Source organism: Sinohyriopsis cumingii, unplaced genomic scaffold, assembly GCF_028554795.1.
Source record: "Sinohyriopsis cumingii isolate HCF-2022 unplaced genomic scaffold, ASM2855479v2 utg000349l, whole genome shotgun sequence".
Classification (NCBI taxonomy): Eukaryota; Metazoa; Mollusca; class Bivalvia; order Unionida; family Unionidae; genus Sinohyriopsis; species Sinohyriopsis cumingii.
In genome coordinates, this window is record NW_028315889.1 from 2341281 (window position 1) to 2588828 (window position 247548).

Here is a 247548-nt window from a genome sequence, read left to right on the forward strand (position 1 = left end):
TATGCCAGGATGCTCTGTGCCAAATTTGGTTGGAATTTTTGAGGAGTTGAAAGAAATAGCTGTTGATGGACAACAAGAGATCCAAGGCTGATGAATAGCAAGAAGTCCTGTCAATCACATACAAGATCACTTCATTAATAATCAGCAATCTAGCTCATTATTAAAACACCCTAAATTCCTGATGATAGAAGTACAACCAAAGTAAGATATAGAAAATATATGGCTTGCATAGTGGTAACAAGCTCATCCAATCAAATGCAAGATTACATATTTACTATTCTTTGATCTCGCTCATTATCAGATTCATCTAAGATTTTGATGATAAAATTTATTAGCTAATGTATTCAACTGAGAAATGGACAAACCATATTACAGCTTCTTTATCAGTTTTTTAAAACCATCAGTGTTCCATAGCTAGACAATATGCTTAAGTAATGGTATAAAAACTGATAAATATGAAAAATTGTCAGCTAAAAAGGTTACAAGCTGAAAATGAGTGAAGAAAATTCAGAACTAACAACATCTGTTTAGACCAAAACTTGCTTGTAAAAACTCTTCTATAGTCTTCTATAGCAGAAGCTAACACTGTCAGTGCAGATGGTATATAATAAAACAAGGGAATTGTAGCTATAGACATTTTATTATTCATCAACACAACAATGAATATGTACATGGTAAATGAATCAGGAAAAAACACGAGACCCAAGTCGGTATAAGATCACTAACCAGTTAAATATATGGCTAAGAGAACATGAGGTATGAAGAGTTGGCCAAGAAATCAGGGTCCGTAGTATGCCTTCTGTAAAAAAATAAAATCTTCCAATGCTGTTGATTGCATATGTCATGAAAACATGCTTTAGTGATTCTCTAATTGTAAATCTATATCAATATTAAATATATCAACATCTGTCCAATACTGAAAGTTTCTTTACTTTCTGTCAAAGTTGGTCACATTCAGTTTTAATTAACAGATTTTATGTAATGGTGGTCTTACTTTATGTTAGATTGGCATCATTTTTATCAGTCTGAATGGCCCATAAAGCTAGGGCACTTTCAATCAAATTGGTGCAATTTCTGTTAAGGAGATTTTGGGAAACGTCCTATTTTTTGGTAATAGTGGTCATATTTGAGAGTAGATAACCTTCATTTATACCTGCATAAAAGATATTAATATGTTCTGTGACATTTTGTCACCTTTAGTTAAGCCATTTTCTTCAGAAGTCATTTCTAGTATTTTCTGCATTTAGTTTTCATTAACCGCATCTGATGCTTTCTGTAACATTTGGTAGATTTTTGTTGCATATATTTTTAGAAGAATTTGTTTAAAGGCTGCCAATCTGATAGTGGATCAGCACTATTTATATAGATTTAAAAGCTCTTCATGCTGGGATGCTTCCTGTAGTGTTCAGTTGAAAGTTGTTAAGTGGATTTTGAAAAGAGGCTGAAAATAGCAATTGTTGACAGGCCTCAATGAATGCTGGGCCATAATGTAAGACCATTTGTCCTTATAAGCCAGCAAGATAACAATGAGAAAAATGCATGCAAATGAAACTAAATGGGAAGCAGCAGCTCCCAAGATTTCCTGGTTTTTGTTGTTGTTGGTTTAATATTACGTTTCAGTTACATGTTAGGCTACACATGGTGACCAGTTATACAGATGGTGGAAGAACCCTGAAAAATCCCCAGAAGAAAATGGCAAGCTTTTGCACAAACCCACATCTGCTGAGCCCAAGACTGAAAACCATGCCGACAGAGGCGAGATGGCAGTGAATGGTAAAGGCAAGTGCTTTAGACCACTTGGCCCTCCAGGTTCCCCAATGCCTTTGTGGCAGAAATAAGTATCTTTTAAGTGGTAACTGCAGGTAGTAGTAGTAAACCCTATAACAGCTTGATGAGTGCAAATGCCTTCATCTAATGAAGGTTTGGTAGCAATATGTCAATGGGTATTGTAATATGAGCCCAGACATAACTTGTTGCACACAAAAAACAACTAAAGGAGGTCAATCACCCAAAGGTAGTTTGGTGGCAATAGGTGATAAAGGTAATGAAATTAGAGCCCAAATACTTTCTAAGCAATGCTCAGCAAGGTATTTACTTGTCATCAGGAGCCAACAATACATAGACTGCTACAAAAGAAAATTATCAATCATTCAGCCTAAACATTTGGCCAGAATGACCTATTTTTGGTATAGATGAATTGCACCGTCTTTGGGATGCATCCAATTACAATTTTCTTATCTAGATCAAATGGGGATCGAAGATATTGTGTGTAATGAACTGATAGTTAAAAATACAAAAGTTACTCAAGTGTGAAAAATAGGCTAGTGTTTTAGTTTTGGTATGGCTGAGTTATCATCTTGGAGATGCCTCCAGATTCCAATTTTCAACAGTATTATTTTTAGGAATTTACAAAAGGGTACCAGCCCTCTCCCCCCCCCCCCCCCCCCAACATTTTAAAAGTATGCCAAACCTGGAAATAAGTGGGCTAAATAGTTGCATGATTTTGGGTCAAACAAGTCTGAAAAAGCCCATCTCTGTGATATATACTATGTCACCAGCTTACTTACAAATATAACATTATATTACATATCTTTTCAACGTTAACTAGTTTGGTACTTTATGCAACCTATCATGAATGCATTGTTCTTGTTATGCTAGACATGCACATTACACATTCCTTTATTGTTTTGTTTTCATATTTAGGAATGACCATTTCTTAGTTCACTTTGCTTCAAACACATGATTATATTTCAAACAATCTCGGCTGCTAAAGAACTGCTACCTTCATCCCAAGTCTTAAATCCAGATGCCTGATTTGGCAAAGAATAATCATCATCCTCTAAAGTTCTATGAGCAATAATCTGGATGCAACTAGTTGTTGTTGTTGTGGGGTTTAACGCCATTTTTCAGCACACGATAGGCTATGTATGGCGGCCAGTATTAATAGTGGAGGAAGAACCCGGGAAAACCCCAGAAAGAACCACCGACCCTCAAAAAGCTACTGGCAAGCTTTCTCACATATCCACATTGGCCGAATCCGAGACTCGAACCTATGCAGACGGAGGTGAGATGGCAGTGATCCGTAATGGAGAGTGCTTTAGACCACTCGGCCCCTCGGGGCCCCTGGATGCAACTAGTGGTTTAATCTATATTAGCATTATGTAAAACATGGAAGTCTTGCATTCCCACATCCTAGAAGTAACACTGTTGCAATAATTGTCAGTAAAAAATAGTGTCAAGGATGAGAGTACATGTATAAAATGGTGAGTTGAAAACAAAAATCACTCATAAATGAAAATTCAGTCACAATCACCCAAACATGAAAATTTTGTCACACAGACCTTGTTTTGGTACGAGCAAGTTACTTTCTTCTGAGAAGAAATCTCACTAATTTAACGTGTGCAAGTGAATTAGGGTCCAAGATATTAATGCTGTAACAAAAGCTGAAACGACAACAGTCACTCGAGCATGAGAAGCATGTCACATTGACGCAAATTTGGTATGGCTGAGTTCCTTTCACCAAGTTGTAAACAGAAACCAGTTTTCATGAGTGTACTTAGGTGAAACATAGTCCAAGATATTGCAAATGAAAGAACAGCTGAAAATATAAAAGTTACACAAACGTACAAATTAGGTCACAGTGACCTGCTTTGTTACACAAGTAATTTTCATCCATATACCTATTCTTATTAGTCCAGGTTAAATGGAGAAGAAAATACTGAGGATGTATTCAACAAACGGTTGATAATCAAAGGTTACTCGAGCTTGAAAATTAGGTCCAAGTGATCTGATTTTGGTATGTAAAGTTAGTATCTTGCAATTTTCACGAGTGTAGGTGATTGTTGTTGTTGTAGTAGTAGGGTTTAATGCCATTTTTCAGCACATGATAGTCTATACATGGTGGCCAGTATTAATGGTGGAGGAAGAACCTGGGAAATCTCCAGAAAGAACTACCGACCCTCGAGAAGCTACTGGCAAGCTTTCTCACATACCCACATTGGCCGAATCCAAGACTCGAACCTATGCAGGTGAAATAATCCAACAAATCAACAGGTATGTCTAAGTTACTCTTTCAGAAATGCATCCATGTAACAAATTTCATAAGTGGTCTGGGACAAAGAGGGGTTATCAAAATACTGAGAAGGAAGCATGTATGTGTGTGATTTTGATTTTTAACGCAGCTGTAAAACTTTTTCAGTCATATCGTTATGATGTCTACAGTGTGGCAGGGGAGGGATGTAAAACAATTAACAAAGAACGAACGACAGATACACAAAATGTTATAACCCCTCCAACTTCATTGGTAAGATAATAAATCTTTTAAGTTAGAGTGCCTAGTTTTAATGTGTGACACTGTGGTCCGAAAGTGAATTTCCAAGATGAATTTGGTGACAACATTTGAAAAGTTATTTGAATTAGAGCCCTGAAATTATTTTGAGATTTAACCAAAAAAATTATGTTGATCAAATTACAGCAACCCAGTTTTGTGGCATGACATGTTCATTCCCATAGTTATCCTCGGTGTCAGTTTAGTGGCAATTAATATGAAGGCATATAACTGGAGTCTAAACTTGATTTCTGAGTAATTTTAGTAAATCCAAGTATGACAATAACTATTTGTTGTTCAACACCCATCAAAACAATCACCCACAGTGCATGTTTGATGTCAATAGCACTACAGTGGGACCCATCAACCAAGAAATAAGGGTCTTTTCAAGGTGGAGAGTTTTCATTACATGAGAAGTCTGGTCTTTCATTCAAAACTGTAGTGTTTCAAATCAGACTTTCCTGTACATGTTTTCGAACTATAAAAAAAATCCTGGAATGTAGATAACAGCAAATCATATTCTTCTTTTCTGGTGTGTACTCCACAAATACGTCCCAAAAATAGAATGATCAGGTCATTCATATAACATTAATAAGTTTTACAGTCTAAGCAGGGAGGATGGCCAGACTGGCCAAGTGTCCATTACACTTCTTGAAGCAAGAATAACAATGACAGACTTTTTCTGAATACCTTTTTAGAGAATCTCTTACATTCATTTGATATTGTTAGTGAATTTACTTGACTGGAAGTTATAACAAAAGTACCAGGAAAAGCATATAATACGATCCCATTGTCTTCTATGTAAATGCTATTAGCATGGTTGACTCTAGAGATTATTGACCAATGGGTTTAAGGATCTTCAATATTTGGTCAAGGAATGGGGTCTTGATCTGAACTTACTGTGAAGAAATTATTTTTCTATTAGACTTACAATGACCATGACCTATAACCTTTAGACTTCAGAATCTATAATTTTCTTTATTATCCTAAGTGCAAGCTATCTACCATGTCGGGTGAAGCAACAAATGTTATTATGAAAAGCTGCATTTCTAAAGTCCCAATAACCTTGAGGTTTGACCAGTTGACCCCAAACACATTTAACAGCTGGCGTACATTAAATGCAAGCCCTCCACAGACTTGGGTCAAGGTACATGACCTAGAATTAAAGTTATCCAGGCCTGTGGTGTGGGACTAATATTACTGTGTGGAAAATATTTTTCTTCATTCAGTCAGTTACCTTGACCTTTCACCTTTTCATCCCAATCTGATGGGATTCTTTCTTACCCCAACTGCACACCAACCACAAAACTTTGAAGAAGGTACATGGTCAAGAAGGTACATGGTCAAGAACTGAGTTGTTTGTGTAGAAAGCATTTCCATTATGAGACAATGGCCATGGCTTTTTGAACAACAAAATTGATAGGCTTCTTTCTTAGCCAAAATGCATGCCATTCATGTTTCCAATCTGTAGATGGGGGTGAACTTCACTTATTGTGCTGAAACAAAATAAGTAACAGACAGAATGATGGATGGATTTCATAACATAGTCTTCTCTGCCTTTTGGCAGGTGTATATAACCAAGTAAAAGATATATAGGCCCCACCAGTGTCTGACAATGGACCCATACACTAAATTCAACAAAGAAGAGAAAGACGGACAGACAGGGCAACACTAAATGTCTAAAAATTGTCATGGTCTGGTTTATATGAAAGTGAATATTGTACCTGGTGCCTGAATTACAAATATACATATGATCTCTGCCAGTAAATATATACAAAATAAAATACAAACTTTGAAGTGGTGTGTCCACTAAATTCGTAGAAAGTAAATCTGAACAAAAGGGATGGTGAGCAATTTGCTTGCATAATTTATCCCCTACATTTCATCCCTACCTGATACAGACGAGTCTAGTCAAAAGTTTTACACTAATCTTTGACAAAAGTGCAAGTACAATGCCTTGTATATACATATCTCTTCAGCCACTAAACTCTGCAAGTATAGTCACAAATCACTCTATCCAACTACACATACAAGAAAGGGTAATAACTCCTACAAAATTCATGGGCGCACAGATTCATCAATATGCACATCTTTTGATGATATCCATAATACACGTATCTACCAAGTTTCATGGCAATGAAAAAAACTCTGCCATTGCAGAGCCAGTTGAGCTAATGAGATTGTGTGGCACACACTGAATTAAGACAAAAATATCAATAACTCCAACAAAGACTGCAAGCAAAATGATTAGTCAAAATGAATCATCTGGTTACAACCATAATAGCTATGAAGTTCCATCACATACAACTAGACTAACTGGATTTTGTCATACACTGCATTAAGCTACAAATCAAACAAGGCAATACATTTAAAAAGGGCAATACATTTAACAAGTTTGCAGGAACAGCTATCTGTCAAATATACACTTCTTCAAGTGATGACCATAACATTTACCAAATTTTTTTTACAACAATTGTCAAAAACTGAGGAACTACACTACTACACTAAAGCTATAAGACAAAAGGGCAATAATTCAAACAAAACTTGTGGGATGCAAAGTGTCATACACTGCATTAACCAACAATACAAAAAGGACAATAAATTTAATTAAATGATCTCTCAATATGACCATCTTTAAGTGATGACCCTAACATTTATCAAGTTTTATTTAATACATCAAAATCTACAGGATTAGTTGTGCTAATGAGATTTTGTCACACACTGTTACAAGACAAAAAGGTGATAACTTACAAAAATTAAGGAACAAAGTGATTTGTTAATATGTATGTCCTCAGGTCATGACCATAATATTTACCAAGTTTCATGACAATCAATACAAACTTGAGGGACTAGTTGTGCTAATTTACGGAGAATGGAGAATGGATGGGGAGACATGAGGATTACTGTATATCCCTATCTCTAACAGGCTGGGTATAACAAGAGGCCCAAGTGGGCCTGAGGTGGCTCAAATGGCAGACATGTAATTAAATAAAACTAAATACAATGATGCTGTTAAGAAATCTGGGTTAGTAGTATACTTTTTGACATTTCTTGGTTTTCTTTGTCCTTATTGGATGGTGTACTGGAATCATTTGTGCAAACTTGAAAGGTCTTATACAGGATGCTTTGCATTAAATTCAGTTAACTTATGTTGACTATTTTTGAGCAGAATTCATTAAAAAGTGTCTCTGTTTTTTGTGTGACAATGACTGTAATGAATCACCTTCATCTGTGTAAAATGTAATGGCCACCATTTCTGTTACATCCGGTCAAACTTTTGCAAAGAGCTGTTTGAGAAGTCTTTTTTTTATATTATTGTTTTAGCTCAGCTACTAAGGCCAAGCATAATTATATAATGAGCGAGTTCCACACATCAGGTGATCTAGCATCTAACTGAACAGCTGAGCTATTTACCACTTTGGAAATCACTTTCAATACTGATCTGGATCTGACATGAAATACAGACTTGTTATCAACAAAATCTTACATGAAATACGGACTTGTATCAACAAAATCTGACATGAAATACAGCCTTGTATCAACAAAATCTGACATGAAATACAGACTTGTATCAACAAAATCTTGGACAAGTTTGATAACAACTGCAATTCATTTATATGATACTGCTTCTGATTCGCAGAAACAGAGATTCTGGAAGCAATTTATTTTCTTCTAATTTTGATTAGACTTGGAAAATACATGTAGGCTTATATCAACAGGTTCCTTAATAGTTTGATAAAGAATAAGAACCATGCAATTTCTGATCCAATGTTTATATTATCAAAATCTCAGAGGAGTTTCGTAATGAGCAAGAGGCAATATTTGTGGTCCAGTTTGGATCAAACTTGCAATATAACCATATATCGTCAAGATCAATGGAGAGATTAATAATGATTGAGATATATGCATTCTGAGTTATCCTGTATCTGATTAGCAGGGTTTGTTACTATTGTAGATTCTATATTTCATCTAATTCAATTTTGATCAAAGATAGAATATAGGCCTTAAACAATATGATGGACGGTGAGATAAATGCATATTAACAAGGTTGTCACGCGCATGATTGGCTGAGCTTGCCATCACCCCAGAGGCAATATTTCTATTCTAATTTTAAAAAAACATGGAACAGAAGTTCATATTGTCAAGGTACCCAACCAGTTTAATAATCAGTGAGAACCTTGCATATTAATGAAGTGATCATGCATCTGATTTGATGAGTCTCCTGTTTCTGGAGAGTTTGAGAAACAATTCTGGTCAAACTTCATTTTAGACAAGTTATATTATAAGACGTGCATATTAATGAGATGGGCTTGCTTTACAAATAAGTTGCTTATCATCCTAGTGTTACATATATTCCACCATGGGTTATACCAACAATTCATTAGGAAATGTTTGCACTTTTCAGGACAAAAATTTAATTTTTGAGCACTATAATGAACTGCATCTAAACTTGGGAAGAATTACGATTATAGTGTATAGAACTGACAAGATTTTGTGTTCAAGAGTTTTTCTGTTATCTAAAATATCTGATCTTACCTACAGTAAAAGAAGTTAAGGTGGCTTGGAGCATGGATGGGTATGAGTGCAGTCGTTTTAACTATATCAGCTTGAAAGTTAGCAGTCTTATTTGCCTGAGTTTATGTCTCACTGAGTTTTTCATGTTTAAGTAAAACTATTCTAAATTCATTACTGACATTCTTATTGTGCTTTTACTCTGACCAAGAGACTTCAGTTCACTTTCAACCCATTGATCCAGGATCAATTACATTTTAACACATCATATAGCAAGACTCCCTTAACTAAATGAGCATTGTAAAATATGCTTCCCACTGCAGAATAACTGATCATCGTTTATCAGCCCAAGCATTTCGGTCAACCATGCATCCATTCATTTAAACATCATGATGTGGCAACACTTTTACTGAGGACTAACAACTATTTACACTACTTTTTGGAGCCAACCTCTGATCCAAGCACTTTTCAAGATACCCAAGCACATTTTAAGACCATGGAAACCAGGTAAATAATACGTGAAGTCTGGGTAAATGATCTTGCCTCTGACTGGCTGAGCTTGTTACTTGTACAAAAATAATATTTTAAAAAGTAAATAAAAATAAAAAATATACCAAGCTTAACACTGCTTTCTTTCAAAATGTAGTCATAAATATGATTAAAAACAATGATATTAACACCTCATATTGATAAATATACTTGCCAGTTATAATTTCTATCTGCAGCTGCATCAAGTTTAAAGTGATTTAAAATGCTGTAATCAGTTGCAAAAAAAATGATTAAATTTAGATTGCTCTTCAGACCAATGTAGCCTGATGTAAAAAAAAATATAATTCCTTTTTATATGGAAACCAGCACATATTTACCACTTCTACATCCATTTTACTATGAAATAAATGAACATCTATATGTAACAAGTGCACTGAGTAATGTCAAGTCATTGTTTAATCAATAAAATATCTTGTTTTGAGTTCAAAACATCAGTCACATATGACCATTGGTGACTGAGTGGTGTCACATTATGTGAAGCATGCTTTTAGCAATTCCAGAATATGGAGTAACATAAAAAGTGGCAAACTTACATACATATAAGTAATCAATTTAAAATCCAATAATGTCTGGCTTGGCTCACAAAAAGTACTACCAGTAGTCCAAATAGAATAGACACTATTCACTCCCATGATATGCATTTCCTACTGTTAAGTATTTTGTGGATTTTTTTTATTTAAGCAAAGTCTATAATATATCTCAGCTGCATAATTTTCAAGGGCTTAATGTCCTGGCTTCCTAGCTACATCAGTCTTTTCTCACATGCAAATATGGCTCTGGACACCATTTGTTGTTTCTGGTGGGTCCACCTGGTCAATGTCAATAGTAGATCCTACCTCCTGTTGATTGGGATCTAAATTTCTCTTTGGCAACTAAGAAGAACTGGACAATGTCAGCAAAAGTATTATATTCAACAGTGGGACCGTTTTCATCAATTTTTATCTAGTGCTGAACATTGTCAAATGAGTTAAAATGTCTCCATAATACAGCTCCAGCTTCTTCAACATCCTCCATGAATCCCTTAAAATCACAATCCTACTAGCAAAATAAGCTTTCCTTTTCCGACACATCTTGACTGCGTGATTAAATGTGCTTATTCATTTATGAACACTGATAAGACTAACTCACTTTTAAATCTGACACTTATTTGTTTGAATAAACCTTATTTGTAATGTAGCAAACATTATGCAAATGAACATCTATCACTTTTGGGCTGTGCTGCAACAGATTTCTGAAAGTGGCGGCAAGTTCAAAAGACATGCTGCTAATACTTTCTGTGATCTGTTTTCAGGTGTCAATAAACAATGGTTGACAATTGGCTGGTCTTCTGTATAATCATTAAGCTGTGGTTACAGAGATCAAGTCACTGATCTGCTGGGGTGGCTTTACTGCTAAAGGCAAATTAGTCATGTAACTTTAGCCCATTACAATAGTTGATATGGACTGTGACAATTACAGCCTAGTAGATACATAAGCATGTGTGTTCAATTAGTGATACAATATCTAACTTGCCTAAATACAACAGTGGCTGATTAGAGTTAAACTGTGACTTTAAAAACTGGTAATGTACAAACCAAGTTGTTTTTTATGTAACGATTTCAGCTTATTGATGGCCAAAATTATTATATAACTTTTTTTATTATAATTTTAATAATTTTGATTGTGGGGTTCATAGCACTACTGCATTATATCCGGAATCAAATTATACTGAAGCAAGTTATAATGTAAGAGAGAGAGAGCTATACCAATAACAACTTGTTGGTTTCTGTATGAGGGGTAGAATTTGAACCATAAGAGTGATAAGTAAGAATATTTGTGCTTTTCAAGTTTCCATGCAATTATATTATAGTTGTCTAAGTCCAAAGCCTTCTTAAAATCAAGGTAATTATATAGTTCCAACCCATTCTCATTTGTCCATAGCTAGCAACAATTCATCAACAAGTTTTGTTAGTGCAGACTGACAGGAGTGGGTCTGTCATGATCCAGACTGACAGGAGCAGGTCTGTCATGATCCAGATGGACAGGAGCGGGTCTGTCATGATCCAGACTGAGATGGATGAACTAACTCATACTTTTAAAGTAAAACATAGATATTTTGGGAGACAAGTCTTTCAAGCAGTTTACGTTTGTAGGCAGAAGAGTTACTGGTCTTTAGTTATCTAGAGTTGATTTCTGAGCCCATTTTATAACTGGCATAATCTTAGCCTTTGACTGAAATGGGAAGATTTCCTTAGAAATGCTCTGATTACTTACGTAGGTTAGAGATGGAACAATATCAGCACATTTATTTAAAATGATTGGACTTATCAGATCCACTGCACTTGATTTCTTAGAATTTAACTTTTACATTTTACTTACAACATCTTTACATTATATAAATGGAATAAAAAGTAGTATGTTTACAGGAATTTGTGACATAAAATCTTGTAACTTTTTTTCCCATTAGTATATGATATGTTAGGCATTACATTAGTTACATTAATGAAGTGCTCTTTAAACAATATGATGCATATCATCAATTACGTTCCAATCAATTATTAGTTATCTGGAATCTTGCCGTTTCTGTTTCAAGAAAATCATTCAGAAAATTCTAACTTAAAGTACAATCCATTTACAAAGTTCGGTAGAGTTATGTGGAATAAAACTAAAGTTAACAGGAAGAAACCAAAATTGACAAATGTACAGATAATTAAAAAAGTATTGTTCTGCTCCATGATGATCACCTGTCAATATAGCTTTTAACTTGTGTAATTCAAACAAAGTAATATCAATAAGACTCGTTACCTTAGAAATACTGTACTATTAAGTATTGGGTACTAGAAATTAATGTCCTGAACAAAATATTGGATTTATTATCAATGGTGAACAAAGTGGATATTCAAAATAAAGAAAAACAATATAATAATGAAACAATGTGTATTTATATATGTTCTGAAACACAATCACTCTTCAGTATGTTACAGCCACATTACCTCATCAGTTTGGGTTTGTTATTATCATTATTAAGTGTTCAGGACAAATTGCTCCATTCACTCATCCCTGCAACATATACTCATCCCTGTCATCACTTTACTCAACAGATTACACTTGACCACATCACCACTTACAATAAAACCATGAAAATATTATGTTCTGAGTGAAGACACAAGGTCTAATATATGGTCCATTACATAAACATAAAACAAGGTTTACAACTCCAGAAACTTATTTTTACACCTAATCCAGGATTTATTTGACATTTTTAGAAATGTAGGCATCATATTAATGAGAAGTTGTTTTGTTTCTGAATGAGGTTTTCCACATGTTTGAAATGAAATGCCATACAGTTGTAAAATTCTGTGAATTTTCCACGGGTCAAAGTGTTATATTCTGCTAAGAATAAAGATATTTTCAGGACTGCACAGCACTGTCATGCCAAATCAAAGATGCCAGCAGTTATTTATGTAAGTATTTCATTATTTTTCTCACACAAAATGTCACTAAGTTACATCTAAGAGAATTCCAACTGCAGTCTTCCCTAATGTTTCTACTCACTAATCAGTTTCAGTCAAATCTCCATTGCTAAAGAATGACTCAAAGCACGTATCAAACTCACGAGTCCTGAGTGGTCAATGTTCCACCTAAATTAAGTTCAAACAGCTATTGTCTCAACAGTATGTGCTTTCTAAGTGGATAACAAAGGTATGCATACTTGGTGGAAAGCAGCAGACAGACTTAAATGCTTCAATAAGTTAGCTTCATCTTTCTTGAGAAAAGTAATTACATACTTATAACAATATTTGCTAGTGTCTTCACTTAGCTGTGACGAAGTGTGTATAAAGCAGTAGTCTGCTGATCTGGGACAAAAGTAACACTGACGAGACAAAATATCACAACAATTTTGACATTCTCTTGCTCTGAACACATCACAGGTCTAACTCATCGTGATATGTGACAGATTGTTGGAAAGGAAAGTTTCTCCACACTAAAATAATGCACAGATTACCTAATTGTGTGACTGTAATTGCAAACATCATGAAGAAATTGGGTACTTGGTCTAAAATGTCATTTTTCAATTATACAAACCTTGTGCCTTCTTATATGTTTATACATGCGGCCATGCACATGAAAGATTTTAAACCCCATTTTCACTCGTAATAATATATTCATAATTTGGACCCATTTCAGTCCCAAGTTTGCATTAGGTATCTGTGTCAACAGGTCAAATGCAGAATTGGCTTCCTTTGCAACATGTCCTCAAATGATAACAACTTGGGTAAAATGGACAAAAGTGATTGATACGACATATACCAGATGTTAAGCAATGTTGAACGTCTGTGCTTGTTAAGTTATCAAATACACTTAGATTTGTTCTCATGGTGCAATCTCCATCAACTTGGTTCAGGGATGAGTAAGTGATACAGATACTCAGCCCAGGCAATTTTACCCATTCAGCACAAGCAAGTGGTTTTCCCAGTAATTAATTTTTTTTTATTTGATTAAAAACAAGAGATTAAAATGAAACCGAGATCACTGAATTGGCTGACATCTACCTAAAAGACAAATGCAAGAGCAGTTTGTCAAGAAATCTAATAGTACGATACTTTCTGTACAAATTTCTTTACAATGCTGTTGACTGAAGTTAGAAAAATTAGAGATTTTCCTGCTTTTGGTATTTTCATTTAAAGCACATAAGCATAATTTGTTTAATAATGAAAGGCCTTTATGTCAAGATGGTTTCTGTCAAATTTGGTAAAGTTCTACTAATTGCCACAATTTGTACAAACATGAAAACCATTAATGCCAGGATCTTGTCCAATTTTGTCAAATCTGAATGGCAAATTGCCACAATTTGTACACACCTGAAAAATGCCAGGATAGTGTCCAATTCTGTCAAGATGGTTTCTGTCAAATTTGGTAAAGTTCTACTAAGCAAATTCTACAGAGTTTCAAATTTTTCTTTTAGCAATGGCAGCCATATTTGAATGGCAAATTGTCACAATTTGTACACAAATGAAAACCATTAATGCCAGGATCTTGTCCAATTTTGTCAAATTTGAATGGCAAATTGCCACAATTTGTACACACATGAAAACCATTAATGCCAGGATAATGTCCAATTTTGTCAAATCTGAATGGTAAACTGCCACAATTTATACACATGAAAACTGTTAATGCCAGGATAATGTCCAATTTTGTCAAATTTGAATGGCAAACTGCCACAATTTGTACACACATGAAAACTGTTCATGCCAGGATAATGTCCAATTTTGTCAAATTCTGCTGCGGTTTTAGTAACAACAACCATATTTAATGGAAGAAAGTTATCATTTGTGTAAAATTAAAAGCCCTTGGATGCTTCCTGTCAAATTTATTAACTTCTGTCAAGAGATATTTTTTTAAGAAATTCATTCATTTCAACACTTTTCTAGTTTAAGTAATAGGGGCATATCTGAAGCTCTTCATGGCAAATTTTTTTCTAAAATTTGGTAAAATTATGTTGAGATATTTTTGTTTTAGAAACCATTTAAATATTTTTCTATTTATAGTAACAGCAATCAAATCTAATAATGAATAAGCATCATTTGAATATATCTGAAAGGCCCTTATGCCAGGATGTTGTATGTCAAGTTTGGTTGAACTGTTTGAGTGACTGTTGAAAATAACAGGCACATGACAAATGATGAATGCAGGGCTATACCATAAACTCACCAGGCCATATGGTCAGTAGAGTTAAAACGAATACACACAAAAATCACTTAATCAATAAGCAAAAGTTCCTTTAAGGAACTGACTCCATTCAAGCTGAAAAGAATTTCCAGTAGTCAAGGTAAGACCATTTCATCTTTTTACCAGTAGAGTATTGAAACCACCAATGATTTTCTTGAGAAACTCCAGCATACCAAATTTGGCAACAAAAACATTGTTACATGACCGAGTTAACCTGTTCACCAGATACATGTAATTACATGATTCAGGGTACTGTTCATCAGATATTACCATAAATTTGATTTGATAAAAAATCCATTTATACTTGATGGTGTTACCATGCTCACAAGCTAGTGGAGCTTAAAAAACTCAAGTCAAGCCCTTTGACTTCAAAATCAGTGAGTGCTATCATCTAGTTCAATGGAATGCAACTGAATGCAAAGTCTGGTCAAAATTCACTTACGTGTGTAAAAGTTATTATGTTTGTAAGCTCCATGAAATACAAAAATGCAAGCAATGACCTTAGACTTGATCCCAAGGTCAATTAGATCTGGTTTTCAAAACATTTTACAAAAAAAATATGGATAAGCTGGTGGTCAGATCTGTGCCATTTTTTCTTTCAGAAGCAATTAAATATTACAAAAGGTATTTTTCAGAAAACTCTGTCAATGCCTTCATTTATGCAAGAAGAATAGTTGACAGCTTTTAAGGTGGCAATGCCTAGTGGATATCGGAAGGTGATTATGGTGCCTAGTGGATGTCAGATGGTGATTATGGTGCCTAGTGGATGTCAAATGGTGATTATGATGCCTAGTGGATGTCAGATGGTGATTTTGCTGCCTAATGCATGTTACATGAACGTCATTTTCATTGAGAACCAGCAACATAATGCTATAATATTGTTTTGGAGAAAAATCCATCAATAAGACCAGTTGTTTAGGAGAAGCCATATATTTAGAGAGACCATCAAGAAGGTCGTATTGGATGTTAGATCAGAATTATTTTAATATACTTATAGCAATATTAGTTTTTCTATTTAAATGTTGTCATGGCTATCCATTTAGGAAAAGTAGTAGTTCTGGGATGTCACAATAGCATCAATTTATTTAGGACCAAAGAAAACTAGAGCAAAGTGTTTTAGTGAAATCAAGAGGGGCTGTAATAAGACTGTCGATATGCACCATTTTCATTTTTTTGACCTACATCATAAAGTCAAATTCCACTCATCAGAAGCTACATGGGACAACATTTAGAACCAAGTAGACATTATAAGAAGCGTTTCAGTGAAAACCCCATATCAAAAACACCATTATTCATGATTAGTGATAACAAGGTTTTTAAGATGGCCACAATGATGGACATATTGGAAGTCAGATCAACAACAGTTTAATTTAGAACCATCCAGAAGTCCATCATAAAAAGTCCTTTAGCGGAACCTCATGTTGATGCAATCATCCATTAATAAGTAGTAATAACAAGATTTTCGATATGGACACTGTGGCAGACATACTGAGTATGTGATCAGTACCATTCTCATTTAGGACCAACTACACAATAAAGTCATTCAAAAAATTCCCTTTATTAATGACCACACATTCAGCACGAGCAGCAATACAAATTTTCAAAATGTCCAAACTGACAGCCATTTTAATCAGCACTGTTTTCATTTTGACCAACTGGATATTGTAAGAAATCTTCTGTAAAAAAACCCATATTGATATGATTGACTATTCTGAAGGAATATAAATTCTAAGATTTTCATACTGGACATCAGATCAATTCCATCTGCACTGAGGATCAATTAGACATTTTAAGCCTTCAGGAGACTCTCCCCATGTCCATATGTCTTTACATTCAGGACTAGAATATGATCCTCAAGGGGGCTGACACTGCAGCAATGCTAGTTGTATAAGTCATTGTTTTGAAAACTGTCAATATGACCATCATTTAGAAGTGGAGATAAGATGACCTATATGTTAGTCAGACTGGATTTCTGAGTAGTACCATTTTTATTTAGGACCAGCAAGACTTTGGGATCAATATTTGTGTAAACCTTCAAATACTTTAGGAATAATAGACAATGAACAACGAGCCATCAAATAAGATCTTCTCGTCTATGACAAGAACAGCTAAAAAGCAAAGGAAAAGTACAATTCTGTCTTTTGAAGACAAGTGTCCTTTACACAAAGTTATATTATATTTAAAGTGTGTACATTCACACAATTTGTATAGTCCTCAAAAAGATGTCCTCTTCTACTGATAAAAATGAATGACTGAATTATCTAGGCAACATTTTGCCTCCAAGCTGCCAAATGTCATTACTTCAGACTTCAATTTATATGAACATCTAGCTGACCTTTAAAAATGAACTTGTGGTCAGAGCTAACAATGACATCTGTTCTATACAAATTTTAATTTTACATAATTTTAAACATATACTAGACATCCAATATAGGATATGACTAAATTAAATAATTCTACTTTAAAACTAACTAAAATGTGATGGGAATATGTAATTATATGGCAGTAAAATTACTGCAAATAAATCCATCCACTACATGACCATCTTTATTTTCACTGTCTGTATTCCTGCTCTCGGGTTGCGAACTGACTTTTTATTTCCCATCTACCTTGGATCTGTGGTAAAACAAAAGACAATATCAGTATCCACAAGAAAATCATGACTAGATTTTTTGTTGCTTATTATCTGGTGAAAATGTTTGTTAATTTTACTGATAAACAGTGAATTCTGGAATGTATTGAAATTCTGAGTTAATTGGTCTATCTTCATACATCTCAGATCCTTATGAAAGTACAGACAAAGACCCAACAAATGACAAAATTTGGTCCCTCTCTAAATGACCACACTTTCTACAATGAAACAATTACATTCAATAATAAGAGTACTTGTTATAAGAGTGTTCCCTTGTAATACCACTTTTCATGGCAGCTATGAAAGTGCACTTTATATGAAATCACATTATAGTGGGTTAAAATCAGCCAAGATTTCAGTGCAATAAATTAATCTAAAAACTGCATTTATACATTACAGCTGTCCCCCATAACCATGTGCACATTGAGGTCCATAAACCTGCAACTGCCAAATTACATACCGTACTTAAGTGAAATATATTACAAAAGCTTGTGGATGAATATTTGTACATGTTCTTTGTGAGGGGTGGGGGTCATAAGTACACAAAACACAATTAAAAAAAAACATTATTTAAGCTTATTTTTATCATTGGTAATCAAATAGTAGTAACTCTGCATATCTAAGGATACCTGAAACAACAAAATCAGCATAAAATTTGATTTTGCAGATCTTGTAAAATTCACTATTCTGGGCAAAATATCAAAGGGGAAATGGAAGGAAGGGTAGGCACCTTTGCCTAGCAAGGTGAAGTTAACTGTTGTTTTTCTTGAACACTGAAGCAAAATTAAGAAAAGCAAATTTTTAAGTAAATTATGTTTCATCATGAATACCTATCCAATCACATTAACATTAGCTTATAAGCCTGTTATCATCTGAATCCAGCCCTACTAAAAAAAGTCACAAATTCACCTTTCTATCCCATATAGACAAAGAGCAACAACTCTTACCCATTAACTCCCCATGCCACCCCCAGGTGTTGTCAGCTTTTAATTTGAATGATACACCAGCAAGAATACCCACATGACAGGTTGGTTGGGAGGGATTTTTTAAGTAATGTGATCAGGTAAGTATTCTTGGAGAAACATAATTTATTTGAAAATTTGCATTCTCCATCAAATACATTCCTCGATCACACTGATGTTAGGAGTATAGGTAATATGACTAGGAAATGCTGAGCATCTGACCTATACCTCAGGTATCCTTGTAGGGAATAATGGCTGCATTTCCTAGGTGAACAATAACCCCTTCTCCTAATCTGACAAGAACACAGTGACATTTTCTTAGAGATAAATTTTCCCAGGCAAATCCTGCATGATTGTTTAAGAAGATTCAGCTTGGACAGAATCTTCCTCGGCAGATCTATCACTAGATCAACTAGATTGGTCACCAAGGATCTGTCCCATCTGAAAGAAGCTATCTGAATCTTGCCGTTCTGACCCCACATCTTTTGGATTATTTTTAGTACCAGAACTGTGGGAGCATAGGCAAAGGCACACAACCCCTCCTAACTAACTGACAGTGCATAAAAGGTCCACACTTCTGGGTCCAGAACTGGAGAGACAAATGTGGGAAACTTGTGATTCCATCTTGTCACAAAAATATCAATCATCGACGTACCCAAAGTGTGCAGATCTGAAGAAAGACTCACTGATGAAGAGACCATTCTGTATGATTGATCGGAATCTTTCCTGTCAACCAGGACAATGAGTCAGCCAGGACACTTGAGTCTGCCAGGAATATGCCTGATTTATATGTTAATACAGAGTTGATTGCATCAATGTAGAAACTGACATATCAGACCACACAAGTAGGGTGGTTCATGCCCCAGTTCAAAGAAGTGGGTCACTGCTGTAGAGTTGTCCAACATAATTAGGACTGTTTTTCCTGAGAGTTGATCATTCCAGAACTGAAAGGTGTTCTTCGTTCTGAGAAGGCATGTGTAGAGAGGATGATCCCCTGGTTACCATGTGCTGCTGTTACGAAGTCTGGCAATAGGTGGGTACCCCAACTGAAAGTACTGGCATCAGTACATAGTGATTTCTGCTTGGGGATGCTCAAGGGGAATCCTCATAATGAGCAAACCAAAGTTGTGCCACTGATGTAGGAATGATTGTACCTTGTGTGTCATCATGACTTTACAATTTAGACAGTAAAGTCATCAATAAGGTGTGCATAAAAGAACATTATCAAGTCTGCTGCCACATTAAATAGTCAGAGAAATGGCAAGAACTCTCTCATTGAAATCCAAGTACAGACTTGAGGAGTTCCATAATCAATCCACTATACAAACATGAGGGAGCCATATATATTGAGGTTGGTGAGAAACTCCATACGAACATGTACAATACACTGGGGTGGATGAAAATCAGACTTCTCCCAGTTCATGAGAAGACCTCGCATATTCAAAAGCGACAGGTCATTTCTGCCCCTGTGGAGAATGGAACTTACCATACATTACTGGAGGATTCCATCCTAATATACCACTGTCACTGTAGATGATGTCAACCAGAACAGAGTGATTTCACATCCCTGATTTTCATAAACGACCAAGGATTGATGTTTAGACCAAAGGTTAGGACTTGAAACTGATAAACTGTCGCAGTAAGGTGAATAGGAACATGAAAACAAGCATCTGTCAAATCAAGACTAACGGCATACATCTCCCTTCTGAGAGAGAGACAAATTGATCTCACCATCTTGAAATTTGCTGGCAAAATGTACTGGTGGAGGCAATTCAGGTCAATGATCAGCCTTGCACATGCCATTTGCCTTCTGAATAAGAAAAAGACTAGAATAAGATTGTTGTTGTTGTAGGGTTTAATGCCATTTTTCAGCACACGATAGGCTATACATGGCAGCCAGTATTATTGGTGGAGGAAGAACCTGGGAAAACACCGGAAAGAATCACTGACCCTCGAGAAGCTACTGGCAAGCTTTCTCACACACCCACATTGGCCGAATCCGAGACTCGAACCTACGCAGACAGAGGTGAGATGGCAGTGATCCGTAATGGAGAGCTCTTTAGACCACTCAGCCACTCGGGGCCCCCCTAGAATAAGATACCGGAGATTGTGATTTTTACTGATGAGAGACTATCTCCTGCTGTAGAAAATCCATGAAAAGGAAAAATGAGGTGGTTAAAATTCAAAGCACCTCTGATATCATCTGAATCAACCATTTGTTCTGAGGAAATAGGGTGATCCAGTAAGAATGGAATTTCCTGAGTTGGGCACCCACCAGTAGGCTATGTGCAGTAGGGTTAGCAGGTTACCATCTAGCATTAGGAGGCTTGGAGGCAGTGAAACTTGTTTTCTTGCTTCCCCTGTAAGATTGCCTCTTAAACTAAGCAGGTTGATGCCTCATGACATTGAGCTGGGATCTGAACTGAATCTATGGGTGAAAACATCCCTTGTCCCAAGCCACCATTCCACTGTAGTAGTGGCTGATTGGTTGTGAAAGTCTGAGTGGGTTGGAGATGCTTGCCTCTGAACATCTTCAGTTTTTCCCCAAAAAGTAAAGGTAAGCCAAACGAAGTCATCCATAATAACAGGGTATGATAGGGCTCAAGCAATATGGTGAGCATGCATGTGTCACATCATATGAGGTTGATATTCACTGAGGCAGTCAGTGTACTGGCCACAGAATGGCAAGCTGCCCTGTTAATAATCCACACAATTTGGTCCATAGCCTCCCAGGCCTAGGGTCACTTGATCTGTGACCCTTACATATGGTTAGGAAGATAATTATTGAAACCTCCTTGCCTACAAAATTTTACTGCTGAATCCAGAGAAGTTGACAGGCTGTGTTTGTTGTTTTAATTGTTTCTGGTGGTAATGTGGGTTGCTGCCACTGGACCTACCAGATTCAAGGTTTGCCTCTGTGAAGCTAAACATCTGAAGAAGGTTGACTCCGCATGCCAGTCTACAGATTCTACTATAACTTGGATCGAAATTTACATTCGAATGTGCGACACACAAAGATTGCTATTCTGATGAATAATAATCTTCATGAGGTGGTGAGACCAAGTATTAGTATATAACCCATTTCAGCCATTTTTCCCAGTTTTCACCTTATGAAAGAGGTGTTTGTTTGTGCCACGATTTAATAGCCTTTGGCAGTAATTAGGGCCAACTGTTTCTCCACAAAAGACAAGAGAAGGTTAGCCAGCTGAAGGGTTAAGGCACCTAGAAGGGTAATGTGATTGATATAGCACCAGTCCCTGAAAACATGCCACTTTCCCTCATAAGCCATCAGAAAAGGGGGGGGGGGGGGGGCTTCTTGCTGTTGAGATTCTCTCCATAAATGAAGGTTTAAATTGATCGTCTTGCATGGCTGTCTGGACAAGAGCCAAGTGTGAATAAAAAGACAATCCTGGAAGGGATGGAACACCTGTGATTGTGGTAGATTGAGAAGATTTAGGTTCGCTGGAATCTTCCTTGCTAGATCATGTAGAAAAGTAACCCAGGACTTGTGCCATCTGAGAGGGGAAATCAAAATCATCTTGCAATTCTGACTCTCTAATTTCTGGATTATTTTGATACCAAAATGCCAACAGCCTGTCCGAACTGATTAACTGACAATCCATGGCCATAGCTTCTGGATCTGGAACTGGAGGTGGGCAACTTGTTATTCCACCTTGTTGCAAAAAGATCAATTACCAGATAACCCCAGAGTGCACAGATACAAATAAAGACCGAAAGATTAAGTCATTCACATGGAATGGTCTTTCCATCAGAAAGACCATTCCATGTGAATGACTTAATCTTTCCTGGATACAGTATTCACCAAGACACTGATTCTGCTGGGAATATTTCTGATTTGTGCACTGATATGGAGTTGTCACAAAGAGAGTTGTCAGAGATAAGGAGGACTCTTTTAGAGTTGATCCTACCAGAAGTGAAAGGCATTGATGACACTTTTCATTTTTAAAAGGCTGATGTGGAGAGGTTACTCCCCTGACTCTCACATGCTGCTGATGGTAGTGAAGTCTGACAACAGGTGGGCACTCCAACCACACATACTGGCATCAGTACATACCATTATTATCATTTGGGGTTTCTCCAGTGGGATCCCAACGGTCAGCCAACCTGGGTTGCACCACTGATCCAGGAATGATCATAGTTTAGGCATCATTATGACTGTATGATCAAGGGTACTTGAAAAAGGCACCAATATGCTTGTAACGTCATTTGCAAGGGGCAGATAAAAAGACAGCTAAGAGGGATCAAGTGTGCCGCTGCAATGATTAAACCAAGGAGTTGCAGGAACTCTCTCACTGAAATCCAAGTCATGTTGGATTTGATGATCCTGATTAAGTGAACATGATGAAGTCATACCTGATTCAGGTTAGTGGTAAACTCCATACCCAGTTCACTAGAAAGCCTAGATGATCCTAAGTGAGAAAAAATCAGTTGTGCCTTAGAGCAGAATAGAACTTGGTCTTTGTTTCTGGAGGATGTTATCCAGGTATCTTGATGTCTATGTAGATAAAGTTTATCTGAACAGGGTGATGACAAATCCATGACCTTGGTAAAAAACCCAAGGGCTGATGTTGAGGCCAAAGGGTAGTAGTTTGAACTAATAAACTGTGTCACAGTAAGCAAAATGGAGAGATTCCAGTGGCACAGGGTGGATAGGAACATTAACATATGCATTGGTCAGATCAAGACTGACGGCATACTTATCCTGTCATACGGAAAGATGGACTGATTTTGCCGTATCCATCCTGAATTTAGGTGAAATGTATTGGTTGAGGGTACTCAGCTTGGTTTGACTTTTGTCTCCTGGCACTGGGCTGGGATTATATGCACATTTGACTGAAAAGATCCATCGTCCATAGTCCACTTATCGTCTCTCCACAGTGGCATGGGGCTGATTGTTCCGAAATGCCTGTTTGGGTTGAATGGCGAGTTGGTGGGACAGTTCCTAAGCTGCCTGCCTATAAACTTCAATTTTTACTTCAAGGAGTAATGGTGACCCAAATGGGGTCATCTCTAATGCCAGGGTATGATCAGACTTGAGTGATGTGGACCGCAGACATGCATCATCAGGTTGAAGCAGTCAACACATTGACCTTTAACTCTAACACTGAAAACGTAGCGACTACATTCTGGAGTAGCAGCATGGAATAAATTTTTGTCCACCTTATCAAGCAGTGGGAGTGAACTCTGCTAGATTCTTTTTTGGGAGGGATCGTCAGTACTGAAGTGAAGGCGTCTGAGTGACAACATGGACGTGGTATAGATGAACAACTCAACGGACAGAATTAGCTTTCTGCTGATGACCATTTTGCATGTCCTACAACCTCTCAGCAAGTAAATTAAATGGAAATGACAAAATACAGCAGTGGCTAATCAGAAACGAATGCAGACTGTAATAACAAATTTTGGTGAAGCCCAATCTGAATGAATTCGGTTATGTGAATCTTTAAGCTAATGAAAATAGGAAATAATGCCAATCTTTTAACATTCTGTTTTGGGAGTCCAAGGTGTGATTGCACTGTATTGTGAATGTTGTAATAATGAGTGGTGTTATAATATAGTGAAGGACAACTTTAATTGCGTCCATGACCATACTTGTGTTATATCACGGAGGTACTGCATTCTACTAAGATGCCTTGTAGTGAGGTACAGCTTTATGTGAAGTGGGGGTTGTGGAGGAAGGGCATTGTCATTCCATGTGAAAAGCCTGTTTATGTGCAGGTAATTTAGAGTTCTGAACATAAATGTCATAAAACTGACCAAAAAATATTCTGCTACTTTTTATGTAATGTCATGCTTCATTAATACAAAATTTAGGCTTCCTGCTTTATTAACTCATTAACCCCTGGTGCCACATTTACATGGCAGGAGGTAGTAGCCTGCTGCTGAGCTCTGTAGTGACAAGGTCATGTATGATACACACAAAATTCGCCCGTGGACAGAATCCGTGTTTGTGTCTGGATTTTAAACTTTTTGGCCTCAGATCTAAGGCAGACTGGTCTGAACTGCACACAGACAGGTGAACCTTTGCAAAAAGTAGGACAAGGTGGGCATTTAGAATAAAGAGTGGTCTTCATATGAAAATGATGGGTCCAATAAGCAAAAAAAAAAACCCAAAAAACCACTCCAACTTTTGCCCTTCTGCTCATGTGTGAGCAAAATAACCAATGAAAAATGATGATTCTAACACAACTAGACATTAGGCTAATGGAAATCATCTTGAAAGTCGATGTATTAGGATGTATTCAGAAATAGCCCCCAAAATGTTTCTTACTCGCATTTCAGGCAAAAACGACAAAAACCTCTAGGGGTTAATAAGTTAATGATTTAGCATAAAATTTAAAGTCCCAATTCAAGCTCTAATTATGTTTTTAGGAAAATGTACTTAAAGTAATTAAACAAGGTTTAGACTGTAATTGATAACACTACTAGACCTGAATTGTTGGCGAGGTCCCAGCTATGTACAGGCCCAAGTTCTATTATTACTTCCAAGCAATTTCATGCAAATCTAATGTTGACAATGTTCATATTTTTTGTTGTTAGTTGTGCCATGGGGTGACAATTACAAATCTTTATCCACCCCACCTCAAATATAGTTGGATAACATAATTTTATCCATATTCATCACTAAATCTGATTAAGTTCTGTGTTTACATCAGTGTCTCTGACATTCACATTTCATTAGCACATTTCAAGTTCATTTTAATTTGCTTTTTCGACCCAACGATTTCTGCCATTTAGCATCCAATTTTTGACAAATGTTCAATGATTCTATGAGATCTTTTCAAGGAAAGGAGATGTCTAAAACCTGGATCAAAATTCAATTCTGAAACAACTGACTTCTTTACACTGTAATATCGTCTGAATACTCAAGCTTTTATGGACTTTACTTTGAAAAATATCAAGAAAATCTACATTATTTGGCATCTTTTTAAAGTTTATTTGTTGCTTTTTTCCTGTGATGCAATTGCATATATGCATAATGTTTGGAAGGAAAATACCTTCTCAGAGAGCCCTGCCTGGACTGGGGTTGGTGGGTAAGATTCCCTAACAGATGTTTACCACAGAGGCAGTATGCCTACAAAGCTTTGTGAAGAAATTCCACCCAGAGGTTTGGGAAATGTGGTATGACACAGACAAATGAAAAGACAAGACAGATGGAGAGCATCAGAGTATCAACAAGACTTATTTAAAAATCACTGCGATAGCAAAATGGTTATGATTACCAAGAATGATAACTCCAGGTCTGATTTTGTACCCCTCACCATCTTCATCTGAAAAGGACAAGCTCCTTCTAATTTGGGTTTCCTTCACAGTTCCTGGATCCTGAAAAAGTTCATATTCACATAAAATGCAAGTTATTATATTTAACTTCAAATCTAATGTGCTTTAAATTGTCACATACAATTAACTTAACAAATAACACAAGTCTCCTATTTCAAAATGGTGGGCTTACAGCCATCATGAAGATGAAAAGAGAGGAGCCATACATGTGATTCTATAAGTAGTAAACCAAAAATACTGTTTTAGAGACAGTCTACAGCACATATCATTTTAAATTTGAAATCTACTGGATTTGAAAATTAGAAGATTTTTAAACAGTAAAAAATGACAAAAAAGAAACAGTATTTTTACATGTTTTATTAATGCATTAGAGATACCAGCAAGAACCAGTCTACTGGGGACCGGAAATGTTCCACCAATACCATGACTGGTGTGATGATCCATGGCAGAGCAATAGAATTTGAATTGTTAAACAACAGCTTTTTTTACATGTGTACACAACAAGCTTTTAACTGATCACCATACTGTTGCAATTCTGGGAGTCTAAGGTCAAATGTGGATTTTCTTTTAGGTGTTAAAAGTAATGAAGGAAAAGGTGGTTATAATGTCTCATGAGCCTTTGATGAAAATCAGCCTATCTTTGGCAGAGCAATAGAATTTAAGAGATGTAAGATATAGAGAGACTGACCATAAAAGATGATTTTGGCAAAGTCACTGAAGTCATTTGATTATTTTTAGTTATGTTTAATTGTTGCTGTATTGTTTTAGAGGTTTTAAGAAAAATATTTAAGGACAGCTGTTACATATTTTGTTCAATTCATGGCAAAAAGCAGAAATATGTTCTCTCTCCCAATGCTACCAAACCACTGGTTGTAAATATTTCAAGTTCAACAATGCTTGGGTATGCAACTCATGACTACATCTGAAATGCAAATCATGAACTTACTCTGTGAGGTGAACATAACTTAGAGGCCTAAGGGAAAGCAGTCTGCAACCTTACAAACCCAGCAAAAGAAAAGCTGAAGAACTTCCTTGCAGGCTGAGAATAGTTGTCCTGTCATTATAACATTCTAATGCTGATACAGAGAGGACATTATCCATTCTTTGCAAAATATAAATTGATTCAGGGAGAAATAAGAGCCAGAGAACTATTGAGAGCCTGAAATGTGTGAAACTTAATAATTACAGTGAATGTCATCAGTGGTATCAGACAGTAATCTTGTGAAGGAAACTAAAAATGCTACTGGACATTATTTTCTTTAAATAAAATCTTACCAGTGAACTATAAAGATAAGCACCAGTTTTTCATTTTTTGAAAATATATACACTGACTCATATTAATTATTACTGTAACACTGTCATCAGAAACTGAATCTGATTTATGTTCAAAACTTGCTGTTTTATTATACTATAAAGAGAATACATATTATGGAAAAAAAATGCACTTACATTTTTTTGATGCCATTGAAGAATGTAATATTCAGGTTGGTAAAAGAAATCAACCAGTTCTGAAGCCAATCTACTGATAAAAATGTGTAAATCTACTGGTTTGAATGCCTGGTTATATCACATGTATTTGGAGCCATCACAATGTTTAAACTAGGATATCTATGAAAACTTTGTGACAGAATTAATCTGTATCTTTGGTTTGAATTAAGAGGCCTAAGTGATAACATCTGCCTAAAAGACAAATGCAATAGTAGCTGGTCAAGAAATGTCGGTAACATGCTTCCAACAGAAATTTCTTCCAACAATTCAACAATTATTTTACTTCCTGGATTTGGAACCAATTTACATTTTCCTAAATTCAATGCGGTATATTTTGAACATCGCATTTCAAACATCGACACTACAGAACCAAGTCTTAATTTTCAAGATGCTAATCATGCCTTTTTGAATGTGTCATGCAGCTTAGTGATCAAGACTAATTCAAATTGTATTTGGTTAAATGGCTCTGAGTTTGTCTTCACACAAAAATCAAGTACTGTCATTATAAACATGCATGGAACATCAGGAACCAACAGCACAGCATCTGCTGATTAAATGTGCTGTCATCACACAACAGCATTAGTAAATTTTTTATAAATTTGGATTAATGTTCAATATTTAAGTTGTTTCTTGTAAATTCAATCCATTAAAAAAATTTCATGCATTTTTTGGCCTCCCATACAATTAAAATAAGAAAGCAAACAGTTTACCTAGCTCTTTTATGTACTAAAAACAATTGTTTCAAAGTGTCTCAATTTTCATTCTTCAATCATATTTCATAGCACATAAGCATACTTTTTTGTTGAAAGTGTCAAATTTTGTTTGAAGAGCTTTGAGTTGTTAAATTATTTTTCTAATGGCTGCCATATCTGATAGTGGATCAGTATCACTCGGATTACTTTTTAAAGCCTTTAATACCATAGTGCTTTTAGTCAAATTTAGTTAAATTCTTAAGATTAGATTAAGAGATAAATTTGCTTCAGTGTTTATCAGTTGTAACACTGGCTATAATTTTTTGTGGATAGATATCATTCAAACAGACATGAAATCTTGTTTTAATTTTCAAATTTGGTTTGATTATCTTCAGTGGTTTTTCAAAAGAACTGATTGTCATCATTACTACAAACTTTGTGGGGGCCCCGAGTGGCCGAGTGGTCTAAAGCGCTCTTCGTTACGGATCACTGCCATCTCACCTCTGTCTGCGTTGGTTCGAGTCTCGGATTCGGCTAATGTGGACATGTGAGAAAGCTTGCCAGTAGCTTCTCGTGGGTCGGTGGTTCTTTCCGGGGTTTTCCTGGGTTCTTCCTCCACCATTAATACTGGCCGCCATGTATAGCCTATCGCGTGCTGAAAAATGGCGTTAAACCCTACAACAACAACAACAAACTTTGTGTCAACCAAATTTAGTCCAATTCTGCTCAGCAGTTTTTTAATGGTTTTGTGTTGTCAGTTTAATGCCATTTTTCAGCACATAACCACACTGACTGAGCCAAGACTCAAACCCATGCAGACAAATGTAAGATGTCAGTGACCTGTAAAGGCAAATGCCTTAGGCTACTTGGCCACCTGCGGCTCCATGAGTACTTTTTGAAGAAAAAAATAACAAAAAAAAAACTCACTAATGACAGCTGTATTTGATGGCTAATGGAAATCACAGCATTTATTTTAATAATTGAATTAAACCTGCCAATACTTGCGTCTGATTTATTTTTTTATTTTTGTTTGTTTACAATAGAATATCTCTGATTAAAATTACCATCATTAAAGTTTTCATATTTTGAAAAGCACCTAAATATTCTCACGATTCACTGCCTGAACATTTATTTGTCATCTCTCACAATACATGTGAAAGTATTGTAATGGGCAGGTCTTTGAACATTGCATGGCACCATACAACTTAAAGAGAGTATTCAGCACCGGCTATAGCAGCTCAGATTACAAATAAGTTCCATGGAATGTAATAGACACACACTACGGTATTACACAATTATACTGCTAACACTTTCAATTGAGGCAACAAAACTTAATCTGTCCACTATGAGTGAAGACGACCACTATATCTGGTCCATGATGGAAACTACATGTACAGATTAATTTCCACTGTGGGAATGTGGATTTTCCGTAATTCGTAATGCAAATACTGTATGTAAACACTCTGCTATCATAATGTGTGCATTGGAAGTCTGATCAGTTGGAGTCCAAAAAAATTTCTAAATCCAGTTTTATATAAATTTACTGTTTCTGAAGTATTTAATATTTTCAGTCCATAATAGATTAATATATACAAAAACAGAGCAGTCTAGCATAGCATGAAAGACCATCTGCAAGTTTATATCCTTTCAATAAAGACAGAAATTTGTTCTTTTATCCTGTACAGAGGCAAGTAATAGTTTGGTTCACAAGTAATAAGTACATGTACCCTGCCATGCAACAATTGTCCAGTTTGTTTTTGGCAGCCCACAGAGAATTTTCCAATTCATGCTTTATTGTTTTGGATCTCTAATGTGTCATCTGTAATGAGATCTGTAGATGAAATAGAGTCTCCAAATGAAAGAGGTAAGTCATTAATAAATAATACAGATAATAACTGACTTAGAATTGAGCTTTAATGGACTCCATACCTAACCGTATCTGGTTCAGACAGAACTTGCATCTTTCTTCATGTAAATATGTCATATTATCTTGTTTATATATGAAGTCAACCACTGGGTTGTGCAGTCATCACACTTTTTTCAAGTGTTAGTTTACTCAAAATGATTTCATCATCAATCATATCAAGAGCTTTCTTGAAATTTATATTTTTAATCAATTGCCTGAAGCCATATATCAATTACAAAGATCAAGTCACACATGAAGAATTCTGTATAAAGCCTGACTGCTGTGGTGTAAGTGTGAGTGTTTGATTTAATACGACATGGATCAGTCATGGACATGTTTATCAATCAATTTTGACAAGCTTGGTAATATTTAAAAATCAGTTGGTATCAACATTGTCCCGAGAACCCAATTTGTAAATAAACATTACTTTTGCAGTTTTCCATAAAATGGGGACTGGTGAGATTGCAATACTTAAAACTGATTTTGAAATGTTGTGCTTTCTTGAATAGATATGAAAATGTTTTCATAGGTCATGGATGAATCTGATCAAGTCCTGTTGCTTTCTTAATATCAAGTTTAGTAATCCATTTTGTAAACGAAGTTCTTTGATACTGGTACAGCAGAGTAAAGTATCTAACATGGGATTTTTCTGGTGTATAAATTTTAAATAATGAAAGTTGTTGCCACCGATGTTAATTCAATTTTATGGTTATGTTAATGAATAAGATTATTGAAAACATTTGCAATATTGTCATTTACCCAAAGTGAGTTAATTTTTTGGACTGATTTTTGTATTTTTCCTTAGTGAGTTCATTAAAAAAAGTTTCCAAACAGAAATTGAATGACTTTTTGTTTGGAAGCATTGGCTGGTAACAAGTCTTCCAGCTTGTTTAACCATCCTGGATATTTTATTTCTCTATACTTAGCCTTGAATTAATCTTATATTTTCATGGCATTTAAGATTTTAGTTGGTTGCGAATTAGATTAGACTTCATACTGTACCTGATGAATTTTTTGCGATGCATGTTTCGAGACTATGTCGATAGGTCAGTCAGTCAAAAAGCTTCATCTACATCATTGAACATTTGGATTATAGTCCAAACTGTCTGATATGTTAGCATAAAGAAAGTCAATTAAAATGTTTGCAGGTTTATTTACAAGCTGGACAAGGTCTAACAAATCAATGAATTTCACTAAGTTGTCTTTATCTGCAAATGAAGTAAATCCTTATTTACATCACCTAGTATATGTTTTCTTCTCCTGTGCAAGAACAATTTCTACTTGTTTCTCAACATTATTATTTCAAATTATTCTTGAGAAAGATGACCTATAAATGAAACCAATAAGGAATGATTTCTTAATATTGACAAATTTTCACCTGAAATACTCTCAATGTATTTTGACTACAAGTCAGTCTGCCTTTCTTCATTTACATTTTCTCTAATGAGATTTACCCTGCCGTCTCCCCACCCATATATAATGGTTTACTGAAGCCTTGAGGACAGACTTTTAGTACATTATTCTCTCTGGAAGACAACATGAATTCAATCCAATCCATTCTTCCCATTACACCATGAAAATTCAAGTACAATGTCTTAAACCTCGCTTATTCGGTTTCATATCAATTACATGTCATCATGCAATGAGACACTCAAGGTCACAGTTCCCATGCTACATTTATTTTCAATGCATTCAGTTTCATTTTATATATACATATATATATATATATATATATATATATATATATATATATATATATATATATATATATATATAAAACATACACTGTATCATTGAGATACCACAAGACGTTTTTTTTTTAAAAACTCAGTACATGGAAACGAGGCTTGCATATATATATATAAAACATACACTCTATCATTGAGATACCACAAGACGTTTTTTTTTTAAAAACTCAGTACATGGAAACGAGGCTTGCATATTAATGTGCCACTGGCTGATCACAATATATTAACACTTTAACAGCCATGTTATTTTTAGCATGTGTGCATGTGTGTGTGTGAGCGAGTGTCTGCAAAGTTACATAAAGAACATAACTATACCTGAACCTTTGCATTTACAGTAATGTTCACTGAATTAGTAGAGTTAATGGTCGTACCTGGTACATTTGGAGTATGAGTTTTTGTTATAAATGCAGCATTGGTATTCTCTTCTACCAACTTCGTAGTGTGTATAATACACTTATCTAGAATTTCTGTTTGTGCCCAGACTTTGACAACTAAGGTACCGAATTTGTTTTCCATGATGGCAAACCTATGTCACATGACCAGTCACGATACAGTAGCGATACTTTTCTTCATTATAGTGCATGAAAATGGGGAGTTGTTTTGATGAAATTTGTCTCTATGGTATAGTCTCAGACTGATAACGTCTTGGTTCTCATGGAAAAGAGTAGATATGTTGGTGGTCAGATCTGCACCAATTTTCACTGAGAACCAATTAAACAAGTGTTTAAGTGAAAACCCCATGTTGATATGGCCATTCAGGAACAGTTATATCATTCTGAAGATGGCCAATATGTGTTGTATATACTGGTTGTCAGATTGGTACCATTTTCGTTCAGAACAAACTGGACATAATAATAAGTCTTTTGGTGAAAACCCCACATTAATATGACTTTTTGTTCAGGCGGAGTTGTGATAACATGATTTTCAAGATGGCTATTGTGACAGCCATATTGGATGTCAGATCATTATGATTTTGATTTAGGACCAGCTAGACATCCATGCATGAAGAAAGAGTAGTGCCAACAAAATTTTCAAGCTGGCCTCTGTGATGGCCATAATGTACAACAAATTGGTACCATTCTGATTTAGGACCAACAAAATATCATATGAAATCTTATAGAGAAATAACCCAAGCGGATCTCATCCTTCATCAGAGAGAAGTAGCAACAAAAAGATTTTCAATATCCCTGACATGGTGGCCATACTAGATATCAAATAAGAACCACTTTCATTTAGTGTCATCAAGACATCATAAGAGGTTAAATCCCAAGTTGATAAGAAGATTCAGGAGTAGCAATAACATGCTGTTCAAGATGACCCCTGGTGGCCATATTGGATGTACGAGCAACACCATTTTGCTTTGTAAAACTTCTGTTCTATATACAGATCAAATACTGTGAAATGCTTGCTACATGGCCAAATGTAACAATTAGATCTAGTTCTACTAACATCACTACTATCAGTATGGAACCGTTATTGGCATCAGTGACCAATGCTGATATTGTGACTAGCACTTAAAAGGGATAAAAGTTATTTTATTCCTGATTTATGCCATTAAAAACGTGAATTCACAATTTTTTGCATGCGGTGTGAACCCATGAATTGCTATCGAGAGTCATGAAATTCATGCCAAAATTGTGAGGGTTGGCAGGTCTGACTATATTAAGAACGGCACTGAATTTCATTGCTCATAAGAAAACTGGATCTGTTGATGATATAAGCCTGGTTATTAAGTTTAATAAAAAATCTAATTATAAACAGTCACCAAAGTACTGACAAGCCCAGCCAAAACAGTGAAACAAGATGGCTTGATCTTCTCACAACTGCAGCCATGTGAAATCTTGATGATTTAAGTCTATTTGCTAAGCTTATTCAAAACTGGATCAGAAGTAGTCCCTGGAGTGGAAACAAGCCCAGCCAATCAGATACAAAACCACCTCATTAATATGTGTGACTCTCACTCCTGTGAGATATTATATTCCTAGACTGATCAAAGATTGCAAGGTTCTCAATACATTTCAAAACTGAAGAGTCAGATGGCCCTGGCTCCAGAGTCAAAATTAAAATTTCAAGAGTCAAAAATGAAATCTCGAGAGTCAATTCTTTTGAACAGCCATGAGCTTATAGCTGTGATTGCTCGTTATTTGTGGAAACAAAAGCTGTTTAAGATTTCTGGTCTCATGCTGAATAATGAGAAATATTTGTACAGAATTTATAAAAAAACATACAATTTAATTTTGTTAAAGTGCTTCTCTTTCTAACTGTGTATATTTTGTACATGAAACAGTTAGAGGATTATTTTATACTTTATTAAATTTTCAACTTCTCAACATATTCTATTATGATCTGCTCAAATCATTTTATATGCAAGCATATACCCAAACAACTGTGAAGGTTATATATTATTCAAGGATGTATAGCACAGAACTGTCAGTTCACTTTTCCACTAGTTCTTAAATTTTCTAACAAATTTCGGAGATCAAATCTCCTCCTTCTCCTCAGAGCTGACAATATTGTTTCTCTGGAGTCTGAGGGTTAGAAAATTCATCACTGGCAGGTAATTTCTGAGACTGAGAAAAGAAAATATACTTCTTTGAGCAATTGTCATTTTATGTGTTATGTCCGTTCAATTTTGTCTGAATGATCCATTAATTAAAATGCTCAAGGTTTTAAGTTTTGCTGATTGAAGAAAATTAATCACCAATAAAACAATCCCAAACTGAAAACTGGCTTTGCAAAAAGCCATAAAGTCCCACATTTTGACTGATTATAGCTTAATGCCCAATCAAACAAATGCCAATATTTTATCAGAAATGAAATGAGTGAAGTCATAAATGATTCCGAAGTTTTAAACATTCCACCAAATGAAGCAAATTAGTTGCCAATAAATTTATTCAAGCTGGTCCACATCTTGACAACTGGCTTCGTGAGCTGCCATATGCTCCAGTTCTGACCAGTTGATTATAATTTGATGTCCAAACATAACAATTCTGATATTCAATCAAAAGGCAGTCTATTCATGTCATAACTGTGTCCTCTTCCTATATCATAAACTTCAAACGTAATCTCAAAACAATTCAACTGAATTCAGTTGCACCTAAGCATTAGTTCTGTCCAGTTCATATATATCTTCCATTGGAGTAATATTATTGGTTGTCAAGGTATAGACTGTTATCGAGCAGATATCAATCAGTGCCTCCAACAGTAGATTTGTTATGGACAGTACATTCTTAGTAAGAAACAAAGCAGGGGGCACATCAAGGGTAATCGAGATTGATACAAGTTCAAACACTGACAGTTTCCATGAGTCATGTAGAAAATAAAGGATGCACAAGTTGGAATTTCCACGTGTCAAAAATGGGCCATATTTAAATTCAACATGGCAACACCCAAGGGTATGTGTCTACTGAAAACCCAAGATTGATTAGAAATATGGCTTCCAGGGTGATAAAAAGTTTACCCGATTAGATGCAAGATCACCTCACTAATATGCATGATTACTATTATTGAACTCAACCAATATCTAGATGATGTAAGCCTATATTCTAAGTTTGATCAGAATCAGATCAGAAATATGAACTCCCGAGTCATAATAGGCCCAGCCTCATTATCAGTGTCTCCCCTAGATGTGCAAGACTGCAAGTCAAAAAACAACTGGTGTCAAACATGACTGCCAGACTGAGTAACAAACAAACCTTGGTGTAAAAAATGACTGCCAGACTGAGTAAAAAACAAACCTTGGTGTCAAAAATGACTGCCAGACTGAGTAAAAAACAAACTTTGTGTCAAAACTGCGAGTCAAATTAAAAACTTGTGGATCTCTAATGCACAAATGTGAGTAAAGGGAAACACTGAATGGATGAATCCTGGATGTTATTAATATGTGACATCTTGAAGACAGAAGCATAATTTCAAAGTCTGATCAAAATCAGATCAGAAATATGACATCCATAGTGGTAAAAAGCTCAATTAGATGCAAAATCACTTCATTAATATATACATTGATTGTGATCATATCTGAACTTGTAAAAGATACAGACCATATAACAAAGTATTACAAATTTGATACAAATGGTAAGCAAATGTTGATGGATGGGCAATGAATATAGGGTCATAACATGAGCTAACTTCCAGGTTTGAATCCTACCACTGGATGAGCTAATGTCAGCTACCTTTGTGCATCCTTGGGCAAGGCATTTTACTCCAAATGCCTGGCAATAAATAGTCTAATTGAGTTGCTGTGTCATAAAACACCAAACAAAAGCCAATTAAACCATAGCATTGTAATTTAATATGCTGACAACTTCAGTAAGACCAAAGGCAAAGATCAAGAACATTGATAAGTGTTGACAGAAGCTTCTTTGAAAACTTTCCATAATAACAGTGGGACACTCACTGCTACTTGTAACTTAATATGAAATGTTTGATTTCCAATTTTTTTTAAGTTAAACTGAAAAAATTGGAGGATTTTTCCACATACAGTACCAAAAAAAAAGTTCTCTTGAACCACAACTTCTGGTAATCAGTTACCACTGATAAATTTTGGTAGTTGCTAGTGTGAATATTTCCACCATCTGCAATCTGACTTGTATAAATGTGAACAATGCTGGAAGATTGATACCTATGTTCCACCTTGTTTACATCATAACACAGTGTCAGCACAGTATCAATTACTATACTTTTCTCATAGCACAATGTCCTCACAGTATCAATTACTCTGCTTATGTCACAATACAATGTCCACACAGTATCAATTACTATGCTATGTCATAACAGTGTCCTCACAGTATCAATTATTCTGATATTATCATATCACAATGTTCTCACAGTATCAACTATTCTGCTCATGTCATAACACAATATCACAGTATCAATTACTCTGCTTATGTCATAACAATGTCCTCACAGCATCAATTACTCTGCTTTTATCATATCACAATGTCCTCTCAGTATCAATTACAATGCGTATGTCATAACAATGTCCTCACAGTATCAATTACTCTGCTTATGTCATAACAATGTCTAATGTTTGTACCCTAGTTGTTTGTTTTACTTTCACTTTGTAATAGTTTCTCTAATGCACCACTGTTGACTCTGATATTGCTGTGTTAGGACTACCAGCTTGATTATTGCTTAAAACATTGATCATGTCACCATCTTCATTACCCCTGACTTAGTCATTGACATAGTAGCCAAGACAGTGGGTGATAATAACAGACCAGTGTATAGTGAGTGGTTCCATAACTAGACCAAAATCCTTGCATACAGGTAAATATCTTGATTGGTATACAATACCTTTACACGATGTGCCTAATCTATGTTACAAAATAATAAACTGTCAAATTTAATAACAAATAATGATGTAACTGTTCAAAGCTACGACGATAATAAAATTTAATTTTGTCATCCTGTATACTCCTAAATTAGAGATGCTCCCTTTTTATTTAAAGGAGAAAACTTCAAACTTACCAAGAATAATCACCATTCTGTAATCCATTAAGGCATTGAGTATTCAACAATGACAATTTTAACATCATCCCATTTTCATGTAACCTTTCTTAGCATTCACTTAGAACAACTGCATGACAATATTGATGCCTTTCGAAACCTTACACAATAGTAATTTGTATATTCAATATAAATTACTTCCACTAATGTACAATCTGGATTGCAGCACTCTCAGTTGATCACAGTGTTACAATGTCAGTGTTTTATTTACAAATGGCTTCATGTAAAGAAAACAGAGTCAAAATTCAAACCTATGAGACTTATTCAAACCAATCATCAGTTTTCAGTAGTTTTTAAAATATAATTATATTGTTTAAATACACAACAAAAATATTAATTATATAATCTGACTAAAGCCAATAAGGCAATTCCCTTGCCAGAAGCATCTGAACATTCTATATTTGTTAAAAATCCCTCAAAATTATGCTGTGACAGCCAGTTCTGTCCCAAGCATTAGTCAATTCCGTGTGATATACTCCTTGCTTGAAGGTTTCCAGCAGTTGTTCTTGCCTTGGGGTGATGCTGCTTTCCACGCATGCATCAGCAATTTAAAAATAAGGTCATTAATAGATGTATACATAGGTGTGCTGTTCTGACAGGGATTATTACTAAAAAGTCAGTGTTCTGAAGGATTTGATGCCATAGGTCAGAAGAAGAGGGAGTTTAGTTTCCATCTGCATACCAAGGTCAGTTGAAATAAATTTATTAATTACAAGTGGGTGTCCGATAAGTCAGAACTGATGGGGAGGTTAAAACAACGTAAAACTTCAGTATGTAATACTGCCAGACAACGTTGGTCTCCACTGTCAAAAGAAAGAAAAAAAACCAACACATACTTGTTGGTCTCTTGTAACCCTATGCATTATGATAACATTAGTGTAAGAAACGGATGTGCACATGTTTTCCCTGTTTGGGAGAGTTGTAATCTAACCATTAAAATAGTTAGACCAAACCTTAATTTTGTGTTTATCAGCGAAACATAATACTGAGGTCCATCAATTTATGTACTGCCAAAATGTTTTAGACAGAACGTTTGTTTTTTGTTAATCAGCAAAACTTAACATTGGGGTGCGTCAATTTACGTACTGACGATGATTTTTGTGCATCAAATCGGAAAAGTCTGTGTATGTGTCGCATGACACATAGGTAGATAAAACAATTCAATGTATATAACAATTAGAAGTTACTAAAGTCACAAGCATACATGTAGTATTGAACATGACAGAACAGCTGGGCAGCAAATTCAAAGACTTGCCAGTCCTGCTTCAACCACCTGCCGAGTTGGAAAATGTGTTGATCAAGTGTTCCTTTTAGCTGTTCTGATATTTTCAACAGAGTTCAGTGGCTGAAATATCCCCAGATGTGAATGTTGCCATTCTAAGAGTACATCAAAAGAACATGATGCAATAGCTGGGTGGCAAGATCAAAGACTTTGACTAGCTGCTGAGTGGGAAAATGTGCTGATTTACAATGACCAAACTATGAGGCAAAAAGACTCAGAGATGTACATGTGGTCATTATAAGAGTACATCAAATGAACAACTATACAGGGTCCATACTGAACTCTAAATGATAAATTCAAAGACTTTTCCCAAATTTTCAAACACCACAAACAGAGATTTCCAAGACCTATTTTTGCTAACATTTAATATACAGGTTACATGAGAAAACAACAAATGCAAAATACTACAATATTGTTTACTGATGAAACTATAATTAATTTCCTAAAATTGCTTTATAATGATCTGGAAGATAGGTTAACATTCATTGTTATTTCAGAAATATGTAACTTATGCATCAGATTTAATACAAAATAAATTGTTCTCTTAACAGACACCAGCACTGCTTTAAATGCATTATTATAGTTGCTGTTTTTTCTCTCCAATCACTTTGGAAAGAGAAACCACTGCTGTCATCTTTTCCTCTGCTCTTCTCCTAAGAGCATTTGACTATGTTACAAGCACAATGAGTCCTTTTAACTCTGCTTCTTCTATCTTCTGAGCAGAGGAAGCATGTATGCCGGAAATGTCAGCTTCAAGATGCAGATTTTTGGCTTAAACTCTTCCACTTCATCCATGGCTAACTCCCTTTTCTTTCCTTTTCTGATTTTCTCCTCATGCTCCTCCTCTGCTGTCTTCTTATCCAGATAGGCATTGTACTTATGTCTTGCAGAGCAGGCATATGTCATCATTTCATTGCTAATGATGATTTCTAAAGGTCCACCTGCTTTTCTCATTGTGTCAATGATTAGCCTTTGAGCTTTGAGGCTTTCTCTGCTGAGATTCTCAACAGATACATGTTCGCTGACAGAAAATCCTCTCTCTACTGTTAACAAAAGCAAATTTTTCTGGAGAACATTCCAAAGTTCAACATATTCGTTTCTTTTGGAAAGGATGGAATAAAACACTTCATCAAGGCTGTCATCTGTTCTATTGAAGCATTTCAAGGGATGATTGTCGACTGGATAACTCCATCCACTAATTTTCCATACTGAGTCAATATTAAATCACATCAGGACTCTACTTCTCTTCCTGCCTCACAAATATGTCATAATAGTGTGTAGTTACTGTGTACTAATTTGCATCTTACCTTTGGCATGACTTGTAAGGGCTCCTTCTCCCACTGAAGCCAAGTTGATAGTCTTTTTACACAATGTACAAAAGGCCTTTTGTTTACATGTTTAATCGATTTTCAGCCATTCCTTGTAGTTCTCTTGTTCAAGCCAGATATCATTGAAAGAGCAAAGACCTTGTATTTTTAAACACGAGGTGAAACAAAACTGAAGACGTAAATCGACTGAACAAATTCTGAATCCTCGAGCATGTGTTACTTTTGCGCACTTTCTACATAGAGTGAGCGCTTGTTCAATGTAACCAAAATTCAATTGGTTGAACAGTCCTGTTAAAAAAAATTGTGAATTAGTGTAATGAACATTCTGATTGGCCATAGCTGATGAACTCGTCCAATCAAATTGAACAATTCATCAAAAGAAAGAAGCCAATTAAACCAACTACATCCAAATTTAACGACCTTAGGCAATTTTATTTGTGATTATAATAATAATAATAATAATAATAATGAGGACTTTGTATAGCACATAATCTTTAGAGGCTCTAAGCGCTTTACAACTTTAGATAATACCTAAAAACACATTTAATGATATGATTACGAAAAACAAACACCATGAAATTAGAAAACAAAAAACATGCTGAAAATAGTTATGGTGCTGACTTCCTTTGATGAAGGATATAGCTTGCTTGCTTTGATGAAGAGTGCATGTGTTATTGAAGTCACCGCCAAGGCCAACTTTGGATGGCCAAACAAATGCTCATTTGTTATTGCGGTAGCAACGAAACTGAATGGGTTATCAAAAGAAAGAAACCAGAAAAACTTGACTATAGTCTGACTATACATCCCTGTATGTTTGTACCCCACTACCAATTTCAGTAACGAAAATGTTTAATGTGATAAAAAGTGCACAGAACTAAGTCAAATGAATCACTGATTTATAATTTATAACCTGACTGTGACCAGAATGGCACTAATACTGGCATCCCCTGCACCATTCATGCTTAACAGACTTTCCATACGAACATGGCGTCATATTGCGTACCATATGGGCTACTTTATTTTCATCAGACAACATAATGACATAGCTCATCCTATTCGGTAACTGCCGAATAATTCCATAAATTACCATAATGTTGAGAGTTTGGAATTATATCCCTTTGCACACATGAACATAGAAATTAAACCGCTTGTTAAAACCATGTGAAAGGCAAATATTTTTGTTTTCATTCTTTTCCTTTGCTTGATTCGACATTGTAAATATCAGAACCAGACAATATATATATGTACATTTGTAGTTGTGCGCACACCCCTTTGCTGAAAATGGACTTGTCCAGGAACTGGAAATGGATCTCAAACATGCCCATCTGTTATACTGAAAACTTCCGCTAGGCATGAAACACACAGATTATGACGGTGTTAGGGCCATAATACTCAGTCTGGTTAGAAATTATAAATCAATGAATGAATTGACTAAGTTCCGTGCACTTTTTATCACATTAAAGGTTTCCATTATTGAAATCGGTAGGAGGGTACAAACGGGTTGGTATAGTCAGACTATACATCTGATTCTAACAACCTTGGACAATTTTATTTGTGATTATGGAAAGAAATTAAATTTTTTGGGTTTATTTCAATTTTTGAAGACTTTTAAAGACCTCAGGGTAATCTGCTCGATTTTCCCAAACTTTCAAGGCCTTGAAAATGCTACCTACTTTTCCCCAAGCTCTCAAAGGCCTTCAAAGACCGTACAAACCCTGCTATTGCTTTCATTATTGCATTCAAAAAAATGCCCACTCCTTCTGAAAAATGTAATGCCAGAAGGAGCATTTATTAGGGACTATATGGTAAATATGGCCATCTGTTACCTGATAGTCGTAATCTTTATCCTGAATTGTATCCAGTCTTCTTTTGTAAGCTTCCAACAGTTTCTTTCTCTGAAAAGACATTTTTATTTATTCATATTACAAGTAATAACTATCTAGTGGTGTGAGCCAATAGGCCAATATGAGATCAAGATACAGGGGTTTCAATTCAGTGATGGTAGCTAGCAATTTATCTGGGATTGTCATCTATATTCCACAATTACGAAAAATGTTTATTTTAAAATTTTATAATACATTTCTGTTGTATATGATCCTTTCAATTAAGTTTAGCATCTTTTTCCATCAATGAAAGCACTTGCCTGACACACGATTCAATAAAAAAACTATAAATGTTCAGTCTCTTTTCTTTCATATCCAACTGATCATGATCAGCAGTGGTGATCATCAGCTAATAATTAAGCAAGGCATACACTTGACATTCTAAAATAAAACATGATTCCCTCAAAGGGGATGACACTACTGGGTAAAAAGAATTTCAAGGTATTCATGTTAAAAACCATTTCTTTTAACTGTTTATTGTTGAAACTGTATTCTATATTCTTCAGTGAAAACACGATCGTCAATTTACCTACTGTGCTGAAATATTGCATATGAGATGAGCATAATTTCCACTTACGTCCATCATTAAAAGTCTTACGCTTAAAACAGAACATTTACTTTGACCATTCATTCTGGGGAAGCAATGACAGCAAGATTTTCAAGAAGCCATCATAGTAGCTATAATGATTGTCACTATTTTCCTTTAGGACCAACTAGCTATCATAAGAAGTAAACTGGTGAAAACCCAAAGTTTATATAATTGTGGCAGCCATACTGGATGTTAGATCAGTACCATTTTCATTTAGGACCAACTAGATATCATAAGAAGTAAACTGGTGAAAACCCAAAGTTTATATAATTGTGGCAGCCATACTGGATGTCAGATCAGTACCATTTTCATTTAGGACCAACTAGATATCATAAGAAGTAAACTGGTGAAAACCCAAAATTTATATAATTGTGGCAGCCATACTGGATGTCAGATCAGTACCATTTTCATTTAGGACCAACTAGATATCATAAGAAGTAAACTGGTGAAAACCCAAAGTTTATATAGCTGTGGCAGCCATACTGGATGTCAGATCAGTACCATTTTCATTTAGGACCAACTAGATATCATAAGAAGTAAACTGGTGAAAATCCAAAGTTTATATAGCTGTGGCAGCCATACTGGATGTCAGATCAGTACCATTTTCATTTAGGACCAACTAGACCATGGGATGAATGTGTGCAAAGTTTCATTTCAATCCTTCAAGTAGTTTAGGAGGAGTAGCAATAATCTTGTGCTGATGGACAGATGGGCAATGGATGATAAACCACCTCAAAAGTTCTGGTCTAATCAATGTGCCATCTAAGAATTATCATAGATTTCTATAAACAATTATTATACAAAGGGGATGGCACGAAACAAAAACATAATGAGATTTGCTTATACTTAATGATACACTATATGAACCATACTACTGATGATTGACATGTCAACATTTTTGCTAACAGTCTGTCCTCAATATTACATATAAATACCACATGATGAACATAAATACCACATCATTACAACACATGGTAAGTGGCATTTGTTTGAGAACCAAGTCTGAAAGGTGAACCAGATTCAGAGGTATACCTGTGCGCAAAGGCCACTTTGCATTTTTGTCAGATCAGAATGTAATCGTGTACAGAATGTATGGACTAAAGTATCTGTTGAATACAATAGTTACTGTAGCAGCTACATGACTTTATGACTTTTAAAGACCTGATCACAACATCCAAACATGAATACCAATACTGTCATAATGATGATGTCTATGTCATGCAATCTGCCAAAAGCATGTTAAATTTTGGTGATCTAGTAACAGAGAAGAAACAGTTACCTGACTGGCATCCTGAGGAGAAAGGGTTGAGGATACATCAGTGTCTCCTGAGAAATAACTTTTGTCCGTTATATCTGTACCTTGTGACAGCTTGGGCCAGGGATCAGAAGGTGATCTATGTGCATATGGGGACTCTGGGACAAGTTGAGAGGAATCCCCATCCTCTTTCTCCCTCTTAATGAATGGTTCATCCTGCTTGGTTCCAACGGAATCTGAAAAGATAACGGGTATGTACGGTACTATCTGATGGCTCAAAATTAATGGAAAATAATAAAACTTTGCCAGGCTCATCAATTCTAAGAACTTTATTTGGCATGGCTTGCACAGATAGTTCTGCACTTGTGATCTCAACACAACTCAAGCTGCCTTACTACTATGTTATTCTGGTCTCCATAATGTTCTCCCAAGTACCACTTCATCTCCAGACCCTAATGTTTGAATTTTGATCTGCAACCCGCTATACTCTATATACATCATAGTGGAAAGGGGTCTACATGTAATGTGACAGGGCAACAGGGTCTATTCTAGAACTGAAAATTTAAGTGGAAATCCCCCATTATTTTAAAACAAAAATGACAAATTTTCAAATTATTGGAGGGATTTCACAAAGATATAAAAGGACAGATGACAAATCTAATGCAAAATTTTAATAACTGCAGAAGATTTTTCTCCATAATTTTAAGAAATTACAATGAATCATGCAATCAGGTGTCCAAGAATACACCCCGGATGTCCTAGAATACACCCTGGATGCAGATACAGAGTTGTATTTATTTTCAAATTTGTTGTCCGAAAGTGAATCCTATGCCATCGTACCTTGAAATCATGGTAAAGAAAAGAAAGAAAACCTTCACTGGTGCAATTTTTGTATGCAGAATTCCACTAAATGTCCTATATACAGGTAAGATCAATGTATGTTCATGGTGGCCCTGGCATGAAATAAGTGGGAAATCAGTCTCTGCCATGTAATTCTTACCAATGCTGCATCTTAATAAGGGGACTGTGTGGGCCCAATGGCTCACCTCTATACAATGGTCTAAAAAAGTAAATGCAGTATTAAGGCAGGTAATTTGAAATGACAACACCTATGTCAAGACGATCTGCAGATATGTGGTTGAAATTTTGTGGCATCTGGCACGTCATTACCTGTGTTCTACTCTTATTAACCCAGTTCAACTGGATGTACTTAAAATCCTTCACAAAAAGGTCAGAGATGCTCATGTGTGAACTCATCCAATTTGGTCAATTACTGTCAGGAAGTTTTGGAGAGAAGGTTATTAAAAGAAGTAAATTGTTTTTAATGTAATAACAACAACAGTTGTACATGATGGAGATAAGTATCAGTTAAGTTTTCCACCTGGTTGCTATGGATGCCACACAATTTCTAAGGGATGCCACCCCATATATAATATTAGCACATCATATCCAAAGAAACATCTCTAGAAAATTTCATTGAAACTGACAAAGTCATTCTGAAAAATTAAAACAAAATAGAATTTCTACCTCGTTGCTGTAGAAACCATACAGCTTCTAGGGGTTCCACCCATAACAAATTCTGGCAAAGCATAACCTAAAAACTGTTCCCACTAAGACTGATCAAGCTTAACTTCACTACTCTGGAGAAAACAAAAATAATCTATTCCCCCCTCTGGCTACTATGAAGCCATATTCTTTCTAAAAGAACTAATCCAAATATACATGAACATCTGGTAGAATATGTCCTTTGATAAATTCTAAGTTTCATCAAAACTGGTTCAGGCATTCTGGAGATGAGTTTAAAAACAGGTTTTCCAAATAGCTGTAACAGAAAACACGCTGTTTCTGGGAAGTCACAATGAAAACAAATTTTAGAACTGTCAAATTGTTAATGCAAACTTCAATTTAAAAAAATGTTTCAGCCACACTTGAGAAGTTGAAAATAGGTTTTCCACATGGTTCTTATGAAAGCCACATCACTGATGCTGGAATTACCACACATTCAAATCTGATTTAGCATAACCAAAGACACATTTCAACCAAGTTTTACGAAAATTAGCCAGACCTTCTGAGATGTTTACACAAGTCCCTCAAAAGAACACCCTATCATACCAAAAATATTTCCATAAGTAGAAGCATAACCATTTTTATTTAGAGCCAACTTGATATCATTGAAGTTTTCTGCTGAAAACCCCCATGCCAGCATGACTTTCCAGACACAAGAAGTAGCAATATCAAGAATTTCAAGATGGCTGCCATGGCATCTATATAGGAAATTTGATGGCACCATTTTCATTTATATGAAGTTTTCCAGTGAAAACCCCATGTTGATAGAACCATCCACTCAGGAGAAGTGGCAATAATAAAACTGACAATCAGACCTGGCAAAAGACAACATAAATCTGTGTGTAAAGTTTCATGGCAATTCTCATTAATTTAGGATAAGTAGCAACAGCGAACTTGTGCTAATGTACTGATCAATGCTGCATATTGTTATGCATATTTAATTTATGTTGTGTCCTTAAATTTTTCCATGGTTGTAAGTTGTAAAGAGAATGTTTATGTAACAAGATTTCAAGGTCAAGCATTGTTTACAGTTAGACTAGGTTTTTCTGGTGGAAATCTTCACATTCTGTTATGTTATAGGTCAAGTGAAAATGCATATAAATAGAGATTTGATAAACAAATAATTCATTCCTACTATATAACAGTCTGGAGAAATCCATGATCAGTAATTTGAGAGGAATTATTTATTTAAAAGAATTACTAAAGTGCTCATTCACTTATGGACTTCTATACATTACTGTGGGATTATTGTGAACTTATTCAAAGATTCTGGTCTGCATCACTGTGATACATCAGGACTTTCAAGACTATTGGAATTCATTCGGAACCTTTTTTTATGTTTGGACTTGTGATAGGACGCTTAGGATTATATGGGATTTACTTAATGCAATAAAAGTATCTTGAATTTTCACTTTGTATTAATTATTGAGAAATAAAATGCTTGCTGATTTTAATTAAATTGTTGGTTTCAATTCCTTTCTGTTACAATTTCAAAGGGGCTCTACTGCATACATTTTCAAAAAAAATAAGTTTGCTTTCACTTTTTGTTTCATTCAAAATGTCAAAAAATCTTAAATTTATGTTTAATCGAACAAGGATGGAAAATTGCATTTAAAGCTGGCCAAGCTTCAACATACGTCGAGGTTTCCTTGTTACAAATAGAGCTTGACTATGCTAATAAGTGAAGCTTTATAGGAGTTTTATCTAAAATAAGTGAGACAGATGGAGCCACAGTCATACCAAGTTTCCTTTACAAGATGGCCCAGTTTAGTATTCATCCACCTAAGAAAGTCCAAATAATGGTGTACATATAAAATGAAATAAGTGCCTTGTCATGCATAATAGCACAGATGCACACATATATCTATATGTATACATTGTATATATATGTACACATACACACACATATATATATACACACACACACACACACAAACATACATAAATACACACACACTCATCTATTCACTCATTAATTTGTTTTGCAGGTACGCATCAAGAAAGATGCCCCGCCCCCTCTAATTAGTTGCCATGGTTGGGAGTAGAAATGGTGAGAACAGCTTGTCTGAATCAAGTAATGGGTTTTATAAACCTAAATGTGGAAACTGCAAAATCACATAAATAAACCAATTACAGGGGTGGATCCAGCATTTTTTATATTGGATGTACTTTTGATAATGTGAATATGTTGTTTATTTTGTTGAAAATGACCACTTTTTCAGGCTCTACCAATGCAAAAATTCATGTTTGATTAGTCTCTCAACAAAAATTCATGTTTGGTTAGACTCTCAACAAAAATTGATGTTTGGTTAGACTCTATCAACAAAAACTGATGTTTGGTTAGACTCTATCAACAACAATCATGTTTGGTTAGACTCTATCAACAAAAATTCATGTTTGGTTAGACTCTCAAAAAAACACTGATGTTTGGTTAGGCTTGACAAAAATTGATGTTTGGTTAGACTATCAAAAAAAATTAATGTTTGGTTAGACTCTAGAAACAAAAATTGATGTTTGGTTTGACTATCAAAAAAATTGACGTTTGGTTAGACTATCAACAAAAATTCATGTTTGGTTAGACTATCAACAGAAGTTCATGTTTGACTTGTTGATGAATGATATGATGCTTCTATGTTAGCGATTTATTAAGGATATGACAAATCTTTGCTCTGACTTGTTAAGGATAGAAATGACACATCTTTGTTAGTGACTTGTAAAGAATAGATGGCACATCACTGTTGATGACTTGTTAAGATTAAAATATGACACAGATATGACACATCTTTGTTAGTAACTTGTAAAGGATAGATGGCATATCATTACTGATGACTTGTTAAGTCATTAACCCCTGGAGGTTTTTGTCATTTTTGCCTGAAATGTGAGTAGGAAACACATTTTGGGGGCTATTTCTGAATACATCCCAATATATCTTATATAACTTCCAAGAGGTTTCCCTGTTAACCTAATGCCTAGTTGCATTAGAAACATCGTTTTTCATAGGCTATTTCACTCACGCATGAGCGTAAGGGTAAAAGTTCTCGGGGGGGGGGGGGGGGGGGGGGAATTAATGGGCCAATCATTTTCGTATTGAGACCACTCTTTATTCCAAAATGCCCATCTTATCCTACTTTTTGCAAAGGTTCGCCTGTCTGTTTGCAGTTAAGAATGGTCTGTCTTAGATCTGAGGCCAAAAAGTCTCAAATCCGGACACAAAATCACATTCCGACCATGAGCGAATTTTGGGTGGAAAAAAATTGGGTCCAAAAAATTAGGTTTTTCCCTCTGTATTTTGTAGTGCAACTAGAATGTCCAGATTATTTGGTATCATTGTAGAGCTACGTCTGACTACCTTTATATAATACCACCCACTTTAGTGTATCATACAGAGCTCGGCAGTAGGCTACTACCTCCTGACACGTAAACGTGTCTCCAGGGGTTAATGAGTTAAGAATAAGATATGACGCAGATCTGTTGGAAACTTGTTAAGGATAGATATGACACATCTTTGTTAGTGACCTGTAAAGGACAGATGGCACATCACTGTTGATGGCTTGTTAAGGATGGATATGAGATATTTATTGGTGAACGTTAAGAATGGATATGACAAATCTTTGTTGGTGACTTGTTATGGATAGATATAACACATCTTTGTGGCATTTAATGTAGCTAGTATTGTTTTGGGAGGTGGGGTATGTGAAGTAAAGAATAAAAGTCCCAACAAAAATCATGATTTAACAATAAAAAACCCTTAGCTCAAGGTCTGACATTTGCTTACGACTTTGCCATGATTTTTCAATCTTTCTTGGCCTTTTGGGATGGGTTAGTGGGGTTTACACACACTGTAACCATCCCCCCAAACACACAGAAACAAAATCACAGTATACCAACCTTTTTTTAATGCTTTCATTCCTTTACTCAATCTCTTCATTAACAGACAGATCTATAAACTGGTGATGACACCAGGGATTTTAAACTTTTAAATATTAATGAAAGCCATGACATCTAATTTTTAAAAATGAAAGAAATCCCTGATATATACCTTCCCATCATAGTCACCTTATTAAATGTCTCTGACAACATCGGAGTTGTACAAGTCTACAAATGCACACTCATGCTGACAAACAATTGGCCTGAATTAAGAAAAGAAAATAAAAACAAGCAACAACAACTAACTTTTATTCTCATTTACCATGACTTGTTTGGTGACCTGATTAAATAAAACTGCTCCATCTGACTTTACTGGAAATGTCAGCTGATCAGTTGTTATGTAATTGAGGCAGTTACATCAGGTTGTCATGAAATGAGGCAGTTACATCAGGTTGTCATGTAAATGAGGCAGTTACTAGGGCATAACCGACTTTTGATCCGGAAATCGGATTCCACCGGATAGTATGAACTTCCGATTAATCGGAGTCGGACAAGGCAGGAACGACCGATTCGGATAATAAAAATAATAAAGTTGAATTTCTATAGCACCGTGTCTAACACTGCGTGTCATTCGATAGTGCGTTAATAAAGTTAAATAAGAAGTCAGAAAAGTCCAATATGGTCAACACAACGGGGTGAAACGATAATACTTGTGTTAGACCGAAAGATTTAAATTTATTAAAATATATAATACAGTCCTACCCGTTTATGTCAACATCCTCAATAATGAAGGCATAATACTGAATACATTGACACATGCTAATGAGGTATTAAAAGAAAATGATTCCGCAAGAGGCCAACTTTATAGGACCAAACAAAAGCCTATTTTATTTTTATTTGACCGCGACATTAAAGCATGGCGGCAAGATCAACTAATTGTTGAATAAAGTACAGGATGGAACTGGCCGCTTGCCGACATAAATGATTAAGGCGGGAAAATAAAAGCCTGGCGGCAAGATCAACTAATTGTTGAACAAAGAATGGGTCGGAACTGGCAAAAAAATAAAAAATTTCATGGATTCTTTGTGGCTTTGAACTTCGTTGCATTTTGCTATAGTCCTGCCATATCCTTCCCCTTGTGACATCTGTGTGATATGCAAAACGTGTGTAACACGGTTTAAAAAGTTGATTTGAAAAACCTTTTAATTTAGCATTTCCGATTAATTGAATCGTATCCGGAATCGGAAAAATTTCATGCCCAAAATCCGGAATCGGAAATCATTAGAAAAATGCTAATCGGTTATGCCCTAGCAGTTACATCAGGTTGTCATGTAATTGAGGCAGTTACATCAGGCTGTTATGTAACTGAGGCATATACATCAGGTTGTTATGTAACTGAGGCAGTTACATCAGGTTGTCATGTAACTGAGGCAGTTAAATCAGGTTGTCAATGCAATTGAGGCAGTTTCATCAGGTTGTCATGTAAATGAGGCAGTTACATCAAGTTGTTATGTAATTGAGGCAGTTACATCAGGCTGTTATGTAACTGAGGTAGTTACATCAGGTCATGTAATTGAGGCAGTGACATCAGGTTGTTATGCAGTTGGGCAGATACATCAGGTTGTCATGTAATTGAGGCAGTTACATCAGGTTGTCATGTAATTGAGGCAGTTATATCAGACTGTCATGTAAATAAAGCAGTTACATCAGGTTATGTAATTGAGGCAGTTATATCAGGCTGTTACGTAATTGAGGCAGTTACATCAAATTGTCATGTAAATGAGGCAGTTACATCAGGGTGTTATGCAATTGAGGCAGTTACATCAGGTTGTTGTCAATTAATAATTATTGTTTAAAAACAACAGAGTGGAATAAAATAAGTTGAATGAAAATCTATAGTTTACTGAAAGAAAAAATGATTATTTTAATAAATAGTTGGAAAGGAAACTGGTTAATCATGGAAGGCTAATTCAATCATTGAAGCAAAAGTAAATCCCGAACCAACAATGACACATTTTCTGGTACATATAATAATTAGGTACATCAATTAGTTTTTTCCTTTTTTTGGTCACTTGTTATTTGAATGCTCTTATATTAATTTCACAAATATATGACTGCCACATTAATTATCAGGCTTGAAGCATTAGTATTTCAGGATCCCTGGGAATTACTATAGCTGCTCAATCTTTTCTTCAAAATGGAAATAGATGAAAATCAACAAATACAGTCATGTTGCAAGAAATGTAGCTGCACTGTCGATAAATCAATTTTCTTCTGCCTGCACAGGACCAATAATCCTAATGGAATACTGTATAGCACACATATTTAGTGGTAGATAGGTTTAAGTAATTTCATGTTCTCTGAATGAGATTGCAAAACAGTAACTGCCATAATTTATCACCATGACTAAATAGCTAGGTACGCTATTGCTACAATATAACTAGCCAAACTGAAATTCTGTATTTAAACAAAATTGCCAAGATTATGACTCTAAAAAATACCAGAGATGCAGTGATAGATCAAACAATGTACCTGTGTTGGTGTTCATGCCTTGAGGCAAGTCCTTGACATCCTCCTCCACCAAGGGAAAGGGACTTGCAGCACCATCACTCTCGGGTTCAGAGTCCATGGGGTACAATCCTTTGTCTTTTGTTTTCTGATCAGTAGTGACACAGTGGTCCTCACTTTTGTCTTTTGTGAACCCATTAGAAGATGGACCACTTTCTCCATTAAATGCTTCAGGATTAAAGTAGGAACTATCTTGATGAGGAATTTTCAAATGAAACTGATGGGGAGCATTCTCCACATCCAACTTTTCAAGCTTAACTCTAGATGAGCAAATACTGATGTCAACTTCACTTGATAAATGTACATCATTTCCATGGTTATCATGCTTCCCTTTGGGCAAACACAAGTCTTTTAAACCAGATTCTTCTTTCTTGGTCAACACCTTACTGATTTTCACAAGTGATTTATCATCCTCTTTTTCTGAGCCAGAGGCCCCTGCTTTACACTGTATATTTAACTTCCATGGCATAACTGCTTCAGACCTAGACTTCATATCATCTGATTTACAATCATGTTCTTCCTCTGTTAAAGAGTGTACATGTTTCTCCTTTTCTTCTGTAAGTCTTATTTTCTTTCCTTCAGCCTGCTTTTTCCTCTGATCTGCCTTTTCCTCCTTGATGTTCAAAGAACTAACTGATGCACAGTCAATTTCACTGTCCAGTCTTTGTATTGCCACAATGACATGTCTGCGTAGAATGCCTTTCCCAGCATAGGTCTCTTTGATAAGCCTGCTATCTGGTGAGGATAAATAGGCACATGTAGCACAACTGACTGGAAAATTATCTGGTTTCGATTTCCAAACATTTTCACGAATGTTCTTGCGTTTAACTCCTGCAGAATCAAGGCTTTTGTTGTTAGTTTTTTCAGCAACTGTCCCAAGGACTTCATTATCAAGTTCCTGATCTTTTCTAAACTTCTTGCTGGGGCTAGATGGTGTCTCAAATGGAGTGTTCCTTTCCTTGAATTTAATATTGCCACCACTAATGTCACTATCCATTTCAAACCAACTAGCATGTACTTCCACTTTTATACTTTCTTCATGCTTATCATTAACAAAAGATGATTTATTTTTACTTTTTTTGTCTGTAGACTGTCTGCTAATGTTGCCTGTTTTGATGGGCGAGTCCAACCGCTCCAGGGGAACAACAAGCCTCCGGGAACTGTCACAATAAGACTTGAACTCCATTTGCTTCTGGCTTGAAACATTCTTCTCATTATTTTTCAGTCCAAAAGTAGCTGTCTGGGTGAAATTTAAATCATAACCCTTCCAAGATGTACTGGCAAGATTAATATGTCCATCATCTATTCTAGTTAAGCGAACAACCGGCACCAGGTTTTTCCTTTTCTTGTGATCAGAACATTTTAATTTCCTAATCAACGCTTCAACTTCTGGATCTACTTCATCCGCATCCTTTGGCAGTAAATCTTTGCTATCATCATTACATGTCTCACCTTGATGTTCATCCTGATGATCGGAAAATTCTTTGACAGCCATCGTCTTCTGTAAGCCTTTATAACGATATGAATCAGATGAGCATGACGTTAGCCTCTTGTCAACCCCTGCCTTCTTAACAGTGTCAAACTTTTTCTTTCGCAAATCAGTATCTGACTTAATCTTTCCTGAAGACTGTTGTTTTGAGACATGATTAAACCAATGCCCTGAAGGACCAGCAATGGGAGATATGTAAGCTAGTGGTCCTCCTAATGCATCTGTCAATCCCCTACTTTCAAAATTCATCACCAGTGTGGAGTCTCCAACTGTTTTATTGTCCTCTTTTGAAATATTCAACTCACTATCAAACTTCTCACTGTTATCTGCTGTTACTTTTTCTAACAATGAATCCAACAAGTCCTTTGAAACTAAACTATCTTCTTCTTCACTCTCAAAACAACTTGTTTCACAATGTATTCCAGATTGTTTGGAAGGACTTGGGTTTTTCTTTTTAACTTCACTTTTGCCCTGATTTGGACTAAGACTTCTCTTCCTCACCTTTCTTTCAGATGGTTCCTCAAGTGAATTTATGTTCATGGGCATATCACCTTTCTCTTGTTTTTCTCCTGAGTTTATTCTTTGCAGCTTTATGATAGGTACCTTCCCATCCACTGAGACTGGATCTGATCTTTGCATGTCTCTCTTCCTCTTTCCAGATGCAACTGAATGTTTAGGCATTCTTTTTTCAGCTTGACTTTGAATTCCATGTACAGACTGTGTATTGTCATAGGAGCCACTACAACCAGGAGTAACCTCAGTTCTCAGTTTAGCCATCTTGTTCTCATATATTGTTTGTGAACTACTCGACAAATGCCCAGCATGATTCATTTTAAGTAGTTTTATGGTTGGTATCTTTCCATCAATTGGTACAATATCTAATGTATTTTTAGCAATCTTTCTCTTCGTTGCTGGAATGGCATGTTTTGATGAGCTGGGGTGATGGCTTGTAAAATCTCTAGATAGTTGAACATCACTTTCATCTTGCATGTTCCTATTCACTGTATTAACGTTACCCACGTTAGTTTCTTCTAAATTAAAGTCTGCATGTGGCTGTGGACATGATGTGCTGCTGGAAACAATACTTTCAATAGAAACAGACTCTGACAAAACCCCAGTCAGTGAAAATCCAACTTTGGCTTTAACAGATACTTCATCCTTTGTACTTAGTTGATTTGATTTGCAATCATCAGTCTGTAAAGCTGGTGCTTCATTCTTGTTTTCCAACTGCCACTCCTCTGCTGTTTTTTCCTCTTTCTTTGATTTGTTAACTTGGACCATTTCCTCTTCCAAGAATGGTTTCTCATTTCTGCTCTTTTCAAAAAAAATACTTTGATTAACTTGTTCTTCAAAAGACCTCTTCTCTTCTTTATCATCTTTTCCACTTCTCTTCCTAGACAGACTTGACACTGGTTCAGTCAGCTTTACAGCCCATGACCTTTTTGATTTATCAGATAGTTTCTTGTCTTCTCGAGTTGTTTTACTGGATGGATTCAACATAAAATCAGCAAGCTTGATGATTGGTTGTTTAATCTCTCTAAATTGTTGCTTTGAATCTACATTCTTCTCTGTCTCATGATCCCTTCCTACAGCATCAGTCACTGAATGTCCTTGATTTTTCTCCACCATCTCATTGTCAGTCAACTGTGAAGACCCAGGTTGAGAGTCTGAAGAATCTGTGTGTGTTGGCTGCTCTTTAGAATCGGTCACCTCCTTTATGGACAGACACCTATCAGAGCTAAGCATCTTCTCCTCAAACTCTATTTTTTCTGCTGAAAGGCCTGAACAGGAACTATTTTGAGCATCCATGGCAGATGCCTCTAATGCTGATCCAGAGCTCTCAAGAGACCCGTACTTTGTATCCACAACTCTGTGAGACTTTTCTAACTTTCCAGAACAGCTCTTTGGTTCCTTACCTTGTTTGTCTTGTTCTTCTTGAATTTTCCACTTGCTGCCATTGTTTACTTCTCCCTTATCATTAATTATAATCTTTTCATCAAAACTTTTTTCATCAGTTGATTTGGCGATGCCAAGAAAAGAGGTTTTGGAAATACATTTCTCTGAAACTTCTATATTACCACTGGAACTTGGTGACATTTCATCAATATCTGCACAGCTTTTGTCAGTGGCTACACTTATCTGAACTTTATCTTGTTCCTGTGCCATGACTGGGACAGACTCTTTTGTGCCTGAAATGTTTTCTTTTGCATGTGCCCCTGACATGCTAGACTTGTCAGATGGTATGGACGCTGACTCAGGACAATCACTGTCTTCTGAGGAAAAGATTATCTGACTTTTCCCACTAGAGACAGCATTAGACAGATTCTCTTCTGAGCTAAAACTTTCTACATTCAAACTGTCGCTCTTGTGATCTGTTACAGCATTCTCTGAAATACACAAGTCATTTGCCTTATTAGGTTCATTGTTAATTAATATATCTGATAACTCCAAAGTTTCACATGCCTCATTCTCGAAGGAGAAACCAAGCGGTGAGTTGGAAATCGATGATATGCCTGAAGACATCGAGACTGTGACATCTATTGGCTTGGTCACATGTTCTATATCATTACTATCCATACTGCCCTGCAAAGACTATCCAACAGTAAAGCTGCAGTCAAATGATAATGGCTAAGTGAAGGTGACCTTCCCTGGACACTAACAACAATTCTGTACATCCACCAGGTACTGGGGCACTGCCATCATTTATCGTATGTATCATAAGACAATATCACAGCTTACAACTGATCCTGAAATGGAAAAGAATTCACTGAGTAACTCCTGGCACTACTTTAAAACCTGTTCAGAGAAGAATGATAGGCAAATAAAAGAAGTCTCTGTGTGTGATCTGGATTTTTAACGTAGTTTTTATAAAAAAATCAGTCATATAACTACGATGTCTGCAGTGTGACAGTTTATAGTGATGTCTAGCACTGGGGCATCATGCCATAGACATTTAGCATCATGTCCCACCCAGTCACATTAACCTGACCCCAGGCCAACCAGTCCTAGCACTAGCCTCTTAATGCTGAGTGCCAAGCAAGGCAGCTACTAGTATCATTTTTATAAGTGTCTGGTATGATTTGGTTCAAACCTGTGACCTCCCACATCCAAGGTGGATGCTCTAACCACTAGGCCACTGGAGCGGTCTTGATTAGAAGAAGAGAGATAGCAAGCTAGCATATAGAAAATGAATATAATTAGTGAAACACAGACTACATATGAAAAGCATTTTTCATTCAAGGCAATGCAACAGTAAATACATTCCTTCTATGTTTTCTTCATTTTTTCCATTCAGTGAAATCCAACACATTAATTCTGTCATAGAATTGTATAAATCCCTTTATTTATTAAATACATGTACTCAGATTTCATGTTCCATGTACAACAAATACCCAAGGGTAATTTATGTATATTGTACAATATTCTGAAACAGTGAGTTCGGTACATCCTATGCCGCATGTGCAAAGTGCTTTCAATGGGAAAAACCGACATTCATCAAGCGCACAGATGATGTAGGGCTACACTGTGTGTGTATAAATGCCTCACCATAGGATGAAATCTTACATTACGGAATGTCTTGTCCATAAGCAGTCTACTGAAGATTTGCAAATCTTCATCTGTGAAGGTATGTGAGTTACTTATTAATTTCTTATGTATATTATAGGTTATACCTATTGTACTACCACATTTTTGTATATTTTCTATGTAACTCCAGCTTGCAAATATTTTCTATTCTTGTATGTGACTTAACAAGAGATTTATATTAGCAATAAAGTTGCATTTTATTAAGAAACGTTTAGTACCATAGGATTCTTATCAGGCACTGGTAGGTTCACTTCTGAACCTGTTTATTGCTTTGTAATGTTGTGCCAATAATGTAATTTGTATGGCTTACCATATATAATGTCATTATGTGCTATAGTATATTGCCTGTGCCATTCTTAGTACACGGTGTTAAATTTATTTTCAGGTGATCAGAGCTGACCGTGGTGACCAGAGCCGACTGTGGCAGATGTGGAGCTGATCCATAGTGATCAGAGCTGACCATGGTGGCCAGGGTTGATGGGGTACCAGCTGTAGAGCTGACCATGACGGCTATGGTACTGGCCATAACAGCTGTGGAGCTGAGGATGGAGCTGGCAACGAAGCTGGTTGAACGACGGCTGTGCAGCTGATTGAACAGTGTGTTGCTGGTTGAGTATTAGGCTGATTGCTTGACTGACCAAGAAACTGTATGGTGGTTGGTGACTACGTGTAATGCTGACTGCTTGATTGACCAGTGTGACTGGTAGCCAAGTATGCTAGTGACAGAGCGTTTTGTGTAACTCAATACATGTAATCTTTTAGCTGTGGGCTAATTTTGGGGTTTGTTATATCCAGTGTTTTGGGACTGTAAAAATATTTTGCACAATATCTGTCCCATCATTTTATCATTTTACTATTTGAGTAAAGTACCTCATTTTTCACTATTTGAGTGAATACATAAATGTGTGTGTGTGTGTGTGTGAGATTAGGATTTTTAATGTAGCTTTAACAATTTTTCAGTCATATTGATACAATGTCTGCAGTGTGGCAGTTTATAGTAATGTATAGCACTGGGGCAACATGCTGCAGGCATGTAGCATGACGTACCACCAAGTCAAATTATCCTGACACCAGGCCGACCAGTCCTAACACTAACCTCTTAACGCTGAGCATCTAGCGAGGCAGCTGTTAGTACCATTTTTGTAAGTCTTTGGTATGATCTGGCCGGGGTGCCAACCCATGACCTCCCACTTCTGAGGCGGACGCTCTAACCACTAGGCCATCGGAGCGGTCTCTACTATATGAGTAAAGTACACCATTGTACTATTTGAGTAAATCACATCATTCTCTTCATCGTGTGAAATTACTGTGAATCATTAACCTTTGTCCTTGTACTATGTAAGGTCATTTACTTGTATTCACATTTATGTTATATTATTAGGTTCATGCGGATTGTGTCAATTAGTCCAATATTTGGATCTTCTACACAAATGTATTATTCATTCTTTTTCCATTCAAGTCATTCATCAATAAACACTGTATTTGTATCACCATCAAAAGTATAATGTTAACCCGTTTATCTTGTTACAAATTCTATTTTCAGATGCACCAGGACTATATTGCTTATTTTAGGCACTAACTTAATGCAGTACAACATCATGATGGATGACTATTTTTTTGCATTCACATTTATGTGCTACTAACTTGTTAACAGTTGTTGGTGTAAACAGCTGTTAAATGTTTGCTAAAGATGCACCAACAACAAAACAGACCTCTTTTTGTTTATTCTATAAGGTATGAAAAACATATCTAGGTTAGAAAGAATCTTGAGCATTGGCTGTAAAAGCAATGAAATTTTTATATAACATTTAGCATTCTGACTTGTATGTTGCTTCAATAAATCCACTGTCCCTAAATATTTTTGATCATCACAATTCCAACAATCAGTTTTCATGTACATTTTATGCTTCTCTGACTTACACATGTTGTCATCCCCTTTGAAAAGAAAAAGTCATCAGGAGGCTTGACAGTCACTTTAACTGTTTAAAATCATTATATTTTTATATCTGAAACTGAAAGCTTGGGTTAATTGTGCAATTACCATCATATTTACATTAGCCTGTTGGAACTTTAACAATTAAGCTAGACTGTACCACTGTTCCATTTATTATGCCATTGATTCTGTGCATGTAAGTATTACATAATTAAAATTTAAACTACTTTTTAATAGTAGTAATACAGTTACATGCTACTATTGCACTGGTGAATTAACCAAGTAGAGTTAGACTCATGGCCTCAACAACTGGATAAAAATGCACTTAGCGTTACTATAGGAGTGTTCCATACTGTATGCTGTTATGTGGTTTAGCCACACATGTTGTCATTACTGGACCCAAAAAGTAAATGCCTTCACTTGCTGTACAAAAGATTGAAAGCAAATGAAAGAATGAGAAAGACAAAAGGCAGCTCTCAAAACATCATCCAATGAGTGATAAAAACAAGACAATGATGCATTAATAACCTTCAACCACTGGCTTTCATTCTCATGAAAGTAAGATCTCATCAACATTATCACACAGTCAGTGCGAAACCTAGGTGTTACTCTCGACAGTACTCTCTCACTGCACCAACTTGTCATGAACATATGCAAGGCTGCATATCTTGATATAAGACGCATCAGCTTCATTCGCAAATATCTTTCAGTTGATGCCATTAAACACTTGTGTTCATTAGTCCTTTCAAGACTGGACTATTGTAACTCAATTCTGTCTGGTTCATCTCAATATCTACTCCAGAAACTACAAAAAGTTAAAAACACAGCTGCTTGGATCATCTTTGAGTACCATGATCAGAGCATACCTCCCCCCTGATCTATACCCTACAGTGACTATCCATTCGATCCAGAATCAAACACAATGTTTTTTTCTCTGTGCTATGTTTCACTGATAAACTCCAGTCCAACAAACCTATCCAACCTCACCCATGTGTACACACCAGCAAGATACTTATGCTCCTCTTCTGACAAATGTATTCTCATTATTCCAACTATGAAAATGAAGTCATATATATGGACAACGTTCTTTTACATACCAGGGCCCAGCAACATGGAACGAATTGCCCACTGAACTCAGGCACAAAGACATGGTGATCTCATTCAAGAGTGCTCTTAAAACTCACCTATTTCGACTGCAAGAACAAACATAAAGACCTAATAATGTTTCCTACCTTAAATATTTTCAGCATGTTTTATGTTTTCTAATTTCATGGTGTTTGTTTTTTGTAATCATATCATTATACGTTGTTTTTTATGTTTCAGGTATTGTCTAATGTTGTAAAGCGCTTAGCTTGTAAAGATTAGGCGCTATACAAGGTCCTCATTATTATTATTATTATATGGTGATGGACTTTTAAGCTCTGATGACAGTTTGGATGATACGCCTGGAAATGGTTGTTAATGACATCATTCCAACCATATCCATCTCTTTTTTTGAGGAAGCTAAATAAAACCTAAAGGCATTAACAAGGCAATGCTGTCTATGTTGATAAGCCCCATCTCAGATACAACGGAAAATGGAAATCTCGTCTGAAAAAGGAGCCATCCAAAATCCTGGCTGGTATAGAAGAGAAACCAAATCAAAGTTTCCACTGAACCATGGACATCCCTTTGACAAAGCATAAATTTCACTCCTCCTCACTGATAAGGAAAGCAGGAAAGCTGTTTCAAAAGTAAGGTTCTTGAAGGAAACTTAATTCAGTGGTTCAATGGGGATGGGGGGTAAGATGACACCCAAAGAACTATCAAAAGGTTTCATTAATGAGAAACAAATTGGTCTCTAAAGCCCAAAATATCCAATGAGCATCAATTAGATAGACAAGAATCTGACCCGACATCAGAAATCCTAGAAAACTTGATAGTTCTTGAATGGGCTGCCCTATAGCCATTACTGGTTGATACATAGTATTCCCTCCCCGTGACATGAAAGAGAAAAAAATTGGCAACTGTTAAACAGGGACAAACCGGATCAACACATTTCCTACTTCACCAATAACAAAAGATTTTCCATTTAGTAAAATACACTTTGGAGTTAGATTGCTTCTGGGCCAGGCAATGCAGTTGGCAACTGGCTCGAAAATCACTCTTGGCAGATAAATCATTTGATATGAGACAAGTATAATGTGGTGGTCCTAAAATAATTTGCAAGGAATTGCCAAAGCAGATTTTGAACCATGTAAGTTAGTCACCTTGCATCAATCTTTTTTACTGATAGAAATGAGTATATGGGCGTGCTATAGCTGCCTCAGATGAACTCTCAATTTAAGAATGAAATGGCAAATGATTAATAATTATTTACCATTGTTGAACATTAAAGTAACTTGCATAGGGTATCATTTTGTATCTGTTCTTCACCTCTTGTATCGATATGGAAAAATTAATGATATATCGATTAATCATTTCACCTGTAAAGACTTCAAGTGAGCCACTTCAGCCCCAGTAAAGGCTGTGGGGGAGAAGTAATGCTGATTGGAAGTACCCAAAATGGAAATACCTCCTGACCCAGACAAAAACCAGATGTATAACGTGGGCCAGGAAGATAGGGAAGTGAAGGCATACATGTAGTGTGTGTGTGTGTGTGTGTGTGTGATTTGGATTTTTAACGTAGCTTTAAAAAAAGTTCAGTCATATCACTACAGTGTTTGCAGTGTCACACTTTATAGTGTTATCTAGCACTGGGGCATCATGCCGCATACATGTAGCATGATGTCTCACCCAGTCACCCTGACACCAGGCCGACCAATCCTAACACTAAACTCTTAATGCTGAGTGCCAAGAAAGAGGCAGCTGTTAGTACCATTTTTGTAAGTCTCTGGTATGTCTTGGCCGGGGATTGAAACCACGATCTCCCGCATCTGAGTCGAATGCTCTAACCACTAGGCCAAGTGAAGGTATAGTATGAATCATGAAGATTGTTAGCACTCTATGGTCTTAAACTAAGTAACATAAAATGCAAAACTGTCAAATTTAGTAAAACTCAACAAATAATGTATTTCCCAAAAATACAAGGTGAAAATTTAAAAGGAAATTGCAGCATTGTGAATGAAAATCCAAATAATACTAATATTTTATCAAAGTCCAAAAGTTGTTGTTGTTGTAGGGTTTAATGCCATTTTTCAGCACACAATAGGCTATACATGGCTGCCAGTATTAATGGTGGAGGAAGAACCTGGGAACACCCCAGAATAAACCACCATCCCATGAGAAGCTACTGGTAAGCTTTCTCACATACCCACAAAGGCTGAATCCGAGACTCGAACCCATGCAGACAGAGGTGAGATGGCAGTGATCTGTAACGGATAGCGCTTTAGACCACTTGGCCACTCGAAAAGTAAAAAGTGTTCCAAAGGAATTCCAGTGCTGAATGTGCTAATGTGCCAATAGTCTTGGAGGAGCTAAAGTGCCAACAATCTTAATGTATCAGTGATATAATCTAGAATGTCCCTGAAAGAATTCACAATAATCCCAAAATAGTGATGTACTTCAAAAGTTAATGAGTACTTTATAATTCAAATGAATAAATTTAAATAAAAGATTCCTCTCATATAATGACATTAAACATGAACACAACTGAAATTAAAGAGAGGAATAAATACTTTTGATGAAAACAATCTTTAAAAAACTAGCTACAATGTAATAAGATGACCAGGATGAGGGTCAAAAGTTCATTTCCATAACATGCAAAGTTGTGAAAAAGGCCAGATTATCAATAATTTTAATAAAGAACAATGCAGCCATCAGGAAGACCAGAGTTTTTCCATTGGAAAAAACAATGTCCTGAATTCAAATCTAAGTAAACAAGTTGTTTGCAATTGATCATTATCTTAAAGTATAATCTACACTCATGGACAAAAAAGTTAGCTATGTAATATTGTCATGTATATCTATATTATCATTTATAATTATAGTTTGTAAGGGTTAGTTAAAAATATTTAAAATACTAAATCTGTTATCAATGTAAGTTTGCACTTTATAGATGAGTTATGCATCAATTGCATAGATTTATTCATAAAGTTCCATGGCTGATCTGTTGTTGTTGTTGTTGGGTGTGACGCCATTTTTCAGCACACGATAGGCTATACAAGGCGGCCAGTATTAATGCTGGAGGAAGAACCCGAGAAAACCCCCGAAAGAACCACTGACCAACGAGAAGCTACTGGCAAGCTTTCTGACATACCCACATTAGCCGAATCCAAGATTGGAACCCAAGCAGACAGAGGTGAGATGGCAGTGATCCGTAACGGAGAGCGCTTTAGACCACTTGGCCACTTGGGGTCCCCAAGGCTGATCTGCACTACTGATCCAAATTAACATCATGTGACCTAACTTCATTACACAAGTTATGAAAGACCAAGCTGACCTAATTTATGATTGATCAGTGTAAAACAGCTGATTTTGTTTATTCAATCAGATTATTCTAGAATTTCCGTATGACAATCTCTGTAATGTGTACTAGTTTTCTAAATAAGAGAATTGTCATGTAGAATTAGTCATTCTCTGTAGTATAACCTGTCTTGGAACTTATTCAGTTATATAGAGAGAACTTCATTTACATAAATTATTCATTGGAATTACACTGCCCAATTGGAACAATAGCTGTCAAGGAAATACTGTGAATTTACTCAAAGACACCTGGATATTTTTAGTTTGTACAGATAATGTCAATTTATTTAAAGGCACTTTGGGATTATATCATAGTAATTATTCTGTACTGTTGATACATCTTTACAATACTGACCATCATTTGGAACTCATCTGGATTACTTAATACTTTTGGAAATTATAGAACATTTCAGACTTTAGGATTTCATACATCATACTGTAAATTATTTTTAATTCTTTCACAATGTATTTGAGGGAAATAAATTATATTTTAATTTTTACCAAACTTGACGATTTCACTCTTTTTTGTAATTATTTTAAGACACTAGAGTCATAACAATGTTATTTATAAATTACACCAGCAATCTACAATCATGGACAAAAAAATGGCCTAGTGGTTGAAGCATCCACAAGACTTATAAAAATGGAACTAGCAGCTGCCTCACTAGGCACTCAGCATTAAGAGGTAAGTGCTAGGAGTGGTCAGTCTGGTGTCAGGATAATGTGACTGGGTGAGACATAATGCTACATGTCTGCGACATAATGCCCCAGTGCTATACATCAATATAAACTGCCACACTGCCGACATTGTAGCAATATGACTCAAACTGTATTAAAGCTACATTAAAAATCCAAATCACACAATATGGATATATACATAATAAGAACCAAGGAAAAACCCCAGTTGTTGGGCCTTATGGCATCCATGACCCAAGGTGGTAGATTTAATTTTGAAATGTTAGAAGACATTTGTGTGAGGTGGAAAACTTTTCTCCTTTTTAAAACACCCAAAAAATTGTGGAAACAGAATCCCAGACTTTGGTCTTTTCTACCATCCCCATGAGACCTTCTGAAGAAAGGCTTATTCCTCTTCCCTTGGATCAACTAATTTGGACTGATGAAAAGAAATGGCAGTTCATGAAAGAAGAGTTCATTTCTAGAAACAACAAAACTTATTGTGGAAAGGACCCATACATCACATGTCGTGCCCAACAAAGCCTCTGAAGGTCTCTCCAAATGGAGATAATCCTAGCATCCTCAGGTCCTTAAGGTGTTGGACACAGCTTTAGGGGAAGTTTCAAATGCTTTTCTTAAGTATAACTTTAAATTCTTTTTTCCCAGATCACATGGCACTAAAAAATGTTTACCAAATCATTTTGTATCTGAGAAGATAAATCATCTTCCATCTGACTTATTATGAATAGATTAATTACAAAAGTAAGCAACTACCATATCTTAGGCCAATATCTTTCACCTCACACCCCAACATAAATGTCAAAACATCTAATGTGGGATAAGAAAGGTCAGAGGAAACTTGGACTAAGTCTATGACATGCAAAAGCTGGATCTTATAAACTGAATGAAACTGTTAGAGGTTGAAACTGTTAGGTTTATACAGATAGAGAAGATAAATGCTGACTGGTTACAACTAAAACTGTACTAGTCATTAGACTTACAATTATGAAAGCTATACTAGTCTGATAGCAAATTTACTAATCCCAAGCTAGCAGACTACCACTATTTTAAGCAAAATATGTAAAGATTTTGATCATTTGAGTCTCCAGTTTATAATTTATAACCAAACTGTCACCAGGAGTCCCTAATACTGTCAACTTATTAGCTTTTCAAACCAGATGCCCTCAGTGTAAACAAGCGGACAGAGTGATCATGTCCTTTTCTGGTTTCTAGAATAGACCATTAAAGAAATGTATTACACTGGTCAACAGTGAAATCATTACTGACTTGAAAAGGCCCTAATCTGTAGTATTTTGGTGTGCCGAACACGAATATAACCGTGAAAAATTTGTATTGGCTCTCGTTTTGAAGATATTCATATACCTCATTTTCTATGTTTCACTGTGTAAATTTCTCCAGTAGGACTGCAGCAACATCCGGAATAATGATGTAACATTGCATAATACCATCATGCTCACATCATCCACAGTTGATTGCATCATTTTCTGATGCAATGCAATACTAATGCCATGCGGCTGCTGAAGTAAGTTGACGTCAGCAGTGTACTATACATGTGTAGGCCTATTATACTAATGCCAGGCGGCTGCTGAAGCTGACATAAGCAGTGTACTATATAAAGCCCAATCAGATAGGTTCAGCATTTAAAATATTTTAGACGTTGTGCGAGACAGTTCAAGCTACTGTTACATAAAACTTATTATTTTATCCATTTACGTACAATAAAGAACAGTAATGCCTCGAAAGTGTGTTAATACCGCGGACAATTTTTGCTATATTTGTGGGGAAGTGACATTTGCCAACCAGAAGAAAAGTATCAATTCTCAAGTGAAGAAGGCATATCATCTTTACTTCGGATGCAAGGTTGGTGACCAAGACAAGCCTTGGGCTCCGCATATATGCTGTGCTACATGTACAACACAGCTTTCACAGTGGTTGAATTGCAAAAGGTCATCAATGCCGTTTGCAGTCCCAATGGTGTGGAGAGAGCCAAGCAACCACCTAAATGACTGTTACTTCTGCTTGGTTCCTCCTCTTTCCGGCGGAATAACGAAGCGAAAGAAGTCGAGAATAGTCTACCCAAACATTCCGTCTGCATTGAGACCAGTTCCACATGGTGAGGGACTTCCTATTCCAGAACCTCCAGCAGAATATTCTCTTGATTCATCTGACGAAGACAAAGGTGAGTCGACCTGTTCTTCTCCTGGTCCATCAGCATGCAGTGATCCAGATTTTCACTGTGGTGCATCATCAACCCCACACAGAATAACACAGGAAGAACTAAATGACCTGATTCGTGATTTGGACTTATCAAAGAACAAGGCAGAATTGCTAGGATCAAGACTCCAACAATGGAATCTTCTAGAAGAAGATGTCACAATTACTGCATATCGAAAGCGCCACCAGCAATTGGAGCCTTTCTTCAGAAAGGAAAGTAATCTGATATTCTGTTCCGATATTGAGGGCCTCATGAATGCTTTAAAAATCACTCATGACCCACAAGAATGGAGACTATTTGTGGACTCTTCGAAACTGAGTCTCAAGGCTGTGCTTTTGCACAATGGAAACATTCTTCCATCTATTCCAGTAGCATATGCTGTCCACATGAAAGAGACATACGATAACTTAAGGCAGCTACTGAATTCCATTGAGTATAACAAGTACAGCTGGCACCTCTGTGGTGATTTGAAGGTAGTTGCCCTTTTAATGGGACTGCAGCAAGGATATACAAAATACATGTGTTTCTTATGCGAGTGGGATAGCCGAGCAAGGGAAATGCACTACATGAGGAAGGAATGGACTCACAGGCAGAATGTAGCCATTGGAGAGAAGAATATCCAACACCCAGCTCTGGTTGAGGCTCAGAAAATCTTGCTACCACCCCTTCACATCAAACTAGGTTTGATGAAGAACTTCGTGAAAGCCATTGACCGGACTTTGCCAGCATTCCGATACCTGCATGAAAAATTCCCTCGACTCAGCGAAGCAAAGATTAAAGAGGGAGGTTTTGTGGGTCCTCAGATTCGAGAGCTTTTCAAAGATGACCGGTTCAACAACTTGCTGGAAGGTGACGCGAAACAAGCATGGAATGCTTTTCGCCTAGTTTCTACAAACTTCCTCGGAAATGTTAGGGCAGAAAACTATAAGGAACTAGTAGAAGACATGTTGATGAAGTATAAGAAACTTGGCTGCAATATGTCTCTAAAGATTCACTTCCTTCATTCCCATTTGGATTTCTTTCCTAGCAACTGTGGTATTGTTAGTGATGAACACGGCGAACGTTTTCATCAAGATATCGCAACAATGGAACAAAGATACCAGGGAAAATGGTCCACTACAATGCTGGCTGACTACTGCTGGACACTCCTCAGAGATGCTCCCGAACAGCTGTACAAGAGACAGGCGAAGAAATCTAAGATGTAGTCAATGACTTGATTTTTTATAGGTAGGCTATTACAGTTGACCTTTTACTATTGGAATGCATTTCGTTATGTAAACATTAATTTCTTGCAGATTACAAAAAAACTAGAGCCAATTTTGCAATTTGACTGTCATATTCGTGTTCAGCACATAAAAATTGATAAGAATTGACTAATTTTATTTCAGTAACATGACTTTTGTAAAAATTTGTTGTCCAGTGTTATCTGTATCCAATATTTGCAGTGTCATGTTTTAATATTTCTAAAAATAGTTTAACAAATATAAAGGAAGAACTATTGTAAACATGTATTCAAAGAGACGTAACCCCAAATGTATGGAATTATTTAGATTATTAAAGATGGCAAACTACATCACATCTGTTGGTTTGAGAGCATAGTCACCCATGGAAATATGGCTACTGTGTTACTAAACAAACTCACATTTGATTTGAAACACCAAATAGCTGGCTTTGTTTGGTATCTCCTGGAAAGAAGCAGGTTATTAATTATAAATTGATGAATGAAATGTCTAAGTTCTGTGCATTTTTTATATTCTCTATGCTTTGTGTTTTAAAAAGCAGTAGAGGGGGTACAAACAAATGGGAATGTGCAAGAATTATATTGTTGCATTGACAAGATTGTGTGCCAGATAAAAGAATGTGATCCACTGGGATATAAAAATGAGTTTATTTTATGAAGTGCAATAGCTGTTGTGGGTAAATCTGGCTTCACTGGTATAATGTACACATCACAATCTTGACAGGTCTGGTCAGATCACAGCTCTGAAATAATCTCCACAAGTGTGTTCAAGTTTCATTAGACGAAAAGACTCATCAATAATGCCTGTAGAATATTATTTACATTTATTATACAGGTCTTTCTGCAAAATAAGGTCCTAAATTTGCTGACTGCCCAAAGGATAATAAGTTTTAGTCTTAGTCTAAAAAGTATCTCTTACCCAAACGACGTCATCAGCCACCATATTTATGGTCAGCTGGCAGATTTAACGTTGACTTTATATTGTGTCTAGAAGCTGAAATGAATTCATTAAATCTCAAGATACTTTTACGAAAATTACATACATAAACAGAATGCAAATCAAGCTTTCTGTCAGTATCTATATTTGTGATCTATAAGGTGACTTTGCTACAGTGTGCCTTGTTAAAAATATTAAATTTTGGTGATTGCATATAGCAGAAACTGCTATGTTGCCTGTCGTTCAGGTAAAATGGGCATAATATTGTCAGCTACTGACCTTATTGGGAAGCATCTATACCTGGATGTAGTCCTACAATGTAAGACATAGCACATGTTGTTTTTGTTTTAGTGCTGTCTTACTATCCAAATAACAGGCTTGTACAGCATGACATCAGAACGAGTAGTCAACGTTTCAGGAATATCTCACATGTTTGGCAGCATATATTGACACTCTTCCACTAATTTATGTGTAATTAATATACTTACTGTGCTGTCTTTATCCTGGCGGAATGAAAATGTGAAACTAGCAAATGAATACATTTTCATGTTCCATTGACATACATTTTGAATTTGTTGCAATGCAATGGTAGTCGAGGTATGCCCAAGTATGTTTAAGTAAGTTCATGTGGCAGATATGTTTCTTGAATGAAACGAAACATTGCCTTTCAGTTCCAATCGGCATAATAAATTTGTTATTCGTTTGGTTAAAGAATTATATTTCAACTTATCCCGGTTTCGGCATTCCCAGCTTTCATCACTTTCAAGTCAACTGAAATGTAGGCCTGCAAAACTTGAAAACAGGTCCATTTCTTTTGTGAGAATTTTAATTCGTTAGATAAAAGACATCAGGGTAAGTAAAGTCTGACAAAAACTTTTACTTTGTAGGAAGGCGTCGTTATTGGTTGCGAGTTGTGTGTGATATTTTTGAAATTCTGACTTTCGTTATACTGTTAGTCTGCATCAAAACACGCTACACAGCGCCGTTATTTAGGCAGTAAGACCCATCACTCCCCAGAACAAAAATGTCCGGAGATGTGTCTTACGTTGTAGGACTACTACCAGTATACCCGGATGTAAAATCGGTCCTATTGCAGCTAGACATAAATTTACATTCCGTTTCTGTGATTCAAAGTCCGTTTAAATGGCAAAATGAACCCGTAAATAATAACATACAATACAGCAAAAACAGTATGTCAGTTACTACACTTATAAAATATAGAGCAAAGTGAAATTAGAGCCAGCCAACTCACAGTGCAAGGTATGGGAAAAACAAAACTAGAAAAGTGACCAGCATTTGAACATTGCAACATGCAAGCAAATAATTTTCTGTACATAATTAGTCCAGGTTGCTTTCGACAAGATATGCGAATATTTACCACAAACCAGCTGACGAGGGCCAACGGTTTAGTTCTGTTGAAAAATGGTGGACACGAGCTAGCTTGCGTAGGTCCATATATTTAATTTACTTCCGGTTCCCTGAAACGACGGTGAAGGGAACTGGTAGTCCGGTTCCCTGTTTCATATGTGAGACCAAAACTTAAACCACGTTTAGAGTCGCGCAAGACAGGTAGCATACGAAGGTAGCTTACGAAATTGGGAAGCAGACTATAGTTTCACAAGCCCGTATTCCAGACAAAAACAGCTTTTCAAATTTTTAATCAAATGTTTTTAATACTGGATTTAGTTATTTTGGTACGGAAAGATTCAAAATACGTAAAAATCTATATACATCAACCAGAGACGCTCTGCACTTGCATTAGCCTGGTTCCAGGGACGTCACATAGTCGTTAAGGGGGCACTCACCAGTCATTATATACTTTTGAGAGAGTGCCGTATATAAGTTGTTTGCATATGAAACATGCACAGTGGACAGAATGATGCCATATCCCTATCCTATTTTAATGTAATGTGGCTGACATTTCTTTGGATATTTTACTTCTGGAAATTGTACAAGATCTAAGCACACTGATAACTAAAATGACTGCTCCCTTAAGATAAAAAATCAGCCTGAATTGGTCTAAAGTAGACTATCTTTAGCACCTATAAAATAGGGAAAATTAATTTTGCCCAACAAGATAATACCACATTTGAAAGTGTAATGGATGAATTACTACATATATCAAATGTAAAAAAAAAAACGAAAAAGAAAGCTATCGGCTCTTTACAATTTACCTCTGAAATCCAGGAAGTGAAAATGACCAAGCGGAGCTAGTATTTTTTGAAAAATTGCACATCTGGAGTAAGGCTAAGCTGTATACTCTATAACCCATATTACACCTATCAATCATACACCAAAATAAAGGGAATTTTTTAAGTAACCAGTATAACCAATGAGAAAACCCGGGGAAATTCTTTCTCTTTAAAATTCTAACCTCTGCAAAATACGAAACTGTAGAGCGCCACCTAAGTCTCAAGGATACACGATACTTATTGTACAGTCTGGTTCCCTGCCTCGCATAATACCCTGCGTTGCACTTCGCTATACGAAGACTGCGTATAACCGGTGTAGTGTTAAATTTTGACCCTCGTTGAATTCTGACCCGCCGGGTCATTTTTCAACGACCGTGATCAAAATTTCACGTTAAAATCTGACCCTTTTCTAAATGTCCTGTTGAATAACGACCCAGATGCAGTATCACATTTTGACCCTCGTTGAATTCTGACCCGGTCGGTAATTTTTCAACGTGATCAAAATTTCACGTTAAAAACTGACCCTTTTTTAATGTCCTGTTAAATAACGACCCGTTCAGGTGAAATTATGACCTTAGGGTAAAATGTTCTGTTATCAAAACTCAACGTTGATTTTTGAACCACTTCTAAAGTGAAATCAACTTATTACTCACTGAGCTGTGTCTTTCTTAATTTTTTTTTTCTTTTAAGGAAACAATTGTGTGCAATAGAATGTTCTTAATCTGTCACTATCGTAATTCTCTCCGTTATACTTTTTTTTGAAATGTCCCAAAATGCGGAACATTTTCAAAATAGCTGAACTTTGCTTTGGACAAATTAGACAAACTGATAAATGAATGACTATGTTTCACTTCGGTAAAGTCGCAAGGTTCAACATGGCAGGTAAACAACTGAACAGTATATTAGCGATGATCAGGAGCGTGGCTGCCTACACAGAATTTTGACGATTTTTTTCAACGGTTTAAGTTTCACTCAAGAAACCGATATGATATCTATATTTATATAATACAATACATACGGAAAAGAGGATTCATCAGAAGCAAAAACACGAACAAGATAGTAACAAACTTGATTTTATTGAGTCTGTTCATAAGAATTTGATGTTTTCTTTTTATTTTTACAGTATTAAAAAAGTACCGAGGTTCAGAAAGTCTCAGCAAGATGCATGAAATGCTATCTCAGAGCCTCTAGATTGTAACAATGTTGCCCCGTACCCACACACACCCCACTCCTCTAGCAGTTCGAGGCTTCGCCGTTCAACATGCCTAATCATCAATCTTTTACTAGATACGTCCCTGAGGATAATTATAACAGTAAAGAAGAACCCGTGAATAATGAATAAACCTTCTACGGTCGGTTTAAAGATGCATACTAATGAACGACTTTGTCTATTTGTTACTGTAGGTAAATCGGGTAAAATTAGGATTTTATTAAATGAAAATGCTGGTTATATATATATATATATATATATATATATATATATATATATATATATATATATATATATATATATATATATATATATATATATATATATATATATATATAGTATGTGTATAAGCGTTCGAATCCCAGTGAGGGCACTCTTTATTAATTTATTTCAAATTGAATTTTGAAGTATTGATATGCAATTTGTTCTAACGTTTTCTAGCTTATAATGTATTTTTGAAATTATTTTTGGGAAATGCATATTATTTTATTTTCATAAACATTCTGCATTTTAAATTACAAAATAATATTCAAGCGATACGACAAAAAAGGCGTGGCGATGGAACTCTTGTTAGACCTAATATGCCGTGCATTTAAGACAATTTGATACGATCTTAAAATTGCACACCGGTACTCTTAAAATCGATAATGCTAACTGTTTTGTCATGATATTACATCAAATAAAAATCTCAGATATGCATCGGCATGTATTATGCATTATATTTTTTTTTTAAAAATCATATCGATTGGGAATAGAACCAATGACCCTTTCTTGATAGACAAGATTTTTAAAAGCTTACAATGGCATGCATTGTAATGCGAATCATTTCAACTGTTATCAATATACATGGATATAACTTATCTCCCTATAAATACACCAATGTTTATAACGGTTATCATGTAACTATCGGCCGACAATACAGAGAAGCAGAGATCAATTGACAATGTTTACGTTTAGACCAAATGTAAACAATATATATATATTTAAATTTTAAAAATACCTTCCTTAATTTTTTTACAAGAAAAACGTAAAACCCGCGGCCGTAAAATATCGCTAATTTAGCATATTTACCTGTATTAAAAGATTTCCAAAAATGACATCCTTCACTTGGAATTAAATTATATTGTGCTTGGGTAGCGAACATTCCATTAATCTTTTAAATTCTGGCGAATACAATTGAATAGTTGGGAGCAATCAAGTTTCCAAAAAACAAGCAAAATCTCTTAAGTTTTTGCTACATTTAAACTAGTATTATGTGTTATTTGTTCAAAATCCATCAACATGTAAGGGTGATATGGAGCGGAAACCAAATATATAGTCTATTGGACCTTTGATCACAAAATATCACATTTAGCATGAACCGACAAAACTGGAATCGGCTCTCTGAGCATAATCTCAACCACTGCCACAGACTCTTCCACCAGTAGCACAATTACCTGTGGTTCGCCCAAGTGAAAGCTGGGAAGAAGAAATAAGGAGGCCACAACATCCTAGACTGCGACATAGAAGAAGAGAGAGGGAAGTTTATATTATCCCAGAGACAGAAGATTGGGGTGCTGAGGCTAATCATCAAGCCTCTGCACTCCCATCTACTACAATCAACTGGGACAATTACTGGAGCAGAAGATGTGTTTGTGGAGCAAGACCTGGAAGGTGCCATCACTAACAGGTGTAAATGGAGTTCCAAAAAACAGCCCTTTTCAAGGCTAACCAAAAACTCTAGAAAAGAAACACTATTCAATTTGCCAATGTGAGAATGTGGAGTAGTGTTTATATAAACACTCCCTCCTTTCCTGGTGTAATTGTGTGTGTGTGTGTGTGTGTGTGTGTGTGTTTATGTGTTTGTAAGCGCTCACGTACGTTTGTGTGGATGATAGATTATTGGGTTTTGTAAGCGCTGAAGTACGTTTGTGTAGATAGTAGAGAGTATAGTTTTTTAAACCTTCACGTGTATGGACAGTATATTATGGTTATGTTTCTGCTTTTCCGTGTGTGGATAGTAGATTGTGGTTATGTTTTTAGCTTCTCCCGTGTGTGGATGGTAGATTTTGGGGTTTGATTTGGCATCTCTGCGTGTGTGGGTAGTAAATATTGGGTTTGTTTCTGCTTCTTGGCGTGTGTTGATGGTAGATTGTATGGTTTGATTTGGCATCTCTGCGTGTGTGGATAGTAAATGGTGGGTTTGTTTCTGCTTCTTGACGTGTGTGAATGGTAAATTTTGGGTTTGATTTGCCTTCTTCTCGTGTTTGGATAGTAGATTGTGGTTATGTTTTGGATTTCGGCGTGTGTGGATAGTAGATTGTGGTTATGTTTTGGCTTCTCAGCGTGTGTGGATAGTATATTATGGTTATGTTTCTGCTTCTCCGTGTGTAGATAGTAGATTATTGGGGTTTGTAAGCGCTCACATAGGTTTGTGTGGATAGTAGAGTATGTGGTTGTTTAACTTTTATTTTGTGTTAATAGTATAATTGGGTTTTGTTTTTGCTTCCCGGTGTGTGTGAATAGTATAGTTAGGGTTTAATTTGGCTTCTCCCCGTGTGTGGATAGCATGGTTTGGGTTTGATTTGACTTCTCCGCGTGTGTGGATAGTAGATTTTGTGTTTAATTTGGCATCTCTGTGTATGTGGATAGTAAATGGTGTGTTTGTTTCTGCTTCTTGACCTGTGTGAATGGTAAATTTTGGGTTTGATTTGGCTTCTCAGCGTGTGTGGACAGTATATTATGGTTATGTTTCTGCTTCTTAGCGTGTGTGGATAGTAGATTGTGATTATGTTGTTAGCTTCTCCCGTGTGTGGATGGTAAATTTTGGGGTTTGATTTGGCATCTCTGCGTGTGTGGATAGTAAATGGTAGGTTTGTTTCTGCTTCTTGGCGTGTGTGGATGGTATATTTAGGGGTTTGATTTGGCATCTCTGCGTGTGTGGATAGTATATAATGTGGTTAGTTTTTTTGTCTCATTTCCTTTGTGTGAATAGTAGATAATTTGAGAAGACAAAAGTAGGGGATGTTTTCCTTCATGTCCGTGCTTTAGATATAAATGTAAAAAGGGCCCGTCATTCGCGCCATTCTACGGAATAAGCGAAAAGAAGATGGTACAGTATCTGACTTGTTTAACCAGTTGAAGGAGAGTTGGTATTGGATGATAGATCCGGAGTATGTAGTGGAAAGACTTGAAAGAGAATGGAAGTTCCCAGGCAGCTTGGACTTTGCAAACAATCTGAAAATAGCCAGGGAGAACATTGAAGGGATGATAGAAGAAGAGGTAAAGAAGTGGAGAGGTTTCATCTCGCCTGAATATGTAAGAGTCTGAACATTGAAGCAGTCTCTTGAAATTGTTATCAAAGTCAGGTGGTTTTTTTTGATGATATCTTCAATTTGACAGAGTGGGCTTTTGTCAAAAGGGGACGGGACCAAGTCCATAAAGCAGAAGAAATTATGAAAAGGGTCTTGGAAGAAGAAGTCAAGAACGTTAAAGACACATGGGCAAAAGATAGGAAGGAACAAGAGAACACAAAGAAAAAAGAAGCATTTGAGAGAATGAACAAAAACTGGATGAATGTCCAGGAGAAATGTAGAGCGATAGGTCATCCAGACTGGATTCCTGAGTTGGAACACAAAAAGAAAGGAATATTGGGAAAAATTAGGAGATGGATAAAGAAATGGAGAAAGTAGAAGAAGAAAAAGCAGAAGAACCAAATGACTTTCATGCCTAACCCTCCAAAAAAAATTATTTTTTAAATGTGGTATCAGTGTTTATAATCCACGATATATTCCCATGTTTATTTCCCCTTGATGTTAGGCAGGCCCATGATATATTCCTATGTTAATTTTCCCTTGACGCTATACAGGCCCAGGTTGTACTTCAAAGTACTTGTCGCTATATCGTCCCACGGGACCTTGTAATGGTAATTCCCATTGTCGCTATAACTCTTGTCGCCATATCGTCACAGGGTGGTTTGTAATGCTAATTCCCATTGTCGCTATAAATCTTGTCGCCATATCGTCCAAGGGTGGTTTGTAATACTAATTCCCATTATCACCCTATCGTCCCACTATACTACTCTGATGTCTTTCTTTAAATGTTGGTCTACATCTGAAAGTGCTCTACAGGCGTAGGCAATAATCTTTCCATTATTAGTTAATAATGTGCCTTGACCGACAGGAATTGCATGTACAAGTAATTGCGTTTCCTTATTAGGATCGAATTACGCTATTATTGCGTTATTTTATTAAATTCTGTTTGAGTTTTTCAAACGCTTTATCGTTTTTCACTCCATACCCATGGTTGATTTTGTTTGGTTAAGGCTCGAAGAGGGTCATTGATTGTTTGATGGAACGCAGCAGGCGAAGTACAAACAAAATTACATTATATCCATTTCAAATATGGAAGATAACTATATTCATAATTTCATTACTACATGTACTGCATTGCATTGCTTTTGTTGATTTTATACATACTAAGCATTTCCTTATTGATGATTCATAAACCCATGTATGCATAACTTAAAACAATATCCGTTAAAAAATGACCCGGAAATCTGATCAAAATTCAACGCTGCGATCAGTTTTCAACGACTGTGAAAATCAAAATTCAACGTTAAGAGCTGACCCTGGGTCAACTTTCAACGTTAAAAGCAGACCCGGAGGGTCAGAATTCAACGAGGGTCAAAATTTAACACTACACCGGCCATAAAACACAATTAATTTTACTATATGTTCTCTATATTTGTTTCTCAGTACTGACCTTTCTACTGTGTGACAATCAATACAAATCATATGTTAATCTAAAATACCTTCAAAGATGACTTCATGGTGAAGTTCTTTTCAAAGGATGACCTGTCTTTTTTGGGATGCTGGACTGTCAACAGAGCAGCTTGTAAACAGAACACAGATTTCACTGCCGGATCATCACCAAGGTCTTATTACTCACTTTGCACTGTCGCCGAAATACACAGGGACAACCACACCCTGAGCTCATATTCTCAAGAATAAACAATTGCCGTTAAATCCCTACAAAAAATGCATAAATAAAACTCATCTATCACCACCAAAATGAGAGAGGAAAAAATGTTCCAAAAATAGACAAGAACTACATTCGTAATTGTGACCCGATTGCAGCCACCCGAAGTAACTCATTGAATAAAATGAAGCAGGGAACTGGACTACTTATTGTCTGAATTAGTGGGGACCAGTATGGAAATGTGTGTGTGTGTGTGTGTGTGTGTGATTTGGATTTTTAACGTAGTTTTAAAAAATTCAGTCATATCTCTACGATGTCTATAGTGTGACAGTTTATAGTGATGTCTAGCACTGGGGCATCGTGCCGCAGACATATAGCATGATGTTCCACCCAGTCACATTATCCTAACACCAGTCCTAACACTAACCTCTTAATGCTGAGCGCCAAGCGAGGCAGCTGTTAGTACCATTTTTGTAAGTCTTCGGTATGACTCGACCGGGGATCGAACCCACGACCTCCCGCATCTAAGGCGGACGCTCTAACCATTAGGCCACTGGGGCAGCAGCAGGGAGGGTGAACAGACCACTTTTTAAACAAGTCCATTCGCGAAAATAACGCTCCCTACGAAAAAATATAAGCGTATTAACGTAATTTCCAAGCCTCTAACTGACCGAGAGTTTCTCTAATTGGGTTAGCTCATTTTGTTACTCTATCTTTGTCTTTTGTTTTCGACAAGAATGTGTGTTTTGTTTACCCATCGGATACTCATTGGTGGTCGCACCCTCCTGCTGCTGTCTTTTTATCCAAAGATTTTGTAAAGACCTATACGATATCGCGATCGAGGATCATGTAAATTTATTGTTAAAAATCCCTGTGGAGCAGATTGTGTGTTTGAAAAGAAATTTATTAACTTAATCATGTCTATATCCCCATTACACCAAGTCTGATGAATGTTTCGCAGAGTATGTGTATCAACTCCATATAACACAATTAAAATATTGCAGTTATCTCTGATCACTTTAGATAGTTGTGTATATCACTGAGTAACATAAATCACGTCTGTGTTTTTGTGCCTGCCTCGAGAAGAATTCTAGCTGGATTTGATTGTTTGTCCAGCATTACGTCGTCACATACTGCGAGATTATTAATAAATCCATCAAGGTCATCTACAGATGGGGCTTCGTCAATATCGGTGATCAAATCAATAATATCATTACCATCCTCGTCCAGCAATTTGGCATTCTCAGTAAACCTTTAAGCACCTCGTAGCATCTCTGATCATCTTCGGATGGAGCTGCTAAATAGAACTTATCCCATTTGAGCCATCTCATTATCAGATTAAGCAATAATTGTGTCTGGCCAGACGTAGATGGACCTATGATAATTGCTCTGATAGAATTTCGTACCGCTGGATGCTGTTTTACTGGCTCCTGTTTTCGTGTAGCTGAAAAATTAATGATAACAGTGTTAGACAAATATAATAAACAATATGAATCTATATTGTGTTCGATTCAGAGCACCCACCCCAACAAGTGGATGAACAGCAATAATACAGAAAAATAAAAAGCGTGCACTTACGGGTAAATGTGTAAAGTGTAGTACAAAAATATAAATTTATTTCTAATAATAAAATAGGTGGTGATATCGCTGCTTCTTTAAGAAAATTACCAGGAACTCCATCGGATAAATACCCAGGAGAAAGATATCTTCCAGGATATAATTATTGTGGTCCTGGAACCCGACTTGATATCCGACTTGACGAGCGTGATCAACCAGGACCGGGAGATATCCAATAAATGCTATTGATCAAGCATGTCACGTTCATGATGTCGCATATAAAAATAAGGAAAACAGCAACGACATATTGCAGATGTGAAGTTGATTCATTCGTTAAATTCCATTTACATAAAATCGTTCAGAGAATCATTAGCTAACTGGTTGGTAAGATCTGCCATGAAAGCTAAAATAGTATATGGGGCTGGTAATTAATCAACCGATTATTAAAATAATGGAATTGATTTATTATAGTCCAAGAGGATATTCGAAAGGTAGAGCAGCGATTAGTAAACTCGTTGATGCAGCAAATGTCACACGTTCTGTTAATGAAAATAGGTTATCACGACAGACAATATGGAAAATTAACTACCAACACCTAAATAAATTCAATATGCACATTTTGATGTCAACGCTCCCAATGAACTTCATCAAGCAGATGTTTTGTTTTCACCACACGATACTATTAAAATTGGTAGACGTGAATCACATACATACAAATTCGCGTTGACTGTCGTTGACGTTGCAAGTAGAAATAAAGAAGCAGAACCACTATCAGCTAATACAGCAGCTAATGTTGCATCTGCGTTTGAACGAATTTTTTAACGATGATCCGGACGACAAGGTGGTCTACGATGGCCACATTTGCTACAGGTTGATCCTGGCAAGGAATGTCTTGGTGCAGTATCATCTCTGATGGAAAAACATGACGTCTAAATCAGACGAGGACATAACGCAAATCATCGCGATCAGGCAATTGTTGAACGATTTAATCGAACACTTGCTGAGCGGTTATATGGATATCAGTATGCGAAGGAAATAATTCAAAAAGACAAGAGATCTCGCGAATAGGTTGCAAGACTACCAAGTGTGATAGCTGCATTAAATAATGAAAGTACTCGTACGATTTCTATGAAACCCATTAATGCAATTACAAAAAAACGCACATGCCAATACAACGATATGAATTTTCAAAACAACCAGTACTAGGCAATGTGACTGTAAGATATTTATATTAACCTGGTGAACTTGAAGGTGGTAAAAAAAAAAGAGCGACTGATCCTATTTGGAGTGTTTCGACACATGAAATTTACCGCGTGGTAAGATCCACGGGTAGACCTGCAATTTACAGATTAGATTCAACTGCTCCTCAACGTGGATTTATACGCGAATAATTACAAGTAATTCCTGAAGACACACAATTACCACCGCATTCACTTTTATGAACTAGCGCCAGGGTGCCAGCACCCTTACGTCGATTACATTCGATACAGGTCAGCATCAGATTTTCGCGTGTGTGACCAAGACTACTATTAATTCTATCTACGGTAAACCGCTAAACAGTCTTGGATTAATATTTGAATACTGCCACAACATTACTGTGTTACAACTTGAACAATGATTATTCTGTTGTTGTTTTAATGTCATAATAGATTCAGCATCGAGATCAAAGTCGCGTTTATTATTTTTTGTCTCACTGCTTATAACCAATTTTTTCTTTACTAAATCATCGCAATTGCCAGCAATGGTTTCCTGAGCTTGATTATTATTTTCTGTGAAATGATAACCCTCTCTAGCTGAGATATTCTTCTAACTCGAGACACTGCGAGATAAACTAAATTTGACCACTCAATATGATCATCAAGAATCCTAATTTTAGTATCAGAAATAGTTAATCCTTGTGACGAATGAGTAGCATATCATAGCGTCCATGTTTTTTTCCATTTTCAATGCATCCTCAACAACATTAATAGGAACTAAAACAATATCATTTAACACAAGATTTTGTTTCCTTGACCACAAGGAGTCTGGTATATCAACGTCGATATTTTGCCGTCGAGCATCTGCTAGGCGATAACACAATGGTACATGTAGATCTGAAAACTTTTCTTTGTGTAACAGAAATAATTTTTGTTGAAGTGTATCACAAACTATCTTTCTACTTGCAACTACCAAATCATCTGGTCTCCACAATTGCAGAAAATCATTCATAGATGTTTCTAAAATTATCTCAGGCATTATTTCACATTGAATTTTATTTGGTTTTGTCTGGTTAATTTCTTAAACTCTCTTGATTCAGATCAAGGGCTCTGTGATCATCATTTATTTCCTCACTATAATATACAAACTTTTTTAGCCATTCGTGTGGAGACAGTCCAACAAAAGGTGGTGGTTGACCATGATCACCACACATTATCGCAGCAGTGTTCCTCAACAATAGCCAATCAAGAAATAATTTAACTTCTCGTTCGTTCATTTCTCTGGCGAGTCTATGTGTCGGTGTTAAAACAATCATATCAACAAAAATCTTCCAACTCTGACGAAATAATTTGATCACACGTGTTGTTTTACCAGAACTATCTGCTCCGTTTAGATAAACAGTCTTACTTCTGGTTACAAGATCATATTCAGATGGTGCAGATGATAATTTTGATATTTTATTATTTTTTTAATAAATATTTTTGAGTTTCATCGTCGGCAGATTCAGAATAACTAAGTATCTTTTCTTGTTTTGTTCTCCATTCTTCCCATGATGCATCAGTGCCTATATGTAGTTGTTCTAGCAATCCTGTATTTCTTTTATTAATATAAAATGAATCTGTGGCGACTCTAATGACAAATTCAGAAAATCTGTTCACCATCGATAATAGATTTATCGAAAAGTACGCTAAAATCGAAGATCTTAAATGAGTAAACTGTAGTGACTCACCATTAATATAACCCACAATTGTACACAATGTAGTTCCATCTGATAAATTAGCATTAGTTCGATTTATAGACGTGTTTCTATTCGTTGTATCAGCAGTTATAAAATCTAGTTCAGCATCATCTATAATCAATATTGTGCAATGTCGTTTATGATCATATGATCCTCCTTGGGCAAATTGACCGGTTATTTTTCTGCCAAGATCTTTTGCGATTTTATTCTCAGAATCAGTTATATCAGGATTTTCATCATCAGAATATTCCTTTTGTTGTGGTAACCAAACTTGCTTCTGCGAACTATATGATATAATTGCTTCACTTACTGTTAACATAATAGTATTTTTACATCAAGCATATGCCGTAATAACACTGTTGGTGCCCACGTTTTTTTCTGAAAAATGTCTGCCAAACCTGACATAACAAATAGAATGAAAATTTTCAGCAAACTTAAATGACTCGATACAAGCGAATCTAGTCAGGTCACAATCTGGCAATAGTCTCTTTATCGATACTCTAGTCATCTCATGGGATGGATGTCCAAATCTGTTAAAATATTTCGAACACTCTCCAATTCCAAAAAATCGTCCGTTATAACATGCATCCGTATCATCCGAGATAATATCTTTATACCTGTATTTAGTATTCCACAATCCACCGAGTCCGTATTCGACACAACTCGATATTTTATCATCGAAAAAATCAAACCTCGTAGGCTTCCATGAATTGTTCTCTCTAGCAAAATGAGCAGCGATTGATGTAATCTTAAAACAATTAATGACCAACTTTTCATGCATGACATCGTCATGGGTGCATTTCAACGCAAGATTTTTCATTTCTTCGTGGATAGATTCTGTATGATAAATATCTCCATTAGTTCGTACAAACTGATTAAAGTTTCCATCATCGGAACTCTGAAATAACAATACTGATACAGGATCATTCTCACTTATTTCGTTAATAAAATCAAATATATCACCGTTATAAAATTTATCAGTTCGATTTCGTGAAAATATTGTTATAGCATCAGTCCACGCATGCGCATTATGATCAAAAATTTCAATCGAAGCTCCTTTCGATTTATATTTCGGTTCATACAAAATCTCTCGAGTTAATGTTCTTACTATTATGGGGAATTTTAATTTCTTTCCTAATTCAGCAACATGATTTATTGTAGCTCCTTTATCCTTGACTGATTCTGCCCACGTATCTATTTTACCGCGTCTTAGATCTGTTAGTTTATTTTCACGTATCACGTTTGTGAAGTGTTCTGTAATTCGCTCAACTACAGAATTTAGCCTTGTCAAAGTCAAGGACGAAAATTTCATTGGTTTGATATCATTGGCGCTAGGTTTGTCATTCAGCGGATATATTGCGTAAATAACTGCGGTCACAAGATACGATCGTTCATAATACGGCCTGTCAATACCAGTCAACATTCCTGGTTCGGAATTTTTATTTAACGTTACAATATTTCCAGTGTGGTCACAGACAGGGTCACGTTTATCACGGATAATCCAAGTATCGTCTTCCTCGGTATCTACCGCTACAATACATTTTACTCAAAAAGAAAACTATCTTTGATTGTCGAGAAAAATAATAATCGTCTCTGCTCGTTAGTCATTCACTGTAAGCAGCAGGGGGGGCGAATCCGACATTTTGTCCAAACGTCATTTGGCTTAATTAATACTTTCTGCACTCAGCGGATCCGGTGTCGTCAGCGCCTGGTAAAAAAAAAACGACGTCGTCGTCGAGGGGATCGTCCAATCGTCATTTGGTTTAATTAATGCCGATCCCAGCGTCGTCAGCGTCCGGTAAGCACATCGACGACGACGTCGATGTCATCGCCCCCTCTGCTGCTTACAATTTAACCGAATATTTGGTCAAGTCCGATACGATATCGTGTCCGAGGGTCATGTAAATTTATCGTTACAAATCCATGTGGGGTCGACTGAGCATGACTAAAAAAGTTTCGAAAAACATTAAAGTCCATGTCACCGCCGCACCATGTCTGCCAAATATTTCGTAGCGTGTGTGTATCAACGCCGTTGAATACAGCAAGAATATTACAGTTGTCTCTGATTACTTTTGGAATCTGAGTGTATCGTTGAGTGACATATATCACGTCAGTGTTTTTATGCCTGCCTCTGGAAAATATCCTAGCTGGGTTTTTTTGATTGTCTAACATAACATCATCGTACACGACTAGATTGTTAACGTCGCCATCAATATCATCGATACCTGGTGCATCATTGATATCTGTAATAAACTCAATAATATTTTTTTTAGCGATCGCTGATGCATTCTCGTTGAAATCTTTTAACACCTCGTAGCATCGTTGATCATCTACGCTAGGAGCAACCAAATACAACTTATCCCACTTCATCCATCTCATTATTAAATTGAGTAACAATTGCGTCTTGCCGGATCCAGATGGTCCGATGATAATCATCCGGATCGAGTTTGGTAACGCTGCAACATGCTTAACTGGTTCTTTTGTTTTAGTCGCTGCAAAGTCAATTATATTCATGTCTCTATACATAAATTATGGATCTATATTGTGTGAAGTGTAGAGTGCGTACTGGCACAAATGATATGACAACCGTTACAACAAGAAATAACAGATCGGCGCTTACTGGTAAGTGTGCACAATGCGGTACAAAGAAATTTAGATTTATTTCTATTAAACCCGGAGATGTTTTAAAAAAAAGCGAGGAGGTGATATTGCAGCCAAGTTATCAAAACTCCCCGGAACCCCGTGGGCAAAGTATCCAGGAGAAAAGCACCTTCCAGGATATAACTACTGTGGCCCCGGAACACGATTAGATATCAGACTCGATGATCAAAATCAGCCCAAACCCGGTGAGTATCCAATAAACGCTATCGATAAGGCGTGTCATGCTCATGATGTTGCTTACTACAAAAGTAGCGATCTGCAACAGCGTCATATCGCGGACGTAAAATTAATTCACGCGTTAAATGCTATTCCTGATAAATCCGTCAAAGAAAAATTGGCCTCATGGTTGGTAAAATCGGCTATGAAAGGTAAATTAATGATTGGAAGCGGAGCTTCTCGCGCTGGTAATTGAAAACGCTAGCGTTTATAATAACAACATGGAATCCATCTATTATTCTCCGAGAGGATACTGGAAGGGGAAGGCCGCAATTGGTAAGCTTGCAAGCGCTGCAAAGGTAACAAAGGCCGTTGCGGCTAATTGGTTATCCAAACAGGCTATATGGCAAATCTATCTACCACCGCCTAAACAAATCAACTTTTCGCGCTTTGATGTCAGCGTACCTAATGAAGTTCATCAGGCTGATATACTATTTCTGCCGCATGACAACGGTTACAAATACGCGCTAACCGTAGTTGATGTTGCGAGTCGATACAAACAAGCGGAGCCGTTAAAAACAAAGTCAGCAACTGAAGTAGCCGCTGCGTTTGAGCGGATTTATCGAAGAGGTCCTCTGCGCTGGCCAAATCTATTACAAGTTGATCCTGGTAGTGAATTTCGCGGCGCTGTTTTATCAACGCTGAAACATCATAGCGTCGCGATACGACGAGGTCATACTGCGCTACATCGTGATCAGGCAATTGTTGAACGATTCAATCGGACTCTTGCTGAACGGTTATTTGGATATCAATACGCGAAGGAATTCATCCAAGAAAAACGATCTCGTGAATGGGTCAAAAGGTTACCAGGCGTAATTGCAGCGTTAAATAACGAGATTACCCGAGCAATTAACATGAAGCCCAGCGACGCGATTAAATACGAGTATATACCCGGAAGATCAAAAATAGATAGCGTTTCCAAGCCGATTCTCGGCGATGTCACCGTGAGATATCTGTATGAACCAGGAGAGCTTGAAGGCGGTAAAAAAAGAGCTACTGATCCTATTTGGAGTGTTACCACACATAGCATATCAACGATAACACGATCAACTGGTAGACCACCGATCAATAGACTGGATTCAACTGCTCCTCGGCGCGGATTTACACGCGAGCAACTACAAGTGATACCTGACGATACTCAATTACCCCCGCGTGGTCTTAACTAGCGCCGTTGCGTCTATTGCACTCAAGACAGGTCAACCTCACATTGTTTTTGACATGACCGAGACTGTTATCGATCCTGTCCACGGTAAATTGGCGAGCGTCTTTATCCGAATAACGCCAACTCATTATACAATTGCAACTCGCGCAGTGATTATTCTGTTGTTGTCGTAACGCAATTATTAATTCGGCATCAATATCAAAACGCCGCTGTTTTTTTTTATCCTGTTGGCGGTAACCCGAGAGTTTTCTATCGATGACGCTTGCATCGATGATGTCGTTGTCGTCACTGACCTTGTCAGCGACTCCGTCACTGACTCCGTCGGTGACTCCGTCAACAACAATTCTTCGAAGCTGATTGATCCTCCGTACTCGGGACACCGCAAGATAGACTAGATTTGACCATTCGATGCGATTATCAACCATCCAAACAATTGTGTCCGTGATAGTTAGTCCCTGCGAGGAATGTATTGTCGTTGCGTATCCTAGCGTCCACGGGGATTTATCAGCACGTAGCGCGTCCTCGACGACGCTGATATCAACGAGCACAATATCATTCAGCACGAGAATTTGTTTTTCTGTCCGGCCTGGAATTTCAACTTCAATGTTCTGCCGCCGTGTATCCGCGGGTCTATAACATAACGGCACTGGACGCGTTGGAAACTTTTCCTTATGCAACGTAAACAACTTCCGCTGAAGTGTGTCTCTGACTATCTTTCTGCTCGCTACAATCAAATCGTTTGGTCTCCATGTTTCCCAGAATTCATTTAACGGCGTTTCCGGAATCACCTCGCGGATTATTTCACACTGAATTCTATCCGGCTGTAATCTGATTAATTTTTTAACCTCGCGCAGTTGTTCATCAAGTGCCCGGTAATCAGTATCGGTTTCTTCATAATAGTCCACAAAACCATTTAACCAATCATGTGGGCCCTCGCCGACAAATGGTGGTGGTTGGCCATGGTCGCCACACATGATTACCGCTGTATTCGCGAGCAGCAACCAATCAAGAAACATTTGTAAAGTATCTAACGAAACAGTACATATCTCATCCCAGATGATAACCTCAGGAATAAATTTTTCCCCCATTCGATCAGGAGTCCACTCACCGCCGCTGTATCGAAAAAAGCTGTGATAAGTAACGGCGTCAACATTTCGTTGTTTTATCTCTCGCGCTAGTCTATGGGTCGGTGTAAGCACGATTATACTTGCCCGCGTTCGAAATAATTCAATTGCCCGAGTCGTCTTTCCTGACCCGCCACAGCCGCTTAAATAAACCGTCTTGTGTCTACAAATTGGATCAGAACACGGTGGTGCATTAGACCATTCTGACAATTTATCACCGCGTAAGTAGTTGTTCTCAACGGTGACATCTGCTGACGGGGAATAATCGCGTCGTATTTCATTTTTAATTCTCCATGTACCCCAACTCTCGTCCGGACTAGTAAACTCGGCTACGTTTTCCTTATACGCTACGTCAACATAAAACGAATCAACGGCTACTCTAACCGCGGTGTCAGGAAATCTATTTATCATCGAGAATAAATTGATAGCGGCGTAACCCAGCATAGATGCCCTCAAATGCGGGTATGCCGGTCTGTCTCCGTCGCTGTAGGTAACAACTGTACCCAACTTTGTTCCATTGGACAAGAAAGCTGTTTCGCAGTTCACGTATCTATTTTTTGCCACTGCGTCCTTGATTACGAAATCATATTCTGCGTCATCTATAATCAGCCGTGAGCAATATCGTTTGTAGTCGCAGTTTTTTCCACCTTGTGTGAACTTACCGATTATTCTTCTACCGAGATCTTTTGCCTCGTGGTTTCGTTGGTTAAATATTCTCCTGGACCATTCGACGATATATTCCTCGTCGGCATCAATGTTTTTTCTGGACTCGTCAATTATGCTATCTAGACGCTCCGGTTCTGGTAACCAGACTTCAGTCTGCGCCCGGTATGATATAATCGCGTCACTGACAATCAACGATACAAGCATGCTACAATCAATCATATACCGTAGCAGCGCTATTGGCAGCCACTTTTTTTCAGTCATGTGTCTACCGATCCAAATATAGCAACAGCGATGAAGTCCTGCCGCGAACTCAAATGATACTATGCGAGCGAATCCGGTTAAATCAAAATCGGGCAGTGGTCCATTAATAGCAACACGAGTCATTTCATGTCTGGGGTGTCCAAATCGTTTGAAATACTCAGCGGCGGATCCATACCCGAGAAAACTCGCTGGATAACAGGCAACCATATCAACGGAAATCATAGCGTCGCGGTTGTATTCAGTGTTCCATAGTCCACCGTGATAGTATTCCAAACAACTGGATTGTACATCCGGTAGAAATTCCCTGCGCGTTGGACTCCACGCATTTTTCCTCGCTGCAACATGAGCTACAACCGATGGAATCGTAAAACAATTTGTTAGCAGTTGTTCATCATGCTCCTCAAATTCTATGGCGGTTTTTTTCATCCTGCTGTGAAATGCTTCAGTGCGATATAATTCACCGTTTGGTCTTACAAACTGATCAAAGGTATCAGCGCTGCGAAGTAACCACATTGACACAGGGTCGTTTTTACACAAATAAGCGATAGCATCAAATAGTTTCCTCTCCGCGAGAAAACCATCCTGTATAAATTCCCCGGGAATATACTTTACTGTTCTATCCCGTGGAAACACTGTGATCGCGGGCGTCCATGCGTGTTCGTTATGATCAATAATTTTGATTGGGGCCCCATTTGATTTATACTTCGATTCGTATAATACTTCACCGGTTATCGTTGTAACGGTTATTGGAAATCTCCACGACGTTTCTAATCTCGCTATGTCGCTGATGGTCGCTCCGCGCTCTTTTACGGTTAGTTCCCACTGGTTGATTTTGCTACGTCGTAAATCAGTCAATTTGTTTCCTCGACACGCATTTGTAAAATGCTCTATTACTCGTTCTGCTACACAATTTATCCCCGTTGACTGTTTCATTGGTTTCAGTTTTCGGATATCAGGTTTCTTATTTAACGGGTATATTCCATAAACAACTGCTGTTTCAGGATACGCTCGTTCATAGTATGGTCTGTCAATTCCGGTTAACAACCCCGGCTTGGAGTCGCGGCTAACAGTGACTGTTTTCTTGTCGCTGAGAACTGGTTCAAATTTATCACGTATGATCCAATTACCTAATTCCACCCGGACAATAAATTTTACTCTGAAGAAATACTCGCTGGAGCCAAGTTGTGATATTATCGTTGCTGCGCGGTTGTCGTTCATGGTAGCATCAACAACACCATCAATTCGAAATGTTGACCAACTATGAGATGCACCATCACGCTTGAATTCATTGATACAATCGCGTATTTTATTCAACAGGGTTCTATCGTTTATTGCCGTTTTTGGTGTGTCCCTGAGGACTCTATCGAGATTGAACTTAATATTTTTCCAGGGCTTAATTGCTGCTAATCTCTCGAACTCATCCATATAATTAAAACAAGTATTTAAATGAAAGAATATAGTATAATGAATCACTGCAAATGGTTGATGATTGGGTCGACAACCCCGTGCAATAAATCATGTAGAGGTGAATTCTGCGGGTACCATTTACAAAGCGTTCGTAATGGTTCTCTTGGCCCCCTCCCGTGCTTGGTTTGTCACGTTGGTGTAAGAGGAAAATCGCAGTTGTGTATCAATTGTGGCGGAAAGCGATACAGAGAGTTAAAACGTTATTATGACAAGCGAATTAAAAACGCCGTCATTGACCCCACCGCTGACTTCGTCATTAAAACCCCCCAAGACTACGTTGAAAGATTCATAATTAAACCAAATAATAAATTAGACAAGTAGTATTATTATACAAATGGACCGAGAATTTCAGCCGCATCCCCTGCTCGTCAATTACGAGGCATCTCGCGACGGCACTGTTAGAAATTGTAGACTGAAGAAGCCGGTTGGTACCGTAAATAATCACGGGTATTTGATATTTGGCGCCGGGGGGAAAATTTATCTTGTTCACAGGGTGGTATTTGAAGCATTTAACGGACTGATCAACGACGGTCTCGTTATTGATCATATTAATAATAATAAGACTGATAATTCTCTTACAAACCTGCAAGCCATCTCTCAGAGTGAAAACAATAAAAAAGGCCAAACTGGCAAGTTTTCAAAGCAAGCAAGGGGTGTCAAATCGTTTGATACGTCAACGCACGAGGAAAAAATATTTCAGTCGATGAATGAGGCAGGAAAATTTTTCGATATTTGTAGAGCCTCAGTTCGAGATGTTGCAGAGAATATAACTAAAACAGCGATCTCAAAAAAGACGGGGCACAGAATTCGATTTTCATATATAAATAAGGCCACCGGCGCCCATGGCGCTGACGAAGTCGCCATGACAGTGTGAAACGTTATTGTCTGTTCCGGAAGAAAACGAATTATTAAACACCTTCGGAATTGATACACGGGGTTTCATTTTTTTATTATTTAAAAACAAGATGTTCTATAAGAATAATGAATATCGAAGACATCAATAATATATTAGCCGAGATTTCAAAATTAAAAAATCAAGGAATTGAATTATCTGATGGTCTCGACAGTGAAAAAATATTATCCGATTATGAAATTATTAACGAGCAATCAAAACGGGGGCGTTTTACCCTGGCCCGCGAGTACTTTTTTATAAAACGATTACAACATACGATCAATGAAAACTTGTACCACAATGACGCAGATGCATTCATTGGACTATTTACTGCCGTTGAAATAATACGAAAAAAACTCGGACGTGTTTATGAACGACGCCGGGAGATTTCTAGCAAGATCAAAAACATTAGAAGGATTATAGACGAAAACTCCGGCGAGAAATTAGAAATTGCTTCGCAATTGCAATAATGGTAGGCGAATCACTTACTACTCGGCTAGCCAGAGAGCGGCTAGCGGCGCTTAAAAAGTTCATACCGTTACGAGGCAGGGTCCGAGAACAACTTCAAACGCGGCAGCAACTACAAACCGATTTTACTGTTGGAAGCGAACAACTCTTTGCCCCGGTAACTAAAGCGACCAAAGATGTTACGGCGGCAACTGCACCCGTTCTCGATGCGCTTGAAAAGATAGCGGCTCAGACCGAACAAACAAAAAGGTCTTTAGAAACACTTCCTGCGAAAATAGCGGCTGCCACAACACGGAGGTCACCACCACTCGCTATAATGGACCCACAAGAACCTTATGTTACAATGGCCGACGAAGAAGAACTAGGTGCTACCGCAAGAGAACCAGAAGAAGAAATACCGGAAGAAATACCGGAAGAAATACCGGAAGAAAAAGAGAAAAGGGGGAATATACCCCGTAATGTACTTAAGAAGAGCACAATAGATCAAATTAGAGGCTTCAGCAGCGGGGGGGGGGGGGGAAGAATTAATTGATTTTACTGTCTCCAATTTTGCTAAGAGCATACGAGATAAGGAGCATATCAATAGCGGTTACGAGAAAAACTATAAAGACGTTAAAGGATTGGACAAGAATAGTGTATTTAGCGAGTAAACACGAGAATGCATTACCACATCGTGGTAGTCCCGATTACGACGCATTCCACAAAGAAGTTGAAAAAAGGGTAAAACTAAAAAAAGGAAAAGGATACTCTGTTGGTAAAGAATCCTACGGCGTTACCTGTCCTAACAGTGTTCTCAGTGATATATCACGGCTAGAGGTACTAATCGGAGGAAAACGAGCCGGAAATAACTCTCCGGAAATAATCAATGAGGCCGCTGATATTTGCAAGCGGTTATTTACGGGCGGTATCATGGACGTTAGTGCGTATCGAACGCTCATAGACGAACTCGTGGATGATTAAAAAAATTATCGTTTTGTTAATTTTGACCGTTTTTGACCGTTTTTGGTCGTTTTTTGACCGTTTTTGACCGTTTTTTGCCATTTTTTGACTGTTTTTGGTCGTTTTTGGTTGGTTTTTGACAATTTTTCGAGGGCAAAAACCCCAGGAAATCATTTAGAGAAAATCGATGTTTTTGCTGAAAAATCGAAAAAAAAACGACTATAGGCAACAAAAAATGACCAAAAATCAAGAAAAAACCGGAAAAAAACCGGATTTTTATCGAGGGTAAAAACCCAAGGAAATTTTGATAAAATTTATTCCGGTTTTCCACAGGAGGAAATGTCAGTATTAATTTTTTATAGGAATTATGACATTTCCTCCATACTGATGATCGATTTTGTTTTACAAAACTAACCCGCCACACATGTCAACCGTTTGCAAAATTATATAATATTGTAAATCCGCGTCAATTTTGACCGTTTTTGGCCATTTTTTGACCGTTTTTGACCGTTTTTTGACAATTTTTCGAGGGCAAAAACCCCAGGAAATCATTTAGAGAAAATCGATGTTTTTGCTGAAAAATCGAAAAAAAACGACTATAGGCAACAAAAAACGACCAAAAATCAAGAAAAAACCGGAAAAAAACCGGATTTTTATCGAGGGTAAAAACCCAAGGAAATTTTGATAAAATTTATTCCGGTTTTCCACACGGCGGTGGGGGAGGGGGGTGGTGATCACAATCACTAATTGGAAAACCGGTGTTTTTATAATAAAGATGATCATACACTACAACCACGATAAACCAGTACTCGTCTACGTGGTAAACTCGCGATTGCCTGTTTACCGCGCGTACTATGGAGATGGTCTCGGTAGCACCATTGCGGGGTTATTCACAAGAATGGCTCCAAAAGTAGCGCCGTTAGCCAAACAATTAGGAATGAAGGCTATTGATGTTATTCGTGATAAGGGTATTAGTGCTATTGGAGACGTTGCCGGAAAGGCGCTTTCTGCAGCAAAGGACAAACTAATGTCGTTGGTGAGGAGAAAAAAACAGAAACCACCGGTGATGCCATCAACGACGGTGATGCCTGCAAATGTCAGTAAAGTAATAAATAACGCCGTGGAAGAAAAACTAGAGTCGTTGGCGGCTCAGTCGTCCACCAACGCGCCCATAAACGCAATAGCGGGGGAGTGGTCTTAAACAGAGTTCAAAGAATTTACGACGAAAAAATCGCAATTGAAAACACCGACATGATAAATAATAAAATGTTTACGCGAACCGCTGACCCCGCGTTTGATATGGATGCCCCAGTGCGCAGGGATGATTCTGTTCGTGATTATCAATATTATTCCTATTATGCAGCGCAACCTAACCTACGATCGCGAATTGAACTTCAAGTCCAAGATACCAGTAAATACTTTCTGCCGTGTGAAGACTTTATCGAAATTGAGGGAGAACTCGTGACAAATGCCGCCGATAATGCACCATACGCAGATGACGATCGTGTTCGAGTTGGCTTCGTTAACAACGGTATCATGGCGTTATTTGAGAGTGCCAGATATCTTATTGCCGGGCGAGAAATTGAATCAATAGAACGCGAGGTTGATGTTGCAACAACGATAATTGGGTTAGCGAGATACTCGGATGATTATACAAGATCGGCGGGCCCATCTATGATGTTTGCGAAGGACTCCACCGATAACGCTGACCATTTTCAGTACATCAACGTGCTGGTGGAAAGAGATACCGCAACTGACCCACAGGCTGAAGCAAATAACCCAGACCGCAGAGCAAGACCAGGCGCTAATTTCAATATTATAAAAAGTCTTAACGATAATTACAATATGGGATTCGCAGCACGAATGTTGATGCTAAAAAGACCACGCCGACAGTTTTCATGCGCGATTCCACTCCATCACATATTTGGATTCTGCAGAAATGTCAGGAAGGTTATCTATGGGGCTAAGCATACAATCGCGCTGACGCGAAGGGGCGATGATAACAATGCAATATGGCGTGCTGCTGGCGTCGCTGCCGGTAAAGTCATTTTAACTAAAATGGCATTGTGGATGCCGGTGCTGACTCCATCAGTTACCACGGAAGCACGATTGTTATCATTTATGGAACAGGGAGGGAAATCGTTGTTGAGTTGGCTAGCGGTAACAACTGATGCTAAAGAGGATAACGTCGCCGATACGTTTACATGGCACTTGGCATCAAAACAGGGTGTTTCAGCCCCGCGTCATATATTCATAGCGCTACAGAATAGGGAACGATTGGGTAATCAAGAACGCAGCCATATGATATTTGATCAATTAGGAGTCAGGGATGTTTCGCTGAGAATAAACGGACAACAGGAACCATCCGAGGATATACAGCTTAATTACGGCGACAACCATGTCGCACGTGTGTACCATCGATTGCTTTCATATATGGGTCGTGATCAAAACGTCGACACCGGTTTGCAAATATCGCAACTTGATTTTAAAAAGCTGTATCCGATTTATTATTTTTCGTTGGAACATCAAGATTTAACGAGACAATCCGTCGTTGATATACACTTCCGAGCTCGTATAGCCCCGGCTGGTGTTAATTATAGAGCGGTTGCTGTCATTCTCAGCGATAAATCAATGCTGCTAGAAGGTGTTGGCGGACGAATGAGAATCGTTGATGCGCCAGTGGAAAACATGTAATTGAAAGCACAAACACGTTTACAATAAAATGTCGTATAGTGTCGTCAGTGTAGAGTTGACTGATGGTCAAGTCAAGAAATTACGATCAAAGTCGGCTAAACAATGCGGAACCACAATAACGCTGAAGCCGTCACAGATGGCGGGTGGTAATCATAAGATATCGTTGACGGCGCGTCAAATAAAACATTTCAATAATGCGATGAAGAATAAAAAGGGCGTTCAAATAGATTTCTCGGCCGCAGCGATTAAAAACATGGAAAAGACCGGTGGGATATTTCCGCTGTTAGCCGCAATTCCGGCATTGATTGCCGCGGCCGCACCAGCAGTGCCTAAGGCGGCGGTGTTAGGAGCCGTTGGTACCGCGGCGGGGATGGCACTGAAGAAGGCAACCGGGAAAGGCTATAAAAAAAAACGACCCGTAGCCGGAAAGGGTCTAAGACTACCGGGAACCCCGTATTCATGGTACTCGGGAAAGGGTCTAAGACTACCGGGAACCGTTTATTGACTCAGGAGTCAATGACTCCCATGTCTAATTTTGATTTAATAGACGCCGCAAACGCGCTAGCGATAAAAAACTTCAGAGGTGTTTTTATGAGGGATCAATTACCGGCGGTACCAAGGAATACTGAAACCGGCATAATTAACCTCGATGGGTCCTCCGGAGCGGGAACTCATTGGGTTGCGTACGCGATTGATCCGCGTGCGATCGTCTATTTTGATTCATACGGGTTAGCTCCGCCGAAAGAGTTCATGCGGTATATCCGGGCGTGTTCAGCCCGGGCGTGTTCAGCCCGGGTTTTTTATTCCACGCTGCCAACACAGCAGTTAAGCGACCCGCCGATATGCGGCCGTGAGGTATTGAACGTACTCGCGGCGATTTCATCATCGCGAAAACCACCCCATGTGGTTGTAAACGAATACACTAGTGGGGTCGTAGAGGCCCGGCGGGTTAATTAGAAACGCCGTTTTTTTTTACAATAACGATGATTGATATCTGGGGACGACCGGTTTCGGCGCTGAAAAAGTCCACGGAAACGCCCGCCACCGATGACATAAAAAAACTAATTGAGGATAAAATCGCTGATACGCTGAATTTAACAAGTGTTGACCCAGGTGAAATAGTTGTATTTCAAGAACGCCAGGGTAAATTGAAATCCAGTAATGTGTCGCTGGATGACGTTTTAACACGACAGCGTGATGCCGCCGAGAACGCTATCGCGCTGTATACCAGCGACGGACGACTCAAACCGGGTGAACATCTATCGACGATAACATTAATCCGAGACGGTTTTACAAGGTTGGATAAATCGGTGACCGAACTTGACGCGCAGGTGAAAAAATCTATCACCGATATACAACTCACTACCGCTAGTTTTTTTGGGACCCCGACGGTAACCGAACCGAATCTTGCGGGGATAAAAACTACTATTTCGGAGTTTACAACGCTGTCGGGCCAATTTTACACGTTACGAAAAAATGTTAACAGGATCGATGACAACTTTGATAAATTCTTTGGTAAAAAAAATACCAAGCTGGATGAGATTACAACAACTATAAATGATATCACTGCGTATGGACAGGAAATAAAAACAGTCAAAGATGATGTTGCAGCGAACAAAGGGAATATAGACGCGCATACAGGGGAAATAAGAACGATCAAAACTGATGTTGCAACGAGCAAAAGAAATATAGACGTGTATGGACAGGAAATAAAAACAATCAAAACTGATGTTGCAGCGAACAAAAGAAATATAGACGTGTATGGACAGGAAATAAAAACAATCAAAACTGATGTTGCAGCGAACAAAAGAAATATAGACGTGTATGGACAGGAAATAGATACACTCATTACTGATGTTGCAGCGAACAAAAGAAATATAGACGCGCATACAGGGGAAATAGGAACGATCAAAACTGATATTGTAGCGAACAAAAAAAGTATAGACGTGCATGAACAGAGAATAGGAACGATCAAAACTGATATTGTGGCGAACAAGAATAATATAGACGCGCATGGATGGAGAATAGAAACAGTCAAAACTGATGTTGCAGCGAACAAAAGAAATATAGACGCGCATACAGGGGAAATAGAAACAATCAAAACTGATGTTGCAGCGAACAAAAGAAATATAGACGCGCATACAGGGGAAATAGGAACGATCATTACTAAGGTTGCAGCGAACAAAAAAGATGTGGACGCTCATACACAGGAAATAGATACACTCATTACTAAGGTTGCAGCGAACAAAAAAGATGTGGACGCGCATACACAGGAAATAGATACACTCATTACTAAGGTTGCAGCGAACAAAAAAATGTAGACGCGCATATACAGGAAATAGATATACTCATTACTAGGGTTGCAGCGAACAAGATTAATACAGACGCGAATTTGCGGAGAATAGAAATAATCAGAACTGATGTTGAAGCGATTAAAGACGGACTACCGAGAGTAGCAGAGCAATTCAGAAAATAAAAATCCCTCATGAGAACATCATCAACACAGTATACACAATTCGGCATGGATCATTCGATTGGACTCCTACACAGAATACAGTAAATATTACCGCAGCTGTTAAGGGCATTTATCGATTGACACTGGTTTCAATGATGCAGTTTAATATATTATCGTCGAGTTCATCCGGGTTTAACAATACAATATCAACAATTATAGACAAGGACGCAACTGAACAGTTTACAATTTATGCCGTTGATGGAAATCTAGCCGGGGCAAACATTACATGGTATGTGGAATTTGTAGCGAATCTAATTAATTAAAAACACTAGCTCTTTTAAAATAAAAATGACCACCAGGGTAATTGAATCAGAGGTATCACCGACGTCACATCAATATCGATTCGATACCGCAAAAGAATTCTCCGCGAATTTGAAAACGCTTTCCGAACAATACCGTGCAAAAATAAAAAAATACCGCAGAAAAATAACCACCATCGACGCGGTCGTGTACTCGGTGTCGGGTATAGTAGCCGGTACCGGTGTTATTTTATCCACGGTGACCACGATAGCCCCGATCGCTGTTCCAATTGCTATCTCCGCGATGACAACAATTGCTGGAGTCGCCAACGCAATCACTAAAAAGATATCATCGTGTTTTCAGAAAAAACTCAACGAGTATACAGTAAAACATCAAATAGTATCCGACGCGTACTCGAAATTATCCGGGTTGATCTCGTTATCGATTGATAATTTGTTCATATCCGATGTTGAATTCTCCACGATGGTCCAGTTGTATAGCTCCGCGATGTCAAAAATCGAGGATTTTCAACTGGAAGCCGGAACCACCTGGTTGTTGAAATTAGACACTAAAAACAACGAATAATAATAATGTCGCTGAACCCCGAAGGGTTTCAATTACTTCAGCGGATCGCGGAGAACACCACTCCGGTACAAACAAATATGATATCGATAACGTCAACGAAGCCAGAATTCAGTGTGAACTTCCCGTCGCCGGTTCCAGTGAAGGAAATAGCGCTGGCAAAATTGCGAATATATCACAGTTGGCCTAATATCCGAGCGGACGCATTTAACGGACAACAACCTAATAACTCGCTGGTTTTTGCATGGACAAATAAGCCCGATGGGACCCCAGACTGGAATGAGGTTACAATACCAACTGGGTCATACCAAATAGAACAAATCAATAAGGAATTTCAACGCAGGATAAAATCGATCACAGGAAAAGAATCAAAAATCGCTATTACGGTTCATGAACCGACGTTATCGTCGACGATTGAAATAAGCACACCGGGGTATATGGTTGATATTTATAACAGTTCAATAAGAACCATACTAGGATGGCCTAAGAATCCACCCGCGGACGCCCCCCCATCAACTATCCTCAGACACGATAACGGAGATGGTGGTAGGCATATTGCTCCATACAACGTAAATATTGCATCGGTGATAGCGATCAATCTGGTGTGTGATGTTATCGAAGGGAGTTACCAGGTGGATACCAAGCAATCAAATCAAGCTCAACAGGGGTATATCCTTTATTCGTTTTCACCAACAGCCCCTCCGGGATTTTTGATCATTGAGAGTCCGATTAATCCGGTCTATATGCGATGCCATAATCGGCTTTTAACGAGAATTAATTTCAGACTTACCGATCAGTCAAATAACCTAATTGATCTGCAAGAGGAGGAGTTAGTGATCACTCTGTTTGTAAGATCATAGCAGCGGGGGGGGGCGATGACATCGACGCGGTCGTCGCTGTGTTTACCGGACGCTGACGACGCTAGGATCGGCGCGCAGAAGGTATTAATTAAACCAAATGACGTCCGGACAATTGTCGATTTGACCCCTCGACGATGACAACGACGACGACGTCGTTTTTTTTTACCGGGCGCTGACGACACCGGATCCGCTGAGTGCAGAAAGTATTAATTAAGCCAATGACGTTTGGACAAAATGTCGGATTCGCCCCCCCTGCTGCTCTGTAGCATCGATAACACATTCAAGGGCACCTCCGGTATTACGCATAATCCTGGATGTTGACCACACATGAGATGCACCATCATCGTGAAATTCTTTCCTGGCGTAATGAATACTTTTAATCAGAGTTTTCAACAGATCAACCAGAGCTCTCCTCGGCAAGTCAGAGGTTCTACCGTCAAGATCAAATCTAGCTTTAGAAGGTTCTGTTGTAGATAATCTCTCAAACTCTTCCATATTATAATTAAGGCAAATATATATAGAAATTGAATTATAATTCTATATATAACGATTCAAGCAAAGAATAATTGCAGTTGGCTAATGATAGGTTCTACAACTCATTGTAACAAATCCTTCGTAAACGAATTATGTGGACTTCACTCACAAAGTGTCCGAAGAGGGAGTTGTGGCCCAAAACCGTCTTTGAAGTGTGGTGTTGGGGATAGTGGAAAAACGCAGTTGTGTGTGCAATGTGGTAGTAAAAATACAGAGAGCTGAAAAGATATTATGATTAAAAATATAATACCACCAATGATAAGGTTATAAGAAACGCTGAAGACTCGTCCGATTTTCAAAATAATGATTTAAACAAATAATAATAACTATTATATAAAATTAGCAAAATGAGTGAAAAACATCCCATCATCAAGAATTTTGAAGCATCTCGTGATGATATCATCAGGAATTGTCGACTAAAAAAAACAGTTGGTTCTGTCATTAATACTGGGTATCTCAATTTCCGTGCTGGGGAAAAATATATCTTTGCCACAGATTTATCTACGAGTGTTTTAAAACAAAAATAGAAAAGGGTCTTGTGGTCGATCATATTGATTCAGATCCGAAAAATAGTTCCTTGCCTTATTTACGAGTTATAACACAAAGCCAAAATTGTAAATTTGGATGAACTGGTGATAATGGTAAGAGCGCAAGATCAGTTTAATCTACAAATGTAGAGAGAGGCACAGAATTAATATTTCAATCGACATATGCAGCCGCAAAATATTTCGATATATCCTCGGCTTCAGTAACACGTGTCGCAGATAATATTATCAGATCCCCGTTTTCAAGGAAATATAAATAAAATATAATATTTTAGTATTGCATATAGCAAAGAAATTATTAAGGGAGATAACTCTTTCAAGGATACATATAGCGGTTAAAGAGTTACATCGCCTGTATTTTGCAATAGTATTCGCTTATTAGAAAATTATTATCTTTTGGCTAATTTTTTTCCCCAAAGTGTTGCAAATAATATAACTAAATCGGTATTTTCAAAGAAATACAAACAAAGTGATCTTAATTCAGAGTATAACTCTATTGCAAGACATAAATTCAACGTTAATGACTATACTGTGAGACAGAAATTCAACGTCAATGAAAGTCATTGGACTAAGTCAAGGAGTATAACTATGTCGTAAAGGTAGAGCCTGTAATCTTATAAATAATTTATATTTACTGATGAATAATATTTTGTGGGGTTTTTTTTAAAAGAAATATTATCTTTACCTTTCTGAATCTGTCAGGTTTCCTGCTTCGTCCAGATGTTGTCAGCGACAATAGTCAAGAAAAAAGAAAACTACAACCAGCAAACAAGCTACGCCCATTGCGTAAGCTACTATTAGATTTCTAAGCATTAGTTAGCTTATATAGCATAGGACCTGATTAACCCATGAATGACATATTAAATGTCGCACCTATATGCAAACTATCTCACTAAAATCTCAGTACTAAACTATAATGCCACGAATCCTTAGAAACACTAACTGATAATGATTAATTACACCACAGCCTGAAAAGCCACCACGCAACTATCCGATTACAGACATAACTAATTCCCAGGAATTATTTACAAAATCTATCATGCCACTACTGAAAATTAGATAGTTAACCCAAAACTCTTAAGATATGATCTAGATAGTGCCAGTCCATACAGAAAAACATACAGTTACAACACAACACAAACAAACAGAACCACAATGGACTTTAATGACTATGGCAAGTCACTTTAAAATAATAACGATAACAAAATGGGGATGGGAGCGGAACCTTTCACCTTGAACTTTTGCAAAGAGAAAGCCAGTACGACCCCTAGTTTCAATGCATGTAAGGTTCAAGGCAAGAAAACAATCACAAGCACTAGTGTTTGCAAGCACTGACATGAGAATGGAAACCGACCTACGTACCTAGTGGGAACGGTATACACCTCAAAACCAGCATGCAGGGACAACTCGAAAAATATGGCGAAACGAAACACAAAGCCTGAATGAGGAGAAAAAAGTTACAAAAAATCACACATGAAATCCAAAATTGGGAGGACGGGGGATACATAATTCACAAACGATGACATTTAGAAACGAAAAACAGGGTGACACCTCCAACTCTTTACCAGTATTTGCTGGAATGGAGTCATGGGGTGCCAACATAACTTCCCAGCATGTCACCAGGTGGTTGGGGCTCTTTTTGCACTCTCACTGGGTTGATTTTGGGTGAGGTTGTGCACAAATGTTGAAAGTATATATGCGTGATAAAATAGTTATGATAGAACGGTTATCTTTCCATTCTGAGGCTTGTATCGTTGGTGGAATTTCGGTATGAATACTATACAAATAAAAATTAATTCCAAAATACCAATTATAATGTATATATATTGTACCGTCCAGAGAATTAAGTTATAAAATAAAATTGTATTTAGTTCCGTCCATAGAATTAAGTTATAGAAATAAGATTGTATGTTGTGTAGTCCATATAATTAAGTTAATTAAGTTAATGTTGTGCAGTCGATAGAATTAAGTTATAGAAATATGTTGTGTAGTCCATAGAATTAAGCAAATGTTGTGCAGTCCATAGAATTAAGTTAAATATTAATTAAGTTAATCTTGTGATCTCCTTAGATCTAACGTTTACTCTATATATTTCGTGCCCTTTGAACCTGTTGGAATGTCGTCTTGCAAACTGGGTTCACGTGGAGTTTGTGCCGTCCTTAGATCTAAGATTGTAAATATTTCGTGCCCTTTGACCCTGCTAGAATATTGTTTGGCAATCTAGGCTTTAACATGGGAGATGTGCTGTGTGAATATTTTTTATTTTAAATATATATTTATTATATAATATACTACGAAAATATTAATGCTATTATTTCTGCAATTAAAAATTAAAACATGACGATATAAAAATATGTGATGAATTAAATTCAGAAAAAAATAATCTGTGATTTTGAATCACTACAACAACAAAGTTTGAAAAGAGATATACACCACCATCAGAATATACATTCATTAAACTCATTCAACAAGCTATGTTCCAATCCTTTGCTACTGTCAAGGATAAAGAAGCTGAAAAATTTGTATCTCTCTCATGCGCGAGTGAATAAATGAGATCAAAATTATCTCACGAATACCAAACAAAAAGACTATCAACACTTGTATAAGACAATTAAGAAACATTATGCAGATCGTGAAAACGAAAACAGTGACAACGCTATTAATGATTATGAAAGTGAAAGTGATGTTAGTGACTATAGTAACAACGTCAGTAAGAGGGATTATGAAAGTAGTGACAATGAAAGTTATGAAGTTATGGCAACTGGGGTCCATGTCGCTTGTAATTGTGAAAATCAATAATTATCCTTGACTTTGTCAAGGGATTTAGATTTTTTTAATTCTGATTATAATATTTATTCAGATTATAATATTTATCCTTGACTTTCTCAGAGGATCCAGCTCTATAAGTATTAATTTTAATACTATATATCCATCACATTATAAGATAGGTCCTATAATTTTTTACTTACGAACTATATATCCCATCAAATTATAAAATCAGTGAAGATTAAGATTTTTATTTTTATTCTGAGAATAATATTTATCGTGTAATTTTTCTGGTTTCAGTAGTATTTTCATTATTTTAAGTATTATTCACCCTATCAAATTATAAAGACTAAGTGATTTTAACTATTGCGAGTACCATGTCTGAATGATTTTAACAATTACGAGTATCATTTACCTGAAATCAGGACGAGAATCAGTAAAAATATAAATTATGTTACAATATATTTATTTGTTCCTCGACAAAATCAAAGATTATTATTATTTAATTTTTGTTGTTGTTTTTGATGAGATTTTTGTCATTATGAGTATTATTTACCCCGTCAATTTGATGAAAGTGTTTGATAATCTGAGCAATTATGGGTATTATACCCATCAATTTGATGATATTGTTTGATAATCTAAAAAATCATGGGTATCATATACCTCTTTAAATTAAAAATTCTGAACGAGAATCAATAATAAATAAATTCTGTTAATATATCTTTAATTTTCTCCCGATTGAATATCAATCACGAACGTGAAGATCTATGATCTTAAGTCGTTAAGATTTCACATACGGATTCAAATTCAAATTTTCAATTCCGTAAATCAAGCAAGTGACCGGATTGGTCAGTAAGTTTGAAATGCATCATTGATAATAACGAATTATGACATCGCAGATAATAGCATTAACAGATTCTTGTACAATGAAATATCCTGGATGTACTTGAGGCGTAAATGTATATAAAATATATCCTTGTTGAGCCTGGCTGGATTCTTCAAGGTCAACTTAATAACTACCGTCAATTGCATCACATACACGATTGACTGTGATTGTTGAAGTTATACTTACTATTCCTGGTGAAATATTACGACCTCCACCGTATGGATCATTGTTATGTTTGAGAGTATTTAATGGCGAGGTTATTTTTCTCCATGACTCGACGATTTTAGGAAAATATTTATTGATAAGATCGTTGACTGATTTCTTCAACTAATCAGTGGAAAATCCTGGTACTATGAATGTGAGTCATTGTTCTTCTCTGATTGCATATGCTTTCAGGAATAATTGCTTAATTGTTGAGACATGAGCTGTATGATCACCTCTTTAAATTACATTTTCGATGACAATTTTATTGGCAAACTCAAGATCGGATATAGACTGATTTAAATGTTGTATTGTTGAGATGATCTGCTGTTTTATGTCATCGCTGCAGTATTGTGTGACGCTTAAAAATAAATTTTGCTGATGATTGAGCATGTGTTTATATTCTAACTTGATATCGCCGGAATATACATCAATTTCTTGTTTGACGAAATTCTCCTTCCCCGCATAGTGAGTAAAACCAAATCTAATCATAGGAAGACTGGTACCATCAGATGCAATGAAATTAGGTTCCGTAGTCCATTATTCTTCTTTTCGATACTCTGGAAGTTTTATACATATTTTCTTACCCGTGAGAAAATCATCTTGGTTTGGTTCTAACGGTCCTTGATATTTTGGCGGGATTTTTGGCCACCCTGACACGCTTCTAATTGGCGATATATATATACAAGGTAATCAAACGAATTTATTTCTATCGCGGCTGATAATGTTGGTTCGTAAACATTGATAGCTATTTTTGATTCTTTTCCTCAGAAAGATTAATTCTGCGCTGAAATTCATCGTTGATTTGTTCAATTTGCTAATTGCCCGTGGGAATACTAACAACTTGCCAATCTGGAGTTCCATCTGATTTATTTTTATTTGCAAATACAAGCGAATTTTTGCTCTCTATCCACCGAATGATTTTGATCTGATATTTGGCCGGCTGTAATATACACGTAATTGTGCTGGCTTTATTTCTTTCGCTGGAATTACAGTTGTAAAATTAACACTTCATTCAGGATTCGTCGAACTTGCTGATATCATCGTGGTTTTCAACGAAGTTGTATTAACGAAAATCTGTTGTAGTAATTTGTTTGGCGTTGATATTATTATTATTATTTTCTAAATCCTGATTATTCGGTTCTTATGTAGTGCCTTCACGGTAGATTTTAATCATCTCTGCAAACTCGGCGTCTGAAATTATTCCATTGCAAAGGCCTGGAGATATTAACAAAGACAATTTTGAATACGCTGTTGTTGTTGTATGTAGTTTTATTATATATTCATGCAATTTCGTATTTGTATTTGTTGATATTTTTTTGCTATGATATTCATAATACCAGCAATTGTTGTTGCAGAATGAAACACAAATTGTTATAACTGCTGGTGATGTCATTGTCATGTTGATATCAATGCGCCGGTTCCAGCGATAACAGCAGACGCCGAATAAACAATTATATAAATTGCAATTATGGGTCTATTTTATTTTTTTAACTTTTATTGTATATTTATCAATGATATTTTCTAGCTTTGTTTGCCATTCACATGCCTGATTATATATATATTATTGTGCTGCACATCACGTTGAATTTTGATCGGAAGGCTCATTATTTAATTAGGTGGGAATTTAGCTACCAATTCAAGACACCAATTGTAAATCAAGCCCAGTTTTTTTCTTCCGGTTCCGCTACAAATGTTTCCTCGTCGTTTTGCTCCAACATCAATAGCATAAATCCAGGAGATCCACCTGAAAGAGTCAGTGGATACAGCCGTGAAATTGTGGTAGATATTGTAAATGTTGTAACGCCAAGTACTGAGAGCCTCTATGTACCGGTTACCTCAGCGCGATGTTTGATAGATTTATTAAGTGGTGACCATAATGCTTGTCCAGATGCTATCTTATTGACGCTATTGTCGATAGTTTGTTTTATTTCAGCAAGTTTAATATCGATAGCTGGTGGACTTCCAAAAAATTCATTACTGGATCTATTTATGTTCCAACGAAAACTCATAAACTATTGTACATGATTAGAATAATCAGTTCCAAATGAAGTCATTTCATTATTAACTGAAACTAAGGAGTTCATCATTGGAAGGATGTATTTCTTCGTTACAGCGTCACTGTACGATTCTGGTTCTCCAAGGTCAGTAATTTTATTATTAGACATATTGAGAGAACCAGTCATTGTATCACCGGATTTTTGTACTCGATCACAAATAGTATCTGATATCTTTGACATAATAACACCGGGTTTAATTTTTCCATTACTATCAAACACAGCTATGCTATTTTCAGTTACTCCATTAATTTTAGCGATAATATCTTTCAATGAAAGATTGGATGTTTTTAATTTTCCCTGCTTATCTTGAAATACAACCTATTCGTTTGGATCTACATTTGCAAGATTTAATAATTCAGAGATTTCATCAATAATCTGTTTACTTATATTTTCATGAGTTATTTTGTTTAGAGAATCTCTTACGTAAATATCTACCATTGTAGTATAAGATCAGTTTAAAAGGACGCGTCTACTTGTATAATCGTGCACGAATTTATGAGGTGGTAATGTTGTTGATGACACAGCGTTAAGTACAGCAATTACTTCACGGCCACATATTGGCGGATCTGTTATTGTCTGTGTTGATAATGTTGAATACTAGACTCGAGTTTTATTGTATTTACGTAATTTATAAATTCTTTTGGTTGTGCCAACCCATACTTATCAAAATAAATAATACACGTGGGTCAATCGCGTAAGCAACCCAACGAGTACCAGGACCGGAACTTTTATCAAGAATAATACCGGTTTCAATATTGTTTGGTTGTTTTGGTAATTGGTCACGCATAAAACACCTCTAAAAATCTTGACATTTAATTTTGTAACGGAATCGAGTAAATCAAAACTGGACATAGGAAGACACCGATTTGCGTTTAACGAAGTGTCCTGGGAAGTCTTCAAACCTTTCCGTACCAATGATGGGTTCCTGGTAAGCTTTGACCTCTTCCCTGTTTTGTTTTTATATTCCTTTACCTGTTGCTTTCTTTAATGCTATTCCGGTAGCAGTTCCAACGGCACCAAGTGCAGCTGCTTTTGCAACGGCAGGTACGGCTGTGGCTATTAACGCTGATATATCTGCAAGAAGTGGAAATATACCATCTATTTTAGCAGTATTTTTTATGACATCCGCAGAAAGATTGAGTTTGACGCAAGTCTTTGATTGTTTGGCTTCATTAAAGTGCCTAAGTTGTTTTAACCATTTGTAATTTGTTTTTTAGTGATATTTTTATTCCACAATTCTTTTTTGATGCTGATTGTAGTTTTTTAGTTTGATCTGGAGTCCAACTGACACTAACACGATGATATGACGTTATAATCTCATAAGTGATCTAATTACATGTTTTCTACTGGGGCATCAATGACTCTCATTCGCCCACCAAAACTTTCAAGTAACATCGCTTTATCTGAAAGTATGACAGCAGCTGCTCAATAATCAGTAACACCAGCTTGTAGTGCACTTATTCGAGCTCGTAAATGTACGTCAAGTCTAGACAAGTCTAAATGTTCCAGCGAAAATTAGTACATCGGATACAACGTCGAGAAATCCCGCTGGTATATTTGCAAACCCGAGTCAACATTCTGATCACGCCCCATAAATATCATCAAGGAGGATGCAAAGTTCACTGATCGCATTTGCATTCTTAAGGCGAAAGACGCTGAAGACGTCTCTGTTGTGTTCGGCTGTAGGCGCCATTTCTTGAAAAAGTCCGTCATTTTCTAAAGATCCTTGTTCAGTACCTCCCCTCGAGAGCAATGTCAAATGCGTACATAAAATTGCGCGACTGTGTTTTAGGCAAGTCATTGATATAAACATTGAACAGACTTGACGAAAGAACATACTCCTTGTCGGAGTCTATTAGTCTGACATATCCACGAACTGCAGATCTCTCTCTCTCTCTCTCTCTCTCTCTCTGAAGCGCCTTCCCGAAAAAAAAAAACAGTTCGATAGTCTCAACTATCCAGCGAGGCAATACTCTGGAAATTTTCAACAACAGCCCTGCATGTCATACCATGTCATATGCCGCTGTTAGATCAAGGAAAACAACTCCAGCTTTAAGGTTCCTCTGAAAACCGTTTTCAACAAACGTAATCAGGGTAAGAACTTGATCGCAAGTGCTTAGACCATGCATGCAGCCTGCTTGCTCAAAAGTTATGATGTTCTCTAAGTCCGGACCAATTCTTTGGAGAATCAGGCGCTCCAGTACTTTAAACCAGACTGAAAGCAAGGAGCTTAGCCGATACCTCTCCCCATCATGGGAATCGTTGCCAGGCTTTGGGATCGCAATTATCTTTGCCTGGCGCCACAGTGTCAGCATGCACTTTTCTATAACAACCGTTGTGTATAAAGCAGCGAACCATACCTTTGCCTTCGGGCCAAGATGCTTCAGGAACTCGGGCAAGATAGTGTCATATCCTGCTGCTTTGCCTGATTTGATGTTGCAGAGCACCTTTTTAAGTTCTGCTGATGTAAACACGTCTGAAGTATTTTGATCTAGTTCATCTGACTTCCGATGGCAGTAGTGTCGCCACTCATCTCTTACTTGACGTCAGTGTTGTTTGTCCAGGGGTACTTTTGCCACTTGTAGTAAGTGGCTAGCAACAGCATTTGGTTTGACAACAGGGTGGACTTTAACTGATGGCTGCTCCGCGTTGCCAAGTCGGCAAACAGTAGAAATTGGTGACGTTAAAATAGAGTACACATATATGTGGAGGGCCTTAATAAGCTGCTAATGGATAAAAATAGCAAAGAGAATCTTTCGAGAGATAATCCTCTTTGTAAATTAAAAAAGAGAATGTTTTATTGATGGAATTTCAGTATTTTTACAGACTTGACCTTGTAAGTCTCATTACTGAAATTAGCACCCTATTCTTTTTTGGGGGCGAAATTGAAAACACATTTTTCAAACAGATGTAAATAGAAAAATGCAGCAGGACATGGTTTTTTCCATAAAGAATTTTGCATCAAGGTTGCTTCTACTCTAAGAAATATTGGATTGATCATTCTGTCGTGGTCAGCTTGACACGTAACTATCAAGATTGACGTATGAGCTAGATTCGGAGTAAATTAATGACTGCAAGGGATAGGATATGCTCTGTTTTGAGCATTAATTTAACTTTAATTTGAGTCCATTCAATAACAATGTGACAGATATGCCAGTGTAAGGTCAATAGCTGAAAATTAACAGGGTTCAGACAAACCAGAGCAAATTTTGCGAACGCTTGGGACATTCGAAACAGGTGTTATAGAATTATATTTTCCAGAATAGTTATTAATAAAGGAGTACCAGAGATTGTAATTCTTGCTTCGATAATAGTGTTAACATTGTTTGGCGGTTAGAGAAAATAATCCTGATTAGCTAAGCTAAACGAGGAGGTGTGTGTTCCCAGACGACATTCAGTGCTTTAAGAAATTTCCCTCGTGAAATTAGTAAGTCTAAATTTCTGAGGCAAGCCCGAATTTAACTAACAATAAGTATTTCTCTTTAGGTTGTCCAAGGGACGTGTCTGGGAAAGACGAGGACACATTAAGAGAGAGTGAAAGAGAAATACAGCTGAATAGTAAGAATGAGTCTCAATAAAGCACAAGGTTAGTCTCAATTGTATGCAATATGTTGACTATGTATGTTGTAATTATTTGTTGAATTTATTCATTTTAACTACATGCCACAATTTTATCGTGACTTCGGAATGGTATATGACTCATGGATTATATGAATTTGAGCGAATTTTTTCGTTCAAATATAATAGAAATCATGCATCTTAGGAATTTCATGCATTTCGTCTGATTCACATTGTGATAAATAAACTACCTGAAATGATTTATATCATGTAGCTTGAGAATTGGTTTTACTATGTCAATGTCAATGAATTTGCTAATTAGCAAAGAAACTTAGTTATGACAAGGAGTGAAAGCCATTAATTCATTTGTGTAATTAAGTTGTGAATTCTTTTCAACCGAGAATCGATGATGTCAACATTAGGAACGTGTGTTGACTGGCATAGTTTAGCTAGTAATTTACAGCTGACAGCGGGGTGTGATGGTTTATCTAAGATGCCTAATGTCATGGTTCCAGTTAGGAATGGGAGTAACAGCTGGAAAATACATTTATTTATAGTAATATGGTTGTGAGTGTGTATTAGTCTGCGAACTGACAATAGCTTAATTCTGTTGAATTACGATAGACGATATCTGACGTAAAAGAGAGTAGTAATATTGTTTCCAAGAGGAGAAAAAAAACATGACAGTATTTAGGTTGGATATTATATTTTATTTATAAGAAATATCTCCATACTGGTACTGCACAGTTAAAACGGGCGCAGTCTAAAACCAACACGGTTGATGGCCCGAATATGCTAGAGGGGAAGAGAGATAGAACGAAAAAAAGTACGGCAGTACCGACCTTTCATCAACGGCGAAGACTGGAAGCAACCAGGTGCTAATGATATGCTGGCAATCAATCACTCGATTATATGATGAAATTTGTTATCGATATAACAGAATGGTTAATCGAATTTCCCATAAATTTTGTAACTTTATTTCTAAGAGAAAGTGAATGATTAAACTGTCATGTTCAATATCATTTTGTTTATGTAATTGATTAAATTGTTATATTTTGCACGCGACGGCTCGTGTTGTTCTATTCTGTATCACTTTTCAGATCTCTGTTATTCCATTCATTAATTTCATGTATTATTTTATTGTTTACTCAATCCGGACAATAACACCGTGGTTAGTCATCTCCTGGATAACGATAACTAAACACCATAAGGAGTGGGGATCACACATCATCCCCCACCTCTGACACCCTCAATATCTCCAACCCTATTTCACCCACACCTACAAAAACTGGTACGTTGATGTTTCTCACGAATATTAACACAGCTGTATGAAAACTAAGTCAATGTGATCCAATTTTACGTCTCTGTAAATCTTCTGTTTTATCTTTCCCTTTGACTACAGTAAATATATTTTATCCTTTTGCCGCTGCACTCAGGAAAAAATTTAAATTTCAAAGAAAGTAACTTAGTCATTTAGGAACTAGCTGTGAGCTAATTTTCAATCTTGAGTAACTTTTGAATTTTCGACAATGTATTGATTACACCTTCATGGCCTTCAGCCCTATTTCACCTACACCGTTGAAAACTGCATCTCATAGAGGGTAACTCCACATTATAAATACATGTAATAGTTCAGTGAGATAATAATATTCAACCATAACCGACATTTTAATTTTTAGCTATCCGTTCGTTGCATCCTTAACATTATGGTCCTTATTTCACCTACACTTATGTAAATTACAATGCAGAGGAATATCAAGGTTAGTAATCCTACCATATCAAAATTGCGTCAATGTGACCTCATTTTCATGCTTGAGCGATTTTTGTATTTTTAGTTATCCTTTTGTTACACTCTAGATATTTGAACCCTTTCTATATTCACTGATGTGGCTGCATCGCAAGAACGGTGTTAACCTTATCAAATGTAGGCCCCTTTGATCTAGTTTGTAGGCTTGAACGACTTGTCTTTACCTCTTTGTCAGTATGTATATTATAGACTACTCCAGTGTGTTGTGTGTGATTTGGATTTTTAATGTAGCTTTAACAATTTTCCAGTCATATCGATACGATGTCTGCAATGTGGCAGTTTATAGTGATGTCTAGCACTGGGGCATCATGCCGCAGACATGTAGCATGATGTCCCACCCAGTCACATTATCCTGACACCAGGCCGACCAGTCCTAACACTAACCTCTTAATGCTGAGCGTCAAGCGAAGCAGTTGTTAGTACCATTTTTGTAAGTCTTTGGTATGACTCGGCCGGGGATCGAACCCACGACCTCCCGCATCCGAGGCGGACGTTCTAACCACTAGGCCACCGGAGCGGTTTAGACTACTCCAGATTTACTTCTGTTAGCGAGGAGCTTCGTGCTTACAAGTAAACACTGTATTTACGTTACCTTCTTTCTTTCTCTTCCAATCATGTTAAGCCCCATTCTGGGCTAGACCTTTTAAAAAAATGGACGGTGATGTGTTCCTGCAACGTAATGAAGTATAATGTAAATTTTAATCAAATTTCAGGATGCTTAATGATACAAGTTTAAATTCTCTCAAATTAACTGAATCGCTTAAGAACAATATCACGTTATAAACGAGTTGTCGCTATATCAATGAATGGCTTCAGTAGCATTTGTTTCGTTTAACATCAGCCCGTTGAGTATCTTGAGCCTGAGGTAAAGTTGTTGTTGTTGTTGTTGTGTTGTAGGGATTAACGCCATTTTTCAGCACCGATAGGCTATACATGGCGGCTAGTATTAATGGTGGAGGAAGAACCCGGGAAATCCCCGGAAAGAACCACCGACCCTCGAGAAGCTACTGGCAAGCTTTCTCACATACCCACATTGGCCGAGACTCGAACCCACGCACACAGAGATGAGATGGCAGTGATCCGTAACGGAGAGCGCGTTAGACCACTCGGCCACTCGGGGCCCCCTGAGGTAAAGTAAAGACATTGTCCAACTAGTAGTCTCCGAGTCATAATTTTTATGTTCAATGGTCAACTGACGATTCCTTTCAACAGCATGAGCAGCCACCAGTCGAAGGTAAGGATGCCTTGTACAAAGATCATGTGTCTATGGATAGGCTAATCTTTCCTTTTTTAATGAAAATATAAACATATGCACATTTAACTGCTATACCCTAGATCATTGATATGATTTTTTCTCATGACAGTATTTTAGAAAAATACCTTGCATGTATATGTTTGTTATGCTTTCTTGACATCTGTAAGTTTTTGATGATATTTACCGCACGGATGCAAACTATGCTTATTTCGCATTTGGATATCTGGTATCACTACCAAGTTTCACTTACTGCCGTTGAATCCGGTTTTGGTCTGTTCAGTTTTCAATATACATTATACCACAACAACCACCGCCGTTGAAATTCCTATTCCTAGCACTTTCCTTAAAATTGAATAGACTGGTCAGAAAACTATCGTCTCATTAAATGCACTGCACTTCCATTAATTTAAAAAAAAAAAATATCATACGTCCTTGTTTGAAAGACATTTTACTGCACTGTGTCGGTATTTGTGTTCCTTTACAAAGATACTATCTAATTTAAAACCATCACTCCTTAAGTTGTTATTGATTAACTTTTTACTCTCTAAAAGAGGTGCAGACTTCACTCAAAGTATGGCTTGGTGCTTGCTTCGTAAAACCTTTTTCCTTCTATTTTAGCAGTTTTGTAGTTTGTAACTAAATGTTAAGTGGTATAGTTCAGGTATTCGATTTTGTCGAGAAGCAGTCACTAGAATAGAATTAGTTACGATTTCTGTGACTAATCTTGGTGACAATATTTACGTGAACCAATTCCCCTTGTTCCAACATCATGCTTTTATAAGACTTTCTCCTGATTTTGCAAGGTATCACGTAGACAAAATAATTATTAATTCACCATTAACAGAAACAAATGATCCCTTATGATAATTTGTATCCGATTCCTAACAATAATATTGACGATATCATCTTCACTATTTGAAGAAACAAGAACCTGTATTATAATTACTACAAATACTATTGCATACCACAAATATCGATAAATACTCATCTTGACCAGCTGGAGACCTTCACACGAAGCAAGCTTTCCAACTGGATGTTACATTCCCAGCGGCTGACTTCCCTATTATGTATTATCCATGCACATGACGTTAAGCGTATTATTGCAGACTCCGTCACCACCGAAGAAGTACGGATACTGTTTCTCAGAGCCTCGCGGGTGACGAATAATGTAACCCCTCAACAGGGATGCCTTTGTCTCCCTGCAATACCATGCATACATTCTATAAGTCTTGACGTCTGCTCGTGCAGGCGAGACAAGATCAGCACCAAGCACTACTAAGCAATATATTTATGGCAATACATATGTGGGTGCTAGTGTGGGTGGGGGGTGGGGGTCCGCGTGTACGTGTGCACGTTATTCTTTGCCGGAGCTTATTTCTGATATATTTCCAAGTTACTTAAGATGACCTTCCTTTTTACACGGACCCGAGTGTGTTCTGCTTTGGGATCAGTTATTATAGTATATCATTAGAATAGTTGTGCTTCCGTATCGAGTAGCATAGCGAATGGATGGAATAGATTAAGTCGGCCTCGAGTCATTGCTTTCTCATAATAGGTTGTGTATCGTAACCAACACGAGTATTACAAGTATTTGGTTATATTTTTAGCACAAATCAAAATGTGAAAGGACCTAGATAGATAATAAATAAATCCTCGTGCGGTACAATTCATTGTATATACACTTCGAGCTGAAAGAGTTAATGTTAAACTGACATGTAATTAGTTCTCGATAAGCCAGCCTAGCAATAGACGACGCTTTTATATCATCAGACGTTTTGATTACAGGAAGCGTCAAATACACGGTATTTGTTCACCTCTCGAAAAGACAATTCATCGACACTTTTTCCCGGCAACATCAAAACGTCTTGATAGAAGAATACAAACTGAACACATTTCAAATAGGTACAAAAAAGTGTCCATATGGAGTAAAAGAATCTGTTGGTTTATCTTCGGCTGACAGGATTCTCGATCGGGGTTCTCGTGGAACGCTGTGTGTTACCTTAAGAGGTTCGTGTACATTAAATATCATACGATATTAAGCGAAACAGGAATAACCGGTAATTTCTTTATCATGATCTGATTATATCAAGTTGACACTAGGCGGCCTCTCTTTCAAAACCATTTAGAATGTATTTGTCAGCTTATATGAATGATCAATACTAGGCTATGGGAGTTCATGAACATACGCACGTGATTTGGGACATGTAACTTTTCGCAAAACGATCTACATGGATGTGTTTAAAGATTAAGTTTGACATTTGACATAATTATTTTAAATTATTGGGAGTCGAAATTACGGATGTATGTGTTTACATAGTCATCATGAGTTTAGGAGATCACGTTTCTGCGAAGAAGATGAAAGTTATTTATGACGAATACACACGTAGGTTTTACACGGAATCCATGGTGGAGTCTCTTGAAAGACAACGTAACATGTTCACTCGCCTGGCAGAGGTCAAAAACAAGTCAGAAGAGGCCAGATTGAACTTTTCAAAAAGGCAAGTCAATGCTGCCAGGAATATTTTTGAGATGAGGAACGAGAAGGAGGTTCACCAGCATAAGGAAAATCTGAAGGACCATGCGGCCCACATGCTTGTCCTGGAGAGCCTGGCAAAAAAGCGGGGGGAACGAAGAAGACCTGCAGATGACATGCTCGGCCGGTACGGTCCTGGCACCACTAGACCTGTACTTGATGATCTGATAGTACAACAGTTGAGGGAGATGTCTCCGGTTATGATTCGGAGGCGAAAGGCGGAAAAGATTTTGAGTAAGCGACGTAAAATGGAAGTTTATAGCTCAACGCTTAAAACTAGCGCCCTTTTCAGGAAGGCCAGGGAGCGGAGGAGTCGGTCAGTCAGTCCTCTACGTACACCAGCCCCTAGGAAATCCTCATCCAAGTTGATTCTACCCCCAATCACCGTCAACATGACAAAAGATGGAAAACAAGGGAAAATTATAGAAATTTCAACAAAGAAACCAAACCATGAGGATCCAGCTACTGAGAATACGAAGCCGACTGTTTTTATCACGCAAATGCCAAGGAAAAACTCGTGACATGTATGGGACTTAGATTAATTTTAGCGATCACTTTAGCTTTCGTCTGTGTGTCCATATGACCAAAACGTGGATTGCGGTCCATTTTTGTTAGGTTAATCTCAATGTGAAAGTTTGACTTTACCTTTTACCTAATACAAAATGCTCGACAAGAAGGGAGTCTTACGTTTATTAAAGATTTTAAAGTGTATCTTTACTAGACATCGCTATCTTTTGTGTTATATTATCATATGTGTTAACTTTTGTACTGTTTCGGTTATGAGGTAAAGAACGTGGGATTTTGCATTGTACAATACAAAGTGTATCTTGAATGATTCGTGCCTGTCTGGATTTGAAGTACAGTAATAGATCATCGAAAACGCTGCTACGAGTAGAGTGTCTCAGTTGTTTTGGTAAAATTGTCCTGATTCGTGTGGCTCAAATTTTATTAATCTAACGAAAATGACATAGTTGCCGTAGAGAAACAACTGTAATATATTTCAGTGACTTTGGTTCACAATCCCTATCTTGCAGTTCCACTGGTTTCTACACAAGAAGTTACATGTTTAATGTTCTGTACTGATGCTTAATTAGCAATTAAAAGGTCTCAAGTTAAGATGGCCTTCATTCTGAAAGAATGCATTTCTTTTATGTGCTATTGTAAGCGTTGTTGCTTTATCAGATAATGACTCAAGGTCTTCGGTAGCTATATTTATACCGAACATTCACATGTACTCTTTCACATGAATAATCCATATTAGTATCATTTTGGAGAGAGAAAGAGAGAGAGAGAGATCTTTCCCGATAGTGAATATTTTATTTTGTGTAATGTTTCTTACCGTATTCAGTAGTTTTATTAATATTTGTAAGAGTAAATATATCAAAATATTTCACTTGAGGATCAAAAGCTAAAGAAAATATTAATAATTTTCGATTAAATCGAACCTGTTTTCTCCACATGAACCTGTTCTCGTTTTCTTACCGAAACGAAATAGCAAAGGCTCGTGCCCATAAATTGTAAGCAGTTAAGACCATTCAGCAAAATGATTTAAAGAGAATATATTTATATATTATTTTTTTAAAAAACAACAGATTTTGCATTTTGCTTTTCGCATAACGAAACGGAAATAAATTTACACTTCGAACAATTTCAACATATAACTTTGGCAGAGTTCATGAAACAAAAGCATATAGTAAGTACAAATAATAGTGCAAAGCATTATTCTGTCATTTCAAATTTGGTCTGCAATAAATCACTGAGTCTGCATCTGCTTTATTTGTTATTTGATGTAAATGACTTGTGTACAACATATAGTAAACATATTGTATATTGATTTCATCATTGTCTTCCGCAAATTTTGTTAAAGTTATTGAGATTTCTGACTTTCAACAAAAGATAACTAGTCTCAGTTGTTCTCGACAGAGACAATATTGAATCATTTCCGTAATGGATGTTCGGTAGGACGCGGGAGAGACGGAGGTACATAATTATTCCGCTTTTACAACAAAGTAGTTTGATAATAGAAGTTTTAGATTCTTGTTACGGATTTAGGTCAAAGCCTTCTTCTCCCCGCCCCATGACTTTGTACTCATATCACTCAAGTAAGCTCACGGGTGAAGGTCGCCAACAGGCGCTCATGCCCCAGGAAAGCCACGAGGTGAGGTGGGGGTGGAAGACTTCAACCTTGATCACTACCAACAGAGCCACTATTATTATACTAAATATAATAAACTCCGTCAACATGATAAGTAAAGATACACATACAATGAACATTCACAAAAACATCTATATTTCTGTCCAAACCCACTCTCCAGTATCCACTGACCACGCTATCGTCTACTGACCACGCCCACGATTGTTTATTATTCTACTATACCAGTCGGGGCCCCGAGTGGCCGAGTGGTCTAAAGCGCTATCCGTTACGGATCACTGCCATCTCACCTATGTCTGCGTGTGTTCGAATCTAGGATTCGGCCAATGTGGGTATGTGAGAAAGCTTGCCAGTGGCTTCTAGTCGGTCGGTGGTTCTTCCCGGGGTTTTCCTGGGTTCTTCCTCCACCATTAATACTGGTCGCCATGCATAGCCTATCGTGTGCTGAAAAATGGCGTTAAACCCCACAACAACAACTACACCAGTCTCTTCGAGTACATAAGCGTTGGCATTGGTGAAGATTTACACGAAAACATCCGTTAATATGCATGATTTGCATCAACGCTCGCGTGGTAAACAAAAGCGGCAACTCTCGCTGAAATTTATTATACACATGACTATAGCCCTTGGTTATCAGTGCAACATTACAAGACATTATTAGCAGACATATCAATAATTGCATGCTGACTTATTGTAGGATCTCTTTAATCATCTACTATAGTGGGTCTGGCTATTGCATAGAGATGTTCTCTATTTTCCGCGTGCTATTTAATTTTGAAAGGGAAAATATTTATTTCTTGACTTAACCAAGATACGTAATAAGCGATAGAGTACTGAGTTCTTTCATTTAGTTTCAGTTTTCTATGTGCGCTAGGCAGCTATACATGAAGTATACGAAATATATATATATATATATATATATATATATATATATATATATATATATATATATATATATATATATATATATATATATATATATATATATATATATATATATATATATATATATATATATATATATATATATCTCAGGATATTGCAAGTTAGACTCTCACTAACGGAAGATAATATTTTTCTTAATAATCGAGACGTCGAAACTGTGGTTAGTTGTACATGAAAATGAAAGTTAATCCAATGATGTTATGTCGATGTCAATTACATGTACGATGGCACACTTAATTTTTTAGACGTCTGAAAGGACATGTGAGCCTTCTAGTGTGTATATGGCACGTTATTTAATGGAGAATGTTCTCAGATTAATGTGTGTAGTACTGTGAAAAGATTAATGAGCGTTTCTTATCTCCACTGTTCTATGTCAAGATCTAACAGCGGCCTCTTAAGCGTCATGTTCTGGTCACCTATGCTTATTTTGAAGGCCAGCCGTGAGGTATCGGGGAAAACTGCGTTATTGACTGTTAAGTTTGGAAAACGGACAGTCGGGATTTGTATGGGCCGTTTGTTCCAGGATTATGGGGTACAACATCGTACTTCGCGCCCCACGGACGCCATGGTTGTGACGGAGTGACTTAAATAGACCTAGTTTGTTGCTGCATTGAGATATCGGGATACCAGCAGAGTTCATTCAAGTAGGAGGAGATAGTCACAGTCCTAACAACAATCTGCAACAAGATATGACAGGCAGGAGAATGGCCCATCGAATGTCACCGTGCTGTCCAAGAAAGGAAACCTACAGCTATGCCAATACTACAGAACGATCAGTCTGATTAGCCACCGAAGCAAAGTCATGCTGAAGATTATTCTCAGTTGATTAAAGCCTCAAGCAGAGAAAATTATTGCTGAAGAGCGTGCTGGCTTCTGAGCAGGAAGGAGCACTACAGAATGTATCTTCAATCTCAGACTCCATTGTGATAAATACCTTCAGCATCAGCAAAATCTATAGCATGTCTTTATAGATTTCAAGAAGGCCTTTGATAGGGTATGGAATAATGCCTAATGATAAAGTACATCAGCTCAAACCTGGTGCGGGTAGTTGAGCACCTCTATGACAAAGCCATCAGTGCTGTCCTCATCAATTGTAGCAGGCGATTGGTTCCGAACAACAGTTGGAGTCAGACAGGGATGTATTCTGTCACATACACTCTTCAACATTTTCCTGTATTTGTCATGTAAGATATCTTGAAAGACCACAAAGGCACTGTAAGCTTAGGAGGAAGAACAATCACTAACCTTCGCTTAGAAGATGATATTGATTGTTTAGCAGGAGATGAAAAAGAACTGGCGGACATGGTTGAGCGCCTCAACTGAACCTCCACAGCATATGGTATAGAGATTAGCACCGAAAAACCAAACTGATGGCAAACAATACCAGTGTCATCAGTGCAGAAATAAAGGTCAGTGGATAGAAGCTGGAAACAGTCTCAAGCTTCAAGTACTTGGAATCAATTATCACAGACGAGGGCTCCAAACTAGAACTACTTTGCAGGATTGTCCGGACAACAGCATCAATAACAAGGTTGAGATCAATATGGAAAGACACCAACATTGCTCTAGGTTCCAAAATAAAGCTGATGCGCTCGATTGTCAAATCCATTTTCCCCTATGCTTGTGAAACATGGACGCTCACATCAAATCTACAATGAAGGATTCAAACCTTCGAAATGAGATGCTACAGCAAGATTTTGGGCATTTCATACACTGACCACGTAACCAACAACGAGGTCCACAGCAGTATCCAACGAGCCGTCGGACTCTATGAAGACCTCTTGACCACTGTGAAAAAACGCAAACTGAAGTGCTACAGTCATGTCTTAAGAGCATCTTGACTGGCAAAAACAATCTTGCAAGGCACAGCGCAGGGGTGCAGAAGAAGAGGCAGACAGAAAAAGCGGTGGGAAGACAACATTAAAGAGTGGACAGGCATGGGGCTTGGAGATTCCCAAAAGGCAGTAAATAGCAAGGAAAGATGGTGAGAATTGGATGTAAAGTCCACTCTGGTACCCCAACGACCTCTTGGGTTAAGGGATTGATGATGATGATGATGACTTTGGAGCCTGCAGAGAGGGGACGACCGTTTAAGATGAAACCCCATTTATCGATTCGCCTTTCAATTCTTATGAGCAGACTAAGGGATCGGGAGGTCGCCTTGAAAACCTTTATGGCGAAAGCCTATCAACAGCAAATGACGAAATTCGTGTTAAAAAGCCCGACGTCTTCCTTGTGGTAAATTGCATAAAACAAGTCTTGTTTATGCGGAGTTTGACGTAAACAATAGGTTATTGACTGTACAGAGGTCTAGTATCACTCTCGAATACGTAAAAGATCCCATACCAACTAGTCACCCTCCAACGCAAGTTGGGTGTGGGTATATATGAACAGCCCAGCGTAAAGACATAAAGGTTAGCCATAGAACCGAAAAAACATGAGGCAAGTGTGACAAGCCAACAGCAGCCAATTTCCCTGATCACGGTGACCATGAACAGAGCTTTCCATGAGGATACAACCCTCAGCAGTCATCTGTGAACATTCTGTCGTGAACATATCATTATCATAGCCTCCATCCTCAGTGGGATAGGGTTCATCAAAAGCACGATTGTACTTGCAGTAGCAAACGGAGGCGGTGCTGTAGACTCAAGCGTCTCTGGCGGGAAAGAGTGGATTAATAGCATCTTAACAGGCTGGTAGGGATGCTGAAAACGCTCTCAGAAAAGGTGGCAGCGGCGTTCTCCACCATCATTTGGAACGATTTTCTCGTTGTTTTTTTTTCTTATAAAACCGCCGGCGAAGCGATCGGCTAGCTTGTAAGAAACCTCGTGTAACTCATCATCACGATAGCGGTCACATTATTTGCAGTATTTCACTCTCATATCAGCTCACATGCAAATGCTGGTCTGTGCACGAGCTGAGAAATTAGATGGCTCCAAGTCCTACAGCAATACCACCAATAGCCAACGTAGTTTTGTGGGTGTCGTGGTCTTCGACTTCTTATCACACTTGTGCCTTTTGTCTGGTACTCGGTTGTGCTGTCACGTCTAGCGGAGGCAGGCCAAAGCACACATCTCCTCCTGTTTCGCCGCCTGAAGTTGTGCGGCGGTGTTGTGTTTGTTCCTGTGGTGCAGGCACTTGTTTAGGCGTGGGAACCTTTATCGCAATAGTATCAAGATTGGTGTCTCTATTTTAAGCCATATTTATAAATGTTCTCTGTAAAACAAATAAATGAGTAACCAATAATGTGCATGATATATTTCACTTTGTTGATTATGCCCCAAAATGTAAACAATCGAGACATTAAGTCATCGATTTTTAATAAATTCTTTCAAAAACTACGGCAGAACAATTACGCTTTTATATATGGTATGTCAAAGTCAGCAATTGCAGATATACAGGGGGATATTCCATCCAATATTAGTAAAGAGATAATTCTAAACCTCAGTAAACTAGGTTCTTTTTCATACCTTTTATTCGGTGTTTACATGTTACGATATCAACATTTCCACTTTTTATGGTAATATTAGCTGTCTTCTAATGTTGCAGTTGTTGTTTTGGGGTTGGGGTTGGGAGGGGTATGGTCATTTTTCAGCGCATGATAGGCAATATTTTGCGGTAAGAATTACTGGTGGAGGAATAATCCAGGAATATCCGGTAAGAACCACCAACGCACGGGAATCTGCTGATATGCTTTCTTACATACCCACATTGGCCGAGCCCGAGACTCAATCAAACCCACGCCGAGAAAGGTGAAATGGTAGTTATTAGACCACTCTGCCACCCATGGCTTTGCTGTCTTTTAATAAATCAAAAAAAAAAAAGAAGTCAAACAGTTCTTACTGTAAATAATGAACGTGATAGTTGGCGTTCAAACAACATTGATGACTGTCTATTTGTACGGGTGATAAGGGAAGGAGCGTACTGTCGAAAGTAAACCATGCTCCTATCACGATTTTCCTACAGATAACAGCTCTGATTTGCCGTTTGATTTCATTGGACGAAAATTTAATTTTCGTAGTTTCCTGACAAAGGAGTGAAAATACGACTAAATTCGCGCCTTATCAGAGAGCAATGTGAATTTGGCGGTCTCTGAATTTAGGCTCATCATTAACGATTACGAGAAGTATGCGACCATGAAAAACCACGCCTGTCATGATTTTTATGAGGAAGCAACAATGATGCGATAGCCTGCGGGAGGGTGAAATATCGTGTGGACCTCTTTGGCGCCGTAATAAACCTCACCGGTGGAGATGGATAATACGTTGTATGGTGTCACATGGAACAGGTGAAACGACAGACAGCGACGACAGAACTGTCGGAACAATAGCTTTCTGACTCGAGGATTATCCCCAACACGTTCCCACCATATAATCCATTGTACATACCTTTAACCAACCATTCCGCAACAGCATAAAAGAAAAAAAAATGCCCGTGTAGTAGTCATTTACTTTGGTGCCTGTTTTTGTTCAGTGCCTTAAACAGGGTAAAACAGCTGTCTCACGTGCCATTGCCCTCTTTCGGTATGGCACCAATCTCAGCAGTAGGTTTTGCGCCATCAGTGTGATCATTATCATTATCCATTTTAGTGGTTGTCCCGGACCACAATTAACGCTTCGGCTGTCAGTGCATCGATAATAAAGCAACCCCTGTAAAGTTCGCTTTGCCGATGTCAGATAAGGGGAGATTTTTAAATTTTTGGTCTGCTTTGATCTCCTGTGATTCTTTCTTGGTACCATCCTCCCCGATCTCATAGTATTTTCATAAAGATTTTTCACCGGATCATAATCTCCCAGGTCATCCACCTACACCTGCTATGACCGTTCACTTACCAGCGAGCTATCAACAAACCGGTTCGACATCTTTTCACTGTATGAAAAGTAGAGCAGTGAGAAGACGGTCCATCGATAGCAACTTAGCAGCCTCATCACTCCATAGTCTGATTGGGGTCTCTTTTGGTATATTATTTGTATCAACGCTTTCGATCTCGCATAGCAAGGCCGATCAGGTAGTTGGGATTGGTTTCTAGATTCCCCTTCCCCGTATAAAAACGTACACAAACACACACACACGCAGTCACTTGTCACTTGACATTCGACCATCGTTTTATTCTTGCGCGCGTCTATTGTCTATTATGCACACTTTGAGTAAGTAGACACATAGACTTTGAAGGCAGGATCAGGGCCCTGTTTCACAAAACAACGTACGCCCAATATTTTCTTACGTTTTTATGTACGATATTCGTACGTGATTACGGGTGTTTCACTAACGAGAATTGCGTACGCTTTTCCCAATAACTTTCCCTTACGAATTTACGTAACTTTACGGACAGTAGCAGGCAGCGGGGAGGTGTGTTCTGATCGTGGTACTCTAAGTATGATCCGAGCAGCTGTGTTTTGAACTTTTTGAAGTTTCTGGAGTAGATATTGAGATGAACCAGACATAACTGAGTTACAATAGACCAGTTTTGGAAGTACTAATGAACACACAAGTGTTTTAGTGGCATCAACTGAAAGATATTTGCGAATTGAGCTGATGCGTCTCAGCTCAAGATATGCAGCCTTGCATATTTTCATGGCATGTTGGTGCAATGTGAGAGTACTGTCGAGAGTAACACCTAGGTTTCGTACTGATTGTGTGAACTTAATGCTGCCGTTGCTGATATTTATTGTTTGAGGTAAAGGATGTGAATGAGAAAGTCTTTGTGTTGTGATCAGAATGGTCTCAGTTTTATCATCATTCATCTGCAGTTTGTTACAAGTCATCCATGATTTCACATCAGAAGTGCACCTCTCTACACCTTGGATGGTAGCATCAACTTCAGTTGAGTGGCTAAATTTGTATATTTGGGTGTCATCAACGTACATTTGGTGAGACACTGGATGATGATCTATGACACTTGAGAGCGACTGAGTGTACAGAATGAAGAGAACAGGTCCAAGAACAGACCCCTGTGGAACACCACAACATAGATCAACTGGGCTGGAGTGTATTCCATTAGCAGATACAATATGTGTCCTGTTGACCAAGTAGGACTTGAACCACATTAAGGCTGTATCATGAATGCCAAATACATGCTGGAGACGGTGAAGTAATATATCATGGTCTATTGTGTCAAATGCTGCAGACAAATCAAGGAGGGTGAGGACTGTAATCTTTCCGCTATCCAAAGCAGAGAGAATGTCATTAACTACTTTTAGAAGAGTAGTTTCAGTACTGTGGCAAGGGCGATATGCAGACTGTACATTGCTATAAAGACTGTTTGAATTTAGATGAGATACAAGCTGGGATAGAACAACCTTTTCTAAGATTTTTTATATGAATGGGAGATTAGAAACTGGGCAGTAGTTCTTTAAATCGTTATGGTCTAATGTTGGTTTCTTCAGCAGAGGCTTTACAATGGCAGTTTTGAAAAATGATGGGAATTCCCCAGATGAGAGAGAGGTATTAATAACATCAGTTAGTGAAGGCAATACTGGATCTAAGCACTCAAGCAGCAGTGATGTTGGAATTGAATCAAGTTCACATGACTTTGGTGCACTCTTCATCACGATTGTACGTACGAAATCCATAGAGACAGGTTCAAATGCTGCTAATGGTTGCCACTCAAATTCTGTATCCCAACTGTATGGTGACGACTAGTCAGTTGAAATTGTGGTGTCAAGCTTATCTCTAATGGTTTGTACTTTGTCACGGAAGAAATCTGCAAACATGTCCGGAAGGTCGACTGGAGAGAAGGTAGTTGGAAGTGGTGTTGTATTGTTCCTTGACATTAGCTTGTTAGTAATCTCGAAGAGCTCTTTGCAGCTGCAACTTTCCATGATCTTAGTAGTGTAGTGGGCTGATTTCGCTGCATGGATTATATTTGTGACATTCTTCTTAGCGACTTCATAGATTTGCTTATGAATAGTGAGTCTGGTGAAAAGCCAGAGCCTCTCAGCTTTACGGCGGTCTCTTTTAGCAGTGCGAAGCTGGTCCCTAACACTGCTATACCATGGAGAACACTTTTGAATTGATATTCTGCACTTGGTAGCCGGGGCATGTTTGTCAAGTAATGAACGCAGACATTTATCGAGTTGTTCTGCGGTAGGAGGTTGTTAGGTTAGCTTGGATGTCGTGTATTAGTTTGGTTCTATTTATCATACGGAGGTTTCTCTTAGTAGCAGATAAAGGTGGAGGGTTGGGGACTGATACGTCAAGATGGCATATAATGCAGAGGTGATCTGATGCAAGGTCATGGGATACCAGGGAGGTCCGTAGAATGTTATCATCAGGTCTATGAAGAATCCAGTCTAAAATGTGACCATGTTTATGGGTGGGTTGGTTAACTGACTGTTTGAGGTGGAAATCATTAATGGAATCTATGAGTTTTGATGTATTTGAGTTTCCGGGACAGTCAAAGTGAAAGCTGAAATCTCCAAGAATAATCAGGTTGCCACCTATCGAATTTCCATAGTCCAGGAGATTCGGAAACTGCTCCAAAAGGAGAGAGTCAGCCAGTTTGTTTTTTTCTACTAGAAGGAGGGCGGTATAGGCAGAAAAAATGGACTGACCTTTGCTCCAGTGTGAGTGTGGTTTGGACTAGTTCAAACGATATGTGGTCGAAAATGAATGTTGTGGTGTAGTTAAGACGTTTTATCATGGAGTTCTTTGTGATGACAGCAATTCCACCTCCGCGAGAATTACGGGGGAACGACTTGATGGAGTAACCAGTGGGTATTAGATTCGCACACTTGGGCTCATCGCCTGATGTTTTTAGCCATGTTTCTGTCAAGAAAAATATGTCAACATTCTGGTCTTTGATAAAATTAACTATTTCTGTGCGCTTTTCCGGTGGTCCTACTGACTGGGCATTGAATAATGCAATGCGCAGAGGTATATCTTGGATAGTTGACACAAAGGTTGACGAATTAATTGGGATTTGAATTACGTTATCTAAATTAACGGTCGAAAATTTTTTAAATGGTTGTGCCGAAATAAGAGAGATAACTGGATTTCTTCTTCCTGTTATACGCCGGCCAGCTTTGAAACAACGTTTCTTTTAAGATGTAAGTGCAATATTTTTTTGTTAAGTATGTTTGTGGAGAGCGAGAGTCACAGTGAGAGGGTTATTTTGAGATGCGCCTTGACATTCCAATATACTGTGTAGCGGGTCTTTCTCTATTTTAAATCATATTTATAAATGTTCCCTGTAAAACAAGTAAATGCGTAAACAATAATATGTATATAATACATTTGACTTTGTTGATTATCTCCAAAAATATAAACAATCGAGACCTTAAGTCTACAATTTTAATTAAATTCCTTCAAAAACTACGGCAGAAAAAGGTCAGGAATTACAGATATGCAGAGAGGTATTCCATTGAACATGATACAGAATATATTGCTATTAGATAAGAGATAAATCAAAATGCTGAAAATCTAAACCTCAGGAGACTAAGTTCTTTTTCATAACTTCTATTTGGTACGTATACATTTTTTCTGCGTGTTTACATTTGGCGATATCAACATTTCCGGTTTTTATGATAATAACATCTTTTCTTGGTCATCGTCATTTTCCAGCGCATGATAGGCAATATTTGGCCGTCAGAATAACTGGTGGAGGAAGAATTCGGGAATACCTGGTAAGAATCACCGACCCACGGGAAGATACTGACAGCTTTCTCACATACCCACATTGGCCGAGCCCGAGACTCGAATCCACACGAACAAAGGTGAGATGACAGTGATTAGACCACTCGGCCATCCAGGGCCCTGCTGTCTTTTAATAAATCACCAAAAATATCAAACAGTTCTTACCGTAAACGATGATCATTATCATCAAGAGCATCTTCATTATCACCAAAAATCAGATAGTCGTATCCTCAATAAACTGGTATTAATGAATGTTTTAATAACGCCTAATATTATGAATTCTTTCATGCAGACTCTGGTCCTTTGATATTTAAAAAATCATTTCAACTAAACCAAGAAACTAATATTTATAAGTTGGACATCTTTATTATTGAAGAATATTTAAAATGGAATTATCCACAACATTTGTACAGAATTTAATTTCAACTGAATATTACACAAAATTTCATTTCAACAGAACTATTCTATATAGAGACTAGTATAATATTCCCAGTGGTTGATTATGATTCCATAGTGAACTTTATAAACTATTCTCACTTTTTATGATTCTAATTCCACTGAAATGGAATATTTGTACAATTATTCCAAAGAGCTACAAATATTGTGAAACATTTTTGCATCAATGTAAACCTAAACAAATTATTATTAAAGCAAATGATAAGCTGTCTCAGTATACATAAGATAAATTTTGACCATAGGGTGCACAGTGCATGATTTCGACTGAAATAATACAATCAAGATGGCTTCTCACTCGAGTACACAGAATTCAGACATCTGGAAACAGTAGCTCATGACTCTTTATTTCATATAGCCTTACTAAAGCAGCTGATCTTAATATGCATTTCTTCTTCATGTGCGCTGGTTTGCAAAGGTAACGTCACCCCAAAAAAATGAAAAAGAAAAGAAAACCACAAAAAATAAGAATAAGAGAATCTATGTTGTGATTTGTACTAAGACAAGGTAATCCAAATCAAGGGGTTACATTATTTGTCTCCCCATGAGGCTGTGTAGAGTGGGGAGACAAATAATGTAACCACACAACTGGGATTTCCTTGTCTTGGTACAAACACTGACAAATTATTTTTCTTACAGTTTTTTTTATTATTATCCCAATTAAAATAACCCTGCACGTTTGCAAGTTATTTAACTGATTCAAAACACAGTATTAATCATCATGTAATATTATTATTATTATTAGTATTATTATTGCTTCTCACTCACTCTATATAAAGGTCATCACGTTTTGTACTCTTTTAGGAAAATCTCAATAATTATCTAAGTAGAATATATCTACATATGACATTCTTAGAAAAGGGGAAACAAATCAAGAAAAATACTTAATAGTTAGGTGTTGGAAATATTCCTCAACCAAGAAGCGTCTTAAGCCACGCGCGATTGTTGTTCAAAATACGATACTGTTCATTTATACGAATATGTTTACTAGGGCAACGGGGCAACATGTCGACCATAAGTAAACACGTTCTACGCATGAAAAAATAGAAACATAAAACGATTTGATATTATTATTGTATTATCACATTTAATCGATGGGTGTCATATGAAAATAACAATAATTAATATCTTTTATACGGATAGCTTTTAACTTACTTCAGTTCTAATTTGGAAAAAGTTCTACGGTAGGCAACGGTATGATACATTACAATACTGGGTACATACTACCGTACAGTTCTAAATAAGTGTGTAGTGACGGAGGAAATTGCTAATTTATGATATTCTTGGAAATTAATATTGTCTTTCCTGGAATGGCAAGTGATGCTATTACTGATGAATGATACGTTACATGGAAATCATCTTGTGGAATAGCGTGTGGACTGACAAGTGAACTACTCTGGTAAGTGCAGGAATTTCCATTTGGTTACAATTTTGGATTCGACTGGCGCTATTTGGGGGTGTTTGACCACAGGGGCTCGCATCGTTGCTTACAACGTAACTGTCAGTCATACATATAGTATAAAATAATATAGTATTATTTTATACTGTATGTATGACTGAAAGTTCAATTGTAAGCAACGATACGAGCCCCTGTGTGTTGGACAAAGTTTGAAGAACGCAGGTCTGATGTAAGACATTTGTGTTGATGCCGTCTTTGCGGTAGCTTTTGAGAGAGTTTTGATTTTTCATTGTTTTAGTCAGCGATGTGTATAGTCTGTGTGCCTGGGACAGTGTTTTCTGTTTGTTCCACATAGCACCGCGAATAGTATCCTCTCTGTAGTTCAGTAAATATTTTCAGGTCACTAAATGTAGCTAACAGTATCTAATTAATTTCACACGAAGTATTTAAAATTAACTAGGTACTTTTAGCTATATTTGATAGCGCTGACCTGAACATTTGGGCCTACAGATAGCATAAAATTCACCATGCTGTTTGGAAAAAACTAAAGTTTCTAGCATAATATCAAACAGCTTGACTTCGTGTGTGTGTGTGTGTGTGTGTGTGTGTGTGTGTGTTTCTTTCAATATGTTTAAAAAATGCGAAAAAGCGAGATATTTTGTTTCCTTTGTCGACTTCAAGTTTTCTTGTTTAATAGTTCCGACATGGTTTACATTCAAAAAGTATTAGTCCAAACAATGTGTAAAAGTAAATAAGTAAAAAAATTAAATTGGTCAATCACACACAAATAGAATTATGAATAAAATTCCGATTCCAATCAGTTTTAAAAGTAATTTAAAAAATATTTAAAAAAAGACGGCTGTAATGCCCTGAAAATCTAATAAGTTCATCTACGTAAGCATAGCAAAAATTCGTTTGTATACGTTGAATTGTTTTTGCCCATTGTTGTTAAAAATCTTCTTCAGACATACTGATGTAGAGAAGATAATTGAAGTTAGTTTGAATTGTTTGTGTGCCTGCTTCTTCAGACTTTATTGATATTTAGTTATTTTGATAACTTTCATCGTTATATAGAGCATACTTTTTTCAGACAAATATTGTTTCTATAGTTTAAGCCATGTAATAGACTTTTCAGAACTTCTTGACCTTGATGGATACAATAGACAGAAAGATTAAACTGTTAATGGTTTATAGGGATATCAGATCTAATAATTGGAGACATACACGTAATAGTTCATATAATTGTATTTCTTTGCATTAACGTATCATTAAATATTAATAAATCAATATATAAAGTTAAAAATATTTTTTCGTATATGGTAATTAACTTAACCTAATAATATGCTGAGAAAATTTATTAAGCGTGTACGTGTGTTTGTGTGCGAGAGAGAGAGAGAGAGAGAGAGAGAGAGAGAGAGAGAGAAATTTTGAGACGGTCTCCCGTTCTAACGCAATGGATCTACATCATGTCCCGGAATGAATGGTGATTTTTTCTTCTTCTTCAGACTTTGGTCTTATAGCGCAAATAATTTAAGCTTGAGTAAATTAAAAAGTAACTAAAACCGCATTCTTAGTATTGTAATGAACATCAAGTACGTTCGGAAAGTTGTAGCTGACGCAAATGATTGTTGCATAAACATCACTTATACCATCTCATCTATAACGGTGGGCTCTGCTGGTTTGTCGCTGAAAACGGCAACATGAGTTCCTTCGAGCACATGTAAGAATTTAAAGGAAATACAAGTCGATAAATAACGTGGAGTGATTAGATAGCCATTCTGATATCGACAGTTAAAGTATGACTTAGCTGTTACCTTCGACAAGTTAAATTATACTTGTTCATAGACTTTTATTACAGCTCGACAATCTCTTTCACAACCACATACACACACACTATTTTCCCATTAGACAGACAAGGCAGCTGCCTGCCTAGAACGGAAGAAATTCAAGCAGCGCCATATTTTAAAGTATGAAAATCTGGATTTGTTGAAAAAATGTTGGCTTATAAAAAATAAAAAAAAAACACTAGTTACAATTTTTATATTAGTAACGGTCTTTAAAGGGTCTGGTTTTAAGGATTTATTTTGGATGGGGTGGTGGTGCTGCAAGTCGGGGCTGCAAAATCATAAATCCATCACACATACACTGTCATGCACCCTACCTTCTTTAATATATATATATATATATATATATATATATATATATATATATATATATATATATATATATATATATATATATATATATATATTTCATTGAATATGGTCAACTCGTCAAGGATTTTTTTTGCCCGATTTTTTTTTTGTTGTTTTGGGTGTGTGTGTGTGTCACTGTATTGCTGTTGTTGTTCTTGTCGTCGTCATCCTTTGTGATTATCTAGCGTATGCCCTTTTGTATTTTACCAATGGGTACGTTTAGACTGTAAACCCGTAAAATGTAGGACTAACAAGCGAGTTGTTTACGCAAAAGGTTTTCTCAGACGTACGAAATGTTCCTTGGGATATCTTTGTGAAATACATTTACGAAATATCATATATTTTCTTACGCTTAAAACGTACGAAAATTTTGTGCAGAAACTTACATTGCGTCGTGAAATGGGACCCAGATCAAGTGTGTGTGTCGGGGGCAAAATTTCAAAAGGGCCCTGACTTTCTTAGAAAGGGCACCAAAGCAAAAGTCTAACAAAATTATCAGAAATAAGAATAAAAGAGTGGATGTCTACTTGCTGTTCTGGTCTACGTGTTCATTTTAAATTATTAAGCTAAATGTCTTCCAATCCTGGTTTCAAATTGTTGTGTATATTCACGACTCCCGCCATGTGTTATGTGTGTGTGACGTAATCAAACTTTGTTGTCTAGCGGAGTACAAACTGTAGCAGTTTACATTAGAGACGAAGTCAATGAACTTCCTTACAGATCATTATGGAGTGTGGAGCATGCACTTGTAAATTATGAAGTTCTGAAGAAGCTGACCCGAGCAAACGCATGAGCTGCGTAACTTGTACATGAAACAGGTAGTATGTTGAGAGTATTGTTTAATAGAATCGTCGGTTCCGAATGAAGACGTGCTATAACTTGAAAGAGTTGCCAGTGTTCGGTTTGGAGGTTTCGATCATATAGTTGTTTTCCTAGATATAAGCTATGTATGGTTCATCTTTTAAATTTCTTTTTTTGGGTGAATTTCTAAAAAATTGTTATGAATGACGGCAATTACAGCCACAATTCACAGGCAAAGAACATGACACGTTAATTTCTCTGTCACCATATTGAAGAAAAAAATCTTAAAGCTTTAACTTGATTAAATAAATACTTTAGGCAGATATATTAAATGTAATAAATTTGTGAAACCTTTTTAAATTTGTGAAACCTTTTTTATGTCAGTGGGAGAATTGCCTCTCCCTGCCTTGCCCCCACCTCCCTTGATATCTTTTTCTACTTGGTTTATTTAAACTTAAACTTGTGTGAAATTCCCGGTATGCTTGTTATCTTAAAAGTAACATAGAACATTCATGCCATAAGAATAGTGATTTTCAAGTTCCCAGAATAATTGCTCTTTAGGTCTGTGTCCAATAATTTTAAGACTAGTTTTGTGAATCATAACTTTTCATGCAGAGCTAAGAACAATAGTATAGCCAGAAGCCCCTTTAAATCTGGATTGGTCCCCTCTCATATTATAACTGGGCTGCTTTTGGGCCTAACCCCAAAAATGTCATCTAAAAGAAACTAAGCACATCAACAAAATTCTACATTTTTAGTTAAAACATTCTAGAAAGACACTTATAATTATTAATAATCAGTTCCCTGCTAGGCCCCATCTGTACAATAGTTCTCTGCACATTATAAAGATCATCTGCTTAATTGCAACAAAAGCTATAAACTTTATAAAGTGAAGCAGGTGACTCATAAATGGGGAACAATAATATTTCTGTTATTTGTATTTCATTAGTCACCTGTAATTAACACTCATTGTCATTTATGAATAATGAGCTGTACCCATGCAGTTGTTTAACAGTTAATCTAAATTAGGGGATTAGCAACTATACATGGCAGCCATTATATTTGGTGGAGAAAGACACAACCAACCCATGGGAAGCTACTGGCAAGCTTTCTCACATCTATATTGGTCGAGCTGGGACTCAAACGGACAGAGGCAAGATGGATGTCATCTGTAAAGGTAAGAACCCAAAACCACTCAGCCACCCAGGGCTCCCGAGTTTGGCATTGACCAAAAACTGCTACTGATGAATGTTGACAATCTTTTTTATTCTCATACATGGTCATTATCAGAAGACATTTTATATTTATATGTAACAGGGCTAACTTTTGATTGTTAGTGGAGGTGGGGTATGCCTGTGACCACTTGGCGATGGGGGTGGATTGGCTTATGATTGCATGGAGGTTGGGTTGGTTTTGAATAAGGAGCTATACAATGAGTATAATGTATTAAAATGCACTTGGATTTAGCTATCCAAGTTGCTTGATTTCTGTCTTGAAATTATCACAAGTGAGGAACCAATATTATACTTCTGCCTGATAAGGTTTTGATTTATGACCCTAATCTAACAATGATAGAGCTTGTAAAGACATTGTTAGCTGCCAAGAGAGTGACATGCTATAATATAGAGTACCAGTAAGTGTCAGGGTTTGAAAATTATTGTTCTTGGATTTATATAGGTGTTAGATCAGGCAAGATGATTGCAAATGAAATCTCAAACAATGCAAAGAGATATGTGCGATTTGATAGATGTGTTCTAAATAAGTCATAAATTTCTAAGCTTGACACAGAGAATGATAAGCTATAGGCAATGTTTTACTTAGCAAAGCAGTTTGTATTGAAAAAAATCTCTTTTCCTTAGTGAAGTGTGTTTGTTACAAGGAGAAGATTATGGTTATTAAACTATGCATGATTTTGTTGTACCCAGAGGAAACGTTTATCTTACCAAGACTGAACTTTATCTAACCAAGATGGGAAATAAAATTGCCTGCTATACAATGATTCTTACTACAGAGTGCCTCATTTTAACATAATCTCGGATATTACATGGATATTATTGTGGATTTCATCATACTAGTTGAATTCTGTTCTCCATGTAATGGACTTTAGCATAAGGCAGACTTGCCTATATCACGGTACACTTAAGGATCTCCTTTACATTGTTAAAGTGAGGTATTACAGTAAATTACAAAAGCTTGATGCATCATTGTAGTCTGACATGAGTACTTTCCTTTATGTTATACTGATGTTCCAGCCGTCACAGGTTTACATTCTTAAAATGCTAGGCATATTGCATGGTCAGTTATAATGTTTAATTTAATACATGCTGTGTTAAATATTACACAGTCAGGGTATCAGATTGTTTATGATTTGCTGCATTATAGTGTAAATATTTATTTTTTGTTGCACAGTTCTGCCAGTAGTGCTCAGTGGTCCCCAGTTTACAGGGCTTATCCATGTTGATGAAAAGGTGACAATATCATTGAAATCCTTGCATTGATGGTGGTGGGGGGGGGTAATTGGTTTAAATGTGCTACCGAGGAAGATGATTATTGGTTGGCTTTCTATCATACAATGGCCTTTCTCACACTAGAGGTAGACTCTACTTAGTTTGATTTTTTGTGGATCATTTTATCTATTAATTATTTTAATTTGTGTTTCAGATAATGGATAATGGTATTGTGTTTCCGGATGCTGACAGTGATGCTGCAGAGGTGTCAGGGCATAAGGACAAGGATCTCAGGATCTCACTTGGGAGGCGGCGACTCCTCAGACCACAAACTGCCCAGCCCAGGGTTTCAGGGGCAGCAGACACAGAGAGCAGTACCAGCAAGCCACAGCGCCCCCTCTCATCTTTCCTAAAAAACAGAATAGAATTTTCCAGTCGCAGAGTTTCACGACAGACACTGCGCAAGTCCCACTTCGCTGCTCCACGAAAAAGGCACACAATTTTTGTATTTGCAGAACACTTTGTATTTACCTCTCATGCATTTTTTAAAAATTTCTCCTCACAATTGTTTACCTTTAGTGCTGCCAGTGTATATCTCAATTCTTGAATTTGGATACCTTTATAATAACAATAATACACTTTTCATCAACATACTGGTATGTATATTCTCGCACCTGAAAGAATCAGGTGTACAGTACCACCCATTTTTCTTGTGTCATTTGTGGAATCATGTTAAGAATTTCACTTAAAAATCAAGACATTCTGTAGAATTTATGCAGAATTGATAAATAAAATATTAATGTAAACACTGCGTGGAGTGAAAATTGCTCCTTTTTTACAATGGGCTAATCTTATTGATCATCTTTGTTCCATAAGTTTTTCTTAAATTCATTTCTTGCTCAAACTTATGCATTAAACCTTGAATCTAAAAAACATTTTCCACAGTAGTTAGTTTTTACACCTGATGGATTGTTGTAGTATATTGTGGGAAAACAGTACAGTGATGACTTAAGTACCATCCTGAGATAACAGAAAATTCCAGTGAGGATTGTACTTAATGCTACATTGACAGATTTATTTTTAAAAGATCTGAAATGGATGGCAAGAATCAAATATCAGCAGGTCTACTTAAAATCTGATCACTTTGGGAAGCACCAACAAATTTGATAAAAACTCTGTTGTGTAGCAAATCCAATATACATAAACTGAAATTTGGTAAATTGATGCAGAGCAAAATTATCTAAAATAACTTTCTTTTACTCTGCTGCAGTTCTGTGGAATAAACTAAGAAACATAACTGAAAATGTATCCAGTATTAGTGCTTTTAAGTATCGTTTAAAACACCATTTTTAATTGTACGAGTGACTGTACTTGGTATTATGTTTCACTTTTATTAGATTTCTTATCTCTCCTTCAATCATTTTAATGTTTCAGATTCCATGTCATATGTGTTCAATACTTTTTCCTATATCAACTTCATATGTTGCTTTTAAGGGGTGGGGTATTATGATTATTATTATCTTACATTATTACCTTCATTAAATAAAGCTGCCACTTACATTATTGCTGCTATAGTTATTATTAATATATTCAACACAATACCCACAATACCTTAATAAGTGTTGACACTTGGAAAAACATCTGTTTTGGAGTTCAGATTTCTTCATCTTGGCATCCTTCATAAGTGATTTGTGATTTGGATTTTAACGTAGCTTTAAAAAAAAATTCAGTCATATCGCTATGATGTCTGCAATGTGGCAGTTTTTAGTGATGTCTAGCACTGGGGCATCATGCCGCAGACATGTAGCATGATGTCCCGCCCAGTTACATTATCCTGACAACAGGCCGACCAGTCCTAACACTAACCTCTTAATGCTGAGTGCCAAGTAAGGCAGCTGATAGTACCATTTTTGTAAGTCTTTGGTATGACTCGGCTGGGGATCGAACCCATGACCTCCCGCATCCGAGGCAGACGCTCTAACCACTTGGCCACCGGAGCAGTTAATCGTTCATAAGAAGTAGCTTCTAAATCTGCATAGAACATGATTTTCTTTTAACTTAGAGCAATACATGTCTGATGTTCCATTGCCACTTACTATACCTGTAAGACATGAATCATTCTCAGAAATGAATCTTGGATATGTGGCACTCTACAGTTTTGTATTTTGCATAGGGTTAGAATTGTTAAGAAAAAGACTTTCCCCGTGTTTCTTCACTGGTTATACTGGCTATTTAAAAAAGACCTTGTTTATCTTAGGTATTGTTCCAAGAACCTTTAATTCCCATTATTTTGGTATATAATTGATGTTTGTAATATGGGTTATAGAATATATTGCTTGGCCTTACATAAGATGTGCACCTTTCACAAAAAACTGCTAGCTTCACTTGGACATTTTCACTTCCTGGACTTCAGAGGTAAATTGTAAAAAAAAAGAGCTGATAACTTTTTTTTACATGTTATATATTTGGTAATTCATCCATTGCACTTTCAGAAGCTGGTATTGTCTAGTTGTGCAAAATTAATTTTCCCAATTTTAGTATGTGCTAAAGATAGTGTATTTTAGACTAATTCAGGGTGATTTTTTTTGCACAAGTGAGCAGTCATTTTAGTTAGCAGTATGCTTAGATCAAGTACAATTTCCATAAGTACAATATCCAAAGTTGTTTGCATTTGAAACATGCACAGCGGAGAGAATGTTGACATATCTCTATGCCACTTCCAATAATTTAGTATGTAATTTGAGATACAGTTACGTGTCGGAGTGAAAAAGACCCTGCTAACAAGTTATTGATAATATTAAAGTTTTTGTAGAGGTTAAGTCAATATTCATTTTAAACCACTTAAACATTTTCATGCACTGTTGCAGGTCTCCAAGTACCCCCTCCTCAGATAACTCAGTCCAAACAGCAGTAGCCCTTGACAACCAGCAGTCCCAGTCTAATGCTGAGGAGGAGACATCACCTCCAATATCACAGAGGAAAGCAATCAATCTCAACATTCACAGTCTTGTCATCAGTAAGTAGATTTCCATACAAATCAATTTTCCCCATTAGATGCATCAGAACTTGTTAAGGGAAAAACTCACTGATCATTGAACTTACTGATATGACTCTTCAGAACATTGAACTGTCTAAAAATAGAATGGCTGAAAGTTTTTAAAAAAATGCAATTAAGCTCATATTATCCCATTGTTAATAAAGTTGCTAGGGAATACAGCATTTTGCACATTTGTTTGTTGGTGGTAGTATGTATATTTAATTTAGATTGTTTGTTTGTTAGTTTTAATTTTGATTGTTATTTCATTACATGTTATTGTAATTTAACATTGCATGCTGGACTTAACCTTGTCCAAACTTGAGTTCATTTCTGCTTGACCTGATTGACTTTTTTTTAATTTCATTGATGTAAACAACTAATAATAGCTTCATTATTCTCTATGTATATGAGCTTATTATCAGGAATATTATTCAGGTAAACAAGAAGGAGTAAATATGTTGATTTGGGTAAGGGTTTTGGAGATTCCTAAGTGAATTTTGTAGGTTATTGTTTTGTAAATAAATAAGGCTCATTAGATCATCATAGAAGGTTATTTTCCATTAGGTAATGGTTGTTTGTAGAAAATGTTGATTGTGACCTGAGGTCAAGCAGAGAACTATATTATCTTGTGACTGCAAGGATTTTACTAGTTGCTTTAACATCTAGCACTTTAAGTTGTATTATGTTATGACCTGTTTGGGTTGAATTTTATTTTCTTCAAATTATTGAATTAAAGTGATTATTTTCTCTGGAAATACAAAAGTGCCCTGACAAAATTCTTAGATAAAGACTTTATTTAAATTTATACTGAATTCAAACCTGGAATAATATTTCTGTGATTCAACAAGAGACTGTTGGAACATCAGCACTTCACAGGCTATATCAGACATGTTGTCACCTTTAATTTTGGATCTCTTCGGGACTTGAACTGAGTTTATTCAGGACTTTTTATTACTAGGACATGTGTCTTTAATTCTTGGATTATTTTGGGATTTAATTCACAGTACTGTAAGTTCTTTTTTCTCATTTTTCACTTTGTATTCTAGGGAAATAAATAATTTGTTAAATTTTACAAAGCTTGTTATCTTCACTCTTTTCGTTACTTATTTTAAGAGCATAGTTGTAACAAGGTTTTTTTTTTTGTTTATTGTTCAATCAGTACTTTGTGTCCTATTTAACCCACACTAATTAAAATTGACAGGTTGGTGCATTTCAAGGAAAGCAAATAAGCCATCCTAAAACTAGATCACAGTGACCTAATTTCTGCTTGTAATACATTGCTCAATCACAATAATACTAGGAATATAAACTCCACTACTTCTTGAATCCAGTAATTCCTGAAAGACAAACATATTGTCACTTTTGTGTCTATATACAGTATGTGCATCACGGATTATGGAACGACCATGTGCCCAGATGGGGTCTGAATCATTTCACACTGGTTCAGTCACAGACCAGTTATAGTGGTTGTCATGGGTTGTTCATGCCATGACTTGTAGTGGAAAGATTTTTAATTTTTATTGTCCTTATTAGAAAGTTGCAGCAATATAATCACATATAACCTACCTGTTGGCTTAACTACAGCCTGCTGTAGAGAATGCTCTTTTTAAGTTGTACACAATGCTGTTTAATACTCAAAGACTTTCCCACTGAAACACATTCACAAATGTGTATTGCAAGAGATGAAAGATAAATTTCCAGGCTAAGAAGCCTGATGCTATTTAGGTGCTTCACAAAATATACAGAGTTTAATGATAAGTTATTTTTATGAGAGAGAGATTCTGATTTTGAACAACCAAAATGATAATGAAATCATGCATAAGTATTGGCAGGTTTCATTCCATTATTATCATTGAAAAAGGCAAGACATGCAGTGTTTTTTTAATACATTCACCCATTCACTTTTCTTTGTTTAACATGTTCTCACACGGTGAAATATACACAGCACTTTACAAAATACAATCTCTACTAGTCCAGTCTCTGTTTAGTATTTGTGACCCATATATATATATATATATATATATATATATATATATATATATATATATATATATATATATCCATGTGACACATTTTCTTAAGAACTTGACTTTACTTTTATGGTAGTCCTATTACTTTTACACATACTGTACAAGCACTATTTGTTGCATTCTGTAACCAGAGGTTAGAAAACACCATTAGGAATGCTAGTTTGGTCTTCTGACAAGTTTAGTATTACCAAATGGATGGACGCAAAAGATGCAGAAGCATAATCACTTAAAAAATGTTTCAAGGAGATAAGCTTGGCGTGTTATTTTCAGCTGATACAGATACAGGTTCATTTGCTGCAGTAGTCTTTAAGTCCACATGACAAATGGTGCAGAATAATTCCTGAATGTAAGGCTAATATTATCAGTTTAGTTTTTGAATTGTTACAGTTTGACCCAGTAATCCATTTTATGAGTTGACATGAATACAGATAAAACATTCTGTAAGCAAACAACACAGACCAAATGCATATTTATACAGGGTTTAGCAATTAGGCTAAATTACTGAAATTATGTCCAAAATCATCCAAACAGCACTGAGTTTATGGGAACCAAAAAGGAAGCTCAAAAAAATATGAACAAACACATAAGTTTAATCAAAAGTAACAGTAATTGAAGATTAACTGCATTGAAGATACGCATGTAGACTTCATAGAAAATAATGTTAAGCCAGTTAGTACATGGGGGAGGGGGCAGGGGGAATGGTCTTTTTTCTCCATATTTCAGTAGCAGTCAGTCACATCTGTACATCTATCATCATCTTTTGCAATTCAACCAGAATGCCTACTGTTATGCAAACTTTGCTGTGATAGATAAGATTTACTGCATCATAAATGATCTCTAGTTTTGTATATCAGTTTAGTTTTAGCTTTATATAAGTCACACTTTTCTTATCATACTTGTTCCTCCATGTTTAACTCGCACCGTATTATGCATAAGCTGAATACATGATGCATATCAATGATGCCTTGTATATCACCTGAAGTTACTAAGTATGTGTTTGCCAAGGATATAAAATGCATTTCAAATTGCATTGATTGATATTAATATGTGTTTTGATATTTATAATAGCTTTAAACAGATATGTTTGGTTTAACTTTCTAATCTACTCCGAACTAGAGGTTCAAGAGGTTTTGACTTAAAGAGGTTGTAAATCCCAATAATTTCCTGTTTATTTCAAACGATTCATATTAATTCTAAGATCATCGCAAATATCGTCACTGTGCTCAGTAATACTGGCTCATTCCACTTTCAATCTTTTAAATTTCTGAAGCCCCGAGTGGCCAAGTGGTCTAAAGCGCTCTCCATTACAGATCACTGCCGTCTCACCTCTGTCTGCGTTGGTTCGAGTCTAGGATTCTACCAATGTGGGTATGTGAGAAAGCTTGCCAGTAGCTTCTTGTAGGTCGGTGGTTCTTCCCAGGGTTTTCCCGGGTTCTTCCTCCACCATTAGTACTGGCCGCCATACATAGCCTATCCTGTGCTGAAAAATGGTGTTGAACCCCAAAATAACAACAACAACAGCAACAAATTTCTGAAGCTTTAAATTGTTGTATGTTAATTATGACCAGATTAGACTACAGATAATAAGAAAACAAGAAAAGCACACTAATAGTAGGTTAATAACCCAATTAATTGTATACATTATATTTAATTACAGTGTAATCATGATTTATGCAAGGGTTACATTTTTTAAGCAAGTGCATAATTTGAGATTCACGTAAACTGAGATAATATTCTCCATATAAAATAAAGTATGTTAAAGTTAGGGGATGCTTCTGCAAAGTAGATTAAAATAAAAAAATAAAAAAATTTCATTAAAAAACATAGGGAAATGAACATAAAACATAGGAAACATAAAATAAAAACAGGAAATTATGAATTTTACTCAATAGAACATATGTACATGTAATTAAAAAACAAAAGCTGCATTGAACAGTAGTGTTCATCGAGCCATGTTGCCAACCGCCTTTCCATTCTGTCCATTATGTTGTGGCAGGTATAGCAACGTTTCTGGTTCGAAATGGAAGGTTCCAGCTTTCACGCTTGCTTTTTATTTTTTCAGCACTGTCATGAATATTTATTATTCTACATGTACTTTCACTAAAGTTCAAAGCATGCTTTATCATGGTGGTACTCTGACCAGCTTCATACCTTTTCACTACTTCAAGTTTAAGCTCTAAAGAAAAACCTTCCTGGGTCTCTTCGGACTATCACTTGCTCGTGTTTTAGATGCCATCACTAATAACATTCCAAAATTATAACAAACAATTTGTACATGTACATACATATGCAGTACTGAGGCCAAAAATAAACAGAATGGTGGGGGTGTAAGAGCTGGGCATTGAGGGTAATGTTTGCCTGCAATGGTGGCACAATCTATATGTATGAGAGAGTTATCTCAATAGTAGCAATCTTTTTCACATTTTTCCCCATCGCGTGTTATTTTGAATTCGCGTAAATCGCAATCACACTGTACAAATGAATTGCTAAGCAGAAGTTTATTTATTTATTTATTCTGATTAAAGATTTGTATCATAATTTTATTTTTAAATTTTGTCAGATAATTTTCAAAATTTAAAAAATGCATGCTCTAGAATAATCAATGCCTGTTTCCTAGTTAGTGATAAAAGCTACAGGTGATGATCACAAGTTAATATGCACACTCTCTCTCATTTTTACATATAATCAACATTTTATTACAAAGAAAGATGGAAAGATGCCAAATGTAGTAGATTTTTCATTAAACATTCAATAGCTGTGTGCTGCTATACATGTACTAATATGCAATGCATTGAAAGATTAATGGGAAAATAAAAATGTTATGTTTTGTTTTATATACCGCTAGAATCCAGTTTTATGCAGAATATATCACAATTTAACCTGATTGTTTCTCAGTCCATATTACAAGCCCAAAATTCATTTTTTCTTTTACAGACAAAAAACCATTTTCATTCGGAGGTGAATGTCTTTTGAAATATCAGTGCTAAAACATGACATTGAAACTTGACACATAGCAGCTGGCATTGTTGTGTTTATTTACAGATATCTTCATTGTTTTGTAGTGTTTGGTTTTGTGACAACAACTAAAGGTTTCATTCAACATTAAGTGTATATTATAAAACATCAAAGTGCTACATTGACCAGTAGCTGTGAGGAATTGTCCTACTTTAAGTCATTTAGGACTTCTAATCTAGTTACTTACTGTGCTACTGAGGAGAAGGGGTAAGCTGGTAGGGAGAGGCAGAGGGGATAGCTGGGAGGGAGAGGCAGAGGGGATAGTATTTAGGTTGAAACAAATACATTTGTTCAGATTTTCAGAAAAAAACATGAAACAAGGCCATTACACATTTTTCTAAATTTATTTTAAATAGTCAATCTCAAATTGAGAAAATAAAAATTAATTACATTTAGTTATCCATATAATGCCTGGAACCATTTTATGTGATAATATGAGAACATAACATTAATTTGTTTCTCAGTCCGAATTTAGTTTTTACAACTAATTTTTATCTTTTCAGTTTTAAGGTGTGTGGTTTTTGACAACATTTTCATTCAAGAGTTAGAGTGTATTAAAAACATCAAAGTATGGCACTGAACAGTAACTGGTAGTAACTGACCATTGTCACAGGAGAGAAAGCTGCTGTAACAGGCATAGCAGCTGGCTTTAAATTAGGAATGTCACTCTTTGACCAGTGTCTGAAATCACTCTCTTCATGACATGAATGGCCACTGTTAGAATGCAACAGTAAATACAGTGTACACAATTCTGTACATTTAAAAACTTGTCATCCTCTCTGATATACAATGTTTTTTTTCTTCAAAGTTTGATGATGAAGCTACATAAAAACCTTTTTGTAGCATAGCTTGTGACTGTTTTTTTATTTTAATATATAATGCCATGATATTCCTGTTGAATTGGAAAGAATTATGACAAGTCATAGTGTTCCAGCATTATTGATCATACTTGTATGGTATAAATATTATGGTGTTCATTTGTAATCTCTGAGTTTTATTTGTATTACTGCTTTCGATAATTTTTTTGAAGTGGGTCTTGGAAATAAAAGGGAAACTAACAAATAAATAAACAGTACATGAAGCACTTTTATGAAATATTTATTCAGAAAGAGCATTTGATGTTATTGCTTGATGCCGAACAGGATGTAAATTTCCACATATGTATATGCTGACAGGTACAGCTACAAGTAATCAATCAACAGGGATGTACATTGCAGTATGGGAATTTTTCTGATGTACACTTTGTCATCGACAGGGGTGGGAAGATAACCAGGAAATTTTAAAAAAAAATTCTACATTGCACAAGTTCATCTACATGTATCTCTAGCTAGGCCACTGATAAATGCCTTCAGAAATGTTACCGTTGTATGGTTTGGCATGAAATTGATACCTGACAGGTTTGTGGGTTGGGATTTCTTCCAGTTATTTGTTTAGTGTGTTGATGTTAGTAGCAAATACAGTACAATAAGATCGGCAAACGGTGCCATAAAGCCCAATACAGTAGCTGTAAAATCTGTGACAGACTTCCACTAGATTGAGTGGATTTTCACTAGACTTGCCACATGGTACACTGTATGCAGATAAGGAAGCATTTCCAGGTGACGACAACCCTGTCCCCTTACCAGTGATAGTGGGAAAATCCTTTTTCTAATGATCCATGCCAATCCCACTGTGAAAAGGGTGGAATTTTGTTTTAAGACTGCAGTGGAAGAAATATATTGAATCTTATTAACTCCATCCGAATACCTACCTCCTCTGTCAACAAGCCACAACCACAGAGTCAGGGCTTCAGTAGATGTTGGGTCTTTCAGACACAGTCTGTAACCCTGGGAATTAATAAGCCTTTTCAGAGAGCCTGTTACCAGTTACCACACAAACTAGTATACAGCATTGACATTCCAAGTGTTGGTAAGAACATTGTGGCAGTACACATGCCAAACATACTTTTCTATAAAAATCAAATGCAAAGTATTTAAGGTAACATTAAAACTAGCCTGGATTATGATGGCATGGTCATCGATGCTAGACTTGCATTCTTTGGTGATTTTTCACTAGGCAGCCTCTATATTCACCTCTGCAGATGGCATTGTTTATGCAGTGATGCCCTTTTTTGGTCATCTAGATCTCAATGGCAGGACAAGCAGTGGCTGACAGCAGGAATTTCACTGGAGAAGCCTAAACCAGATACCACAATTTGTATTAAGGGGGGCCCAGAGTGGCTGAGTTGTATAAAGTGCTCACCATTATGGATCACTGCCATCTCACCTCTGTCTGCATGGGTTTGAGTCTCGGATTCGGCCAATGCGGGTATGTGAGAAAGCCTGCCAGTAGCTTCTTGTGGGTTGGTGGTTCTTTCAGGGGTTTTCCTGGGTTCTACCACCACAATTTATACTGGCTGCCATATATTGCCTATCGTGTGCTGTAAAATGCCATTAAACCCTATAGCAACAACTGCAGCAACAACAATTTGTATGGATGCCAGTTTGTTTGACTAGGGGGTTGTCACCTGTTGCCTTACTTAATGGTACATGTAAGTGGCAATTGGAGCCGTAGATTAATGTTGTACAATTTTGATTTCAAGAGTCATTCAGAAAATTAGGGACCAGATGGAGTAACTCTTGGGTGAATGATCTGCTTGAAAGAGCAATAGATGTTCCCAGGAAGATCCTGTTGAAATTCAATCTGCTCAAGCAACACTGCTCACATGTGTTTCAACACTATCTGGACAGGATTCTATTTCATGTCTGGCTATTGTGAATTGGGCCTTACATAGAAAGGAGTTTCAGCCTACATTTGTGCCTAGAATCTCAATTGCAACAAGGCATTCCAGTTTGAAAGGATATGAAGAAAAGTGGCAGGTGTCTGGTGCAGAAATAGATACATTGTCTACTGGAATGCCTTGATCTCTCATTAGTTAACTTTCTCCTGTACTATTAGGTGCTGTTACTCTCTGATTTCTAACACATTCAGTCATTATAGTTGAGTGAATACAGGTCATGACAATGATCTGTCACAATTGCTGGCCAACTTTAACCTGAATAGGTCTAAATAATTCACCGTGTTTTCATCATGTAATCTTTCATGGGTTTAGACTTTGATTCAACTCGAAGAAGTCTGAACCCTTAGCCTATTTGAAACTGTTGTCTTACAATACATGCTTTCTGATAGCACTAGCTCAAGTATGCATGGTAAGTGATTTGCATATCCTTTCAGTAGACCTGAACTATCCAGTTCCATTGTGTTATTGATGCATCTGGGCTTCACAGCTAAGAACTGATTATGATCTATGGGAAATTAAAAGGTCGCTATCCAAGCTCTCTTCTCTATTGATATACTGAGAGTGGCAGCTAAGCAAGACCCGGTCGATGTTCTTAAAGATTATTTGAAACACAGAGAGAAGAGCCATGGGTTCGGAACATGTCTTTTGCTGCCTTTTAAGCCAGGAAAAGAGGATATAACTCCTTAAGCCCAGGCCACATGACAGAAGTAAATATTGTGAATTATCACAGAAACTCATGAAATTAGAGCAATCTTGGTTAGTCTCACATTTAAGTACATTGTTTCAGTCCAAGATATAATAGAAGCTAGCATGCACAGTCAACCTTCTTGAGTTATCTCCAAGATCTAACATGACAGAGACATGAATTGAATCTGGTAGTCCAGTGGCTGCAGCAAAGATGGCCACCAGACCCTTTTTAAATTAGCTCAGACTCCTCACTGGTTTGTGCATGATGCTTTCACTGGATTTACTCAAGTTTTTGGCTAAATAAGGGAAAGTGATTTTTTATCCTTATCAGAGTGTTGTGATCACAGGTCACATGACTGTCATATTTGGAGGTGGTTTATCCTTATAGAGAATTCAGACATTCTTCCATTAACAGGTCACTGGTAGACATTGGATGCTTGTCCATTTTCTCCTCTGTCCAGTTCTAATGTTAATGTGATCAGATAATACATTCAAAGGAGAAAGCAAATTTTTCAGTAAATTGTGTTTCTTGAAGAATATGTTTCCCATCATATCACTAGTAAATTTCTCCCACACATACCTGCAAATGTAATCATCTGCATTGATATATTGTTGACCTTAAATTAGTACCACTTAGTGGAGGAGGATGGGGATGTAATGGGTAAGAGTTTCTTCAATTTATTCATACGGTACATGTATATGGACATGAAAGACAAAAAATGTGTCTTTCAGGAATTGTTGGATTTGAGAGGTAGTGGAACTTATATTCCTAACATTAATGTATTCAGATAAGTATTCTCAAAGAAGCATAATTTTCTGAAACATTTGCTTTCACATTTAGTAATGTGTTTTTTTTAGCTATTCATTAATTACACCCTTAATGTTGTATCTTTAACCCTATTTTACCTACAAATAAAAATAGTTGCATCTCTGAGAGAAATTCAGCCATACCAAAGCTAGGTCACTATGATATAATTTTCATATCTTTATAAAGTACATTATCTTCATATGTATGTATATTCAGTCACTTGTTATCAGTAAGGTGCTGTTCTTTGTAGACTTTGAAAAAAGGTACAAAATTTATAAATGGGCTCAATTAAATTATGCTTTAGTGTTCTTTTAAGGATGAGATTTTTTAAAATGATTTCAGTGTAAAGCTATATTTTATTTTTTAAAAATAATAATTATTTATTTTATTTTTTGTAGTGGTAATATATTCTTTATTAATAAGTTCTTTTATAAGTGTATCTGTGTGTGTAACTAAAATTGCAATAAATTTATATGTTTTGGGGTAAGTGTGATGATATTACTTCCTGGCTTGTGATAATGGGACTTCCAGATTTCCCACCATGGAAGATCAGCACTTCCAAAAATAAAAAATAGAACTCCTGCATATACTTGTAATATTATATGTCAAAATATTACATATTTTGTTGTACTTTGTATAAGGTTATAACATGATGATTCACTCATTTAATATAAAGAATATAGAATGGTTACAGCAACATCTTATTCATGTAATAATTTGATAAATATTAATAGCAGATCATACAAAGATACATATGTAGCTTTTTATGGCCTTCCAAACATTTTTGTAGAAAAAGATGACAAAGATGTTCCCCAGAAACCACCCCCAGAGTCCAGGAAGTTAATCAAACACTCGTCCTTTGAGACTTGGATTGAGGGTTCCCCGCACGATTCTGATGAATATGACACAGATTTGGATATTGAGGATTTCAAGAAAAGTAAGATATTTCTTTTATTTTTTGTAAGGGTCAATGAGGATGTTACAAGAAAATACTTATACAGGTAAAGGAGGATGTTACAAGAAAATACTTATATGGGGAAAGGATAATGTTACAAGAAAATACTTATACGGGTAAAGGAGGATGTTACAAGAAAATACTTATACAGGTAAACGAGGATGTTACACAGCAAAATAGTGAAAATTGTATTCAATTACAGAGTTTAATTTATTGTTAGCTATCACAATGCAGGATTTTGACTTGCTCAAGTTTAGCTTATGTACACTGGTTATTTTATTATTATACATACAGAAGTCTGCCTATTTTTTGTGAGATTTAAAAGGATTATGCCACATACATCTCAGTATAGATCAGTTAGTACAAATAATATGCATGCACACACACATTTCATATCCTTTCCATCCATGAATCTATTTTGCTGTTAGAGAAGCTCTTGACCCAATGTAAAATACTGAGTAGGATGACATTTCTTGAATACAATTGGACATCCTGAACCCATTTTCCTTTTTTTGTCTTTCCTTTCTATGACAGAGGCTTGAATAAATTTTTTGTACCTACCTTACCTTTCCATATTTAACTCTAGTTGTTTTTCTCATCAATTCTGTTTTCATTCTTCCTCCACTTTGCCCTTTTAGAATGAAAAAATCTATGTATTTGTATCTTCCCTCACATTTTTGTCTCTAGTAAAATTGCATCTGGGGTAAAAATTTGTTACACTTTTATCCAATGAGGAAATGAAATGGTTCATTAGGTTGAGTAATGTTATAAAGAAGTCAAATTTTTCAGTGTGAGACCTTTGAGATAGTTGACTAGTATGTAAATGTATTGTGTGACACACACACACACAACACTCACTATAAGACCCTTCATTATAACACAGTTCCTGGTATAAGGTGAGTATGGTCATGGAACCCGTTTTATTATTCATTAATACAGTTATATGCATTATGTACTTCTTTATAAAGCGTAATATTTTATGGCTACCATTGACAGCATTGTAATGAGAGAGCATTGTTTCAATGCCTTATTCAGAACTAGAGGAACAGGAATTAATAAAGAAGGAAAAGGCCAGGAGGAAGAAAATAGGAAAGTATTATGATGTGTGATCTAACATTTATGACTCATTAACATCTCTCTGGTGTGACTTTAATCCAAGACTAGTCAATATTACAGATTAATGCATGATGTTTGTTATTTAGCACTACAGATGTAAATAGCTTCGGTTTGATGTAGCTCTGCATTCCTAGCTCTATTTGAATAGTATCTAATATACACAACACAAATTAAATTTAAAAGCCTTTAGTTTTCATACAATTAGACATAAATGTTGCTTTTTGATTTGCAGAGACTTGTTTTTCAAGTATAGGATGTTGATCATTGCATGTGTAGTTTCTTGTGTTTGGTTGCATTCTTTCCAGTGTAATGGCTATTGTTTGTACCAATCTTGCATGCCATTTACAACCTGTCAATTATGTGCAAATATATACATGTATGATGAAAAACCTGTATCACACAAACTTCTTAGTCAACAACAAATCTGTAACAATATAATTCATGTCCTCTTACCAGTTAAATATTTAAGAAAATTGTTTAAAAGGTGGTAAGACTAGTTTCGGAGATTGTTGAAGCAGTTTTTTTTTTATAGTTTATATATTACTTTAGTTAACAAGGGGAGGTAATCCATTATTGGCATTGAAAACCTTCCATTTTCCTTAAGTTAGTTTATTTAATTTATTTATTCAGGTTCAGTTAAAATACCACTGTACAGTTAAAACTGTCTAAGGTTCTGTATTTTACTAGACCATGCCATTTCAGGACAGGTCACAAAGTGGAACAGTCGTGTAATTCTTGGATCTTTGTCATAAAATGGCTCTTTACGATTGATTTAGACTTGATGCTGTGTCAGAATAACATATTTTATGAAACAATCTGAGAGCACTCATACAGGCATAGAAAAGAGATCTTGTATTTGTGTTAAACTCATCCTAAGTCTGAGAGGGCTCACACAATTAGAGAAAACAGATTTATTATACTCATCCTAAGTTTAAGTGGAAAGAGTCAAAGTGAGGTCAGTTGTTTTTGCCAGCATTTCCATGAGACCCTCCCTGTCTCGTATGAAACACATTCTTGCACCCCCTTATGACAGGTTCCAATAGGGGGATGGTTCCAATCTTCATTGCCAAAGTGGAAAGATTTACCATGACAAGTGGTTTCCAGGCAATTTGGTATCATGTTCAGCACACCTCTTAAGCTTTTGCCCAGAGTTCCTTCAGACACAAACACAGCACTTATCACTTGGTCATCAGCCATTCTGTCAACTCTTTTATGTTCTTGGGTTCATAATGGAATGCAACATAGAGTTCTAAATGCCATCCATTGGGGAGACTACACAATCAGTGTGGATTTACAAGAGGCGTGACATTATGTTCCCACTCACGGCTTAAAGAAGACCCGCAATTTGCCTGCAAAAAAGAACTGTTTACAACACAGCAGGCTAGTTTTATTTTGGAGCAAGACATGATTTCATGTGTTACCCTCCTCATTCTCAATCTCATTGTTAACAAAGACATATCCAGTATGTTTCCCCCAGGAAAAAGAATTGAATTAATGTTTAATAACTTGCCTATATGGAGCAATCCATCTGCTAGAGAATTCCTTCATGTGCTTTGTTTTGCTCAAACAGCAGATGGCTTAGTACCAAGCCACTTTCTTGGGCTCTGATTAGAATGATTCTATAGTCTAAATATAGTGACTGAACCTTTGGCCATTGGACCAGCTTTCAGTCTGCACAATATAAGGTTGCATCTCAAAAGCAGGGAAACCACTCTGGACTTGCATCAGGGATACCTCTGCAAGTGCAACCTCTGACAGTTACGACCGGTAGAGATGCAAACACTGAGAACTGGGGAAGCAAGTGTTGTACCAGTTTGGGATGCCATAGGACTATGGCCTCTCTTGGGATCATTATTTATATATCAACATTATCAAAATGAAAACTGTTTTGAAAGCTTTTCATTGATGGCTGAAGAACCTACATGGGAATATAATTATCATTTTATCCATCAACTCCATTGTGGTGACTTATCTCAAACAGCAAAGCGGAACCAGGTCCCAAGGCCTTTGTATTCTTATTTAAGATTTTCTAAAGTGGTGTCCTCCATGACAAATCCTTGCCCAGGTTGCACATATCATAGGCTGGCTAATATATTGGAAGACTCATTATCCTGCAAGAATAAATGAATACAAACAGAATTTTCTCATCAACCATTTTTTACTCAATAGATGCTTGATGGGATTAGCAAATGATAGACCTATTTGGTTACAAGGTAGAATGCCAAAATTCCAACTTTTGTCTCACTAGTCCCAGATCCAAAAGGCCTGGATAATTCATGCTCTTCCTGTACATTGAAACATCCAAATATATACAGTTCTTCAAAATCTCAGGTTCCAAAGGTGATACAGGAAGCTAAAGAATCAGAGTGTCTACTCATTCTGATTACTCAACTTAAATGGGAAACCTTGGATTAACCACATCAGTTTTACAACGGAATCACCATGAATCAAGATATTTACTCATCTGCTTTAAGCAACCATGTCCCAACCCAGAGTTACTGAACCTGTTCATCAGGATCTTGTTAAAACATGCCCTTTGGAACAAACAGTTCTTACAATTAATGGTGGAGAATCTCTCAAGTAAGATGGCCATCCACCTGAAAGGCATTCAAAGACAGTGGAATATATTCTCAATGGAGTGCACAAAAACACTTTATGCCACTAGGCATTGATACCTCAATAGCTAACTTCCTATGGATTTTAGATGAGAAACTACAATTAATACCTACTGTTCCATGATCACTGTCACACTGTTATCATGGAAGAGAGGATATGGAAAAAACCAAAGACCTATTCTATTTGTTCATTTTGGATTTCAACTGACCAATGACCCAAGTGGAATTTATGGGTATTAATCAGGCTGAACTGCTCTCACCAATCATATAAGTCCTGTCTCCTGACAAATGGCAGGCAGAATCAGCAAATATTCATACTGTTGGTGTATCCATCTACATGCAGTTTGGACAAGATTGGATCAGTATCACTCATTAACCCTTCCCTGCGTTCATTGCCAACAACAGGCTATCATTCATGGGTGATCAGATATTGTTAGTAATTCCTGTCTACTAAGAAAATTTCATCTTAATGTCATCTACAGATGCCAGTTTGAACTTTGAAGTGGTGCTTAAGGAAGATGAGCTGTTGCATCAAGGGAGATCACATCACATCTTGCCTTTAAAGGAGGGGAAGGATGATATCAACACTGACACTTCATCCTGTATAGGTGGGCTATCTGTTCGACATAACAGAAATAACCCCTTACCAATGATTTTGCTTTGTATGTCAGCTCACGGAGTTTGGACATTCACCGCAGACTTTGCATATGAGTGAAACTGAGTTCTCTTATTATTCATGCCATGGGATGGAGATCAAAGTATGCTTCTCCATTTGTTACAGAGTTCCTTCATCCTAAAGGGGTCAAATTGATGTGGTGGAACCTTACCTTTCCTGTTTGTTTGACAGCTTCATAAAGATGTGGCTTAATGACTTCTGCTGGGTTTGCAGGAGGGCCATATTTTGCCCTTTCAAAGCTGCTCATATTCCCAGTTGGGTTATCAAGTAGCTGTCTCACATACCATAGGGGACCAGAAATGGTCTCAGCTGGATAAGGGGATGTATCTCCCTTCACCTCTTACCTATTATTAGGTATTATGATTCGGTAATGTATTTGAAGAAGATACCATTTTTTCTAATGAAATGTTTCTTTGATAATTTTTACCCAATCATAATGCACATACACCCTACCAGCCTCTCTGTAGTTACATCCATATAGAGAGCATGCCTTTGGCTCCAGTAGTAACTGATGATTTCACAGAAATTGGTGCCAGTCCCAGTAGCAAGGGGAGATAAGTCTAACTGCTACTTAGATGGGCAGATAACTTAACTTTTTAGATAAAAAGTTTTAACCAGGGAGAGCTGGTTTTGTGAAGTAGCAGTAGCTCTCCTTAGATATGCTTGGGTAAATATTATTGAGGAAACCTATTGTACTAGAAAAAAAATTGGTTTCTAAATAGTAATGTTATAGAGGCAAACAAAAATGCAGTTCAAACTCAATGTTAGAATTCAGTAAATTTTCAAAACTACTGAGCTATGCAGAAGGCTCATGTGAATGTATACATTGGCTGCTTGAACACATCTCAACCTGCTTCTCTTGCATTTTGTGTATGCCTGCATGGACTGATGTCCAGTTCGTTCTCTTTTGCCTGATCAACTATGAACTTTGCGCAGAGTCAGTGCACTTATAGGGATAGGATGAAGAGACCCGCTTGCACCTCTTAACTGGCCCCCTCCTTTCCCATAAATGGTTTAAGACAATTCCTGATGTAAGGAAGATGCTGGCTCCCTTAATAAGGGAAGGGTCCATGACTCTGGTATGGAAATAGTTTGTGAGGCAGTAGATTAGTGGGGAGAGCAACAGACAGAGAGAGATGTAACTTTGTACAATTAAGAAAATGTCAAATCTGGTAGCCAAGTTACTTTTTTGCAGACTGAGATGGTTTCAACAAAGTTTATATTGTCAAAATGCAGATTCCAAAACTGCATTTACTTACAAAACTCCAGAAAAAGAAATGAATGCATACACATAAAAATTCAATTTATATATTATTATATTATTATGCCAATGGAAACAATTTAAATCAACCAGCATGGGGGGGGTGCAGAAATTTTGTCAAAATCAAGTTGTCCACAGACAAGTTAATTAAAAATTTACTTGTCTGTATAAAACATCCACTTGTCCACAGCTCATAACTTAAAAGAATAGTGGAAGACATGAATGTTAAAAATGTTTACTTTAATTAAGCTTTACAATTTAAATGGGGGCCCCGAGTGGTCTATTGCGCTCACCATTCTGGATCACTGCCATTTCACCGCTGTCTACGTGGGTTCAAGTCTCAGGCTCTGCTAACGTTGGTACTTGAGAAAGCTTGCCAGTAGCTTCTCATGGGTCGATGGTTCTTCCCGGGGTTTTCCAGTGTTCTTCCTCCACCAGTTATACTGGCTGCCATGTATAGCCTATCTTGTGCTGAAAAATGGCATTAAACCCAACAACAACAACCATTTAAATGCATGCATTATGGATCCGTAACATGCAACATATACAGGATATTTCAGCATGTGTTATTTTTAGACTTTTATGGTCAGAGTCTACAATTCTAACAAGAATGCATTCTTGGTCTATAACTGCCAGTTGGTACTAGCATCTGAAAGGACGGGTATGAATTTAGCTCCAGATATTTTAACCTTGACATTTTTCAGTAGGACTAATGATTTGCTGTTGAAATCTATACATGCAGTTTTGTTGATGTGATCAGTTCCAAGTTCAACTCCATTTTTGATTTGAATCTCACAAACAAATTCATCCTCTGAAAAAGATTTTGTCTGTTTTGCTTTGGCATATGCTGTGTTAAACAGCTTTTTATAATGCTTGGTTTTGCTCATGTTGTATTTAATGACCACTGTCTAATCACCAACAGCTTCTTTTTTGATTATAAAATTTTAACTGACATATTGTGCTTTGCACATTTTTGGTGAGTTAACAGCATGTCTTTCCTTGTGATAACCTGTCTTGCAAACAATCCACTGCAGTTGAGGGGTATCTCTTATATATTATACAAGATGTTGAGGGTTATCTCTTATATATTATACAAGATGTTGAGGGTTATCTCTTATATATTATACAAGATGTTGAGGGTTATCTCTTATATATTATACAAGATGTTGAGGGTTATCTCCTATATATTATACAAGATGTTGAGGGTTATCTCTTATATATTATACAAGATGTTGAGGGGTATCTCTTATATATTATACAAGATGTTGAGGGGCGTCTCTTACATACATATATTATACAAGGTGTTAAAGTTGATGTAAATTTGGTTTTTAATGAAATTTTAATCATAGGTAAATGGTTATAATCTACCTCAAACAGATGGACATGTATATACATAACACTCTGATTAGGTAATAAAACTGACATTAACTGTTTTTGTCACTGAAAAAAAACCCACTGGCGCAGTCAATAAGCAGTGTTATCTTAAACGCTGAAATTAGTGACAACATGGTAGAATGAAGCTGCTAGCAAGCTAATGAACAGCAAGATACGAGGTGATAAATGAGAAAAGCTAAACAAAATGTAATTCTCTGTCTTCTCTTTCTGGATGTAAATACAGCACATTTATGCTAAAGCTAATTTAATAAATTGTATGAGAGTAAACAAATGTCTCAGTAAGATGTGTATTCTTGTTATGTACAATATTATGTGAACTAGCACCAGTTGAATGATGTTTGTCTGGACAAGACTAACTCAAGCAAGGAAAGTAAAGCTCATTGGTTGATTATGCCAACATTTCAGTACTGGGTATTTAAAAGTACCTGTGTGGGGGAAGTATGCACTAGAAAAACACAGTAATGTATTCTTGTGTGGGGGAAGGATACTCTAGAAAAACACAGTAATGTATTCTTTTATTGTTCTATGTTTTATTTGATTGCTTCAGGTATTGTGAAGGAGAGATCTACTGACCCCACAGGCAGAATTTTCTATGATGAACAGTGCAAAAAGCAAGGTAAAACTTGGGTTGTTTTGATTTCTTTCAAGAATAACCAGCATTATGTGTACAGTTCACTTGATGCAATTTTTATTTCTCCATGTATTACAGTGGGACAATAAATGACTTCCATGCTGTCTTACATTGAAGCTCTGTGTGCTAGGTAAATACCTACAAATGACTGCTGCAACTTGGCAGACGCATATTGTGCAATTCCACCACAGAGGGGGCCGGTAGACATTATTGATTGACATTTGAATAGCCACTTCATGAAGGCTACTCATGGAAAGACTGCAACATTAGACTGATTTACAGTCAGATACCAATTGAAGAATTTCTATGTCAATTATATATTTAGAAAAACATTCATTTTAAACGAGTTGTATATTCATTACATTTGGGATTAGAAACAGTTCATCAGCTTCTATGCAATGCTTCTGTTTACAGTTATTGCTGATGTAAAAAAATTCATGTGCATTTCCAATCCAGTGTTTTATCATGATCAGTGGGAAGAAAATGACTTTACACCTCAGTACATAATGAGATTAGCAAGCTCATTGACACAACCATGTTCTCATCAGTTCTTACTTGTCCCTTTCGAAAGAATATCCTGATTTGGGAAAGTTATTTGAGCTTCTAGCTGCTGTTGAAGTTTGATAGTCTTTACAAGGATTTTGCAGGGATGAAAACAGTTACATTATTGTTGAAGTTTAATAGTCTTGGCAAGGATTTTGCAGGGATGAATCAGTTACATTATTGTTGAAGTGTTATAGTCTTGGCAAGGATTTTGCAGGGATGGATCAGTTACATTATTGTTGAAGTGTTATAGTCTTAGCAAGGATTTTGCAAGGATGAAAACAGTTACATTATTGTTGAAGTGTTATAGTCTCAGCAAGGATTTTGCAGGGATGAAAACGTGTTACATTATTGTTGAAGTGTTATAGTCTTGGCAAGGATTTTGCAGGGATGAAAACAGTTACATTATTGTTGAAGTGTTATAGCCTTGGCAAGGATTTTGCAGGGATGAATCAGTTACATTATTGTTGAAGTGTTATAGTCTTGGCAAGGATTTTGCAGGGATGAAAACAGTTACACTGTTGTTGAAGTGTTATAGTCTTGGCAAGGATTTTGCAGGGATGAAAACAGTTATATTATTGTTGAAGTGTTATAGTCTTGGCAAGGATTTTGCAGGGATGTATCAGTTACACAGTTACATTATTGTTAAGAGACATTTTGAGCACTAATCTGGAACAGGAAAATTCCAGAAAAATTGGGAAATACAGTCAAATCTGTATACAGCAGCCACCCATGGGAAAAGGCAAAAATGGCCTTTGTAGACAGGTGACATCTGAAGGCAGGTATGGCTCTCAGACTTAGTTCAAGACAAATGTAAGTACTATGAACCAAATAGCATTGGCATTATTATTTGTAGTGTTATCATTGTTATTATTTCACATGTATTATTATTAGCAGCAGCAGTAGTATGCTACTCAGATACATGTATTTAGTTTAGCTATTTAGCAGCAATCAAGAAAGCTACAATTGTGTACATGCACTCATTTATCTGTTTCTCTCTCTTACACATGCAAACACTTCTATCTCATTATCATTAGAAATGGCTCCTAAATAAAATTGCTATTTGAGAGTTTACCCGTAATTGTAAAACCTATGACTGTTTTGCTAGGCATGAAAACGTTCACACTTTAAACATTTGACTGATTAAGCTGTTGCTCAAAAACTCACCAAGATCAAAAGAGTCAGCTTTTATTTACAGCCTTTGATTAGTGAATGCAAAGAAACTTCCTTTTGCTATTGTTAGTAACATCTAAAACGTTATTCTGAATTTCCTCTGACCCTTCTCACCCCATTTTAGATATTTTGACATTTATGTTGGGGTGTAGGGTCAGAGTCAATTGTCTATCAAACAATCAGAATTCACAACCACAGAGCTAGATTCATCAGACAGAAAACATGTCAATGCGGTAGTCACGTGATACAACAGAGCTCTGTTGACATATGCTCCATTCTTGATGAATCTGACTTTCTCCAAATTGCTGCAGCAGTGACACATTTTGGTCATTGTTCTCAGAATAAATGTATTGAGAATTATGTGTCCTTTCATTCTTTTACAAACAATATTGTGACTTTCATTTAATATTTTTGAGTTTTTGTATAACAACATTGGAATGGGCTTTGTTGTTGATATCACATGACTGCATGGACATGTAGGTAGTGAGATTTGTGTACTCATGTGACTAGCAATGCAAATGTTGAATACCAGGTCAAAATTCATCAACACTGTAGTTTCCTCTCATCTTTAAGTAGATTAAAAACATAATGATTATAATACTCGCAGTTTCTCAGAAATTATATCATTTTCCTATTGATTTCATGCTGATATGACTTGATGTAACTTCGTTTATATTTGCTAGGCATGCTGGTAAGGGGTTACCATATGCCAACAGTGCATGGTGGCTGTGAATTCCATTTGCTTGATTCGGCAGTTGACTCTGACCCTACACTCTAACATAAATGTCCATATGGGAAGGGTTAGAGGATTACTACACCATATCACTAGCACAGTATAGCTCCTGTATGCTTAAAAACTGCCTTGCTTTTGAAGCTGATATATTGACTCTTGAGTTTCACTGGATTATGAAGTACAATCAAATATGAAATGTTTAAACATCAATTCAGGTAATATACCTTTTTGTATTCCATGCCTTGATCATCAAACAAAAAAAATTTAATTGGCATACTTGGAGCAGTTACTTATGATATGATCCATTGACCACAGAAGGCAGGGTGAAACCACTGGTTGGTCAAGAAATACATGGCTGCTGACCATGGGACATTTACATAGGAAATTTGCAGGGAGAAAATAAGAATGGCCACTGTGAGCAGATGACCAGTGAAATCAGGTGACCATTTAGTCAGATTTGACTATATGTTATTAAATACATTATTCTGTAGTAATTGCGGTTCCCAGTGATGGAAAATCCTGGAAATATTCTCGAAACAAAATTATATCATCGAATATAATGAAAAAGTCAGAGAAAACAATTTTGTAATGGAAAGTAATGGCAAAGGTATGAAAAATGCCCAAAACTATAAAATCTCTTTCCTTGCTTTTCAGTATGATTGGACGGCTGTAAGGGGAGGCCAAGGCCATAGTGGCAAAAAACTACTTGACTGGTTATCTTTCTTATCATGTTGATCAATATTATCATTTTTTTTCTGTGTGCAGATTTAACTTTCAAGCCTTTTTCATTATAATTATTAAGTAATTGTAGAAAATCAGATTTTTGTCATCTAGAAGTAAAGGAAAAGTTTTGAAAATGATCAGATTTATTGAGGAACCTAGGCTTGACTGGGCATTATCTTTGAAAAATGAAATAAAATAAAATTAATTGGGCCAGTGAAAATAGAAACAAAGCATATTGGAATTGATAGAGGACTTAGCGTACTAGTGGAGCTGGTTTGTTGTGACATTTTTGTTATTGTGTAAACACTGTGTATCAGTTTTATTTCTCATAAATTGAAATTTCCAATCAGTGTAAATAGTCTTTTAGAAAATCATAAAATGATAAACAGAAATTAAGATTTTGAACCATCCCCTGCCTCAGTCACCTATGTGCTGTTTAGATGATAATAAAGACTCCTTTGCCCAATTAGGTCACTTAGGTTCTATTAGGCATCTTCAAAATGGAGAAGTAAGGGAAGGAAACTGTTTTGCCTTCCCTTAAATGGCTCAGCTGATATTTCAGCATCCAAAATTCCTAGACAGATTTCACTATCAAGAGAGCTTATCAGTCACTTACTGAGAGGGAAATTTTACATTTTTGTGAATTAAAGCCCATGAAGTAAGGGATATACCTACTGTTTGGGCCCGACTCAGTCATTCACCTTTGGAGGACACTATCAAGTCTGCACATTGGTGATCGCATACTACCATTTCCTTCTACCTTCAGCCCTTATCGAATCAGAGCTAAAGTAATTTTTTGCTTTGTCCAGTAATTGTGGCACAAACCTAACTTACTGTTATTTTGCAGCACTGAGCACTTCTCCTTAAGTTGAGTAATTTTGATCCCATTGAGGTCGTGAAACTCCCTCTTAACTGACAAACTCATGTATACCATAGGGACAGGTAACATACTACTGATGGTAAAATTAATGGTTGGAGATGGGGTTGGTAAACTGATTTTAATGATGAAATACTTAGCTGTCACTATTAGAGGCCATCCTACCATCCCAATCTGCTGTCATTTATTAGTCAAGATCCTAGAAAACATTACTTGCTATTGCACACAGGCCTGTGACATTGAGTCAGACTAGGTTGATGTACATTTGTATGTTCAAAACCTTTTAGAACAGGAGAATGGTACATCATCTCACAGACATGGGCTTTTCCATTGTGGAAAGGGTAAGCTATACAGTGGTGGCAGGTAAGTATCACATCATTAAATTTAATCTTACAGCCCAGAAAACTAGATGTGGTTCCCAAAAATTCACATCATGTGATTGATTATTGACCGTTTCAGTAATGTCATATTATTAGCCTATTTGCTATTTAGCTTAACATTTGGGTACATGTCAAGTGAACTGGCAGAATGTACAGTACTGAATAATATCATGTAAACATCAACTTAAAAAAACAAAGGATGGTGTAGCATGACTCCTTGAAAATCTTTAGATGATACAGCTTTTCCATGACTTGACTAATAAATTTGGTAATATTAAACTTGTCAGCAAATATATATTTTTGAGCTGTTAGTAATTTTGTACATGTATTTCCAAAAATTAGTGGAAGATTATTAATTTTTTTTCAAGCTGTTTGAGAGCTGGACATTTTTTTTTCAGAAGAATCACAAGTACCCTCAGAAAATTAAATAGTTGGTCCTTATATTAGATATCAGTGTGTATTTCATTTTGTAGGAACATTCTAAGCAAAAGATTGTAAAGTGACTGGCGGAATTAGAAGAAAGATCACAGTGCATTCATTATTTGAAGAGTCCATGCAATCAGGTCACAAGTTGCTTCAGCATTATCTTCATTGTCATATAGACCAGCTAATACTTACATGTGCATTTTTGGGGTATTTTTTTAATGTTTAAAAGCAGTTGAATGTGTTTGAATATTCGAGGGCATTTTATTACATCTTGAAAAGAGCCTTTCACACTGGATACTGTGTGTTTACTGACCAGTAAGTTACATGCAATGTAGTGGATGTTCAGTACTACATCATTATCTGTGAGTTTCCAGTGGGGGCAATAAACCTATTCTCCACAATAAAATCCTTGATGCAGACATCCACAACAAGCACTGTATCTTGTTCGGGATGAACAACAGCATGGATGGATTAATTGCTGATATGGAAACATTTTCCAAAATTCACAATCATGCCTGTATTGTATGTTCACAGCATAATTGGACAAATTTGACAGCCCTTTTAAACAGTTTTTTGGGGGGATCTCCATAATCTGAATTCATCTTCATTATTTGCTGTATATTTTAACTTCATTTTTGGGGTGATTTCTGTTTTCAAGAGTTCAAATATAAACTTTAATTACAACAGCAAATTGATTGATCTGTGTGCCAGTAATTGGACACTCCCATAGCTCAGACTATCAATGTAAATATTTAAAGTTGATGAGCCATATTTTTAAAACTGCTCCATGGATTTGAAAAAAAATCAGTATACATTTCAATTCACATGTATTCATTCAAGGCACATATAAAAATTAGTTTATTTGCCTTTAAGCACGTACAAATGTTGCTATTCTGCCATCACATATGACCAGTGTTACTAAAAATAGAAGAACCTTAGCAGCTTTTTTAAAATCACTGAAAAGTTTGACTAAATTTGACAAAAAGCATCCTGTCAAGAAGGCCTTTTATGTTTTGTACAAATGATGCTGATGTCATCAGATTTAGCTGAGTTAAGATAAAAAAAAAATTAAAAAATGAAGGCCTTTCAGGTTTGCACAAATAATTCTGATCTACTATTCAGTATGGCCATTGTTACTAAAATAGATGAACCTTTAAGCATCTTTTTATATAGCAGTCAACAGAAGTTGACCAAATTTGACAGATAGAATCCTGGCAATGAGGTCTTTCAACTTTGTACAACTGGTGCTGATCTGCCATCCAACATGGTTGCCATTACTAAAACAATATACAAATCTTTAATGTCAGAAAGCATCATACTGGTACTAACCAAGATTTTTTAGCCAACATTCCTTGCATCTGACTTTTAGATTTCAGAGGTGAGTAATTTCAGACCCATATAGGCCTCTTATTTTCACTGGAATTCCTATACTAATCTTTCCCATGTTTTTGTTTTCATTTCTAGGTGTCATCCCAGTGTCCTACTTTCAGCGCCACCTTGGGGACAGAAATTTGCGCATGAGACATCACTACTTGGGAGGATTTGGAACAAAACCAATAGCAGTAGCTTTGAAGGTAATTCTTCTATATTGATATAGAGGAGACAAAAATTCAGACCCAGGCTTGAGGACCAATTTAAAGTATTCTTAAGACATTTTTATTTGGATGAGGATTTAAATTAATTGCCTCCAGCATTTATATTGTACAGTCCAACCTGCCATTAGTGGTCACTTTAGGGGAAAGGCAAAACTGGCCATTGCACACATATGGCTGCTTTACATGGGTTCATTCTTTTAAAATTGATTTTTGAAAAACACAATGCACCAAATATTGTCATTATTATTATTATTATTACAATATCAGTGTTATTTTATGTGCAGTGTACAACAAAATCACAGTTGCAGGTACATGTATTTATTATCCTCTCCTGTAAGGAAAATACATCTATATTCTCATACCATAAATATTTCTATGATGAATTTTTTTAATGTATGATCAGTTTTTTTGTCTACGTTTTCAAATACAGTCAAACTTGTCCTAATTGTCATCAGTGATTCACCCTGTCTTACACAGTCATTGAAGCATATCTGCAGTGACCCACTCCAAGTACACAAACCAAATACTTGTTTTATCTGATGAGCATGGCATTGTCAGATAAAGGAAAATCATGTGAATTGATGTTGAAGCATTTTATATTTCAACTGTACTTGTTGTACAGCAGTCACACTGTCAGAAAAACTCAGAGGTGTCTGCATATGTCTTGTCTTCTCTATAAAAGCTTAAAAACAGCTAGATTTTGAGCTGTTAACACGGGGAATTGGTACAAGAAAAAAAAAGGGATAGCCTGAAGAAAGACAACACTGTAAGATGTAAGAAAGGAAAGAGAAGAGAAAGAGAAAGAAGTCTGGAACAGAAGAGAATAAGAAACGGGAGTATTTTAAGAGTATAAGTATATAATAGGTGTAGATATAAATCTTATAAAATAATGATATGTACAAAAATTGTAACCAAGAAGTAGTTCAAAACTGAAGATGCATCAACTGATTTTCATAAATATCAAAACATTTCAAACAATGTACAGAAAATGACTACTATACAACCAAATTAATAAATGTGTGCCGTTCAGTTTAAAAACATTCCAGTGTATTGTTCCTTTTGGCTAATTCCATCTCACAAGTGTAGTATTGTTTTAAAAGAATTTTAAACAACGGTATGGATGAAGGCTTTTTTTCATGGTGCATATTATGTATGTATCTTTAAGATATCAGCAGTATAAAATTAATTACATTGATTGCTTCTAGCATACCAGCATTTATTCCTGTAAGAGAAAAGGTATGTTGGAAATTAGTGTTGTTTTTAATCCACTGACTTAAATCATTCCAAAACTGCTTTACAGTTGCACTGTCCCCAAAAAGGTGAATTAATGTTTCAGGCAAATCCATATAAAAAGAATTATTATTATTTGCTATTCCCATTGTTTCTAAAAATAACTGTTTCAAGAACTGTAGAACATGACAGTAGTTAGATATAGGTATGCTAAGTTATCTAAATCATTATTAATTAAAATGTTGTATTTAGATAATTCATCTGCCAGTCAGTATTGTTAAAGTAAACAATTACCTGCATTTTACATAGGTATTAGCTTGAAGCTTAAAATGCTTGAAGTGTTTCTAAGTGAACTTCATTATGTGTTTTGCTAAGTTTAAATATATTGTCTTCTTGATGACAGTGAAATATCCCAAATTTAAATCATATTCTGGACAAATATGATTTCATTTTTTTATGTTTGCTAGTGTAGTCATGATTATTTCGATACTTCTCACTATATGTGAAGCAAGAAATATTACCTTGAGGTAATGACTGCTCTTAAATTTGACTCCTTGTATGTATATGCTAATTTTTACCATGATCCTTTTCATCTATTTGTTTTATCAGTTAGTGTTCAGTTTGAGAGGTTTGTTTTATTTCTGCTTCATATATGCTCCCTGATCACATTAATGTCAGGAAAATATGGTCGCTGCCTCCCAAATTCAGCCATCCAAAAAAAATGAAAATTATGTTTTCTGTCTAGAGCATATAGATAAGGGGCAGTAACTCTTGTTCATTGCCTCCCATGCAACTGCTAGGTGTTTTAAGGATCTGTTCTGGTGCAGTACTTCTAACATCATACTGTAGATCTCCTAAAAATCCTTAGTTATCTCTGTAGTTTTCAGCCAGCCATCACTGAATTTGGGTTAATAGCGTATAGTAAGCAATTTTTGGGAGACCAATTTTTTTGTAAATTTGTCACATTTGTGGACTTCATTTTCTCTGACACTATACTCTAGCATGGTATTGCAGATACAGTTTGTTGTTCAAATTTTTGCATTAAAAGTTTATTAAAAATAGCAAAGGCTCAAATCTTGCACTGAGCAATCAGACGTTGTGAATATCCAACCCAAGATGGAATCAGTTGTGTGTTTAGGAAGTTGTTGGGTCCTTCTTCCCGCAAAGATTGATGTATGGCACCATTGTTACAATTGCATCAGCAGAATTGAAGGAGCAAGGCACTGCAGTTTTGCCATCCTTGCAGTTTTCTTTGCAATTGTTTGAGCTACATATGCATTGGCTGATACAGGAGGCAATAGGACAGTTTTTAATTTCAGGACAGTTTATGCCTATACATCCATCTCACCCCTCAGTAGATAATTTTGACTGCATGGAGGAGTGTCCCCCCCCCATTTTAAAGCAGTCTGTTAAATGAGCACAAGTTCTCCTCACATGTCCAAGTATGGTGTTTGGACCTGTAAGTCAGGGTGTATGTTTTTTTTTTTTTTGACTTGATTCATTAAATCATACTGTAATACCATATGATGCCATCCAGTCATCTGGTCATCCATACCTCATGCCTAGTGACTGTAGATAAGTCTGTCAGCAACATGTACTATAATTTCCTTCTTTTGTACATGAAACAATTCCAAGAAAGCAGAAGGGTGTCTTGAATGTGAATCATTCTCTTTTGATACACACATACATAGCAAACTAGTTTAAATTGAAACAAAATGACACCAAATATTAAGAGAAACAAGCTTTATTGGTGTGAATCATAAATATTATATTACTGAAAAATGTTAGAGGAGAGGGATTTTGTTAAACATAAAACATTTTGCATCCAGAAAAGGACAAATCAATAGCACTTTATAAATTTTGTAAGTGATTATCAAACAACATTCATCATTTGTAGACTTCATGACCATTCACGAAAGTAGACTAGGTAAAGTGAGTTTTATGCATAAATAATTTATAAATTTGTTTTTTATCTGTACTCTCATACTAACCACCACTCCAAATGGATTTAGCTGATTTGTGACAAAAAAATTTAACTGCAGATTCCGGTGATTAGCAAAAATAAATGTCAGTTTTTCATACTTAATTCTGTAATTATGGCTTGTAATATATAGATAAATTTTTTATGCAGAGATTACGCTTTTATGTCACTTATATTAGTTATAATTTAGCTTATACCTGTCTTGGAGGTTGACATGTATGGACGCACAACAAAGCAGTTTAGGTTTGCATTTCATACAATTTCCATTTGATCGGGTACCTGGATAACCGATTGTTATGATCAGCAGGTAATTGGTAGAGGTTTCCTAAAATTTCTACATCTCCATACCAGAGTCATCCATACTGCCATCTACACAGTCAGTACCTGTACCAACCATTATACCAGTGAACCAGCTGTCTGTACTGGTTCAACAAGTTCTTCCCATAAATCCAGCTAGTCATATATTGAAGGTGTACCCATAGCGGGTGGTACTATGACACATAAAGGGACAACAGAAATACCTCTTTCTTGCTGCCAGGCAAGTAGTACATTTACAGGGAAGTATGGCTGAACCAGAGTAACCCACACAGTGAGTGTGCGGATAAGGCTGAAGATCTAACATACTCAGAACGCCATTACCAGCAATGTTTTCATCTTGTTAATACAGGACACCGATGTTTTCATCTTGTTAATACAGGACACACTCAGATGCCTCTCATACTGAGATTCTAGCCTTAGACAGGATGACTGTTAGTTTTCTATAAATTTGATAAAATGTTTTTCAAGCTACATCAAAATTGGTTTATGTTTATAAGACTGCAGCTATGTCATCAATATTGAACTTAACATCATTTTTGATTTTTCGGGCTTGCCAATAAACCAGATAACAATCATTCCTGGCAGTCAGTGGTCACGAACAGAGAGAGCAGCACATCACTCCATGGCAAACATTTTGACTACCTCGGCTAACTTGGACTTGGTGTGATGAGACATAAGTCTATGTTCGACATCACTTAAGTTGCATGATGTCCTGACATTGTGGACAACACATTGTGGGTTGCCATTGCTGTTTGGAGGCAGAATCATGGAAGTGAGGAGACAAGCAGCTCAGGAACTGCCCCTCCAACTTGCAATTCAGCTTCAACAATCATATAAGCCCAATCAATCTCAACCTCCACGAGATGATTAGAGGCAGAAATAAGGAATCATTTACTGTCCAATCACAAAAGCAGTCTTAATCCCAATCAAATGTCAGGAGGCAGCAGTCCTGGTTTAGGAGGCAGCCTTATAGAGGAGGCAAGAAACAGGGTTTCTAATTCATGAGAAAGCTTGCAGTTTATGCAAATTAAAGACATCTGGTCATTGTAATAATTTATATTTTTCTCACTTTATCTTTACTTACATTTTATTTAGATTTTCATTTTTTGATTTGCTATTTATATTGACTTCATATTATTGACCATGTATCTGTCATTTCTTTTGCTGTCTATATAATTGTGCCGTCAGATAGATGACTTTGTAGATGGACTTATTCCAGATGAACACGATTACAGAGGTTCTGGACCTAACAGATAACTACCTGGAGAGTGAGGGAGTGGGATATATAGCAGAAGTATTGAAGGACAACACCTTTATAACAACATTAGTAAGCTTGGATAATTCTAACATCTAATCAGTTGGAAAAGATATTTTTATGCCACACCCTAGAATAATAGGCAAGATATGGGCATCACTTTTCTGTTAGGAGCAGGACATCATTAATTTTGTCCAAGTTAAGATTTTGTGCATTGTCAGCTTTTTAAAAATCATATACAGGGAGTTGTCATTGTAGCACAGTTTACAGCAGGCAAGAAAAATAGAATCATTTATTATATACTTGAGTCTGATATATATATATATATATATATATATATATATATATATATATATATATATATATATATATATATAAAGTTATTGGTGAAATAATTTGCATATATTTTATTCCTATATTTTCATATGTGAAGCTTGATTGTTTGATTGTGTGTACCTACAGAAGTTAAATCTGCAGAAACAAAAATAGGAACTTTGTGAACTAGAAAAAATAACTGGAAATTGGATTGTATTTTACACATGGAAACAAATTTTTGCTGAAAAATTTGACTCATTGTCATTCACATCTCTGTGAAGTTATATACCCTTACTTTCATGACAGTATTGATAAAACCACTGTGATGCATTGCTGAATTGGACTTGCTTTGTGGTCTGATTTGCTCAAATAGTTTATAAAATATCAAAATGTAACATGCTGCAGCAGATTAGCTCATTCCAATCCTACCACTCTCTTAAGTCACTGATATTTAAATCATATACTTGTGAAAGTGAGTTTATGGCAAGGGCATTGATATTTATATCATATACTTATGAAAGTGAGTTTATGGCAAGGGCATTGATATTTATATCATATACTTATGAAAGTGAGTTTATGGCAAGGGCATTGATATTTATATCGTACTTATGAAAGTGAGTTTATGGCAAGGGCATTGGGTGTGGCTGTTGTGCTGAAGAATGACTTGAATCTTCTAAAGAGCAATTCTGGACCAAGTTTGCTATATAATATGAAGGACCTTTTGTTTTCCTGCATAAATACTGGATATATTTCATCTTGTGGTACCAAAAATGATACGTTTTAACTCATTGTTTTGCCACTGGCTAAAATATTACATTTTTCATACCACACAATGAAATATACCCAGTACTAATCTAGAAAAAGAAAATATCCTCAGTTTGTATGCTAAATGTATGATAGGAAAACTTCACTGTACTGTAAGAATTTTATGTCAGACACAAAGCTTTGCCGAGTGTCTGATGCAGAATTTTATGACTCCTAGCATGGCATCTTCCAACTCGTGGTTTTTTTATACTTTACTTTCAGTGCAGTTTGTCTATCAGCATTATTCATTTTACCTCATATATCTAAGTGGATGAAATATAGGGAATTTTACACTGTTTAAGAATGTGAAGGAAAAAAACAACAATACATCAAGAATGTTAAAAGTTGTGAGAATCGGAGAGCAAATAAAACAGATCATTACCAGAAAGTTAAATGAAGCAAGTTGTTTTGGTTCAGTATTTTTACTACATAATAAATTCTAATATGTAAAAGTGTCAGAGCATTGTTGGGTTTATTTCTGTATATTTCCAGGAATGCAGTAAAATTTCATATTATGCACACATCCTACGTCATTATATGGGAAAGCTTTAAATTCATCTAGGTTGAAAAGCGTTATTGTCTTCATCATCGTCATTATTTGAGTCCAAAATATCAATTAACTAGTCAAGATCACAATCCCCATTGCCTAAAATATCAATTTCCCCCACATAATTTTCTATATATTTATCGAAATCGGCATCCACATCATTACCATCACTTTGCTCTTCAGAACAGTCCACTATTTTAATTTCTGAACTTTAAAATTCATTTTTGAAATCAGATATTCTGGTAAGCAGTTATTATCTCTCTTCATTTCTTCAAATTCAAGATCATGTTCTGCACTGCCTAAAATGTAAATGTTACCCACAAAAGTATCTATATTTTCATCAAAATCAGCATTCGCATTATAGCCATCACTTGCTGCTTCAGTACTGTCTGCCCTGTTGATGTCTGCACATTAAAACTCCTGTTTTGAAGTCAAATTTTCAAATGGCTAGTTGTCATCAACTTGGTTCATTTTGAACAAGTAAAGATAATGATCACCTGCTGCGTAAAATATTATTTTCCCCACAAAATTGTACATCACTTCCATCACTTGCCTCATTAGTACCGATTGTCATTTTGATCCCTGTACATGAAAACTCAATTTTGAAAGTAAATTTTTACCAGTTTTTGGTCTTTATTTTAAAACTTATGATATCACTGCATTTGTATACATCCTTCCTTCTGTAATATGGTGGGTTTGGTTATTGTTATCTAGAGGATGATTTACTATGGTGTTATTGCCAGGATCAAGTAAATAATAATTTAAAATATGAAATTAATGGTTGGTGTAACGAACCTACGCAGAGATATAGAATAGAACAACATGAGCCCCCATATGCTGAATATAACAATTTAATCAGTTATGTGGACAAAATGAAATTGAATATGACTTTTGAATGATACACTTTCTCGTCGATATGCAGTTACCAAATTTATAAAAGATGCATAACAAAAAAACAAATTCCATCATGAAATTGAGTAATTGAACTCAGTTGCCAAGCATGCCTGCATAACCTGGTTGCTTGCAAGTCCTTCCAAATTTAACATTGGTGACCAGTTAGAGTCGTTTTGCTCTTTCTTTCTCCAGTCTTTTCTGGGTCATCAACTGTAATTTGTCTGCTCTTGTTGCCCATTGTATGCGTGTATATATGGAGCTATTTCCCTTGTGCTATTGAGAATCACATGCTTCTACATAGCAGAATCTCTCTGTACCTTTTAAGTTCCATGTCCATCTAATTAAAAGTCCATCACACCCCAAACCAGGGATGTTAAACCCAGTGCAGTCTAGCAATTTAATATGGTACATAGCCCATTAGTCACTTTAATTGTTAATGTCACAATGACTGCAGCAAAATGTGCTGAGAGAACATCTACAAAGTTCACACTGTTACACCATCATTTCCTTCTTTTCAGTAATGTACATGTGAAATAATGACATCTTGCATAGTTAAATATACACTTCTGCAAAGTGGTAGATGGAATGTAGCATGCCTATGAATGGAATTGTATCCTTTCTCCAAAGGTAAAGTACAACTGGAATCGTATTCCATTGAAATGGATTAACCAATATGCATGTTTTTCACAACTTCCATTGCAACAAATTTCTTGAACAATTGGTTAAAGTTCATAAGATACACAATGCTATTATCAAAAACTTGCAGGAAGGTTTTTCATGGCAGGCATGTTCAACCAGGGTAATTAAGTTTTTAGTGTGCTGCCAAAGAACATATGGATTTCCAGAACAGTACATTTTTGAGAATATTGTTGACTTTATTTTCCAAATTTCCGTTGAACAGATATGCTCCTCAATAGCATGTTTCTTCCCCCTTCCGCCTCAGGAACCATGTTGTTTCCATAGTATTGATTTGTACAAATACAGATTGGACCTCATTAGAATTTTGTGGCATATTGTGGTCAAACTGGGTATATTTGGCTAGAATATGTATGCCATCTTCTTAAGCAGTTGCTGGGTTTTACAGCAGACAGGTTTAAAATCTTATTGGGGTCCCCAGTGACCGAGTGGTCTAAAGTGCTTTCCGTTACGGATCACTGCCATCTCACCTCTGTCTGCGTGGGTTCGAGTCTCCGATTGAAAAATGGCGTTATACCCTGCAACAACAATAAAATCTTATTCATATTGTAATCTTCCCAAGAACCTTGAATTGTGATTTAGGATAACCTGATTTGAACAGTTTGCATACTGGATAATATGACACTTAAGTCCAACTTTAAATGCTCAAATTGATTGTTAGCGTATGGAAAGACAAACAATTTTGCTCTGAAAGGGACTTGTATTCCAGTTTTAGAAATGTTTCAGAATGTCTGCTTGTTCTATATTTACTAATGATGTCACTCCACCAAATAAACCAATCTGTTGCTATTTGGCTTTGAGTTTTATAAGTATTGAATATTGTACATTTTGTTAGCTTTGACCAAATATAATATTTTGGATACATGAGGAGGTTTTTAGCTCTACTAGTCATAGACCTGAAGAGTTTATAGGATGGCCTGTTGTCCATTGTCAGTTCATCAGTTTGCACCAGTTTCTTATCATGACTCATAGACTAACGAGAGGATTTCCTTGAAACTTTAGACGCTCATCCACCCCATGGTCTAGTTGGTCCTAAATGAAAATGGTGTTGCTTGGACATCCAATATGACCATCATAGTGGCCATCTTGACAATGTATTACTACTCTGGAATGGATGGTCATAATAGCTTGCTGTTTTCACTGAAAGGCTTCTTATAAAGTCTTGTTGGTCCTAATAGAAAATTGTGCCAATCTGACAGCTGGTATGGCTGTAGTGGCTGCCATCTTCAGATTGTCATATCACCATGAAGTTTTTCACCAGAAAACTTTTTATGATGTCATATTGGTCTTAAGTGAAAATGGTGCCAGTCCAACCTCAAATATGATTGCCATTTTGAAAATCTTGTTTTTTCCACTCCCTGGTGATGGTTATATCATCATGGAGTTTTCACCAGCAGACTTCTTATAAGTTTTGTTAATTGTAAATGAAAAATGGTGTTGATTGACATCCAGTATGGTCACAAAGGCAGCCATCTTCAGAATCTTGTTATCGCTATTCTTCCAGAATTGATGGTCATATTCACACTGGGTTTCACCAAAAGACTTCTAATGATGTCTGTATGGTCTTAAATGAAACTGGTGCTTATCTTATAACCAGTATGGCTGCCACAGTGGCTAATTTGAATATTTGTTACTGCTCACAAATATCAGAGATGGTTTGAACATTCTGCAGCTAAATGAAGAAAAGGTCTTGTCTTGAATTCCTGGAAATTCTTTTCAGACATTAAAATGTCTTGTTTATTTTACAGCCATGTGGATGGGGAGACAGTGTAATAAACTTAATGCAACATTAGCTATATGTAATTTATTTTACAGCCATGTGGATGGTGTGACAGTGTAATAAACTTAATGCAACATTAGCTATATGTAATTTATTTTACAGCCATGTGGATGGTGTGACAGTGTAATAAACTTAATGCAACATTAGCTATATGCACAGAAAAAACATTTATTTTGTAGAATATATCCAACAACTTCATTGGTTTTGAAGGGTTTGAAGCCATTACAGAGATGTTGGAAGTAAATACCACCCTAAAGACGCTCTCCGTGGCTGGTAAGTCAAACATAATTGCTCCAGTTATGTCTGCCAGTATTATCCCTTGAGCTCTGAGAAGTAATTATTGTAACATATGCTTGATTAGTTAGATGAAGTGTGATCTTGACAAAATGACAATAAAGATTTTAATCAAATTGAGTAGAGATTTATTATTGATGTTTCATATTTTATCCATTTGCCTGATTTCAAATGGATTGGAAAAATACTGATGTAAGATATAGTTACGTCAAACTACAACATGCAGACAGGTCTCAGATCATTTCATTCTTTTATTACATTTTAACCATGTTTTTTAAAAATAATTTTATTTGCCTCATGAAGTTTGCTTTTCAAACAGCTTTGAATAAATACCTATGTAGAATATAGATACATCAAACTTTGAATACACTGATTTCTGAGAATATATTTCATATAATACTAAATGAAGTACTTATTACCTCATTTAAAACTGACCCAACCTATTTGTTAACTTCTCTTATCACACTGAATAATGAAACAGGAGATCAAGAAATAAAGAAATTGTCACCACTTATAATCATGCAGAAAGGCCTTTAATCATATCTCATCGAAATAGCAATTCTTCTGTCAATTAATAACCTACTCTCATTCATTGATCCACCCATGTTTGTCTTCTTTATTGGTGAGAAAGTAGTGATTGATGTATAAATTCTCTTATTGGCATTCCAGTATCTACTGCTGCATGTTTATTAACAACTGGACAAATGTCCTTTCAGTAAATATCCTTAAATATTATCATTAATTAGTGCTCTTTATTAAATCAATCACTCTAACAAAGCACCATGACTGTGTGTTTTAAAATTGGTTTGGAAGCCTTTTGTTGTTTTCTTATCCAATAAAAATTATATCTCAGTACATGCTAAAGTGAAGACCACAGACCATTGGTCAATTAATCATATTGTTTCATTATAGTCATGCAAACATAAAATATAAAAAGCTTGTCATTTTCTATCTTAAATTTGAAAGCCACTAACTCTGCTCACTTGATTTGTATATATACTATCTTTTAAGTGCTTGTACTGTTTTGACTTGGATATAATTAAAATTTTATTGCTAATCTATTCTACAATAAACCACTCTATTGTTATCTTTATTGGTAAATATAAATAACAGGTGATGGGTGTGATTGCATGTTCATACAACTTCTGTTGTTACAGGGCAATAGCCTTGATAGCACACTGACAGATTTTCCTTTTCCTAAAGATAACCTCATTTCCTTATTGGTATCCTTGATGATTTGACCTCTTCTGTCAAATCTTGTCCTCTGTCTGGTTTCAGCTGGAATAACCTGGCCAAAGGTTTAAGAAATTAGCAAGTAATTAACACTGCAAAGCCATGTGGTTGTTGTGACATTGTATATCATAATTAAAACAAGAATGAGTCAGTGATTTAGAGGTGTTAATTGGTAATGGAATATAGTAGTCTACTGTGGAAGCTCACAATCATCTTGTAACTGAAAATAAAGATGACAATCGACCTGTAACCTCTCTTTTTCTCCAAACAAATGTTACAAATAAAAACCACCATGAATAAATATGGTCTTACACACTGACACAACATTGTTTCATCTCTCTCTCTCTCTCTCACACACACACACACACACACACACACAGATGCACAAACACACACATACACACCAGATACATTAACTAAAAATAAGTCTTTGAGTGCTTTTATTTTTTAATTGCAATTTGATGACTTTGCTGTTACAATAAGAATACAAGTTGTAATTAACTTCTTGACTGTGGGTTCATATTGTTGCATACAATTTACCGATAACTAAAGGGACCTCAAGTGGCCGAGTGGTCTAAAGTGCTCACCATTACAAATCACTGCCATCTCACATCTGTCTGCGTGGGTTCGAGTCTCGGGCTCAGCCAATGTGGGTACGTGAGAAAGCTTGCCAGTAGCTTCTGGTGGGTCGGTGGTTCTTTCCAGGGTTGTCCCAGGTTCTTCCTCCACCATTAATACTGGTGACCATGCATAGCCTATCTTGTGCTGAAAAATGGTGTTAAAACCTCCAACAACAACAGCAACAACGAATAACTAATATCACGAAATAATAGATGTTCAGCCCATCTTAATCATTTTGCCAGCGTAACACATCATAACAGCTACAAAGAATATGCTCTAAATGCAGATGAGCTGGCGCACTGAGACATTAGCATTTCAGCCATCACTCTCTCTCACTCTCATTTACTAATAACACCAAAAGGTTTTTATGAGTACTTTTATTGTAATTGGATTCTTGATTTGAGAGTAGAATGAGACAAAATAATTTATTTTTATTTTATTCATTAGTACCGTTGTTGAGTTAATTTTCATACATGGTCACTACCATAAAGTGATCATTATTTATTTTACATATAATTTTTGTACTCTGAAATTTATAATTATTATTTTGTGTATTAAAAAGTACATGAAACACAGTAATATATTTAACTAACTGATCCCTCCTAAGATTCCATGATCCCTTTTAGAAGGCCACATTTTTTTAATATGCAGAATGGGTGACCTCACAAGAGAGGGACTAAAGCTATACATGCATTGTTTAAAATAACATCAATGTGCCATGTTTAGTGATGGTAGAATGAAAAGGCTCTGTTGCTTTTTAGACAGGTTTGTAAGGTATCACATTGCAGCTAGATTTCTAAATGGGTAGTACACAAGTTGCATTTGGTAGGTGAAAATTCTCTTTCCAAATCTTGCTCTCTCTTATTTCCAGGCAACCAGCTAACAGATAAGTGTGGCAAGTGTCTGGTAGAGTGTCTGAAAAGCAACAGTTCTTTGACTGCTCTTGACCTCAGTAACAATGCTTTTGGAGAAGTGGGTGGGATTCATATTGGCAATGCACTGGTATGATATAATGCCATCATTGTAATCTGGTCAAAGATTGATACATCTGAAGTGTAATGTGTATGGGTAATACATAAGTATTAATATTACCTCCAAATATCAGCATTTTGTTTTGTGTAGTGCGTGTATTGTCTATTAACGTAAAGTTTTGAGCATTTTTAATGGCTTTGTATCCATCATCCATCCATTGATTCAAATATGTTGTCACTGCTCTTCCTAAACTTGTGGGATGAACGCCATGAAACCTGGCATACAGTTTTATCCTGAATCTAGTTGATCCTCAGTGAATATAGTCTCCCTTGAACATCCAAAATGGCCACCATGGTAGCGAATTTGAAAATTTTATCTCTGTTCCTGTAATAATAATAATAATGAGGACATTGTATAACGCCTAATCTTTAGAAGCTCTAAGTGTTTTACAACATTAGACAACACCTATAAGATAAAAAACATATAATGGTATGATTACAAACACAAACACCATGAAATTAGAAAACATAGAAAAAAAACATGCTGAGAATATTTAAGGTAGGAAACATTATTAGGTCTTTAAATTTGTTCTTGCAGTCGAAATAAGTGAGTTTTGAGAGCACTCATGAATGTGATCACTGTGTCTTGGTGTCTAAGTTCAGTGGGCAATTCATTCCACATTTGTAAGGTATCAGGTACAGATGATCATATCAACATGAGGTTTTGATTACAAACTTTTTAAGACATGTAGAGAGTCCTGAATGAAAAGGGTGCCAATCTTTCATCCAACATGGCTGAAATCTTGAAATCATTTTATCACTCCTTCTCTGGAATGGATAGTTTTACATAATGGATTTGAAATGAAAGCCTTCGTAGGACATGTAGATCATTTTAAATAGAGCTTATCTAACACCCAGATGTGGTTACCATGGCAGTCATCTTGAAAATCTAATATCACTACTCCTCCAGCACAGATGGATAGATTCACATGGTGTTGTTACTAAAAGACTTTTATGAAGATGGTCAGAAATATAAATTATGCCAATCTGATATCTGTTATGACTGCCATAGTGGCCATCTTTATACTCTTGCTTTATCTACTTCTCCTAAATGGATTGAGATATCAAAATAGGTTTTTACTTAAAGAATTCTTAAAACACATAGTTGGTCTTTGATGAAAATGGTGCAAATATGCATGAAATTCCTGCTGTGACTACTCTTTCTATACATATGATCATATTAATATGGGGGTTTCACCAAACACTTCTTGAAATATGTACTTGGTCCTGTATTGAAATGATTTTGATCTAACCTCTAAAATGGCTGCCTCTGTGCCCATTTTGGAAATACCGAATGAAAATGATGCTGATATAATCTCTAGCATAGTAACCATAGTGACCATCTGAAAAAGAAATCTTGTTTCCTTTTGATGGAACTGACATGAGGTTGTCATTAAAATACATCTTACAATATATAATTGGTCCTGCTTGAAAATAGTGATTATCTGACCACCAAGATGACCACATTAATGTGAACAGTTTGAAAATAGGACCTACTTGGCGTTGGGGTAAAGTCATAGGTCACAGCTTGCATTTCTGTGTCTGCCATAAGGCAGAGCATATTATATTATGATGTCTGCCCATCCATCTGGTATCGATTATGTTTCCACACAAATTACCCAAGTTCTCCACCATCTACAGATACCAAATTTTATGGATGGTATGCACTTGAGTTAAAGAAGAAGCATATGGATTTGGGGTCAAAGTGTCAGATGTCAGGATCACTTTGCCTGAAAGAACAATAATGGTTTCCACATAATAACATTAGTTCTACATCACAGACCTGGAACACATCTTGTGGATGTCTCGCATTTTGGGTAAGGAAGATGTCCAATCTATTTTATGGTCAAAAGGTCAAATATTAATGTCACTGTAATTGAAAGAATTAAAATGGTTTCCATGTGAAACTATTAGCTTTGTCACTTGGACATGGACCAAATTAGGTCAAGGTCACTTTAGCTGAAAGGAAGAAAATGATTTTGTACTTAATGTCAGTTCGCAACCATTTACCTTCACCAAAGTTTGTGGATGACTTGCACAGTGGGTAAGAAAGAAGGGTCAAAGGTCATGGTCATTGTGAAAGAAGAAAAATGGTTTGTGCATAATAATTCTTGTTCAAGACAACATATATATATAGTAGCACATTATAGCACCTCAGTACAATAGTTGCTATATTATGCCAACTGATGATAAAGTTTGACAAATGTTAAAAATGAACAATGCATATAAATTTAGGAAGTATAGCTCAAAACCACATGTTTTAATCAAAGGTCCAGATCATTGAGATCTGATGGTCAGTAGCCTTCCAAGTCAACCTTGCCTTAATACGGAGTTCCTTATGAAGAGAACTATGAAAATTAGCGGAAGTGTCTAATGTGCCATTCACAGTACTGTTGCTGTACCTGATTGATCCTTTCAGTATACTGACTTGTAGATATAGAAATGAATTTTTTCCAGGCTTTGTATTTTATTCTTTTCTAATAAACTCATTAATAGTCAGCACTCTGACATTGATTTCAAGGTAAAAGGTCGTAACTTGTATTTTTTTCTGAGACGGATTATGAGCATGACACAAAGATGTATGAATGGATTTTTATCAAACCCAGTTTGTGGATGAATCTGAAGAATACCTTGCTTGATGCCAGTTCAGTAATGTTTATAAAAAAAACATTGATTATGAATTAAGCCATATTTATCATATGGGTATTTCTTTATATAACAGACGAGTTCAGTGATTCCAGATTCAAGGTCAAAGGCCATGACAAAGACTTTTTCATTGCACTTGTGAATATGTTGATGTAGACATATGAAAGTATATTTTTTGTCACACATTTTGCATCTTGGAGTTTGGCAAAGAGTATCTGAGATAATTTCAGAACACAGCAATTAAAAAAGATTGTAGTAGAGAAGAAATAGAGTGCTAATTAATTCCTAAACATTTTGAAGACAGATAGTCATACTCTTACAAAACATCTCACAGTGACTTGCTTTTGCTGCAGTGTTTTGTTGTGGACATGGTAGAGCAGGCAAGACATATGATCCCACAGCATTGTTTTATTTCTGGTCATTAGCATGGACATCAGGCATTTAAAATTGAGTTAGCTTTATAAACTTTAAAGTAAAATATAATTGGTCATTTTTATGAATAGTGTCATGCATATTTAATTGATGTTAATGAAATTTATACTTGGAGTTGCACTATGCATCCTCCTTCAGGTCATAATTAAACTGTCAGCAATGTGGCAGATATTTTCAGGTTTTTTTTCTTCTCACTTTCATATAGAAATACATTTGTTCAGAAAGCTGATGAGGGATATTAGTCATATAAATTGGTGAGATTGGAGATCAGATTGGAGAGATTTAGGGGAAGATTTTTGTATTGCAAAGGGCTGTAAAGTCAGAAACAAAGCATATTCTTCTTCAGATGTGTTACCCAATCATAAAACCTTAGGAGAACTACTACTACCTTGCAAATCCAGTCCTCCCAGATACTACTTTTAGCTGAAGGGAGCTAAATGTTGTTTGCCGACCTATGTGACTGTCAGGCAGAGTGATCTCCCCTTAGGTATTAGACTTGGCAGCAAAGCCTAAGAACCAGTCAATTAATACTTCCGCCCGTGCCAAGAAGCACACTCTCATCACGAGAGACCTCACAAAAGCCAGAAGCTACATGGAATATATACCACTACAAGTTTGAGGAGTTTTTCATTTCAAAGGAAAGAATACTCCATCAATATTTCCAACTTTTTTCTCTATCACGACAAATTTCTGCCTTTACAAGTTGCTTACACTTTGTCGTCATCACACATTTAGGTACTTGCACAGGGAACTTAAGTGATTTCACTTTCAGTTTGGGCTATAATTATTTTATATGTGCAAGCCTCTAGTGCTTAAAATACTCCTGTATATGTGTAATTCAATAACAAATGAGTACATATCAGTGAGTTTCTATTCCAAGGCATTTATAGCGGCCAGGCACCAACTCTAATGTATTTACTTGTACAGGTGGTCTCTGGCCTCTTTCCTTACAAGCATTGCCTCATAATGGACGTTTGTGTACGTCTCTATAATGGTGCCTCAGTTCTCTTTTGCACGTTTTGTGTGTGTAATTTAGACACTCTTGTATTCTTCCACTCTGGTTGGACAAGTACTGGTCAGCACTCTATACATGGTTTCAGTCGCATCCTGCGCATGCATGTTTCTATAGATGACACTTGGTTTATGTTTATCTGCATAAACTTTAAATCATATTTATGGAGCACTTAGTTGTTCACACATGTAGCATATGTAACTTCACAAGTTAGGTTCGGGCTACATTATTTATATGTGTGCATATCTTTATGCTCTTAAGAAACTACTTATATATGTAAATATCTGTCTTTTCTGGTATATATGGGTGAGTTTCATTTACCATGGTCTCTTTAGCCTTGGAACACCAAGCTTCAATGATTCTAGCTGTACATGCTGTCCTTGACCTTCCCTACAGGTAGCATTGTAACTGAGATCATCTGCTGTCACTTTTTTCCAGGAAACCATCATTTGGTATAGCTCTACACCCAGACGTTATTCAAACATCACATGTGCAGGCTCACAGGTTTATAAACAAGTAGTATTGTCATTATATTTTAACGGCATGCTTCCTTGTTTTATTGGACTGTTATCAATTTTAGGGTCACCATTTTAATGATTTTGCTCTGCATGGACATTGCATTCTAAAGACAGGTGCAGGGCTACAGTTTTTTTTATGTTTTGTTCTACTTTGTCTTACAATTAAAGTCCAACAAGGAAGTCACTACAACGATAACGCTCACTAACTGCAGAGTGTCATTCAAAGACAGTCCATACATATGGAGTGTGGCTGTGTCACCCCCAAAGCAGCGATATCGCTGTCAACTGCTGGGGTTACTGAATGAAAGGCTGGGGGTGGGGCAAAGGTAGAACTGCAGACGAATTGATGATGAATGTAGATCAGAATGTCTACAACTCTCCCAGACAGCAGAAGAAACTGAAGTCTGGCTCTTCCATCATAAGATCAACAGATGCTGGAGCTCTGGTCCAGGTTGTTGATGGAGTGAGAGGAGGACAAAACTCTTGGGGGCGGGAAAACGTCCTCAGTAGAGATAGTGTAGAAGAGATGACAGTAATGGAGAACAAACAACATCATCTTGGTTGTATGAGGCGAGGATAAGGTTCCCTGTAATGCTGGACACTTAGCTGGCAAAGAGTGACAAGGTCTGTCACTCACTAAACTTGGAGAACTCCCTGAATTAGAATCCATGACTTCAAGACTATCGCTGGGTAAAGAGTCTCTTCTTGTGTCAAAGTGTACAGAAACAGCAAAGCGAAATCTGTTGATCTGTGAGGAACTATTTGTGGCATTTTGCCGAATGTGTGTCTTATGGTGAAATGATGGTTAGACTGGTCCCTGTATATGTCTGTAAGAGTCAGGTTTGACATACTGGAAGCCAAGCTGTTACTGATTGAGCCCATAAAAATGATGTTTGGCAATTCCTGATCCCTAGTATGTGGCCTAGGCTGGTCACAATAGAAATAGGCGATCTGTGTGAGGAGGATATCATTAGGATCATCAGATGGGATGGGTTGTGGTATATTTGATCCATGTAACCTGTCTGTATGTCTGTTGAATGAGAGGGAACTTGGCTCTTTATTAGCTCTGTCCCTTGATGTTCTGCAAGAGGAATCAAGTTGAACCACGGGGAGGCAAGGTAGATGGAATTTCAAAAGTACTGATCCCTGTGGTGGTGACATGGGTGCTGGAGCTGTTTCAGATCTTGTCAATGTCCAGCACTTCATGGCTGAAGGTTAAGTTGAATTATCTCCCTTGACCCCATAAAGTTTCACACTGAGGAAAAGTCAGCATGCAGACTGGTGACATCTTCAGCCAGAGCTGTGAGTTGTTTGTGATTTGCTGATAAGTTAGTGAGCATTATCGTTGTAGTGACTTCCTTGTTGGACTTTTGTCTCTGTGGCTACCTTCCAACAGAAGGAATGTAGCTTATCTTCTCCCACTTGGAATACCTGCTGGCATGCATGGGAGTCAGTCTCAAGAATGGCCCATGTACAGAACAGAGCCACTCAGCACACTTTGACCAATGCTGAAACCACAGCCACAAGTACAAATGGCAGAATGCAACTCAGTGCTTTCTACCTGCACTTTTCTGAAGGACCACCGTACAGCCAAGCTAAGAGAACAACCTTTAACCTTCTGTTTAATGTCCAGATGAATTAAGCCATCAAGGAGACATATTCCTATCACCTTCCACAAAAAGAGGGATCATATAGGAAATGAACAAAAGGACCCAAGAGCTACTCATGGGACATAAACCTCTGACAGTCGTCAAAGTTCCACCCAGCAGAAGTCAGTTTTCGCATACCAAAGCCGTTATAGCTCTGAGAGGGTCCTATCATTTATTCCACACTTTTTAGTTTTTGCATATCAAAGCAGATATAGCTCTGAGAGGGTCCTGTCATTCGTTCCACACTTTTCTTGGTCCCAACGACAAATGACACTTTACATATGGTCATCAGCATAAGCGCCTTCAAGCCATTCATCTATGCCCCTTTGTTCCCACTGGAAACATGACATTGCATTTTGAATGCCATCAGTGAGGGAGACTTTGCCAGCAGTGTGGACTTAGATGGCACATTTCTTCCTGTCTTTTATCAAGGCTTCCAGGACTTTGTTGCAGTTCACCTACTACATTGTATGTCAATTCAGGGCACTCCCATTAGGGCTCAACATCAGCTCCTGGGTCTTCACTCATCTGTCAAATCGAGTAATGGTGCATGTCCGGACCATTTCTATGGGGCAACACCAAGTTACCTGGATGACATCCTGCAGCAACATCAGTGAGTTAGATCTAACAAGACATGATAAGCCTTGTTTCCAATCTGGACTTCTCATCAAGTCGGCAGATATCCTGCCTGGTACCATCTCAATAATTTGTTCACCTCGGTATGGATTTTAATCCACAGGCAACATATTTTGTCTCCTTCAGGATTTGGCATTGAAATACGACCCATGGTAGCACCTTACTTTCAAGGAAATTCTATCCACACCAGAATTCCTTTGCCTACTAGGTTTGCTCAAAGCGGCAGTGGATCTCATGGTCCAAGGTCACCTTCTTATGCACCCATTGCAACTGTTTCCTCTGCATGAATGAAGCCCTAAAGTTTCCCCACTGGACCATCCTCTCACCATCTGCACCCAATTGAGACACCATCTGCAGGATTGGGAGCTACCTAACTTGGCTCATGGCGAGTATACATCTACAAGTCCAACACTTGAGATTACAGTTTATACCAATGCAAGGACGCAGACTGAGGAGCCCACCTACTACCCTCCTTTCGGGAAGCCAGTACATGCTTTCCCCAGGAACAACATCTTCATATCAGTAATTCTGGTGCGGACAGCCATTGCGAAAGCCTTTAACCAGTGGCAAGAATATTTGCATGGCAAGGAAGCTCTCATTCTGTCTGACAACTCTTCAGTGGTGACTTATCTCAAATGACCAGGAGGAACTCAACCCCACAGTGGTGATTTATCGCCAGCAACAAGGAGGACTCTTCATCAACAAATCCACATTCATGTTCGCCATATCCCGGGACACCTCAACATACTGGCCAACTCATTATGACAGTACAATCAACTAGTACAGAAGGAATGGTCTCCCTATCCCTTGGTTCTCACTCAGATCTGTACCTGATGGGACCAACCATTGGTGAACCTGTTTGTGACAAGGTGGAATGCCAAACTCCCGACCTATTACTCTCCCATCCTGGACCCAAAGGTTGCATAGTCGATGCCCTATTGTTGGATTGGACCGACCTGAACACATACTCTTACCCTCCAACACCTCTGATTCCAAGGTAATACCAAAAGCAAAGGAATCAGCCAGTCTCCTCATCCTAATCACACCACTTCGATGGGAGAAGTCTTGGAGCAACGACCACATCAGTCTTACAATCAAAACCCTGTGGAAAATGCATGTTTTCCTTCATCTACTCAAACAACCACAATGGAGGTGTTTCATCCCTGTCTGGAGCTCCTGAACTTGCACATCTAAATTATATTAAACAGGCCTTCAGTCTTAAACAATTCTCACAACCAATCATATAGAGGTTCAATCAGAAGTGATGCCCTCCACTCTGAAAGCATATGAAGGCATATGGCACATTTTGACCCAGTGGTGTACAAATGAACATATCCTGCCTCTCCAGGCATATGTACCACAGATAGTTAATTTTCTCCTCTGGATCTTCGAAGAGTGATAGTTGGCACAAAAAAGTACAATCAAAGGTTACTGCTTCATGATAGCTGACACCTTTCATCATCATGGGAGAGAGGATATCAGAAAAAACCAGGTCTTATCCAACCTACACTCCAACTTTGTATATACACTGCCAACATGTTAACCCTGTGCCCAACATACACCCTCCCAACCTCCCTGCAGTTACATGCATAGAGAGTGTGCCTTCCACTCCAGTAGTAACTGATAGGTTCTTAGCCTTTGCCACCAAGTCTTTAACCTAAAGTGAGATCACTCTGCCTGACCACCACATAGGTCAGCAGACAACTATTTGGTTCCGTTTGGCTAAAAGTAGTATCTGGGAGGGCTGGATTTGTGAGGTAGTAGTACTTCTCCTAAGGTAATATGATTGGGTAAATATTCTCAAATATTTTACTCGGAACTCCTACTTTCAAATATTCAAATATTCAGATTTTTTTCATTCTCTTAATAAACATTGATAAACATTTCTCCAGTGAGAAATAAAAATAATAAGAAATAATATAAAAACTGCAGGCTTACTTGTCCTATTTACAGAAAGTAAATGAGAGTTTGGTAGATCTGGATGTCAGCTGGAATTCCATCAGAAATATTGGAGCTGCAGCCATCATCAATTCACTCTTGGTAAGATTAAACTTCACCTTTCTGTGTCGATTGTAGAACAAACAGATCCATCAGATATAAACAAACACCCTTTGCTGAAGGAAACCAGATAACTACAAAATTCACAAGTTTTACTGTTCAAACGGTATTGGCATTTCTTTTGGTTCAGTCTCAAATGGGCCTAAAGATATAGAACTGCTGTTCTCCCATGTCTATTCCTACTTGTATTATACTTTACAATTCAGATCAAACAAAACATCAGATTTATCAGAGCAGTCTTATTCATTTCTCTTTTTCTTTCAATGAAGATGAGTAGATACATTGTAGCTTACAAATAAAGTGTAACAAAAGGATTGCCTTTATATGTACCATTATATATACACTGTGTCTGCCGCAAACTTCATTTTCCCAAGAAAATAATCAAATACAAAAATACAGGTAAAATTATTAGTGTTCAGTAAAGGAAAAGGATTTTTTTCAGTAACACTAAAACCTGTTGTAAGCCTATATATATATATATATATATATATATATATATATATACACACACACACACACACATATATGCACAAGTAGTAATCACTCAGTGGTAGAGCATTTATTAGCTACACTGAAGAACCTAGTTTGAATACCACAAGGAAATTTTTTCTAATTTATCTAGCCTTTTTAATGTCTCATGTATTTTCTTTGCCAGATTTATGCACAAAATTGTCAAATTTTATTACTAATGATAACTCTTTTACATTCTTCAAAATTTCAGTAAATGTTTTGAAAATCAAGATACTTTTCTTTCATATTTCCTTCCATTGACTGTCTTTTGAAGAATAATAATGGGAATTCAGTCCGTGTTAACGTGTACTGAATGTAAAAGTCTGACTTGCTATATATAACAGATTTTGAAAGTGTTACTTAATTTTTAACTGTGTTATTATGTTTTACCAAGCAGAAGGAGTATTTCTTTGAAATGAGTGTGAATCATGAATAAGCTGATGAGTTAGCCATAAATACATTTTTATTGATATGGGTAATTTTGTCAGCTGTGACCTTGAAGTTTTTTGACAGTAACAGCATTGTACATGGGCATCTCTATTTATGTGAGTGTGTAATTGAGAGAGAACAAGTGTGAGATGTATAATACATGTAAATTAGGATGTAAGTAGATTGGGCAAGTATTTTCTTGTGGACCAATTCAGTCTAATCCTGTAGCTTGTCTAGCATCAAGTTCAGTGAGACATTTTAAAATAAAGTTCTTTGATACAGGTGGGATTTTAAAAAAGTGAACCTCATGAGATATTTTTGCTGATACAGAACATTTTTAGTCCATCAGAGATGAGACTTAAATCACATGTTCCTTTAATTGTATGGTTGATGAAAAAATAAATGAAAATATTTTCCAATATCAGTGTCATCACTGACAGTAGGGTGTTTTACCAGAAATGAATGTATTTTATTGTATTGATTTTTGTCTTTTCATCCAGTGAATTCATTTAAAACTTTCCAAATAGAATTTGAGTTGCTCTTTTTTCAAGTATTTTAGATAGTTTAATCACACTTGATATTTTTTTCTCCAAACAGTATAATGTGCATGATTTCCCATAGCCCAGAACTGGTCTAAAGTTTTCATGGCATATAAGATTTAAGTTGTTAGTCAGTTAGGTTGGACTTTATTCTTTACCTGATAAATTTTCAGTGGTGCATGTTTAGAGACTACATACTTAAAGAAGTCATCGCACACCCCAAAACTCTATCTGCACCATCAAAATTTCAGATTATATTTGATGGAACTTTATCTAGGTCATCACAAAATTGTTCTTTTTTATGTATTTGAACAACTGTAAATGATTGTTTTGAGTGTATTGTTCCTATGTGCCTTATATTTTGCCTTTTCTTCAAGAACGGTACGGTAGTGGTCACTCAGACCAGCATTCAGTACAACAATTCCTGGTAGGTTGTGATAATGTGGTTGATTAAAGGCTCAACGATTCAGTAAATAATGTGTTTGTGTTTATGTGCCACAAAGCACCAAACCGAATCTTTTGAATAAAGCCTTAAACCTTTTAAGACCACCAGTGCTATGTTTTCCTGAAGGTCATAGAAATTTGGATGTTTAAGCCTCAAATTGGAAATACACTTCACGTTTGTATTGGAAATGGGCATGCTTTTGACCTCTGAATTGACCTGGAGAGTCTCTTCAGTTTTCTTCCACCTGTATAAAACATCTACATCACTGTCAGCAATTAGGTATTACATATTCTGCAACTAAGTCATACAAGTTACACATGACATGTTTATTACGATTTCAAATTGAGTTGGATGGCTTTTCACACTGCCCTTTAACAACAATTTGTTTCCATTGGACCATTCATCTGTCCCAGTTTCTGGCAATTGTTGATAATGGATTTATCAGAAGGTAGGTGTTTAATGAGAGAAGCAGTATGGCCTCTTGACAGGCATTTGGAATCTGGATTTAAGGTTGTGTTTAAGGACTTGTTTTAGTTGTTATTATTATGACTTTATCTCTAGCAATCTAGTACATTATTGTTATTGTGTGGATGATAACAGAAGACAAGACATAGTATACCTGCAGTGACTACGTCATAGGGCAGGTGCACTATTTTCCAGCATGAGCATGTCTGTGGAATTGGATTTAATGATTAGTGCTTGACACAATACATTAGTCAGTAAATCCAGTTCCAAAAAGTTAGATTAGCTTTCCAACTAATTGTGCCACCATCTTTAAATAAAGTAATTATTTATACAGTTTTTCATTAGATTCATGACAGTGTGCATATGCACACACATTTCATGAGACATGCTTTATCCTTGATGTTGAAAAAAAATGAAAATGTTCATTAACTTATTTAAAATATAATCTGGGGTGGCCTCTCTTGTATTACAACAAAACAAAACTCTTTCCAAACAGTATATTTGGTGATACGTTAAATATAATACCAAAACAGTATATTTGTTGGTACGTTAAATCTAATACCAAAACAGTATGTTTGTTGGTACATTAAATCTAATACCAAAACAGTATATTTGTTGGTACATTAAATCTAATACTGAAACAGTATACTTGTTGGTACATTAAATCTAATACCAAAACAGTATGTTTGTTGGTACATTAAATCTAATACCAAAACAGCATATTTGTTGGTACATTAAATCTAATACCAAAACAGTATGTTTGTTGGTACATTAAATCTAATACCAAAACAGTATGTTTGTTGGCACATTAAATAAAATACAAAAACAATATATTTGTTGGCACATTAAATATAAAATACAAAAACAGTATATTTGTTGGTACATTAAATCTAATACTAAAATAGAGGTAATACTTGTTGCTACTACATTAATATTCTTTCTTGAGATTAGTAAAAAAATATAAAATTACCCTTGTCATGGATTGTTTATCTCAGAATGCAACTGTTGAAAACAAATTTGGTGCTTCTTCCAATCCAACAGTCTATTCTGTAATCAGCCTTGTAACTTGGCCATTTGCTCACGACAACTGCTTTCATAATTCTTCCACTCTTCTGGACCATTGTCATCCTGTTGAATTCTTTGTTTTGTGTTTTTGATGTGTTATCTCTCTGCCTTTACTCAATACTGTCATTAATGATATTGAATCAAAATTTGGTCCTAGCTGAAAAATAGTAAAAAATAAATGGCCATGGAGTTGTATAATGTCAAGAAAAAAATATGTGTTTACATCATGAATTATTGGTATTATGCTTTACCTACTTTAAGAATAAAATGAGGGCATGGTGTATAATGCTGAGTAAAGGTAGCAGGTATTGTTTATGTAAATATTTTCTAATAGATATAACATAACAATGCACTGTTACTCACCGAAAGTTCAGGAACTTACCTGTGAAATTTTCAAATACATTTTTATGTTTTATAAATTGATAGACCAATATAACCTTGGAGGTTTTGGACCTGGCATGGAATGGCTTGGGTAAAGTTGGGGCTGGGGCCTTGAAAGTGATGCTGAGGAACAACACCACACTTAAAGTACTAGACCTCACGTAAGTTTTGGCATCACAGCTGAGTTAGAACTCTTCAGTCATCTGTTATAGCTAAAGTTTGTGTGGCTTTTCTGCTGCTCCCCTGTCTTCAGTGCAGAAGATTTGGTTATTTTTATGTAACATTAGATCTGCTTTTTGGAACTCATTAACAAGTTCTCAGAGCAATTGAGAAAAGTGAGATAAAGCTGAAAAAAGTGGAGTTTTTAGACCCTCCCATCTGTTAGAAGGGAGGGTATGTAATAACCTTCATGTCCTTCTGTCATACTTGACGTCATCACTTCAAGAGAAAAGGTCTCTCATTCACTCTACTTTTCGTTGGTTTTTATTTTAATTTTTATTTGAAACCCTATTCATCAGATATTCCAAATGCTATATTTTGTAACGATTCACCAGCACAGCATTTGGGGCCCCAAGTGGTCAAAAGGACTTTCCGTTACGGATCACTGCCATCTCACCTCTGTCGGCATGGAATCGAGTCCAGGATTCAGCCAATGTGGGTATGTGAGAAAGCTTGCCAGTAGCTTCTCGTGGGTCGGTGGTTCATCTTGGGTTTTTCCCGGGTTCTTCCTCCACCATTAATACTGGCCGCCATGCATAGCCTATCGTGTGCTGAAAAATGGCATTAAACCCAACAACAACAACAACAACAACAACAAAGCACAGCATTTTGTTCTGTGTAACTGGACACTGCATAACCCATATATACCTTTAAAAGTATTCTACCAGTTGAAACAAAGATCAGTATGGTTCTCAACATGACATACTAGGAACTGAACATACAAGATGTTATCAGAAAAAAACTTGGAGTATTACAGTTTAGTGTACCTCTTGATTGGTGGCAATGTCTACCTGAACCCTGGTCTGATCAGATACATGTACTCGGCTTGCAGTAAATTCATCAAGTCAAACCAACAAGGGCTGCAGTGTAATTTGTGTGATCACTTTACTCGTCGCAAATGCACTAATTTGACAGTTTCAAAATATAACCAACTTAGCAGCTCTGATATCCCTTTCTTCTAGTCTTAATCCAATGCATTATCACTATTTATTGTTCATAATAAAGTGTCTTATACACCATTCAGCACAGCCTAATTCTTGTACAAAGCAACTGATTGGGACACTGACCAAAGACAACACAACAAAAAAACCTGATAATTACTTTCAGTAACAGATGAGACAAAATTTGCAGAAGAGCTGCAGATTCAGGCTAAGAAATGGACACTGTTGATGCCAAGCTTTACTTTGTTATCAGCCATTGAAATTGCAAGTGAACCAGGCTCCTGATGGCCAAGTGGTCTAAAGTACTCACCTTTACCAATCACTGCCACCTCACCTCTGTCCACGTGGGCTCAAGTCTCAGTCTCATCTAAGTTGATATGTAAAACAAACTTGCCCATGACTTCATTTGTGTCAGTGGTTCTTCCCTGGGTTTGCCAGGGTTCTTCTTCCACCAGTTATACTAGCCACCATATATAGCCTATCTTGCACTGAAAAATGGCATTATACCCCAAACAGCAACAACAATGACAGGTGAACTTTTTTTAAAGTGATCCTTGTAATGCAAGTAAAGGCAAGATTAAGTTTTTCAGGTAATGTGTTTTGCTCTTATGCAAAGTACTCTGTACATTTATTGCAGAATAATTGAAATATTTTATTAAAAAATGTTTTTTTGCTGATGATGAGCTTATTTTTTAAGAATAGCACTGTTTTGCTTTTGGATAAATTATGTTATAAAAGAATGCTTAAAGATGGTATTGGAATTCAAGATAATGAAACATTATTTCACTTATTCTATAAATCACCACAGTTGACATTACTGCAGCAAATTCATTCATTGGATTTTATAATTGTTTCTTTATTATATACAAAATAATTTTTCTTCTTTCAGAAATAATCGATTCAACACAGAGGCAGCTCAAATGCTTGCACAGGGGCTGAGCAAAAACTTTGGCCTGGAATCATTAATTGTGAGTAGTAACATTAAGAATTTGCAAAAAATTGATAACCTCTTGTGCCTGAGCTTGACATCTTACAAACTTGATACACATCTTACAATACAAATCTTATTTTGATTATGCTCATAAACTTACATTGACATGTTCCATGCTTATTATTTATTTATAAAGCAGCTTAATGTTTGAATCAGTTATGTTGGTTCAGTTGCAAAGCCAAACTTGCCAATTGGTACTTCATTTCTGGGGGCCCCGAGTGGCCGAGTGGTCTAAAGCGCTCTTCGTTACGGATCACTGCCATCTCACCTCTGTCTGCGGCGGTTCGAGTCTAAGATTCAGCCAATGTGGGTATGTGAGAAAGCTTGCCAGTAGCTTCTCGAGGGTCGGTGGTTCTTTCCGGGGTTTTCCCGGGTTCTTCCTCCACCATTAATACTGGCCGCCATGTATAGCCTATCGTGTGCTGAAAAATGGCGTTAAACCCCACAACAACAACAACAACTTCATTTCTGTCCATCCATTAGTCTCTCTCAATCTGCCTTAATATCATGTTTGATTAGTTTTATAAGGAGGTTGAATTCTGTCTCCTACAAAATACATTTTGAAGAGATATTATGCACTGTAGTCTCATTGTATGGCTGGCCCTTTGCAATAAAATGATGGCGTCAGGAGTAAGGTTTAATGATTTATGTGGTACAGATATGTATATTTAATTTGCATTGTTTGTTTGTTAGTTTTTTGTCCTTTTTTTAAAATTTCATTATATGCTGTTGTAATGTAACATTGTAGATTGGTCTTAACCTTGTCCAAGATCAAATTCATTTTCTTCTTGACCTGAATTATTGATTTTTTTAAAAAGTTCTGTAAATAACTAATGCATAGCTAAAGTATATCTTTACATATGGGTTTAATATTAGGATCATTATTAAAAGAAGCAAAAATTTATTTGGGTCTGGATCTAGGTTATTGGAATTCCCTTATAAATATATCTGGACTACTTGACATTTCATATTCTGTATTTTAATTTTAGTAACAGACTTTCTAATTATGACTGAAATTTTATCTAGCAAACAGAAGGATTCTTCTAGAAAATTATTTTCCATCAGGTAATAGTTTTTTTTAGAAAATGCTAATTTTGACCTGAGGTCAAGTAGAGGACGCTGTAATTGTCTTACTGGAAAAATTAATTATTTGTGCTGTAAGTTCTTAGCAGAGACAGTTATATTATTGTTGTGTCCAGAAGTTCATTTGGGCAGGAATTTATTTATTCCAGTTATTTTATTCAAGTTATTTTTCTCTAAGAATACAAAATGCTTTTCAAAAATAACATTATTGGAAATAGAGACTTGAATTTATACTGAAATTTCAAATAAGGATTAAATTCTTGAATTGTATTATTGTGATCCAACAAAAGACTGTTGATACATCACCATAACACAGACCACCACAGGCACATCAGCACTTTCAGTCTTGGATTTAATTTGAATTTCCTTTAAAGTTTATTCAGAACTTTAATTATTGGGACTTGCATCTGTAATTCTAGGATTATTGGGATTAATATTTTCAATGCCATAAGTTCCTTTATTTTTATATTTTCACTTTGTATTCTAGGGAAATAAATTATTTGTTAAATTTTATAGAGCTTGTTGCTTCTCACTCTTTTCTACTGCTTATTTTCAGACAATAGAATCACAATAGGTAATAATTGACTGCTCCAGTGGCTTAGTGGTTAGAGCATCCACCTCAGATGCAGGAGGTCGTGGGTTTGAACCTGGCCAAATCATACCAAAGATATAAATGTGGCACTAACAGCTGCCTCAAATGGCACTCAGCATTAAGAGGGTTGTATTAGGACTGGTATGCCTGGTGTCAGGATAATCTGACTGGGTGGGACATCATGCTACATGTTTGAGACATGATGCCCAGTGCTAGACATCACTATAAACTGCCACACTGCAGACATCGTAACCATATGACTGAAAAATTGTTAAGCTACATTAAAAATCCAAATCACACACACACTTCATTACATGATTATAAGGTGACCTTTTCTCAATGGGTGGCCTCATTTAAGAGCAGTCCACTGCACCATCAGTAGATTGCCATATTTAAGAGAGGCACAGTGCACCACCAAGGGTTACCTTGTTTAAGTGGAGCCTTTTCAAATGGTGGTACACTGCACCACCACAGAGTTTCAGTTATGAGGAGCTCACTTATCAGAATATAATGTACTGAGTAAACATTTTTAGCTGTAAGCTGGTAAGTAACATGATAGTACTGCTTGTCTAACCTTGCCTGATGTATTAGAACCAACATTCTCTATGTTTCAGTTGAACCTCAACCCTATGAAGGACCAGGGAGTGGAGGCCATTTTGAAGGTAGTGGAGAAACACCCTAGTCTGAGCTTCCTTTCACTGGAGGTACTGCATAATATTACTCACACATTTTTGTACCAGCCTCTGAGGATGTTATTAGTCATGGATTGTCATTGTTTCTACTTCAGATATGTTCCCTTGTCACTTTAACATTATTAAAATAAACTTGCTGCCTCCCGAATCCAGCCCTCCCCAAAATCATCTTTTCTGTCTATATTGTGTGAACAAAAGACAGTAACTCTTGCCCATTACCTCCCCTTGCCACCACCAGGTGTTGCCAGTTAAGCTTTCACTACCGGACAAGCAATATTTTACTGTAGACCTACCAAAATTCGTCTGTTCATCTTCATAGTTTTCAACTATCCATCCCAAAGTTGGAATTTTTGTGTCAGGTAAGAAACCCACTTCAGGTTGTGTGCATTATTTTTTCATTTTTACCAATTTTTATATGAATTTGTCACATTTGTGAACTTCATTTAGTCTGATGTTATGCTTGAACACTGTAAACTGATGTGTGATGTAGTTCATGCTTTCTTGATCACTGTATATCTTTGCTCAATAGTAAGGAGTTGTTTTTGCAACATGTTAAATATTAACATATTTGATTTGTAAATTTATTAATTTTTTGGTTCTTGTTAGTTTAGTTAAATAATGACGACATAATGTCCCAAATGTAGAAAGTTCAAGGCCAGTGAAGACACATGACATGTGCCTTTCCTGCACAAAATATTTGTTGCCTGGGACATGCATTATATGTGTGATCAGGTCAGAGGATACTTGGTCAGTTGCCCTGTGAAAGACCATTAAAACCAAGAAATTTGTCAAGGCTTACACTGAGCAGTTGGACATTTTAATTATAAATTCCAAGACAAATCAATTACATGCCTTATGAAGGATGGTGTTGGGGTCTCCACCACCACAACCACTGAAAAAGAGGTGCACAACACTATCTGCTACCATCATGTCAGAGGAGAAATGCAATGTAGTTTTGCTGTCCATGCAGTCTTCTATGTTGTTGTTAGAGCTACAGATGTAATACCTAGTGCAGGGCATTTTCTGTCCATATTTCTTTCCCACTCCCCATACATAATTTGAATTGAATTGAGGAATCTCCCCCATTTTTAGTCACCCCCGTGAGTACAAATCCCCATGGCTGTCTTAGCATTGCTTCAATGCCTGTTAGTCAAGGTACACAATTTTTTTACCAGACCATAAATCTTAAGGAAATGGTCCTTAAATTAAGGACTTAGCAAACAATTTTGGAGATATGATTATTGTGGTACAATCTGGCTACTTACATGTCTATGTTTGATTTGAATATAGTTTTCTTATTAGAATCAACAGAATTGGTCATGGAACGAGACAGGCTTCATAGGGGTACCTCAGACACTTTCAACTACATCTGCCTGATCAAGCTGTTCCATATAGAAAGTTAACATGGCACAAAAGAATAAAAGAGAATGTTCTGAATTCTTGGTTAATTGCTGGAAGGGCAACAATTACATATATTAGACATCATGTGTTGATTTTAGTATGTCTTGTGGCAGGAGAGATATTTGTGTCGCTGCATGAAATTGAAAAAAGTGAAATGTTATGTCAAGTTGTGAGATAGTTAGAACCCATTGAACTGCATAGGATTTGGAACTGCTTTTTGTGAAACTTTAAAAATATTGACTGCCTTACTGAGGTCTTGTTAGGATTGGCAGGTCTGCCTCTGTCCACAGTCGACACCCATACCAACCATTCTACAGTTGTCTCTACCACTATAACAAATTCTTCCCACAGATATGGCTAGCCATACGTTTATAGTGTACTCATTGGGTTGGTACTGTGATACATACAGGGTGAATGCCCACCCAGTGTAAAGATGAAAGTAAGATTTGCCATACTTAGAACTGAGGAGAGAACTAAGTTTAGTTTTAAGGCTGCGGTGAAAGAAATGTATGGGTATTGCCAGCTTCAGTATGTCCTCCACCTTTTACTGCCACTTGGGCCTATAAGGTCCAGACTTCTGTAGACCTAGATGAGGAGGAGGGTAGTGCCTCCTAGTCTTCTTCATTAGTTGTCAAAAATTTAAAGGAATTGCAGACTGTCTTTTCAGCAAGATATGTGATCCAGAAAGCCCATTACAAATGACTTTTGATGTTATGACTCTAAGTCTTAAACATAGTAACAAAAAGGAGCAAAAACCAACAAGTTTTGTAAAATTAAATAGATAATTTATTTCTCTAGAATACAGAGTGGAAAAGATAAAAGAACTTATGGTATTGCAAATGAAATCCCAAATAATCCTACAATTACTAACACATGTCCTAATGAATAAAGTTCTGAATAAACTTTAGTGGTATTCCAAATAATTTCAAATGCTGAAGGTGTTGATGTACCTGTAGTGACCTGTAAAGTGGAGATGTGCAAACAATATTTCATTGAATCACAGGCATATAACCCAAAGTTTCCTTGTTTGAATTCACTATAAATCCCATTTAATGTCTTTTTCAAAGAAATTATATAGAGCACTTTGTATTTACAGAGAATAAAGAATAATTTCATTTGCCCAATTCAATATCTGACTACAACAATAATTGATTTCTGCCCAGATGTTACCATAGGAATAAATAATATTTCCATTAAAGATTTTTTATTCCTCTACCTGACCTTGGTCACAGTTAGCTTTTTCTTTAAAAACAAACCAAAACTATTGCCTAAAGGAAATTTTCAGTCTAGTAGATTTCAAATGTTTACAAGATAAAATCTGTTACTAAAATTATAATATAGAATGTGGTAAACACAATGTCATTGGCTCAGACCAAGATAAAAATGTGTACTTCTATTGATAATCATTCATATATTAAACCCATACTCATAGAGAAAATATTAGTTATGTATTAGTTGTTCACAAAATTAAAAAAATTACTGATTTTAGTCAGGTAAACATTGAATTTATTTTGGACAAGCTCAGTTACACGATACAATTTTACATAACCCACAGCATATAATAAATGAAAAAACTAGCAAACAGTCTAATTAAATGTACATACCAGTAGTACAAAACTCAGATGCCTTTCATACTGGTGTTAGACAAGAATTTTGCATCCGTAAATTTGACAGCTCCTATTTTCTATAAAGTCGACAAAAATACTTTTTTCATGCAATGTTAGAAGTGGTGCATACTATCATAGCCATATCACTGATGTGAGTCTTGCTGTCCATAGTGATTTTTTGGCTTCCTAACAAATCAGGTAATGTTCAAGCCTGGGAGTTAGCATCCTGTATTGCGAAAGTCATCAACAGAGCAGCACATCATTCCATGGCAATAGCTTTGACTGCTTCTGCTAACTTGGATTTGGTGTGACAAGATGCATGTCTGTGTTTGATATCACTTAAGTCTCATCATACTCTGACATTGATGACAACACCTTTTGGGTCACCATTGCTGTTTGGGGTCAAAATCAGGGAAGTGAGGAGACAGGCAGCTCAGGAATTGCCCCTCCAACTTGCCATGCATGGAATGATTACTCCCTCATGCCTGGGTCTTGTCAGGGAAATCTTGCAATGGAAAGAATTTAAATATTTCATTGTGAAAAGAATCTTTTGAGCAGGAAGGTCCTCCAATTTGAAGGCTTATGAAGGAAAAGCGTGTGTATTCGGTGACTGGTGCAGTGTCAACAGTATGAACCCTATGAGTTCCTTAATCCCACAATTGACTGACATTTCTTCTCTGTATGAGGAGAAAAAGTTTGCCTTGATTACCATCATTGGCTGCCAATCCATGATATCCAACACTTTTAGGCATCATAGCAGAGAAAATATTAGTCTTGTTAAAGATCTATCAGACCTACATGCCAATTTTGACGTAAATAGACCGAAATTCCTCAGCTGTTTCCAAATAAAATCTCATGGGTTTGACATGGCTTAATTCAGATACATTCAAGCCTTTAACCTGAAGCTTCTGACATACAAAACATGTTTCCTTATTGTTGTAGCTTCAGCAAGTAAGGTGAGCAAGTTACATGCCCTTGTAGTGGATGTGAACTATCTCCAGTTCAGATCAGATGGTTCTGCAGTCCTAACGACAGGTTTTGTAGCAAAGAATTGACTGCTGTCAGAGGGCAGTCAGAATCATCACATGCTCTGTCTGTTTGATTGATATGGTATTTACTCAGTTATAAATCAACTTGAATATATGTCAACTCCCCATTTTTAGGGCTACAAAAGGCCAATTTCTCAGTGACCCTTATGGACTTATAAGCAAGTATATACAGTTTGTCAAGAGAAATGACCATGCATGAGCTTGTCCACATTCTGAAGCATTACTTCAAGTGCACAGAGAAAGTCATGGAACAAGGAAAAGATTTTTTTTTCCCCCCAGTGAATATCAGTGGAAAAGGATATTACCCTTCAACTCAAACACCATGGTTTAAATGGGTTATACACTTGGTGTACTCTGAAGTCTCAAAAGACATATATATAGATAGATAGATATTATAATAACCTGCATTTATGGAGTGAAATATACATGCATGTATGCTGTATACATTATGCATACAAGCTGTGCATTTCAATCTCCTTTTTTTTGATCATAGCATTACCAGTAAATTTGTCAACTGAGTTAACATTAATATTTTATATGATTTGTTGTTTTGTTTACAGTTCTAATTGTTACCTAGTACAGTCTACAGTAGTCTTATAAAATCACACACCCAATCTGTGTTGATACTGATGGAAATATTGTGGATCTGATGTGCAAGCTTACTGCATGTAAATCTTTCCGGAACACACCTGTATACTGTTTAGACACCGGTATTTGGTAATAGCCATATCTAGTGCAAAATTCAAAATGGCTATAGGACAGAATGTTGAGTAGCTACAATGTTATAGCCTCAATGTGTCCATGAAGTAGGGGTCCTAATATTTGTACTAGGGTTGCGCTATTCCATGTCAATTTACAAGTCGCCAAACATAGGATTTGATCTGGCTCTGTGTATCTTCCATTCTTCAGAAAATAACATAGATGTCTTCTGTGACTTTAAGATAGTTTTTGAACAGTTCCTGCAGAGCTTATTTCAAAGTCACAATGCTCTCCTCATTTAAGCTTTGCAGATAATTGTATACAGAGTCTTTTATAGGGTTGTCCTGAAGAAACTTGCCATTAAAAATACCTGGAAAGTTCCTGTCTGAAATTTCTGAAGGAGCTGTCATAAAACTGTGGCCATTATATATATATATATATATATATATATATATATATATATATATATATATATATATATATATATATATATATATATATATATATATATATGGAGTTCAGCATATTTTATGCTACTTTGCAACAACTCTCATTAAAGACCAGTGCCATTATGAAATGTTAGAGCAACAACAATTACAACGATCATGAGACAACCATCTTCTGCATCAGCAGCCAATCTTTCCAGTTTTAAATTTGAATGACCCAGGTAGCCATTTTTCAGAAACAACATAATATCATATTTATGGTGAATCAGCACAGCTGCCCAATCAAAATAATTGTTAAATCTGTTGTTGGAATAGCTTGTCAATCTGCTTTTAATGCCATGCCAAGCTCAGAATGCAATCCATTCAGCTCTAAGGCCATTTCTCTCATCACATCATGGTCCCGACACATTACAAGCTGTTTGACAAACCTGGAAGCTGCATTTTCTTCCCCTTGTGGAATCTTGAAAATTTATTATCTGTAACAGCTAAGACTACCCACTTCTTCTTTCTTCAAAATTTCCTGAATAGCAGCATCTGTGTTATCATGTGTAATTCAGTTTGTTCACTGTAACCTCCAGGAGAGTAGCAGCATCTTCAGCCGAAGCTGAAGTAAATCCTAATGAGAGCATGTTGCCATCATCAAGGATTATTTGATAAATCAGCTTTTGAGCAATCAGTATGGAGTGTAAAGTTTTCAGATTTAAGAATAAGTTCTGTTGTCTGGAATCCCTTAAAAAAATTACCTTCATCACTCATGTTTAAACAACTTTGAACACATAACAACACATTTTTCGCAACATTCTTTATGACATCTGATCAGTTAGATGCCGCCACTCCACAACCTTGAAGAGCAATTACAGTTTTTCAGATGTCATCGGTAAAGTGACCACGTTCTGTATGAGACTGAAGCTTGAATATTTTCTCAGGTTTGGCAGCAAGTTTGTTTTTGAGATTGTGCACTATCCTATTCTTTTTAACTATTTCGTTTCTGAACTTATTTTTTGGAAGCAGTATAATACATGATGCAACAAAAACTGTCCTGCCATCACTCATGTCTGAATGGAAAGATCTCAAATATTATATGAATCAGTAAATCATTGACTTGGAAAAATACGTGGAATGAAAATTCTGCTAGCAAGCTTCTTCAGCAAACCTAGCAGTGGAGAGTGGAATCCTCATTATAGTACCAATCACAGAGATGATGTGGTATTGTGCCACACAAATACAGAAGGGTGGACCTGGACCAGAGTGCATAGCAGAACTCATTATTGTCAAGTATATCAACTAACATCTAATAAGATAAAAGTATTTTTAAGTGTACTCAGCTATCAGTAAGATGCATTTTCTTTTTGATGTGCCACTAGAAAATATTTTGGACTTTCTAATATTTTGGACTATATTTTTTAGGGTTTTACCATTTTACCTGCATGTTTTATTTTATGTCCTTTTGGAGAATTGTGACACCTTTTCCATTTATTTTTATTTGGAATTGTTTATCTGCCTAGGATTTAAAAACTTTAAATTTTAAAATTGTTAGATCATAACTTTTAAGGGATGCTGTATAGTCAAGATTGTGCTGAAGTACTGATGCTGTACACGTACATACATACATACATACATACATACATACATACATAAATACATACACACACACACACACACACACATACATACATGTTGATATTTAACTGGAAAACAGTCTAAAAGATGTATAGTTTTATGAGGTGGATATCTCAGGATACTTATATTGTCTTTCTTCTCATATTAAATTTACTTTCCTTTTTTATGATGTTCCATGGATTGAATAGAAGACTTTGATGCAGAGATGTAAGCAACAAATGTACTACATTGTTCAGCTGTAGGATGATTTTAAATTTGTATGTATGCCTATAAATTTATTATGAATGCATCATTTTATGTTTGTTTTTTCAATGTTGTAACTTATAGCAGTTACAATTAAATAGGCTGTAGCTTTTTTTTTTTCTAAAATTTTGTTTCGTGTCCAACACATTGGTTTTATACCAGCTCATCGCATATTCTAACAAATTTTCATGCAGTGGACCATAAATCATCTATTATAAACCAATACTTATTTATCAGCTTTTCCCTACTTTAAGAACAAAAGCAAATCTTAATTGAAAGAGTGCTTACAATCAACATAGAAACTTTCTACACAGCTCTCTTTTTAATGCCTTGAAACCAGCTAAGAAACTTTCTACACAGCTCTCTTTTTAACTGCTTGAAACCAGCTCAGAAACAATTGACACAGCTATCTCTTTAACCACTTGCAGCCAGCTCAGAAACCTTCTGCTTTTAAAACTGTTAACATTGTAGTTATCTGCTTGTTCTACACAGTAACATTGTTTGGTATACTGTTCCATTGACTTAGCCATGTACTTTTTAATTGGAGGCAGCTACTTCAAAATATAACAAGAAGGCTGCAGAGGTAAAACATAATGAACACCACTTTCAACAAAACTGTAAAGGTGGATCCACAGTACTTATCATGTGTGTGAAATTTGTATGCTTATAGTAAAGCAATATGTGGTTTAGTTTAAGTCGTACACACACACACACATGTGTATGTGTGTGCAATAGGGAAAATGTCCAGGTAGTTAAAAGCTAAATATTCAGTTCAGATTTTAATATAGCAAACAAAGCTAGGTTCATTATGCATACATATTTCAGTGTATAATTTGAAATCACCAATTGACTGTAGCTTAAATTATTCAAGCAAACATCACTATTCTCACCTATGGTTGTGAAATCTGATTATTTTAAAATCTGGATTTAATTGAGAAGGTATCCGGATCTTAAGTGTCTATCTTCAAGAGTACACTAAAGTATATATATATATATATATATATATATATATATATATATATATATATATATATATATATATATATATATCTGGTGGGTTGAGATGTTACCTATTATCCCTGTACATAACATCAAGTATCACTAGCTTTTGGTTGATGCAACAAATTTTAAAAAATTAATGTATAGTATGTGAATTCTTGCTTACCAGTATTTTAGAAAATAAATGGATTTGTAATACAAAAGCTACACTTTAATTTTAGCTCTTCATTATATTTGTTTATGTTGCTTTTATGTTGTTGTTTTTGACTTCCAAATCTTTAGTATCTCATTGTCAAGAAATGTTCACTAACAAGTCCGAACAAACATGGAAAGCTGATATTAATGACTTAGCAAAAGTTATAGCCTTCTATTTATTTAAAAATGCCTTAAATTTAGAAAATTATTTATTATATTTGCTAAACAAATTTAATAAATCACTGGTGACGTTTTGAGCCAGTAGCCAGATTTTCAACTGAGGGACACTGGGAGGAGATATCTAGGAATGAAAAACAATGTGAGTTGCATAGAAACAAGGATATTGGTGATGAGTGTCACTATGTAAATGCATGTGATTTTTCAGTAAGGAGTGTGAGTGTAGTTTATCCATATTCTACTAAATTCACTTAGTTCCAAATAATGACACAGCAGCTGATTTCAGAATCTTGTTATTGCTCAGAAATAGATCATTTCAACAATGAGCAGTTAAAAAGAAATGGTCTTATCTTGAATTCCTGAAAATTCTTCTCAGCTGTTTGAGAATCAGTCCTTTTGAAGAATTCTTGTTCTTTCTTTAGTTTGCTTTTTAACTATTATACTTGCAATGTAAATATGATGAAGCAAAAATTTATATTGTTCAGATATAATTCTTTTATGTAACTGCTATTGTTTCCAAGTGGAAAAATACCCACATCAAAAAGAATTTTGTCAGCATCAGTAAAGTTGCAGACTCATTCAACCATGAGAACTGCTGAGCATGATATCTTACTGTGTACAAGATTTGGTTGTTTGAGTTTCATTGGTAGATTTGGTCAGACACTGCCAAATACTGTTGAACCCTTCATTAAAAAAAAAATTAGAAAAATTGCTTCCATTATTAAACTTTCCCCAATCACTGTGCCAGCCATGGCCAAGGCTGAACATTGAGCCAGTCAGTGCTTGGTGTAGGATAGACCATTGAAAAAGGGACTTGTAATGTCAGTTCAAACTTGATGCTGTCATATGAATGTGTTAGTTGGTATTCAGTGGAATGAACATTAATCTTGTTTGGGTATTTTTGTCTGAATCTGTCTCTCCCTCTCTCTCTCTCTGTCTCCATCTCTCTGTCTCTCTCTCTCTCTCTCTCACTGAATATTAAAGGAGAAGCCACTTTCAATTACAGATTTGTAAATGGTGAAGTAATATCTTAATCAGACCAATATAATTACATTTTTTAAAATATTTTGTGACTTTAAGGGTACGTACAATGCCAATTTCGTATTCTGTTAAACAGAATTATTTTCTTTGATCGATTCAGTATATATATATATATATATATATATATATATATATATATATATATATATATATATATATATATATATATATACACACATACATATACATATATATAAATTCGGTATTGACCTTTTTAGGAATCATTTTATGATTTAGATAGGGCAACAACAATAAGACTGTTCATCATGAAGCGTGATGGCATGGCTTAAGACAGATTCAAATGATATTAGGACTACAAGTTTATACATTCTTATATTGTCAATTTATACGTTTTAGTGAATGTGCCATTTCTCTAAAGAAACAAATTCAAAACAGAAGTTGTTACCAAAACGGATATGAATTTCTCTCCGATTATGCATCACCAATTTGTTAGCTTGCAGATAAATATATGTAATATAAAACGATATTATTCCACAAGAAGTTAATGTATAACTATGGTAAATAATCATGAAATTGCAATCAATAACAGATTTTTTTAAAAGACAGCATAATGTTGTTTTTCATTTTTCAAATACTGGCCACTGTATCCATGTACATGTCTGTTTCAAATGAAACTGTCACTAATCTTATATTGTGTCGGAAAATTAGGGTCAAAAATAAAACTTGAGACTTATTTAATGTCAGAAAATTAGGGTCAAAAATAAAACTATAGACTATAGATTGTGTCAGAAAATTAGTCAAAAATAAAGCTTGAGACTTATTTTGTGTCAGAAAATTAGGGTCAAAATAAAACTATTGACTTAGATTTTCAGAAAATGAGAATCAAAAATAAAGCTAGAGACTTATTTAGTGTCAGAAAATTACGGTCAAAAATAAAACTATAACCTTAGGTTGTGTCACAAAATTAAGGTAAAAAATAAAATTGTACACTATGACTGTGCATAAACAGACAATTCAGACAAAAAATTCATGTGTCCCAAAGCTTTGGCCATCAACAAACTTAGGGCAAAGACAGTATTTTGTACCTATCTTGCTTTCCTCTTGTCATCATAGCACCAGTGTTTTCATCAGTACATTTATCTGTTATACTTTCTGCTCTATAAGTGTTTGAAATTTATTTGAGATTAAGAAATTTAACTTTGTATACACATAATTTTCATTAAAAAGAAGGTCACACACCACATTGGGATCCTGAATTCTAGGTCATGGTCATGGCTAAATAAGTTTAAGTGTTCTCTCACACTTTCCTTTCTGCTTTATAACTTGAAAGCCATTTGAGATTGCACTGTATGCCACAGTGGTGCTCCTGTCTTCAGCATAAAGCCATGGTGCTTTATAAGTATCAAGCCATTTGAGATTGCACTGTATGCCACAGCCATGCTCCCGTCTTCAACATCAAATCCATAGTGCTTTATAAGTACCGGTATCAAGCCATTTGAGATTGCACTTTATGCCACAGCCATGCTCCTGTCTTCAACATCAAATCCATAGTGCTTTATAAGTACTGGTATCAAGCCATTTGAGATTGCACTGTATGCCACAGCCATGCTCCTGTCTTCAACATCAAATCCATAGTGCTTTATAAGTACTGGTATCAAGCCATTTGAGATTGCACTGTATGCTACATCCATGCTCCTGTCTTCAACATCAAAGCCATAGTGCTTTATAAGTACCGGTATCAAGCCATTTGAGATTGCACTGTATGCCACAGCCATGCTCCTGTCTTCAACATCAAAGCCATAGTGCTTTATAAGTACTGGTATCAAGCCATTTAAGATTGCACTGTAAGCCACATCCATGCTCCTGTCTTCAACATCAAATCCATAGTGCTTTATAAGTACTGGTATCAAGCCATTTGAGATTGCACTGTATGCCACAGCCATGCTCCTGTCTTCAACATCAAATCCATAGTGCTTTATAAGTACCGGTATCAAGCCATTTGAGATTGCACTGTATGCCACAGCCATGCTCCTGTCTTCAACATCAAATCCATAGTGCTTTATAAGTACCGGTATCAAGCCATTTGAGATTGCACTGTATGCCACAGCCATGCTCCTATCTTCAACATTAAATCCATAGTGCTTTATAAGTACCGGTATCAAGCCATTTGAGATTGCACTGTATGCCACATCCATGCTCCTGTCTTCAACATCAAAGCCATCGTGCTTTATAAGTACTGGTATCAAGCCATTTGAGATTGCACTGTATGCCACAGCCATGCTCCTGTCTTCAACATCAAAGCCATGGTGCTTTATAAGTACTGGTATCAAGCCATTTGAGATTGCACTGTATGCCACAGCCATGCTCCTGTCTTCAACATCAAAGCCATGGTGCTTTATAAGTACCGGTATCAAGCCATTTGAGATTGCACTGTATGCCACAGCCATGCTCCTGTCTTCAACATCAAAGCCATGGTGCTTTATAAGTACCTGTATCAAGCCATTTGAGATTGCACTGTATGCCACAGCCATGCTCCTGTCTTCAACATCAAATCCATAGTGCTTTATAAGTACCGGTATCAAGCCATTTGAGATTGCACTGTATGCCACATCCATGCTCCTGTCTTCAACATCAAAGCCATAGTACTTTATAACTATCATGCCTTTCGAAACTAACTTGGTATCCTTATAGATCATCATTAGCATCAATTAGTGTCCTGTTTTCAATGTCAGGGTCTTAGATTATTATTATTAGTTTTCATTCATATTTTTCTTTTCATTCTAAAACATTAGAGCCATGTGAGATTAAGGTATGAAACTTATAGGAGTATATATGTTGTGTACCACATTGTGGGTCATGTGTGTGTGTGTGTGTTTCATAGTTGCTTTTGTCAGCTTTATATCTTTAAAAGCTGCATTGTGTGCACTTATGTTTCTCAGTTTGATAGTATATTGTGTATAACAGTCATTGTTTTATCTTCAGGGTTATAGTTACTGAAAAAATTTGTTCCCGTATTTTATTTCCTCTCCTATGCCCTTTGGGATAGAGATACGAACTTTGTTATTTTCTACGTCTGCCAGATACTTCCACAGTTCCGTCTCAAGTCATGACTTTTAATGAACTCACCATTAGGGGTCAAACAATACACATGTGCTGCATATTGATATGATTTACAACATATAGCCTGCAATAAAATACATATCAATACACATATAAACTAGATGGTTTCTCCACTTTGGAAAGTAGGTGGTTCACTTTTATATATGTTGATGTATTGGTAACTGGTTGTATTTCCAATATGCAGATTACAGATAGTCATATATTTATGATCTATTGATACCCAATTCTCATCAGTGATAAGACAACAAAAATACTTTCAAACAGACTACCGGTTGGTTGTTGCTGAGTTAATTAAACGTTTCAGGCCATTTAATGGTCACTCCATTTAAGTCACTTTAACCACCAGGCCCTTTATTTTGCATGAATGCTTTATTACCAATTTCATGTCTTAAACTTGGAAGACATTACAATGTTATGTTCAAAACAGAAGAAATAATGCAGTTTCCTCTTGAAAAGAATCTCTTCTAAAACGAATTAAGGCATGGGAATGAGGATGAATACCAACAAATCAATTTTCCAGAGCTCACAGATATTATTTTTTGGAGATGTGCTCCAAAATAGGATTTTTCACTAACATAACATACTTTCTTGAATCTGTAGTTAATAGACTGCTATGCATAATTTCTTATCTGTTCTATAATGCTGTATTAGGGTTTTTAGTCAATTAAATCCATAGTATGCTTGTGCAGACAGAGTTTTTCAAATAAATATATTTACTGTTTAATTTACTTTTGTCATCCTTATTTATTTAGTTTATTTTAACCCTGATATGGATGTATGGTTTTGAACTATATGATCTGCAGCTCTAAATTTAAAAAAAAATGAAAGCTACATTCTCCTTTTAAATTGTCTGTATTTTAATTAGGTCCAGTATTCTGCCCTTTCTACATTTAATTTTGAAATACAGCTGAAAGGGAAATTGACGGTTATGTCATCTATTTTTGTCCATCCATTAACATGTACATCTGACTCATATTTAATACCATTTTTGGGCTCAGAAGCACTCACTGGTATCTCCATTAACACTTTCCCAGCTCCAATATTTGGATATACTTATAACTTTAAAAATTACTGCCATCATCACTATCATCAGCCAGTATTTGCCAAACAAAAATGTAATGAACCATGCCTGGAATTAGAAATTTGTGTTTTCTAGGTAGCCTGTATTTTAAAAAAGCATTTGTAAAACTTCCTTGATGGATGGTTCAAACTATGCCGTAATGCTTATTCCAGGGCACAATGTGCCAGTCAAATTTAGTTTAGAAACCATTCATGTCATGCTAGAAGAACCCAGATGTGTAAACAGTTGCCTACCCATAAAAACAGATCTTGAGACAAGAATGGTTAAATAAAAATTGTATACTTCCCCAAGCACATTTTTATATGTGGAACTTGCAACTTATTTGCTGGACTTCTCATGCATCGCCATTCTCCAAGTGTGTAAATTCGTACAAATTTTGCACGATTCATGCAATTACACACCCTGACAGCATCGCTGTATAAGTACTTGATATATCAAGTAATGATTTTGAGTGAAGTTTCTCTGTTGCTTTGCCAATACTTCCTGTTTGTCATACAGGGAATATGCTACATTAATTTCTAATTTAACCTGGACCGGAACAAGCAATAACCACCCATGGGAGTTCAGTATATTTCACCATGTGACACACTGGTAGTGTAGCTTTCAAATCAGCTGAAGTGGACAAGATACAATGCAACATAGAAACTTAGCGTAAAAGTGGTTATTAAATAATGAGTAAAGTACTTCATTATACAGTGTGATCCTGCTATAACATGGTAGTTGGGCGCCATAGAACCCATCCGTGTTATAGACCAAACCATGTTATAAGCAACCAGGTCAGTTAGCTGAAGAAAATGATGCATGTACCCCAAATAATGTGCAGAGGGGTAGATAATAAATGCAGGCAGTAAAATACATGCTTCATTGGCACAGTTACCATCTCAAATCAATGCATATTAAATGAGATTAAAAGTGATTCCATCGAAAATATGGACACAGAGATTTAAAATATTCAATAATTTTGTCACAGGTCATATTGGTCTGAATTCAGTGGAAAAACATGGCAAAATCACAGAACGAATGAAGAAGCACATTTACTTTTCTTTACGTCCCAAGTCAGTAAAAGCTAGTTTGCATTTTAAGCCGGCATTGGTAGCATTCATAAGTATAAACTTTTTCCCTGCAAAAAGGAAACTTTCACAACACAGTTAACGTGTTCCAGTCATGTTGTAAAATGCAAAAATCAATCAGATTCCTTTACTTGTATATAAGTTTGGTACTGACTTCCTTTGAAGAAAAGTTCTTTGTTTTTATTGAAGATTGTAGTCGGCTTTCTTTAATGAAGGGTGCATGCATTATTGAAGTAACCACTAATGGACAGCTTTGGAAAACCAAACAAATGCCCATTTCTTATTGTGGTGGCAGCATCAAATAATCGTACTGCATGATTGAGACTGATTTTTTTTATCATTTGCTAAGTATGTTTTCATAACAATCGGTGCTTCAAAGGTAGTCTGTTTCATTTGAAATTTCAGCAAACTATTTTATCTGATTACATTTTTAAAAAGGAATTGGCCATTGTTTGGTCTATTCTAGTTACTGTTCCTCCCTGCCTATTGAATAAATGAGTAAGATGTTTTTTTTAATTTATTTATTTTAAATTTTTTTATTTTTTTTATTACATTTGTGGTAGCAGCGTGATGCTGCCTTCCACGCATGCATCAGAATTTTAACAAATGGGTGTTCAGAAGGATTTAATTGTGAGTGAAAAGAAGAGGAATTTTACTTACCATCTACATACAAATGTCAGTCTATGTAAATATATTAAATACAGTCGAGCGGCCAAAAATCCGACAAAAGATAGAATACAAGATAATGCCTCGTCCGGTTGATCTCCATTACCAGAAATGTCAACAACAACAAAAAAGCGGATATCTCACAACATACAGTACTCATGCTAGACGTCAAGATAAGTGGATTATGATATAACAGTGCACTCTTTAGATGGTTTGTCAATATGGACAAAGAATTTGTTTATGTAACAATAGATAAATTTCAGTGCATTTTATATCCAGTTTGCGGCTTCCTTTCATGGAGCCTCAGAATTTTTCCACTCCAAACCAATGGTTGTATATACAAGTTTCAACAGCCAACAATGTCGGCAATAAAAAAAAATCGCCAGATGGTATATTTTGCCGCCAATAAGGAAAAAATCCAAGTTTGCCACATTGGCGAAGACCTATGCGATCCCAGAATAAACATTTTACATGTTATTTTTCGTACTTTTAAGAAGAAAAAACTACTTTTTTTTGTAGGAGAAAAATAAAATAAAATTTCAGGAGACACGCCACAAATGTCTTATATTATTCATACACGATCTCTTCCCCAAAATGATAATAAACTCTTTTACTTTTTTTTCGTACTTTTAGGAAAGATTTTTTTTGTGTATATGAGAACAATACATGTATATGAAATTTCGGGAGCCACACCACGACCATGTTATATCCAAATTCATATTATAATGGAGTGTGCTATAGCGGGGTCACACTGTACATGTGTATCCTATATGCTTAACATGCTTCTCACTTAAGATAATTAGCATGGGGGGGGGGGGCAGATTGCGAACCATTCACTTTGTGTTAATTTGTAGACAACAAGCAAGTAGTCTCAATAGTCTTTTTGTCTTTACTAATAAAAATCAGTGCATGCGACTGAAAATGCTTTTTCAGTTTATAAACTAATAATAATTACTCATAACTGCTCAAAACTAAAATAATTTGTATGTGGTAAGTATCATTTTGTATTGATTCTCTATCTCTTTTATTGATATGTGTGTCGTTAAAGCAAAGGTATCAATGAATCAATATACCGATGAATCATTTCACCCCTACTCACCACATTAGGAAGGAATCAAAAATTCATTGAATCTGGTTTTCTTCTTATTCTGCCTAGGCTTACAAACTATGAATGCCAAATGCATGATTGTGCTATCAAATTGTAACTTAAAATGCAAAGTGTATCATTTCTAATTCCACTATTTACTTTATAGAATAAATTTAATCTGATACCTTCCTGGGATTATCGTGCGTATTTTATACACTCCATATGTTCATCCATCCTTATTGTTGCTTCTCATACATCTTTTAGCAAACTGTAGCGTACTACAATGTAATATATCAGTACTTTCTAATGTACAAACAGTGTGTGTGTGTGCAGTGTATTTTTTTCTAATATGCCTGACATAAGTTGAAATATATTCTGTATGATGTGGTTTATCCATTATGCACAATAAGTCCAGATGTCTAGCATTTAGTGTTACTAAATTTTCTAGATGGCTTGCACTTGGGGTAATGGATGAACCCTATCAATTTTGGGCTTAAAAGCTCAAAGGTCAGAGTCACTAACAGAGAGAGACCAGTTCTGTAGATATCTTGCACTTGGTGTAAGGAAAAACTTTGTTGATTTAATGGTAAAAAGATCAAGGTGATTGATTGTTAGAATAAAAATGAGTTCCACACCATCTACAGTTACCAAACTTTGGGATAGCTTGCACTTGGTGGTAAGGATGAACCCTATCAATATTGGGATAGCTTGCACTTGGTGGTAAGGATGAGCCCTATCAGTTTTGGGATAGCTTGCACTTGGTGGTAAGGATGAACCCTATCAATATTGGGATAGCTTGCACTTGGTGGTAAGGATGAACCCTATCAATTTTGGGATAGCTTGCACTTGGTGGTAAGGATGAACCCTATCAGTTTTGGGATAGCTTGCACTTGGTGGTAAGGATGAACCCTATCGATATTGGGATAGCTTGCATTTGGTGGTAAGGATGAACCCTATCAATTTTGGGATAGCTTGCACTTGGTGGTAAGGATGAACCCTATCAATTTTGGGATAGCTTGCACTTGGTGGTAAGGATGAACCCTATCAATTTTGGGATAGCTTGTACTTGGTGGTAAGGATGAACCCTATCAATTTTGGGATAGCTTGCATTTGGTGGTAAGGATGAACCCTATCAATTTTGGAGTCAGAATGTTAATGATCAAGGACACTGTGAAAGAAATAAAATTATTTCTGCACAATACTTTTAAGTTCTCCATTATATATGGTAACCCAAATTTTTTGAATGGATACAACATCGAATGGGAAAGAACCCTATTAATTTTAGAGTCAGATGTAAAAGGCTAATATTAATAAGAGTGAAAGGATATACATCATTCCCTTGATAACTCACGCCCTGATAACTCATGAACCCGCTTATAACGTGGGGTCAGGTGTAGATCCCATTTTTTAAAATTAGAAAATACCCCTAAAAATCTTATCTCTATTAATTAAACTTCAAGAAAAATGCGATCAAAATTGGTAACTGAAACGATATATCCTTCTTTTTATGGTCAAAAATGGTAGATAGGACCTGGAAATTTTAATCAACATTTTGAAATTATCAACTGTTAATAAGGACATACATTTTCTTTCCAAACAACATTCTTAATACACTGTAATTAAAGAAATTCAAGGAAATTTTGATCAGCAAAAACGTCACTTACACCTAGTGTAGGCAGTACATTAATATTTAAATGCCAAATAAATAATTTTTATTCAGAGAAATTTGTGTTTTAATTCGATCTTTTAGTATCATCATAAATGCAATGTATTTTTAAATGTAAAATGTGTCAATCTACTGTAACAACTATGTCCGCAAGTGTTTCTCTGAGAACCTAATTAAGTGCAGATGGTGTTTTTGATAACTGACTTGCAGAAGTATTTGTTGTATTGTTTAACTGAATTAAAAGCTGGCCTCCTTTGTTTTATCACATTGATTATGTCTTTTGAATCAAATAATGGAGCTGGAATAAAAGAAAAGTTAAAAGACATGCAGATCCATCCTACTTAAAATGTTGTGGGCCCAGTCCTATGTCGGGTGAACTCACTTCATTTGATGAATCGAACACTGTTAAAAATGTTATTGTGTATGTAACACAAACAACCTTAAATTAACCAGCTCATTCATAACTGAGATCATGGACAGCAAGGCAACCAAGTGAAACAAATATTTTGCAAAATAAAGAGCTTGATTTCACAGATACAGACCATTGTGGGCCAGCAAGTTTCAGAAAATTCCTGAACTGGCACAGAGATATCCTCAAGGATAATAAGAAGTTTCATTAATACTTCCAATGAAATCATGACATCAATATTGTACTAATTGAACAATACAAAATTGAGTTTCAGCATAGACGATTGTCTCACGAAATAATGTCGCTAGTTTTTGAGAAAATGGAATCTTGTGTGGTGGTGTATCAACAGTTAGTCTAGTTGCCTGCTACTTTGAGTCCTGACTTGGCATTATACTATTATATACCACCCGGGGAACCAGACCAATCCACAAAACAAAATGTAGTGACATATTACATAGATGTTTTCACATACATGTGATGTTGTTGAAACCAGTTGGACCGATCTTTCACGTGTTGGACATTTTGAAAATAAATGTATTTTTACAGAGTAATGAACAACTTCATTAGAAAAATGCATTATTAACAATTATTATTGTCATGATTATAAAACAAGGATTCAGTCATTAAACTGCCCAGTTCCCTCTACCCGCCCCCTACTGCGATTTTCTCAAAGCAGATTTTTTTCATTTTTTGGAAGTCCCTCTGTAACTTGCACCTTCACTTATAGTGCAGGTCTCTGTTTATGGATCCCATTGTGAGCGAGTTATCAAAGGAGAGGTGTAAATGGTTTCCACAAAATAATATCAGTTCCCCGTCACATACCTCGCCCAAAGTTTTTGGATGGCATATACTTGAGATGAGGAAGAAGCCTATTATGGGCTTAGAGTCAGAAGGTACAAGTTTAAGATCACTGCTACTGACAGAAGAAAAATGGTTCCTGCACAATAACATTAGTTCTAAATCACAGACTGGATTAATCTTTGTGGATGGAATAGTATTTTGGGTAAAGAAGTAACCTGCTGATTTGGGGTCAAACTGTTAAAGGTCAGGGTTACAGACTGAAAGAAGAGAAATGGTGTTTGTACACAAATTTCAGTTACCAGCATATAAGACTATTAAACATAGCATGATCATGTAATGTACCATTGTCTGTAGTTTATTTATTTGTGGGAATTCCAGGGAGGTGTCAAAGAGTTCAAGGTTTTAAGTTGTCAGTGACACTGACCTTATGGCTTAATTTTGTATATTCAAATATGAATGAGATTGATAAACTAAATTACCAGACACATTTAAGGATATGACCGTTTATTCATACCATTATTTGAGTTTTCAAACCAATTATTTTTATATTTCAAATAAAATGTGTAAATGAATGGAATATGCGCAACAGCCTGTCATCTAAGTGTTTTTTACATTCATTAATTAGACAATTGGGCTTAAGGTACATGAAGATCTGACAGACACCCATCGGTATTTGGGCTTAGTGTACATGAAGATCTGACAGACACCCATCGGTATTTGGGCTTAGTGTACATGAAGATCTGACAGACACTCATCGGTATTTGGGCTTAGGGTACATGAAGATCTGACAGACACCCATCGGTATTTGGGCTTAGTGTACATGAAGATCTGACAGACACCCATCGGTATTCATGTTCTGATGAACTTGTTTCCATAATAGCAAGATCACTGTTACTGAAAGAAGAAAAATGGTTTCTTCACACAAACTGCACATACTGGACCAAACTTTGTGACTGCCTTTAGAAATTTAAAATTTTTTCATAATATGTAAATAGAATTTGAAATTTTTTAATAGAAAGCTAACCCAGCTTTCTTTACCAACTGCTCTTGAAGTGTGTATTTTGTTCCCAAGATACCTACAGACCAATAATTTAAAGGAAGCTTATGTGATTTTAAAATTGTCATTTTTTAAGAGAAATTCAGTCTATAATATTTGTATTACCATGTATCTGTTGCAGAACTGTGGAGTGAGTATTCATTTTTCCATGCAGCAATGTTGCAGGCTTTGCCTGGACCAAGGGATAGATTTGTGTATGCCCTAGCTGTACCACATATGCATGCATTATATTTTGTTACATACTGAAATGTGTGCATGTTTTAACTGTGTTATATACTTGGTTAGCTGTGTTATATAATTGGTTACATACTTTGATACATACCTCCTTTATCTTAAATCCTGAATTTGCTTTTATAGTCAACAGAAAGTACTATGGCATCTATCATTCTGCCCAAGTAAACTACTGAGTATAAATAAGTTTCTGATTAGACCTACAGAATTCAGTATTAGACCTATGGAACACAGTATTAGACCTACAGAACTCAGTATTAAACCCACAGAACTCAGTATTAGGCCTACTGAACACAGTATTAGACCTACAGAACTCAGTATTAGACCTACAGAACTCAGTATAGACAGGTCAGTATTAGATCTACAGAAGTCAGTATAGACAGAACTCAGTATATTAGACCTTCAGAACTTAGTATTAGACCTACAGAACTCAGTATTAGACCTTCAGAACTTAGTATTAGACCTATGCAACTTAGTATAGACAGAAATCAGTATATTAGACCTATGGAACACAGTATTAGACCTACAGAACTCAGCATTAAACCCACAGAACTCAGTATTAGACCAACAGAACACAGTATTAGACCTACAGAACTCAGTATTAAACCCCCAGAACTCAGTATTAGGTATACAGAACACAGTATTAGACCTACAGAACTCAGTATTAGACCTATGGAACTCAGTATTAGACCTACATAACTCAGTATTAAACCCACAGAACTCAGTATTAGGCCTACAGAACTCAGTATTAGACCAGCAGAACTCAGTATTAGACAGGTCAGTATTAGATCTACAGAACTCAGTATAGACAGAACTCAGTATTAGACCTACAGAACTTAGTATTAGACCTACAGAACTCAGTATTAGTCCTATGGAACTCAGTATTAGACCTACAGAACTCAGTATTGAACCCGCAGAACTCAGTATTAGACCTAAAGAACTCAGTATAGACAGAACTCAGTATTAGACTTACCGAACTCAGTATATTAGACCTACAGAACTCAATATTAGATGGTCAGAACTCGGTATAGACAGGTCAGTATTTTGATCTACAGAACTCAGTATAGACAGAAATCAGTATATTAGACCTTCAGAACTTAGTATATTAGACTTTCAGAACTCAGTATTAAACCCACAGAACTCAGTATTAGGCCTACAGAACTCAATATCAGACCTACAGAACTCAGTATAGACAGGTCAGTATTAGACCTGCAGAACTCAGTATAGACAGAACTCAGTATATTAGACCATCAGCACTCAGTATTAGACCTACAAAACTCAGTATTAGGCCTTCATAACTCAATATTAGACCTACATAACTCAATATTAGACCTACATAACTCAATATTAGACCTACAGAGCTCAGTATTATGCATACAGAACTTAGTATTAGACATACAGAACTAGTATTAGACCTACAGAACTTAGTATTAGACCTACAGAACTAGTATTAGACCTACAGAACTCAATATTAGACCTACAGAACTCAGTATTAGGCCTACAGAACTCAATATTAGACCTACAGAACACAGTATTAAGCCTTCAGAATTCAATATTAGACCTACAGAACTCAATATTAGACCTACAGAGCTCAGTATTAGGCATACAGAACTCAGTATTAGGCCTACAGAATTCAATATTAGACCTACAGAACTCAGTATTAGACCTACAACAGAACTCAATATTAGACCTACAGAACTCAGTATTAGACCTACATAACTCAGTATTTCATTTCTGCTTACACCTACATAAGAAACATGAAATGTAAACTCTAAAGTATAACCGGTAGATCTGCTAGACTTCTTTCCTCAAGTTTACTGATAAGTACTCTGATAAATCATTTCCTTCATAAGGAAGTAGAGAAGACTTTAGGATGTACTCTGAAGAATTCAGTGACCCAGAATAAAAATAAAGTGAAAACAGTTCACAGTAGCAGGAGAACTTGTATGTCTTAATTTTATATTGATCCTGAAAAATTAAATATTGCTACCACCATGCAATTAAAAGAGTATTCAGTTTTAATTTGTAAACATCTTTAATGTAAAAAGTTGAGATAGGTGAAAAAAGACTCTTTCTGCAACAGGCAGACTGAATATTGTGAGTTCATTTATTTTCATAGTTATCAATTTTTATGGTTTTGTATATTTTTTTTAAAAATTCAGTCACAACTTAAAATCATGGATAGGGAAAATGGTCTTATTGTTTTGACATTGTTTTGACAGAAGAATTTTTGTTTGTTGGGTTGTTGAATTTATGGTTCTTAGCAACCTTAAACTATTGAAGATTGGTAGCTCATGAAAATTGGTACCTCACCAAACAATAGTGAATTTACAGTACCTTACGAAAGAACTTTGTATTTCTTCTATAAAAAAAAGACTTTGTTTGGAAATTGAAAGTTATAGATCTTATCACAAACACTGAAAATAGATATGTAATTTGACATTGTTGTGACCCACACAAAATGTGTACTATACAGATTCATTACAATAAATTAGGTCAGAAAGCACTCAAACCAAGGCTGGATTAAGGGGTAGACAGGACAAAATTACGTCAGTTTAAATAAACCATATATATAGGCCTAAACCATTTAATACATGGCCTAATATAGCTATAATAATTATACATATATAAAAGTTTAAGGACTCTTCTTCAGGGTATATTTGTAGATCTATAAGTCCCTACCCACCACACTATAGTAAGTGCCCCAGGTGACCCAATGCCTTAATCCAGCGCTGTGTTGAAATTACAAAAACATTGCTATCCAAAATGAAATACATAGAAGTGTGTATCAACAGTTGTGGCATCAAAGAATGCCTGTCATTCTATCTTGTTGTGTTATAATACATTTGCTTGCTACCTATTTACAATGAGCCTGCTGATAGTTTCAGCATTTGAAAATGCATGTGTAAATTATTTTGCTGAAGTCTGTCTGACCTGGCCTCGTAGTCAAAGAATGCAATGAATTCGGATTCAGTTTCAAAAATAAATTTTCGGTACTCAGAATAAAGGCACAAGTAGCAAAATTTAATGTGTTGAATCCTCATGTTTGCATAGTTTCACTATGTATAAAAACTTTCCTAATTTTCGAGTCTTATGTCTGGATTAACCTTTTTGTCTTCAAAACAGTTTAAAGACTATTGGACTGTATTCATGAAACTCTATAATTTAAGTACACACTTGAACTTCAAGTTATTATGGATATATAACGAATAGGCAACAGATTTAAATGAAAAATTTAAAATTTGCGATTTTATAAAATTTATAAATATTATTGAATGGATAGTTTATTTCATAAAACGTGAACAAGATAATTTCTCTGTCCGATTGAGTATGAATGTACAAGTTAAGGTGCTTTCTTTACATTGGATTGATTATTAGTGTACAAGTTAAGACACTTTCTTCAGATTGGATTGTGTATTAATGTACAAGTTAAGGTGCTTTCTTTACATTGGATTGATTATTAGTGTACAAGTTAAGACACTTTCTTCAGATTGGATTGTGTATTAATGTTCAAGTTAAGGTGCTTTCTTTACATTGGATTGATTATTAGTGTACAAGTTAAGACACTTTCTTCAGATTGGATTGTGTATTAATGTTCAAGTTAAGGTGCTTTCTTTACATTGGATTGATTATTAGTGTACAAGTTAAGACACTTTCTTCAGATTGGATTGTGTATTAATGTTCAAGTTAAGGTGCTTTCTTTACATTGGATTGATTATTAGTGTACAAGTTAAGACACTTTCTTCAGATTGGATTGTATATTAATGTACAAGTTAAGGTGCTTTCTTTGCATTGGATTGATTATTAGTGTACAAGTTAAGACACTTTCTTCAGATTGGATTGTTTATTATGTACAAGTTAAGGTGCTTTCTTTGCATTGGATTGATTATTAGTGTACAAGTTAAGACACTTTCTTCAGATTGGATTGTTTATTATGTACAAGTTAAGGTGCTTTCTTTGCATTGGATTGATTATTAGTGTACAAGTTAAGACACTTTCTTCAGATTGGATTGTGTATTAATGTTCAAGTTAAGGTGCTTTCTTTACATTGGATTGATTATTAGTGTACAAGTTAAGACACTTTCTTCAGATTGGATAGAGTATTAGTGTACAAGTAAGAAAACTTTCTTCAGATTTGTTTGAGTATTAGTGTACAGGTTAAGACAATTTCTTTACATTGGCTTTAGTTACATTGCATTCGAGATTACAAGTTAAGATGCTTTCTATACATTGAATTGAATATGAGATTACAAGTTAAGATGCTTTAGTTACATTGGATTGAATATGAGTGTACAAGTTAAGATGCTTTAGTTACATTGGATTGAGTATGAGTGTACAAGTTAAAATGCTTTCTATACATTGAATTGAATATGAGTGTACCAGTTAAGATGCTTTCTTTACATTGGATTGAGTATGAGTGTACAAGTTAAAGATGCTTTCTTTATATTGAATTGAATATGTGTATAAACTTGGGTTGAAGAGTTTCATGAATACAGTAATTCAAGGTTTTAAGGGTTTGTGTTGTTGCAATGCTTTACTCTAACAGATCATCCTGAGAGATCATAACTGCATGATGCATGAGGATCCTGTGATCTTTTAAATATTAATTGCTTTAAGGAAATGCATTTGAAAACTGAAAGGCTTGACATAATCACAGAACATTATCATCCTTGTACATTTATGTTTACTTAGTAAAGACAAGGATTTATACTGTATATGCTCACTTATAAGTTCTATCCACATCCAGACTGCTTGATCGAGGTCTGCCATCACATAATGTGCTAGCAGCTTTGGGCCTATGCAGTTTTTTAGGACTAATGAGTTGATCAAAGTGTACCCTGATCTGCTGTTGCATTATGGGATGGCAGATCAATATCTATGTTTGCAGCTGCAACTTGTAAGTGAATGTATACAATATGTCATACTACAGTACTCCCTCATAACACTGTCCATGGGAGACATGGAGAACACTGCCCTACAGTGAGTCTGCTTTGTTAATGATGTACATCAAATATGTAATTTTACTTTTACATATTAAAATGGAGTCTGTGTCCATACTTGTCTTTTAACAGGAAATGTTATAATGGCCTTATAGTGAGGGAATGCTCTAATATGTAATCTGCATGCATTTTACTCAGATGTACAGACATAAAACACTGTTATTTTTATTATTATCTAACAAGATGAGTTATTTTGCACGGGAATACCATATGTATTAACTTAGAAGTCAAGTCCAACTGCAAACTGCATAGACCCAGATCATAGCATAATGCATTGGCAGATCTGGGTCTATGCAGTTTGTTACGAGAAATCAGCAGAACAAACAATATAAAACTGAATCTGATGATGCTTGATACAGTGGCAAATCAGGATCCAAGTTGTTTGCAGTTTGACTCTACTTGTAAGCAAGAATTATAAGAACTTATAAGCAAGAGTATGTATGGTTAAAACTTATAAGCAAGAGTATGTATGGTTAAAACTTATAAGCAAGAGTATGTATGGTTAAAACTTATAAGCAAGAGTATCTATGGTAAGAACTTATAAGCAAGAGTATGTATGGTAAGAACTTATAAGCAAGAGTATGTATGGTTAGAACTTATAAGCAAGAGTATGTATGGTAAGAACTTATAAGCAAGAGTATGTATGGTTAGAACTTATAAGCAAGAGTATGTATGGTTAGAACTTATAAGCAAGAGTTTGTATGGTAAGAACTTATAAGCAAGAGTATCTATGGTAAGAACTTATAAGCAAGAGTATGTATGGTAAGAACTTATAACCAAGAGTATGTATGGTAAGAACTTATAAGCAAGAGTGTGTATGGTTAGAACTTATAAGCAAGAGTATGTATGGTTAAAACTTATAAGCAAGAGTTTGTATGGTAAGAACTTATAAGCAAGAGTTTGTATGGTAAGAACTTATAAGCAAGAGTATGTATGGTTAGAACTTATAAGCAAGAGTGTGTATGGTTAGAACTTATAAGCAAGAGTGTGAATGGTTAGAACTTATAAGCAAGAGTATGTATGGTTAGAACTTATAAGCAAGAGTATGTATGATTAAAACTTATAAGCAAGAGTATGTATGGTTAGAACTTATAAGCAAGAGTATGTATGGTTAGAACTTATAAGCAAGAGTATGTATGGTTAGAACTTATAAGCAAGAGTATGTATGATTAAAACTTATAAGCAAGAGTATGTATGGTAAGAACTTATAAGCAAGAGTATGTATGGTTAGAACTTATAAGCAAGAGTATGTATGATTAAAAGTTATAAGCAAGAGTATGTATGGTAAGAATTTATAAGCAAGAGTATATACAGTAAGCATCTAAGGATGTGGATGTTAAGTGAGGATTCCTTGATTGCTGATATTCAAATTAGGTGTATTTGTTTATGATGAATAATGTTGATTCTGATTCTGCATTTATAGGTGATTTTAACAGTTACTACACACTTACATTTAGAATACATTTTATTCAGCAAATATAATAATTCAGTTGAATTGTTAACCTATGGTAAAATGACTAAATGTTATCAAATTTTCCTGAAAGAAAATTATTGAAATTAAACATTTGATTGTGTATTTGAAATAAATAGGTATCAGTTGAATTGTGAACCTATGGTAAAATGAATAAGTGTTATCAAATAATGTGAAGTATCGTTAATAGTTCCAAAAATTGCTATTCAAATTTTCCTGAAAGAAAATTATTGAAATTAAACATTCGATTGTGTATCTGAAATAAACAGGTGTAAAAATATACCCATTGAAATAATTTCATATAATCATGCTTGTCACTCAAGACAAGAGTTCTAAACTTAAAAATAATCATTAAAGAAGATTTTTATCATCGTTCACATTTGTAAACTTCAGACACTCATACTACAGAATTTTAAATGCTTCTTCCTTACATTTTCATGTTTTTTATCACAGGAAATATCCATTTCCAGAGCTAACCAGCATAAAATCAGAGAATTGCAGTCCAAGAAAAATATCATCATTTTGTATGGAGGTATTGGTGGCTATCAAAGATCAACTGTGAGTACTGTAAAGATGTCCAACTTTGTAAATGGAATATTTACTGCAAAGTTTAAAGTGATGTGATCATTACAGTATTACATAATTGATATAGGCCTGTTTGATAACATTTATGTCCCTTGACTTAATTCCCCTGATTTACTCATGATGCGGCATTCTTTCTAGTGAGCAAATCAACAGTGTAATGGTGTGCAGCAATAATGTTCGATGCTTTGGAGTCCGTTTGGGAGAAGATGAACAGAAAAAGCAAAAATTAGCACAAGGATGCGTGGAAGATGATTTTTCAGTAATATTTGTCTAAATTCATTTGTCAGAGAGAGAGAGAGAGAGAATATTATGAAAACTGGAATTTATGTGAAAGAGCAAGAACACATGTTAAAGACATTAGTTTAAGTAATAGTATATCAAGTTTATGTCACAACTATCTCTCTCTCTTTCACTCTCTCTCTCTGTCTGTCTCTCTGTCTCTGTCTGTCTCTCTCTCTCTCTCTATATATATATATAAATATATATCCCCTATTGTGTTAGAGTGATGGGCTTTTTATGCCCTGTTGTTCTAGAGTGATAGGTATGATGCCCTGTTGTGCTAGAGTGATAGACATGATGCCCTATTGTGCTACAGTGATAAACATGATGCCCATTTGCATTAGAGTGATGGGCATTATGCCCTGTTGTTTTAGAGTGATGGATGTTATGCCCTGCTGTGTTAGAGTGATGGGCATGATGCCACCATTCTAAAGGTCATATTTCTGATACACTTTTGAACAAACTCGGAATATGGGCTTGTATCATTACCTCCCTTTGTTGCTGAATGTGGGAATCTAATATAAAGTTGTAGGGATTGTTTACTTAAGCCTGCATAGTAAAATGGTCATCTGTTCAGTTACATAACGTAGGTAAGTGAAGTTATGTAATTTAGGTAAGTGACAACAATCCCGATTGTTTTAGTTAATGTCAGTGTTGTTGTGAGTTTGTGAATGTGTGTGTGTGTATGTCAGTGTGTCCCCCAGGGGTGTAAAACTGAGGGTAAAAAAAAAACCTTGGTGTCAGAACTGGGGGTCAAATAAAAAATGTGGGGGTCAAAAATATACTGACAAATTTTCATCCAACTCGTACTTTTTCAGCTTGAAATAGGATTTTGCAACTTACACAACATACTCTCTCTCTCTCTCTCTCTCTCTCTCTCTCTAAATATACAAATAAACCATGCATGCACAATTAACAAACAAATGCATTGTCCATTCAAAGAATAATTTTATTAGTTCATTTTTCTTTTAAAATCGTACTTTTAACAGTCTCCTTTATAATCTTTTTGAAGCAATATTATAGACCAACATATTACATACAAGCCAATACAAAAAGCCTAATAAATATTTTTAACTGAATGGCAGTCACTTTACTGCCTGTCATAAAATGTGTACTATCACCGGTTTCATTGTACTTCGTCCTAGAACAAATTTATCCAAAAATCAAGGAGGCTAATGATTCATCTTGTTTCTAATAAGTTACACTTGAACTTTACGGTCTTTCTTTTATTGCAGCAAAGTTAAAAACCAACAAAATCTGCAATGACCCCCTGACTGTGTAATCCAAATAAATGCATTTGTCTCGGCAAGTTTACTGATTTTTTTTGTTGTGAAAGAATGTCTTGGGTTATAATGTGTTCTCCAGATATCTTGTGGCGAAGGAGGGCAGATTTGTTAAAATTCTTAAACTCTGTCACAAAAGGATTATTCACTTTTGCCGTCTTCACAATCACGCTATTAGAAGTCTCACCGGTAATCCTAATGGATGTGCCGTATTCCAGTCAAGGGAATTATTTTCTCCATTTTTCATTAAAGTTAGATCCACCATTACTTTTGTGTTCTGCTTCCTTCACTTTCTTCGCTAATGATTTTTAGTGCATGATGTTTTAATCTGGAGATCACTTTCTAGTGCAACAAGCATTGAGGTTAAACATCAAGATGACATCTTGCCGAGCTCAATGGAAATCGCGTGAGAGCTCGTGAGATTAGGGGAAGCTACTCTGTCATAACATTGCCTATGTTAGTCTGGTTCCTTATTTCGTATGTTCCCTGCGTTCCACTTTGCTATAGGAATAGAGGAGCCCAACACAGGGAGTAAACAAAGTGGGGAACCAGTCAATGCCTATGCTTGAAGTATACATGATGCCACCCTTCGTACAATGCATTGGATATTAAATAAATCCTGATCTCATTATGCGAAACCCTTGCGTCAAAAAAACGCACGGCACAAAATGTGTGCATCAATTTTCTCCAGCGTGCGTCCCTGATGCACAAATGTGCATAAAGGGAAACACTGTAGTGTATGTGGTAATAATCTATCACTTTGATAAGTCTAGCAGATATGATAATATTATCTCTTATCTCTTTATTATCCTTTTGACTGTCCTGCTCTTACAGATATTAGGATGCTCAACAAAATTTTGTTGTTGACTTAAAGCATCTTTTCAGCCAAACACAGCCTTTTTGGTGTTGTTTTAGTCATTTTCTTGCTTTAAGTGTGTGTATGTATTCCCTTTTTGCCAAATTTGAAGTTTAATGTGCTTTACTCAGCAGAGCGGTGTTTCAGTAAATATTTAATAATACTGATGTCAGGGTAAGTTTCCTCTACCCTTTTTAGTTCCAGTTCAATGTGTAATTTTTTCTATGTCAGCTTATAATTATGGCACAAAGTGTGGGTAATTATGGATATAAGAAAGCCCCATTGGACACTCACCACATGCACTAAGTGGAAGTTACAATGGTTGCCCCATATTTCAGCGGGATGTCAAAGTGTGTGACTTAGAAGAAAGTCATTGCACTTACAAAGGAATGGAGAAAGGTCCCACTCCCTCCTCTTCATCTCAGGACAACCCATTCCATTCCCAGGAAAGGTCTTGGTTACTTCATGTCACAGGAAAGTCAGCACCTTAAGTCAAAGAGGGATCTAGGGTGCTCTCCATGGTTTGGAAATCATCTACAGGTTTCAGATCCTTGATACTCATGATACGGTTTGTCAGTTCCTTATAGGGATAAAACTTTGGCTTCTCCTGGGGAAGGGAGAGTGCCAGCTCCTAAAGGCAAAGAAGAACATCTGAGGCACTGAACAGAGATTCTTCTATTAGATCTTCATCTCTAGTCCAGTCACCAGGCATCAGACATTTGTCAAGTCACTGGGCACCAGTACTGAAGCATGGTGACCAGTCAACAGTCAGTACTCTTTGAGCAAGAGGACACCAGGTTTTGATTGACAGTCTAGGGACTTGGATCAAGTTGATACCCCTTTTTCCAGTGTTTCCATTTAATCTGATATAGGGAGATGATTTTGCCCATCTAATGAATATGATTGGATCAATTTTCCCCTCAACTTCTTCCTTTTGTTCCCTTTTAGTCCTCTTTTCTCTGCTTGAAATCTTGGATGTCTCTTCCTTGATTTCAATATGTATTGAATAGGGAAAATGGAGACTACCATGTCAGTCAGGAATGCCATAAAGCCAGACGACTGACAGTCTCTGTGTCTCCATAGTTCGTCAGGATGCGTGCCTTCACATCCCCACAGGAAAATCCTCCAATTTGTCAGGGTCACGAGGTATTTCAATATTAGGCTTGCCTCCATCCCCACCCCAGAGCCTTTTCCAAGGTGATGGGGGTAATCACTAACATGAACTCTTGATGAGTCCCCATCCTCTGGTATTTTGACAATTGGTTGATGCACGTTGCCCTCAGAGAAACTCCTCAGAAGTATATGTCCCTTTGTGGTTGCTGGTGGAGATGATCAGGGTTTGCTCTTTTACTCAGTTAAGGCCTTATCACTTTATTTGACTTCCTATGAAAAGGAATAAAAGGATCCTTATGATCTCATTTTCCCTCACTATTCAGTCCCTCACCAGGTAGAATATTTTTTTTAAATGAAAATTAAAGCCAGTAAGGTTAAGGCTATTGTTCATCTTGGTCCTACTTGAAACACTCCTCTGTGCACTCTTATGCTGGTCTCACTCTACCTTATCATCTATTTATCTTCTCTCTTTGGTGCACCAGAAAGGAGGCATTGTATCCAATTGTGAAAGCACAACATGTGGTCAAGCCATCTACCAGCTTTCAGTAGGAAACATTCTTTCGGTAATGGGTAGTCCATATTTTCCATATCCTCCCACCCTGCTCTGTAGTGTCTGTCTTTAAGTTAGTCAAAAGAAAGATATTCAGTATATCGGATAAGGAATCATATTAAGATTGTGTTCTTCTGGGTCTCCAGTTACTAATATTTAAATGAGATACTTAAATAATTATTATTTGTTTCATTTTAGACAGCAGCAAGCTTGATGAAGCTAATGGAGAAGTTTGTCCACCAGAATCGGTCAGCCCTTGAGCTAGCCTTTCGTTACCATGACAGAGACAGGACCGGAAACCTTGCGTCTGAGGATACAAAGTCTGCATTGCGCCAGGCTGGACTCCGACTAACAAGTGTAAGTCACTACAAGTGGGTGTACAGGCATAGCAAGGGGTCCAGAGTTATCCTAAATGTTACTGTCAGTAGGATACAAAGTCTGCATTGTGGCAGGCTGGACTCCGACTAACAAGTGTAAGTCACTACAAGTGGGTGTACAGGCATAGCAAGGGGTCCAGAGTTATCCTAAATTTTACTGTCAGTAGGATCAGTAGAGTTCCTGGGGGGTGGGGGTGGATGGAGATCATATTTATACAAGGGATGAGACTGCAGAATTGCACGTATCATTTCTCCCTCAGGTATACAAAACACACAGGGAAGTATCTATTTCATTACCATTTCTGCCTGCCATAAGGTGGTGCATGTTACCGTAATTATTCTAATTTAGGAACTTTTTAAAACCCCTTTAAATGTTGGGAAAGTGCTTGCAATAAATTGAATTTTAAATAGGTTTCACATTTGAAGGTGCAAACTTTAGACAGTTTACCTTTTTTTGATGACAAAAATTGAGATTGTTTTTACATCTAGGTGAAATGTTCTAATTCTATTCTAATAGTCAATTTTCCACAAAATAAAGCCTTAATGACTTGTTATTGTAATATGATTATTGATTTTTCACCACAACGTCAAGCTAATTAATTGACTTGTAATCTTCATATATGCTGTTGTCTACATGTAGATGAAGTACAAGTCACATGACAGAACCACTGATCAGCGAGGTTTGTGATCTTAATGGATTTACAAATACGGTATTAGCTTGTTTTGTATTCTAAGGACTTCAAAGAGTAATTAATATTTTTATACAGGCAATTACTAGAGGTGCAATGTATACTGGTTTACCACTGTATTTGTTCCAGTGGTAAAATGCACTGTACTTTTAACTGTACCGGTACTTTGGTAGTTTGTGTTGGTAAGGAATGTACAGAAATTCATGAAAAATATGTTACTAATTTAATGATAGTAAAAGCATGTTTTTATTTTTCATGACAAAATAATTGCAATTTTATATATATATATATATATATATATATATATATAGAGAGAGAGAGAGAGAGAGAGAGAGAGAGAGAGAATAGATATATTTGTGACAAATTAATTTTGAATATTGCAAAGATAATTATAGTGATGGACCTTTAATCACATGACATATTTACACATGCCAACATGGTTTCCTAATGGGATATAGTGAATGATGTTTTAACCAATTTGGAGGAAAATTTGAGAATGAAAAAAGGGTCATCGTTTTTAGTTGTTGTTGTTGTTGTTGTAGGGTTTAATGCCATTTTTCAGCACACGATAGGCTATACATGGCGTTCAGTATTAATGGTGGAGGAAGAACCTGGGAAATCCCCGGAAAGAACTACCGACCCTTGAGAAGCTATTGGCAAGCTTTTTCACATACCCACATTGGCCGATTTCGAGACTCAATCCCACGCAGACAGAGGTGAGATGGCAGTGATATGTAACAGAGAGCACTTTAGACCATTTGGCCACACGGGGCCCCTCATTTTTAGTCTTTTACTAGTCTATGTTAATATATAAAGTACATGGACTCCTTTGTAAGACCAAGAGTGAAAACAGGAGCAGTTGTTTTCTGTTTGAAACGTTCATAATTTTTCTAGTTAATGCCAAATATTTTCTTGTTGTTTGAGTCAGTGTGTTTTATGTTTACTGGCTCTCTCTGTCTCATTAATAACATGTCTTGGTGTAAAGATGCCAGCAGATATTTGGGTACTTTGGTTGATAATAACTCAGGTAATAAAATGAGCCATAGGATAACCAGATACCATATGAGTTTTCTGCCATTGCTTGTAAAGGCAGCACTCACTTTGTTTTCAGGTTGACAGTCCTTTTGATTGAGCTGCAAACTCGTGTACTTTTTCAGTGCCAAGACACATAATGTCAGCACAATTACTTTTACAGGATGTCGGCTCTAATGTCAGAACAATTACTTTTACAGGGTGTCAGTTCTCATGTCAGCACAATGACTTTTACAGTGTGTCACTTCTAATGTCAGCACATTGATTGTTTCTGTGTGGATTAAATATAGTACATTCTATATAAATGGGGGAGGGGGTGTCGTACGTACGCAGGTAGGGGTGGTTTGTAAAATTGTATGCATGTGTACAGGGGGGAAGGGTCAAGCTTTACCAGATTTTTGTGTACATACTAAATGGATGGCCCCTTACTTCTACAAATATTGTCATTTGTCGCATAAATCCTTCAGTTTTCTTAAATTTCGTCATTGTATAAGCCTGTGGACCAGTATAAAGAATGCATTTTTTATTATCCTGAGTGGGGCCCCGAGTGGTCAAGTGGTCTAGAGCACTCTCCATTACAGATCACTGCCATCTCACCTCTGTCCACGTAGGTTCAGTTCTCAGATTCGGCCAATGTGGGTATGTGAGAAAGCTTGCCAGTAGCTTCTCGAGGGTCGGTGGTTCTTTCTGGGGATTTCCCGGGTTCTTCCTCCACCATTAATACTGGACGCAATGTATAACCTATCATGTGCTGAAAAATGGCGTTAAACCCTGCAACAACAACAACAACGACATTATCCTGAGACCACGATGTTATGTCATGCCTGTGTCAGAAAAGAGTGAGTTATAACTATCATTTTTTCAGTGTCTATGGTATTAGTAGTGTTTTCTTTTATCTATAGTATTATTAGTGATGTCATATATGTACATTTTGTGTTAGGTATTGTAATAAAGATTTCCAGTCATATAATTATATAGATGCAGTACAAATGTAAGTCAAGCATGTGCAACCAACAATCAACTGGGAGTATGCTGAGCTTCAAATGATTCTTCATTATATTTAAAACAGCTGACAATTTCATGTCTGTGATAGTAGAAATATATTTCACTGTACTGAGCATGCTCAGCAGTCCCCTCCTTCACAGCATCCACTTCCTGCTCACCCATTCCAGACAATCATGTCCCAGAATGTAGGTCATCTTCCATGCAATCATTGCCATCAACAATAAAACCACCTAAAAAGTGTTGGATATGACAGAATTACATTTGTAAACTTAATCCATGTCAGCCTTGATGTAAGTCAGAGTGAGTACCCTAAGGGTGCCTGGAATTTACAATATGCATTTTATTTAGTTTGTTGAAGTTTTCTGCTTCTCCAACATTTTTACATTAGTTACTTTACCTATGTTACTTAACAATGCATTTATCTGGAAGTGTCTGGTATGTTATACATGCAGCTGTTGACCATTTTACAGGACACTTTTGTCCAACAATTGGCATTAAATTTACTGGCAGGTTAAAAAAACAAAAATATTTTAACAAAATATTCAGAACTCTTCAAATATCCTTAATCATTGTTTTTGCTGTGTTGTACATGATTGCTCTTTTCAAATGTGAGATTTATGTTCCATTCTGCCTTTGTGTTTAACTTGTTTAGTAAATGTCTTTAAAAAACTACTTTTTTGCTTTGTACTTTCAGAAACAGATAGATGCAGTTATAGCAGAAATAGACTACAGTGGACTAGGAAACTTTGATTACGGGTGAACATATTTTCCTTAAGTAATTACAGTGGTCCCATTATAAGACATCCCTTCTGCAATGGGAAAGTCCCCTTGTAAGAGGGGCAACATTTCTAGTGGAGAATCACAGATGAGTAATAATTACATACAGAATATGCAAAGTGTAAATAATTTTTAAATGTTTAGTATTTTAATGTAAAAATCACATGTATGTCATGGAATCAATGAGATGAAACCTGTTTTAATATTATTTTTTGAAATAATTATGAATGATCATCATAGTGCAATAAAATCAGGTTGATCACTCATTATCTGACCATTCCACTGCAGTAGAATGTATTTTGACAATGTTTATTTGAATCTTTTTGACTTCAAAATTCTCAGCAGCGATTCAGGACTACCTCTTTTCATTTAGTCGAGTTGCTTTCACCTTTCCTTCTAAATTGAGATTGATGAAATTTTAGTCCTTTTGCAACAAGTTATCTCTTCATTGGCAATTTGTAGTCATAAAATGTCCAGTGTTTACAAAGAAAGGTAGCTTGTCATGTGATGGACTGGTTATCAAAGTGATGAAACCTAACATCTAAGTAACACACAGTAGTAAATATCATCGGAGTTGTTGTTGTTGTTGTGGGGTTTAACACCATATTTCAGCACACAATAGGCTATGCATGGTGGCCAGTATTAATGGTGGAGGAAGAACCCAGGAAAACCACCAACCCACGAGAAGCTACTGGCAAGCTTTCTCACATATCCACGTTAGCCGAATCCTAGACTCAAACCCACGCAGACAGAGGTGAGATGGCAGTGATCCGTAACGGAGAGCACTTTAGACCACTCGGCCACTCGGTGCCCCTATCATCGGAGTACTTAATGTCTTTGTATGGATTAAAGTTAGGTATTTCATTAATATATTGTAAGAAATGTCCATGTGTTGAATTTAGAAATCAACAAATCTTTGTGACATTTCTGTCTATAACCCTAGTATGTTGCTGCTCATGAGAAGTAAATTTGACAGTTTAAAAATCTTATCACTTTTCCTCCCGAATGGATGGTCATATCAACATGGGGTTTTCACTGAAAGACTTCTTATGATATCATGTTGGTCCAAATGAAAATGGTGCCAATCTGATGTCCAATATGGACACCATGGCAGCCCTCTTGAAAATAGTATAGCCACTCCTTTTGAACAGAAAGTCAAAATAACAAGGTGTTTTCACCAGAAAACTTCTTGTGATGAATGGTTGGTCCAAAGTGAAAATTCTTCTGCTTGGACATCTAATATGGCCACCTTACTGGCCATCTTGAAAATCATTTTGTTAATCCTCCTGAATGGATGACTTTATAAACATTTGTATTTTTTAATTTCTGTGTAGTTCTAAATTAAAATGGTGCTGATGTCATGTTTAATGTGGTCAGATTGCAACGATCTTAAAAATTGCTGCTTCTGAACAAAATGTCATATCAATATGGAGTTTCTCTCCAGAAGGCTTTTTGATATGTCAGCTTGGTAGTGAATAAAATTGGTACTCTAACCTTGGCTTTTATTGTCACAATGAATAATTTTTATTTGTTGTCCAAAATGGGAGACAGGAATTTTCAAACATAAATGGGAGCAATGGAAGACCTTACTTATTGAGGGAGAATTGTCCTTTTACTCAGGATGTTAGCATTTATAAAAAGGTTCAAAATCTGATTAAAATTGAACGTATTTACATCATAATATCAACTTTAATTGTTTGGACCTTATTTCATGTCATCTGAGAACAGGGTACTTTCTTTGGTGTAATTTAAGCAAATTCACTCTTATCAGGGAAGAATCAAAGTGACAAATTATATGAATTTTTTATGCATAAAATGCCAAATTAAAGATTAAACATTTTCCATAAGCAGCATCTGATTAATGTGTTACTTTATTCATTACTGTTTATAGAACAGGATAATTTCAAGGACATCCATATTTTTTTACGGTTCTGCATACCATCAGAATACTATATTTGTAAATTAAAATTAAAACTCAAGTACAAAATAGTCCAGGTAACGATTTAGGAAGAGTTCTAAATATATATTGGACCAAATAATGTTGGGGTGGGTGGGTTTCAGCATGGATTTTTTTCCCAGCAAATATAGGCCCCCTTCTCAACATCTATGTCTAACTGCCCCCTTCTCAATGCCTATGTCTAGCCTCCCCTTCTGAATGCCTATGTCTAGGCTCCCTCCTGAATGCCAGTGTCCAGCCTCCCCCTTCTCAATGCCTATATCTAGCTTCCTCCCTTCTCAATGCCTATATCTAGCTTCCTCCCTTCTCATTGCCTATGTATATCCTCACCCTTCTGAATGCCTATGTCTAGCCTCCCCACTTCTCATTGCCTATGTCTTACCTGCCCTTCACAATACCAATGTCTAGCCTCCCCCTTCTCATTGCCTATGTATAGCCTCACCACTTTCCAATGCCTATGTCTAGCCTCCCCACTTCTTAATGCCTGTCTAGCCTCCCCACTTCTCATAGCCTATATCTAGCCTCCCCACTTCTCAATGCCTATGTATAGCCTCACCACTTTCCAATGCCTATGTCTAGCCTCCCCACTTCTCAACGCCTATGTCTAGCCTCCCCACTTCTCAATGCCTATGTCAAGCCTCCCTACTTCCCATAGCCTATATCTAGCCTCCCCACTTCTCAATGCCTATGTCTAGCCTCCTCACTTCTCAATGCCTATGTCTAGCCAGGAATGCATTACTTTCATAAATTTTCATACATACTTTCATAGCTAACACCATTGCTTATACTGCAGTCGCTGTTTTCGGGCTAAGTTGTGGTCAAGTTATCAAGAGAGAGGTGTATTGGGCATATTTTGTCTTCTTGTAATAAATGCATTTTGGCTTTTCTTTAGCTTTTCATATGAAGATATTTATTCCATAAACCATAAATTGAAGTAAAAGAAGTTTTCATAAGTTCAGTGATTGTTAATCTTGAAAGATTCTAATCGTGCCTTATATTAGAATTTTTTTGTAGAAATGTTTGACAATTTTGAAATAATGACAGTTTAAATAGAGTTGAAGGCATTTTGATGCAAACATACAATGTTTGTTGTAGTCATAATACGAAAGGTCAAGATGGAAATTGACACTGTTTAAGATTACATTCAAATATTAGAGTAAGTTTCTGAAATACAACAGAAACAATACCCAATCTCTGGGAAGATAAACTCCAACACATGCTATTGATACCTATTCAGCATATTGGAAATCATGATATTTGATTTCTGTTGCTATCCTTTTTACTTAGTTGAGTCCACAGAAAGGTTGAATTCACATGTATTTAGAGTCCATTAAGTGTATTCGGAAGGAGACTTTATTATGTGACTTCACAGGTTGCTATAACCTGGTTGATTAAATTGCTAGAGGCTGTCTGCTAAAATGTTATATTATCCTCATTTATAAACATAAAGTGGATAAAGATTCCAGAGGCCCAATGCCAGTGTTCTGGATTCAGACCATATTGGGAATGAATGAGGGAATTTTTAGTAAGTGATTTAATATTTTGTTACTCCATTTGTTACTCTGCCCGTACATTTGGTTCTGTTTCCATGTGTTGGTATTCTTGTATTTGTCCATTTGAAATGAGAGAGTTTTGTGTCATAGAATAAATGATGAAAAAGAACACATAATTCTTAGCATTTGTTCTTTTCTTTTATTTGTATATTTTGATCTGTTGGATTCATATCTACTTGTATAATCATTGAAAAGCCAACTTTTTAGTTTGACTGTCCCAGTGAATTTTTTTAATACAGTTCACCAAATCTTACCTCATTACTGTTACAGAGAAAGGAGATGAAATGAAAAGTCAGTAATTAGTTTATTTTATATGGCTTTTCATTTCATTTGATTCAGGTATCTATAAACCCAAGAAAACATGTATTTTTCAAGATCTTTGACCTCAGTAAATAATTTTAAGCAGTTGATAAATCCTTCAATTATAGTAACGTTATTGGAAATAGGCATTCAGAATGTCACATGTAAGGAAACAAACAAAATTCTCTCCCTCACTCTTTTGTGTGCCCCTCATGTTATCATGTCTATTGTGCATGTTTTTCCCTGTCTTGAATGATTCAGTACCATAAATAATTTATTGTGCTTTTTTATATAAAGATTTCTTCAGCCCATCACCCAGTTTGAGTATGACTTGCCCTGCTTGAGTGAATAAATCTTTATATCCTTCCCTAAGAAAGCAATAAATATATAGTATCAACCCCATCCTAAGGTAATATTGTATAATAAGTGTGGGAAAGTTGGTAAATATTGTGATGTGTTGGAACTTATTTGTTGTAACTAAAAAGATTCTTGCTTTTTGTTATGTAAGAAAATAATATTTACAAATGATTTTAATAGTTTTTAAGTTTGAGAAATTTTGTTATGCAAAGTACTAAAGGAAAATACTTGCTTCTTATTCCAACAGGAAAATTATAGATGGCAGCATTTTATCAGACTACTTCCACAAGCGACCCTCCAGAGCTTCTGCTCTAAAAATGGTTCAGAATCCAGGGTTGTATCCAACACGAGTGAGAGACCTAGGGAGAGAGGTGACCGTCATGTGAACACAGATCTTGAGAGATTAATATTTTTCTTGCCCGATTCAGTCATAGAGAAATAGCAAATACCACCTAATATGCTATGGTGAAAATTTTCTTGAAATGTTAAAGGTTACAAATTTGTTGGATTAGTAATTTCCAAACACATAGTTCCAGGTCTAGTGCTCAGAAAGTATTATAAATAATAAGCCAGGGTGCATTCACAGGAGTTCATGAGTACAATATCTGAATACAGCAAGTTTAAATTTGCAAAAAGAATTTTTTTTTCTTTAACTATACTCAGACTGAAGTTAGAATGTTAATTTAACTTTCAGGATTTTGTCAGCTATCAAATGACAAATGTAGAATTACTCCAAGTACTGTTTCATACTTTTATGTTTTTTAGATTTTAAATTAGTACAAACCTTGGTACTTTAAGAACCTGGTCTTTTATTCTTGAACTTTTTTTGCATCAAATTCAAGGATGTGCTCTAAATCAGGAAACCTGATATAATCATTAGTGTACATCAGTGTCATTGAAATTTAGCAGTCAGGTGGTTGAGAAAAATCCTCAAGTTCAGTCAGTCTAGCTGTAAAATTACGGACTGTTCATATATTTGGACTGTAGCATGGATCTTGTGATCAAAAAGCTGCTAGAATATTTGGGTTTTAGTAGTCATGAAACAGTCCTAACTTAAACTTAACTCAAACTAAGGACACCAAAAGAGATCATACTTGCATTCTTCAGACATCAAAGAAGTTATAAATATTTACACATTATTACTTTTACTTTAATCTTTGTGTCTGATTTATACAAATCCTACAGATCTTATAAATTCACACAGTATTACTTTTAATTCAATCTGTGTGCCAGATTTATACAAATCCTACAGATCTTACAAATTCACACAGTATTACTTTTACTTCAGTCTATGTGACAGATTCATACAGATCTTGTAAATTCACACAGTATTACTTTTACTTCAGTCTATGTGACAGATTCATACAGATCTTGTAAATTCACACAGTATTACTTTTACTTCAGTCTATGTGCCAGATTCATACAGATCTTGTAAATTCACACAGTATTACTTTTACTTCAGTCTGTGTGACAGATTCATACAGATCTTGTAAATTCACACAGTATTACTTTTAATTCAATCTGTCTGCCAGATTCATACAAATCCTACAGATTTTGTAAATTCACACAGTATTACTTTTACTTCAGTCTATGTGACAGATTCATACAGATCTTGTAAATTCACACAGTATTACTTTTACTTCAGTCTATGTGCCAGATTCATACAGATCTTGTAAATTCACACAGTATTACTTTTACTTCAGTCTGTGTGACAGATTCATACAGATCTTGTAAATTCACACAGTATTACTTTTAATTCAATCTGTCTGCCAGATTCATACAAATCCTACAGATTTTGTAAATTCACACAGTATTACTTTTACTTCAGTCTATGTGACAGATTCATACAGATCTTGTAAATTCACACAGTATTACTTTTACTTCAGTCTATGTGACAGATTCATACAGATCTTGTAAATTCACACAGTATTACTTTTACTTCAGTCTATGTGCCAGATTCATACAGATCTTGTAAATTCACACATTATTACTTTTACTTTAATCTATGTGCCAGATTCATACAGATCTTGTAAATTCACACATTATTACTTTTACTTCAGTCTATGTGCCAGATTCATACAGATCTTGTAAATTCACACATTATTACTTTTACTTCAATCTTTGTGCCAGATTCATACAGATCCTACAGATCTTTACAAATTCACACATTATTACTTTTACTTCAATCTTTGTGCTAGATTCATACAAATCCTACAGATCTTATAAATTCACACAGTATTACTTTTAATTCAGTCAGTGTACCAGATTCATACAAATCCTACAGATCTTATAAATTCACACAGTATTACTGAGATTGATTCTTTTTTTGTTCAGGTCATAAGCTGACAATATTATGTAATGACACTATTTGTCACAGTGACAGAAATTTTACGACTTCCATCTTTAGCCAGGATTTGAAACTGCTGATGTTATTTTAATGAGATTCGGATCTTTACAGAATGACAGATGATTTTCCCACGCTACTACTCAACATGACTGTAATCCTGCTCGCTTAATATGTAAGTGAAATCCCACTGAATGGAATACTGTCCTCTAAGTTAAAAGTAAATGACATCCTGCATTTATTTATAGCTTATTTTCAGTTGGCAATGAGTAGACAGTATTCCATTCAGCACATTGTTCTTGCATATTAAGCGGCCATGGCCATGTCAAGCAGTAGCATGGGAAAATGGTCTAACATTCCTTAAAGGTATGATAGTAGTCCAAACTAAAGATATGCATACAAAGTTGAATGCCTGAGCTAAACATCGGTACCAAATTTATTATGCTACTCTAAATGTAGCTTGAACTATCAGTGTTTATTCTTAAATATCTCGCTCTAGAAAGGAGAGAGTGTCCTCCCTTGCATTTATTATATATTACATGTATAACAGGTAAATTATAAGCAAAAATACGACCCCCTGTGTAATATATGTAGGTATTAAATCCAGTATGTTATGGCACTCTCCATCTATGCAGTAACACTTGTTTGTCCAGCCCATAACTTTGTAATGTTTGGAGAGATTTCCATGAAACTTTGTCCTTGTATATATCATTACAAGTCTGTCATATACCATAACCGTGCTTCTTGTTCATGATTACAAGAAGGGGAAAATGTAATTTTAGAGCTTGCTTTTTGAATACCTGTGGATATGTTTGTCACATGTTGCCATTTCCCTTGTCTCATGATCAAGATCGCATCAAGTGACCTCTGTCAATGTCTGGGTATAAATTTAAAAAATTTACGCCAGTGAAGATATTTTCATGAAACTAACCTTCACTATATCTTGACAGTGTATTCACAATGATACATTTAGCCTTAAAATCATGGTTAAACATGTACAATATGGATGGTATCATTCAGTGACCAGTTTCGCTATCCAAACTGTTTCCCTTTAACCCCTTTATTCTGATGAAACTTGTCCCAAAACCCCAACATTTCATACAGTGGTCAAGTTCCTAGCTCAGAGGTCAAGGTCATTAGTAAGGGAAATAGTCAACATTTCATACAGTGGTCAAGTTCCTAGCTCAGAGGTCAAGGTCATTAGTAAGGGGAATAGTCACTAAATTGACATATCATATGTGTTTGGTTTTCTTTGTTCAAAAGGTTTTTAATCAGAGGCCTGGCTATTCAGTCTGTGATAAACTTTTATACAGATTTTAGTTTTATGATACTGTAGAAGATGCAGTATTAGGATACATTATTACAACAGAGTATTTGGTATGACAAGTATACATGTACTTTGCTGTTATATTTATTTTGGTAATTAAAAATGTCCATTATTTTTGTAAGGATACTGTATATGTGTGATTTAAAACAAATTTATTTTCAATATTAAAGCTTACACTGTTTTAATATTTAGATCTTCCATTTGTAAATCAGTATCTTGTATTTATAAGGCAGATATGTATGTATGTGTTTGTGTGTGTATGTGTGTATATATATATATATATATATATATATATATATATATATATATATATATATATATATATATTAACACATGGGTCAATGCCTTGTTCAGTGACTTGTCTATTTGCTGTCTTTTTTTGCTCACCCCTTTGATAGCACATGTGAACATATTGTTTTACTCTTATCCATCCTTACATTTATATATGTACCACTTTCTCATATTCATTTTAGCATGATATCACATAATCTGTTAAACCTGAACCACAAAATTATACACACTTTATCTTGGTTGTAAGTAGATGACCTGATCTTTTCAGGCTATGTTAGCATATTTCAGTTTTTTAGTGCACTTTTTAAACTATTAGGACTCAAATTTTTCTTGGGACAAACAGCTTGTTAGCTTAATTGTAAAATTATTCCCATGTAGACAAATTAAATTAGTTGGGCATATTTGGAACTATATATAGATGACCTAATAAGATTTTAAAGCCATGAAAATAACTTCTCAGATTGTTAAATTATTTTTTAACACAGTTGAGCAAACCCATTTGAGGTCAGATTTGGTCGGCATATTTATATTCATATGTGAATTACCAGTTAGACATTCAAGTCAAGAAAGTAACTTTTCTATTTTATTTTTTTTTCTTCACATTTTAAAACTTTTTGAACTGAGACTTTCATATTAAAACCATAATAGCATTTTGGACTAAAAAATCACTTGAGAAGGGCGAATTAAATTTAGTTTGCATGCTTATGCAGTGAAACCCTCTCATAGAATGCCTTGTTATAACACAAACTCAGATATGACACAATCATTTGGCTTCCAAAATTTTACTATAATTTCATCAATCTTTTGAGGTAATACAATGCCAAAATAAATGAGAACTTGATTTAATAATTTGGGAAGACATATTCTTGTAGAAGAAAATGTCTTATCACTACATCTTTCTTTATTTGACGTTAAGAGGTTAACAGTTTTGTTTTTGGACTGTTCATGTGTCAGTTGTGTCAGTAGTCGCTGCGTTGTTCAGATCAGTTGTGTCAGTCGTCAATTACTGCAGTGTTTATGTCAGTTGTGTCAATAGTCAATTACTGCAATGTTCATGTCAGTTGTATCAATAGTCAATTACTGCAGTGTTCATGTCAGTTGTGTCATTAGTCAGTTACTGCAATGTTCATGTCAGTTGTATCAATAGTCAGTTACTGCAGTGTTCATGTCAGTTGTGTCATTAATCAATTACTGCTATGTTCATGTCAGTTGTATCAATAGTCAGTTACTGCAGTGTTCATGTCAGTTGTGTCAATAGTCAGTTACTGCAGTGTTCATGTCAGTTGTGTCAGTAGTCAATCACTGCATTTCAGTCTTAGTTTATTTTTTTGAAAGACACGAGTTCTTTTAAAAGCTGATGATTGTTAATCCAACAATAAGTACATTAAGTCTTCAGTGCACAATATTTGCTAAATCTAAGGTAAATCATGGCCATGCATTCATTCTGTTGGAATACACAATCAAGCTCCAAGTAATGTAATGCCTGTGGTTTAATTTGTTCCTTAACAGCTATTCATGCTGTAGTTGAAATATTTTCATATATTATTCTGATTCATATGGAATCTAGCAGAGATAATCTTAGTGCTTTAAGGTGTATACAGACAAAGCTTGATGACATCAACATGTACACATGCATACATACACACACTGAAATGTATTCAGACACAATTTAATGATAGTACATATGCATGCATACTGAAGTATATTCAGACACAATTTAATGACATCAGTACATATGCATACAGGGGCCCCAAGTGGCCGAGTGGTCTAAAGCGCTCTTCGTTACGGATCACTGCCATCTCACCTCTGTCTGCGGCGGTTTGAGTCTAGGATTCAGCCAATGTGGGTATGTGAGAAAGCTTGCCAGTAGCTTCTCGTGGTTTGGTGGTTCTTTCCGGAGTTTTCCAGGGTTCTTCTTCCACCATTAATACTGGCCGCCATGTATAGCCTATCGTGTGCTGAAAAATGGCGTTAAACCCCACAACAACAACAACAACAACATATGCATACATACTGAAGTATATTCAGACACAATTTAATGACATCAGTACATGTGCATGCATACATACAAAAATATATTCATACAAAATGACTTTGGCATGTACACATGCACGCATAAATACTGAACTGTATTCAGACACAATTTAATGATATTAATAAATACATATGCATACACAATGAAGTGTATTCAGACAATTTAATGATATCAATACATACACATGCATACACAATGAAGTGTATTCATACACAGTGACTTTGATATGTACATATACTGAATCAGAAATGTTCTTTATCTTTCCTTATATTATTTTGGGATTAATTTTGTATGCATTAAATTTAGACATATCATGATCTATGCTGCAATTACTAAAACATGAGCTTCTTTGTGCAAATTTTAGATGGAATTATTATGCATTGACTGTTACGGATGTAAAATCATAAGACAATGAGTATTACTAATAATCTACTATATTCATAGACATGTATGTACCAACACATGGTACTTTGCTTAAAATCAAATATTAAATATGCAGTCACTGTATTGTCATGGTTTGTTTAATATCCATTGATTTAAGATCATAACTGTTCCAATGAAGCATGAGCTTTGGTGCCTATACTTATAGCCCTCCCCATTCCTGTTGTAGTGTTAGGTGTTCCAATGAAGCATGAGCTTTGGTGCCTGTACTTATAGCCCTCCCCATTCCTGTTGTAGTGTTAGGTGTTCCAATGAAGCATGAGCTTTGGTGCCTGTACTTATAGCCCTCCCCATTCCTGTTGTAGTGTTAGGTGTTCCAATGAAGCATGAGCTTTGGTGCCTGTACTTATAGCCCTCCCCATTCCTGTTGTAGTGTTAGGTGTTCCAATGAAGCATGAGCTTTGGTGCCTATACTTATAGCCCTCCCCATTCCTTTTGTAGTGTTAGGTGTTCCAATGAAGGATGAGCTTTGGTGCCTATACTTATAGCCCTCCCCATTCCTGTTGTAGTGTTAGGTGTTCCAATGAAGCATGAGCTTTGGTGCCTATACTTATAGCCCTCCCCATTCCTTTTGTAGTGTTAGGTGTTCCAATGAAGGATGAGCTTTGGTGCCTATACTTATAGCCCTCCCCATTCCTGTTGTAGTGTTAGGTGTTCCAATGAAGCATGAGCTTTGGTGCCTATACTTATAGCCCTCCCCATTCCTGTTGTAGTGTTAGGTGTTCCAATGAAGCATGAGCTGAATCATTTTCTGTGGTTAATTGGCTTGTCATGCTTTTTGCATGATGCATTACATACCACAATGTCACTCTCTGGACCCTGACCATTCTGCAGTAATTGGAGTTATATATGCATAGATGACCTGGTTGTTTTGTCAGTCCAGCATTTCTTAGATAGTAAGAAAGGCATAGATGACCTGGATCTTTCGTCAATCCAGCATTTATTAGATAGTAAGAAAGGTATAACTACTCTGGTCTTTAAGGATGGTGGCAGTGATAGCAGAGTTGTGGTTGTGGCATCAGCATATACAATTTTGTTAAATGTTTTTAAGATTAATATACAGGGAATTTATATCTTGGCACAGTTGGCAGGTGAGGTGTGTATCAATGGCAGGTGTGATTCAATGAAATATTGTCTTATTTTTATTGAGCACACAAGTTAGAGATGAGTAGATGACCCTACCATAGAGAACTTTTATGTTGGATATTTCTTAAATGTTTGAATGAAAAAAGTTTTTTAAAAAAAGAATTCACTGGAAGACATGTTTGCTTTATAATTAATAGGGTTTACTTTATAATTAACAGGGTTTACTTTATAATCAACAGGGTTTACTTTGTAATTGAAATACCTCATCTGATTTGCATCATTTAGCTAGTCTTTATCCTTTGTTTTATCAGAGATTATTTTTTCAGCAGATTTACATATTCTGTACAATTTTCAAAAAATATTTTGTTATGCAGATTATACTATATGTAGTTGCAATATCATCTACAAAAATAGATAAATCAAAATGTGTATATGTGTTTGTAACTCTTCCTGCTCTAATGTATGTGTATATTAATATGTATATGTATGTGTATATTAATATGTATATGTATATTAATATGTATATGTATGTTTATATTAATATGTATATGTATATTAATATGTATATGTATGTTTATATTAATATGTATATGTATGTTTATATTAATATGTATGTGTATATTAATATGTATATGTATGTTTATATTAATATGTATATGTATATTAATATGTATATGTATGTGTATATTAATATGTATATGTATGTTTATATTAATATGTATATGTATATTAATATGTATATGTATGTGTATATTAATATGTATATGTATGTTTATATTAATATGTATATGTATATTAATATGTATATGTATGTTTATATTAATATGTATATGTATGTGCTTTGTTAAACCTTACATTTCATGACCTGGTATTATACTAAGTCTTACAGAAACAAGATTTGCTTATAAAATCTGTTTTTTTTAAAAAAGGAGTAATCAAAAGAACAAACAACATAGACTCTGATCTGCTGGCACATTTATACAATAGCAGATCAGGGTCTGTTTTGTTTGCAGTTGTATTTGACATGTAAGCAGATATATACAGTACATGCAATAATTTTAGCTGCATGTGCTCTCACTGTGCATAATTGTTGTCATTGTTTCACTTGTTATCCCCATGCCAACAGAATTGTTAGGGGATATAGCAGTTTGATCATTCATTTATCTGTTATTTTGTTTACTGTTGTAATAATTATTGGTAATGCTTGCAGTCATTGTTTGGATGATGATCCAATTATAGATCATTCTTATTGTTGCTGTGAATAGTCATGACATAAATATTGTAGCATTTTGTGTTTAGGTAAATAGGCATCATAGTTACTCAGTAGTTTGGCCATATTGTATAGCATTTATTTAGAGCTGTATCCACACGAAAAATAGTTAATTTGCTTTCATAGATGATCTTTACTCATGTACATCATCAGTTTATATTCTTGAAACTTGTTGTGCTTTAATGTATTTTGGTGCAAGACCTTTTACCCCATTGTGCTCTCCATATAGCATAACAGCCTATGGCATGGCCCTATGTTGGTTGTATGTCATCACTCATGTTTTATGCATTGTCCATCCATCAACAATTGTCTTTTACCACGCAGTATACCATATTTCTGATCCAGATTCAGTCAAACTCGGAATATGACTTTACAGAATGATAATCTTGAATAAGTTCAATAATGAGCAAGATCCATGCATTCTAATGATGTGACTTTGCATCCAATTGGTTGACCTTGTTGGCATTCTGGAGGCCATTGAGTGAGATGCACACATATTAAAGAGGTAATCTTGCAACTGATTTTAACAAGTTTGATGCCATGTTTGTATCATAATCTTGGACATTTTCAATAATTAGCAAGAGTCAGTCATATTGATGAGGTGATCTTGAATCTGATTGGCTAAACTTATTACCACTTTAAAGACTATTTATGACTTGAATTTAATCTGAGTATCAAATATGCTATTATCATCAAGATGTTGGGCAATTTATCTTTATCAGGACAAAGGCCTATGCATATATATTTGAGGTAAACTTGTTATCTCTCCAGATCTAGAGACTATTTCTAATCCAGATCCTGTAACTTGATAAGTGGGTTTGTATTGTCAGATCTTGTAACTTGATAAGTGAGTTTGTATTGTCAGATCCTGTAATTTTATAAGTGGGTTTGTATTATCAGATCCTGTAACTTGATACGGCGGTTTATATTATCAGATCCTGTAACTTGATAAGTGAGTTTGTATTGTCAGATCCTGTAACTTGATAAGTGAGTTTGTATTGTCAGATCCTGTAACTTGATAAGTGAGTTTGTATTATCAGATCCTGTAACTTGATAAGTGAGTTTGTATTGTCAGATCCTGTAACTTGATAAGTGGGTTTGTATTGTCAGATCCTGTAACTTGATAAGTGGGTTTGTATTGTCAGATCCTGTAACTTGATAAGTGAGTTTGTATTGTCAGATCCTGTAACTTGATAAGTGGGTTTGTATTGTCAGATCCTGTAACTTGATAAGTGAGTTTGTATTGTCAGATCCTGTAACTTGATAAGTGGGTTTGTATTGTCAGATCCTGTAACTTGATAAATGGGTTTGTATTGTCAGATCCTGTAACTTGATAAGTGAGTTTGTATTGTCAGATCCTGTAACTTGATAAGTGGGTTTGTATTGTCAGATCCTGTAACTTGATAAGTGAGTTTGTATTGTCAGATCCTGTAACTTGATAAATGGGTTTGTATTGTCAGATCCTGTAACTTGATAAGTGAGTTTGTATTGTCAGATCCTGTAACTTGATAAGTGGGTTTGTATTATCAGATCCTGTAACTTGATAAGTGGGATTGTATTGTCAGATCCTGTAATTTGATAAGTGAGTTTTTATTGTCAGATGCTGGATTACTTCAGTTATGAGGAAGAGTAAGCGGGTTTATATCAACAGTTTGAAGTCCAAATAAGATTAACATTTCTAATTTTAATAAAATTTCATTACATGTTTGAAAGTCCTCTGACTGTGACCATTATCTTTATTAGAAAGACACAAATTTAGGGAAAAAGAAATGACTAAGATTGATAGTAGTAAACATAGCATTTCTCATAAATTCCATGTCAACTGCCTTTGCTGGGTATGATCTTTCAGATATTGGTGTACTATGAAATACCAATGAATTATAAAAATTCAGTAACTTATGGTTGGACATAATTACAAGCTCTTAGGCTTAGACTTTTCTCAATTGCATTTTTAAAAATATTTTTAAAAAATTTATTTACATGTTGTGCATGAATCTAAGTCTGAAACAAAACCCCATACCTTGTGAATGTTTTCCATTTGAGTAAACCTGTAAAGTTAATCCAATAAAGATAATTTTAGTTATTATTGTGTACACATTCCATGCAGACTGCTGCTTTTCAGCATATGACAGAGGTAAACCCAGAGGATATTTCAACATTTCAAATTGATCACCTTGGAAACTGATCATATCTTACAGAATTTACTTAAATGTCACAAAATAGTTTGACATCTTTCATAGACTGGTACTTTGGATATATCCCAGGTTAAAATTTCCCTAGTAGATATAATACTGCATGCATACTTATAAACTGTAACTGTTAGTCATTCTATGTTTCACTTATTCCCTTAGGAGGTGGATTTGTGACTAGTATCCTATCCTTTCTCTAGTAGATGCCTATCCATAGCTTTACATTGCATTTATCTTGATTTGCATTTTAAAAATTCAAATCAGATATTTTTTGTGAATCAGAGTCATCAGAAAAGTGTTTTTATTGCCAAAGTTTATAAATAGTTGAAGTGTTTATATTTTTATTTTTTCCAATGATAGAGAGACAATAAATATTTTTCAATAAAAATGGTCATTACTGTTATGTTATTCCAACACTGTTATCATGTAAGTATGTCGTTCTTCATTCATGTGTGCGCGTGTGTGTGTGTGTTTGTGTGTGTGCATGTGTGTGTATTTGTTTAAGAGAGAGTGGACATCATTAATCATTTAACCAAAATTGGACACATTTATGCCTGCAAGCTGGATCCATTCCATGTGATACTGTGATTGACCTTGCTTATTCCAACAGAGAATTCCATTAAAATATCATTTTGAAAAATTAAAGAATCATATTTTCATTATTCTATATTTATTTACTGATTTTTATTTTCTTACCATTTTTGGGGAAGTTTCATAGAGCCTTTTTCTGTTTTTGGAAGTTATTAATGCTCTTTATGATTTTCATCATGGGGAAATATGGGTTATTTTGGATTCGATGTCAATATGGACTGTCTGAACAAAGTACTACTTTTATTAATTACCTAGGACTAAATGCATGTATGCTATATATTCAATCAGAGAAGTGAACTACAACTCAACAGAATTACTCAAAGAAGAAAATAACATGTCCAAAATTGAACTACTCTTATAAAATCTCAAGTAGACATTTGGACAGTTTATATTTCTATAAAATTATCAATATATTGATATTTTGAAGAGAAAGAACCATTAACATAAGCTATTTATTAAGAATAATGGTTAATTAGCTGAAAGGAATGCAGTGTACAAAGAAAGAATGCATATAATTTCTTGGAACAGTCTGATACAACAAGTATTAGTTGTATCATTTAAAGTACTAGTAAGCTCCACATTCTGCACATGGTCTACAAGCCCCACATTCTGCACATGGTCTACAAATACCACATTCTGCTTGTGGTCCCCACAAACTCCCCATTCTGCACATGGTTCCTACAAACCCCACCTTATGCACATGGTCCTTAAACCCAATGTTCTTCACAGAGTCCCCGCAAACCCCACATTCTGCACATAGTCCACAAACCTCACATTCTGCACATGGTCCACAAACTACATTCTGCTCATGGTCCCCACAAACTCCACATTCTGCATATGGTCCACAAACCCCACATTGTGCATATGGTCCACAAACTCCACATTCTGCATATGGTCCACAAACCCCACATTCTGCATATGGTCCACAAACTCCACATTCTGCATATGGTCCACAAACCCCACATTCTGCATATGGTCCACAAACTCCACATTCTGCACATGTTCTGCTCAAAATCCACATTCTGCATACGGTCCACAAGCTCCATATTCTGCATATGGTCCACAAAATATTGGCAGACTTGGAGGATTTGAATTAATGTTGTGTTATCAGTGAAATTTACTAAGAAATTTGAGGATATAGAATATTTTACCTTGGTAATGACTAAAAGTGGTAAAAAAATGCTTTCAATTTGCAGTTGTAACAGTCCCAGTTTCCCCATTGTCTGAAATAACCAGGATTTCCCCCAATTACTTGTATCAATTTACTGTTGCTATGCAGCTGTTCAAAAAATTAAATGTGCTGTAAATAGGAAACAAAATTGCTGACAAAGGCAACATTAAATTTATTTTCTTTTAATTAAAAAATGAGAAGTAATTACAAAATGATTGGAAGTATTTAACTGTAATGTGATTATTGTTGTTGTCATTAATAATAATAATAATGTTAATATCAATTACAGTGAGGAGTAGGGCAATAAAGAAGATAAGTAAAAACAAAATAAATGTTGGTGACTGTGAGGATATCTCCCACAGATATTGATTGTGTATTAATTAGACAATATGTGGATATGGGATATGATAGATGTTACAGAGTAGGGCAATGAAAAGTGTTGTTGTTGTTGGGCTTAACACCATTTTAACGCCATACATTTGATAGAGAAATCAAATGCACCTTAGCACCCGTTTTTTTTTTCTGCCAATAGAGGATTGCCATGAAACTTTACACAAACATTCATCCCAAGGTCTAGCTGGTCCTAACTGACAATGATACTGCTACAGCAGCAATATTGAAAACCTTGCTGTTCCTCCTGAATGGATGGTTATATCAAGGTCGGGATTACACTTAAAGACTAATTAGTTAGTCCTAAATGAAAATGGTGTCAGTCTGATGTCTGATATGGTCACATTGGCATTAATCCTGAAAATTTTAATATCACTTGTCTTAAACATAAAGTCATATCAACATAGAATTTTCATCAGAAGTCTTCTTATGATGTTCTAGTTGTTCCTCTCAGACAACCATTATGGCCACCACAGAAACAGCATCCATCTTGAAAATTTTGTTATCGCTACTCCACCTGAATGGATGGTTAAAGCCCACTGACTACTTCTATACAAAACATTGGGTATAAGGTTAACTTAAGACACAAAACAGATTCCTGGATGGGGGTCAAGAGTTCAACCTTCCAGAAGAAATGGAAGTTTGTTGCATGAAAATTATCACATTGTCCAGGTATGACCTTGGCTCAACTTAACGATTCTTACACTGAGAAAGAATTTTTAAAAATAATTTTAAAAATGTTGTTTACCAAAGCTGCCACTGATTTTGAAACAAGGTCAGGAACTAGGTCAATATTATATACAATGTCTCTATTATTAGTTCTTTCTGTGAAAAATCTAAAAAAATCAGTCAGAACTGCACTCTATTCTAGACAATATCAAATCCAGTAAACAAAGTTACATTACAATAGCATGTAATAGAATTTTTAAAAATTTAAAAACTAACAAACAAATAATTAAATTAAATATACGTAACACTTCCCCCCTCCAAAAAAAAAAGGAAAGATTTATATAACAAGCTTTCTTTTTACCATAGGTTAATTATACGTGTGGTTTATAAAAAATTATTTAAACAATATAAAAAGAAACCTTGTAATTGATACAAAGTATACATTAAATAATACATTTCTATACACGGGAAAGCGCAGGTGCTATTAAATTATCTTTACCCTGATGTCAATACTATATTTCTGTTTACAACAAACTCATCCTTAATAGTCTTTGATTGTTCTTCATCTTGCCGCTGAAGGCAAGGGGGTTGTGATCACTAAACACAATAATCCAAGAAGGAGCTGAATTAATGTGAACTTCAGAATGTTGTAATGCCAATATTAAAGACAAACATTCCTTCTAGATTGTTGAATAATTTCTTTGGTGCATATTTAATTTCTCAGAAAAATAGCGCACTGGATGATCAACACCGTTTTTATCTTCTTGAATCAATACTGCTCCAATAGCAATATCACTTGCATCAACAGACAGCTTAAATGATTGGCTGAAATTTGGATCTGTAAGAACTGGTCCAGACCGATCCGGTAGCCTAGAGGTTAGAGCGTCCGCCTTGGATGAGGGAGGTCGTGGGTTCAATCCCCGGCCAAGTCATACCAAAACTTACAAAAATGGTACTAACAGCTGCCTCGCTTGGCACTCGGCATTAAGAGGTTAGTGTTAGGACTGGTCAGCCTGGAGTCAGGATAATGTGACTGGGTGGGACATCATGCTACATGTCTGCGATATGATGTCCCAGCGCTAGGCATCATTATAAACTGCCACACTGCAGACATAGTAGCGATATGACTGATTTTTTTTTTAAAGCTACGTTAAAAATCCAAATCACACACACACAAAAACTGGTGCACTCCTAAGTATGGCTAATAAATTATCAAAGGCCTCCTGACATTTTTCAGACCAATAAAACTTGGTTTTCCTGCTCAAAAAATTTGTCAGGGGTTCAGCAATTATAGAAAAATTGGAACAAAATTTCCGATAGTATCCAGCCATACCTAAAAATCTCATCAGTTGCTTTTTACTATCAGGCACAAGGAATTCAGAGAGGGCCTTGACCATATTGTCTATGGGTTTAACTTGCCCATGTCCCACGATGTCCTAGAAATATTACGCAAGCACGGCAGAACTCACTTTTGGATGAATTAATTGTAAAACTTGCATCATTGAGTCTGTCAAAGAATTTCCGAATTGTTGCTAAATGTTCTTTCCAGGTGTCTTTGTAGATGTTAACATCATTGCTGTAAGCATCACAATTATCTAGACCAGAGGTAATCATGTTCATTCGACGTTGAAAAGTACTTGGCGAACCTTTCATCCCAAACGGCATCACTTTATATTGATAAAGTCCATCTTCAGTCACGAATGCTGAAATTTTCTTTGTTCTTTCCGTCAGGGGAATTTGCCAAAGTCCTTTCAGAAGTTCAAATTTGGTGACATACTTGGTATTTCCGATTTTATCAATGCAGTCATCGATTCTTGGTAATAGAAATGAATCTGCTTTAGTCACACTGTTCACCTTTCTATAATCAGTGCACGTACGGAAAGTTTGGTTTTGGTACAAGTATGCATGGTGAACTCCAGTCACTTTTTCTCGGCTCTACGAAATCATTCTCCAACAAATACTGAATTTCTTTTTTCAATTATTTTTGATTGAGAGGGTTCATCAGGAATAGGTTGCAGATGAGCATTAGGTATCTTCTTATTGGGTTTTCCTACCATTTGACAAGTATGACAAGATCTACAGTATTTACAAACATCACTTTTGATTTTTGGCCGGCAAAAGTGATTCAGGATCTTGTGATAAGTTTTAATTATCCCTAAATGACCAGACAAAAGAGCTGCATAGACCAGACTAAGTATTTCCTGTCTGTATGATTTTGGAACTACAATTTGATAGTTCACTGATCACTCGTCACCAGCGGGTACCTCGGGAGGTCTCCATTTTCTCATAAGAATCTCATTTTTTACAAATAAAATAACATACAGGTACTTCAGTAGCTTCAGTTTCACTAATGGTCCTTTGAAACAAACAGGAGTTCTCATGATCTTTTTCCTGTTCGACGACAAGTGATTGTCGTTTGTCACCCTGATTAGAACGAAGAGAATGAGTCGTTAAAAGAGGATCACTGTGATAAATACCTTCTGATTGATCCAAACAAGGAGTGAAAGTGACCTCATCAAAAGCCTGACCAATATATGTGTCAGCTAAGAGAATACTTTCATGATCAATATCATTCTCAAGAGATTTCTTTGCCATAGCTCAGGTAACTGTACAAGCTGGGTATAAATCAGGGAATTCTTTTTCAATAGGATCGACTTTCTGATCCAAACAAGGTTTGTCAGTTACAAGTGGATTAAACACAACCTTATCTCCAGCTAGCTCATTGCCTATTAATAAGGGAATGCCCTCAACGGGCAAAGCACACGCTGTTCCGACTGTCACGGGTCCTGAGACAAAGTCTGATTACAACTGTACACAAAGGAGAAGTACATTAAGAAAGCCGCACTCTACTCCCAGAATAAGAACACTCTCATTAGAAGAAGACTTCTCAGAAAAAGGCAAAGTACCCGATAATAAAAGACTGAGAAGCTCATGTGTCCCTTAAAATTTTAATAGGGATAAAATTGGCCGAATCACCCAAGAGTGATATGGAACCGTTTGACATGAATTGTTCATAATTCTCCATAATAACATCAGACTGGGGTTTATTTGACCCAATAAATGTATTGCTTTCAATACATAACCGTGACCTTGACCTCTTAGAAATAAGAGCATTTGGAATAGGTCTGCCTTGATTCTGTTACTTATTTTTCAATTTTTAGCAATCAGAAATAACGTGTCGTTTCTTCTTTCGAT

At 36.1% G+C, this 247548-nt stretch overlaps 3 protein-coding genes across 5 annotated transcripts; 2 read left to right on the top strand and 1 right to left on the bottom strand.

Moving 5' to 3' along the window:
- Positions 1-621: 621 nt before the first annotated feature.
- LOC149774326 (uncharacterized) lies at positions 622-69721 on the bottom strand. 2 transcript variants are annotated; one of them, XM_089945444.1, is made up of 6 exons: positions 69590-69721; positions 51638-55909; positions 43697-43908; positions 41772-41840; positions 25936-26035; positions 622-17713 (listed from the first exon to the last, which is right to left on the bottom strand). In XM_089945444.1, the coding sequence occupies exons 2-6, from the start codon at positions 55737-55739 to the stop codon at positions 17703-17705; spliced, it is 4494 nt and encodes a 1497-aa protein (XP_089801570.1). In that variant the 5' UTR covers positions 55740-55909; positions 69590-69721; the 3' UTR covers positions 622-17702. The 2 variants fall into 2 exon arrangements, with proteins under 2 accessions (XP_089801570.1, XP_089801571.1); XM_089945445.1 differs by lacking the exons at positions 622-17713; positions 25936-26035 and adding an exon at positions 38968-40233.
- A 43410-nt stretch (positions 69722-113131) lies between these two features.
- On the top strand, positions 113132-115723 carry LOC149774327 (uncharacterized). The gene has a single exon (XM_089945404.1). It carries the CDS (start codon positions 113746-113748, stop codon positions 114475-114477), a length of 732 nt encoding a protein of 243 aa, XP_089801530.1. The 5' UTR covers positions 113132-113745; the 3' UTR covers positions 114478-115723.
- Positions 115724-130416: 14693 nt separating this feature from the next.
- On the top strand, positions 130417-231802 carry LOC149774328 (uncharacterized). 2 transcript variants are annotated; one of them, XM_089945408.1, is made up of 17 exons: positions 130417-130552; positions 133197-133474; positions 135850-135998; positions 146129-146275; positions 153904-153972; positions 160307-160416; positions 165186-165293; positions 170437-170530; positions 173277-173407; positions 182283-182369; positions 186267-186382; positions 188271-188349; positions 190662-190751; positions 218290-218394; positions 222701-222859; positions 226300-226361; positions 230797-231802. In XM_089945408.1, the coding sequence occupies exons 1-17, from the start codon at positions 130544-130546 to the stop codon at positions 230933-230935; spliced, it is 1932 nt and encodes a 643-aa protein (XP_089801534.1). In that variant the 5' UTR covers positions 130417-130543; the 3' UTR covers positions 230936-231802. The 2 variants fall into 2 exon arrangements, with proteins under 2 accessions (XP_089801534.1, XP_089801533.1); XM_089945407.1 differs by lacking the exon at positions 130417-130552 and adding an exon at positions 131613-131712.
- Positions 231803-247548: the final 15746 nt, after the last annotated feature.

What these genes read in the sequence shown, in the direction of transcription:
- LOC149774326 (XM_089945444.1), bottom strand. Translation starts at nt 55,739, where the DNA reads ATGGATAGTAATGATATAGAACATGTGACCAAGCCAATAGATGTCACA. An exon ending in CTCCTCAGGATGCCAGTCAG is followed by an intron (nt 41,841 to 43,696) that starts GTAACTGTTTCT and finishes ATGTCTTTTCAG; the next exon opens with AGAAAGAAACTGTTGGAAGC. An exon ending in ATAAAGATTACGACTATCAG is followed by an intron (nt 26,036 to 41,771) that starts GTAACAGATGGC and finishes GAACTTTTTCAG; the next exon opens with GATCCAGGAACTGTGAAGGA.
- LOC149774327 (XM_089945404.1), top strand. Translation starts at nt 113,746, where the DNA reads ATGAGTTTAGGAGATCACGTTTCTGCGAAGAAGATGAAAGTTATTTAT.
- LOC149774328 (XM_089945407.1), top strand. An exon ending in TTCGCTGCTCCACGAAAAAG is followed by an intron (nt 133,475 to 135,849) that starts GCACACAATTTT and finishes GCACTGTTGCAG; the next exon opens with GTCTCCAAGTACCCCCTCCT. An exon ending in CTTAAAGTACTAGACCTCAC is followed by an intron (nt 186,383 to 188,270) that starts GTAAGTTTTGGC and finishes TTCTTCTTTCAG; the next exon opens with AAATAATCGATTCAACACAG.